General features: G+C 59.8%; 4 protein-coding genes and 2 long non-coding RNA genes across 62 annotated transcripts; 3 read left to right on the top strand and 3 right to left on the bottom strand.

The window, feature by feature from the left end:
• Window positions 1-42,818: 42,818 nt before the first annotated feature.
• Window positions 42,819-50,213, bottom strand: LOC149127241 (uncharacterized). 2 transcript variants are annotated; one of them, XR_016231332.1, is made up of 4 exons: window positions 50,075-50,213; window positions 49,751-49,969; window positions 43,176-47,651; window positions 42,820-42,953 (listed from the first exon to the last, which is right to left on the bottom strand). It is a non-coding gene; the product is annotated as an uncharacterized LOC149127241 (long non-coding RNA). The 2 variants fall into 2 exon arrangements; XR_016231331.1 differs by having other exon boundaries at window positions 42,819-47,651.
• A 46-nt stretch (window positions 50,214-50,259) lies between these two features.
• MLPH (melanophilin) lies at window positions 50,260-91,439 on the top strand. 3 transcript variants are annotated; one of them, NM_001297485.1, is given in 15 exon segments: window positions 50,410-50,436; window positions 56,230-56,363; window positions 63,605-63,826; window positions 63,921-64,033; window positions 68,601-68,704; window positions 69,661-69,780; window positions 71,125-71,326; window positions 72,724-72,863; window positions 79,773-79,943; window positions 80,115-80,270; window positions 81,634-81,726; window positions 83,025-83,102; window positions 83,596-83,647; window positions 85,659-85,759; window positions 88,174-88,260. In NM_001297485.1, coding segments are annotated over 14 exon segments (1,689 nt in total). In that variant the 5' UTR covers window positions 50,410-50,436; window positions 56,230-56,253; the 3' UTR covers window positions 88,201-88,260.
• A 3,334-nt stretch (window positions 91,440-94,773) lies between these two features.
• Window positions 94,774-95,524, top strand: PRLH (prolactin releasing hormone). The gene is made up of 2 exons (XM_017338847.4): window positions 94,774-94,937; window positions 95,315-95,524. Exons 1-2 carry the CDS (start codon window positions 94,838-94,840, stop codon window positions 95,476-95,478), a joined length of 264 nt encoding a protein of 87 aa, XP_017194336.4. The 5' UTR covers window positions 94,774-94,837; the 3' UTR covers window positions 95,479-95,524.
• Window positions 95,525-101,803: 6,279 nt separating this feature from the next.
• RAB17 (RAB17, member RAS oncogene family) lies at window positions 101,804-120,045 on the bottom strand. 2 transcript variants are annotated; one of them, XM_051838175.3, is made up of 6 exons: window positions 119,647-120,045; window positions 111,705-111,864; window positions 108,042-108,193; window positions 106,862-106,987; window positions 103,478-103,571; window positions 101,804-102,447 (listed from the first exon to the last, which is right to left on the bottom strand). In XM_051838175.3, the coding sequence occupies exons 2-6, from the start codon at window positions 111,859-111,861 to the stop codon at window positions 102,335-102,337; spliced, it is 642 nt and encodes a 213-aa protein (XP_051694135.3). In that variant the 5' UTR covers window positions 111,862-111,864; window positions 119,647-120,045; the 3' UTR covers window positions 101,804-102,334. The 2 variants fall into 2 exon arrangements, with proteins under 2 accessions (XP_051694135.3, XP_069926100.2); XM_070069999.2 differs by having other exon boundaries at window positions 111,705-111,883; window positions 119,647-120,018.
• Window positions 120,046-145,194: 25,149 nt separating this feature from the next.
• LRRFIP1 (LRR binding FLII interacting protein 1) lies at window positions 145,195-274,417 on the top strand. Of its 50 annotated transcripts, XR_016231325.1 has the most exons (26): window positions 193,130-193,385; window positions 207,641-207,745; window positions 213,821-213,838; window positions 216,098-216,145; window positions 217,465-217,509; window positions 218,157-218,207; window positions 220,467-220,505; window positions 225,269-225,328; window positions 230,424-230,507; window positions 231,689-231,733; window positions 232,633-232,698; window positions 236,768-236,845; window positions 248,203-248,238; window positions 248,623-248,748; window positions 250,843-250,914; window positions 252,346-252,516; window positions 254,635-254,727; window positions 256,140-256,232; window positions 257,190-257,282; window positions 259,061-259,187; window positions 267,989-268,128; window positions 268,247-268,296; window positions 270,246-270,363; window positions 271,735-271,814; window positions 272,728-272,832; window positions 273,695-274,417. XR_016231325.1 is itself a non-coding variant. In XM_089328852.1 (25 exons), the coding sequence occupies exons 1-25, from the start codon at window positions 145,272-145,274 to the stop codon at window positions 273,803-273,805; spliced, it is 2,004 nt and encodes a 667-aa protein (XP_089184978.1). In that variant the 5' UTR covers window positions 145,198-145,271; the 3' UTR covers window positions 273,806-274,417. The 50 variants fall into 50 exon arrangements, 48 of the variants coding, with proteins under 48 accessions (XP_089184969.1, XP_069926082.2, XP_069926080.2 ...); XM_089328852.1 differs by lacking the exons at window positions 193,130-193,385; window positions 267,989-268,128 and adding an exon at window positions 145,198-145,361; XM_070069989.2 differs by lacking the exons at window positions 193,130-193,385; window positions 267,989-268,128 and adding an exon at window positions 145,199-145,361 and having other exon boundaries at window positions 207,641-207,727.
• Window positions 255,435-259,054, bottom strand: LOC149127240 (uncharacterized). 4 transcript variants are annotated; one of them, XR_016231329.1, is made up of 4 exons: window positions 257,485-259,054; window positions 257,151-257,350; window positions 256,110-256,193; window positions 255,435-255,983 (listed from the first exon to the last, which is right to left on the bottom strand). It is a non-coding gene; the product is annotated as an uncharacterized LOC149127240 (long non-coding RNA). The 4 variants fall into 4 exon arrangements; XR_016231330.1 differs by having other exon boundaries at window positions 255,435-255,979; XR_016231327.1 differs by lacking the exons at window positions 257,151-257,350; window positions 257,485-259,054 and adding an exon at window positions 256,843-257,142.
• Window positions 274,418-277,651: the final 3,234 nt, after the last annotated feature.

Genomic DNA, 277,651 nt, shown 5'->3' with positions numbered 1-277,651 from the left:
GGAGGGTTTATCCCAGGGATCAGCGTGAGAAAAGCCCCAGACCCGGAGGCGGGGCCTCGGGGGTGGGAAGAAGCCCAGATGTCTCCACCGGAGCAGCTGCCAATCAGACGGAAAAGACACAAAGACCCCCGGGCAGAACTCGCAGAGTCGTCAGGCGTCTCATCGCGCAGAGTCCCCCCGGGGGGCAGCGAGTGGCCCAGTGGCCAGGCTGTGGGTTAGGACGCCCGCCCCGCCTCGGAGGCCTGGGTTTGATGCGGCCTCTGCTGCCGGATTCCAGCTTCCCTCTGACGCGGAGCCCAGGCGCAGCCGTCAGGGCTCAAGTTGTTGGGTTCCTAACACCCACCTGGGAGGCCTGCATGGAGGTCCTGGCTCCCAGCTTCAGCCTGGCCCAGCCCTAGCCATTGAAGGCTCCTGGGCAGTGAATCAGTGGGTCAGAGTTCACTCATATTCTCTCTCTCTCTCTCTCTCTCTCACACACACACACACACATTCACTCATTCACTCATTCACTCATTCTCTCATTCTCTCTCATACAGAAACAAATGATTTTTTTAAAGATGGAAACTGTTTCTTTTTAAAATAGGTTAGGGGATGGGCCAGCACTGTGGAACAGCAGGTAAAGCCGCAACCTGCAGTGCTGGCATCCCATTTGGACACCAGTTCGAGTCATGGCTGCTCCTCTTCTGATCCAGCTCTCTGCTATGGCCTGGGAAAGCAGTGGAAGATGGCCCAAGTCCTTGGACCCCTGTACCCAAGTGGGAGACTAAGAAGAAGCTCCTGGCTCCTGGCTCCTGGCTTTGGAGCGGCACAGCTCTGGCTATTGTGGCCAACTGGGGAGTGAACCATCGGATGGAAGACCTCTCTCTCTGCCTCTCCTCTCTCTGTGTGTAACTCTGACTTTCACATAAATAAATAAATCTCAAGAAAGAGAGAGAGAGAGAGAGAGAGAGAGAGGAAGGAAGGAAGGACGGAAGGTAGGAAGGAGGAAATCCCTTTTTAAAAAGAAAGTGAAATAGGCTGGCACTGCAGCTCACTAGGCTAATCCTCCGCCTTGTGGCGCCGGCACACCAGGTTCTAGTCCCAGTCGGGGCGCCAGATTCTGTCCCGGTTGCCCCTCTTCCAGGCCAGCTCTCTGCTGTGGCCAGGGAGTGCAGTGGAGGATGGCCCAAGTGCTTGGGCCCTGCACCCCATGGGAAACCAGGAGAAGCACCTGGCTCCTGGCTTCCGGTCAGCACGGTGCACCGGCTGCGGCGGCCATTGGAGGGTGAACCAACGGCAAAGGAAGACCTTTCGCTCTGTCTCTCTCTCTCACTGTCCACTCTGCCTGTCAAACAAACAAACAAACAAACAAAGTAATAAAGAAAAGTAGACTCAGGATAAAAGTCAAATAATGTAGCTCCCAATCCACGTTCCGCTTCCAGGTTCTGAAGGTGATGGAGGGTGGAGCACGGCCGGGTCTCTAGCAGCAGCATCAGGCTTCTCTGCCCGAAGCTGCTCTGTCTGTCTGGAGAGATGGAGGTTCTGCTGGAAGCTTACAACTTCAAGGCAGAAACCTGCATGCACACGGCCGTTCTGTGCTCATGGTTTAAAAGAAAGCAAAATGGAAAGCGCTGGCGCTCGCGTGAGGTCCACAGTGCCCCCCCAGGACAGCCCCAGAGGGGACGTGGAGCAGGAACCCAGCGAGCTGGTGTCTGGACTCCCCGGTCCAAAGCGCCGCCCTGCTGCAGCTGAAGCGCGGAGCCCGCGTGCAGCACCCATTGTCCTCATGCGCTCCTGTGTGCGGTGGCGTCTCTGCAGGCCCAGGGAAAACAGACAGCTTTGTATGAATTTTTTGACAACAGTTGTATGTGTGGACGGACTCCGTGCAACCTTTGAACACACGCACGCTGTGCGCTGACCAAATCCCAGCCGTGGATAGTTCCCCTTCTGCGGCTTGATTGTAAGATCGGAGGCATGGAGCCTGCTTCTTCTACTTTCTCATGAGAGGTAAGTGAGGTCAGGGTAAGCCACGCCCACCCCACTGTGCTGTGCGACCCTGGAAGCGATCCCTTCACCGACTCCTAGCGCCCATCATCCAGATTCCCTCCCAGCTCCAGGGCCCCCCGATCTCTGTTCACACGGGGCTTCCTGGGTCTCAAACTCCACGCACATGCGGTATCTGTCTGGCTGATCTCACCTCGCCCCACTTCCTGCCAAGGACAGCAGTCTGCTCTTTCCGTGGCCGAGTAGAGTTCCGCCTGTATACACCGCGTTTCCTTACCCACTCCCCTGTTGGTGGGCACCTGTATCTTGGCCACTGGGAGTAGTGGTGTTGCAATGAGCACACTGGAACTGACACCTCTTTGACAAATGATTTCATTTCTATGCGGTAAATGCCCCATAGCAGGACTGCTGGGTCACAGGGCGGTTCTGCTCTTAGCTTTTATTTTTTTCAAGATCTATTTATTTATACTTGAAAGTCAGAGTTACGAAGAGAGAGAAGGAGAGGGAGAGAGAGAGAGGAATTCCATCTGATGGTTCACGCCCCAGATGGCCACAATGGCTGGAGCTAAACCAATCTGAAGCCAGGAGCCAGGAGCTTCTTTTGGGTCTCCCACGCGGGTGCAGGGTCCAAGGACTTGGTCCATCTTCCACTGCTTTCCCAGGCCTTAGCAGAGAGCTGGATCAGAAGTGGAGCAGCCGGGACTCGAACCGTCGCCAGTATGGGATGCCGGCACTGCAGGCTGCGGTTTTGCCCTCTATGCCACAGTGCTGGCCCCTCTACTCTTGGCTTTTTAAGGAATCTCCATATCATTTTCCGTAGCATCTGTGCTAATTTATATTCCCACCTACAGCGTTCGAGGGTTCTCCTTTCTCTACATCTTGGGCAGCACTGGTTAGTTTGTCTCCCTGATAACAGCCGTTCTAGCGAGGGTGGAGTGATATCTCATTGTGCCTGGTGACTTGTGGTCTCCAGAACTTTTTCATGTATTTTTGTACATTTGTTGGCCATTTGTATCTCTTCTTTTCAGAACTGTCCACACTGGTCTTCTGCCCATTCATTAACCGAACTGGTTGGTTTTTTGTTGTGGACTTCTTGAGTTGCAGATATATTCTGGATTTTAGTCCTTTGTCAGATAAGCTGCTTGTAAATGCTTGCTCCCAACCTGCCAGAGGCTGTTCACCCTGCTGGCTGCAGGCTTTGCGTGTCTTGTGGGGCTGGCACCGTGGCACAGCGGGTAAAGCGGCTGCTGCGATGTTGGCAGCCCGGCTGCTCCACTCTGACCCAGCTCCCTGCCATTGCACCCGGGAAAGCAGCAGAAGCTGGCCCAGGACTTGGGCCCCTGCACCCACATAGGTGACCCAGAAGAAGCTCCTGGCTCCTGGCTTCACCTTGGCCCAGCCCTGGCCTTTGCAGCCGTTTGGGGAGTGAACAGGTGGATGGAAGAACTCTCTCTCTCTCTCTCTCTCTCTCTCTCTTGCTCTCCTTTGCTTTCTCTCTTTCCCTCTGTCTCTCATTCTTCCTGCAACTCTGCCTTTCAAATTAACAAATGTTCAAAACAAAACAAAAAAAAAAGAAACATACTCTGTTTTCCACAGTAGACTCCAACCTTGTCACAAACCAACAGGTGAGCCTCGTCCTTGGCGATTTGCGGGGATGTCCTGGGGTGGTGGGGGTTACTACATGGGGTGTGTGTTTGCATGCCAGGGAGACCCGTGCTGTTCATACATCATTCCCGACACATACATGTACTGAACATATCAACCGCGCCACGCCCTGCTGCCTACAAAAAAAAAAGGGTGCTTTTAATCATTCTTCTAAGACAAAGAGCTTATTGAAGCAAGACTTCCAAAAACTTCTAAACATTGCAGCAAATATCTGCTTTTCATCCCTTCTGAATGAACTGCCAGTCTGCATTGCCAGGAATGTTTTTCTGCATAGAGAAGAAGTCTGAAAAATAACTGAGTCGTTCCCCAAAGACGCCAGATTTTGTCAATGAAATTCACTGCAGCCTTTGTGTTTTTATGTCTGTTTTTGTTTTTTAAAGACTTATTTATTTATTTATTTATTTATTTGAAAGCCAGAGCTATAAAGAGAAAGAAAGCGAGAGATTTATCCAGTGGTTCACTCCCCAAATGGTTGCAATGATCAGGCCTGGGTCAGGCCAAATCCAGGAGCCAGGAGCTTCATCTGGGTCTCCCATGAGGGTGCAGGGGCCCAAGCACTTGGGGCATCTTCTGTTGCTTTCCCAGAACATAGCAGAGAGCTGGATCGGAAGTGGAGCAGCCGGGACTCAAACCGCCGCCCACATGGGAGGCCAGAGTCGCGGGCAGCAGCTGAACTCACTGCACTGCGGACCTCCAGCTTTGGTTTTTAGAATACACGCGATAACACTCGCAAAACAGCACATGACACATGATCACCACACCTGCATCCTGTGATTCTTTAACTCTCACAAACCCTGGAAGGCAGTAGGTCCCGTACGAATCACAGGGATGCTGTGTGTGAATGGCCACGCACCCGCAAAGTCAGCCGGAAGCTCCACCCTGATTTTAAGGAAGAGTGGAGCGCCGCCAGGCTGTGGGGACTGTGTCGGTGCCTCTGCCTTCCTCCTGTACCCCAGCGGGAGATGCAGCCCCCCAGCCATTGCTGATCTCAGTCCTCCACCCCACCACCACCCTCCATCACGTGACCGGCTCGGACTGGTGGAAGACGATGTGATAACACCGGGGCACTTCAAAACTTGCGTGATTCATGCATATAAAGGGTCTCAAAAAGTTCATAAATGCATCTTATGGAAATGTGCCTGGATTTCAAAATATTTTTCACCAGAATAAACGCTGTCTGAAGTCCCCTCGTAAAAGAATCACATCACAGATTTCTGCAGCTCTCGCTGTCTCCTCTTCGGGCCACAAAACCAGCGTCTCGCAAACAGGAGCTGCTTCTCCCGGCCACAGGAGCCACAGGACGGCTGCAGCCGACCTACAACCTCGCTTTTGTAGAATGCAGAGAAGTCAGTGTCAAACGCTGGGAGCCGCCAAGTTGGGGGACTTTTGTTATCACAGCAGAACGGACGGGTAGATTAGGGCGGCAGTGCGATTAGAACAAGTGCGCGCCCCCGTAAGTTCAGAGAGGACAGACTGTGGCCGTCTTGCCTGGCCATGCCCTCCCTTCCCCTAAAACACGTCCAGTCTCACGCTTCTCAGGACCCCATCCTACACTTGAGTGTTAACCTGCACCCCAGAATCTGGGTTGAGTTCTGGAAAAGTTCTACCAAACACACTGACTCACTAGAAGAAGTTATCCACCGTAGTACCTCGCGTATCACTGGCGAGTCTCGGAAGAACCTTACGAGGACGGAGAATGTATTAATCTTTAATCTGGGTTTCTGCTCCCTGTGGAGATAGAAATGGTGATGGGAGACTGGTGCCGTGTGCAAACAGGAACAGAGTAGACGTAGCAGTGAGGGGATGAACATCCATTCCCGAGCCACCCCATACGGACAGACCAACGGGAGTGACCCAAGGAGCTGCCCACGCGCCAGGGAGCAGAGCAAAGCTGGAGATGGCACCCGTGGTGGGGGAGGTGCGTCCAGAGCAGGGCAGGCTCCCCCAGGCGCCTTCTGTAGCAGAAAGGGAGTGCGCCCCACACTCGCCTCTGTTTTTAGGGGAGGAGGTGGTACCACAGCTGGATAGGCAAACAGGGTGGGTTTCTTAGCATGTGCACTGGTCCCGGCTGTGACAGGTACATCCTGGGAAGGTGGGCGTAGCTAGCGACGTTAAAGGGTCAGCCTCAGTTTGCAGGGGTCCAGGAGTTCTGGCTCACCTAAGCTTTAACCGAGTAATGACGCCGCCCCAGGTCCACAGGTCACAACACAGCGCAGGTCGCTTCTGATTTAATTTCTCATTTTCACAAATATATACAGCGGCCACAAAAAGTCAGAACGGGCTGCTGTCACTGGTGATAAAATTGAACAAGTTCAACCTCTCGGCTGTTCCTCCAGTCTCTGAGCCCCTGCACAGGGGCTTGGTCTTGGGAAGGCCTGGGGACCTCCTCTGCCATAGGCTGGGAGCACTGTGCCACCTCGAGTGACAGTGACCGACACCAAGTGCAGCCCAGTGCTCACAGCACCATGTGCCTCACGTCCCCTCCCAACCCCATGGGATTATGACGCCGTGATGGCCACCCATGGATGAGAAACTGAAGCCTGGAGCAGTTACAAGGTTTTTCCACACCACCCTTCTAACAGGTGGTGGAGCTGAGACTTGAACCCAGGCCGCTGAGCCCTGCACACCCTCCCAAGTGGGGAAGATGGGCAAAGACTCTGGGAGGGGCCGGCACTGTGGTGTAGCTGGTAAAGCTGTGACCTGCAGTGCCAGCAATTAATATGGGTACTGGTTCATGTCCTGGCTGCTCCACTTCTGATCCAGCTCCCTGCTAATGCACCTGGGAAAGCAACAGAAGATGGCCAAGTCCTTGGGCCCCTGCACCCACGTGGGAGACCTGGAAGAAGCTCCTGGCTCCTGGCTCCAGATCAGCATAGTTCCGGCTGTTGCAGCCAAGTGGGGAGTGAACCAGCGGTTGGAAGACCTCTCTCTCTCTCTCTCTCTCTACCTCTCCTTCTCTCTCCATGTAACTCTGACTTTCAAAAAAATGAATAAATCTTAAAAAAATAAAAAATAACAAATTTTTTAAAAACAAAATTAATACAGAGGAACAGAACTCAAAATAGTGTGAGAGTGATAAGCGTAGGCACGTAGATTAGTGAGGTAGATGGAGCAGGGCCTAGAAATGGACCTATACGTCTATGTTCAGCTGATAGAACACCTTCGCTCTGGTTTTCAACGAGGGGAAGACTGGTTCCCTCGATCATCAGTGTTGGGACGACTGGATCCACACCGAAGGAACCGCTCTCCTCCCCTCAGCCACAAAAATAGACTCAAAACCAGACATAAATGTGAGAGCTGAAACTATGACGTGCTTAGTAAATAAAAAAAAAAAACAAGGATAAATCTATATATTCTTGGATTATCAATGGTTACTTAGATATGACACCCCAAAAAGCAACAAAAGATAAATTTGATTTCATCCAATTTTAAAGCTGCTGTATTTCAGAAGGTACTTTTAAAAAAATGAAAACATCCCACAGCCTGGGAGGAAATATTTGCAAATTATCTGAGAAGGAACTTTACCTAGAATATAGCATGAACTCTTGCAGGTCAGTAGTGAAAAGGCAATCCAATTCTTCACAAGGCAAAGCGCCTAAACAGACGTTTCTCTAAAGAAGACACGCACATAATCTATCAAATGGGCACAAACAATGCCCGACAGGGTCGACCATCAAGGAAAGACAAACCGGACCCACGGGGGCAGCACTGTGCATCCACTAGAGGCTGCGGGTGTCACACGTCTTGGTAAGAGCAGGCACCTCATTCCCTCGGCGTGGGACCGTGAAACGGTGCAGCGGCTTCAGACCGCAGTTTGGATGTCCTCAGAGGGTTGAGCATGGGACCCCGCTGGGATCAGCAGTTCTACTCCCCAGACACCCACAGTCAGAAACGCACGTCCTCACCCGTGTGCACCCGTGTTCCTAGCAGTACTGTGAGATAAAAGCAGGCCAAATGCCCAGCACCTGACAAACAGGTAAACCAACTGTGGATGGACAACCCAATACCCATGGAAACGGTGATGTGCTGGTGCAGCTGCGGCTTGGGCGGACCTTGGAATCCCCGTGCGAAGTGGCAGGAGGCAGACTGGAGAGCACACGTTCTGTGAGTCCACATATAAGGGACGTTCGAAAAGGCAAATCCAGAGAGACAAACGGAAGCAGCAGTTCCTGAAGCCGGGGCTTTGGGGACCAGGTGAGATGAGACGGGGGCAGGAAGGGCGGGGCTGGGGACTTGGACTGTGGACATCACTCTCCCAGTGGCAGCCAGGGCGCCTGGAACCAGCCGCTCAGCTGAGAGCCCACTTTCCCTGTGGTGCAGCCAGAAGTCCCCCACAGCGGCTGAGATTTGAAGGCCACAGAATGTTCTAGCAGGTAGCACATGAAGAGTGTAGCCCTTCCAGCTGTCTCCTCTGCCTGGCACGTCCTCTCCCATCTTCTCCAACGATGGCTTCCTCTGTCGTCCATCCTTGGCACCCCAGACACTGCTGGGATGCCGCTGCGTCCCCTGTGTCGTCACTCCCACGCGTGGGGGTGACCCCGCACTCCCCCGCAGACAGGACACGAGCTCTCCCGTCTCTGGGCCCATCCGCTCCTGACCGGCAGGCCTGGGGTGGGCAGTGAGCCCCTCCAGGCCTTCTCTGGAGGCAGTGGCTCCCAGGAGTGGACGGGCGGGCCGTGGAGGCTGTCCCGGGCCCAGGAGACCGTCCGCAGGTGGGTGGTGGCGCCTGGTCAGTGACACCGCGGTGAGTAAGAAAGCGCGGAGCCCGCCCCACCCAGCCACAGAGCGGGAGGGGTGGGGGCGCCGAGCAGATGAGGGGCTGGTGAGGCATCCGAGCCCTGGCACAGGCACACCTTGTTCCCGCCGCCCCGCAGCGTGAATGGGACACTCACCGCGGAAGCCGTTAGCCGGGGCGGCCCTGAGTCACCCTTTACAGGCAGCGTGAAGCCGTTTTTCCACTGGCTGCGGCCATGAAGGGCCGAGACGCCGTAAACAGCAACGGTAACCATGTGTGAGCGTCCCCACCTCGCCCTCCCCTCCGCTGCCCCCTCCCCAGCCGGGGAGCGTCACTTCTCACCCACACGGTGGCGGTGAGCACACAAATGCTTCAGAGGACACCAGGCCCACGTGGACTTTGCATCCACGTCCTTCGGGGGATGGGAGGGGCCGCAGGCCTGGTACCCCGGAGACGGGCACCTGGCGGCTTCGTGCATCACTCATTCATTCTTCACCCGCACATTCAACCCAGCCATCACTGAGAGCTAGCAGGAGCTGCAGGCGCCACACGGACAGGTGCACGCGGCTCTCAGAGCAGAGGGAGGGTGCGGGACGCCGGGGACACCCTCTGTGCCCTCTTGTCGCCTTCAGACTTGCACTGAAAGGATCCTCTCTAGCAATCGCCTGGAGAGACGCCCACCAACACCCCACCCATGGCCACCAAGGTTGTAGAGCACTCCCTTCAGGACTGCCCCGTGGGGATGGGTGGCATCTTGGTGTCGCAGCCCCAGATGAGGGGTCTGATAGCCAGACCCCACCAGACCCTGGGGTCACTTCTTGGGGCTGGGAGGGCCATGTCTGGGTGCGGCAGGTGCCCCGATTCAGGCTCCCACTGTGGCCGCCTCCTAAGATGGGCCAGGAGCTACGTCCCCCATAGATACCGGCAGGGGCAGGGTGCAGGGCAGACTCACAGGTGCACCAAGCTGAAGGAGAGCCCACTCTGCTGCACTTCTCCCGAGTCCCCTGCCTCCCTGACCTGTCCTCGCCTGCTCCCCACCCCTCCACTACCAGCGACTCCAGGGACTCTGTGGGTCAGTCACTTGCGGGAAAACACATCTCGGGCTCTGCTTCCAGGGAGCCAGGCCTAAGCCAGGTGTGAGCCCAGAGCTCTGGCTGCAATCCCAGCTGTGCTGAGTCACCGAACCAGGTACTCCCTCCCCTCCACCCCACCTAGGGACCAGGCTGCTCTGTGAAGTAAAGATGGTAACTGTCCTAGCCCGCAAGGTGTCATGCGATCACGCGCATGTGTGAACACACCGAGGTGGCTGGGACACACACCTGGCCTGTCGGAAGTGCCTTGGGCTGGTAGCAAACCCTTGATGCCAGTGATGGCGTGGGATGAAATGTGCACGCTTTGAGGAATCCCGGCTAATGTCGCCAGCAGGTGGATGGGATTTTGAAACATCATCCAGGACACGGTGATTGCGGGGTGCCCCTAAGGGCTGTCATGGGTGCCCCTGGCCCCAAGACTGAAGGAGTTCCCTGGGCTTGGCCCCAGAAAACTGACTCCACCCCCAGACTCTTCGGAGGCAGAGCAAAGGCCGCTTTGTCTTCCTTTTAAAAAAAATTATTCTTTTATTTTACTTATTTGAAACGCAGAGAGACAGACAGAGAGCGCCCATTCCGAGTCACTCCCCAACCATTCACAACACCCAGGGCTGGACTGAGCCAAAGCCAGGAGCCAGGAACTCAATCCAGGTTTCCCAGTGGGTAACAGGGACCCGGCCTTGGGCCATCACCTGCTGCCCCCCAGGGTGCCTGTTAGCAGCGAGCTGGGAGGGGCAGTGGAGCTGGCACTCTGATGCAGACACTGTCTGGTGGGGTGATGTGACATCCCGGTGGCAGGGTTCCCCTGCCCCAAACACCTCCCACAGGACCGCTACCCCCAAGAATCTAGTCCGGAAGCCAGACGGCAACTCACCCTGCTCCTAACTCCCCACAAATAAACAAAGTAACGCCCTCTGCGGACCCAGCCCCACCTCGGGACACATTTCCCTGACGTCTCCTTGTGCCTTATTCTCGTGAAAGTTGATGAAATGCAGACTGTAAGGCACCTCCCCCAGCCCCGGGGAGAAAGTCACCCGTGTCACACACGCGGATGCAGGACACGGATGCTCAGCTCGCAACCCTAAGCCGTGTCCCGGGGTGCTTCCTCTAGAGCTGTGAGGTGCGTGCCTGGGCTCTCACCCGAGGCCAGCAGCTCGGACCTGACCACGTCCCCCCTTCCCTCCCCGAGGCCTCAGAGCCTGGCACAGCGGGCTGAGGCTGTCAACTGCCGCCCCCTCCCCATCACGAGGTGATGAGACCTGGCCCAGGCCGCCAGGCTGGCACGGCTTCCCCAGTGGCTCCTTCCAGCAATGCACACACACACACACACGCACGCCCGTGCGCGCATACATGCACACACACATGCACACATACATATACATGCATGTGCGCACATACACACGTGCACACACGCACACCTGGGGCTGGGTGGCGTGTATGCTCACACACACAGAGTCACGCATCCTTGCACGATGGGGACATGGCAAGGCCGGCCCTGTGTGAACATCGCCAAATGTGCAAACACAGGCCGAGGTGGCCACGATGTCCCAGGGGCGTGACCAGGCAGGTGCATGCCGCACACGCTGTCACCTGTTGACCTGGACGCCCGTGCAGGGCCCGAGACTGCTCCGTGTGCCTCCTGGCGGGGGGCCGCCCCGCCCCTCTCCAGCCCCCACCCCATGTCTGCAGAGATCTGAGGGGAGCACCCAGCCCATCGGGCCAGAGCTGCCGGCTTGCGGGGGTGAGACCCCCTGACGAGGCACAAGGCGGGGACCCCGGAGGAGGGGTCCCGGTCCTGCCACCTGCTCACCGCCGAGGGACACCGTGCACTGCGGGAGCAGCCGCCTCCCCCCTGAAGCCACTCCTCTCTCAACCCAAAAAAATAAAAACCCCCGACTTCGATTCTCTCGCTGCCTCTTGGTGTGATTTTATTAGGGCATTAACTGAATTATACATGCGGCTGTTCAAACCAGGGCCTGGCCAGTGGCGCTGTGAACCAAGGACCAGATTTGCAAGTGTTTTCCATTGACCCATATCTGAAAATAGCGCAGCCGCTGGCCGGGAGGTTTGGGGACCAGCCTGCCGGCGGCAGGAGTGGCGCCGGGTTGTGGAAGGTTGCTAGGCAACCGGCCCCAACAGAAAACCTTAGCTTCTGGGGACAGATGGGGAGCCTCTGGGGCCCTGGCCCCCACCCACGTCCTCTACGCAGCTCCTGCTCCCTCTTCTCGTCTATTTTTACTCGTCCTCCTCAGTGTTTATATATATTTTTATTAGCGTGATCTGAGCAACACCCACCCCCTCAGAACTCTCCCTTCTGACTCACCAGTTGCCTACTGTTATCACGCTGCCGGAATCCACGCTTTATCAGCCGGCCTGTGCGGGCAGCAGTAGCTCATGGATCAGCCCTTAAGGAGTTCACAGGGACAGCGGCGATGGCCAGACAGCTGGTCTACCACGGAGGAGCAGTGGCCCAGGACGGGGCAAGGCCACGGCCCAGCAGCGGGTCTGTGAGCCTGGAGACTGCTTCAGGCACCAGAGGAAGGCCCAGATGCCCCTCCAGGACCCCGCCGGGGCTCACAGAGGAAAACACAGAGGGGCCTAGACATCACCATGGCGGCCCGTCCAGAGACACCCACCGTGGGCTGAAAACATCGTGAACGGAAAGTGCAGGGTGCCCACCCAACGTGGGGTGCTTCCCCTCGGGGCCATGGGCCTGACCAGGACCCGGGCTCTCTGTCCCTGCCCCGCGTCTCAGCACCGCACAGGGGGCGAGAAGCCCATGGAAGCTCCAGGGCTGTGGTGGCTTCTCCCGGGAGCCTACGTTCTTACACCATCACGAAGCACAAAAATCCTAAGCCGCGGGTCACAGACAAAAAGTTCCTCCTCTTTCCTAGATTGCTTCTCTCTCCGGTCAGTGTGGTGGAGCAGGAAGCCCCCTGGAGACCCCGCAGGCGGCTGTGGCCCCGGAAGGCTCTGCAGGGCCCGCACTCCGCGAGGGTTCAGGTGGGAAAGGGATGAGTTTGCGGGTGGTGGGTTGGACGGTGGCCCTGATAGAGGCAAGCAGAGAGAATAAAACCTATCGGGTCTGTAAGCTGGAGACCACACCCTCCACCACACCCCTGTGCGATCTCTTGCCCCTGCCTGATCTCACCTGAAGGCCCACCTGCCCACCAGACCATGTAGCCACGCCCCTTTGGGAAGCAGGTAAAAGCTGAGGAGCACCGCACAGTCGCTCTCTGCTCGCTTAGCTGCGGTGCTAAGATGCTTGTAGCGGCTCCTGACCTAACGCTCGCCGCGCCTGGCTCCTGGCCGCTCTCTGCGCGTATGGAGCTAGACTTCCCTGTCTCCCTTAATAGAGCCCTCCTAGACTTCCCTGTCTCCCTTAATAGAGCCCTCCTAGACTTCCCTGTCTCCCTTAATAGAGCCCTCCTAGACTTCCCTGTCTCCCTTAATAGAGCCCTCCTAGACTTCCCTGTCTCCCTTCGATAGAGCCCTCCTAGACTTCCTTGTCTCCCTTAATAGAGCCCTCACTCTCCCATGCATTTCTCTCACTGAATAAAATCCTTAAAACTTACCATGCTGCCTGGGCTATTTGGACCAGTATTCAGAATTCTTCTCTGAATTTGTGTCAAGAATGCACACAACTTATTAATTTCAAAAAATAGTAATAAGCAAAATGGTTTCAGCCCCAAAGAGATGGCCCCTCTTCCAAGGCCTGAACCTCAGAATGGGAGCCTATTTAGAAAAAGAATGTTTGCAGGTGTGATTAAGTTATAGATTTTTTAAATGTGTTTGGAGACAGAGAGAGAGCGCGTGGGAGAACAAGTTCCCACCCACTGGTTCACTCCCCAAATGCCCACAGAGACCAGGACTGGGCTGGTGCTGCAGCCAGGAGCTAGGAACAAAAGCCAGGGCTTCACTGCCCAGTGTCTGGGACACACTGAGTTCCTGCGGCCGGGGGCTGATTTGTCACCGCAGCTCCCGGGACCACCTGAGAAAGGCACTCGTGGGCGTTCCACCATGGGGACAGCGGCTCAACTTGGTAGTAGGGAGGGTTGGGACAAGGGGGACAGTGGGCTGGGGACAAGCAGACACCTGATCCCATCCCTGTGGGCAGCCCCAGGGCTGACGGTTCTGGGGCATGCACCTGAGAAGGGCCACTCCACGGAGCGACCCTGAGCTGCAAGCCCGGGGAGGCTGCCCACCTCCCAAGACCACTTGCAAGGTCGCTGTGGGAGTGGACCCACAGGCTGCCAGCCCCCAGCGCTGTGTGACAGCCAGCCAGGCTGACACGCACTGATCGAGGCCTCACAGACCCACCTCAGTGAGTCATGGCCCCAGAACTCCTGCCTGGACCGGGGGGAGAAAGGACCTCCTGTCTCGGGACTTTGGGGCCAGGTTGGCATGAGCAAGAAGGAGCACAGGGAATTACACTGTGAAACATTTTAGTTTTAAATTTTTAATTAAAAAAATGCGTGGGGAGTTTCTGTTTTCCGATCTTGGAGCAGAGACTGTTCCATTTCCAACCTTTAAGCAAAGGGGACCCCAAACATCGCCTTGGATGACTCCTGGAGAGTGACAACCCAGTCTCCCACCTTGTGGAGCAGGAGGTGGGAGAAGCAGGGGAAACGCAGAGCCGGAGCCCGAGGCCCCGTGGGAGGGGCAGGGAGGAAGCCGACTGCCTGTCCCCTGGGACTGCAGGACACACACACACACACACACACACACACACACGCACCCCGGGGGCCAGGGCGGGGTTACTGGGAAGAGAGCAGGGCTGTGGCCTCATCACCCACTGCTCCTGGAGGCAGGAGACTCACTTCCTGGAGAAAGTGACCCAGAGAAAGCAAAGCTGCCAGGACAGCAGGCGGAGATTTGGCCCCCCCAACACCAGCAAGTGGAAGCAGTGGACTGGCAAGGCCTCGGGCCCCGCCCCCCAGCCAGGAATGGCGGCGGCCCCGCCCCGGCCAAGCAGGCCCTTGCAGGGTCTTTACAGAGAACCAGATCTGCCCAGGACCAGGTGTTTGGCCTGGCTGTTAAGACTCCCAAGTCCCACACCCAGTGCCAGGTGGGATCCCCAGCTCCGCTTCCAACTTCAGCTCCCTGCTAATGCAGACCCTGGGGGGCGGCGGTGATGGCTCAAACGAGGCAGCTTCCCGCCGCCCACACGGGGACCTGGATTGAGTCCCGGCTCTAGGGCTTAGCCCAGCCCCACACAGCCACTGCAAGCACTTAGGGAGCGAACCAGAAGATGGAAAATTTCTCTCGCTCTCTCTCATATAAATAATTTTTTAAACACCACAGGGACTGGCAACCAAGCCAGTGGGCTGCCCGGCCACCTGCCGTGAAACCCGCATCCCTCATATTTAGGGGCCTTTACTCCCTCCCTCACCTGAGAGCCCGACACAGAAGTCAGAGACCAAGGCCAATCGGCAAACGGGCTGGGAGGGCAGGACAGTTCAAGATAAAAGTAGAGAAGCTGTGGCTTACACTCTGGTGATGCGACAAGATGAGGCTATTGTGAATGTTTTCATTAAAACACACAAAGATAAAAACAAAATAGCAATAGCAAAGGGACAGGCGGCAAAGTTGCAAAAATCTCCAAAAAAAAGTGGAACAAAAAAAAAAAAAGGAGCTGATCGTGGAGGGGGAGACAGGACCACCGATGGAGGTGTTGAAGAGGAGAGGGGACAGCGGAAGGAATAAAGGGAGAAAGCTCCCGGGACAGAAGGGGCTGAGTTCCTAGAGAGAAAGTTCTGGAAGCAGCCAGCGTCTCACCGGGCCCCGCCTCGGAGCCGTTCTCCTGGGAGAGGACCCCGGGCCCTCATCACGGCTCTGCGCCTTGCCTCCATCCACCAACCTCACTCTGGTGGAATCACGACTCTTATTCCCTAAGCTTTAAAAATGGGTTACCACTAATCTCATCTTCGATGCTGTTCCACGTTGGGTAAATGATCCAAAAGTTGCATCTAGGGGCCGGCGCTGTGGCATTAGTGGGCTAAGCCTCTTCCTGCAGTGCCGGCATCACATATGGACACTGGTTCCAGTCCCAGCTGCTCCTCTTCTGATCCAGCTCTCTGCTGTGGCCTGAGAAAGCAGTAGAAGATGGCCCAAGTCCTTGGGCACCTGCACCCACGTGGAAGACCTGGAAGTAGCTCCTGGCTCCTGGCTTCGGATCAGCCCAGCTCTGGCTATTGTGAGCATCTGGGGAGTGAACCAGTAGATGAAAGACCTCTCTCTCTCTCTCTCTCTCTGTAACTCTGCCTCTCAAATAAATAAATAAAATCTTTTTTTAAAAAATGTCGCATCCAAAAGCTAAGCACCCCCAGCACTACACAGAGATACAGAACACACACACACACATATGCACACACGTGTGCTACACAGCTGCACGGTGAGCCAGTGTTGCATTTCCTCCTCTGGAAGCCAACAGTCTACAGAGACCCCAGCAGTGACTGTCTCTGAGACTCCACCATCTCAGCTGTCCACCTCTTCTTCCACTTCCTGCTGTCCTGGGACCTCCCCCCAGAGCCCTCCCCTGCACCTCACCCAGGCTCCACCCCCTCAGCCCTGGAGGGGGCACCGGGCTCCTGCAAGGTGCACTCTGTCTCCTGGAGTTCAGGGCTGACTCTCTGCTGAGTGCGCCTCTTCTCTTCGAGGGGAAGGTGCCCTGGTGGCGTCTCATGGAGAGAGGGTCAGCAGCGAACACTGGAGCTTCTGCACGTCTGAACCGGCTTGGTTCTTCCCTCGGCAGAGTAATAGATCAAGGGGAGCAGCAGACGGCCATGAAGCTGCTTCCCTCCAGAACTGGCTCTGCTGACCCCGAGCGTCCAGTGTAGCCGAGAAGCCTGGAACCGGCCTGGCGCTCCTTCTCCACGGGTTCTCTCTCCCCCAGTCCTCTTCTGCCTTGGCGACATCGTCCCCTGCAGTCCCTCTGTGCTGGCTTTTTGTCTTCCTGAGCCTGGAGCAGGTGTGTATCAAGAACCAGTTGAGAAACGAGGCAGAGAAATGCCAGGAGGGAGGTCAGATCACTACCTGTCCTGGGAGACTCCCGCTGAAGATGAACCCTACAGTGAAAGCCGAATGAGACAGTTCCAGAAAAAAAAAAAAAAAAAAAAAAAAAAAAGATGGCTCCATACATGAGACAGCTCCAGAAAAATGAGATCTCCCCAGACAGGAGTCAGCTCCGGAGCTGGGCAGACCTGCTCACTGAGAACCAGTGTACTGGGGCCCTGGGAGATGCATGGAACCCTGGACAGAGCAGAATGGCCCCTCCTCCCACCAAGGAAGGTGGGGCTGCACCTGCCAGTCACCACCCCCAATTCACCAGTCAGAGAGGTCGCAGCTCCTCCTGGGGAGAGAACTGGGGTCGGGGGGAGGATTGCACCCTGCAGGGCCCACCAGGTGAGAGGGACTGGCCCCAAAAGAACTTTCTGGAGCTGCTAGTCAGACATGGGAGCTCCTGGACTGATCCTCTGTGGCTTTTCTTCGTCTTTCTGTCCTGTTTCCTGGGGGGGTGGGGGGGGTTCTTCTGCTGCCTTCCAGCTGCTCCATGGACTGTTCCCATGTTTTTGCTGCCCCTGCACCCCCTTGCCTGCTGTAGTCACACGGCTCTGTGTCCATGCTGCCCCTCCCCCTTGCCTGCTATGGTCACACGGCTCTGTGTCCATGCTGCACCCCCCCCCCCCGCCTTGCCTGCTGTGGTCACACGGCTCTGTGTCCATGCTGCCCCCCCCCTTGCCTGCTGTGGTCACACGGCTCTGTGTCCATGCTGCACCCCCCCCCCCCGCCTTGCCTGCTGTAGTCACACGGCTCTGTGTCCATGCTGCACACACACTTTCTTCTGATCCAGTTCACCTAAGAGACTGGTGATCGGGGGCTGAGTTTCTGATTTGTTTCCTTTTTATTTTCTTTGTCATTTTCTGCTGTGTGTGAGAGAGAGAGAAAGAGACATAAAAAAGGCAGGGGGTGGTGAGAGACAGACAGAGGAGGTGGGGGAGAGGAGACACATCTGCAGAGCAGGCGTGCGGACGGAGCTAGAAGTGAGCGAGATGAGTTGGCAGTGCAGCCCTGGGGATTAAGTCAACGGAAGGGGCCTGTCCAGCTGGCCTCCGGATTCTCAGCTGACCCCTCTGCAAGCCAAGTCTCAGGGCCTTTTGCTCCTCCATCAGTGGAGAGCGTCAGATCACCCCGTACACACACAGGGCCGTTGATGTGAGCGCTGGGAGGGCACGGGTGGCCTGGGGCCTGCCCTCCCCTGGCCTGGATGTGCCACTTCCGCGTCAGAATGCCCTGCCCAGGCACACCCGGATTTCCCATGGGATGGAGAAGCAGATGCGAGAGGGACCACCCCGTGCCCCTTAAATCTTCAAGGGCAGCGCTGGCCGGGTCCTGTCCCTCCCTTCTGTATGTGACTCTGCTTTGGTTCATTGTCACGGCGGTGGGGAGTGGAGACTCAGAGGCGTCCACTAGATGGTCCCGCTACAGGAGCTCTTACCCCATGCCCCAAGGATCCAGTGTGGATGCTAAGCCAACTGCCAAAGAGACATGATCCCAGATCTATGGGGAGCCGGGCGTGGCATTGAGTACAATGCAGTCAGCACCAGCCCCGTCCACTGCCTCTAGATTTTCCAATCCACTCAGGCATCGCACTGGTCAGGGCCTTCCCCTTCACTGGGACCCACTGCCAAGCCACCACCATCCACCTGCTAGCCTCCAGGCCACAGCCTTGTGCCAGAGACTATCTGTAGCCCACGGACCACTCGGCACAGGGGACCCCTGCCTGCCTGGACAAGCAATCCACCCCTAAACTCAATTTTTGGGACCCCTACAAGGTAGAAGCAAAGACAGATGTGTAGGAGATGCACTGGGCGCTACACCTGTGTAGGACAGGCAGGCAGGAGGGCTCAGTGGGCGGAGCCTCGGTCCACGATGAGCCCTGAGCGAGGCCGGCCAGGCCACAGGGAGCCCGGGGAGCCACACCACCCAGGAATAGTGGCCCTGTTTCCACAGCTGCTCCCTATCCATGATCCTGGAGGCAGGGCAGAGCGCGGGCTGTCGGCAGCTGCCGTCTTCCTCCCAGGGAGGCCATGTGGCCGCCTCTGTGGCTCCCACATCCATCTCCATGCTGGTTCTGCTGCTTTCTCTGTGAGGGCTTTCAGTGGTTCCCCTTCACGTCGTCAGCTGCCCTTAAGTGTCCAGTGATCCCTGGCCCGGAGCTCAGTCACGGAAGCCGGGCACAGGAGCTGACTGGCCGGGGCGCAGGCAGCAGGCAGGCCTCGCCGGGAGGCGGGCAGAGCTGAGAACACTGGAATGCAAGACCCCGGGCCAGTCCAGGCAGCGGCTCAGTGAAGGGCAGAATGAGGCTCAGGCCCGGGGTGCCCATCTAAGCCCCCCAAAATATCACATTCACTTTCCTTAGGGCAGAGTTCTGGGCTCGTGGCTCTGTTGGCTGTGTCTCCCGGGGGACAAGGGACAGGTAAGTGCCAGTACTCCCATAGGGGAGGGCCACAGCCAGCACCGTGGTCCTTGGGGCTCCACAGGCTGTCACCCCCTCTTCGGCTCAGCCCCCATACAAGTGCCCGTAGGAGGCTCCTCCTCCAAAAACCCCCTCCATCCTCTCTCCACCTTCCCCAAACGCACCGAAACCCCTTGCCGGCCGAAGAATCCCCTCCAGCTGGTTTTTCCCCTGGGGATTTACAGCCTTTGGAAATTCTTCACTGTCCTTTAAGGGGGCTGCAGACTGAGACAAGGCGAAGGCAGGAGGCTCAGCCACCACACTGGCCTGGACGCCTGGAGCATGCCCTGGGCATGCTGTCCTCGGGCATCTCAAAACATGCTTTGGAAACACACAAGTCCTACTGCTTATAGATCTTGACAGGTTCCTCATGGCTTCCTGCCTCTCTCTCTCTCTCCTGTAGACCCCGGTCCCAGCTGCACCCTGAGATGCAGCCCCTGGAGTCTCCTGTCTTCGAGGGCCCTGGGAGCTTCGTGTGCACCAGCCCACCCCCAGCCCCTCACCGGGAAATGGGCCAGCTGTCAAGACATAATAGGAAATGACACAGGCGCCCGTTTCCGTGTGCCCCATGTTTCCCAGGGGAGAACAGTCCGACAGTCCAGAAAATGTCCTAGGACGTGGCTCAGCCTGCATATCCAGGAAGGGGACGGATCAAGGGGCCAGGGAGCACCTACTCACCAGCTCCCTCTCCACCCCACTCACCTCAGCATGGGGGTCAGCCTTGAGGAGACAGGCCCAGCAGGTGGGGTGCGGAGGAGCCAGGGCTGGTAGTGAGGAAAGGAAACCATGGCCCCCGGGCCAGGCCATCGCTCAGGGAATATGAGAGTGTTTCGCGAGGAGGAGCGTGGCCGTTTGCCCCATCCACAGGTCACTTTCTGGGGGCACGGTCAGGCTCCCCCACCCAACACTGCTGGATCACTGAAGATGGAGCCTGAATTAATCGCTCGGTCAACACTTATTAAGCGCCTACTGGGTCAGGCAGGGTATGGAGACGTAATGCCCGCGGCTCGAGGCTCACTGTCAGCCCGGGGCGAGATGAGAGTCAGACCCATCCACACGGAGAGGCTCCCACCCAGGGCATGTGGGGGCTGCGTCCTGGATCTTCAAGTCCCCACATGCGCATGCGACTGGACGTCAGGTAGCTCGCTGCGACCCACGAGCAACTCGAAGACAGACGCCCTGCCCCAGACACGCTCCGGCTCGCCTGGTGCTCTTCCCTGGGCAGCCCCTCAGGGGCCAGACGCAGGGCCTTCAAGGTGGCTGTTGGTGAAACTCCAGGCAGCAAAAGCCCGACTGCCACTTCTGGGTCCTCCCCAGGAGTCGCCGTGGGCGGCACAGCCCCAGTGCCGGATGAAAGGCAGGGCTGGAAGCTTCAGGAGCCAGCAGGTGTGGCCATGCGGGACCTGGACTCGGATTCTGGTCCTACCCAGTGCAGCCGCCCCTTCCGGCCCCTCAGTTGCGGGGCAGCTCCCTGACCACAAGGCTTCTTACTGACCGTGACCTTGTCTGACTCCTCTGCACAGCCCTGCAGTGCCACCACCCCTGCCTTGGATGGCAAAATGGGGGGTCCCCACAGAGTCAAAATCCCGAAGGCAGCGGGAAAACGGTGTCTTTGTGGGGTAACCTAGAGGGGGAGGATCGGGGCTGGGACCGGGAGAGCCTGGTGGGCCCAGCACCCACCCCAGCGCCTGTCCACGGCAGGTTCAGCCAATGCTGACCGGATGGCATTCTTGGGAGAAGAAAACACTGCATTTTTTCTACATGTTGAGCAATACCCAGTCCTGCTCGCAGGCTGAAATTTCCACAAGTGTTCCTTTGGGCTTGGCTGTTACAATGTTGCAAGGGCAGCAGAAATGGAGCAGATGTATCCCCCTACCTCCCTCCCACCCCGGCTGGGAGTCCCTCCAGAAAATACCTGGGCAGAACCAAAGCAGGAGCCACAGGGAGAGAAGCTCAGAACAGAGTTCTCTTCCAGAACAGAGAGAGAGAAAGAGAGGGAGGAGGTGGGGAGAGGGAGGCAGGGAGCTAAGAAAGGCAGAATTCCTTTGTGAGGGGGTGGCGGGTGGCGCCAGCCTGACAATGAGACTCAGACGGAAGGGGAGGTGAGCAAGCTCCAGCAGTCAGCCCGGACCGGGACCTGGACGCAGACACAGGCCAGGTGTTCTCCACGCAAGTGCTGTCTGTGTGCTCCTGCCGCAGACACCTAAAGATACATGTGTTTATTGTCACAGGCTCCTGGGCCAGGCCCTTTCAGGGAGTTGAGCTCCAAGAAGCTGCCCCAGGCAGTCCCCCCTGCAGGGGTCCCAGGCTCACAAGAGCAGCCCCTGCCCTACACCCAGAGGAGCAGTGGCCCTGTGAGCAATGGACGCCCCACAGCCGCAGCCCCCAGGCCTGCTCTGCTGCCTTCCTCTGCACCTGCACCTTTTTGTCTGCCTCCCCCAACCCTGGCTGTGATCCCCCTGCCCCCTGCAGAACCCCCCCTTGGAGGCAGCCCGGTGCCCTGTGGCTTCTCGCTCTCAGAAACCAGTGCGGTCTGCTTCCTCACCGGCAGCCCTCTACAAAGTCCCCGAGTGAGCGACTGCGGCTCAACTTCTGCCCCTAGCATGTGGCCAAGCACATAGCAGGTTCTCGGGTCCTGGGGAAGGAGAGGGTGAGTGGAGGGAGATCTTGCCCTGACAAATTATTCCATTGCATCAGGGATTTTGAAACTAGGTCAAAGCTGAGCTCATCAAATCACAAGGGTGAATGTTCAACTGTTTGCTTCATTGGCATCACAAAACTCATTTATTGGTATCACAAAACGAAGTCACGGCGTGCCCCCGTTCTGAGGCTGTGATGTGGGCATTCTGGCTTTCGTTCTCTGCAGCCGAGTTTGTCAGCATACGTGCAAGCGTATATGTGCAATTATCTGTATGCCCCCATGAGGCTTTCCAAATAAAAGCACCCCTTAATCATGGAGAGAGGAAAAGACATTTGATATCAAGCCATGCAACCATGTTTCTGGCTAAAATACAGAATTCAGCTTTGGTAGAGGAAAGTTTAACTTCAACGCACGTTGATTGCCGAAGGCACCAAGGAGTGGACAGAGCTAGCTCTGAAGTTGCTGGAGCCTCAGCTGTTACAGAGTCAGTCGGGAGGCAGGCAGCTGAGAGAGCGGGCAGGTGCTTCTCACCGTTCCGGGGCTGGGAAGTCCCAGGGCAAGGCAGCAGCGCACTCCCCGGCTGGCGAGGGCGCACTTTCTAACCACAGGCGGTGCCTGCTTCTGGGACTCTCGCTTGGTGAACGGGGTGAACACACCAGCTCCCTGGGGCTCATCTTACAGGGACCCTGGCTCCCTGAGTGAGCGACTTTGGCTCGACTTCTGCCCCTAGCATGTGGCCAAGCACATAGGAGCTAACGACCTCCCCGCAAGAGCTAATGACCTCCCCACAGCCCCACCCTCGACAGTCGCCTTGGAGCCAGGATTCCAACAGACGAGTTGTGGGGGCACAGACTTTCACACCATAGCACCCTCTTCACAATTGGGCAGAAGAAAAAGATAAATACTTGGAGCAGATGAATTAGGAAAACCAAAACCATCGTCAGGAGCCACCCGTGAGAACGCGTGATTTTTTTTTTAAGATTTACTTTATTTTATTTGAAAGTCAGAGTGACAGCAAGAGGGAGAGACAGAGAGCTTCCATCTGCTGGTTCACTCCCTGGTGGCCACAATGGCTAGCGCTGGGCCAGCTGAAGCCAGGAGCCTGGAACTCCATCAGGGTCTCCCATGGGAGTGGACGGGGTCCAGCATTTGGGACATCCTCTACCGCTGTCCCAGGCACACTAGCAGGGAACTGGATCAGAAGTGGAGCCGACAGGACTCAACCCAGCACTCACACGCGATGCCAGAGTCCTGGCCTGTGGCTTAACCCACTACACCACAAGAACCAGCCCCAGATTGCAAGATTACAAAGCAATGTTATTTTCATTACGTTATGGTTTTTAGGAGTAACTATGTTTTTCAACTATGAAAAAGCTTCAAGAGCGTTTGTTACTAACTGGAACAAAACAAGTCTTCAAAGGTTCCTGACCCTGCAATGTACCAGCTGTTGCCCAGGGGACGGGGCCTTTGAAATGAGGATGGCACACACCTGTTCAGGAGCCAGTGAGAAGGGGTGAGCTTGGGCTCCGTGGCTGTGTGCGTGGGAGGCAGAGCAGCAGGGGCAGTGGAGCCAGGGGACAGGGGGGCAGCGGGGGCAGCCCCCCGGGGACCCTCTCTGGCTGCCCCGAGCGCCCCAGCCTCTCCCCTCCCTCTGACCCAGTCAGCTCTGCAGCCTCCCAGCTTACTCCTCGGAGACATTCCCGGGCTCCCCCAGGTTGGCAGTGTGCCAGTCCGGCCTCCCTGAGTGACCAGAGACGTGGGAGTTGCCTGTCCTGGAGAAACACCCAGCCGGAGGGCTTCCCCAGCCCAACCCAGGACCACGGCCCCTGGCCGCTTCCCCTCACTCCTCCCCCATTGCTCGGCCATCACCTGCTCTGTGGGGGCCGAGAGGTCTGTGATGGGGCTGGAATCCGGGGCTGGAATCCAGGGACGCCAGGAGGCAGGGCCCAAAGCCACACCCACATCCAGAGGCCCCAGGAGAGCCTCCTTAATCCACGTGGAGGAGCCCGGGGAGCGGGGTCACTTGTTGCTCCTGAGGACCTGCAGGGACACGGCGGGGCTGCACCCTGCCCTTCCAGCCCCCCGCCGGGCCTTCCTGCCCCCGTCCTGCCCCACACCCGGCTTCCGGAGACGCACACTCTCCCGCTCCCCCAGGCTCCAGCTGCCCCTTCCTGGCATGCGGGGCCTCAATGTCTGTTTGCCTGGGCCCTGGAAAGCCCTGGCCGAGGTGGGTGGGGCCCAGGAGCTCATGGGCAGGAGCCACAAGGCTCTGCTGGGCGAGGGGCTGGGCCCAGCGACTTGGGGTCCCGAGGCAGGTGCAGCGGGGGTGTCTCAGGGCTGGTGGAGGGCTGTGCGTGTTCCTGCAGGCCTGTCCTGTGATGGCAACCCCAGGGAGCCTGCGGCTCCCAATCCCCCTCCCCCTCCTCAAGCCTCACCCCCAAACACTGGGATTTGAGAGGGGGAGGCTCGGGGACCCCACCCCGCCCCACACTGGGGCCTGCTCAGCCTTGAGGCTGGGACCCATGAGGTGAGCGCCACAGGCTCAGGTCACCGTCCAGGGCTCGTACCAGGGACAAGGACAACAAGGCCGGGCCAGCTCCCAACAGCAGAGGCAGAGTAGGGGCCAGGGAGGGCGGCCCTCCGTCCCCCACATCTGGAAGGCTCCAGGCACCTGGGCTCCTCCTCATCCCAGCAGACGTCCTGACAGCAGTGGATTCTGGCCAGGCTACAGAGATGCTCCGAGCAGCGGGGAAGCCGCCTCCCCAGGAAGCCAGGACGGGAGATTTATCCCTGAGACTGGGATAAGAGGGGGAACACGATCCGAGTGGGAGCTTTATTTATTCAACTGTTCCTCGTTATTTCCTTTCCCACCACAGCAGGGAGAATTCTGGTCTGGGGCCCTGGGAGGTGGTGGGGGAGAGTGGGGGCGGGGGGCCCGGGAGGGGGGCGGGGCAGGTCAAGGCCATTGCGTGTCCTCTCCAGGCCTCAGAGCGCCTCCCCCTTCCCTCCCTCCCCTCCCCCTCCCCTGCAGTGGCTTTGCAGGTGGGCCCCACCCTGTCCCCGTCCCAGACCCCAGCTAAGAGCCTCTGCCTGCTTCCTGTGCCAGGCCGCCCTCGACCCTTGACCTCTCACCCAGGTTCCAGCGTCCACCTCCAGACCCCCTATTTTTCTCTAAGATCATTTATGTATTTGTCCGAAAGGCAGAGTCACAGAGATGGAGAGGGAGACGAGGGAAATCTTCCATCTGTGGGTTCACACCCCAGATGGCCACAGTGGCAGGGGCTGGGCCAGGCCGAAGCCAGGAGCTCCTTCCAGGTCTCCCACGTGGGGGCAGGGACACAAGCACTTGACCCGTCCTCCGCTGCCTTCCCAGGTGCATCGCAGGGAGCCAGAGAGGAAGCAGAGAGGCTGGGACTGGAACAGGCTCACTTACGCCAGCGTGGGAGGCAGCGGCCTAGCCCACTGCGGCCGGCCACTGTCCGCAGGCTTCAAAGCTTCTCAGGAAACCCGCCCTGGAGCCTCCCCTGGAGGGGGGCTCAGAAGAGACCCACACACAGCAGGGGCTCCTGCTCCCCGACTGGGTCTGCCCCTGACGCCCTGAGGGTCTGCCGCTCCCTGAGCCCCCAGCCCAGGAACACCCAGTCCCACCTTCTCTTCTCCTGCTGACCGTGGCCATGGGGTCACGGGCCCGGCACCTGCTTACAGCTGACCACCAAACACATCCCGGGCGGCGGGAGATGCTGCTCTGAGAGGAGCCGGCTCCTTGAGGGAAAGAAGACTCCTGCGTTAGAGAGACAGGAGCTGGGAGTGAAACCACTTTTGCTTATTAATATTTCCAAAATTAATGAGCTGTGGGCTCTTGCCCTGTCATCAGAGAAGAATTCTGAATACGGGCTCAAATAGACCAGACTACAGGGCAAGTCTTAAGGATTTTATTCAGTGAGAGAAATGCGCAGGAGGAGGAGAGCTCTATCTAAGGGAAAAAGAAAAGTCTAGAACTTAAGTTGGAATCCATACCAAGCAGAGAGTGGGCCAGGAGCCACGTGCAGCCCTCGTTTGGTTATGAGCAACACAAGCAGCTTAGCACACGGGCAGCGAAGCAAAGGCAGAAGGAGTGGGCAGCCCAAAGGCCACATGCCCCAAAGGCCACATGCCCCAAAGGCCACGTACCCCGAAGGCCACACGCCCCAAAGGCCACACGCCCCAAAGGCCACACACCCCGAAGGCCACGCGCCCCGAAGGCCACGTATCCTGAAGGCCACTCACCCCAAAGGCCACGCGCCCCAAAGGCCACACACCCCGAAGGCCACGCACCCTGAAGGCCACACACCCCGAAGGCCACGCGCCCCAAAGGCCACACACCCCGAAGGCCATGTACCCTGAAGGCCATGCGCCCCAAAGGCCACGTGCCCCAAAGGCCACTCACCCCGAAGGCCACATACCCCGAAGGCCACGCACCCTAAAGGCCACGTACCCCAAAGGCCACACACCCTGAAGGCCACGTACCCCAAAGGCGCAGGGCAACAAGGGAGGAGCCCACCATGCTCCAGGCCTGTTATTTACTCCCAAAGGGGAGGGGTTATGTCAGCCTGAATGGCAGGTGGGCGCACAGGTGGGGTCAGGTAGGGCGTGAGATCACACAGGGGTGTGGTGAGGCGTGGTCTTCCAGCTCACAAACCTAATCAGTCTTATCCCATCTGCCTGCCCACATCAGGAGGGGCGGAGGGCGGTGGGCATATCAGAGGCAGCGGCTAAGGACAGAGAGGCCTGTCCAGAAAGTTCCAGAAGGTGCGGTCAGAAAGGACAGGCAGGCCTGGCACGAGTGGGGCGTGACAGTGGGGGAGGGGCGGGAGGAGGCAGGGGGAGACTGCCGCACAGTGTGGGATGACGGCGGCCTTCTGCACTCTTCTCTCTAAAGCCCACAGCACAGGCCGGCTTCATACCCCACCCAGCCGCAGTGCCGGGGAACAGCATGACCCTGACCCTGACCGGGCCCAAGGAGGTGCCTAGGGCGAGGAGCCGCCCGGCCGGGGAGCCCCGGGGGCCTGTCTTTGCAGAGGGGTGCTGGAACTGACAATGGTGAAACGAAGCGGGAGCCGCTTACCGCTTAGTACCCACACACGGCCCTGTCCCCTTCCTCACTCAGCCTCAGTCACCCCGCTGACAGCCTGGCAGTGAGAGCGCCAAGGGCATGACTCCCCCGCCCCCGCCCTCCAATGCCCCTGCCAACACAGTTGTGGCCGGGTTCCCCCGCACCTGCTCCCCCTTCCCCAACATCACTGAGGACGGAGCGTCCCTTAGCTCCAGTTCAAAGTCCATGGGGCCTGGGTGGGCTCTGGTGGCCAGTTTGGGTCTCAGGCCAAGGCCTCAGGGCCAGGAGAAGAGGCCTGGTGAGGGGGCCAGCCTGGGCCTGTGCTCAACCTTAGCTCACTCCTAGGGACCAGGGAGGGGCAGCACACGCAAGGCTGGTGGCCATCACAGTGCACAGCACCAACAAACGTGTCCTTCATGGCGGAAGGCTCCGCGGGACAGCACGGCGCCCGCCGCGGAGCAGCCTTGGGGGTGACCGCTGCTATGTCCCCAGGGAAGGTCTTCAAGTGCTCACCTCCTTCCTCGGGTCTGTCTTCTGCAGAGGATCCCTCCCACTCAAAAGCTTGTCTTTTTGTCTTTTTTTTTTTTTAAGGCTTATTTACTTATTTGAAAAGCAGAGTTTACAGAGAGAAGGAGACAGAGAGAGGTCTTCCATCCACTGGTTCAGTCCCTAAATGGCCACAAGGACCAGAGTTGAGAGCCAAAGCCAGGAGCTTCTTCTGGGTCTCCCACATGGGTGCAGGGGCCCAAGCACTTGGGCCATCTTCTACTGCTTTCCCAGGTGCATTAGCAGGGAGCTGGATAGGAAGTGGAGCAGCCGGGACTCGAACCGATGCCCACATGAGCCGCCAAGGCTGCAGGCGGTGGCGTTACCCACTGTGCCACACGTTGGCCCTTTTTTGTCTTCTTAACCAGCTCGTTCTCAGGACAAAAGCTGTTGGTTCTGATGAGGCCCCATGTGTCACCCTCTCCCAGTAGGGACGACGGGCGTGGAGCCCCGCGCCCCTCAGACTTCCTCCTGTTTTCTCCTGAGGCCCGGGGTTTGCTGTTCTGCACTGAAGCTCACTGTCTGTGCAGAGTTAAATCGTGCTAAAGTGCAAGGTTAAGGTCGAGATTCACTTTGGGGCCGTGGCTGCCTGGCCGTGGGGTGGCGCCTCATCCATCCCCGCCCGGCATGCTGCTTGGGAATCCGCGGGTGTGTTCTCCTGTTCCTCCTTAGCTCTCCAGCTGTGAGGCTTAATGAGGACCTTGTGAGCACTCAGCTCTGCTGGCCAAGGCTCTCAGGACCCAAGAGAAGCCCCAAGGCCCCATTAGGCCGGGGTTAACCCTTAGCAGCCCAAAGGCCGTTTCCGATCCTGCCTTTGAGCTCCGTGGAGGCCACTGCAGTTCAGACGCGGTGCCCTCGAGGCTTCGATAACCTCAACGGGATCTGCCAATGCTGCCCACCCAGCCAGCCCTGGCATCCTCACCCCTGCCCCGTGCAGGCTCCCTCTGCTGGGTCAGGATGGGGGGGCAGTGGATGGGACCTCCCAGCAGGTAAGGCACTCGGCTTCCCGCCCGCAGGAGCCCTGACGTCACTGTCCCCTGCGCTCCTGATGGCTCCAGAGCCTGCCCCACGGCCCCTCCTGCATCTGCCCCCTCCCACACTAGACCCCTCCCCCAGCAGCCTAGGCCCACTTCCTCCCCCGCCCAGCGAAACGAGAAACAGCTGGGAAACATCTCAGCCGCCGCCACTTGAGACTCCTGGCCAGCGCCAGCGCCAGCGCCTCCCCTTCTACCGCACCAGGAAGCCAAGCGGGGGCAGGTTCTTGTGCCGCTGGGCTGCCCAAGTGGGCTCAGCCCCCTCCCCACGCCTCATCTGGGGTCACCCAGGAGAACCAGCCCTGCCTAGAGACAGGGAGGAGGGTGTGCTGGGCCACACTCAGCCAGCACCTGCCATGCCCGCCCCTGGCGACAGAATCACCTTTGGGCAGCCCCAGAGGAGGCCACCGCCCACACTGAGGGGGCTCAAGAGGACCTGGGAGAATCAGGAAGGCCCCGTGGAGGAACTGGGGTGCAGCAGCTCTGGGGGAGCAGACCCTCTGATGGGACAGGGAAGGAGAAGAGAAAGAGGCATAGGGTAGTCTGGCTGAGGTGCTTCCGTGGGATTTGAGGAGCCCAAGCCCCAGCGGCATTCCCAAGGCTTGATGTTGGCTCTGCTTGTGGCAGAGGGATAATAAGGTGGTTGGGCCTGTATGCAGGGAACCCAAAGATGGGGGGCCGTGGGTGGACTGAAGTCCCTGGGACATGGCCAGGGAGGAAGCAACGGCACTAGATTCTGCAGTATGGGCCAACGTTGCCTGCGCAACAGGAGGACGTGAGAGACGTCAGAGAGGTCCCTCCCAGCCCGACAGCCACACTGCCCCTTCCTCGCCCACACCAGCCACGCTCACTTGAGAAACCTCGGATTTTACTGCAGAGCTGCCAACACGTCCCCCAGGAGAGGCCACCTGGGGTGAGCTGCAGATGCCGGCAAGCCTGAGCCCAGAGCAGAAGGGAGAGGGGAGGCCCTGCAGGACGTGCTTCGGGGCAGGGCTACGGGGGAGGAGGGGGCAGAGGAGAATCCTGGCAGACGGGCCACACTGCCCCATGCCGGCTAAGGAAGGCTCACCGCACCCCCACTGCCCGCCAGGGCTGCTTTGAGATCCAGCGAATGCAACCACATCACTTCCACACGCCTCCCTAAGTGAGTCGGGTTCCCACTGCAAACCCCAGAAACCCCAGTTGCAATGGAGGAAGCTAAAAGATTCCCCTATTGGGAAAGGTCAAGAATGGTACTAGTTTTCGTGAGAGCTGAATCCAGGAATCCAGTGGGCATCAGCATCTCTCTCTCTCTCTCTCTCTCTCTCTCTCTCTCTCTTTCCACCTGGCTCTCGCAGCTCAGTGACCTCCGGCAGCCCCACAGCCTCCTACTGCAGGCACCAGAGGTCCCTGTCTTCCAGCGCCCACATACAAATCCCAAAGAAGACTCCAATTGGCCCCGCTTGGGTCATGTGCCCCTCTTGAGCCAATCCCTACAGCCGGAAGGCGGGAGCACTCCGTTGGCCGGGGCTGGAGAGGGGAGCTGCCAGGGATCACGGTGAGTGTTTCCCCCGAGTCACGCGGGGATAGGAGTGCGGAGTCGGCCGGCAGCCAAGGCCGGCGCCAGCCAGCCCGGCCGTCCCAGTGATCTCTGGAATTCACAGGGCATCTCACAGACGTTACCTCATTCGGTTCTCACGGCAGCCCCTCCAGGTAGCAGGAGTTGAAGACTCCAGAGACGTCGGCCCAGCCGGGCTCCCTCCACTCTGTGGCACTGTCAAGACCGAGCCAGGCACCCTGGTGGCCCACCCACACCCCCCAGCCTCCTGCAGCCCCCGGCCAGGGGCTGTGTCTGGACACAAAAGCAGGCACAGCTCCAGGGGCAGAACTGACATGCCAGCCCCTGTGGGCAGCCCCCAGCGATAACAGGCTGGAGAGGGAAGTGTGCACCCTTGGGAGGGACAGCTGCGGGTGGGGGCAGGGCCCCAGTGAGACAGAGGCCACCGCGGGTGCACTCGCCCTGTCCCCCTGGCCCAACCAACAACTCCATCCTGGCCTCAGCTCTCCTTCTGGGGGGCCCAAGTTAAGAGCTCTCTGTGCACACCATAAGCGGCTGCTACCAGGGCAGCCAGAGTCCATTCTGCACAAAGGACGCCTCGCGCCGGTGCCCAGCAGCTGGGGCCCCTTCTTTAGCCTCGGGCACGGACGCAGCTAACTGACCGTGGCCCCCTCTGCAGCTGTGTCTGGGCACAGAGAGGGTGCGTCCCGGCCTGCCGGTCCTGTGCGACAGAAGCTGCGGTGGTGGCAATGCCAGCCTATTGCTGTGCAGTCCATGCAGCCACCCCACAAGCACGTCCCGTCACCGGTCCCTGACATGGCTCGCAATCCTGCCTTCCGTGGCCAGCCTCGCTAAGAATCACATGTGCAGAAGTATTGGCCGGAAAATGCCAGCGAGTCTCCAGCTGGTCTAGCCATTCGGCCTAGGAAAGAGAGACGCAGAATTGTGATCCCAACCAGCGTGGAACCTGGCCCACCTGGGTGAGCTGTGTGCTAAAAATAGGCATGACTCACATCTGGGCGGGCCCAGCCACAGTTCCAGCAAGAGAGAGCCCTCCCACGCCTCCAATGCCACCGAAGGCGTCCTGGGAGCTGAGCCGTGGGCACGGACGGGCGGCCCCGCGTGTGCGGAACTCACAGCCGCACGCCCTCGGCATCGCCCCTCTGTGAGGCACACGGCTCCGCGGGGCTGCGGGCCCAGCTCCTCATGTTGCGCTGAGCACATCCGGAACCATCTGGCCGAGGCGCTTGAACCCACTGGAGCCCCTGGATAAACACATCCCGTCACTTAGGGAAACAGAATGACATTTTCCATAGTGAGCAAACACACTTCTAGGGAGATTCGCTAAACGTGTACTCGGCTCCGGCACGGCGGAGTTGCTGCCGTTCAACCAGGGTGGGAAGCCGGGCGTCTCTGCACTGCACAAGGAAATGAAAAAAGCGGGTGAGAGGAGAGAGAAGGGCGAGGAGAGTCGAGCCCAGGGTCCCCGTTGGAGGCAAGCCGTGTTCACAGCTGCAGAGGTCCCTGGCTTACACGCAGGCTGAGGTCCAGGGCTCTGTCCCCCGTGCAATTGTTCAGAGTTGGGAATGCATTTTCCCATAGAAACTATGTGGGTCAGAGTGTTAGCCCACAGCTGTGTCTTTCTCAGGAGTACATCTGAGACACATTATCGTTTTCCCTTATTTATACTTAGTGTCTAGAGCGTTGCCATGCCCACGTCAGGACCGGGAGCCCCTCTTTGCTGGCAGGGGGTGGTGACAGGGAGGGCCCAGCAACGGGTTATGCTCTCAGGAATATGGGCGATGGCCATCGGCTTTGGGGACAACCAGTCTGAGTGTGAACCCCAAAGCCACACGTCACCTCCCCTCCACCACCTTCCCTATGGTAGAGAGTAGTGGCGGAAAGTCTGTCCTGGCCCCAGATAAGTGCTTGACAAGCAGCAACTGTGCCTTTGCGTGTGCAGGAGAGAACTTACCATGAAATCCGAGCGTCTCAGGGCTTGAGGGAAGCCACTGAGTGTTCCCAACAAAGGCAAGACCACATCTATGCTGTACTCTATAGGACCCCTGGCCCTGGCCATGGCCCTGGCCCTGGCCCATGGCAGGCTCTCATGAGAATTTGTCGGATGGATACATGGTTAGATGGGGAATGGATGGATGAGTAGGTGGATGGGTTGTGGATGGGTTGTGGATGTGGGTGGATGGATGGATGAATCGATGTGTGGGTGAGTGGTTGGATGAGTGTGTGGGTGGATAGGTAGTGGATTGGTGGACGTGACTGGGTGGATGGATGAGTAGGTAGATGGATGAATGGATGGATGGAAGGGTTGACAGGTGATGGATAGAGGTGGGTGGATGGATGTGGGTGGATGGGTGGGTGGGGGATGATGGGTGGATGAAAATCAAAGGCGTGCTGTCTTCTTTTGGTCACTGTCACCTGTCGCAGGCACCTTGGGCCTGACTGGGCTGGGACATCCATCACGCTCACTCACATCCGGCAGGACACTGGGCTCAGCTGGAACAGAGAGAGCTGAGAATCCTTCTTTCCTTGCGATCTCCAGGCTTCGCCCTCTCTGCTTGCTAAGTCCAGCAAGGTAGCCGGACATCCTAAGCGTCCTTTCACGGCTCACCAAAATGAAAGAGCATCAGCCATGGGCCTTCTTGAGGCTGGACCCATAGATGGCCCAGTGTCACTTCTGCCACATTCTGTCGGTTCTGGGGGATCAGTGGGGCAGCCCCGATCCAGCACAGCTGTAGCCGCAAGGAGATGTGGTTCTCTGGGCACATCTTCAAGTAGCTGCACCACTCTTTCAAGTCGCAGTCCTGTCCCGGCTGGTGTGCCGCTCCGCCTCTAGCTAACATCAGCTGCAACGTGTGCTCTCTGGGGCGTGGTAAAGGCAGAGGGAGAGAACAGGAGGCAGCAAGTGCCCTGCAAACGCCTCGGCTCAGAAGTGGCATATCACTTCCGCTCACCTTTCCTGGGCCAGAATGAACCGTGGGGCCCCGGCTGGACCACAGGAAGGCTTGGAAACCGGACAACTTGACTTCAGCTTGATGGGCCATCACAGCCTTTGCCGCCTCTGCTCTGCCATCCACTTCCTGCAAAGGAGGATCCCCAGTGGTGGGGAACTCGGCAGAGGGCACACACCCTGCACGTAGGGTGGGAGTGGAGGAGAGTGTGGCCTCCCCAGCTTCTCGCCTGCTCAGGCTGGGTGTGGAGACCAGGGCAGGCACAGGCCCTTCCGGCTGTAAGAGCCCAGAGTGTTCCCGAGCCAGAGAAAGTCAGGGCTTAGTGGCATCAGAACATCAGCCACCCATCTTCTTTCCAAAGTATTCCGTGGCGCTGGCCTGAGTGGAGGATTCATTCCTCCAGGGGGTGGAGGGTGCTCATATGACGGCTGTCCCCACCTAGTTAGGGAGGAGAACACACAGCGTCATTGTGGCAGGCAAAATTGGCCACACTGGGCAGGTCGACTTGTGTACCCTGCTCACAGCACTGTGCCTGATTCAGGGCGCCGTGACCAGCGGCAAATCCAAGAACAACAAAACACTTGACCTATAAGTGAAGGTGGAAGGGACTTGGATTAGCACACCCGGGGGACAGGAAGTGACTCAGCACCAAATGCTCCCAAGCGGTGCGTCGCCAAGAGCACCGACATGGGCAAAGCTGGGCCTGAGTTTGGGCCCTGACCAACGCCGCGCCTCCGTCATGTACGTAACCTCTCTGGGTGCCACCTTTCTCATCCACTCAGCCAGAGTCATGGCAGCTCCCTCACAGTATCCTTCTAAAATCGGGCAACGTGTGCGCCTGGCTTGTGGCAAGTGCTCGGCCAGCGTGGGTGCCGGCCGGGTTGCTGCTCCCACTCCCGCCTGTTTGGAGTAACATGGGGAACCCTGCAGGCTATCAGGCTGAGAGGCAAGGCCATAGGACATCAGGCCACCACACTGACGGCCAAATCCTCCGTGTGCATAAAGGACCCCTTTCTCCCTGGCCCCTGTCCATCTGCCTGTTATGCCCAGTTCGATTGTCCCCAAAGACCACCAAGGAGCCGATACCGCTGTAAAACACATGAGAGGACGGCACCGCGGCTCAATAGGCTAATCCTCCACCTGCAGCGCCGGCACACCAGGTTCTAGTCCTGGTCGGGGCGCCGGATTCTGTCCCGGTTGCCCCTCTTCCACGCCAGCTCTCTGCTGTGGCCCGGGAGTGCAGTGGAGGATGGCCCAAGTGCTTGGGCCCTGCACCCCATGGGAGACCAGGAGAAGCACCTGGCTCCTGCCTTCGGATCAGCGCAGTGCGCTGGCCACAGTGTGCCAGCCGCGGCGGCCGTTGGAGGGTGAACCAACGGCAAAGGAAGCCCTTTCTCTCTCTCACTGTCCACTCTGCCTGTCAAAAAAAAAAAAAACAAACAAACATGAGAGTTTTATTACAGGTCTGGGCCTGGGTGCTCAACTATTACCAACACAGCGGGTCTGATTCGAGAGCCCCGACCCTTCAGTGAACAGGGTTTTTATAGGGTTTTCAGAGACACTCTATACATCATGGTACCACCTACCAAACCATCTCATGCCGCGGGAAACTCAAAGGCCATCTCCTAGAATTGATTAGTGCATCCAGTGGCGGGAATGGACCTACTAAAGGTGGTTGGATGGCTTTGGGGTTGATGCCTTTTGAATTGATTGGCCGAAGCGTAGGGTCCGAGCTGTGGGGGTGTAGGTGCCGAACTGCAGGGTCTCGGGAAGCTATCAGTCACCTTATCTGCCCTGAGAAGACACCAGGAACTCTAGGCATTTCTCTCTTATCTGCTAATCGGCTGTTGCTAGGAGAGTTTATCACAAGGGGAGTTCATTTATTTATTTTTAGGAGCTTCTGGCTCGGGGTTCAGGGCCTGGTCAGGCCCGAGTTACAAGATGGAGGCCTCTTTTAAAATAGTTGCACCTTGATCCAGGCTCAGGTCTCTCACTGCCCAGCCAGGTTCCTACCTCACGCCACACACCCCGCTCACAGCGCGTGACTTGCACGTGGTTCCCATTGGCTGCCTCTTCAGTGTACAAGGAACAGAAGTGAACTTGAGCGAACTTGAGCATTCCGATTCCAGGACAGCACTAGAGAAGCGAGGCTGAGGAAGGGACAGAGCCAGGCAGCCATGGAGCTGGGAATTCCGGGGCCAGTCCACCTTCTCGTGGGTTCTCTGATTCCCAGAAAGGCAGTGTGGTCCGTCAGGAGGATGAACGGCCTGGAGCAGGTGGAACGTTGACACGCGGAGGCGGCATCGGCCTCTCTGGTGAGCTCATTACCGCGATCAGATCCCTGTCGCTGGGGGGACTTCTCCCCTCAGGGTGCCAGAGGGGGGCTCTGAGGTTTGAGCCACCAGCACATTTCATTTTGTGTCGAGAGAAAAGGCCATCGAGTGCACCAAAAACTGGTTTTATGAGCATTCCTACAGGGCACTTCAAAAAGTTCGCGGACACTGGAATGAAAATCAGCTTTCCTGCGGTGCCTGCGGTGGCTCCAGCTCCAACAGGGGCCTGGCATCCTGCGGCACCTTCTCCCGCCCAGAGCCCCCTGGGCCTGGGGGACAGCCACTTCCTGGGTCTCGGCGGACCGCCTGGCTAGCCGTCCTGCATTTGGCTTCTCCCCTGCCCGCAGCTGCCGTGGAAACTCCCCTGCATCTGCCACAGCCGCTCTCCGGGGCACCGGGCTGGGCCCCCGCTGAGAGAAGCGGTTAGGGAGCCGGTGACGCTGGTGTCCAGGGACACACAGGCCGTGAGGTAGGTGGACTGGCAGGGATTTGCCACGGGCAGCGCTGTGAGAGCACGAGAGAGCCGGCACAGGAGGGGACGTCCCAGACCGCACCGGGCCTCACACGGAGGTGGGGGGGAGGAGGAGGAGGAGGAGGACCGGAGGGGGGGAGGGGAGGGGGAGGGGAAGGAGGAGGTTGTGCAGGACCCGCCACACTGCTGAGCCCGAGATCGGCCCTGAGCACACGTGGCCGGGCTGGAATCTACAGTCATGTCACCTCCCACAGCGGCGGTGCCCCCAGCACTCGGGGAAGGGAGCAGAGGGCTCCCCCACATCCGGAGGGGCTCCGCCTGAGTGAGAACCGGAGCTCGCTAAGCCTGGGCCAAGCCTCGGCCCAGGACACGTGTGAGGGCAGCGCAGTCCACATGAGTCGCACTGCGTGGGAGGGCAGGGCCCAGCTGGGCAGGGTACAGGCATCCACGAAGTGCGGGGGACCCCTCAAAGAGACCAGTCTCACCCCGTTTTCCATGGAACCTGGGAAACTGGCTCAGAATGACACCCAACACCTGGGCCGGTGGCAGGGCCCCGGCTTCCCACTGGGATCCAGACGCTGGTTGGAGCTCCTCATCAGGTGTGCACACAGCAGGTGCCGAGGTCCTTGCAAGGGGTGGTGTCGACAAACACGCACAGGAGATAACCTGAGGAGTGTCAACGATGCATGCAAATGCGGCCTCGCTCCCACCCTGGAGGACACAGGCGCTTCCCCCCACCCAGACAGGGCCCCTCGGTGCCCACTCGCCACCATCCCAGCTGTCTGTCTTGCCCTCTCTGCAGCGCCACGTACAGGAACCTGCAGGCGAGGCCTCGCTTGTGTCTGGCTTTGTCCACGAAGGATGACATCTCTAAGAGACACCACCCTACCCCTCTTCCTCTGTTTGTGGCCTGTCCCCCGTGGACGTCCGCGTGATGTCCAGCCATGGGCAGCCATGCCATGAACAGGTGTGTACAAGTTTGCATTCCCCTGGTAACCCTGGCCTTTCTTTTTTTAACTTTGCACTTTGCGATGATTGCAGATTGACAGGCAGTGGTGAGAAATACAACAGCGAGACCCCGCATACTCCAGACTCTGCCCATCACCCCCACCAGGAAGTCCACTGTGATGCAGTCCCTGGGCTTCTTCAGCTTCCACCAACCCCAGGACCCACCCCAGGGACCCAGGACACATGTATCCCTCTGCGTCACTGCTGCCAGGGGCTGCTCTGCGCTACCATCTGGGGTCTGAGCCCCAGCTCACCCGGGCTCCATCAAAGGCAGACCCCACTCCCCAGTCCGGCCAGGCCAACTCCCAGGCCTGCTCAGCCCCACCGACCTGGACCCCAGCAAGACTGACCTCCTGACCGAGCTCGCCAAAGCTCTCTGTGCGTGGAGGGAGGCACGGGGGGCCCTGGCTCTCCCTGGTTGGCCTTGGCCTGCCTTGGCTGCAGCGAGCCTGGCTCCTCGGGCACACAGTGCAGGGTCCTGCTCAGCGGCCAGCAGCCGCTGGTTGGGCATTCTCTGCAGGCAGTGAGGGAGGGGGAGGGACGTGAACACAGAAGTAGAAGATGGAAACTAAGAGGGGATGGAGCGGGGAGAGGCGAGGAGGGAGGAGAGCCGGGGAGGAGGGAGAAAGAGGAGAGAGAAGCAAGGGAGGGGCAGTGGGGCAGGGGAGGACGAGAGCCCCCGCTGGCGATGAGTCTCCGTGACACGGCTGGGATGGCGCTGAACTCCCAGAAAGGACACAGGGAAATTCAGCTTGGGGAGCCTCCAAGGGCCAGGTTGGCAGCACACGCACAATACGCGGTCACTCCCGCACCGGCCGACCCGAGGGAGAGGTGCGGCTGTGGAGTTTATCATCTCCTCCACTGCAGGGGACTCTTCTGACAGCTAAGCTACAGCTCAGCCTCCGAACACCCACCCCTTCCTTCCCAGCCCTGTGCGAGAGTGGGCAAGGCGTGACCGCCCACAGCTGAGCAGTGCTGGGGACATCAGCTCGGATGTACCTGTTGGCCTACTGCCACCTGGCTGGGGATCCCAGGCGTGTAGGGGGCGGGGTTCCCTGGGGAGGAGGGCCTCCCCACAAACCATCCTCCAGCACATTCTGGAATGTTCTGACAGAGCCATTGCTGGCCCGGCGTCCGGATGCCTGAAGTCACCCTACCTGAGAGATGAACCAGAGGCCATCGAGGAAACCTAACCCCAGGGCATGCAACGGTTACAGCACAAAACCCTGCCATCCCAGAGGGCTCTGACTGCCTGTGTCATGGACACCTCCGGAAGTCAGCCGGGCCAGCCGTGCATCCCCACAGCTCCCGGTGAGGGGCAGGGGGTGCCTGCAGGTCAGAGCCAGGCAGATAAAGGTCAGCGTGGAGACCGCCCCCTGCTGCTGAGCTGGTGTCCAGTCTGGCCGGTGCTGCTGCTCTTCCGGTGGGGATCTGGGTCCCCTTCCCCCTCCCTCACTGCCTGCAGAGAATGCCCGACCGGCGGCTGCTGGCCGCTGAGCAGGACCCTGCACTGTGCCTGAGGACCCAGGCTCGCTGCAGCCAAGGCAGGCCAAGGCCAACCAGGGAGAGCCAGGGCCCCCCGTGCCTCCCTCCACTGGTGTACTGGCCAGTAGAGGGCATCAGAAGGCAGAGGGACAGGTCAAGTCCTGTCATTTAAGGCCCTGGGGCTCAGGACACCCTTTGGGTCAGTGGTTCCTGCCTCCCTTCCCAGAGGAGCCACGGGAGGGAGGCCTGGACACGGGGCTCTGCCCATAGCTCAGATCCACCTGCTGGGCCATTGCTGCTGGCTGGGGAAGCTTGGGAGAGACAGGTGGCCGCTGGAAAATGCAGGCTGCCCCTGGAGGGGCAAGGACACTCCCAGCCAAACAGCCCCCGAGGGATGCAGTGGGGGGCTTGGCAGGCAGAGCTGGGCCTGAGCAGGGGTCTGGGGAGGGTGTGCGCCTACCCACAGGGGAGGGACAGAAGCCCAGGAACGTGGCTTAGACAGAAGATGGGGGGGTATGACAGAGGTGCCTGAGGGAGCCCAGGAACACTCCGATCAGGGGCCGGCAGACACATCAGGAGCCACGGTGGGCTTCCAGGAGAAGCCACAAGGCCGGAGGCCACCCCTGCTCTCCAGCCAGCCTGAGTGGGACCCCAACCCCACCCCACCCTGCCAAGCCATCACTGAGAGTCCGAGCTGACATCCACCTTCCTGCCCTGGGCCTCAGTTCCTTGTCTGTAGAATGGGCCGGCTGGCCACAGCGCCCACCCCACGGGAGGAAGTTGAGGCTGGGAGCAGGGGTCACCACGGGGGAGCCAGCGGCTTCTGGAATCCCAGCCGCAGCTCTAATGCAGAAGGGCTGCGGCTGCCGGCTGGGCCTGGGCAGAGGGCAGGGCGGGGCCTCCACGATGGGGTCCTGGGGGTGGACAGGCGGCCTTCTGGTGTGGGGGACAGAGAGCCCGAGGGCGGTTTCCTCTTTGGGGGCTCCCCGGGGCCCCCTTTCCCTGCAGAGGGCCTGCCCTGGACGGCCCAGCGCGGCTGGACAGCGTGGCTGTGGCCAGCAGTCCTCACACCAGGGTCCCAGGTCCCCAAGGTCAGCCAGGGCTCTCGGGTATTGGGGGCCGCCCTGCCTGCACCCCGAGGGGCCCGCGCCTGGGCATGGATGCCGGGGCGCCATCCCTTAGAAATCGCCCGCCGCCCCCTTCCCCGCCCCAACCACGCGTTTCCGGCAGGCCCAGGAGGTGGCGCGGGGGCAGCGGCGCGGCGGGGAGACCCCGGGGGGCGGGGCAGCCGCTGTCACTCGGCACCGCGGCCCTGGGCCGGGCGGGACAGCCAGCGCGCGCGGGGGGGAGCGGCCCTGGGCCGGGCGGGACAGCCAGCGCGCGGAGAAGCTGAGGCCGCTCAGGGCAGGAGGCCAGCTCAGGTCCAGTGGCTGACCGCCCGGCCCGGCCCGGCCTGGCCCACCCCGTGGGACCGCGCCGCCGGCGCCCTTGCGCCCCCTGTCGGCGCGGCGGAGTCATGGCAGGAGGCCGGCGCCTGCGGTGCCCTGCGGGGAGGGTCGGGCCCCTTTGAGCCCTCCCGAGCGTCCCTGGCATCTAGGGGGAAGCGGACACCCCGGGAAGGAGGCCTCGGCGCGGCGAGCGCTGTCCGGGAGGTTCTCACACCCGCTGTGATGAGGCCGGGCCCACGGCGGGTGCCCGCCTGCATCTCTGCCTTCATCCCTGCTACACCCCTGTCTCTGGGTTCCGTGCCTGCCTCGTTGGTGGCTGTGAAGATCGGGTGTCCCCCACAGTTTCATGTCCCTGCATCTTTGTGGGCACTGTCTCCTAGGTCCCTACCGGCCAGGGCACCCAACAGCCTTGCCGTTTCCTGTTCAGAAGGCCTGGGTAGGGAAGTAGCGTCGGGGTCGGTATGTAGGAGGAGCAGCTTAGGGTGCAGAGGGTTCCCCTGTGACAGAGGTGACAGCTGACAGCCCCGGAGAAGGTGGGACCACAGTGAGCAGGTGCCGGCTCTGCTTCCCACGTGGCAGCGGCTCAGACCCTCTGCTGCCCACCGCGTGATGGCTCCCAGCCCTGCTCGGAAGGGAGACAGAAATGTCCTGGGGGGCCCAGGACAACAAAGCAGCAGCCCACGCCCCCATGACTTTCTAGGTGGTCCCGCCTTCCCTGTGCCTAGCTCCAGGCAGGCGACCCAGGCTGATAACACTGGGCGGAATTCACCTGTGTCACACCCAGCAGACCTCTGTCCAGGAGACCAGTGAGGGGGAGGAGAAGGGGGGCGGGGGGAGACCTGGACCCCATCTGCAGATAAGCCCCAGTCTGAGAGCACTCGTCCCGCCCAGCTCAGCGCTCCGCTCTCTGCTGAGACGCCCGCCTGGCCTGTTGGGTGTTCTCGCCGTTCAACTTTCTCCCCTTGCTTTCCCCAGTCTGAATGGCCGGCTCTCTCAGCCCCACCTGGAGAGGTGCCCACCCGTCCTGACCCTCTACCCTGCGCAGCACTCCTCTCGGGCTCATGTCGGAAGTTTTTCTCGCGCAGTGACAAGCGCTGAGCCATTGCCATCTCAGCATACCCAGTGCGAGCTCCAAGTCCGGCCGGTCACCCCACAGCCTGTGTTTCCCACAGTTCCCTTTGTGGCAGAAATGTGGGCCATTTGGAGTGGGCGCTGGGCACAGCACTTGGGGTGCTGTGTAGGACGCCCCATCCCGTACTAGATGCCCAGGTTTCAGTCCTGCTTCCGCTTCCAATCCAGCTCCTGTTAATGTGCACCCTGGGAGGCAGCAGATACTGGCGCAAGTACGTGGGTCCCTGCCATCCTCATGGGAGCCTGGGATGGAGTCGCAGGCTCCTGGCTTCAGGCTGGCCCAGCCCTGGCTGTTGTGGGCATTTGGGGAGTGAGCTAGTAGATGAAGATCAATCGATCGATCGATCTATCAATCTATCTATCCATCTCTAGATCTATCTCTCTGCCTTGCAAACAAAGTGAAAATACGTAAACAAGCACATGAACATTTATGACACGCCTGTGGCTGTGTTATTAGATCCTTCTTTTAGGGGACTTGGCTTCTTTCTCAGCAGGGAGCTCGGGGCGGGTCTGAGAACCGGCGTAGGTCTGGAAGCAGGAAGAGACCGTGCCTTTCCATTGAGCGGCTGGGATCAGCCTTCTGTTCACCAGCCCTTGAATTCTGCCCGTGTGGACCGAGGACCGCTGCTGGCCGCCAGCCCTGTGGGCCCCAGGAACACTGTGCTCTGTCAGCAGAATCTTCCCCAAAGTTTCCGTTGGGTAAGGGACCCTGCCGTCTTCCTGGGGGTTCTGCCGTTGTGGCAATCTTGTCCACCTTGCCTCTGGCCATGGGCACCTGCACCTGACCCCAGCATCCTCTCTGACAGGGAGAGCAGTTCTGCAGCGAGATTTCCTGCTGTCCGCTGGCCACAGAGGCGGCGCTGCGGTGCTGCGGCACAGTGGGCTAAGCCTCCACCTGCCGCGCCAGCATCCCATACGCACAGGCGCTGGCTCGAGTCTCAGCTGCTCCTCTTCCGATCCAGCTCCCTGCTGATGGCCTGGGAAGGCATCAGATGGCCCAAGCGCTTGGGCCCCTGCACCCATGTGGGAGACCCAGAAGAAGCTCCTGGCTCCTGGCTCAGATTGGCTCAGCTCTGGCGGTTTTGGCCATCGGGGAGTGAACCAGAGGATGGAAGATCTCTCTCTCTCTTTCTCTCTCTCTCTCTGTATGTGTGTGTGTGTGTAACTCTACCTCTCAAATAAATAAATATTAAAAAAAAAAAAAAAAGGCTGAGTAGAGAGAATAGCCAGTGCCGAGTCGGCCGCAGACACAGGCACGCCCTGCCCCGCCATTCCTCGTGGCCTCCCTGGGAACCCAGTGGTCGGGCTTCAGTCCCAGACAGTGTACACCCCCAGCCTGGCTCCCTGAGCCGTCCAAGCTCCTACCAGCATCCTGGGGGCAAGGGCAGCACCTGCACGTCCTGTGCATCAGAGCCGAGCTGTGCGGAGCCCCCGCAGCCTGATCTCCACGTGTCCTGCCCAGGAGGTCAGCGCCTGAGACACAGGACAGTTCTCCAGGGTCCCTCAAGGCCACGTAATGTGGCCAGGGTCCGCCCCGCACACGGCCCTGGGGCGTGCTGGTCCCTGATGTACTCCCGAGCAGGGACCCTGTTTTCCCACTGGGGCTGTGCTGCCACTGGCCCTTGGCGTTGGCCCAGTGATGTCAGAGGAGAAGGGGCCAGGTCTTGAGGGGACACGCGTTGTGAGCACTGCACGGGCCAGCACCTGCGTCTGTGCCTGGAGGTCCCGGGGGACCTGCTGGTCAAGCTCAGACCCACCCATCCGGGTCACCGGATTCCACCGCTTCCCGGCCAAGGCCCTGAGTCCAAGGTCCTCACTTGTAGCTCTGGCCCAGGTCTGCAGGATCTGAACTACAGGATGTCCAGTTAAACCTGAATTGCAGAGAAACAGCAAATAATACTTTGGCATAAGTAAGGGTGCCTGGAGCACTATTCAGAACAGACTCTGGAAATGCGTTCGTTATGGGAAATTCAAGTTGAACTAAACACCTTGCGTTGCATCCAGAAACCTCACAGCCTACTCTCAGCCTGGGCTCTGGCAGGCGCCGCCCTCAGGTGGAGGAGACGCCGCGAGCCCCCGCCCAGGGCCGCCTGCCCCCACAGAACGCCCTGAGCACGCGGACCTGAGCCTGCCTTTGCATTTCCTAGGCGTTAGGTTTTTAATTTAGTTTAAAAAAGTAAATACCCAAAAAGTCCCGTCAGGTGTTTCCAAAACTCTGAGCCAACTGCAAGGCCCGCGGTCCAGCCCAGGCCCCGGCTGCGAAGTTAACCTTGGGAGAGGAAAAGCGAAGGCACAAAGCACCGTTTGCCATAATGTGGCGCATCCACCGGGGCTGAGGCATCGGGGCGCTCCAGGAAACACGCAGGGGTGGGGCTGGGAGGGAATTGAGCGGGGGGCTCAGGTGGTGCTGGGGGGCAGCTGGGCTGGCAGCGTGAAGGGCGGGATGGGGTGAGGGGGCCGGTGCAGTCGGGCTGTGCTGGGGTGCACTTACTGGCCGGGAATGACTGTGGGCGAAGCTGGGAGGGCGGCCGAGGTTCTGTTGGCATCTTGCTGCCGGCGCCGGGCCAGGACCCAGCTGACGGTGACCACCTCACCCCGTCCCGGCTCCACACGGCCCTCAGGGGGTGAGGGTGCGCAGCTCCAGGGAGAGAGCTTGTGACAGGTTTCTCTGTGGGGGGGCCGTTAGTAATGCTGCAAACATTCCAGAACGTTTGGACAAGGGTTTACTGTGAAGTGCAGAGTGCAATGAACACTGTTGACAGCAAAGCTGGGGTTCTTCCTGTGAGCTATGGAGGTGAAGACGTGGAGGGCCCGGTCCCCAGGAGGCCTGGCTTAGCCCGGCTCCTCCAGGTCCCACCATCTCAGCACCGCCACGCTGAGGTCCCAGCCAGCAGCCCCTGACCCTTTGGGGGAGACAATGCAAACCACAGGCAGACCGTGTAATGACTGACACCGCCGTCCGTCTACGTCTCCAGCTGCCTTAGGGTGGCCTGTGCCGAAAGCCTGGCTGAGAATTTGCCCGTCAGGGTCCTGGGTGAAACACGAGGTGTTCAGTTCCATCTGAATCCGAGCAGTTTCAGCAGGACCGACCGTGCGAGGTCAGGCACCCGACAGGATGGACGCGGCTCGGCACGCAGTGGGTCTGCGTGAGCACCGGTCCCCTGCCAGCTGTTCTTCGCAGCCACCCAGCCGAGACTCCCGCGAGTGGAGACGCCCGCGAGTGGAGGCTGGAGCTTTGTCGCCCGGGCTCTCTCGCCTCCGTGGGGTCTCCGTCTCGAAGGCAGGAGCACTGCTCGCCAGCCTGCATCTCACACAAGCCGAGGCCTCCAGACCACGACAGTGGTAGGCTCGGGGGCTCCTTCTCCAGGAGAGGTTTCCCTGCCCTGGGCCGGCCTCCCTGGTCAATCAGCGCTCCTGTCAGTCATGTGTCCACGTGTCACTCGTTGTCAGCGTCCAGAGAAGGGGAAGCACATGCCGCCGTGCGGGTGCGTGCTGCCTCCAAGCACTGGGGCCTGCAGGGGGAACCCTGCTGCCCTTCCCGCCCAGGGGGCCCTGCGTGTGGCCTCTGCACGCTCCCAACACCTGGGACGGACTCAGGCCCTGAGCTGCCTGGGGCCGCTGGCTCCGGGGACAGCAGCTGAGAGTGGTGTGAGAGAGCAGGGTGACCCTGGACAGGCAGAGCCCCCCTCTGAGCCCCAGGCCCCGCCTCCCCAAGCCTCATTTTCCCAAGGGCGCCTTCTGCCGCAGGCCGGTGGAGGCTGCTCAGTGCCCCTGGCCAGTAGAGGGCAGAGATCTGTTAGGAAAATGCCCAGAGGCTGAAATTAAAATCAAGGGCAAGGGCAGGTGTTTGCTGGCAAGGACGCTGGCCAGGAAGCCCCTCCCATAGCTGGATTCAAGTCCCACCCCCAGTTCCAGCTTCCTGCTAACGGGGCCCCTGGGGGGCAGCAGGGAATGGCTCAAATGGTGGGGTCCCCGCCACTCACATGGGAGACCTACATCAAGTGCCCAGCTCCTGGCTTTGACCTGGCCCAGCCCCAGACACTGTGGACTTCTGGGGGGATGAGCCAACAGATGGAATTTCTGTGTGTGTGTGTGTGCATGTGTGGGCATACGTGTACATGTGTGTGCGTGCGTGTGCGTGCGTGTGCGTGTGTGTGTTCTTGCTCTCATGCAGATAAACAGACAAACGTTTTAAGCATGAGCAACATCTACTCGAGAGCTCTCTACTGAGGGCCCACTCTGCAGCCAGCGCTGTGGAAGACAGCAGGACGCCCAGGTGGGCAGCGCAGCCCCCGGCCTCCCAGAGCTCGGAGCGGGAACAGACGACAGCAGCCGGAGCACCACCAGGACTGGGGAGACACACTGTGCGCCCGGCTGGGTAGGACGCAGGGGAGCTGGCCCCCCCGCAGTGGCCAGGTCAGGAAAAGCTGCTCTGGGCGGGGGGAGCTGAGTGAGATCCAGATGGGCGTGGGGTGGGGTGGGGTGGGGGTGCCACCAAGGAAATGGCTGAAGCCAGACAGACGGGGGAGGGGCGGGGAGGCAGCTGCAGGAGCATTCGCAGCCGTCCTGGCACCACTACCACCAAACGACAGCTCAGGTGCCCCAGGTGCCTGGGGTCAGCCAGGGGAGCCTGTGCACTGAAGAATGGGGCCCAGGCCCAAGTGACACCCCTTAAAGACCTAGCGCATTCTCTGTAAGCCGTGTAATGACTGGCCCCCAGCCTGGCCCAACAACCACAAACCCAGAACACAGAACAGTGGGGTGTTTTCCCTCTCACTTTGCAGATTTATGAAAGAAAATACTGAAGCCTTGGCCGCCGCACGTTGCACACATCCCTTCCTGGCCGGGACTGAAATTCTGTGTGCATCGAACCCTCCGTGGGACTTGCCCAGTCATCCAGGAGACAAGGACCCCAGACAAGGCTGGGCTGAGGCTCCCTGCTACGTGGTCACACGTAGGGTCTCTCCTCCGTGTCACACCTGCCCCTAAGCCCCAGCCAAGGCCAGGGTCCCAGGAAGCCCCCGGGGAGACAGGGAAGCAAGGAGGGTCCTCTACTGCCCTCTGCTGTCCACCGCCCACCCAGGCTTTGCTGGAGGCTCCAGGCTGAAGCCATCAGCTGCCCCCAGACGGCCATGGCCTTGGAGAAACCCCTCCCCTTTCTGTAAGATATGGGGTTGGACCACACAGTCTTGAAGAGAAAGCAGCCCAGGCGTGGAGCCAGAAAGGGCAGGGCCAGAAGTTCAGACAGCAGAGGGGGCCACCCAGAGGGGACCCCCCCGGGGGGACCACCCTGCAGAGCTCCAAGTAGCTGGGGAGGCAGGAACGCAACAGGAAAAGTGCACCCCCTGCCTTTGTCGTTTGTCTCGGTTTGTGAAAAATTCCGATGCTTTCAGCCCTCCCCACAAAATGCGTATTCCTTACCACGCTCCTTCATGCGGGGGTCACGGCCCGGACAGCAGGGTCACGGCCCGGACAGCAGGGTCACGGCCCGGAGAGCAGGGTCACGGTCTGGAGAGCAGGACGAGGCAAAGGAGGCCCACGCACCCAGGCAGCACACAGCAGGCAGAACCCTGGAGGCTTCTGTCCAAGAGGACCATGGGGAACTTCATACGCACCCGCATTCAGGGACACGCTGCCAACCCGATGGCCCCGACATTCCGCTGTCACAGCAGATGGAGGCACTGAGCCGCGAGAGAACAAGGCAAGCTTCCGCACCCGTCCCTTGGCGATGCAGTTACCCAAGCGCCCGGCGAAACCTGAACGAGGTCGGTGGCTCAGCTGTGAGCACCTGCCACTCGCCGGCTTTGATGGCTCCAGTGCGGTTTCATTTCTGCCCTTGTTTATCTCAACTCCACACCGAGGCATCAGGGCCACCATCTAATGGGCTGGGGGCGCGGCGCTCGGTCAGGTTTGCAGCTCCCTGTAACTCTGAGATCGTCTCAACAATGTAAACTGGTTTTTAGAATGTTCTCCCACTGCCGTGTCATCCGTGCAGCCAGCAGTTCCAATGTGAGGGTTTTATCCTCCAGCTGTGTTGGGGTCAGTATTCGTGCAATGACACTTGTGTCCGCCCATCCGCACAAACCAGATGCATCCCAGAGACGTGCATGGTAAAGAGAGGGAACCATCTACAGTGGAATTTTTCACAAACCTACAGCAGCATGATTACAAAGAGCAGGAACCAAGACTTAACTGCTAGAGGCCGGCGCTGTGGCACAGTAGGCTAAGCCTCCGCCTGCTGCACCAGCATCCCATATGGGTGCCAGTGCGAGTCCCGGCTGCTCCACTTCTAATCCAGCTCCCTGCTGATGGCCTGGGAAAGCAATGGGGGATGGCCCAAGTGCTTGGGCCCCTGCACCCACGTAGGGGACCCAGAGGAAGCTCCAGGATCCTGGTTTCAGATCAGCCCAGCTCCGGCCACTGCTGCCATTTGGAGAGTGAACAAGGGATGGAAGACATTTCTCTGTCCCTCTCTCTATCTGCAACTCCATCTCTTACATAAATAAATAAAATCTTAAAAAAAAAAAAAAACCTGTGCATCCACAGAAGACCAGTGAGGAGTCGCAGTAGCTCACACACTGGATATTCTGTGAAGGTTTTCAAAGGACGCTGTGGGCCCACACAGTGCTCAGAGGGCACCAAGCACTCGCCACCAACCAGTGCTGCCAGTGCTGTGTGGACGCCCTGCAGTGTAGATCCTACTGTTAGGGGAAATCATTATTATTATTTTTAAGATTTATTTATTTATTTGAAAGTCATAGTTACACCTCAGAGGAGAGGCAGAGGGAGAGAGAGAGAGAGGTCTTCCATCCGATGGTTCACTCTTCAATTGGCCGCAACGGCCAGAGCTGTGCTGATCCAAAGCCAGGAGCCAGGAGCCAGGAGCTTCTTCCGGGTCTCCCACATGGGTGCAGGGTCACAAGGACTCGGGCCATCTTCCACTGCCTTCCCAGGCCACAGCAGAGAGCTGGATCAGAAGTGGAGCAGCCAGGTCTCAAACCGGCGCCCATATGGGATGCCAGTGCTTCAGGCCAGGGCGTTAACCCGCTGCGCCACAGTGCCGGCCCCTATTATTATTACTACCTCGGTTCTTTGTCTCACATGGAAGAATCCCCAAGTGGACGAGGCAAAGAGAAAAGCGAGATTTAAAGATTTAGAAACAGGATTTATCAGAGCCGAAGGCCTCCAGCCACGGTGGCATGGAGGGGGCTGCGAGAGAAGCAGAAGCCCCCCGGCCCCCTGGCACCGGGGTTTTTATGTACCATTTCCAAGAAAAAAAAAAAAAACAAACTTGACAATGAGATTGGCATTCGGTTACCAGGCAGGGACAAGACCTGATTTACAATCCTGTTTGCTGTCTGGATGCTCAGGATAAAAACAAAAAGCCATCAGCAGGGCGGGAGAGGTCACTCGGGAAGCGCTCCCTTGCTGGCCTCGTGGTGAACTGGGAGATTCCTAAGGTCTGGGCCGGTCAGTTTGTTCTTGCTAAAGGTAACCTTTAGGGAGGAAGCAAGCATTCTACACCGCAAATGCCACTGGGGCCACCCTCACTGCCCATTAACCCTCTGACTCCACACACACCGACTGCCGCCATCAAGTGGGAGGGAGGGGGAGCCTGGGGTGGGGTTAGGTAAGGGGCCAGGGATGAAAGGTCGAGCGGATAATGCACCTGCCTGGTAGCCTCACTCCCGCACACACACACACTCACACAGTCACACACACTCACACACACACATTCACACACACATACACTCACACACACACTCACACACTCACACTCATTCACACACTCACACACACATACACTCACACACACAGTCACACACACTCATACTCACACACACTCACACAAACACACACTCACACACACTCACTCTCACACACTCACACACTCAACACACACTCACACTAACACACACACTCACACTCACACACACTCACACACTTGTACACTCACACACTCAACACACTCACTCTCACACACACTCACACTCACACACACTCACACCCACACACACTCACACAGTCACACACACTCATACTCACACAAACACACACTCACACACACATACACTCACACACACTCATACAGTCACACACACTCATACTCACTCACACACTCACACACACTCACACAAATACACACACACTCACACTCTCACTCTCACACAGACTCACACACACTCACTCTCACACACACTCACACTCACTCTCACACACACACACTCACACACACTCACTCTCACACACACACTCACTCTCACACACTCACACTCACATACTCACACACACTCACACACTCTCACACACACTCACACTCACTCTCACACACACACTCACACAACCTCCAAACCACTACTCAGGTCCTCACAAGCAATGACTTCTGGCAACTGGATTTGGGACCAGGGATGTAAAACCATTTGACTGCTTTTTCTGTTCTTTACCATACATCACATCGGACCCCTTTCATGCATTTTTAAAACCAAGAGCTTAAGTAAACGGGCACCCAAGTATACAATGCTTTTTTTTTTTAGTGCCCCCAAGGACTGCACAGTTCCCATACAGATTGTGGGGGAGGGGGCACCGCATGGGCGGCGAGAGCCCTGGTTTCAGTGTAGCTCTCCCACCCCCGGGTCCACACAGCAGGACCTGGGTGTTGTGAGAGCGGATATCCTCGCCCCGCGTCCACCTGCCCGGTGCCCCGGGATGCGGCCAGCACCTGAGCAGCCCGGGGGCCTCTGGAAGCCCCTTGCCCGTGTGTCAGAACCACAGCCCTGCGCATCACCACGTAAGAGCTTCGGTCGCGCTCCCGACCGCTAAGAAACTGGGTTGCAGAAGGAGTCCGTGGGAAAAGGAGCCTGGAGTTTTGATCGCTTGCAGACGGTGAATGGGGAAGGGTCCCTCCAGGCGCCCAGACCAGCATGAAGGAGAAGGTGGGGTCCCCCGGATTCCAGGGCACCGGATGGGTTTAGGGCGCCCCGACAAGGCCAGGAGGACAGCGCTGCGGCGCTGAAGCTCGGAGGCGGTTCCCGGCACCGCGACCCCCGAGGGCCCCGCAGCACTCACCCCCTTCGGCGTCTGTCCCATCTGCCCGCGTACGCCGGCTGGGAGGCGGAGACCGGCGGACGCGGAGCTTCGGCTTGGGCCCCTGAGCGGGGCAGCATCGGAGGCGGTGGGGGCGCCCAGTCCCCGAGGAAAAGCCCTAGACTCCAAGTCCTACTGGTGAACCGGGGCGGGGCGGGGGGGCCGCGAAGGCGCTCTGCCCGGCCTCGGCGTGCGTTCTCCCTGCGGAGAGAGACATCCCCGAGCGCACTCAACCAGGGGTCTTTCGTGGGCGGCCGTGCCCCGCCTCTTGAGGCGGGGTGCTCGCAGGTGTCTGTGCAAACTCACCTGGAGTGGCCTGGGGCCGAGGTGCTGGGTGCACTCCCCGGCGCCGGCCTCTCCTTCGCTGGCGCCCCAGGCGTTGGCTCCGCCCTCATCCTGGCTGGGCACCCCGAAGTGCCCGGGCGCACCCCGGCTAGGCGGGGCGGGGCGCGGCCCACGTGACCCCGGGCAGGCGGCTCCAGCACCTCGCCAGCTGCCCACCGGCTCCGGCAGGTCCGGAGCGCGCCCTCAGCCTTGCGCCGCGCGCCCTGCCTGGCCCGGATCACCCCGCCTCGCCCCAGAGCGCCCTGACTCGCTCTCTGACTGGCCGCGGTCTCTCCCTTGCAGGGCCTGGGACCAGCGCTTAGCGACCTCCACAGGGAGACCCGGTGAGTATGCGCAGAGGGGGCGCGGCGGGGCCTGGGGGTGGGGTGGGGACGCCAGACCCTGACCCTAACACCTTGGTCCAGGTGGTGAGAAAGGCGGGTTCAGGCCACAGACACGGATCACCACACCTTGGAGGAACCAGTCTGCCCCAGCCCCCCCCGGGGGGGGGGAGCACGTTTGGGGCCAGGCGGTGGGTTTCAGCCTCAGAACACACAGCTGCAGCCAGGCTGTGATGTCCCAGGCCCCTGGGCTGCCAGCCTAGGGGCCCCCGGGGGTTGTCTGGGGAAAGATTCCCCCCACCCCGGGCTGTGCCTGTGTGCAACCGGATCTTGGCAGAGATCTTGGCACGGGGAGGATCTCAGCCTTCCTCAGGGCCCCTCAGAGCCCCGGTTCGGCTGGAGTTGCCTCCTGTTTGGTGCCAGGCCCCCTGGCTGCCGAGATGTGGGAAGGGTCCCAGGCGGTGGGTCTGGGGGCGTGCAGGTCCCCGTGGGAGCTGAGCGTCCCCAGTAAATCCCCAAAGATCTTGTGGGCTGCACTCGTCTCGCACTGACCTTAACCAGCCGCAGGAAACTTGGGTGGGGACTTTAGCATGTCGCTGTGTCCCAGGGTGTGCGTGTCTCATTCACGAATTTCTTTCTGTGGGGTTGGGACAACAATGGGGAGGCAGCCGGCCCTGTACACCAGGGCCACGGGCCAGCGCTGCCCAGGGCTGCGCGTCTCAGGAGCCCAGGCAGGGCTGCAGGCTGTGGGCAGCAGAGCAGTGACCTTCGCGTTTGGGGCAGGGCTGTCTCGCCGCGGCCAGGCGCGAGTGTCCTGTTGGGCCCACCTGTCCACCTGTTGGCTCTCGGCAAGGCCATGGCCTCCCTGGGCGAGAGCCCTGTCCCCTCACCGTGGCATCCCAGCCACAGACAGACTGAGGCCCTGCACAATGCCAGGCACGGACGCGGAGTCAGTGGGTCTTATCGATGAAGGCGTTAGTGGCCTGGAAATCAGAAGCAGCGAGTAGATAAGGTGCGCGGAAGAGGTTCCAGCTAGTGGGAAGAGGCTTCGGTACCCTGGGGTGCCCCAGGCCCGGTGGCTTTGTCTTTGCACCCCTTCCCCACAGCCTCTCTCTTAATCCCGGCATCCAGGGCTGGAGAGGGCCAGGGAGGGCCATGGTACCGACGGGCAAACCGGAAGGCTGAGAAGAGGCGGCTCCTGCCCCAGGTGGTGCAGTCTGGAGCGGGCCTGGGTCCCAGCTGCCGACTCTCGGCCCCACCTCTCTCTGCAGCCGCGCCCTGGGCGGGTCCTTGCTGTGAGACCAGAGCGAGGCTTCGGGCTGAGTGCAGAGCCCCTGCCAGTGTCCATGTCCCCGTCTGAGGGGCCTGCCTGACAGCTTGCTGGTAGCGGGGGTGGGCGGGTGGGCTGGGGGTGATCCAGAGGCAGACCACCTGCTGGAGCCAGCAGGAGCTCGGGGGAGCCCACAGCTGCGCCTGGTGCCTGCGCAGGGAGGCCAGCAGCTCCGGCTGGAAATGTGCGTGCCATGTTGCTGCTGCTGGAGACTGGAGGGTGTCGTGTCCTGCCCACAGGGACAGCCACCGGGGGGCTCTGAGGGTGGCCTTGAGGGAAGCCACAAAGGGTTACGGCAGAGGGCACCGCCCCTCTGCCCACAGCTTTATCAGCAGGCGCCGCTGAGTCAGAGAGCGGGTCCCTGCCATTGTTGGAGGGGCATTTCACCAGGAACTTGGACTTGGCTTCCAGCTTCCGTTTGCTCAGGCAGGTGGCCACACACAGTCACCATTGTTGCCAGGTGCCCTGGGGGCCGCCGGCCTGAGACAGGGTTCGACCAGGGGTTCACCTGGGAGCCACCACAACCAGTCTGCAGCAGTTTGGGGAGAACACGAACTCGACTCTTTAGTGAGTACAGACGGCAGATGCACTGTTGAGACCCAGAGGCCTGGGTCTGGGGTGCCCATGCTCTCCCTCCAGCTCCTAATCCCTGTCGGTTATGCCCATCAAACAACCGGGGATGATTGACAGTCTCCACGAATAGAAATGCAGTTAATCTGAGCAGGGCGACAGGCGCAAATTGAAAGTGTTTTGTTCAGGAAACGCGTGACTTGGAGTTATCTGCACAGAAGCAGGACGAGGAGCAGATAGAGTCTGTGCCCCCCCGGAGGTGCCCCCTCCTGCCAGGGCAGCCCCGCCCCCTCTGTGGGTCTCCCATGGCCTCTGGCCCCGTCCTCCTCTGCTGGGGGTGGGGGAGCAGCAAGTGGGGACCAGGGTCTTGGGGAGAAAACACAACAGGGGGTTGGGGGAGGAGCTGACCCCAGGGGAAGGCTGTGGTGGCCACTCCACGGCCCACGAGTGTCCCCACCACCGTGCTGGCCCGAGGCGAGCCGGCCGGCTGAGCACCGCGTCCCCAGACCCCCAGCGGTTTTTGGTTCACGCACTGACATGCTGAGGTTGAGCTCATGAGAGGGCTTCCGAAAGCTCATGGAACTGAAAAGTGAGTTTATTGGGTGCAAAGAGGGTACTGTCCACACGGTGTTTTCTTTATTTCTTTTTTAAGATTTATTTATTTATTTGAAAGTCAGAGTTACACAGAGAGAGAAGGAGAGGCAGAGAGAGAGAGAGAGAGAGAGAGAGAGAGAGGTCTTCCATCCAGTGGTTCACTCCCCAGTTGGCCACAACTGCTGGAGCTGTGCCAATCAGGAGCCAGGAGCTTCTTCCTGGTCTCCCACGTGGCAGGGGCCCAAGCACTTGGGCCATCTTCCACTGCCTTCCCAGGCCACAGCAGAGAGCTGGATCGGAAGTGGAGCAGCCAGGACTCGAACTGGCGCCCATATGGGATGCTGGCTCCGCAGGCGGCAGCTTTACCTGCTACTCCACAGCATCGGCCGCCGTGTGGTGTTTTCTTAATACTCATTTTCCGCAAACATTTGTGAAGACTCGTATGTCCTCCATCTGGTTTAAAATGATTTTCCAGAGGTAGACTTTTAAGAGCTGTCGGCCTCGCCATGCACTAAATGGGACGTTGGGTGACGAGGAGGACTCGTGGCTGGCACACCAGCTCCCCGCCTCCCTGCAGTGGGGCACCGCCTGCCCCGGGGCCACGCTGGAAATCTGGAGACCCTCCCCCCTCTCCCCACCTCCCGCTCACAGGAAGTGGGGCCGGAGCAGAAAATCAACAGAACCAAAGTGCTCAGGTGCCTTCTAACCCGCCAGGCGCCAGCTCTCCACCTGGTTTGGGCTGTGTGGGGTGCACACGTCCTCAGGATCTGAATCGCGTCACCCCGGGCCTTCTGTGGCAGACTGCAAAGCTGGGAGTAGGTTCTCCTGAACTTGGGGTGCTGTGTTGTGGGAGCCTCCAAGGCTGAGCTAAGCCAGGGTCATGGTGAGGCTGTTCGCCCCCCTCCCTGTGAGCTGGGTCATCTCGGTGCCCCTCTGTCCCCAGCATGGCTGCTCGGGTCCCCAGAGCAGCCCCAGGGGCCCTCACCTCCCCCATCCTGACAGGCACCCTCTTGTCCCAGGGTCCAGACCCCGCTCAGACCCAGTCTGCTCCCTGGCCCCTCGTTCTCTGCCCCTCCTCCCCCCCGCTGTGATTGTCTTTGCCACGTGACTGTCCCCACGAGAGGGACGATGGCCTCGCTTCTGAAGTGCCCCCGCTTCCTGCTCACTGGGCTCACTGATAAGAAAAGAGCGCTTTCTCCTCTTGTTTGCTTTTCTCCTCCGTGGCTCAAGACTTGGGCCGCGAGGCCGCCTGGAATCGTGCCGGCGCCCTGGGAGAAGCGAGAGGCCGGCGGCCCTCAGCTGATGGTCACGCTGTCCGCCCTCTGGAAACAGAACTGCGGTGAACGCTCCCCTCGTGACCGATTTTTTTCAAACATGATGAAAAGTCCAAATGAATCAACTCCGGTCATCGGCAAAGAGGAACGTTTTGTTCCAGTATTTGAGAAACCAGAAACCCGGTGCTGCCTTGAGTCTGCCTCGCCCAGACCCTGCATCCTGGGCGCGCCCCCGGGGTGCAGGCGTCGGGGGCCTGCGGGCGATCCGAGCGTCCATTGTCGCCAACCTCGGGCGCAAGCCGGGGGTCTTTAGCTTGGCCGCTGTGGGACTCCATGGAGACAGCCCCTGGCACCGTGTCTGCCCAGAAGCCACCACTTCTCAGAATTCACCTCCGCGGCAGCCAGTCTGAAGCCCCCTCCCCGTGCAGGGCAAATTTCGCTGGTGCCGGCACCGGGATCGCGTCCTCTCAGGCTTTGGAAGCGAAGCCGAGCCTTCCGGTGCTCGTGGGGCTGACCGGACCCTTCCCTGGGCTCCTGAGAAAGGGGTGTGGGCGCTCAGGGCACGTCTGCCCGGCTGCGCTCCCGCGGAGTCTTCCCGGCTCTCGGAGCCCACAGCTGCAGAGCACTGGGCCAGAGCCCCGGTGCCAGGAGCAGCGCCCTCGGGCCCAGGGCTCTCTCCCGCGCAGCCTTTGAGTGGGGCCCAGGAAGGCGCCCACTGTGTGCTGGGGGCTTCGTTCTTGTGGAGCTCAGCACCGGCTAACGTGACACCTGAAGGGGCGGAGTCCTCTGGGTGGTCAAGGAAGTCCCCTGTGAGGCCCGGGTAGAGCCCTATGGGGTCCCCAGTGTGCACACATAGGGCATGCCCCCCCAGGTATGGTGACGCCCCCTGGTTTATACCCAGTGGTGTTGTGCATGTCTGCGTGCACAGTGAACCCCTACAAATCTGCACAGATCCAGGAGCCTGTCCCGGTGTGCTTGGCCCAACACCACCCCCGAAGGACACACGGCCGAGGCCCTCTGTGACCTGCCCCCTCCCCCCCCCACCGCCCCGCTGACCAAGTGAGTGCCTCCTTGGGACTCGGTGGCTCACAGGACTCTGAGGCAGCCTGGCCAGCTGGGTGTGCCCAGGGTCCTGCTTAGGGGTCTTGTTCAAATGCAGATTCCAAGTCAGTAGGGCTGAAGCCGGGCCTGGGGATCTGCATTCCTAACAGATCCCAGGGACCACACCCCGAGCAGCTGGCGAGCAAGGCGCTAAGGTTCTGCTTCTCGTGTATTTTCACATCTGGATTTCTCTGGAGAACTTCAAAAAGGGCGTGAAATCGTCTGAAGGTTGGCTTCCCGGGCAGCCGACAGCGTAGAGACGGATCAGTGGCGCTGCTGCTCTGTGGGGCGGCTGGATCGGCCAGAACCCCCCGGCGGCAGCGGGCCTGGCTGTCAGTCCTATCAGGTGACCCCAGCTACGGAGGGAACCACCACCCGGCTTGGCTCTCCTGTACCCTGCACCACTGGTGCCACCCCGTGGCAGGTGCAGGCTGTCGCCCCCACGGGTGTCACGCTGCCCCCCGGGAGAGCCGCCCTGTTGCATGGCAAAGCTGACCAGCCCCGGAGCCTGGAGGACAGAGAGGTGGACTTTCCCCGGCCCCCCTGCCCATGGGGCCTGCGTGTTCACTCCTGGTGGTCAAGGGGAAGCAGAGGAGGATCTGTGCTGCCCCCTCTCCCAGGATAAGGGGAGCAGACTCAGGGAGGGGGAGCCTTCGTTCCAGGGCACACCTCAGGCCAAGGAAGGGCTGTGCCACTCGGTGGCGAACCCTTGGCCTCGATCTCACAGTGGACATAGTGGGAATTCAAGTGTGGGGACTTTATGGGTAGATTTACTTAAATTCATTAAGCTGTTCCTGCAGGCTTCCAGCCAGCAGTGGCCTGTTTGGAAAGCACGGGATCCAGGCGCCCGGGGGCCCCCTGGTCTGCCTCTTCCTCTGTGAACCGAGTGGTGTCCACGCCCTGACCGTCCTGGCCCTGCTGTTTCAGGTGTGACCCTGCCCGGAAGCAGAAATGGGGAGAAAACTGGACCTTTCCAAGCTCACGGACGACGAGGCCAGGCACGTCTGGGAGGTCGTGCAGCGAGACTTCGACCTCAGGAGGAAAGAGGAAGAGAGACTGCAGTGAGTGTGCAGTGGCCGAGCCACAGGGCTCCGGTCCTCCGACGTCCTGCGGGGTGGCCGTCACCGTGGGGTGTGCTGGAGGCAGAGTGCAGGGCGTGGGGCAGAAGCCAGGGGACAGGGGACAGCTCTGACTTGTAGCCCCGCCTTCCTCGGGGTTGGAGCGAGGGGTCCAGCCTCCCAGATCAGTGCATGGGAGTTCTTTGAGCCTTTATCCGTAAGCCATGATCCAGCTTCCAGGGGGACGTCTCCTAAGCCGGGTGATCCTTGGCCGACAAGATTGGAAGCGTCAAAGAGTGAAATGCCATCAGTAGGGTGTATCTCACTGCCACTCCGAGACACCCAGAACGTGGGCGTCAAAGGGTTAAGGACAGAGGCTGGCCTGCCTGCCTTCATGGCGCTGTGAGTGGCAGCCGCTCCCCCACCCGTGGGGGCCCCCAGCCCACAGATGGAGCAGACACATCCCTGTTGCTCCTCCCTCCACCTCTGTCCTCGGGCACCCCACAGCAAGCTCATCCACGTAGGACAGGAGCCAAGGGCAAGCCCAAGGTCGTGGCCTGTGTAGCCGAGAAGACAGGGTTGAGGTCAGCTCAGCTGGGGGGCAGGGAGGAGCACCGGGAAATAGTGTCGGACGTGCCCAGTACAGAGACCATGACGAGAGCGGTCGCGGCAGGGATGGGTTTGTGTCAGTTTCCCTGGGATGCTGCAGATGCAGTTTGCAGACTGCAAACTCAGTGGCTTAAAACCCTCGTATCCGTCTGCAGCTCTGGGGCTCAGCAGTCCCAACGTCAGGTGTTCATGGGCTGGAGGGGCCACCTGCGTGCCCTGGTCCATGGCTGTTCCTTCTTCAGCCCTGCCCTGCCCCTCTCTCTCCAGCCTCTGCCACCCGCCCTAGCGTGTTGGGCAGCCGCTCAGCCTCCCTTCCCCACGCTGCCCACAGGAACACCAGTGTCCAGCACCCGGCTCTATGCGGTGCTCTCCACCTCCGTCCAGCCTCCCAGCCGTTCCGAGGGCCGCGTGCCCTTCTCTCCCCACCGTCCCCGGGGGACCACGCCCTGCCATCAGCACTCACTGTCACGGCGTGCAGATGAGCTGGCCGGGGTGCGGAGGGTGGGACCCTGGGCCAGCGCCGTCTTCGCAGCGACTCCCGCATCTGTCACACACACACACACACACACACACACACACACACACAGGGCCTGGCTTACCTGCAGGGGACCTAGCTGGAGTCCCCAGGGGCTTCCCTCACCCGGCCTCTCCCTCTGACACCGACTCTGCTTGTCTCACTGCACCTTGCAGGGAGACACCCAGGTAACCTCCAAGGCCTCTAGGGAAAGGAAGTCTCCTGGATGGACGCGGGTCCGGGGAGCCCTGGCCTCTCTGTGTCGCTTGCTCAGTGAGCCAGGAGGGGGCCGTGTATTTGGCCCTTTCTGCTGTGAGTTCTTGTCCCGCTGTGGATGGGGAGGTGGGCTGACTGAAGACCCCAAATGCGTGCAGGATGGGTGGAGGCCATGTGCTGTGTGTGAACAGCATGGACTTGGGGGCAGAGGGGCAGTGGCGTGGGTGCGTGCGTGAGGCAAACCCGTGGTCAGTCCTCCCCTACAAGAGCAGGGAGGGCCGGAGGGCAAGGGCAGCTTTAGCAGAGGGGCTGCCGGGCCTCTGGTTTGATGCTTTTGTCTCTTGTCCGAGGCCTTTTAGCTTAACTATGCCCAAGAGGCGCGACTGCCTCACCGGGAGGAGTCTTCTTCACGTACCGTGTGACCGCAAGGTGGCAGCGGGGGCTGATGGCCGTGGCCGTGAGGCTGGGGTGCGCAGGCCCAGGTTCTGCTCAGACGGGGGACCCTGTGAAGTAAGCACGCGGAGGGCCAGGCCGGCCACACCAGTGTGGCGTGGGGGTGGCAGGCTGGGGGCAGCGTGCTGTGTGCTGTCCGCACAGGGAGCGTCTGTGATGGGCGACAGCACTAGCAGGGACGCCGTATCTGCCTGCGACAGGCCGGGGCCCCGAGTCTCGTCCGGAAGCTCTTGCTCCAGCCCCCTTTCTCCTTTGACGCGTAGCTGTAGACGTGAGCTGGTGGCTTGCTGTTAGGACTCTCTCACATCTGGGAGCTTGCCAGTGCTGTCCCTGCGGCGTCGGCGTCAGCGTCCCCTCGTCCGCTTTTCCTCTTGGTTGATGTTGAGCTCCGCCCCTCACCTGCGGAGTCACCTGGGGGTTAAAGACGCTGTAGCGCTGCAGGTTAAGCTGCCCCTGTGACGCCGGCGCCCCATATGGGGAGCGCTGGTTCCAGTCCCGGCTGCTCCACTTCTGATGCGGCTCCCTGCTAATGCGCCTGGGAAAGCAGCAGAGGACGGCCCAAGCGGCTCATGTGGGGCCCAGGATGGAGTCCCTGGCTCCTAACTGGCCTGGCCATTGTGGCCGTGGTGGTCATTTGAGGAGTGAATCCGTGCGTGGAAGATTCTGTCTCTCTCCCTCTCTCTCTTTTCCTTCCCCTCACCTCTTAAATAAAAGACGTTACGCGGAGAAAAGATTTTTTTAACACTACACACACGTAGTGGCACCACAGCAAACCTCCCTGAGGGAAAGCCCGGGACGCCTCTGGCCTGTGCCTCCCTCCTCTCCGGAAGTCCACAGAGCAGGGCGGGGCAGAGGGAGCGCGCGCTGGACTCCAGGCCACGGGCGTGGCTCCCCTCGTTCAGGGGGCTGCCTCCCAGCTGTGGCATCACCTGTGCCTAACAGCCGGGGAGGACCGAGCCGGTGCCCGGCCAGGCGTGGGTGACTCATCCTGTCCTGGGTGGGGTTGGGGGAGAGGCCACCCTCAAAGGAACGCCCTGTTTTAAAGGACACAGCCTGCAACTCAAATATTGGGCCCAGAAAGGCAAACAGGTTGTGCTGTCTGCAAACAGTCAGGAATTCCTGAGATAATCTGGGGCAGAGCGCCCGTGTGAGACACCATGACTCTTAAAATAGCAACGACCAGCAGCAATGCGAAGTCCCCTTAGCTCGGCCGCTGGGCACTGCAGACTGGCAGGGTCGGGGCTGAAAAACACGGGGGTAAAACTGGAAATCGGCCGCCATGGCAACCCTGGAGATGAACGCAGGTCTAAGATCATCTGTGAGATCGCTGTGTGAAGAGTTAACTTTATTTTGGTACAAAAAAAAATTTGAAATCGGGCCGGCATGGTGGTGTGGTGGGAGTGGTGCCGGCATCCCATATGGGCACTGGTTTGTGCCCCTTCCACTCCACTTCCAACCCAGCTCCCCGCTAATTGCCTGGGAGAAGCAGCGGAAGATGGCCCACGTGCCTGGGGCCCTGCACCCACGAGACAGACCCAGAGGAAGCTCCTGGCTTCCGCCTGGCCCAGCGCTGGCTGTTGCCGCCACTGGGGAGTGCTGGAAGCCCCCTCCCTCTCCCTCTCCCTCTCCCTCTCCCTCTCCCTCTCCCTCTCCCTCTCCCTCTCCCTCTCCCTCTCCCTCTCCCTCTCCCTCTCCCCCTCCCCCTCCTCCTCCCCCTCCCCCTCCCCCTCCCCCTCCCCCTCCCCCCCCCCACTCACTGAGTTATGCAGGCTTTCCAAATGCTGACAGCCTCGTTATGCAAAACAAGAGAAAACCCAACACTACTCAGGCATCTCCAGGTGTTGGAGAGGTCACGTTCACAGCTGTGTCTTCCGAAATTTCACTTTGTGCCCGAAAGCCTCGGCTCGGCACTGGCGATGAATCGCGTCACTTCCCTTCCTTGCCGGGAGGGGCTCACTCAGTTCATTTCTAAGAAACTCCCTGCAGCCCCCCCCCCAGCAGCTCACCTCAGGGGCGGAGTCAGGTGGCCAGGGCATCCCTGGAGGACCGTCCCCAGCCTGGGTCACACTCCAGACAGCTCTCCAGCTCAGAGAGCGTGCCCTCAGGGGTCAAGGCCCAAACAAAGGACAGCTTTCCGTGTTCCCCCCGGGGCGCGTACCTGGAGCGGCGTTGCTTCCCTTGTATGAAGCCTGCTAAGGGTTTGGTTCCACGGCCTGGGCTCCGGCTAGCGCCTCTGCAGCCTGGCCCACCTCGCTTCTGCACCATTGTCAGGCATCAAAGGGCAAAGGTGTGGGGAGAGGGTGTCTTAGTATTGTCTGACACGACCTCTGACCTCTGACCTGGTGAACTCGCTTACAGGATCTTAGGGAGCTGCAGAGCCCCCGGGCACACCCAGAGCCCCTGCTCCACATCGGCGGGTTCAGCGTCCCCTGCAGAGGGTCTGCTGTCGGCTTGTTGTAATTCTGGGCCGTCTCTGTCTCAGCCTCGTCTCCTCCTGCACCCCTCACTCCCCTCTCCTGAGAGTCTGCCTTCTCACCCCCTTAACACACCAGCCCGATTGTCTCAACTGCTCTGCCGTTTCTGATAGATCATGTTCGGGGTCTGTCATTTTTTTTTTTTTTTTGACAGGCAGAGTGGACAGTGAGAGAGAGAGACAGAAAGGTCTTCCTTTTGCCGTTGGTGCACCCTCCAATGGCCGCCGCGGCCGGCGCGGCATGCTGATCCGATGGCAGGAGCCAGGAGCCAGGTGCTTTTCCTGGTCTCCCATGGGGTGCAGGGCCCAAGCACTTGGGCCATCCTCCACTGCACTCCCTGGCCACAGCAGAGGGCTGGCCTGGAAGAGGGGCAACCGGGACAGAATCCGGCGCCCCAACCGGGACTAGAACCCGGTGTGCCGGCGCCACTAGGCAGAGGATTAGCCTAGTGAGCCGCGGCACCGGCCCGGGGTCTGTCATTCTTAAAGGTGACTCTAACTTGTAACAGTGCTAGGCTCTTGCCCGCTGGCGTACCTGCAGTACAGAGACATCTGGTCAACCCAGTGTTTGCTACAGGCAGCGCATGCAGGCTGCCCCGGCCCCACCCGCGCTCTCCCATCCTGAAACCGGGCTGGTGCTCCCGGAGGCCGGCAGGTGCCTCCTAACCTCTCACATTGTCTCCTCTGCCCTCGCTTCCTGTGGGCGTGTGTGCAAACGGAATCTGAAACAGACCATAACCACCCATTCCCCAAAACCCAGGACCCAGAACTCCAGGCCTGCCCCAGGCTCTCGTGTGGCTGGAAGCCACAGCCTCCACGTGTCCTCCACTTCCTTCCTGCTGTGCTGAGCCTCAGGCCGGGACCTGCCTGGGGAGAGACGGCTGGGAGGGAGGCCGCCCCCCCGGGTCGCAGGTGGTGCAGAAGCGGCGACAGAGCAGCCTGGGCCTCCCCACCTGGCTCGGGAGCTCTGCGCCCCAGCTTGAGGCCGAGCGCTTGTGCTGGGGACGCGGCTACGTCAGTGTCCCCTTAGACGCCCACGCTAGCTGGGCTGTCTTCTTCCTTGGCTTACGAAGCCGTGACGACGTCTGACCCGGAGACATCTCCAAGACAACGTGGCAGGCAGCGGGGCAGGGAGAGCTGTGCAAGTCTGCCACTGCCGCCTCCCGCCTGGCGGAGCTGCCCGTGCCTCGCGGGCCTGCAGCTCGGGGTGTCCTGTCGGGAACCCCAAACCGCCAGGCTTCCCCCTGGTGTCTCTCTGATTTCGTCACTAGCCACGGTTCCATCTAATCTCATCTGGAACTAAAAATATGACACTGGGCAGACATTCCCGGAAGCCCAGAACAGAGGGGCGCGTCCACGCTGGCCTGGGGTCACCTCCACCCGTCAGCTGCACCTGGCGGCTTCACCAGGAAGCCGTGCTGCTTAAAACCTGCCCTGGGCCCTCTCCAAGCCAAGCCACTCTCGGCCCACACAGACCCAGGGAGCCAGCTCAGCTCTGGCCCCTGCGGGGAGACCGCCCGTCCCCGGGGGAGGGCTTCTAGCTCAGGCTCTGGGACCACCTTGATTGTGGGGGGAGGGCAGTGGCCTGTCATCCAGACCCCGGGACAGTTGTAAAAGCCCCAGACATGCTTCGACGCAGTGCCATTCCTACGAAAATAACAGGCTTCAGTTCCAACGTATGAAAAGTGCCCCGTGTGCCCTGTGTGGACACAGCTGCTGGCCGCCCCCAGGGACAGGGGAGGAAGGGCGGCTGGCACTGCAGGCGGCAAGGGTGCCTGGGGAAGCCTTTGCCCAGCCGCCTGCAGCAGGTCCCGTGTGTGCCCGTGTGTGTCAGTGAGCAGGTGTGAGTGGGCGCGTGTGTGCCCGTGTGTGTCAGTGAGCAGGTGTGAGCATGAACGTGTGTGCCTGTGTGTGTCAGTGAGCAGGTGTGAGTGGGCGCATGTGTGCCCGTGTGTGTCAGTGAGGTGTGCACAGGCATGTGTGTGCCTGTGTGTGTCAGTGAGCAGGTGTGAGCGGGCGCATGTGTGCCCATGTGTGTCAGTGAGCAGGCGTGAGCATGAACGTGTGTGCCTGTGTGTGTCAGTGAGCAGGTGTGAGTGGGCGCATGTGTGCCCGTGTGTGTCAGTGAGCAGGCGTGCGCAGGCGTGTGTGTGCCCGTGTGTGTCAGTGAGCAGGTGTGCGCAGGCATGTGTGTGCCTGTGTGTGTCAGTGAGCAGGTGTGAGTGGGCGCATGTGTGCCCGTGTGTGTCAGTGAGCAGGCGTGCGCAGGCGTGTGTGCCTGTGTGTGTCAGTGAGCAGGTGTGAGTGGGCGCATGTGTGCCTGTGTGTGTCAGTGAGCAGGCATGTGCAGGCGTGTGTGCCTGTGTGTGTCAGTGAGCAGGTGTGCGCAGGCATGTGTGTGCCCGTGTGTGTCAGTGAGCAGGTGTGAGCGGGTGCGTGTGTGCCCGTGTGTGTCAGTGAGCAGGCATGTACGGGCGCGTGTGTGCCCGTGTGTGTCAGTGAGCAGGCGTGTGCAGGCACGTGTGTGCCCATGTGTGTCAGTGAGCAGGTGTGAGCGGGTGCGTGTGTGCCCGTGTGTGTCAGTGAGCAGGTGTGCGCAGGCATGTGTGTGTCAGTGAGCAGGCGTGCGCAGGCGCGTGTGTGCCCGTGTGTGTCAGTGAGCAGGTGTGTGCAGGCGCATGTGTGTGCCCGTGTGTGTCAGTGAGCAGGTGTGCGCAGGCATGTGTGTGTCAGTGAGCAGGCGTGCACAGGCGCGTGTGTGCCCGTGTGTGTCAGTGAGCAGGCATGTGCAGGCGTGTGTGTGCCCGTGTGTGTCAGTGAGCAGGCATGTGCAGGCGTGTGTGTGCCCGTGTGTGTCAGTGAGCAGGCATGTGCAGGCGTGTGTGTGCCCGTGTGTGTCAGTGAGCAGGTGTGTGCGTGTGCACATCCAAGCCTGGTGGAGCCAAGCTGGCCGTGTGTTCCCTTTCCCCCCTTCACCAGGGGCTTGAAGGGCCAGATTCAGAGGGAGAGCTCCAAGAGGGAGCTGCTCGCCGACACGGCGCACCTGAACGAGACGCACTGCGCCCGCTGCCTGCGGCCCTACCGGCTCCTGGTCAACAGCAGAAGGCAGTGCCTGCACTGCGGCCTCTTCGCCTGCAGGAGCTGCAGCCGCGCCCACCCCGAGGAGCAGGGCTGGCTCTGTGACCCCTGCCACCTGGCCAGGTGCGCTGGGGCCGGCGGCCGCACCCGTGTCTCTGCTCAGGCCCGTGAGCGGCCCCCGGGGAGCTGCCACGGGCCTGCGCTCTTGTCTCTGCAGAGTGGTGAAGATGGGCTCTCTCGAGTGGTACTATGAGCACGTGCGGGCCCGCTTCAAGCGATTCGGCAGCGCCAAGGTGATCCGGTCCCTGTACGGGCGGCTGCAGCAGGGAGGTGAGGGGAGCCCCGTGTCCCCGTGCGTTCGGACGTCCAGGACCCTGCGGGCTCCTCTAGGGGGGTGTGGTGGTGTGAGTGCATGCCTGTCTCTGCGTGTGAGGGGCGGACCCCTGGCCTCTGCCGGCCTGGTCCGTGCCCATGGCGTCCCCAGGGTTTGAAATGGTGTTTTTCCCAGAGTTTCACAGCAGCTTGAGAAGTCAGGGCCAAGTTTCTCAAACACAGCTGCTCGCAGAGTCCCCGGGGCGCCGTCCGTCATACGCGCGCACCTGCTTCCCTGGACGTCTGGCTGGGGGCCCAGACACATCAACAAATCCCACGTGATTCTGACGATTACTGAGAATTGGAGGAATCTGCTGTGAATAATCCTTGGTTTTTTAAGATTTATTTATTTGAAAGGCAGAGCTAGAGAGAGAGAGACAGAGACAGAGACAGAGAGAGAGAGACAGAGAGATCTTCCATCTGCTGGTTGACCCCACCCACCACAAATGACTGCAACGGCCAGAGCTCGGCCAGTCTGAAGCCAGGAGCCAGGAGCTTCCTCCAGGTTCTCCCACATGGATGCAGGGGCTCAAGCACTTGGGCCCTCTCTCATTGCTTTTGCAGGCCATAAGTAGAGAGCTGGAGCAGCCGGGACTTGAGCCAGCGCCCATATGGGATGCCGGCACTGCAGGCGGCAGCTCCACCCGCCACACCGCAGCGCCAACCCACCTGTTGTGTAAAGCCCCAGGTTTACAAGAAGGAGCAGAAGCTGGACATGGCCAGCCCACAGGACACCGAGCAGCTCTGGGCCTACACAGGGTTTCCGGAGTAGGGCACGGTGTTTGCTTGAGGGCTGAGACCACTGAGTCACCCTCACCTGTATCGACTTCTAGCACCTGCAGTGGCAGACCGAGGGGTGACTCAGCTTCATGGGTAGGGGTGGGGGCAGGCGGTGAAGTCATCCAAGCCAGGACGTTTGTAGGAGTAAAGGAGGCCCTGCTGATAACCCCACCCAACAGCAGATGTGGCCGGGAGAGCTCTGATGCCGCTGGCAGGGGCTGTCCTGTCCGGGGGGCTGCCCCTTTGGCGGCTGGCATCTCTGTTTCAGGCTGGAGCCCATCAGCAAATCCATGTCCCCACACCCATGTGTCCAGTCTGGAGCCAGCTGTGGGGTCCTCCCGCAGCAAAGGAGTCTGGTCCAGCCCCAGCCGCAGGGCCTTAGGATGGACCAACGTGGGAAACGCTACAGCAACCCACCTGGGAATATCAGCCCCAAAGGCAGCCCCTCCCAACAAGCGTGTCAGAACCCCCAAGGGTTTGGGGCGTCGCTCTGAGAGGAGCCCGCTTCCAGAGGCTGGGGTGGGTGAGAAAGCTGTCATTTAAGAGGATGCTGGGTCCCTGAAGCCCAGCCTGGGCCCTGAGCGGCACCTGCAGAGACCCTGTTTGGAAATTATTCCCTCAGAGGCCAGGAGGTGGCGCTGTGGGGCAGCAGAACACAGCCAAGGAGAATGAGAGTCAGTCCCCACCTGCTGGGAGTGATGCCCCCCCCCCCCCTCCAACCAGGCCCGCCCCAGGTGCAGGCTCCCCTGCCCGTCACCGGGCAACAGCACAGCCAGACAGGGGACAAGGACAGCACGAAACCTGGGAACGCCGGAGTTGTTTAAGAGTACAGTCTGAAACCTGCCCAGCCAGGGTCTGTGCATCTCAGGGGTGGCCACGGGGGTCTTCCGAGAGTGAGCCTCCAGTGAGGGGCGTTTCCCCCAGGCCTCAGTGGGGGGGGCAGGGGCGGGCTGAGCCCCTCTCCCTCGGGAGGTGCCGCCTGCTCTGCGCTGGGGTTTGTTTCTAGTGTGACTTGACCAGGAGGCGGGGGCGGGGGGGATACTCCCACCCTGGTCTCCAGGGAGGAGAGGCAAAGGAGCGTCACTCTTCCCGTTCACGGGGGGAGGGTAGGGGACACCCCCCTGCCTGCCAGCCCCAGGCCGCATGCTGGTCAAGTTCATGTCCCTGCCTCCCAACTGGGCTGGCCATGGCCGAGCTCATTAACACGGACGCCTGGGGCTCAGACCCAGGCGGCCCCTAGGAGCCCCTTGAAAACCCCTGGCATTTGTAGCGGATAAGCCAGGCCTCCTCGCCTCTCTCCTGCCGGTCAAACTGAGGGCCTCCAGGCCTGCGCCCAGGAGGCCCACTGAGGCAGGATGAGTGACGGCTCCCCTCTGCGCCCCGCCCTGATACCTCCCCAGATGTCCTAAAGAGGCAAAGGAAATCAGCTTTGGACAATGAGGGAGGCGAGTTTCTGTCTGCAAACCTCTCTGACCACTGCTGCCCGCGTCCTTTCTCAGCTGCTTGGTTCTGTCTCCCTCCCTCCCTCCCTTCCTCCTGTCTTTTTTTCTAAAGATTTACTTATTTATTTGAAAGGCATAGTTACAGAGAGGCAGAGGCTGAGAGAGAGAGAGAGAGAGAGGCCTTCCATCTGCTGGTTCACTCCCCAGATGGCAGCAACAGCCAGGGCTGGGCCAGGCTGAAGCCCGGAGCCAGGAGTCTCTTCCGGGTCCCCCACGTGGGTGCAGGGGCCCAAGTGCTTGGCTGTCATCTGCTGCTCTTCCAGGCATTTTAGCAGGGAGCTGGATGGAAGTGGAGCAGCCGGGACTGGAACCTGCATCCATGAGGGATGCCAGTGTCACAGGTGGCAGCTCTACCCACAGGCCACGGCGCCGTCCCCTGCTTGGGTGTTTCTGTCTCCATCTAATGAGCAGGAAACGGACAGTGGGGCTGACTTTCCATCCCCACGTAAAAGTCGGCTTCCGAGTTAGGAGCCAGCCTGAGACCAGACAGTTGTGAGGCCCAGGGGGGTTGGGAACGGGAAACTGGTGTAAAACTACGCAACTAAGCCAGCAATCGTAGGCACAGAGCTGGCCGCTGCGCAGAGGGGGAGCCCATGTGCGTCTCCGTCCCAGGGGAGGCTCTGCCCTCCAAATCCTGGGGAAGCGGAGCACCGGCCAGGCCAGCGTGGATGCAGGAAAGAGGAGGACATGGGGGCTGTGCTGGGGCGGCCAGGCCTGCGGGCTCAGGGTGAGCAAGGGCCCGGGAACAGAGAGGAGGGGGACCCAGGCCTGGCCTCCACCCCGAACTGTGCGGAGGCCAGAGCTGTGGGTGAAGCGGTTTGTTTGGGAAAACACGACCAGCTCTGGGCATTTTGCACCACCGATCCCATGTCTTCAGATGACCCAGCAGGAGGCAGGAGGCAGGAGGCACAGGTTAGCTGCCCCTTGCTACGTGGGGAGGCCTGTGGCCACCCAGCCTCGTAGAGAGGACGGGTTTCACAGTGCTGGAGGTTCAAAGCTCAAAATCAGGCAGCCCTATTGGCTTGGTGTCTGGGGAGAGTGGCGGAGGGCAATGGGGGGCCGTGTGCAGAGGGAGAGCCATGTGCAGAGGGTGGGCTGTGTGCAGAGGCAGGACCACGTGCCAAGCCAGGGAGCAGAGACTGGTGCAACCTCGGGCTTGAACACTAGCCGTCTTTTGAGAGCAGCCTCCAGTGACCCAAGGACCTCGCACTGGGCCCACCTCCTACAGGCTCCACCCTCTCCCTGTCACACTCTCTGGGGACCAAGCCTTTAACTGGGGGGCCTCTAGGGGACACCCAGACTCGTGGAGAAGCCCTAGCACAGTGCATAGCGGGTGGGTGGCTACAGACGTGGCCAGGCCCTGTAGGTAGATCAGTGCAGACCACCAGGTTTCTGCTGCAATTAAGATCCCTGTGGGACCCACGGTGGCCCAGCTGCTTAAGCTGCCACCTGCAACATCGGCATCCCACGTGGGCGCTGGTTCATGTCCCAGCTGATCCGCTTCCAATCCAGCTCCCTGCAAATTCTCCTGCGGAAGCATCAGAGGATAGCCCAACTGCTTGGGCCCCTGCACCCATGTGGGAGACCTGGAAGAAGCTCCTGGCTCCTGCTTCAGCCTAGCTCAGCCCCAGCTGTTGGCCGCCATCTTAGGAGTGAACCAGGAGATGGAAGACCTCTCTCTCTCTCCCTCTCCCTCTCCCTCTCCCTCTCCCTCTCCCTCCCATGCTCTCTCTCTAACTCTGGCTTTCAAATAAATAAGGAAGGAAGAAGGAAGAAGAGCTGCAACTGATGTTTAGCTAGGTCTCTAAACGGACAACAGAGGGCCTGCCCTTGTTTCTTGGTGGGTGGATGGATGGATAGATGGATGGGTGCATGGATGAGTGGATGGATGGATGGATGGATGATGGATGGATGGGTGGGTGGATGAGTGGATAGGTAGGTGGCTGGCTGGATGGATGATGGATGGATGGATGGATGGGTGGATGGACAGATGATGGATGGGTGGGTGGGTGGATGGACGGATGGATGGGTGGATGATGGGTGGATGGGTAGGTGGATGAGTGGATAGGTAGGTGGCTGGCTGGATAGATGGATGGATGGGTACTTGAGTGCATGGGTAGTTAGAAGGCGGGGTGGAAGGCGGGGTGGAGGCAGGTAGAAGGTGGCCGGTGGCTGCGTGAGTGGGCAGATGGACACTCCGCTGTCAGGCTGGCCTGGTGAAGCCATGCAAGTGTCTCTCGCAGGTGGGCCTGAGCCAGGCCTTGAGGAGAGAAGTGGAGACAGCGACCTGGCAGATGAGCATGGAGAGCCAGACGCGGGGGCCCAGGCCCCACCTCTCGGCACCAAAGTGAGTCCTGCCCCAGCCTCCCCACCCCTGCCCCAGCCCCACTGCCAGGCTCTGACTTCCTGATGGCTCAGTGTCCGGGGGGCTGCACTAGCTCCTACCCATCAGGGGACCCGCCTCCCTTCCCACGGCTCCACCATGTCTGACACAGTCAGCCCCAGACAGAACAGAGCTACCACCATTGGAGACCTCAACCGGGAGAAGCCTGGCCCATCCAGCCAGGGCCTGGGAACCACAGCTGTCAGGAGCATGGGGTCCCGGGGATGTGGGGGTCCCACTGCAGGCTGCCTTGGCAGCCTTGTCTTGACGGGGGCTTGTTCCTGGGTTCACTCATTCTCCCCACTTACTCGTGGGGGTGGAGACATCCAGGTGACCCCCAGGCCTCTGGGTGGGAGCTGGCAGGAAGGGAGGGGGAAGGGTGTGCCGTTGTCCTCCGGGGAACATGGTCTCGGTTTCTTGTGTGTGGTTCAGGCCAGTTCCTGAGCTCGCGGAACACGCCCCAGCACCTGGAGTGTCAGCTGGTGGCAGTGATCAGAGCAGCAGGGGCTTAGAAGTGAGCAGATGCTCCTGCAGGCAGTGTGGAGCCCCCAGGGCCTGCCCACCCCGACCTTGGAGCCAGCGAGCCCCTGGCTACCTAAGGCCCAGAGACGCCTCCCCTTGGGAGGTGAGAGGCCCCGCCCACTGGAGCAGCCACCTGCCCCAGGAAGCACCTCCCACCCCAGGGCACCTGGTGCCCCCTCTTCGGGGACCCCCCAAGGTTCTGGGGGGACCAAGATCTCATGGTGGGAGCATGGGCACCCAGGGCCTCCCTCAGTGCCACCTCTGCTGTGTCTCAGACAAGAGTGGATTTGCCCACAGAGGGGCCTGCCCGCTGCCCCGGGGGTGGGAGCGGAGGGGGGTCTGGTCCTGTCCTTCGAGCTGGCCTTGACCTGAGTCTTGCGCATCGTGCACCTGTGAAGAAAAAGCGGCTCCTCTCCATCCACGACCTGGACTTGGAGGCGGACTCGGATCACTCCACGCGGTCCTGTGGTCAGCTCCTGGACTTGTCCTCGGAGGCTGAGGCCACGGGCAGCCTGCAGGTCAGTGGGCTCCCGTGTCTGTGCCCCGCTCACCCGGGAACCCGAGCAGCAGTGGCGTTCAGACCAGGGTGCAGAGTGGTGCTGGATGGCACGTGGTCATCTCCGGCTCTCAGGACAGGGACAGCGCGGGGTGATGGTGGCAGGAAGTAGGGGCACCGGATGCAGAGCCCTCACACCCTCCTGCCAGTGAAGCCTGGCACTAAGCAGACAGCTGGGGGCGGGGGGCAAGTGGGAGTTAGGGACCAGGGGTTTAGGGGTCGGTGCAGAGCCCCCTGTAAGAGAGAAGAGCACCCTGTGGAGTCAGGCAGGGTGCCTGGCCTGGTGCCTGCACCTCCGCCTCACTGGCCAGGGCTGAGTCTTCGCTGCCCATCTGGGCCAGTGCTGAGAGACAGGCTGCTGTGCGTGACGACCCCGGCACATGGCACACACGGGGGCCGCCAGGGCCACCGGGACTTGTGGTCCCCGTGTGGCCCAGGTGCCTGGGGCCTGTGCTGGAGAAGGGGTGCCGGTCTCTGCTGTGTGGCTGGGCCTGGCACACAGGAGACCCTGGGCACTAAAGGCAGCTACGGGGCACCAAGAACCAGGACCAGCGTCCCATCTCCCAGTGGGCCCCAGCGTCCCCTGAGCTCGGGCCGCGCTGCCCAGGCTGGCCTGAAGACCCCGGGGAGGAAGGGACATGAGGGCAGAGGCCCCCAGAGCCAGCAGGGGAGGGCACACCGGGCCCCAGGTCCGTCTGGAGTCTGCGTTTTCCGCAGTCTCCGGGGTACTTGTCAGCTGCAGGGCTGGGCTTCCAGTGACGAAACCCTGCCTGCTGCAGCCTCAGGGCTGGGCCCCCTCACCAATGGCATCCCCCCTCACCCCCTCACCCCCCGACTCACACACACACACACACACACACCACCACCACCATCACCCCCGCAGCCCATGGAAGCCTCGGAGCCCTGTCTGCTTGGGGACCATGGCACAGGATCTCTCTCCCCAGAGGTGTGGGGTGGCAGCCAAGAGGCTTCGGGGATCCCTGCCCCCACCCACTCTCACACCGCTGACCCCGCAGGCGATAGCGGTGTGCATGGTAGGGACAGTGCTTCCCCCAGCCCAGGTCGATACATGGGTAGGAAGTTCCCAGGCCTTGTTCCCCGAGTGAGGCTGCTGCAGAGGGTCTGCTCCCCTGGGGTGCCCCTGGCCCGCCTGTCACTGGGAGCCCCAGTTGTACACAAGGAATGCTGCGGGCGTGGCGTTCAAGTGGAGGAGAACCGAGTGCAAGAGCCTGAGGGGATGGGTGTGTGGGGGCTGCTCCCCTGGGTGGCGGCAGATGCACCCCCAGAGCTGACACCGGGTGCTCAGTCCCTCACAGGTGAGCCCCACACCTGGGAGACCACCTCCCAGGAGACGGCCGTCCTGGAGGAAGCTGACCCAGGGGCCTCCGAGTGCCAGCCCCCTGCAGAACCTCTGGGCGGCCTCTCGCCCTCCAGACGGGAGGCCCCCGAGGAGCCCTGCCAGCCCGGAACCACCAGCAGCACGGGCCTGGGGCTTGCCGCCGCTCCAGGTGGGTGCCCTTGGCCACGGTCTTCCAGAGGGGCCTTGCGGGGCCGGGGGGGGACTGCTGAGAAACCCACCCACCACCCTCATTTGGCTGATTTTTAAAAGCCGCTTTCATAATGTGTCCTGATGGTGCGGTATGGGCAGTGCTGCCGACACCCGGAGCTTCCACCATGACGCCCACACAGGAGCTGAGCGGCCACATGGCTGGGCAGAGGCACGCAGCTGTCCCCAAAGTGGCCAGGACCACGGGCCCCCCACCGACTGTCCGGTTGGGGTCACAGAAGCAGCACCCGCGGGAAACCAGGCTGAGGAGGCGTCCTGCCTCCATCCCCATCTCTCATGGCCCGGTAGGGACCAAAGCCTCCTGACCGCAATCCTCACGCTGGCCAGGGTCCTGGGGGCTTCACTTTCCCGCACACCATCAGAAAATTACTACCGCTTGCCCCGCCTTAGGGTAAGACACGGGCACACTGCCCTGTCCAGTGATCTCAAGTAGCCCCAGCACACGGGCAGGAGAGGCAGGGCCCCTACCCCCAGCCAGCCCATGTCGCCAATCTCACCCTGCCTAGTGCCGACTCACGGTCAGCGTCGTCTCCCTCGGGGCCCAGCGTCCAGGCTTCGGTCTGAGACAGACTACAGTGTGGAATGCTGGTGCTCAGGCCCCGCCCCCGTCTGGCCTCAGTTTCCTCAATGTGGAACAGGTTGATAACACCTAATCCACCCCGTGGTTGTCTGTAGCTACAAGACAAAGCGCCACAACTTAACCGGCTTCACAGGGCCTCCAGGGCTAATCCAGAGTGTGGCCGGGGCTGCCGTGCCGATCCGAGCTTCTCCGTCCAGGTTGTCGGTAGAAGTCACTGCGCAGGTGTGGCCTGGGGCAGGTGCCTGCAGGACGCTCCTCCCCCACCTCCGCCCATGGCCTGTGTGGTGCCTTCTGGGCCAGCTGCAGGGAGGGTGGGGGTCATTTTTGGTGAGGAGGCGGTGACGGTGCTGTGTCCTGGGAACAAGGGCCTCAGTGACTGTGCCCACGTGGACAGACCGCACAGTCGTGCAGAAATGCCCCCGGCTGCCCGCTCTCCGCACACGTGGAGTCGGGAGTTCTTAGGGACCGCGTGGCGTCTGCTTTGCCCAGTGTTGGCTCCCCGGCCCTGCCCTGAGCACAGATTGGGACTGGGGGAACGCGCCTCTCCTGAAGATCTTATCGGGCTCTGTTTTAGCTTCTGGAATCTGCGACACTTTATTCCCTAAGACAGAGCCCGGGTTCCCCGCCCCCTCTCACTGTGACGCCAGTGGACCCACGTCCCCCTCCACTCTCCCGGGCCCCCCTTCCTCTTCGCCAGACAGCACATGAGCCGTGGTTCTCATGTCCCCAAGTCACCCAGACCCACTCTTTCTCCAAAGGGACGGCCTCTGGCAGCAGTGGGCAGCTCCCCCCGCAGTGCCAGGCCGACGTGGACACCTCTGACGAAGCAGGCACTGGGGCAGCCTCGGCGGCTGGCCCCCACCCCAGACGCTGGAGCTGGACCTCGTCTGACAGTCAGGTAACCTTGGCGCCCTCTCTGCTCCCCCCCGGGGGAGCCCCTTCACCCCCTCCCAAGTCACCACAGAGAAGTCAAAGCTGGTGGGATTTTCAGCTCTCAAATTGCTGCTGCATAGTGTACAGAGACCACGTCATCCAAATATGTCTCTTTTAACCGAAGTGAATCATTGTAACATAAAATGAACCACCTTAGTGTGGTGGCTCTGCAAAGAACCGAAAATAGTTACCATGCAATCCAGCAGGTGCACACCGCGTCTCTACCCCAATGGGAAGTGGGAACCCAGAGAGGTTGGTGCACCCACGCTCACAGCAGCCTGCAACACAAGGGCACCCCACAGATGGGTGCAGCATCTGCACGCGGGAATACTGCTCAGCCTTGAAAAGGAAGGGCCTGGCACCCACGCTACAGCGTGGATGAACCCCGAGGGCCCTGAGCTGGGGAGTAAGGCAGAGACAAGACGAACACTGTGATTCCTCTAAGAGTCAAATCCACGGAGACGGCAGAATGGGGGAGCCAGGCCCTGGGAGGGGACGTGAGGAATTAGCGTCCAGGGAGTTTCCGTTCTGGGAGATGAGTTTGGGAGACGGCCGGCAGCTGCACAGGGATACGGACACACTTGACACCACCGGGCAGTGGTTGAAACAGCCGTTTTATGTTGTCCATTTTACAACAAAACAATGTGGACAAAGACAAAACGTAATGCAAGTGTTACAGAATTCTGGATATAATAACCTTTCATGTTTTAAAAAATAACTGTTATGGAGCGCACAATTCAGTGATGCTTGGAGTGTTCCCAGGGCCTGGCTACGCCACCTCCGGCGCCAAGGCATCTGCAGCGTCCATAGGAGAGCCCCGTGCCCACCCAGCAGGTGCACCCCAGCCCCTCCCCGACAGCCGTCTCTGGAACAGAACCACAGCCTTCGCCTGGCTTCTTTCACGGGGCAGTGTTGCGAGGCTGGTCCCCGCAGCACGCCCCGCACTTCTTCCCTTTTCACGAAAACACATGCTTCATACTCTTTCCACGGTTGTGTCTTCTACGACAAAAGGAAGTGACCTGTGACTTGAAGCAGGCTTAACGGAGGCTCTAAGGAAATTCAACGTAGAACCCTCAGCACGTGTGGAATCCACGAGAGTCTGTCACATTGCAGACACTGGTGTGGGAAATAATTCATCACAAGATTCCCTTCAGTGCCACAAGTGCCCCCCTGCCTCCCAGCCGTGACCCTGGTTCCATTTGAGCGAGTGCCTTTTGCTGCAGGAAACACCCGAATGTGTGTAACCGAGAAACCTCAAGGCAGAGCTCCCCCTGGGAAAGGAGAGGAGGGGCGGGGGTGCGTCTGTGGGGCCTCCCTCGGGGGCCCCCAGGCCAGGCCCTGGCTATCAGGTGGGAAGAGTAACCAGAGGTTGTGACATTCAGGAAAAGTCTGGACACAGACCCGGGGAGACAGGGTGCAGGTAGGAGGACGTGGCCAGCAGGCAGGCGAGGAGGCCAGCGCCCCCTAAGGGCTACTCCCCAGGGCCCTCGCTTCTCCAGCAGGGACCCCAGAATCCTGGCATCGTTGGCCAGGGCGAGCCGGGCTGTCGCTCAGGAGAGTGGCCCAGGGCGACAGATTCTTGTCTGCATGGGCCCAGTGTCCCGGGGAGCTGAGCGGCCGGCCGCAGGGCACGGGGGTCACCAGCCTGATGCACTGCCGACCTCCTGTTCGAGGAAGCGCAGGATCGAGGCCCGGGCAGTGCCTTTAGGGCACATTCTGCAGTCGTTGTGGGAGCTACAGGAGAGAGAGAGGAAACCAAGCCCACCGAGGGGCCGGTGTGGCAGGGCGGAGGCGCCCCAGCTAGCTGAGAATCTCCCGGGTCCCGCATCTGACAGCAGTGGGGTAAAGATTGGAATCCAGGGGTCGGCACTTGGCCCAGGGGTGAGATGCTGGCTAGGATGCCTGCACCCCATATCGGAGTACCTGGGTTCAGTTCCTGGCTCCAGCTTCCTGTTCATGGAGGCAGTGGCTGGATTCTCCCACACAGGAGACCTGGGCTGAGTTCCCAGCTTTGGCCTGGCCCAGCCCAGCCACTGTGGGCATTTGGGAAGAGGACGAGCGATGGGCGCTTGCTCTCTCGCTCTCTCTGGCTGCGGATCTGGCTCGAGTCTCTCGCCTCTTACAAAGAAGCGGTTTAGAATCCCGGCGTCTGTGTGCATCAGGCCCATAATGGGGCACCTCCAGTGGCTCAGTGAAAAGCTGTCACAGCCGCCATTGCTGTCCCAGCATCCTCGCTGCCCCTTGGCATCGCCTCTGCGCTTCCTGTCTGTGGGCCGTCTCCTTGTGTTTGCGGCCACCGTCCCACGCCAATGGTACCAGGCAGCCGTGGGTGCTGGACCGCAGTCAGCGTGCACAGGCCCAGTGGCGTCCTGCACTTCAGTGACAACCCAGGCAGACTCGCAGGGGTCTTCACCGGGAGGCCGGGGCTGGACCCCGAGTTCCAGCCTCTCAACCTGCCCACCCCCAGCACAGACTCCAAGCCCAGGCTCACGGACGTGCCCATGCCCACGGCTCATCACAAATAACCTGGGCAGTCCCAGCCCCTCTCGGCTGGCCTTTGCGTGGGTGTTCATGGGTAGAACCTTCCAGAAGAGGGACCATCAGGAAAGACTTTCCAGAGAGAGCCGCTCACGCCCAGAGAAAGCCAAGCAGGTGGTGGGAAGGGCTGAGGCGGAAGAGGTAGGAGAAAGGAGCCCGGCCCAGGGCCACCGGGGCCACCAGGGCCACCACGGCCACCAGGGCCAGGCTCAGGTTGCAGGTGCTCACTCAGTCCCCCATAGAAGCGCCAGCAGGGACCACTCAGGGTGGTCCCCGTGAACCCCTGGACTTGGGAGCTGCCAGGTGTGGTTTTGCTGCACGTAGGTTGAAAGCACAGGACTCCAGACCCTGCAACCCACACAGGTCAGATGCCAGGGCTGCGTGACGCAGCCACAGCCACGGCGGGTGCTGCCGGCGAGGGAATCGAACTCTTTTAAAAGCTAAAATCATTTCCTGACCCAGGAACACCCTCCACAAAGGCAGATACTAGAGAAAGAAAACTGTTTTATTATTGAATAAGCAATAAGCCAGAATGTCATGTGCCCAGTGCCGACAGCCACGAGACTGCAGACAAAGGAGGGTGCTGGGCAGACACGCCTGGTCACCCCATGCTCCCGCAATGAGAGGGGATGGTCCCCAAGGAAGGGCTTTGGTCACACATCATGTGTCCGGGGAGACCGCCCATGTCAGTTCTATCCCAACACAGCCTCCTGCTGTCTTTGCAACAGGAGATCAGTTTGCGAATTGGAGCAGGGCTAGTTCCTGCCCTCCCCTGGTCTGGGAGGCCGGGGCGCTGTCCCCTGTGGTGTTTGCCTTGCTGCAGGTTGGCGCCTGAGTTTTAGCCATTGCAACCATCTACACGTGGGAAGTACAGAAAGAACGGGTGGAGGCGGCCCGCATCCTGCCTGGTCAGGAGCAGAGCCATCGAGCTTCTGGGTCACCTCCCGCTCTCCCTAGCCCTGCTTCTGCTTCCACTCTTCTTCTGCTGTTTCCGCAGCCACAGTGAGGTGTCCCGGGAGCGCCTGGGAGGAGACGCCCCGTGCCCGCCTGCAGGGGGCGCAGCGGCCCTGTTCAGCAGCCAGGACCCTGGGTGTTTGCTGTGTCCCCGCTGGCCCCGCGGCCCCGCCTCCTTGCTGAGTGCCGGGGCCTGGCTGTAGGGCAGCGCCGGGTGCCCTGAGTGGGCTTTTCAGCCGCGACCTGCTCCGGCCGCCCCTGCAGTGTCTGCCCACTGTCGTCTCCATCGGGGATGAAGTCCTGCCAGTTCTCCCGGGGCCGGGGCTCTGCCCTCACCCGGTGCACGGAGCTGGCAGAAACAGAGGCCGGCCTGGCCCTTCCCGGGGTATTGATCGCTGCGCTGTGGGTGTCCAGTGCGGCCAGAGCCGCGGTGTGGGCTGGACTCTAGCGGAAACCCTAATGTCCCAGCCTATGCTCTTCTCCCATTCAACACCCCGGGTGCTCTGGAGATCAAACGAATTACCTCCCATGCAGAGCAGAACCACGTGGGCGTCACTTCCCCCTCTCAGCACCAGGCGAGCCGCAAATGAGATAATGGCCGCAGAGACGCCGCAGACGCCGGGAGGATCGATTTTCCTGCTCCTCGGTCTGGGAGCTAATAGGCTTCGGTGACTCAAGAGTCGGGTGACTCAAGGCTGAGGAAGTGGATCCGCTGTAGGGTCACCTGCAGAGCCGCCTGGCCCGCGAGCGCCCAAGGCTCTTGCTGCCTGGTGGCTTCAGTCTGAGCCCCGTGGCGTGACGAAGTCTCGCCTTCCTGTGCTGGGCAGTGCGGCCCTGGGGTGACACCACCGTGGCCCTCCAGAGCGAGCGTCCCAGGCAGGCTGAAGCTGTCATCCCCCCGCTGGACTCATGCCTCCCTCCCGCTCCCCCTGCTCCTCTCCCGGCCCCTCTCAGCTTTTGCTTGCTGTTCTAGAACCTTCCAGGTCAGAAACGGGTCGCACAGCTAACTTCCCAGGTTGTGCGGGAGGAGGAGCCTGAGCCTGCCTTCCGCTCTTGGGGATCCTGCGCCCCCAAGCCCTGCTGGGGGGAGGGCTGGGGTCCTTGGGCCGCCGACTCGCTCCCTCTGCTGCAGATCTGAGCTGGATCTGCGCATGTGCGATGTGGAACCCAGCTCACCCGCCTGGAGAGCACCGGCAGCTCTCCCTGCGCCGAGGGAACCCCGCCGGGCCGGCAAGGAGAACGCTCCCCCAGCCCCTTTGTCAAAGATGCTGCGGTGTCGGCACGGCTCCCGGGAGACGCCTGGCTGCGTTGGGATGCCCAAAGAGCTGGGCGGCCCCCCGGCCCCACAGCCCACCTGAGGTCATCTGCACCCACCCAGGCCGGATGCCAGCCACCCTCCCACAGTGCCCTGAGCGTGGGTGTGAGAGAGCTCGGAGCAGGTGTAACAGCCTCCACAGGGCAGGAGGACCCGAGGGGGCTCACTGGGTCCTTCCGCCCCGGGGGCTTGCTGGGTCCTTCCGCCCCGGGGTCCGTCTGCACCGCTTCGAGAACGGTCATCGGCAGGTGTCGTAGCCCATACTCTGCCGCTTTCACAGACTCCGACAGACTGGGCAGTTTGTAGTGAGCAGCCATTTGGTTGGCCCAGGGTTCTGGAAACTGGACGTCCAAGACTGAGGGGCCGCAGCTGGTGAGGGTCTTCTTGCTGTAATATCCCGTGGCCGAAGGCAGACGTGCAGGAGGTCATGCATGAAGGGGGAGGGAGGGCCAAGGGGCTTTGTCACAAACGGCCTCGCCCATTTGAAGGTCAGCACCTCCCGTCTGCACGCTGCTGGGTCCGGAGACAGGCTCCCAAGCCGTGAGCTCTGGGGAACACGTTCACACCACAGCAGCCCAACAGGACAGCCTCGCGGGGAGAGAATGAAGCAGACCCTGGCCTAATGCCAGGACGGGACCTGTCTGTCTGTCTGTCTGAGAGCGCGCAGGCAGACTGGGGCTCAGCCCTCCACTCCGGCAGAGCCACAGCAGCACACCTGGCCCCTGGGAGGCCTTGTGAGTGCTCCGAGTCTGTAGCTGCACACCTGTCTTGGCGTCAGGCTCTGGAGAAGCAGGTCTGGCGAACTTGAGCAGGAGTTGGTGGGGCCCATCGTGGGGAGGAGGCCTAGGTTGGACTGTGAGGGTCACCCCTGCTCGGGGCTCAGACCTCTGATGGGGCAGGCAAGGGAGGCCTGAGGGCCAGCCGCGTGCCCAGGGCCAGCAGGGACCGCAGGCCGCCTTCCTCTGCTCTGGGAGTCTTAGGATCAGACTGACCCCAAGCCTGTCACATAGACATTGCTCTCCCCAGGTTACAAATCTGAAAACTGAGGCCCACACTCTCCTGAGGGGGTCTTAGCGCCCATCACTCGCCAGGGAGCCCAGGACAAGAGCAGAGAGGGCTCAAGGGAGCCTTCTCGCCCAGGACACCTCCTCCAGGAAGCGCTGTCACCTGAGCAGGGGTCACGGGGTCCCCAGACGAGCCCCCCGGCCTGCCAGAACCCCACGGCCTGCCGGAACCCCAGGCTTCTCACTGGAGACTGGCCCGGGTCCCCTGTAGACACTGCAGGTGTCGCTCCCTTCCTCTACCCCCTTCCCCCCCACCCCGGCGCTCGGGCCGGTCTGCAGAGGAGTAGGAGGGCGGGGCCGGGCAGGGGAGAGGGTCAGGCAGGGTGAGGGCTTCATGCTGGCGGGGGGAGGCCACACCATGCCGTGAGTGCGGGCGGGCGAAACTGTGCACTCGATACTGCTGGAGGTGGTGCATTTTTTTTTTTTAAGGTTAATTTTGCCTATTTGATAGAGTTGCGGAGAGAGAGGGTGAGACAGAGAGAGAGAGGTCTTCCAACCACCGGTTCACTCCCCAAATGGCTGCAATGGGCAAGGCTGTGCCAACCCAGAGCCAGGAGCCAGGAGCTTCTTCTAGGTCTCCCATGCAGGTGCAGGGGCCCAAGGACTTGGGCACCTTCTGCTGCTTTCCCAGGCCATAGCAGAGAGCTGGAGCGTGCGGAAGTGGAGAAGCCGGGACTCCAACTGGCAAAATGGGATGCCGGCACAGCAGGCAGCGCCTTCACCTGCTACGCCACAGCACCGGCCCCCATCCATGCATTTTAGCACAGTAAAAACGCTCTTAAACAGGGGAAGGCAAAACAGAATATAAACGGTTTTGGGTCTTGGATGCCGTGGGTGCAGCCAACATCTCACAGGAGCCCTCCCCTCAGAGCTGCTTTCTGCAGGCCTGGGACACGTGGGACACAGAAAGGGGCGGAGGCCGGGGCTCCAGCAGGGCCTCTGGGCGGCCCCCTCCGGAGCCGGCCTCGGAGCTCCGTGGACAACCGTTCTCCCGCTCTCTCAGCCCCCAGCTGCCGGGCCGCACTCAGCGGCAGACACGGAGGAGGAGGCCCTCAGGAGAAGGCTGGAGGAGCTGACCAGCAATGTCAGCGACCAGGAGGAGGAAGAGGGAGAGCCGGCCGGCGGGGACCACGCCGGGGCTCTCCCCCCGCGGTCCCGGCAGGACCCAGCACAGGTACTGCCACTAAGCAGGCAGCCACTGCGGGGGTCACTGGGGCTTTGACAGGGGCCTCACGGGGAGCCCAGCCCTGGAGGGGCAGCGAGGGGCATCCGGGGGAGGAGCAGAGGCGAGTCCGGGGCTCAGCCCCTCACGCCGGGGGTCAGCCGCTGTCCCTCTCTTTCCCAGGTGTGCACAGACGCCGGCCCAACGCCCGGCCGGGGACAGAGCCCTCAGGGCGCCGGGGGCCCCGCCCAGCCCAGCAGGAGCACAGACGAGCAGCTGTCGGCGCTGGAGGACAGGGTGGCGGCCGCGGCCTCCGAGGTTCAGCAGGCAGAGAGCGAGGTAGCCCAGTCCCGGGTGTCACCAAGACGGGTGCCAGCCACCGGGTGTGCGGGGTGCACCGGCTGTGACAGTCGGCCTGTGGGGCTCGCACAGAGCGTCTGGGGTCCAGGATGGCTGCCTCCTCCCAGGCCCCTGCGTCTCCACGCTGCTGCACTGAGTGGGAGGCAGGCAGAGTTCTCAGGATTGAAACGGCTGCTTGCAGCCCGTAAAGAGAGGCCAGAAGTGGGCTTAGACCCTGGATAGCCGGAGGCTCTGGCCAGGGCCTCCCCATGGGCCTGCGCTGTGGACGCAGGGTCTGAGTTTGGGTGAGGGGCGCCCGCAGTGCACAGGTCAAAGGTCAGAGCCAAAGCATTGGTTTCCCAGGGTCGCCCCGTGACTTCTGGGACAGCAGGACCCCTGCCCGGCCTCGGGCCGTTCTCAGCAGCCTGAGTTCCCAGGGAGGAAGAGCACGGTCCCAGAGCTGCCCACATCACGGGGGCGACTCGGAACACGGTCCCAGAGCTGCCCACATCACGGGGGCGACTCGGAACACGAGTCCCAGAGCTGCCCACATCCCGGGGGCGACTCCGGCTCAGCTCCTCGCTTTCCGTTACTCTTCCCTGGCTTGCAGATCCTCTGTGAATCCCTGGGGTGCATCCAGCATCGGGGGCCAGAGGGCAGACCTGAGCAGCTCAGACCCGCTCCTGCCGCCGTGGAGCTGAGGGTTCGGTGGGAGAGGGTGGATGGCCAGCATCCGTGGGAAGATGATGCTGCGGGCAGATGGGGGCGGGGCTGCCGAGGGAACGTGATGAGAGGCAGCTATGAGAAGAGGCCAGGGGTGGCGTGTGCCAAGGCCCTGGGGTGTCCGGGAATCAGCAGCAGCAACCCAAGGCTGGAACACAGGGATGAGGGGAGAGTGTGGGAGGCCGGTCCTGGAGGGGGCCGATGGCAGAGACCCCCGAGGAACATTTGTGGGGCCACAGGAAGACCTGAACGGGGAGAGACAGGCTTGCCTTCTGCTTCCAGAAGCTTCCTCTGGCCACCATGAAAAGCGTGGCCTAAGGGTGAGGGGACAGACAGGGCAAGGTTGTTGCCAATGGCATTGGGGGCGGTGCTGGGTCAGGGAAGCCCTGAGCTGCTGCTGCCCCTCCCCCAGCCCTGATCTGCCTCCAGAAGTGCACAGGACTCCTCCGCTCCTGCCTGGGGTGGGTGGGGGCAGCAGGAATACCCACCCCCTTGCTGACGGCCGTGGGAGCCAGGGCAGTGGGCGCATGCCCCCGGGGAGACTCATGAGTGGAGTACACGGGCTCCGGGTGGGACGTCTGGGTGGCAGCTGACTCCAGCCATCTCTCTGTCTGTCCGTCCATCCTTCCGTCCGTCCCAGGTGTCCGCTATCGAGTCCAGGATTGCTGCCTTGAGGGCTGCGGGGCTCACGGTGAAGCCCTCGGGAAAGCCCCGGAGGAAATCGAACCTCCCGGTGAGTGGGGCGGGTGCCGGGGCCTCGCGCCCCCAGCTGCCTGCCTGGTCCCGCTGGGCTGTTCCTGAGCTCTGCCCCGCTGGGATCTCTCCCGCCTGTGTTTCTCACCAAGAAGGTGCCCTCAGCCCCTGCCCACGCACACAAACACACACACACACACACACACACACAGCTACTCATACACACAGGTACATATACACACAGCTATACACACACACACCTACACAGATACACATACACACAAACAGCTATACACACACACACCTACACAGATACACATACACACAAACAGCTATACACACACACAAACAGCTACTCATACACACAAACAGCTATACACACATACACCTACACACACATACAAACAGCTACACACACATACAGCTACACACATACACAGCTATATACACACACAAACACCTACACATACAAACAGCCATACACAAACACCTTCACTCATACATACACAAACACCCATACACACATACACATACCTACACACACAAAACACACGTACACATGAACACATGTGCACACATACATGCATGTGTGTGCACATATGAATACACATGCAAGCAATACACACATGTGCGTGTATGCATGTTTGTACACACAGCGGCACACAATGCATTCACACAAAACACATGTACATGCAGAGACACACGAATGCATGAACAAACATACACATGCTTATGTGCACACACATGTACACACTCACAGACACACACACACACTCAACACACTCACAGGGTTTAAAAACCCAAAGCAGCAGCCTGAATGACAGCCTCTTGTCAGAGGGCTCCCAGCTCAGCCTTGGGGAGGGGCGTGACCACAGCGCATGCACAGGAGGCCCCCCAGGGCCCCGCCCCAGTGCTCTGAGGCCAGCACCCTTCTCCCACCCTTGCGAGGAGCCATCAGAGCTCTCACGGCGGGGAACGTGGCAGGGCAGTCACAGGTCCTCCCGAGGGGGCCTGGAGAGGGCTGGCGGCAGATGCAGGAAGCCCGGCCAACCTGGCTTTCAGAGCATCAGCAGTGCCTTCTAGCCCCAGTGCAGCCTGTGCGGCGGCTGGGACACACGCACGAACCATCACCGTGCACCTGAGACCCAGAGTTACTGGAGCTCTGGCAGCCCCGGCAGGGTGTGGGCGCAGAGAGCAGGGGCAGCCGCGCCAGCCCCCTCTCCAGCAGGCGTCTAAGAGGTGCAGGGCTGTGTGTCCCACGTCCAGTGCCCTGACTCTGCCGGCAGCTGGCTGGTGAACAAGGCTGCCGCGACACGAACCTTCTCCCTTGTCCTCCAGATCTTTGTGCCCCGGCTTCTCGGGACCCCCAGCAAGCGTCCAGAGGACCCGGATACAGAGCCTCCTGGTGAAGCCAAGGTGTGGTCCAGACCAAGAGAGGAAGATGGGCCCGAGCTTTGCAGACTGGCGAGGCCGGGGAGGGGCGGGGCTGGAATGTACATGCTGGGACGAGGGCTGTGTCCGGGCGCGTGTTGGGAAAGCCCAGGAGGGGTTGGGGGTGGGGAGAGTGAGCCTCTGACATCAGGCAGACTGGGATGCGCTCCCCAGGCAGCTCTGGGGCCAGCAGGGCTCACGTCTCCAGGTCTTCCTGCTCGGGCCCAGGAAGCTGGGGCATTCATGCCTGCACACCCGCCATCGTGGGCGAGCCTGCGCCCGCTCCCCACTCCCCCATGCTGGGCGTCTCACATTCCGAGGTCTGACTTGATTCAGCTGCTGACGGAGAACAGGGCACCGCTGCCCTGGGTCTCTGGGTCTGCAAGGACGGTGGGCGGTGGAATAGCCGGGGAGCGGAGTGGGGGGGGGGGCTGATGAGTGCCACGACTGAGCCGTGACCCCAGGTTCTGCCTTCCAGGACGAGACCGTGCCCTACCTTCTGCGGAGAAAGTACTCCCCCAGAGGTCAAGGTGAGCCCAGCTGCCGCCCTGGCCCCATGCAGGCCTGGGGGTGGGGACTCGGTAAGGCTGGCTTTCCCTGCCACCTGAAGGACACGGTGACACCAGCCCCCAAGAACCCTCCCAGGCCCGAGAGCAGTGAGCGTGAGCAGCTCATTAATGGGCCTTTGCCATAAACACACAAAGGGCGCTACTAGTGGCAGTGGTAGCGGCAGTGGCAATGATGGCGGCTGCAGTGGTGGTGATGGTGGCCGTGGTGATGGTGGCCGTGGTGGTGGCTGTGGTGATGGTGGCCGTGGTGATGGTGGCCACGGTAATGGTGGCTGTGGTGATGGTGGCCGTGGTGATGGTGGCCGTGGTGGTGGCCGTGGTGATGGTGGCCGTGGTGATGGTGGCAGTGATGGCAGCCACAGTGTCCTCTGCGGTTTCCAGTCTAAGTTGTCCCGCGGCAGCACAGGCCCCTGTCCTTAGAGGGTACAGCTCGTCCTTTAGCCTTGAATGAAGTCTTGGTGGTGACAGGGACAGCAGCTTTGTCCCGGACAAGTGGGATGTGAGGCCCACAGGCTCCCCGGCATGAGCCCGGCATGGGGCGTTTGTGTGCAACCCAACCACAGCCCCCGCCCTCCACTGCTGTGCCGCCTCGGCGCCCCCCTTCCCCCAGATCTCAGCACCACCCCTGAGCCCAGTCAGACTCCACCACAGCCGTGGGCCTCACAGGCAGCCGCCCCTCATCCCCCTTGGCTTCCAGCTGCCTGCAAAGGAAAGTGGGATCTCGCCACAGCTGGCGGACCCGCACCGCTTGTGCACACTCTGGGTGCGCCTTGTGGGACAACACCCACGCTCCGGCAGACGTGGGTTCCAGAGCACAGCTGTCCATGCCCACCCGGGCTTCTCCCCAGCTCCCACGGCACTAAGTACATCTTGGCAGTCCCCTTGCCCGCCCCTCCTCTGTGCCAGCCGCCTCTCTGTCGCTGGCTGAACTCCCGGCACACATTTGGGTCGATCCAGGACAGAGCTGGCCCTGACTCAGGACCACAGGAGAGAGAGACGGCCCACGTGGGGGCTGGCTCCCAGCGGGGGCTCCTGGGGTGCCCGTGCTGACCTCGAGGGCGATTACAGCACACCCCACGGCCGAGAGCTGTGGGGGTTCATGAACGTGGGCCTCGTGCTGGCAGGTTTGTGAAGGGCGTTTGGTCCAGCCGAGAGGCCGCCCACGTTCAGGCCAGTGTTCAGGGGCAGTGGGTCGGATGGCCCCTCCCGTTCCATCACCAGCCTGGTGGGTGAGGCCTCAGTGCTTGTCCCCCAGTCGACCAGAGCCAGCCCCACACTGGCAGAGGGTCCCCTGGCCCAGGCAGGCCCTTCCCTGAGGCTGTTCAGGGGCAGGGACACATGGGTGACACCTAGGTAAGATGCACCTGCCGAGAATGGAGAGGGCTGCTCACAGCAGAAGGGGACGGGAGAGACTTGGCTCTTGGCGTCCGGTAGCTCCCGCCCTGTGAATGCTCACTTCTGACACCTGCCTGGTTTTGGGCCAGCAGCTGGCATCCCTGGACCCAAGTCAAGGACAGGGGTGCACGGTCAGCTCCAGGGAGCCATGACCTGTGGCACCTGTGGCACCTGTGGCACCTGTGGCAAGATGAGAACGGCTGGTGTCTATGCAGACCTGAGGCCCAGCCCCAGCTCCACCCACGGAGGCTGACAGGCACCTGTCCTGAGAGTCAGTCCCAAGCCCATGTCACAGAGTGAAAGGAAAGGGGAGGCCATGTGCACGCCAGACCTCTGGGTTCTGCCCACGTCGGGAGCCCTGCGGCCGAGGGGACAAGCTGCTGAGGTTGCTGGGAGCCGGGGGAGGGTGGGACTGAGCTGAGCGTGCACCCAGCTGCCGGCAAGCACATGTCCATCTGCACGTGTAGTCCTCTGGTCCCCTCGGCTGGGGCCAGGTCCCCTTTAATGCTACTTTCAGCCACACCCCTGCCTGGGGGAGGCTTCTGATTGACGCCCCTCCTCTCCCTGCCTCTCCCAGGCAAAGATGAGGTCTCTCTTGACCGGAAGTCCCCGTACCGTGGCTCCCTGACCCAGAGGAACCCCAGCAGGAGGAGGGGAGCGGCCAGCGCCATCTTCACGGTAATGCTTGCTCCCCTCTAAAAGTCCATAACCAGTGGGGTTCACGACTGGCGTCAGGTCTTCAGGAATACGGAAGGAAACCTGGGAATTACAGCAAAACGTGCTCGCGTCGCCTTCATAGAAAGCAAAGCATTTCTTAAAGGCTCCGGGAGACTCCACTGAGGACGACAGCAAAATCAGGGCGGTCAGGACCTGGCCTTGCTCTCCCTGAAGTGGGTGGGGCTCCAGGAAGAAGGACAGGCTCTCTGGCCAATGAGGACCTCTCCCCGGACCCGGAGCAGTGGACATCCCTCCACTGGGCTGGGAGGGTGCAGGGCTCAGAGGCTGCCCCAGGGTGGGCGTTGGGCTCAGCAGTTCAGACAGCGGTGAGGACTTCCGCATCCCACGTGAGTGCTGATCCGGCTTCTTCCCGCATCCCACGTGGGTGCTGATCCGGCTTCTTCCCACATCCCACGTGGGTGCTGATCCGGCTTCCCACATCCCACGTGGGCACTGATCCGGCTTCCCACATCCCACGTGGGCGCTGATCCGGCTTCCCGCATCCGACGTGGGCGCTGATCTGGCTTCCCACATCCCACGTGGGTGCTGATCCGGCTTCCCACATCCCACGTGGGTGCTGGTCCGGCTTCCCACATCCCACGTGGGCGCTGATCCGGCTTCCTGCATCCCACGTGGGCGCTGATCTGGCTTCTTCCCGCATCCCACGTGGGTGCTGATCCAGCTTCTTCCCACATCCCACGTGGGTGCTGATCTGGCTTCTTCCCACATCCCACGTGGGTGCTGATCCAGCTTCTTCCCACATCCCACGTGGGCGCTGATCTGGCTTCTTCCCACATCCCACGTGGGCGCTGATCCAGCTTCCCACATCCCACGTGGGTGCTGATCCGGCTTCCTGCATCCCATGTGGGTGCTGATCCGGCTTCTTCCCGCATCCCACGTGGGTGCTGATCCGGCTTCTTCCCACATCCCACGTGGGTGCTGATCCGGCTTCTTCCCGCATCCCACGTGGGCGCTGATCCTGCTTCTTCCCACATCCCACGTGGGTGCTGATCCAGCTTCTTCCCACATCCCATGTGGGTACTGATCCGGCTTCTTCCTGCATCCCACGTGGGTGCTGATCCGGCTTCTTCCCACATCCCACGTGGGTGCTGATCCGGCTTCTTCCCACATCCCACGTGGGTGTTGATCCGGCTTCCTGCATCCCACGTGGGCGCTGATCCAGCTTCTTCCCACATCCCATGTGGGCGCTGATCCAGCTTCTTCCCACATCCCACGTGGGTGCTGATCTGGCTTCTTCCCGCGTCTCACGTGGGCGCTGATCCAGCTTCTTCCCACATCCCACGTGGGTGCTGATCCGGCTTCTTCCCGCGTCTCACGTGGGCGCTGATCCAGCTTCTTCCCGCATCCCATGTGGATGCTGATCCGGCTTCCCACATCCCACGTGGGTGCTGATCCGGCTTCCCACATCCCACGTGGACGCTGATCCAGCTTCCCACATCCCACGTGGGTGCTGATCCGGCTTCCTGCATCCCATGTGGGTGCTGATCCGGCTTCTTCCCACATCCCACGTGGGTGCTGATCCGGCTTCTTCCCACATCCCATGTGGGTGCTGATCCGGCTTCTTCCCACCTGCGCACCCACAGAGGCAGCAGTGATGGCTGAGTATCTGCGTCCCTGCCACTCACCTGGGAGTCCCGGACTGAGTTTCCGGCTCCTGACTTGGGGCAGGCCCTTGGGGAGTGAACACAGGAGGCCCCGTTTCCAGCCACACGGACGGGGCACATGTGGCTGGCCTCTGGCAGGGAGAAGGCCACGGGGCCCTGCGTGATTGCTGGGCGGCCTCCCCAGTGCTCCCCGACAGGTGCCGTGGCCTCTCAGGTCACAGGGCCCCGGTCGGGTCCTGGGATGGACAGGACGACTCCGTGCCCAGCAACCTCCGTCAGGGCCCAAACACTCCTGTCTCGTTCCCATACCCGAATCTGCGAGGCAGGCCACTCTGCAAACAGGAGGGGCTTATTTAGCGCACAGGCCAGAGGGGCTGGGCCTGGTGCCGGCGGCCTCAGGTGGGCGAGAGTGCAACGCCAGACAGGGCTTGAGGGGCCCCCAGCAGCTCACCTCCACCTAACTAACAGGGGCCCTGCCAGCGCCACCTCCTCCCTTCCGAGGGCCGTGCCCCCACCACCTAGGCCCCGCCTCTTAAAGGTCCCACACATGTACCTGCCCATGTGTGTGCGTGCTCACGGTCGGTGCACATGTGCACACACCTGCACACACCTGTGTGTCTGGGTCTCCCTGCGTGCTCCGGTGTGTATGCTGCGTGCCTGTGTGTGCTGTGCTGGTATGCACGTGTGGGGCACGTGTGTCTCTGAGCCTCATCTATGCACACTCACACGTGTGCTGTCTGTGCCTTGTAGAAGCCCGTGATGGCCCAGCAGCCCTGAAGGGAGCAGGCAGAGCAGCGACCTGGCCCCACGCCGGCTTCCCTCCCCTGGCTCTCGCTGTCTGCTCTCCGTGGCCGGCGGCCCGGTAAGAAGCATCCGCCCGTGTGGCCCCCGCCTGCCAGAGCCTCAGGCCCCTCGCTGCCCACCAGCTTCTCCGACGACCTCCAAGGCTACCATGCAAGCCCCTCTGGGCCAAGAATCAGCCGAGCCAAAGAGACTCTGGACAGTGTAGACACTGAAGACACGCACGTGGCCCTTCCCCAAGTGACCTTTCACCCCGCCCCTCCCCCGGCTGTTCTGTGTTGCTTTCCTGAATGGATCGGAGAAGAGACAACCCAGTGGAGGCGCCAGCCGTGTGTCTGTTCTTGGCGGTCTCTGTTGGAGCCGGGCCGATGTGCGTGCATTTCTGCGTGGGGTGATTGGAAATTGGGCACCAGGATGCGTGGGTATTGAGGGAGGGGTAGGTGCCCCCACTGCCCACCCCCTACCCATTCTGCAGGCTCCCGTGCACCTGCAGTGGGGAGCATGGGGTCAGGACCTGCTGAGCCCAGCCCTGACACGCAGTACTGTGGAATCCCGTGGACTGGGTAGCGGTGGCCACCCAAGATGAGGGGACAGAAGTCACCTGTCACCTGCCGTTGGTTCCACAGATGACCTCCGGTCTGCCCCCGAGAGAGCAGGCTGCAGAGCTGTCTCTGGATGGCCACGTGGCTCATCTCTGGTTCAGACTCTACAGAGCTGCCCTTGGACATCACCATGGCAGTGGCTTCTCACTCACCAGGGCCGAGGGCTGTGCTGCCCATGGCAAAGCCACACGGGAGCAGGGTGGTGGCTTCCACTGAAATCAAGCAGGGGACAGAGATGACAGCCCAGCCTCGTGTCTCCAGGAGCTGACCCTGTTACGTGTCTCGTGCGCCCTCTGAACAGGGGGTTCGAGGAGCTAAGGGTCCCATCCTGGAGGGCTTTGCTGGGAGGCCCCCAGGAGAGGGCAGAGCACACAGCAACTCCCCGTGGCACCAAAGGAGACCCCCAGCGTTATGTGTCAGTCTCATTCCCGTTGGCCCCCTGCACAGAGCCAGCCTCCCACAGACCGAAAATATTTAGAAAAAGTCTGCGCCGCACATACACATTCCCTGAATAACGCAGTACTGATAGGCACACGGCGTGTGCCCTGTGTTAGGGGTACAGGCGATGTAGAGACGGCTCTGAGTGCACGGGAGGACGTGCAGACATCACTTCCCTCTATGTAAATGGCTCGAACATCTTCAGATGTTGCTATCCGGGAAGGACCAGACACCAGTTCCCTGTGGATACAGAGGGATGATCGTCTTTGAAAGAATTCCCCAGAGCGCCTTTCCGTAGGAGACGGCTGTTCCCCAGACAGCGGCGCCGGCAGCTGAAGGCAGGCAGGGACCACACAGCCCGTGCACATGCCAGAGATCCACAGGAATGAGCCCGTCAGGACTGCAGGTGCACTCAGAGGCAGCGGCTACGACCGCTTCTCCAGCGTTTTACTCCGCAGCCGTCTTCGTCACCAGGGACGGGAGAAGATGCTTTACAGAGAGCTCCGAGGACACTGCCAGGCGGGGATGGAGCTTCACGTGTGCCTGCTCTGCTCGGATGGCCTTGCAATCCAGAGCCCCGGTCGCCAGCGGACCCCTGGCCTCACCGTGAACTGCTGGGCTTCCCGGAGAGCGTGCGTCTCAGGGACGCCGCTCACCGCCTGGCAGAGCAAGCTCGCGGCCCAAGATGCAAGCCGCCACCTGCTCCAGAGCCTGCTGGGTGTCCACACCGACCGTGTGAAGGCTCCAGGACCTCAGCCTCAGCCCCGGCCCCGGGACCGACCCGTCCAGGAGCCCCAGCTCATCCCTGCAGATGCCCAAGAGAGGGAGGTCTCCTGTGGGGCAGGAAGTGGCCCCTTCACAGGGGTTCCACCAGCCGTGCGGGCACCTGCTCTGAGTAAGGTGCCTGTTGGAGACAGACCAGGGGCTGCCAAGGGTGGTCGGTGGGCCACAACCAGCCCACAGGCGTCCCCGCCACTCCCACTCACTGTGCCCAGGCTGGGACAGCCTCGGGGCCACTAGGGCAGGACTGACCCTGACCAGCTGCACCAGGCCCCTCCGGCCCACCTAGCTGGGCGTGGGAGCCCCGTCCAGAGGGAAACGGAGTGTGCTCAAGGAGGGGCCAGGTGACGCCCGCAGGCCGACCGGCAAAAAGGCCTGCAGGGGGCGCTGTGGCACAGCCCCTGCCTGGGGTGCTGGGCTTCCCCGCAGGGGCCCTCCTGGCCTCGTGGGGCTCCCCCCACGGACTCCCATTCCTGAGACCCTGCTCTGTCTCCAGTTCCTTCACTGCCCACCTGCCCGCCTGTTCTCCCTTCTCCCAGGCTCTTCCCAGCCACCTGGACTCTGTTCGAGTCACGGCCAAGGCTCCAGTGAGCAGCTACAGACCCACAGAGCAGTCACGTGGCTGTCTCAGCACCCCAGAGCAGTCACGTGACTGTGCCCCAGCACCCCAGAGCAGCCACGTGGCTGTGCCCCAGCACCCCAGAGCGGTCATGTGGCTATGCCCCAGCACCCCACAGTGGTCACGTGGCTGTGCACCAGCACCGCAGAGTGGCCACCTGGCTGCCCCCCAGCACCCCAGAGTGGTCACATGACTGTGCCTCAGCACCCCAGAGCAGCCACGTGGCTGTGCGCCAGCACCCCAGAATGGTCACATGGCTGTGCGCCAGCAGCCCAGAGCGGCCACGTGGCTGTGCCCCAGCACCCCAGAGCGGCCACCTGGCTGCCCCCCAGCACCCCAGAGTGGTCACATGGCTGTGCGCCAGCACCCCAGAGCAGCCACGTGGCTGTGCCCCAGCACCCCAGAGTGGCCATGTGGCTGTGCTTCCAGCTCTCAACACCTGACCACGTCAGGACTCATGGTTCCCCCACCCCAGGCTCCCCCTCAGCCCACCTGGATCTCAGTCCTGAGCCCCCCACCCCCTCTCCTCACCCTCAGGCATCACCCTGTGTGTCTCCCTCATGGCTCTGCCATCCTGGGCTTTCCTCCCAGTTTTCAGAGAGCAGGAAGTCCTGGGATTCTGGGTCAGGTCAGGGAGACGTCCATGTGGAAACGGAACAAAGGAGAGGGGAGAAGGGACACTGAGGGCGACGGCTGTGCGCGTCATCGTGCCTTCTCCTGACTCAAACCTGAGTCGAAATCAACCCAGGAACATATTTAAAACCTAATGCATCCTGGCTCGTGCCAGCTCTCACTGTTAAAGACTCTGCTGTTGTGGTCCAGTGCACAGTGTGGAAAGCCATGGTAACCACATCCACCGTGAAGAAACCATGGGAGCCACTGCCACTGCATGGGGAACCACGTCCACTGTGGGGAACCACGTCCACCATGGGGGAACCATGTCCACTGTGGGACCCATGCCCATCATGGGGGAACCACGTCCACCATGGGGGAACCATGGGAGCCACTCCCACTACGTGGGGAACCACGCCCACTGTGGGGAACCATGTCCAGCACATGTGGAGCCACGTCCACCATGGGGGAACCATGTCCAGCACGTGTGGAACCACGTCCACCATGGGGAACCACGTGGTAGCAGACAAGCAGCTGAGGTGTCACGGCACTGCAGCCAGCACTGCGTGTGTGGAGGTTGTGGTTAAGAGCCCTGGGGGATCCATTCTCAAAGAACATGGAAGCCAGGTGCAGCCGGAGGGAGATGCCCCACCCACCCAGCCACAGTCCTGCGTCTATGGGGCTGCAGCAGGAGCAGCGCCAGCCACACCTCACGCCGTTCCCCACCACCAGCATCCAAAGTGGCCTCAACCGTCCCAGGTGCTCGAACGGCCACCATCAGGCGCCATGGGGATGGGGTGAGGCTAGAGCATCTGGGCCGCCTCCCAAGGGTGAGCCCCAAAAGTCACAGGGCGACAAAGACAGGAATGCACCCCACAGCGGCCACCACTCGTCAGGGCCGCCGGCATAGCTGTCACCGTCACAGCGCCGACACCACCCCAGGACTCATGGTGTGCATCTCAGCCGAGCCCAGGCGGGGGCAGTTCCTAGCTCTGGAGATGTGGATCTGCAGCCCAGGCTGGAAGCCAGCGTCCCCTCCCCGCCAAGGCCCCTGACTCTAAATGCCCCAGGGAGCCCACCGGTGAAAACCTGCATCTCCACAGAGACCCACGTGCTCCTGCCGTGATGGGCGTCACGAAGGGACCCTCACCAATGCCTGCATCGTGCTGCTGGGGCTTTGCACCCCACAACCCTGAGCCTGGCCAAACCTCTTCTCCAAACAGTAGAACAGAACAGCCACCGGCAGCAGTAGTCAGCGGAGAGCGAGAGAGAAGGCTCTGGCAGGGCGCAGGTGTGCTGCGGCTTCCCCCCGGGGCGGGGGAGACAGGAGCAGGGCGCAGGTCCCCTCCCAGCATGGGCTGCCGGGGGAGCTCTAACGATTCTGAGCGCGAGGAGCGAGGTTCTCAGGTCTAAGCTGGATGGCGCAACATTGCACGGTTATTCCAAATGGCACAAATGTGCAAGCTCTTAACACCATGACAGTCAGGGTGTTGGCTGAAAAGGAGATGTGATGTGTCTCAGGGTGAATCTGCCCAGAAAAATCCGTGGGAAACTCACTGGAAGGAAACCCATCGCGTATGGAAACCCATCCCATATGAGCCACTTCTTTGACCTTATTGGAGATTTTTTGTGTGCATGCTACATTTTCTCCAAATGTATATGCATTGGTCTTCCAGTAAAAATGCACCTGTTTACTTCTATAACCTCTTTTATAGTAAAAAATAATCTTGTGTGTGTCCAACAGCGATACTGTGAGAGCCTGGGAAACGTATCTTACCCTCAGAACCAGGAGGAGAGCGGTTCGCAGGGGCGCGGACTCCCCGGGGGCGAGGCAGTGGGTCAGCCCTCTGCAGCTCTGCCCTGCCGCCGTCCGCCGAAACCCACCCCGCGGAGAAGGGGCTAGGGCTTCCTCTGTGCAGCCCCAGCGCCTGCCCAGAGGCGAGAGTGAAGAGGGGCTTAATGCGTTTTAAAACCACTGGGCCCAAATGAAATTATGTGATGCAGCAAGGAACAAATCACGTTGCTCAGGAGTGTTTAAAAAAAAAAAAAGAAAGAAAGCCAAGAAAAAGCCCACTCCTGAGGCTGCCCGGGGAGGGGGCGGGCGCCCTGAGGGGCAGAGCTGGAGCAGGGGAGGGCACCTGGGGGCGTCACCGCTCCCTCCCGGGCTATAAAGGAGGGAGCGGGCGCCAGCCTCGGCCTCCCGGTGCAGCCAGGGCCGCCTCGCTGCTCAGAGCACGGTGAGTAGCGCGTGGGGCTGGAGAGTGCGGGTGGACACTGCCCCGACTCTGCCTTCTCTGGGCGTGGGACCCTGCCGGCGAGCGGGATGAGCAGTGTCCAGGGCCAGCTGCCCTCCTCGGAGCCTCGGCTCTCCAGCGCTGTCTGTGGCGGAGGCCCAGGCAAGGGTGACCCATCCCACTCCGCCCCAGGGCACGGCCAGGAGGTCCCCAGCTCTGAGGGCAGCAGGGCTCTGGGGGTCAGGAGCCAGGCGACGCTGGCATCCCTGGGACGCTCTGCACGCGTCCAGCCAGGGCCCTGGCCTTGGGGCACAAGCAGGCCAGCCCACGTAGATGCGTCTTCAAGATGGCACCCCCATTTCCTCTGCTGGGGGCACCCCGATAAGTCTCTCGGAAGTGGGGGCGGGTGTTTTAATTGTCTTGATCAAGAACAAACTGTGTGAGGCTCAGATGGGGGTCTGGAGAGTCCAGGTTGGCAGAGGGACCCCTCCCCCACCACAGCCGGGCTCTGATGGTGGCCGAGGTGCCACGGGGGGAGCAGGGAGGAGGGATCACCTGTGGCAGGGGTTGCCCACAGGTCAGCACCTCGGCTCCCACAGGCAGAGGGCGGGTTTCAGGCCCCTGCCCCGTGATCTCAGGGGGTGGCCTGGCCGTGTGAGGAGAGGTCCCGGGCACCGGCACGGCAGGCTTCTCCGGCAGCCTCAGCAGATGGCAGCCGGGGCCTGCGGGAGAAACGTGAGCCTGTAGGGACAGCGGATAGAACTGTTGGCTGAGGGGTGTCTGCCCGGCAAGGCTAGAACTGGGGGTCAGCGGGCCCTGGGCCAAATGCAGGAAAGAGCCACACACGCAGGTCTCAGCCCCCGAGCCTGGGCCTGAGCTCAGCACCTGCTGGCCCCGGGCCACCCCTGCCCAGGTCAGGCGTGAGCGGCCCCCCCCCACAGTTCCAGCACCCCCTCAGTCTCTGGGGACCGAGCAGAGGCCGTCACACGCCCGAGCCTCTCACTCAGTCTTCACGGGAGAGAGGAGAGGAGGGGTCCCAGGGAAGGTGAGCAACGTCCAGAGAGCCCAGGTGGTCCTCCCCCCCCAGCACGGAGCAAAGGAGGACGCACGCTCACACACACGCGTGTGCATGCACACACATGCACCCGCACCCTCGTGCACATTCGTCTCTCACACACATGCACACACGACCTGAGCTCCAGCTCTACACACACCCCACACACCCATGGGTGACGCCACCCCTGCCCCTCTGCCACTAGGCTGAGCCTCCCCCTGCGGGATCCCACCTGCAACAGAGCCTCGGAGGAGGAGGAGGAGGAGCCAGGGAGATGAAGGCGCTGAGGGCCTGGCTCCTGTGCCTGCTGCTGCTGAGCCTTGCCCTGCGGGGGGCTGCAAGCCGAGCCCACCAGCACTCCATGGAGATCCGCAGTGAGTGCCCAGACCCTGGGCGGTGCCTCCCCCTGCCCTCCCCACCCCAGCGCCCAGCATCTGGGTGGGGCCGGTCCACCTCCTCAGCCAGGGATCTGTCTCCAGGCCTCTCCCCACCCAGAGCAGCCTGGAGTCCTGGCCCCGGGTTCCCACCCACCACCAGAAAGGGGCTCACTTCTCCCTGCTGGTGCAGCTTGGCTGCTGGGAGGAAGAACTTGATCCTGGTGCCTCAGTTCCTGAGAGCCACACCCACTGCCCAGAGCTGGCCTCGCCAGACCCTCGGGGCACCCACAGGGCGGGGGTGGAGTGGGAGGGTCCCAGTGCAGCAGCCAGCTGAGGGCAACCCACTCCCTGCTCTCTCTCTCTTTTCTCCCCAGCCCCTGACATCAACCCCGCCTGGTACACCAGCCGCGGGATCAGGCCCGTGGGCCGCTTCGGCAGGAGGAGGGCTGCCCTGGGGGCCATCGCCAAGGCCGGCCGGCGACACCAGCCAGTGCACTTCCCCGGGGAGGGCAGCCCTGAGTCCTCCCAGCACCGCTGACCGCCCGGCTCAGGACGCCAACTCCGGGCGCCTTCCCCGCCCCGCCCCGCCCTCTCCTGCACAGGCCATTCCCCTTCAGCCCTAATAAACATGCCGGCCCTGTTGATCGCACGCCTATGACTCTGTGGTGACAAGTCAGAAGGCGCCACCCTCCCAGGAGGTCAGCCGGGAAGGATTGGTCGAGTAGGGCTCTGTGACCCGCAGAGGTCGCTGGTCCTGAGAGGGAGCTGGATCCGTCCTCCATTACCTGCAGGACACAGTGCCCCACCCACTCGGGCTGTCCTGGATGGCTGCCCAGGCTGCGCACTGAACGAGGCTGGGGAGGGCCCCACACCACATGGAGCAGAACGAAGTCCCCCGGAGCCCTGTCCTCTCTCAGCGCCCCCACTATCCCTTTTTTAGGCTTTATTATTTTAAAAGATTTCTTTATTTATTTGAAAGGCAGGGTTACACAGAGAAAGAAGGAGAGGCAGAGAGAGCGAGAGTCTTCCATCTGCTGGTTCACTTCCCAGTTGGCCACAATGGCTGGAGCTGTGCCAGTCCAAAGCCAGGAGCCAGGAGCTTCTTCCGGGTTTTCCACGTGGGTGCAGGGGCCCAAGGACTTGACCATCATCTACTGCTTTCCCAGGCCACAGCAGAGAGCTGGGTGGGAAGTGGAGCAGCCGGGACTGGTGCCCATATGGGCTGCCGGCACTGTAGGTGGCGGCTTCACCTGCTACGCCACAGCGCCGGCCCCTAGACCTTACTTTTGAGAGCAGCTGGAGGGCCACAGGACGGAGCAGACGTGCAGAGACCGCCTGGTGTCCCCAGCCCCTGCCCAGGCCCAGCCTCCCCATGACCAACGTCCCTGGCAGAGGGCTCGTTCATCACAGCTGCCAGGTGGACAGGGCCAGGGTTCACCCCCTTGGTGCCTGTCCTGTGGGCGTAGACAGTGCGTGGGGATGAGTCCCCCCCACCTCGCAGCCACGGGGAGGAGGGTCCTCGGTGCTCCGCCTGCCCCTCTCGCCCCCTCCAGCTCCCTTTGGCTCAGGGGAAAGAATCATGGGATGTCTGCTTCTAACCAGCAGAGCCTGCTCCCACCCGGCTCGTGACCCGTCCACACCACGCAGCTGTGGCTCTGCCCAGGGCCCGAGGACTCACGCCTTGGCCTGGGCCTCAGTTTCCACATCTGGACCCCACAGGGCAGCAGCCCCCACCTCACTCCCGCGCTCAGCAGGTGCAGCCTCCACACACCAGCCAACACCCGGGGGTCCTCCCTCGAGGCCCAGCCCAGCACGGATGAAGGTTTAACCAGCTGCGGCCCACCCCAAGCTCGAGGCCTGCCTCCCTTCCCGCCACCCAGGGCTCTGCATGGACCCTGTTTGCAGATGTCAGTCTCAGGGCCACTCACTCCGACGGTCTGGGGCAGGACCAGGGCCCCCGTCCCTGGCCAGGACCTCCCACCTGAGGCTGCGCTACAATGATGCCACCTCCCAGCCCTGGGCCCCTCCACGCAGGGATGTCAGACCTGCTCCCAGGCCAAGAGAGGCCCGGCCAGGCCTCCAAGCAGCCCAGGAAAGCACCTTGGCTGCTCCACACCGGATCAGACAATGCCACTCCCGGGTCACGCCCCAGAGGGCTAAAAACGAGTGCTCGCAGCAGCCGGCAGGGGCAGCCGCCCCAGCCTGCCCAGCCTGCGCCAGCACCGAGCACTGATTTCTGGAGGTTGGAAGCCCACGGTCGTGGCTCCTGCGAGCTGGGCAGAATGGCTGGCAGGCGGCCGTCTCTCCTGGCGTCCCCTGTGGTACAGAGAACTCCCCAATGTCTCTCCTTGGACGGGCTCCACCTTTGTGACCTAATCTCTCCAAGGCTCCACCCCGGCACCATCACATTGGACTTTGGGGACCCTGGGGGCTGCCACCCATGGGCCTTCGGGAAGGGACTCTGCCCCTGCCAGCCAGGAGGGGGCAGCACTGAGTCCCAGTGGGCCCAGAGGGCTGGAGACCAGCAATCGCCAAGGTGCTCCTCACTCATCTGCTGTCACTGGCTAACTATGACCTTGTTCCAAGCCCAGAATTCACCAGGAGAAGCCCTGACCCTAGAACACGACCTTATCTGTGGCTTTACTGCAGCCTGGAGGCAAGGCTGTTGGAGGTGGGAGTGGTCAGGCTGAGCTCCCCCGGGGGAAGGCAGACTCTGGCCTTCCACACCAGCGTCCTTAGCAAAGCGGCCTGCTTCCGACTCCCGGCCCCGGCCCCAGGCCGTGCCCCTCTGCTGCCTGGGGTGCCCGGCAGGCGGCATCATGTGGTTCATAGAGAGAGAGGGCGAGGCCAGCACCGCAGCTCAATAGGCTAATCCTCCGCCTGCAGTGCCGGCACCCCGGGTTCTAGTCCTGGTCGGGGCGCCAGATTCTGTCCCGGTTGCTCCTCTTCCAGGCCAGCTCTCTGCTGTGGCCCAGGAGGGCAGTGGAGGATGGCCCAGGTGCTTGGGCCCTTAACCCGCATGGGAGACCAGGAGGAAACACCTGGCTCCTGGCTTCAGATCAGCGCGGTACGCCGGCTGCAGCGGCCATTGGGGGGTGAACCAACGGAAAAGGAAGACCTTTCTCTCTGTCTCTCTCTCTCACTGTCCACTCTGCCTGTCAAAATAAATAAATAAAATAAAAAGAGAGAGGGGGCGAGACTTGATGTCCCCTACAACTTCCTGCCGTGACAGTTCCCAACCGCGCCGCGAAGCTCCCATGTTATCGCAGGGACCGGCACTGCGGCAGAGCAGGTAAAGCCACCACCTTGACCCGCGACACCGGCAGCCCATGTGGCACTGGCCCAAGTCTGGCTGCTCCACTTCCAATGCAGCTCCCTGCTAATGTGCCAGGAGGGCAGTGGAGGGAGACAGCCCGACTACTTAGGCCTCTGCACCCACATGGGAGATTCGGTTGGAGTTCCAGGATCCTGGCTTTGGCCTGACCCGGCCCTGGCCATTGTGGTCATTTTGGGAGTAAACCATCAATGGAGACCTCTCTCTCTCTCTCTCTCTCTCTCTCTAACTCTGCCTTTTAAATAAATAATTAGAATATTTTTTAAAAATCATAAACAGCACCCACAGTCTCCAGCTGGCTTCAGAGCCTCTGCTACACTGCCGTGCCGGAGCAGACAGCGGCACGGAGGCCAAGATGCCACAGGACTCCTGTGTCCCACAGCGGAGCCTGGGCTCCCGTCCCGGCTCCACTGCTGAGCCAGCTTCCTACTGACGCACGCCCTGGGAGGCAGCAAGCGCCTGGGTCCTGCCGCCCACGTAGGAAGTACAGAGGAGTTCTGGGCTCCTGGCCCAGCCCTGGCTGTTGCCCGTGGATGGAAGGCATCTCTCTGTCTCTCTCTGCCTTTCAAATGAACACAAATAAATGAACTGAAATTTTTTAAAAGTAGAACCCATTCTCCCCAGAAAGCAACAATTGTGATTCTATTTTCTTTATCTCTGTCCCCTCCCGCCCTCCTCTCTCTCTCCCACTTGTAACCGAGCTGTAGACATCATAGCATTTCCCTGAGTAGTTCAGCTTCTCCCACGAACAGGGACAATGCCCCACATATCCACGCAGCCATCACAAAAGATGGAGAAGTAGTAACGTCATCTGGCATGTAGTCCCCACTCAGACACCCAAGCACAGCACCAAGGTCTTGGTCTCGTTTGTACGCAGGCTCCAGGGCCGGCATTGTGGAGTAGCAGCTTGAGTCTCCGTCTGCATCCCCTACGGCCACTGGTCCGGAAACGGCTGCTCCACTCCGATCCAGCTCCCTGCTAATGGCCAGGGGAAGCAGTGGAAGACGGCCCTAGTTCTTGGTCTCTGCACCTACCTACATGGGAGACCCGGAAGAAGCTCCTGGCTCCTGGCTTCTGCCTGACCCGGCTCCGGCCATTGCAGCCACTTGGAGAGCGAACCAGCAGTGGGAGATCTCTGTCTTTCCCTATCTCTCTAACTCTGCCTTCAAATAAATAAAAAATAATGCTTTTATAAAGAAAGAAGCAGCAGGCTCCGGTGTAAACTCGCAGCTGCCGTGCGGTACCCCCCTTGGTCCCTTGGTTCTTCACTGTGTCCCACGAGGACTTTCGAGGACTTGCTGACGTCACCCCACCTGCTTCCCGTCATCCGAGAGGCAGGTCTGCGGGCCTCCTCGAACTGAGCTCTTCACCGCGGCACAAATGTCCTGGGTGCCTCCTCCCGCCCGAGCCGGCGTCCTGGGTCCCACTGGGTAGACGCTGAGCCTGACCGCAGCCCGCAGCCCCTCCTGTCCTGGCCCCTTCGCTGCTGACATCACCCGGTGGCCGCACTGTAACCCCGTCCCCACCCAGCAGTGATCCCTCCAACGAAGGCATTTCTCCTCCTGCTCTTTTCTCCTTGTTCAGCACCTTGTCCTGATTGCTGCTGCTCTAATTGTCCCGAATCAGCCAACGGGAGCCCCGGGAGGGGAATAATTGTAAGAGAAAGTGGCTCTGTCTGGGAATGGGAGATGAGAACAGGGTCAGAGGACGAGAGGGAGGGGGAGGGCTGGAGGCGCAGGTCGGGGTGCAGAGGGCTCATCAGCATCACCCCCACTCCCCGACACAACAGCTCAGGACAGCCCCAGGCCAAATCCCACCTGGGAAGGGCAGGTGCAGCCCCTAGGCTGCATTTGGGGCCTGGGCAGGGGGCCTGGGACCTGCACCACCTCGGTCAGCAGCCCCCCAGGGTCACCTCCCCTGTGCTGGCAGAAACGGACCTCACTTACTCTCCCCTGGCGTCCTGCGGCTGAGGATGGGGAGGGGAGGGGGGGTCGTGGGCCCAGGGCAGGTGCAGGGGTGGCGAGGCGACCCTGGGGGACTCCACCTTTCTGCTGGAAGCCCAGCCGCTGGCCTGCGTCAGATGTCCCGGGCCCGGGGACCCCATGGAAGTACAGACCGAGGTCTCCACCCTGCCTGGACACCCTCTGGGAGGGTCCGAATCTGCCAGAGTCAGCTGACTTCATCAGAGCCCTGGCTGGGATGTGGCTGTGCCCTTCCGGGTGAGCCCAGGCGCGGCCCCATCTGCCTGGAGTTGGGGGGGGACGGGGGAGCCCCATAGGACATGGACAGGGACACAGACGTCAGACCCGCGGGTGTCAACTGGGCCCTGGGCCCTGGGCAAGAGCGGCCTCAGACCCCCAGGCCTGCTGGAAGGGCTGCCTTGCGTGGGTCCGGGGCGCCCCCTAGTGGTCGCTGGCCACCGTCTGCAGAACGCAAGGCAGAGAATGATCTGCAGAGACCTGGATCGCTGGCGGAGGAGGAAGCAGGCCCAGGAAGCTGCTGCTTTGTCTTTGCCTCCCTCTCCCAGGCAGTGTTGTCCGTCTGTTGCTTTTAGGTCCTAATGCACCAACAAAGCCTGAATCCCAGGAGACCTGAGCTGTTCGCATCTCCCTGGAGGAGAAGCCGGATCTGCCAGTGGGCACACGGGGGAGCAGCGCCAGGGGCGGCTGGAAGGCAGAGACCCCAGGAAAGCAGCTGGGCTGGGGTGGGGGGGAGTCCCTGCTGGAGCCCGGAGGAGGGAGCAGCTCCCACAGGGGCTGCAGCGACACAGCCACCCCAAGTGACCTCCCAGAGCCGGACAGAGCCCGTGTCCTCTTCTCAGTCCCCGGCCAGGGCTCCCCGGACAGAGCACCCCCACCCCAGGGCCACGGCTGTCGTCCTCCACGCACAGGTACACGGGCGGAGGAGCTGAGGATGCAGATGGAGGCTCCCGGCACAGAGCCCCTTTTGGACAAGGAAAAATGGAAAACCACAGCTGGTCCTCACAGCCGGCTGGCTAGTGCTGCCTTGTGTGTTGGCCTTTTTTTATTTGCAAGGCAGAGAGACAGAGAGCGAGAGAGCGACCTTCTGGTTCACTCCCCAGATGCTCACAACAGCTAGACCGGGGCCAGGCCACGGCCAGGAGCAGGGAACTCCCTCCAGGTCTCCTGGATGGACGGCAGGGACCCAAGTACTTGAGCCAGCACTGCAACCCATCCCTCCCTTGGTCTCCCCAGAGGCAATGTAACTGCGTGCCCCGTGCCTGCCATCCCTTCTTACGATGGTCCAGATGCAGGCTGAAAACCAGCAAACACCCTCAACTCGCTGAGGCCAGGGGCCAGGAGCCCCGACAGAAATGCCTCCCACAGGGCAGAGGTCCTACAAGGCGAGCACTCACCGTGTGTCCAGGAAGCGACCCCTCCACAGGGAACTCCTGTCCGGCGACATGGCCTGTGCTACCCTGGGCACCAGAACCCACATAGAAACGCCCCCAGTGTCCTGATCTGCCATGATCCTCCCTCGTCCCCACAAACGGGGCTCAGAGAAGAAATGCGTCCAAGCTACAATTTATGTCTCGGCCCCAGGGGCCTGAGGCTTCATCAGAACCCCAGTGGGAGAAGACAGAGGGAGGGGCCAGCGCCCCCAGCCCCGGCTGCCCTCTGCCAGGCCCCGCCTCCAAGGACAGCTTCACTGAGACCCCCCACGGTGGAACCCCCCCTCCCACCTCCCAGAGGCAGGTGGGCTCAGCCCCAGGGCCACCACCCAAACCAGGTGAGTGCGCGTCCACCCACGACGGTGAGCAGAGCGTCTGTGGGAGCCCCGCCGTTGTGAGCTCCTTCCTGTGTCCGGGGCGAGGCAGCCGAGAGGTGGCAGCCCAGGAGGGCGCAGGTGCACCTGGCCCAGGGTCTCGGGGAGCTCTTGGCCATGGTTCTGGGGTAAGACGCCGACTTCCAGGATTTCCGGGCTTAGCAGCAATGCGGCATCCATGGTGATGGCGGCGGCTCGCTCTGCACACGGTCCAGGCCAGAGACCCCCGAGGCTGGGCGGGGGCATCCTCCCATGGCCCTCCTGGGTGGCCGCCCTAGTGGCTGCAGCATTTGGCCGGCCTGGTGGGCCCCTGGTTGAGAACCACAGCGGCACGGCCCCGCTGGACCTGGCCCTGCCTGGAGCCTTCTCTCTGCAATAGTTCTCGGGCTGTGAGAGACAGAAGCGGGGTGGGGAGAAGGGGAGGGGAGCCCCCAGCCCCACTCAGCCCCGCAGGCCAGGCAGCCCTCAGATGTCCCTCCCGACATGCGCCCACAGCTGCAAACCCCAGCCTCCTTGTCTCCCTGCTGCAGCCAGGCTAGGGGGCCCGGTGTGAGGGCAGCCGGGTAGACATTAGCCTGTGTGTGCAAGGGGCGCTGAGGAAAATGGGAACTTTTAAGGGCCACGTCCAGAAAGCCCCTGCCCAGTAACTGCCCAGCAGAGGAACGAGCGGAGGAGAATCCGGGGCACACGCTTGCACGTGCACAGCAACCCGGTCTGAACCTCCCCCGGACGCCCGCCTGGGCTGCCAGGCGCACTCTCCACTCAACCTCACTTCCTCCTTCCCACTGCACTGCCTCGCGTCTGGACTCTCGCTTGGGAAAGACAAGCTTCCCGCAGCAGCCATGTGCACTAACACCAGCACACAGGGAGGGAAGCGGGCGAGGCGCGGAGGTGAGCCCCTGCCCCCTGCCCCCCTGCCCAGCGGAGGTGAGCCCCTGCCCCCTGCCCCCTGCCCAGCGGAGGTGAGCCCCTGCCCCCTGCCCAGCAGAGGTGAGCCCCTGCCCCCTGCCCCCCCAGCAGGGGTGAGCCCCTGTCCCCTGCCCCCTGCCCGGCGGAGGTGAGCCCCTGCCCCCTGCCCCCCTGCCCAGCGGAGGTGAACCCCTGTCCCCTGCCCCCTGCCCGGCGGGGGTGAGCCCCTGCCCCCTGCCCCCCTGCCCAGCAGGGGTGAGCCCCTGACCCCTGCCCCCCTGCCCAGCAGGGGTGAGCCCCTGCACCCTGCCCCCTGCCCGGCGGAGGTGAGCCCCTGCCCCCTGCCTCCCTGCCCAGCGGAGGTGAGCCCCTACCCCCTGCCCGGCAGGGGTGAGCCCCTGTCCCCTGCCCCCTGCCCAGCGGGGGTGAGCCCCTGCCCCCTGCCCCCTGCCCGGCGGGGGTGAGCCCCTGCCCCCTGCCCCGCTGCCCGGTGGGGGCCTGTGCTCACCCACGGTGCTGAAGATCTCTGACACCTGGTAGTTGAGCTTGGCTGAGGCTTCCAGGAACAGCAGCCGTCTGCTCTCCGCGAACTCCTTCCCTTCCTGCAGAAACAGCCGGAACACAGTCTGTGATGAGGGGTCCCAGTGACACCGGGAGGGGGACCCAGGAGCGGCGATGGCCCCTGGCTGCCCCCACTGCCTCGCCAGCTCTCGGCATTGTAAGCCGGGGTCCTGGCCCTGCAGGAGGGGCCAGGCCAGGACCAGAGAGGGACAGGCGGGTTCTGCATGGAAATGGCAGGGAAGGCCCTCCCCCTGCCCCAGGGTCTGGCCGGGGGGGGGGGGGGGACCCAGGAGCAGGAGAAGGGAGGGGGAGAGGCCCTGCTGGGAGCCCACCCAGGCCCTCGCTGTGAGGAGCCAGACAGGAAATCAGGCCGGGCCCGGGAGTAGGGGTGCAGGCGCAGGACTGGGGGTCCCGGGGGAACGAGCGCCTCCCTCAGCCTCCAACTCTCCCGAGGCCGAGAAGCTCCTGGCGGCCACGGAGGGTCCAGCCCCGCTCCCACCAGTCCTGCCCACATCGACCTAGGAGCCCAGGGCCCAGCCAGCCCTGCCCGCTGCGTCCACACCAGCCTGGGCCCTGCCTGGCTTCTCAGCCGTGCCCACATGGCCTTCCCTCTCCCTGACCCCACCCACCCCCAAGGCAGCTCTCAAGAGGCCAGTCCGCCAGCCCCACCCCCTCCCAGCCGCCACGTGTGCCTCTGTCCATCCCTCCCCTCTCTCTCTCTTTCACTCTGCCTTTCAAGTAAGCAAATAAATCTCTCCTCTCTCTGCTCTGCCTTCCAAATAAACACATCTTTCTCTAAAAAAGTGAGTTCATTCTCCCATAAAAGGGACCCAGAACCCTGTGGGGGAATGGCCGACTCCAGCTGGGGCAGGGAACAGATGCGGAGCAGCCCACGGAACCGCGGGGCAGGCAGAAGGGCTTGGGAACCCGGGGGGAGCCCGGGGGGAGCAGGTCGTGCGTGGGGACACTGGTACAACCTGGACGGGGCCCGGGCTGATGGCCACGGGAGCCTAAGCTCCTGACTGATTGGCCCCTGCTTCCTAAGACGCTGTCACGGGGAAGCGGGAGGAGGGCGCAGGCGAGCGTGCTGTCCCCCACGCCCTGCACCCCACTCCCAGGCCTGGCCCAGCTCAGTCAGTGCTCAGAGGAGCAAGAGGCAGGGTGGCAGCCAGGGAAGTCCCCAGGATAGTCGGTGGCCCAAGCCCCAGGGTGGCCACCCCAGCAGGGTCTAACCCACAGGCTCTCCCAGCAAGCACCAGCCCGGCCGGCCCAGGACAGGCAGCAGGTGCCGCCAAAGCCCCCGGCTGGCCCAGGACAGGCAGCAGGTGCCGCCAAAGCCCCCTCCGTGGCCAAGCTGGGCCTGCAGCCTCCCAGGGTCTCCTCATCCACACAGTGCCCTCTCCACCGTCCCAGACTGCCTGCAAGAACTGTCCCCAGATCACACACCCGCTCCTGACCCCCACACTCAGTGCCAGCTGCAGGGGTCTCTGCCCCACCTGCGTCCTCAGTGTGACCCCCCTCAGCCCAGCACCCAGGGCACCCGCTTGGCCTCCATGAACCATCGTCCTGGAAACCCAGCCCCACATCCCTTGGCACACGTATGCACCCACACACCCCACCTATTGCACACGCACACCCCCTACACACACTTACACACCTAGACACACACGCCTCCAGCATGCAGAGGTGTGCACACACACATGCGTCACCCAGATAAACACCAAGACACACACATCCCGCAGGCACATGTGCACACACGTGCCCTACACACACACACGCATGCCCTCTTACATGCACCTCTCACAGATCCATGTGCACAGACTGACACACATGGAGATACACATGTGATACACACAGAGATACACATGTGATACACATAGATACACATGTGACACACATGGAGATACACATGTGATACACACAGACAGGCACACGCCTCCCGCACACACGCATGCCCAACCCGCCTCCCGGACAGAGCCCGCAGAGGCCCTTGCTGCCCGCTCAGGGTCCCGCAGCCCCTCCAGGGTGGTCCCCTGCAGCAGGAGGCTGCCGGGTGATTCTGCAGACCCACGGCCACCTGACTTTCTAGCCCTCGCTCACTCAGCTCCCAGCAAAGTCCGGATGAGTTCACGCGCCTGTTGTTCAACAAGCGAGTGAAGCCGAAGAAAAAGAGCTGAAAGCCCGCACAAGTCCACGAGAGTGGACGGGAAGGAAGGGCCGTGGTTTCCTTGTAAACCAGGTGGCCAGGTGGCCGGGGCAGGGCCCTTGGGGGCTGGCAGTGAGAGACCCCGCTCCCCGTGCAGCATGCACGCCCGAGCCTGCAGCCGGCTCTCAGGAGGGTCCTGGGGGGGGGGTCACGGCCTCCCCACACGTGAGCATCACCCTCTGAGTCTGAGCTCTCCAAGAAGTATTGTGTGCCTGCATGTTCACATGTATGTGATGCAAAGTGTGGGCCACACGTGAGTGTGGGTGGACCTGTGTTCAGGAGTGTGTGTGTGTGTAAGAGTGTGTGTGTCTGTCATGTGTATGTGTGTACACGTGTGTGACTGTGCAGTGTGGTCCACATGTGAGTGTGGGTGGATCTGTGTTCAGGAGTGTGTGTGTGTGTCTGTCATGTGTATGTGTGCACACGTGTGTGTGACTGTGCAGTGTGGTCCACATGTGAGTGTGGGTGGATCTGCGTTCAGGAGTGTGTGTGTGTCTGTCATGTGTATGTGTGCACACGTGTGTGTGACTGTGCAGTGTGGTCCACACGTGAGTGTGGGTGGATCTGCGTTCAGGAGTGTGTGTGTGTCATGTGTATGAGTGCACACGTGTGTGTGACTGTGCAGTGTGGTCCACACGTGAGTGTGGGTGGATCTGTTCAGGAGTGTGTGTGTGTGTCTGTCATGTGTATGTGTGCACATGTGTGTGAATGTGCAGTGTGGTCCACACGTGAGTGTGGTTGGATCTGCATTCAGGAGTGTGTGTGTGTGTGTCATGTGTATGTGTGTACACGTGTGTGACTGCCGTGTGGTCCACACGTGAGTGTGGGTGGATCTGTGTTCAGGAGTGTGTGTGTGTGTCTGTCATGTGTATGTGTGCACACGTGTGTGTGACTGCAGTGTGGTCCACATGTGAGTGTGGATGGATCTGTGTTCAGGAGTGTGTGTGTGTATGTCACGTGTATGTGTGCACACATGTGTGACTGTGCAGTGTGGTCCACACGTGAGTGTGGGTGGATCTGTGTTCAGGAGTGTGTGTGCGTGTGTGGCAGCCGTGTGTACACGCATGTGTGCACGCCTGTGGGTGTGAGCGCACACTTGTGAGGGTGGGCGAGGCGCCAGCGTACCTGGAAGGCCACCTCCCGCTGCTGGCTGAGGTCCGTCTTGTTACCCACCAGCATCACCACCACCTCTCCCAGGTGCACCTCCTGCTCCAGGTCCTCCAGCCACTGCCGGACCTTGTGGAAGGAGTCCTGAGACAGACAGACAGCTGGGCGTCAGGGGAACCTCGCGGTGCTCTTCCGTGGCCACTCCAGAAGGAACCAGCCGGTGACACTGTGGCTGGCCCTGAACAGGCCCACAGCCTGTTCCCTTCTGGGTGCTTTGTGCAGCCGGGCATGCACTGGGGACGTCAGCACCCCTGGCACAGGGCCCCCGCAGGGCGTGCACTGGGGACGTCAGCACCCCCGGCACAGGGCCCCCACAGGGCGTGCACTGTGGGACGTCAGCACCCCCGGCACAGGGCCCCCGCAGGGCATGCACTGGGGACGTCAGCACCCCCGCACAGGGCCCCCAGCAGGGTGTGCACTGGGGATGTTGTCACCACCCCTGACACAGGGCCCCCAGCAGGGTGTGCACTGGGGACGTCAGCACCCCCAGCACAGGGCCCCCAGCAGGGCGTGCACTGGGGACGTCAGCACCCCCGGCACAGGGCCCCCCGCAGGGTGTGCACTGGGGACATCAGCACCACCCCTGACACAGGGCCCCCGCAGGGCGTGCACTGGGGACGTCAGCACCCCTGGCACAGGGCCCCCCGCAGGGCGTGCACTGTGGGACGTTGTCACCACCCCCGGCACAGGGCCCTAGAGACCAGGGGGCATGGGGCGTTCGGGGTCACGCTGAGCCCCGAGGCCTGCACCCTGGACATGCTCGAGAGGCCCTCTTCACCACGAGGAGGGGAGGGACCTGACCCGAGTACCCCATAGACCTGGTCCCAGAGCCCCTCTCTGCCCCCAGTAACAGGGGCCTGTCCACGTTCCTGGACAGACCCTCTCCCCTTCCTCAGGTGCCCACGACCACTACCCGCCCCGAGGCTGGGCCTGGAGCCCCCGGGACCTGCTTGTGAGTGGCGAGTGTGTGTGTGTGTGTGTGTGCATTCTGGGGGGCACCAGGGAGGAGCAGAGGAGGAGGAGGGGCTGTCAGGTGGGCTTCCAGGGGGAGGCAAGTGGCACCAACTCACGTGGTCACCGCACAGCAAAGACATGGGGGCTGGCAGGAGGTGGGGGGGGCGCCCCAGGCGAGGCCTACCTTGCAGCTGATGTCATACACCAGCAGGGCGGCGCTGGCGCCCCGGAAGTAGAGGTGGGAGACGCTGTGGTACTTCTCCTGGCCGGCCGTGTCCCATATCTCCAGCTTCACCGAGGTCGCCCCCAGGTCCACCACCTTGGTGAAGAACGCGCCTGGAGCAGGGGCCAGAGAGCCTCAGCCACAGGCAGACCGTGTCGGATGGACAGACAGACAGACCCACGCCCTCTGGAAGCTGGGGGCCCCACCTAGGGCAGGGCGTGGGCAGTCAAGGGCGCTGTGGCGGGAGAGATAGATTCTCCAAGAAACTCCGGACCACAGGGCCGGCGGTGAGGTCTCCAGGGACAGAGGAGCCCCACCACTCGGGGACCCCAGACCCTCGGCACCGCTGGCCTCTTGGCCGCCAGCCCTGTCCTGCAAACAGGCCCCGGGGCCACCCCAGCACCCACCCCCATCCGCCCTCACCTCCCACTGATCCCCACCCCGACTCTGCGCTGGTGGCTGTGTGCCCTCCTCTCGGGCTGGCTGTGGGCTCCTCACTCTCCACTAAGGGGCGTCTACCACAGCCTCCCTGGACCCTGCGCACGGAACTTTCCAGGCTCTCTCCCTGTCTCCCCGGGGGGCAGTGAGCGCCTGGACGCAGGGGCTCGGTGCCCCTCACCTGTGCACCTGTTTAACCATCACACAAAGATGCACCCCCAAACCCTTCGACGACATCCGGGGCAGGGCCGTGTGGTTTCCCAACGCTTGTTTCACAGCGTCGAGGTCTCTGCCAGTGCCGTGTGACCTGTCTGGGGTTGTCACCACAGCAGAGGGGACAGGGGCTGCAGGAGGTCCCAGTGCCCGGCCTGAGTCCACACAGACAAGGGGGCACCTGCCCAGACCCCAGGGGGAGGCTGCAGACCACCGGGTGACTCTGGCAGTCAGAGCTCGTGTGTGACACGGAAATGTTCACTCCAAGGACAGCGCATGGGCGTCCGGCGGCTGCCACGGAGAGTGACCACAGCCGCACGGCTCCACGAAGCAGCTGCACTCTCCGCTCTGGAGGGCAGGGCTCAGGGCGGCTTTGAATCCACCGCCGGTCTCCCTCTGGCTTCCGGGTTCCCGGCAACCCTCGGCACTGCTTGGCTGGTGCTCGCCTCCCCCAGCCTCCGCCTCCCCTCCCCTGGGTCTCCCCTCTTCTCTTCCTAAAAGACCTCGCCACTGCACTGAGAGACCACCCCAATCCAGGGCCGCCTCCTCTCCGTCCCCGAACTCCTCCCGCCCTGCAAACCCCCTTCCTCCAAAGCACACGGGTTCTGAGGCTGGGGGCTTGACCGCTCCTTTGGGGGACACAATTCCACTCGCTGTGAGGGCCAGGGTGAGAGCTGAGGTCAGGGCGGCTCTCGGCAGGGCCAGGGCCAGGCTCTGCTGCCAGCCCAGCCCCGAGGCCTGGAGGACAAGCTCCCAGGTCCAACAAAGCGGCGGTCCGGACACTCGGACCAACGGCCCCCAGCTCCGAGGGGTGGCGGTCGAGGCTGGACAGGTTCCAAGCCACCACACGCAGCGGATGCAGGGGAAGGCTGCCCAGGCTGCCCAGCCTCAGGCCTGGCTCCGTCGGCTGCCGGGACTCGGCGCTCACACCGAGCTTCCTAAATCCGTCTTCTCTTTTCCCACACGGCCCTGTGCGGCACCTGTTCCCAGGGTGATGCTCAGATCCCGGAGAAGAGAGGACTGCAGAGGCCGGCACCTGCGTCCCCGCCCTCTTCTTCCTCCTGCCCGGGACTGGCCGCCCTGCCCCTCCCCCTGCCATCCCCGTCCTTTCCAGCCAAGCCTCTAGGCCCCGATGTGCTTGTATTTCAAGTTGTCACCAGCAGGTGGCAGACAGACCTCACACTCCTGCTGATCCTAACTTCTCACTATTCCTGTTCCACTTTGAAAAGGATCCAGTGCTGCTCCCATACGGGCGCTGGTTCAAGTCCCGACTGCTCCACTTCCAACCCAGCTCCCTGCTAATGCTCCTGGGAAAGCAGAGGACGATGGCCCAGGTCCTCTGGCCCCTGCACCCACGTGGAGACCTGGGTAAAACTCCTGGCTCCTGGTTTCAAACTGGCCCAGCCCTGGCCATTGCCACCGTCTGGGGAGTAAACCATCAGATGGAAGATCTCTCTGTCTCTACCTCTCTCTGTAAATGTCTTTCAAATAAATTTTAAAAATCTTCAAAGAACAAAACCCAGCGAGTGTGCATTAATGAGGGATTGGTCTCTAACTAGCATCTCATTTCCCCGCATTAAAGTGTCTGCACTAAATCTGAACATAACAAAGTGGCTTTGCCTTTTTTAAAGATTTATTTTATTTATTTGAAAGGCAAAGTTACAGAGAGAAGGGGAGAGAGACAGAGAGAGAGGTCTTCCACCTGCGGCTTCACTCCCCAAATGGCTGCAATGGCTGAGGCTGGGCCAGGCTGAAGCCAGGAGCCAGGAGCTTCATCAGGGTCTCCCACGCGGGTGCAGGGGCCCAAGGACTTGGACCATCTTCCACTGCTCTCCCAGGTGCATGAGCAGGGAGCTGGATCGGAAGTGGAGCAGCCGGGACTTGAACCAGCGCCCACACGGGTTGGCGGCACTGCAGACCACGGCTAAGCGCCTTGATTCCTTCTTTCCATTTCAGCCACCAGCTGAGTCTGCCCAGCTGAGCAACAGCCCAGGTTGAAGGAAATGGACACGTTTCCAGGGGCTTCGGGACATGCGCAAAGCTGAGCGCTCAGCAGGGGAGTGAGTGGGCGGCGCAGCCGAAGGCACTGGGCGTGGCCTCAGCGTCCCCTCCCACCTTCCCCTGCGAGCACAGCCCGCTGGTCGTGTGGGCGTGGCCTCAGCGTCCCCTCCCACCTTCCCCTCTGCGCACACAGCCCGCTGCTCCTGTGGGCGTGGCGTCGGCGTCCTCTCCCACCTTCCCCTGCGCACACAGCCCCCTGTCCTGTGGGCGTGGCCCCAGCGTCCTCTCCCACCCTCCCCTGCGCACAGCCCCCTGCTCCTGTGGGCGTGGCCTCGGCGTCCCCTCCCACCTTCCCCTGCGCGCACAGCCCGCTGGTCGTGTGGGCGTGGCCTCAGCGTCCCCTCCCACCCTCCCCTGCGCACAGCCCGCTGCTCTGGGACCCGCCGGCTTCCCCGCGGATGTGCACACGAGCACGAGGTGCCACCGTCGCACCAGGAGATGTCACTAGGAAACGCTGGCAGCTCTGGGACGCACCCGGGGTCTCCCGGGGGAGCTCCTTCCTGGGGCTGGTACTCTGCCTCTCCCCAGCCTAAGCCCCCACCCTGGGCACGAGGCCCTCCACCCCGGGCTTGGCCAGGCCCACGCTGGCCTTTGCTGTCCACCGAAGTCCACCGCAGGCCAGACCCAGTGCCCTGCTGTATTTTGTAAAGGAGCTGACTCCAGCGTCCTGGTGAGGGGCTTGGAGCCCCCGCTGGTCCCACCACCTCTGCCTTCTCGCCACTGGCTCTGGGGGTCTCAGCCTGGGAGACCCCACCCCTGTCACACGCAGGGCCCCCATCCTGACCCTGCGCCTCTGCAGCCTGTCCTCTGGATTCCCCCCCACTGGCCCCACCGCCACAGACCAGCGTGCGCTGGGCCAGCTGGGGATCCCCGGGGGACCCTCCCACGCGAGGGTCAGCAGAGGTCACTTACAGCCCACGGTCGGCAGGACGCTCCTGAAGTCATTCTTCACGTAGCGAAGGGCCAGGCTGGACTTGCCCACCGAGCCGCTGCCCCACAGAACCAGCTTGAAAACCGGCGGCGGGCGCGGGGCCTCCCCGGGCGGCGCCGTCGTCCCCGCCTGCGCCATGCCCTGCGGAGAGGCACAGGCCCTGAGGCCGGGGGTGTTCCTGTCGCCCGATCGCCCCGGGCGCCTGGAGCAGAGCGCCAATCAGAGCCACTGTGGGCACCCAGACCCCTCCACCCATCCCCAGCGGGGTGAGCAGGCACTGTTCCCTCCACTGCACCCCTGTGGAGGGGCACTTGGCCAGCCCCGTAAAGCCTGCAGCCGCGCCCACCGCCCCACCGTGTCCTCGTCCCGTTATTCTCCCCCTTCACACGTCTGTCATCTCCCCCAAAACCCGACAGGCGCAGTCTCCGTGGACCTCTTGGTCATTCATGAATTAAAGTCAGAGCTTCAAAAACACCTACCTCAAAGGGGGTGAAGGGCAGTGCTTGGAGCACGCACCCACGTCACAGCACCTGCTGGGGTCCTGGCTCTGCTCCCAACCCGGCTTCCAGCCACTGTGCAGGCCGCAGGCGAAGGCTCGAGTGCTCGGGCCCTGCCGCCCACGTGGGAGACCTGGACTGGGCTCCCGCCTGCTGGCCTCAGCCTGGCCCAGCCCCAGCTGCTGCAGGCATTCTAAGGCAGGGGCCGGGGTGTGGATCAGTGTAGGGGGAATCGCTGTCCGTCTGGCTCTCTGCCTTTCCAATAAATAAAATATATCCAAACACTTTTAAAAAATCAGAAGTCAGTGTTTCAAGGATCTCAAAGCCTTAGCGCCACGCCCTGGATAAAGACGGATCGGTGACCAAATTAAGCGTGAGTGGAGTGGGCGTTTGGCCTAGGGCACCTGGTTCGATCCCCCGCTCTGGCTCCAGACTCCAGCTTCCTGCTAAGTCACCCAGGCGGCCGCAGCGATGCCCTAAGGGATTGGGTCCCGTCACCCACCTGCAACACCTGCATTGAGATCCAGGCTCCCAGCTGCTGGAGGCACAGACATTTGACTCTCCCTCCACCTCCCCCTCCCCCTCCCCCTCCACCTCCCCCTCCGCCTCTGCCTCTCCCTCTCCCTCTCCTCCCTCTCCCTCTCCCTCTCCTCCTCCCTTCTCCCTCTCCCTCTCCCCTCTCCCTCTCCCTCTTCTCCTCCCCTCTCCACCTCCCCACTCCACCTCCCCTCTCCCTCTCCCATCTCCCTCTCCCCTCTCCCTCTCCCCCTCCACCTCCCCTCTCCACCTCCCCTCTCCCTCTCCCCTCTCCCTCTCCCTCTCCACCTCCCCTCTCCCTCTCCCTTCTCCCCTCCCCTCTCCCTCTCTCTCCCCCTCCCCTCTCCCCCTCCCCTCTCCCTCTCTCTCCCACTTCCTCTCCCTCTCCTACTTCCTCTCCTTCTCCATCTCCCCCTCCCTCTCCCTGCCTCTCAAACAAATTAATTTAAAAAAACCAATGTGTGTGAAGCCTGCAGGTTTTTCAACACAGAAATGTCCCTACACACACAGTGGAACACAGCTCCCAGGGCCTGAGCCACCATCACCACCCCCGCCACCCCCACTTCAACTAGCTCAGACCGGTCTTGTATCACCTGCAGCCTCCCAAGCCTCCCGCCATCAGCAAGGTTCACAGCCCCCCACAGACCCCTCACCCTCAGCGAAGATGTGCAGCACCGTGTCAGCACGTCAGGCTGTCTGGGATTGCTAACTGTGTGCATGTGGGGCATGTTCCCGTGTGGGGCGTGTCCCCGTGTGGGGCGTGTTCCCATGTGGAGGATATTCCTATGTGGAGGGTGTTCCCGTGTGGAGGGTGTTCCCGTGTGGGGCATGTTCCCGTGTGGGGCGTGTTCCTGTGTGGGGCGTGTTCCCATGTGGGGCATGTTCCCGTGTGGGGCGTGTTCCTGTGTGGGGCGTGTTCCCATGTGGGGTGTGTTCCGTGTGAGCGGTGTTCCCGTGTGGGGCGTGTTCCCGTGTGGGGCGTGTTCCCGTGTGGAGGGTGTCCCCGTGTGGGGCGTGTTCCCGTGTGGGGCGTGTTCCCGTGTGGAGGGTGTTCCCGTGTGGAGGGTGTTCCCGTGTGGGGCGTGTTCCCGTGTGGAGGGTGTCCCTGTGTGGAGGGTGTTCCCATGTGGAGGGTGTTCCCGTGTGGGGCGTGTTCCCGTGTGGGGCGTGTTCCCGTGTGGAGGGTGTTCCCGTGTGGAGGGTGTTCCCGTGTGGAGGGTGTTCCCGTGTGGGGCGTGTCCCCGTGTGGGGCGTGTCCCCGTGTGGAGGGTGTTCCCGTGTGGAGGGTGTTCCCGTGTGGGGCGTGTTCCCGTGTGGGGCGTGTTCCCGTGTGGAGGGTGTTCCCGTGTGGGGCGTGTTCCCGTGTGGAGGGTGTTCCCGTGTGGAGGGTGTTCCCGTGTGGGGCGTGTCCCCGTGTGGGGCGTGTCCCCGTGTGGGGCGTGTTCCCGTGTGGAGGGTGTTCCCGTGTGGGGCGTGTTCCCGTGTGGGGCGTGTCCCCGTGTGGAGGGTGTTCCCGTGTGGGGCGTGTTCCCGTGTGGGGCGTGTTCCCCTGTGGGGCGTGTTCCCGTGTGGGCTGTGTTCCCGTGTGAGGGGTATTCCCGTGTGGGGCGTGTTCCCATGTGGGGCGTGTTCCCGTGTGGGGCGTGTTCCCGTATGGAGGGTGTTCCCGTGTGGGGTGTGTTCCCGTGTGGGGCGTGTTCCCGTGTGGGCTGTGTTCCCGTGTGGGGCGTGTCCCCGTGTGGAGGGTGTCCCCGTGTGGGGCGTGTCCCCGTGTGGAGGGTGTTCCCGTGTGGAGGGTTTCCCGTGTGGGGCGTGTTCCCATGTGGAGGGTGTTCCCGCGTGGGGCGTGTTCCCCTGTGGGGCGTGTTCCCGTGTGGAGGGTGTTCCCGTGTGGAGCGTGTTCCCCTGTGGGGCGTGTTCCCCTGTGGAGGGTGTTCCCGTGTGGGGCGTGTTCCCGTGTGGGGCGTGTTCCCGTGTGGAGGGTGTTCCCGTGTGGAGGGTGTTCCCGTGTGGGGCGTGTCCCCGTGTGGGGCGTGTTCCCATGTGGAGGGTGTTCCCGTGTGGGGCGTGTTCCCGTGTGGGGCGTGTTTCCGTGTGGGGCGTGTTCCCTTGTGGAGGGTGTTCCCGTGTGGGGCGTGTTCCCGTGTGGAGGGTGTTCCCATGTGGAGGGTGTTCCCGTGTGGGGCGTGTTCCCGTGTGGAGGGTGTTCCCATGTGGGGCGTGTTCTCGTGTGGGGCGTGTTCCCGTGTGGGGCGTGTTCCTGTGTGGAGGGTGTTCCTGTGTGGAGGGTGTCCCCGTGTGGGGCGTGTTCCCGTGTGGGGTGTGTTCTCGTGTGGGGCGTGTTCCCGTGTGGGGCGTGTTCTCGTGTGGGGCGTGTTCCCGTGTGGGGCGTGTTCCCATGTGGGGCATGTTCCCGTGTGGGGCGTGTTCCCATGTGGAGGATATTCCCGTGTGGAGGGTGTTCCTGTGTGGAGGGTGTTCCCGTGTGGGGCGTGTTCCCGTGTGGGGCGTGTTCCTGTGTGGGGCGTGTTGCTAGGTGCTGTGTCACCCAGGGGTGCAGACGGTGTCATCTGCTGCTCTCTCTGCTCTGGTGTGTGCCACCCCTGGGAAAAGCCACACCCACCCATGGCAGGGAGGGCAGTCCTGTGAGCAGAATCTCCCCACCCCCCAGGGCCAGGTGTGAATGGAGGCAGAGGGGAGATTTGTGAAGGAGAAGAGAAGCAGCGGCCCAGGTGCCCAGCCCCTGAGGCAGCCACAGCCACGGCCACGGCCAGAGCCCGAGGCAGGGTCCTCTCCTTGAGCGTCAGCGTCCAGGGGGCATTGGCTTCAGGTCAGGCGGGGGACGTGAAACGGCTTCAAGTTCAGCTCCCGAGCTCCCCTGCGACAGCCCAGGCTGAGACAATGCCAGGGGAACAGCTCCCAGCACACAGTAGGCGCTCAGTCACCCCCGGCTCCCAGCACACAGTAGGCGCTCAGTCACCCCCGGCTCCCAGCACACAGTAGGCGCTCAGTCACCCCTGGAGGGAGGACGTGAACATGGGAAGGGTACCCAGTGCCAGATTTTTGTTGTTGTTGTTGTTGTTTTTTAGATTATTTATTTGACAGACAGAGTTACAGACAGGCAGCGGCAGAGGCAGAGAGAGAGACAGAGGGAGGTCTTCCTTCCATCCGCTGGTTCACCTCCCAGATGGCTGCAACAGCCAGAGATGAGCTGATCCAAAGCCAGGAGCCAGGAGCTTCTTCCAGGTCTCCCACATGGGTGCAGGGGTCAAGGACTTGGGCCGTGTTCTGCTGCTTTCCCGGGCCCTAGCAGAGAGCTGGATCAGAAGTACAGCAGCCAGGACATCCATGTGGGATGCTGGCACTGCAGCCGGCGGCTTTACCTGCTACACCACAGCGCCTATTTTTTGAAATATTTGCCTGAACTGTGGTGGGGGATGGGAGCCCCAAATGGGGTCGCGGGGATGGAGAGCCCAGGCTGGGCCCAGAGAGACCCCCAGCTGCACTGAGCCCGTAGCTAAAGAGCAGGAAAGGATCGTGCACACTCAGACGTGAGCGGGGGAGCCTCAGGAGAGACACACGTGCCTCCCACCCCGGCCGGCCGGGCCTGCTTTCCACAGCGTGGGGGTGGTGCCTGGGCAGGGCCTGCTGGAAGGCCCAGAGGAGGCGAGGCTGGTGGGAGCGGGGGTGGAGCTGCGGTGCCTGTGGGGTCTCCAGGAAGGCGGCGCGGCGTCTGGAGTGGTCACCGAGACGGAGGCCGAGCTGCACGAGGAGGAGCAGGTGCCGAGTCTTGAACGTGCTGAACCAGCCCCCACGCGGATGGGGACTTGGAAGGCACACGTGACGTGGGGACTCGGAAGGCACACGTGACGTGGGGACTCGGAAGGCACATGTGACGTGGTGACTTTGTCCCTCCCTGCCTCCCTGCTGCCTGCATCAAACTGCAGAGAAGGGCCCAAGGCAGAACAAGCGGCTCAGAGGGAAGGGCTCAAACTGAGGCTCTGCGCACAGCAGGTGGCAGGCCCGCCCCGCCCCGCCCCGCCTGGGGCCCTGGAATGCCTGCTTTCCACCGACCCACAGCTCAGCAAAGGTTCTGGAGAGGCCCCGCCCCCTGGCCAGCACTTCCCCACCAACGCAAGAACTCAGAGCAGTTCCTGCCCCAGATGTCTGGCCCACCGGCAGCAGATTGACCTTGACGGTCCAAGTGCACAGTGAGCCCAGGGGAAGGCACCTTGCAGGGTGAGCAGGGCCCCGAGGTCGGAACTGCCCCGCGAGCCACATTGAGTCCAGACATCCAAGGAGGCACCAGAGAGATCGCAGGAGGAGCTGTGCTGTCACAGCAGGATTTCGCCGGTCAGTGGATCCCTTGGGATCTGCTCAGGCCAGTGCTCCCTCCTGCTCTCGAAACTGCCAGCCAGGCCCCCGCACGTGTCCATCCCCACCCACACACAGCCGGCAGCCACGCGGACGGAGTCCTGCCGGCTGGGAGCCTGCGCCTCCCCCTGCCTCTTCTTGATTGAAATGACCTCTCCCGACTCCCGGTGAATTCAAACGCTCCTCTTGTTGGCGACGTCTGTCTCTCCCTGAGCCGTCACCGGGATGTCACCGAGAACAAGAGCTGGGACTGTGCTGGTGGTGAGGACGAGCTGGGTGCATGCACAAGGAAACGAGCGGCTCAGCCAGACGCAGCCAGCGCTGGGCAGCCGAGCTGATCCCACGCTCCCACGCCAGTCCCACCCTGGGCAGCTGCTGCCAGGGAGTGCCTGGGGCAGCTGCAGGGGGAGGCGGAAGCCCTGAGCAGGCATTGGAGGGGCCTCGCCCTGCACACGGAGCTCAGACGGCCGAGAGGTGGAGCTGGCCAGCACCTGCACGGAGAGGAAAGGTGGGCTCGCTCCCTGAGCCCTGCCTGGGCTGCACAGAGCTTCCTAGTGCAGCTGGGCAGGACCCCCCGGCCAGGGGTTTGAACACCTCGCAGGCAGCTCTGCAAGTCGGACGTGGAACTCGAAGCCCAGGCAGTGGCCTCCAGGCCGACCAGGATTTCCTGGGGACTAGCAGTGCCCCGGCCACTTGCCCGGCCGGCAGGACATGCTTTTCGGCGCAATGAGCTTCACTGGGGAGCCACTGGCGCCTTCGATGACCAGAGCCTCGGTGAAGAATGGAGTTTTCATCTTTCCACAGTTAAAGCTGTGTCTTGATGGACATGCCCGGGAGAACACATCCCTATTGATCTGCACTGTGATTTTACCTAGAACGTCCGCACACGCCTGCAGCAGAGCGAGATCAGTGTCCAAAGACTCCCCTTCAAGCTTGCTCTGCCACTTCGGGAAAGTGTTGGGCACGAAGCATCCCCGAATTACCCTGGATGGACAGAATACGAACCACCGTGCTGGCACTAAGATGTCGGCTGCCAGGATCTTATTCCTTCAGTAAGGATACCTCTCTGTGTTTAAAAACCTCATTTTAGGGGCTGGCATTGTGGCACAGCAGGTTAAGCCACCACCTGCTGCACCGGCATCCCATTTAGGCACGGTTCAATTCCTGGCTGCTCCACTTCTGATCCAGCTCCCTGCTAATGAGCCTGGGAAAGCAGTGGAAATGACCCAAGTGCTTGGGCCCCTGCCACTCATACAGGAGACCCAGAGGCTGCTGGTTCCTGGCTGTGGTTTGGCCAAGCCCTGGCCACTTGTAGCCATTTGGGGAGTGAACCAGTGGATAGAAGATTCTCTCTCTGCCTTTCTCTGTCTCTCTCTCTCTCCCTTTCTCTGCTTTTCAAATAAAATAAATAAACCTTTTAAACATGATTTTACTATGAATAATACATCTCATTGTCAAAATAATAAAAGAAATTCCTCTAATTCTGTACCCTTGATATAACCATGATTATAACCATGAATGATATTTTTGCCTAGTTTTTTCTCTTTTTTTTTTTTTTTACTGTGAATCTTCAAAAAATCCTGAGCCATAGTTTCGCATAAAGCTATGTCTTCTCTCAAACACCCACACAACTTGACAAACCTAGCGGCTGTCACGCTCCAAAACCACTACATCCACGGCCACACACCACGCCCACGACTGCTCCAATGTTGATCCACGGCCACACACCACGCCCACGACTATCCCAATATTGATCCAATTCCCTGTTTCTGGGTTGTTTTACTTGGTTTCAATTTTTTTCTCTAATAAACAAAACCACAGTAAACACTTCTGCACATAATTTTTCCGTGGTTCTCTGTTGTAAGCCTTGGACCATGACAAGTTAGAATCATCTGTTCAGGGGGACCCTGGCTTCTGGGGGGGCTTGATGGGGAGAGGGGATGGGAGGTCTGAGGGTGTCCCTTCTAACCCTGACCGGGGCTTCTCCAGTCCTCCAGGATCACCTCTCTCCCATCCAAAGAAAACAGAAAGACAGAAAGAAGAGAAAACCCAGCCACATCTTCACCTGGGGGGAGGGGCGCTGCCACAAGGGGCGGGGCGGAGCGGGGCGTCCACTCCCACCCCCGGGAGGACCCTAGGACACCTGCAGAGTCCTGGCTTTCTGGAACAGTGTGGCAGGAATACAGAAAACAAGGCAACGAGATGCAGATTCTAAAAGGACGTGTCATGAAACAGCGAGACCAGCCTGCCAGACAGCACCGGTCACCTTAGCCAGGCATTCAAGTGCGTCTGAAGTGGCATCCATGGCGGGCACCTTGTCCCCACAGCAGTTTGTGCTCAAGGCCTGTGGTTGAAACTTCCCCAGAGTAAAATTCAGATGGAAACCTTTGTCTGGGAGCTGGCCCAGAGAGCAGCCACGGACCCAAATGGGGCCCTGTCTCACCCGGAGCCACACCAGCAGGTGCACACGCACGGGCCCTCTGCAGGGCGCACAGGGGTTTCAACAGTGACTCACCTGCTCTCCGGGCTGGTCACTGCCAGGGAGTGGGACAACGGCTCATCAGCGGGTCCTGCAGGGCCCCTGCCTGTCTTCTCCTGGCCTGGGGAGTGGAGGTGGGGGTGCGTCCCTCCACGGCCGGCGGCTGGGCAGTGGCCAAGAGAAGGCTCCGCTCCAGTGGACAATAGAGAGCAAACCAGAGCGGCAGCCTGGGGCAGAGGCAGCTCCAACCGGCCCAAAGTCAGGCCTCTTCCCTTCCTGGAAGGCCCTGAGGCAAAGTCCGCTGCGGTCATGTGGTCCCCTGGGTGCCAGACCGGAAGTCACAGCTCCTGAGGCGCTGGCTGTCAGTCTCCCCCTCCAGAGCCAGTTTGCCAGCTTTGCTGGGGGCTCCCACCAGCTGGGCAGGATCGGGGCAGGGGCGTGGCCTCCCTGCAGTGGGCGGGGCCAGGCAGAAGAGAGGGAAGGCCCCTCCTCCTGGTCCTCCCGAATTCCTCACCAGCCTCCAGTCCTGGAATTCCCAGGAATCCTCTCTTCCCTGCAGCTCTGGGTGGTGGGGTTTGGCCCACAGCAGAGAGAGATGGAGGCTGATGAAGGAGGAACCAGGACACAGGAAGCTGGGTCTCAGCGGGTTCTCGTGACACCGGGGATCAGGCTCAGTGGTCCCCACGTCCTCTGTGCTGTGGGGTGTGGGGTTTGATGCCAGACGGGCACCTGTCCCAGGCTCCTTTGGGGCTCTCCCATCACCTCCGCAGCGCCTCTGCCCACAGCCATTTCCTCTGGGTGCAGCCCTCCCCACCGTGTCAGCAGCCTGGCCTGGGGGACTGTCCCCTATCGAGCGGCGTCCTTGTCCCCTGCCCCAGCCTGGAAGCCACCAGTCCAGGAGAGACGCCCCGGCCCCATCTGGACGCCTGGGACAGGTGGGATCGTGGCGCGTGAAGCGGCCTCTCTTATGACGACAGCAGCTTGGCCGTCTCACTGGCTTCCATCCTGCTTCTTGGGTGTGGCGACACTCATCCCTTGTAACAGGGCCCGTGCACCCGTGTGTCCATGTGCCAGGGAGGGGAGGCTGGTTTCGCAGACTAAAGGACTGAAGAACCAGAGAAGAAATGAGATCTATGCTTTTAAGTTACTTTCCTTGTGAAGTGGGGCAGACACACAGAGCAACAGAAAGATAACTGGTGTCCAACATGAGGTGCCGTTGGGTGTGCGAGGAGCGAGGCAGAGGGAACTGTATTACAAGGCCGGCTAGAACCGGCTCCTGTGGGCCGTGAGGCCGTGACCCCTGTGACCCTGGGCAGTGTGGGCCGTGAGGCCGTAACCCCTGTGACCCTGGCCAGTGTGGGCCGTGAGGCCGTGACGTCCATGACCCTGGCAGTGTGGGCCGTGGCTATGACCCCTGTGACCCTGGGCAGTGTGGGCTGTGGGGCCATGACCTCCATGACCCTGGCCAATGTGGGCTGTGGGGCCATGACCTCCATGACCCTGGCAATGTGGGCTGTGGGGCCGTGACCTGCATGACCCTGGCCAGTGTGGGCTGTGGGGCCATGACCTCCATGACCCTGGCCAGTGTGGGCTGTGGGGCCATGACCTCCATGACCCTGGCCAATGTGGGCTGTGGGGCCATGACCTCCATGACCCTGGCAATGTGGGCCATGGGGCCATGACCTGCATGACCCTGGCCAGTGTGGGCTGTGGGGCCATGACCTCCATGACCCTGGCCAGTGTGGGCTGTGGGGCCATGACTTCCATGACCCTGGCAATGTGGGCTATGGGGCCATGACTTCCATGACCCTGGCCGGTGTGGGCTGTGGGGCCGTGACCCCTGTGACCCTGGCAGTGTGGGCCATGGGGCTGTGACCCCATGACTCTGGCCAGTGTGGGCTGTGGGGCCATGACCTGCATGACCCTGGCCAGTGTGGGCTGTGGGACCGTGACCTCCATGACCCTGGCCGGTGTGGGCTGTGGGGCCGTGACTTCCATGACCCTGGCAATGTGGGCCATGGGGCCATGACCTCCACGACCCTGGCCAGTGTGGGCCGTGGGGCCGTGACCCCTGTGACCCTGGCAGTGGGGGCCGCGGGGCTGTGACCCCATGACCCTGGCAGTGTGGGCTGTGGGGCCATGACCTGCATGACCCTGGCCGGTGGGGGCCATGGGGCCATGACCCCTGTGACCCTGGCAGTGGGGGCCGCGGGGCTGTGACCCCATGACCCTGGCAGTGGGGGCCGCGGGGCCATGGTGGCCCGGGTTGTGATGTCTCAGTCGACATCTCTGTTTCAGCACGGTGACATGGAACTTCAGTGTGGGTGGCCCCAGGCAGGTGTTCAGCCTGGCCTGTGCAGGAGCTTAGTGCCAAGCCGGGGCTCCTGTCCAGCAGCAGAGGTGCTCCCCCAGGTGTTTGGAGCACCTGCCTTCCTGCAGGGGAGGGGCCCCACAGGCCTGGGAGGAAGGCCCCCAGCTCATCTCAAGGCAGGGATGCGGGAGCCGAGGGCGTCCCAGCCAGCTCTGACTCCCAGAAAGGGAGTTCCGTGCCAGCCAGAGGGTCAGAGCCAGGCCTCGTCCTGGGAGGACCAGAGCTCGGGGACCTCCCGAGCCGCTTGGTGTCTGCGGCAGCCAGGGGACCTGGGGAGGGCAGGGCCAGGCCAGCGTGGGCATGGCAGGCAGGGGCAGGGAGGCCGGCGTCCCCCAGGTACACATGGACCCTTCATGCCAGGCTATGGGGGCAGGGGGAGGAGCTTCAAAAGTTCTAGAGGGATCCAAAGAATCTGAGAGTGGTGGCGTCAGTGTGGACTCTTGTACCTACACCTGTGGTACCCTGCACAACCCCCTCAGGCCGGCCCCCACACAGCACGGAGCTGTGAAGAGCCAGGCGGGCAGGCACCCTGCTCCCCCTCGACAGCGGCGCATGTGCAAGTCGGTGGAAGTGACCAGCGCGGGTGCAGAGGCACAGAGGACCCAGCGGTCGGTGGAGGGACGGGAGCTGGACATGCTCAGGGAGGCATTCCCAGTAGGCACCAGGGCCACACAGGAGGACCCCGTGTAGCTCTGCGTGCCCCCCAACGCTGTCAGCAGCAGGTGTCCCAGACAGGAGCCGGGGAAGCCTCTTCCGGGAGAACAGCAGCTGAAGGCCATCCGTGTGGCTGCAGGGGGGCCTGGCTGCCTCGTGAGAAATGAAAGTCCACGCTTGTGGCCCCAGAATCCTCAGGGCCTGCCGAAGGCAGGGCAGGGCAGGGCAGGAGCTCCTGGGAGCTGCAAGGGAAGGACCTGCAGCCACAGGGGACCTGCACTGCTCACCTCGGCAGGTGGACGTCAGGGCGCACATGGTGCCCCGTTGCAGCCTAAGGAAGCCCCCCAGCAGGGCAGCTCAGTCTGTGAGCTCAGGGCGGCACAGGCGGTGTCAGGGTGACACACACTGTAAGCTCAGGGCAGCTCAGGCTGTGTCAGGGAGACACACACCGTAAGCTCAGGGTGGCTCAGGCAGTGTCAGGGAGACACACACCGTAAGCTCAGGGCAGCACAGGCAGTGTCAGGGCAGCTCAGGCTGTGAGCTCAGGGTGACACAGGCGGTGTCAGGGTGACACACACTGTAAGCTCAGGGCGGCTCAGGCGGTGTCAGGGTGACACACACTGTAAGCTCAGGGCGGCTCAGGTGGTGTCAGGGCAGTTCAGCCTGTGAGCTCAGGGCGGCTCAGGCGGTGTCAGGGTGACACACACTGTAAGCTCAGGGCAGCTCAGGCGGTGTCAGGGAGACACACACTGTAAGCTCAGGGCAGCACAGGCAGTGTCAGGGTGACACACACTGTAAGCTCAGGGCAGCTCAGGCTGTGTCAGGGTGACACACACCGTAAGGTCAGGGCGGCTCAGGCAGTGTCAGGGCGACACACACTGTAAGCTCAGGGTGGCTCAGGCAGTGTCAGGGAGACACACACCGTAAGCTCAGGGCGGCTCAGGCAGTGTCAGGGTGACACACACTGTAAGCTCAGGGCAGCACAGGCGGTGTCAGTGTGACACACACCGTAAGCTCAGGGCAGCACAGGCAGTGTCAGGGCAGCTCAGGCTGTGAGCTCAGGGTGACACAGGCGGTGTCAGGGTGACACACACTGTAAGCTCAGGGCGGCTCAGGTGGTGTCAGGGTGACACACACCATAGGCTCAGGGCAGCACAGGTGGTGTCAGGGAGACACACACCATAGGCTCAGGGCAGCACAGGCGGTGTCAGGGAGACACACACCGTAAGCTCAGGGCGGCTCAGGCGGTGTCAGGGAGACACACACCGTAAGCTCAGGGCGGCTCAGGCGGTATCAGGGAGACACACACCGTAAGCTCAGGGCAGCACAGGCGGTGTCAGGGAGACACACACCGTAAGCTCAGGGCAGCACAGGCAGTGTCAGGGCAGCTCAGGCTGTGAGCTCAGGGTGACACAGGCGGTGTCAGGGTGACACACACTGTAAGCTCAGGGCAGCACAGGCGGTGTCAGGGTGACACACACCATAGGCTCAGGGCAGCACAGGCGGTGTCAGGTTGACACACACCGTAAGCTCAGGGCAGCACAGGCGGTGTCAGGGTGACACACACCATAGGCTCAGGGCAGCACAGGCGGTGTCAGTGTGACACACACCGTAAGCTCAGGGCAGCACAGGTGGTGTCAGGGAGACACACACCGTAAGCTCAGGGCGGCTCAGGCTGTGTCAGGGAGACACACACCGTAAGCTCAGGGCGGCTCAGGCTGTGTCAGGGTGATACACACTATAAGCTCAGGGTGGCTCAGGCGGTGTCAGGGAGACACACACCATAGGCTCAGAGCAGCACAGGCGGTGTCAGGGTGACACACACCGTAAGCTCAGGGCAGCACAGGCGGTGTCAGGGTGACACACACCATAGGCTCAGGGCAGCACAGGCGGTGTCAGGGAGACACACACCGTAAGCTCAGGGCAGCACAGGCGGTGTCAGGGAGACACACACCGTAAGCTCAGGGCAGCACAGGCAGTGTCAGGGCAGCTCAGGCTGTGAGCTCAGGGTGACACAGGCGGTGTCAGGGTGACACACACTGTAAGCTCAGGGCAGCACAGGCGGTGTCAGGGTGACACACACCATAGGCTCAGGGCAGCACAGGCGGTGTCAGGGTGACACACACCGTAAGCTCAGGGCAGCACAGGCGGTGTCAGGGTGACACACACCATAGGCTCAGGGCAGCACAGGCGGTGTCAGTGTGACACACACCGTAAGCTCAGGGCAGCACAGGTGGTGTCAGGGAGACACACACCGTAAGCTCAGGGCGGCTCAGGCTGTGTCAGGGAGACACACACCGTAAGCTCAGGGCGGCTCAGGCTGTGTCAGGGTGATACACACTATAAGCTCAGGGTGGCTCAGGCGGTGTCAGGGAGACACACACCATAGGCTCAGAGCAGCACAGGCGGTGTCAGGGTGACACACACCGTAAGCTCAGGGCAGCACAGGCGGTGTCAGGGTGACACACACCATAGGCTCAGGGCAGCACAGGCGGTGTCAGGGAGACACACACCGTAAGCTCAGGGCAGCACAGGCGGTGTCAGGGAGACACACACCGTAAGCTCAGGGCAGCACAGGCAGTGTCAGGGCAGCTCAGGCTGTGAGCTCAGGGTGACACAGGCGGTGTCAGGGTGACACACACTGTAAGCTCAGGGCAGCACAGGCGGTGTCAGGGTGACACACACCATAGGCTCAGGGCAGCACAGGCGGTGTCAGGGTGACACACACCGTAAGCTCAGGGCAGCACAGGCGGTGTCAGGGTGACACACACCATAGGCTCAGGGCAGCACAGGCGGTGTCAGTGTGACACACACCATAGGCTCAGGGCAGCACAGGCGGTGTCAGTGTGACACACACCGTAAGCTCAGGGCAGCACAGGTGGTGTCAGGGAGACACACACCGTAAGCTCAGGGCGGCTCAGGCTGTGTCAGGGTGATACACACTATAAGCTCAGGGTGGCTCAGGCGGTGTCAGGGAGACACACACCGTAAGCTCAGGGTGACACAGGCTGTGTCAGGGAGACACACACCATAGGCTCAGGGCAGCACAGGCGGTGTCAGTGTGACACACACTGTAAGCTCAGGGCGGCTCAGGCGGTGTCAGGGAGACACACACTGTAAGCTCAGGGCGGCTCAGGCGGTGTCAGGGAGACACACACCGTAAGCTCAGGGCGGCTCAGGCGGTGTCAGGGAGACACACACCGTAAGCTCAGGGCGGCTCGCGCTGAGAGTGCACAGTGCCTGGGAGCAAGAGTCCCTGCGTCCCTCCCTTTCTCTTCTGGCCTCTAGTGCTCACTCTGACCATCACCGAGTGCCATCACCATGAGAGACACACGTGTGGCCTCCCGTGTCTATCAGAAGAGGCCTCTTCCCATGGGCGGGGACGATAAACACCGAGGAGGTGTGCTGGGGCCCGGGTCCAGGTTCTTGTCTTTGATGCAAGAGAAAATGCAGGGACGAGACGTAGGCAAATGTGTGCAGAGGAGCGAGACCGATTTGCGCCCAGGAGAGTACGGGGTTCAGCATGTGGTGTGGTGGCTCCACTTCTGAGCCAGCTCCCTGCTGACAACCCTGGGGAAGCAGCAGAAGACGGCCCAGGTGCTTGGGCCCCTGCACCCACAGGGGGACCTGGATGGAGCTGCTGGCTCCTGGCTTCGGCCTGGCCCAGCTCTGGGCATTGTAGCCATTTGGGGATTGAACCAGAGGATGGAAGATCTCTCTCTCTCTCTCTCTCTCTCTCTCTCTCCCCATCTCTCTCACTGCATTTCAAATAAATAGGTAAATCTTAAGAAAGAAAAAAGGAACGGACGCAGGTGCACACTCCCGAGGGAGCACAGGCCTCCATGGTGAGCTGAGCTGAGTCAGTGATAGGCTCTGGAAGCCTGGGGGTGGAGCTTGGGGCGGGGCCTGAGTGCTGCCCATCTCCATCTCCTTTTGTGGGAATCTGGGCGGTGCCAGGGCCACAGGTGCATGATGGGAGTAGCAGTGTCCGTGGTGGTAATCTTACAATAATGACATTATAATTTGCTCAGGTCACCCAGGGGACGCAGCCAGCAGCCACGCTGGTTATTTTTGGCTGGGCCCAGTTCTGAAGAACAGCTTTCCCCTGCCCTGCAGGGAGGGGCCCGTGAAGCCAGCACTGTGGCCCCGCCCCCTGCCCAGGCTTGTCGTGGCACACACGCCAATCAAAATGAAGCCAAATGGTAGGAGAGTGAGGGCTCTCCTAAGGGAGATGGGAAAGTCTGGATGCATACCCAGCAGAGAGTGGGCGAAGGCGCGGGGCAGCAAGGGCTATAGGGAAAGAAGGGCAGGGCCCATCGTGTTTCACTTCCAAAGGGGGTGGCCACGTAGCCTGATTGACAGGTAGACATACAGGTGGGGTAGATCACACAGGGGCATGGTGAAGGTGTGGTCTTCCAGCTCACAAACCTAATCAATTTGATCCTATCTGCCTGCCTACATCACTCCCAGGTTGGCACCCCCACGACTGCAGAGCAGGGAGGGCCCTGGGGACCTGGCACCCACCCAGTGCAGCCCCCACCCCGCCCCCGCCAACTGACTTCTGCAGTGGCTGGAACAGCTGCTTCCTGGGTCCCATGCTGTGTGGACCCCTCCGTGTAGGTCATCTTCCCACACTCCCCGCACGCCCGGCGCTCCGGCAGCAGACAGGGCTACCTGCCCAGCAGCCAGTCCTTGGGGAGAGGCCCCCGGTGGGGGGCTGTTACTGCCTCCACACCCCCTTTCTGGCACTCCCGTGACCCCTGCACCAGACAGAGGTCCAGGGGGACTTCTGCAAGCCTTGGGGGCGGGCGGGGGGGTTCACTTCCTCCCTGGGGCTCCCTTGCAGAGCTGTGGTCAAGGCTGCAGCTCTGAGATGGTTATCTGAGCTCTTCCAGCACACTCTCATCTCCCGGGCCTTTGAGATAAGCCTTGAAACCTTCACCCTGGTTTTGTTTTTATTATCTCAGTGGAAAATTCCAGTGGGGATTTCTGCCTGCCAAGTAAATTCCTCGACTCAGCAATCAGCCGCTGGGCAGAGCAAGGCCAGCAGAGCCCATTCCTGCCGCAGGTGCCGCAGCCCTGGGCCCCACTTCCCCCAGCGCCACCCCTGCCCGCTGGGCAATCCCTCTCCCCCTGCTCTCCCTGGAACCCACTCCCACGGGGCTCTGGCCACCTTCACTTCTAACCATCAGCCGTGGACTCCACGCCACCGGAACCCCGGGTCCCTGGCTCACAGGGACATGGGCAGCCTGCGGTGGCGCCCCTCTCCGTTCAGTGCCCGGGCCCGATTCTCCCAGCGCTCTCGCCGTCTCCTGCCTTTCCCCCACTGAGTTCTCCGAGCTCTAAGTCCGGACTCTGAACGCCGCTCGCTGCTGCCAGCACGGCCACCCTCCGCTCTGGTCACTGGCTCCCTGCAGACTGCTGCCCTCTCGTGGGGCTCTCGGCGCCTGCCTCGCGTCCCTCAACCCTGCAGCTGCAGGGGAGTCCGTCCGAGTCAGAGCAGGGGACCGAGCCTCTCCACGCCATTCCCGGCTTCTCGTCTCACTGGGACCGGCATTCAAGCCCTGCCGCTGCTTGCCTGTTCCCTGGGCCCGCGCCCCGGCCTCTGGCTCTGGTCCCGGGGTTCTGTCCACTCAGGCGTCACAGGCCTTGAGCAGGTCACACGGGACCCTGACTCGGGGCCTTTCCCCCTGCTGTGCTGGGCCTGCTCCCTGGAGGGCTCTTCTCGCAGCTGCCTCTATCACCTGCCTCTATCACCACTCCAGGTCTTTCATGGTTCCCTGGGCTGCGGTAACAAATAACCACCATAGTGTCTTTAAACACGGGTCTGGGGACCACAAAGCCCAGAATTGGGGCGTTAGCGGGGTGGTTTCTTCTAGCAGCTGAGGGAAACAGCACACGCCTCTCTCTCTCGGCTTCCGGTGGCAGCAGCAGCCCGGGTAGTCCAGGTCGGAGGAGCATCCTGCACCCCTGGTCCTTCCCCACACACCGTCCTCCCTGCCTCCCTCCCTGTGAGGACGCTTGCTGGGGGCGAGGGCCAAACCGGGGTGCTCTATCTCAAGACCCTTAATCTGAGCACATCGTCAAAGACTCCTTTTTCGAAGGACACATTCACAGGCACCAGACGTTAAGGCTTGGATGTATCTTTTGCGGGCCACTGTTTTGGGGTCCCTGTCAACCTACCACAGGGTCTGAAGCCACCCCTCGGTGAGTCCATCTCTGCCCACTCTCCCAAGCCCCCCTTTCTGGACGGCCTGGTTTTACCACTAATTCCCCAGCCAGAACAGAGATTTCAAAGTAGGAATTTTTAACTTCGTTTTGCTTGCAATCCTGTAGCCTGGAACAAAGCTTAGCACAAAACAAGCATGGGCAAGTGTTTGTTGAACACACACACACACACACACACACAGAGAGAAAATTCTGTATTCAGGATTCTAGAAAATCCTGGGTCAAACCCATCCGTCTATGAATGCCTTTGAAGTCTACGATGCAAAACGTCTTCTAAGGTTCTCACAGGAGTGGGCACTTGGCACAGCAGGGAAGCCCCTGCCTAGGGTGCCACTCCCCATTTCCACTGCCCGGCCTCAGCCCCAGCTCCTCCGGCTGAATTCCTGGATTAGGATGAAGAAGTTCAAATGCAGAAAGACCTCTGCTTAAAGTCAAGGCCAACCTTACATTTAACAGAGTCGAGGTCTCCCAATTAAAAACAGGGAGCCAGACACGATTGCTATGTTATCATTATTATATCCGTGGCATCACACACCCGTGCTCGGGGGCTGTGATAGCAAAAGAAAAAAGTCTTAAAAAGGTAAAGAACAGTGAGTGCCAATTTGGGGTAGTTTTTCTTTTAAGATTTATTTATTTAGGCCGGTGCCGTGGCTCACTAGGCTAATCCTCCGCCTTGCAGCGCCAGCACACCGGGTTCTAGTCCCGGTCGGGGCACCGGATTCTGTCCCGGTTGCCCCTCTTCCAGGCCAGCTCTCTGCTGTGGCCAGGGAGTGCAGTGGAGGATGGCCCAGGTGCTTGGGCCCTGCACCCCATGGGAGACCAGGAGAAGCACCTGGCTCCTGGCTTCGGATCAGCGCGGTGCGCCGGCTGCAGCGGCCATTGGAGGGTGAACCAATGGCAAAAGAAGACCTTTCTCTCTGTCTCTCTCTGTCTCTCTCTCACTGTCTACTCTGCCTGTCAAATTATTTGAAATTCAGAGTTACAGAGAGAGAGAGGGAGAGAGAGGGAGAGAGAGGGAGAGAGAGGGAGAGAGAGAGAGGGAGAGGGAGGGAGAGGGAGAAAGAGGGAGAGAGAGGGAGAGAGAGGGAGGGAGAGGGAGGGAGAGGGAGAAAGAGGGAGAGAGAGGTCTTCCATCCACTGGTTCACGCCCAGGTGGCTGCAGTGGCCAGGGCCGGGCCAGGACAAAGTCAGGGGCCATCAGGGTCTCCTATGGCGATATCAGGGGCCTAAGTGCTTGGGCCGTCCATGGCTGCTTTTGCCAGGCCATTAGCAGGGAGCTGGATCAGAAGTGGAACATCCGGGACATGAACCGGTGCCCATGTGGGACGCCAGCATTGCAGGTGGCAGCTTTACCCATTACAGCCCTTGGATAGTTATCTGTGAATAGTTTTGTATGCAGAAAATCCAGAAAACATCATCCGTGATCTCAAGAATAGAGTTTCATAAAGTATCAGATAAAAATTAAACTAGCACACGCTAATTAAGGATGGAGGAAGACTTGATAGAGGAGGACACTCCCCATGACAGTAGATTGGGGTTGGTGTTGTGACACCCACATTCCACACTGGAGTGCCGGTTCAAGTCCCTGGTCCTCCAATTCAAGTTCCTGCCAGTGGGCCTGGGAGGCAGAAGGGGATGACCCAAGTATTTGGGTCCCTGCCACCCACACGGGAGGTCCAGGTGGAGACCCGGGCCCTGGCTTCGATCCGGCCAACCCTAGCTGTTGCGGGCATTTTGGGAATGAGCCAGTGGCTGGCAGATCTCCCTCTCTTCTCTGTGTCTCACCGTTGAAGCCACCGTTTGTGGTGCTTTCTCACCGCAGTCCCAGGAAACCAACACGAAGCAGCGCGACCCCTGCCTTTAGGGGGTTCACGGCCCAGCACAGAACCTCGGGCCAAGGCGGGGGCCCTTCTGAGCCTCTGCCTGTGAGTGCACAGCTCAGGCCCTGGGCCCGAGTTAGACACCCGGCCCCGGTCCCAGCTCGTGGGTGCTGTGCACCAGCTTAACCGGCAGGCACACGGCCACAGCCGGCATGCACGTTCTCGGTGTGCCCGGCATTAGGTCCCCAGCTGCACTCTCTGGCTAAGGTTTGGCTGCGGAGCAGAACCAAGGAGGCAGGCGGGGAGGGGGAGCCGGACAGTGCTGACATTGAGAGCGGTGCCAGGTTGTAACTCGGCACCTGGAACTGAATCCCTTCAGTCTTGCTCCGTGAGACCGTGGTGTGGCCAGGATTCCCCGACACCCACAGCCCATCTCTCCTTCCAGCTGGGAGCTGACAGCACGGTGGCCTGGCCCCTGCTGACTGGGCAGGGACCTGGGAGGCTGCAGCTGCAGCAGGAGGGGCTGAGCCGGCCTGGCCAGGCCCCCTGGGGGATAGGGCCCTCACCTGCGGCCCCCCGCTGCTGACAAGGTGGGGTCTAGGGGAGCCCTCGAAGCAAGCGTGTGCTCCCATCACCCCTGCAGGTGCAGCCTCAGCCTCTGCTGCCCTTGGAGACCGGACTGGGGCCCCCCAGCTTCCACCCTGCATCTGCCATCCTGCAGAAAGCAGAGAGCCTGGAAGGCAGGGAGCCCCGGGCGCAGCCTCGGAGCCCTCTCTGCCTCTTGCGGGCTGTGTGGCTGGGAGACAGACAGGAGCCCGTGTCTGTGTGAGGGAACAAAGAAGAGCAGGGGTGGGGAGCTGGTGCAGCTAATCTAGGAAGGGGCCGAGCTGGACAGCAGACATCGGAAGCCCTGCCTACTGGGGGGGGGGTGCAGGGGAGACTCTGTGCTGGGACCTTCTCACCCAACCACTCTTCAGGGGCGGGGTCTCACCCCACCCTGCAAGCATCCCAGGGGATGCCCTGCCCCCGGGCCTTCCTGTCTGACCACTCTTGGTTGGGGGTTCCTGGCAGCTCCCTGGCCCCCTTGCCCTGGTGAAGCCCCCATTAGCCCCCCTTGATGATGCAGCCACAGTCTCTGGGGTTTAAGGAACAGAAGTGGACAGGGACGTGCCAGGCTGTCCCCAAAACCACTGGGCCCTCTGAGCCTCAGCCCCTGGCCCTGTGGAAGACACAGGGCTCCAGGCGGAAGCCGTGGGAGGCGGCAGGAAGAACGGGTCGGGTGCTTGGGATCCAGCACAGAGCTCGTCCCTGGCACACACACAGCAGCATACATTTTCAACGATCTATTATTTCTTGATGTATTCTAAAGGCAGAGCGAGTGTGTGCGTGTGTGTGTGTGTGAGAGAGAGAGAGAGAGAGAGGGAGAGAGAGAGAGAGAGAGAGATCTTTCATCAACTGATTCACTTCCCACATGGCTGCAGCAGCCAGAGCTGGGTCAGGCTGAAGCCAGGAGCCGGCAAGTCCTTGCTGGTCTCCCACGTGTTGGTCTCCCATTGTCCACTGCCTCCCCAGGCCCATTAGCAGGAAGCTGGACGAGAAGCAGAGCAGCCGGGACTGGCGCCAGCTCTCCGATACAGGTGCTGGCGTCGCAAGCGGTAGCTCACCCCGCTGCACCACAACGCTGCCTTTCCAAAGCGCATCTTGAAGACGTTTTTTGTCTGCAAGTTGCCAACCTGTTTGAGGTACCTGGAGGAAGCCATATTTGAGTAGCTGTCCATTGAGGTTGGTGGTGGGAGCCAGGGTCAGCCAGGCCAGGAAGCAGTGAGAGCTACCCAGCTCCTCGGTGCTCACAGCAGCACATGGCAAAGGTGGGCGAGGGACCAGCCCCACCCAGCCGTGAAGTCACTCCACTCCCATCCCAAACTCACATTCGGTCCCCTGAGGCCCGTCAGCTGCCAGAGAAGCTTGGGGAGGTGGCGTGGGGGCAGCGGGGAAGAGGGACAAACATCACAGAAGCAGGAAGCCCCGAGCAGGGGACGGAGCAGGGCAGACACACAAAGTATGGCTGTCGCATTAGCAAGCATCGTTAAACGGAAACTCCACCACGTGACAGCCAGCCATGTCTGATACTGCTCCAGGCCGCAAGGGCTCATGGACCGAGAATGCACTGGGCCCCGGGGAGCAGACGCCAGCGGCTGTTCTGAGAGCCTTGGGAACTCCCAGGGAGGGCACCCGGGCCGGTGGGTGGTGAAGTCGCCGTGCTGCCGCCTTCCGGTCAGCGGGCCTGTGGCCAGCGTCTTGTCGGCCAGACCCTTCGTTCTGTTGTCTGCAGAAGGGGCTCTGAATTCGCACCTGTGTGATGTGCGGCCTGGGCCAGCTGGGCGTGGAATGGCCACCCCTGTGTTCCCTGCTCGCTCCCAAGGGCACGAGGGGGACCTGTTCCGCTCTGCTGACCACTGCACGCCCCAGGTGCCCTGGCGCCTGCAGGCACTCGTCATGGAGCACCCTTCACCCTGCCTGGAGCCACTGGTACTGGGCAGCCCTGCCTGGCGCCAGCCTCTGCTCTGGGCTCTCTGGCAGCATGGCCCGTCCTGAGACGCCCTGTGCCTGCCGAGGCCTCCTGTTCCACCCCGAGGGTCTATTCTGAGCCTGTCCGCCCTTCCGTTGCCTTGGTAACCCACCCCCAGCCTCCCACTGTGCCCAGAGCAAAGCTCCCAGGCTGCTCTGCTCAGCTGCCCGCAGTCACCCAAGCCCCAGGTGCTCCTCTGGACGCTGTGCGATGCCCTGCCCCAGTCTCTGCCCAGAATCAGGCTGAGCTCCCAGAGCAGAACTCCCAAGATGCATCACTCACACATCCACATGCACACATCACACATCCACACCCACACACACCATGCACATATACACCACACACACACATTCACACACCACACATATATACACAGTCACACATTCACACTCACATGTATACACACACCACACACACATACACACTCGCACATTCACATACACACTCTCACACACACACCACACACTTATACACACATGCACACACATACACATGCACACACATGCACACACCACACACATAAACACTCACACATTCACATACACACTCTCTCACACACACACCACACATGCACACTCACACACACCATGCACATATACACCACACACATATACACACATGCACACATATACACATGCACACACATTCACACACCACACATATATACACATTCACATTCATACTCACACATATACCATTCACACATACACTCACATGTATACACACACCACACACATACACACTCACACATATACCCATTCACACATTCACATATATACTCTCACACACACACCACACATGCACACTCACACACACCATGCACATATACACCACACACATATACACACATGCACACACATATACGCATGCACACACATTCACATACCACATATATACACAGTCACAAACACATTCACACTCACACATATACCCATTCACACATACACTCACATGTATACACACACCACACACACATACACACTCACACACACATTCACACACATACACACACTCTCACACATATACCCACCACACATATACACACACATCACACATGCACACCCACATATACACTCACACACATCTGCACATTCACACACACCGCACATACATACTCACACATACATACACACTAACACACATACACACATCATACACACATACATATGCACACATACACACTGCGCGTACTTACACACATATACCGCACATACACACACATACATACACACATTTACATACACATGCATACAACACATATACAATCACATTTACACACTCGCACACATACATACACACATGTACACTCACAGACACACACACAAACACCTGCCGACACGTCTCTTCTCTGTCGGCAGTGACAGGTCTTTGTCCCCATGTCTGAGCCCCTTCTCCACAGCTGTCCCCCTCCCTGGCATCAGCCCTCACCCCCCCCCGGCCCTGTCCCCCTCCCTGGGATCAGCCCTCGGCCCCCCCCGGCCCTGTCCCCCTCCCTGGGATCAGCCCTCGGCCCCCCCCCGGCCCTGTCCCCCTCCCTGGGATCAGCCCTCACCCCCCCCTCAGCCCTGTCCCCCTCCCTGGGATCAGCCCTCACCCCACCCCTCAGCCCTGTCCCCCTCCCTGGGATCAGCCCTCACCCCCCCCTCAGCCCTGTCCCCCTCCCTGGGATCAGCCCTCGGCCCCCCCCCGGCCCTGTCCCCCTCCCTGGGATCAGCCCTCGGCCCCCCCCCGGCCCTGTCCCCCTCCCTGGGATCAGCCCTCACCCCCCCCTCGGCCCTGTCCCCCTCCCTGGGATCAGCCCTCGGCCCCCCCTCAGCCCTGTCCCCCTCCCTGGGATCAGCCCTCGGCCCCCCCCCGGCCCTGTCCCCCTCCCTGGGATCAGCCCTCACCCCCCCCTCGGCCCTGTCCCCCTCCCTGGGATCAGCCCTCACCCCACCCTTCAGCCCTGTCCCCCTCCCTGGGATCAGCCCTCACCCCCCCCTCGGCCCTGTCCCCCTCCCTGGGATCAGCCCTCACCCCACCCTTCAGCCCTGTCCCCCTCCCTGGGATCAGCCCTCACCCCACCCCTCAGCCCTGTCCCCCTCCCTGGGATCAGCCCTCGGCCCCCCCTCTTGGCCCTGTCCCCCTCCCTGGGATCAGCCCTTGGCCCCCCCCGGCCCTGTCCCCCTCCCTGGGATCAGCCCTCGGCCCCCCCCGGCCCTGTCCCCCTCCCTGGGATCAGCCCTCACCCCCCCCTCGGCCCTGTCCCCCTCCCTGGGATCAGCCCTCACCCCTCCCCTCTTGGCCCTGTCCCCCTCCCTGGGATCAGCCCTCACCCCACCCCTCAGCCCTGTCCCCCTCCCTGGGATCAGCCCTCACCCCACCCCTCAGCCCTGTCCCCCTCCCTGGGATCAGCCCTCGGCCCCCCCCCGGCCCTGTCCCCCTCCCTGGGATCAGCCCTCACCCCTCCCCTCTTGGCCCTGTCCCCCTCCCTGGCATCAGCCCTCACCCCCCCCCGGCCCTGTCCCCCTCCCTGGGATCAGCCCTCGGCCCCCCCCGGCCCTGTCCCCCTCCCTGGGATCAGCCCTCACCCCTCCCCTCTTGGCCCTGTCCCCCTCCCTGGCATCAGCCCTCACCCCCACCCCGGCCCTGTCCCCCTCCCTGGGATCAGCCCCAGGCCTCCCCTCTTGGCCCTGTCCCCCTCCCTGGGGTCAGCCCTCGCCCCCCCCCGGCCCTGGCCCACCCCCATCCTCTCCCTAAAGCCATCGGTCCCTGGCCAGGTGGGCTGGCCACTGCTCCCTTCCCTGCCTGCTCCCAGGGCGCTGGGAGAGCTGCTCGTGGGGGGAGAGGCCTCGTCTCTGTGCACCAGGTCACAGTGTGGTCCAGAGCGGAGCGAGGGCCCCAAGTCCCCTTCTCAGAGTGAGCAGAGGGGAGTCCCGAGAGGACGCAGCTGTGGGACAGAATGTCCGCCCTGGGCGGTGGAACCAGGGCCGCGAGGCCCTCCCCCGTGCACGCCCTCCCCCACCTGACGGCTCTGCTACAACGTCCACCTGTGGGACGCAGCCGTCCTCATCCTCACGGCCGGCTCCTTCCTCGCCTTCCAAGCTGCGAGCAGGGTGGGCTGATTACCCACGCGCTTGGCTCATCATCAACCCCCCGATGCCTCGGGACCCCCGGCCGGCAGGGACTCTGTGTAGGTCGACCCACTCTCCACACTCCGCACACAGCAGGCGCTCCCTGGCGCATTTGTGGTGCGCTGGGCTCTGTGCCAACAGATTTCACGGGGCTTGTTGCGTGTGAGCCCTTCAGGGATCCTATCCTGCATCGTGATCAAATTTGACTGCAAGAAAACCATGGGGGCCGGCGCTGTGGCGTAGCAGGTAAAGCCACCGCCTGCAGTGCCGGCATCCCACATGGGCACTGGTTCAGGTCCCGGCTGCTCCACTTCCGATCCAGCTCTCTGCTATGGCCTGGGAAAGCAGTAGAAGATGACCCAAGTCCTTAGGCCCCTGTACCCATGTGGGAGACCCAGAGGAAGCTCCTGGCTCCTGGCTTCAGATTGGCTTAGCCCCAGCGGTTGCGGCCAGTTGGGGAGTGAACCAGCGGATAAAAGACCTCTCTCTCTCTCTCTCTCTCTCTCTCTCTCTCTGCCTCTCCTTCTCTCTCTGTGTAACTCTGCCTTTCAAATAAATAAATCAATCTTAAAGAGAAAAGAAAGGCATGGGCTACAGAAGAAAAGCACGCCGTGGTCTGCGAGAGCCAGCCTGGGTTTTACCAGCTTGAGGCAGGTCGCAGACGAGACAGCGGCAAATAACTTTTCTAGGATGTTCCCCAGAGGTCGGGCGCTGGTGCAGGATGCCCGTCCAACTCAGTGCCTCAGACGCTGCCGTCATGAGAGACCCCGGCCTCAGCCCTTCCACATGGCGAGCGAGCGTCCTGTTTGCTGCTGTCTTTAAGTTTATTAGTGGCAGTATTAGCATCTGAAAGGAAGAGTTACAGAGAGAGGGAGAGAGATCTGCCATCCACTGGCTCACTCCCTAAATGGCTGCAGTGGCCAGGGCTGGGCCAGGCCTGAGTCAGGAGCCCGGAACGCCATACGGGCCTCCCGCCTGGGTGGCAGGCGTCTGAGGGCTTGGGCTGTCCTCCACTGCCTTCCCCGCACATTAGCAGGGAGGTGGATCAGAAGCAGAGCAGCCAGGACTCGCACCGGCGCCGCACCTATGGGACGCTGGCATCTCAAGCGGCGGTTTAACCCGCTGCACCACGACGCTGGTCCCTGCGGCTGTCACAATGTAGAAATTTCCAGTGACTTTCTCCCAGAAAAAGTCCTGGGAGCATGAGTCAGCAGAGCGAAAGATTTGATGACACATCTGTGCTATCTTAAAACTGGCAAACCAAGGACATAGAGTGCTGTTCAAAGCCACAGCCAAAAATACACATGCATCTTCCTGTAACAAGGAGAGAGATGAAAAAACACGCGTGCTCCGCTTCCGCTCGGGAGGACTGGGGCGGAGCGATGGGTCGGGACCCCACTCCGGCCATGGACACAGTGACCGCCCCAGGGGAAAGCACAGCGCCCCCAGCGGCGGACAGGCGCATGCGACCCGTCAGTGACTGCAGAGGCACCCGCCCACCACCAAGGCCACCTGAGCAGGTGCAAAATCCCAGCGCAGCCCAGAACACCAGGCTCCGCCCCCGGGTTACAGACCCTCAACCCAGGGAGCGAGGACAGCCGGAGAGTGATCACTAGGAACGCAGGAAATGAGCTTCGTGACCCCTTGCACAGATGGGACCCTGGCCAGCCTGGGAGGGGGGTCGGTGGCCTCCCATCTTCAAGCCCTCGTGTCGCCTGTGGTTTTTCTGTAGGAAACCAGGGTGCCCAGGGTCTCTGAGGCCCCACAACAAATGGTCAGGGGGAGAAGTGATGGGACACTTCCTCCGCTCTCCCAGAAAACAGGTGACAAGTGCGCTACGCACCCACTCCACTCCCCCGGCACTGACCCCCGGCGTCCACACAGCTGGAGAGAGAGGCGTGTCAGGTGGCCTCCCAAGGGATGGGCCTTCCAAAACTTCTCGCAGTAAAGTGAGCCGAATCCGGCACCTGAAAGGCCAACACCCCCTTCCTGCCTGCTTCTGTTTCCATTGGCTGTTTTCCCGTGATCCCTCTTTTTAACTGAAGCATAATTTCCCCATAACAAGATGCACAGATTAATCCCACGTGCAAAGAGCCCCCAAGTGTGGGGGCAGGTGTCTGGCCAGCAGTTACGCTGCCGCTTGGGGCGCCTGCCTCCCCTATCCGAGCACCTGGGGTTGAGTCCAGCTCCACTCTGCTAATGCAGAGCCTGGGCGGCTGCACGGAACGCCTCAGGGAGTCGAGTCCCCGCCACCCATGTGGGAGACCTGGATTGAGCTCCTGGATCCTGGCTGCAACCCAGCCCTGGTCCTTACGGGAATTTGGGGAGGTGAACTTTTGGAGGGGGGGAGAGCTCGCTTGCTCGCTCACTCTCTCTCTCCCTCCCCCCCCACCCCCGTCTGCCTCTCAAATATCTTTTTGTAATTCTAAGTTTTGGTGACTGTGTCCATGGACGAAGTCTAGGGTGCCCGACTCCCGCCAGTTGTAGAACTGAAGTCCCGCCTCTTGGGAAGTCCCCTCCCAGCTAAACTGGGGCTGTCGGCTGCGCCCCACCGACAACCACCTCACGGAGACAGAGGTCGGCTCCATCAGCCCCCAGATGTCCTCGTGGCCAACCCACCCCTCCTGAAAGGTAGCTGTTCTCCTATCGTCATAACTTAGTTTTCCGGCCTCCACAATTTCACATAAATGTCACCATTCAGTCTGTACATTTTTCTGTCTTCATTCACGCAATCTAGAATTTCTGAGACTCATTCCCCTTGTCGCCTGTGTTCGGCGTCGCTGACCACCAGCAGCAAACCCAGTCACAGTGAGCAGGCAGGGTGTCTGCAGCTTCTGGCTGTTGGGATTTGGACTTCCAAGAGCAGTCCTGGCCGCGGCCCTTTGCGGGCCTGTTTGCATCCTGCTAGGTCGGCGCCTCCGGGCTGAATGGCGGGATCCAGGGCTGCATCTGATTCACTTTCTCATTCCCCCCAGCAACGTGGCGGCTTTCCACCCTCACCAGCGCTTGGTCTGCCCAGTCTTTATTTTTTGGAAAATTTTATTTATTTGAAAAGCAGTATTGCACAGAGAGGGAGAGACACAGAAAGAGGTCTTTCATCCACTGGTTCACAACCACTGGGACTGGAACAGGCCAAAGCCAGCAGCCAGCAGCTTCCTCTGAGTCTCCCACGTGGGTGCAGCGGCCCAAGCACTTGGGCTGTCCTCGGCTGCTTTCCCAGGTGCCTTAGCAGGGAGCTGGATCGGAAGTGGAGCAGCTGGCCTCAGCACAGGGTGCTGGTGCTGCGGTGCCAGCCCCTTGTGGGTCCTCCTGCCTGCAGACACTAAGGAGTGTGCACTGGAGCTCACTGCGGTTCGACCTGCTTCTCTGATAACAACACCTGGAGGCCTGCTATTCCCTACGTGCCCTGTTTATCTCTAGCTGATTTGTAGGAGGCCCTCATGTGTTCTGCATCCTGGAGACAAGTGCTTTGCCACATTTACTTCTCCCACTCTGTGGCTTGTTGTTTTCATTTTCATAATGAAGTTTTTAAATAAGCAGAAATGTTTAATTTCAATAACATGCATCAACTGTATCGTGAAATACCAAAACCCATTACTTTTGTGTACAACAGTTGAAGTCTTTGCCTGGCTCAAGTTCTCAAATATATCCTCCCACATTCTCTCCTAGAAATGTTGTAGTTTCAGCTTAAAGTCTTAAAATTAATTTACTTATTTGGAGGCCTCTGTGTGTGTGTGTGTGTGTGTGTGTGTGTGTGCAGAGAGTGTGTAAGGCAGGGGAGAGGGAAATTTTCCATCTGCTGACTCACTCGCAAAACCACAACACCCAGGGCTGGGCAGGGGCTCCCTGCGGTTCTCCCATGTAGACAGCAGGGACCAGCCATCGCCTGCTGACACCCACAATGCACATGAGCAGGAAGCTTGTTCACATGCAGGGCTGGGACCCGAACCCGTGGACTCCAGTATGGGACGCAGGTGCCCAGGGATGGAGCCGCTATGCCAAACAGCTACCTCCGAGTGCTAGCTCCTAAGTTCAGGTCTAAAATCGAGTGTGATTAGGTTAGTGTGCACCATGTGAAATGAATGTATTTTTCCATAAAAATATCTAATTGTTCCACCCCTGTTTACTTAAAAATAACTTTTCTTTCTTTGCTGAATTACCTTAGGCTTTGGCAAAAATTAGTTGACCACTATGGGAGCCTGAATCCCTGGGCCTTTTTGTCAACCATTATTTTAACGTTTTTTCTGTCATTCAGTTAGGGTCATTTTATGACAATTCCTAAGGCTCACTAATCCCTTTTTCTACATGGTCCAATCTGATCTGCTATTATTATTCGATGAATTTATTATTTATTTATCTGAGAGGCAGAGATAGAGAGAGCGCCCATCTGCTGGTTCATCCAGCAGTTCATCAACTGCGCTGAACAGCTGGGGCTGAGCCGGCCTGAGCTGGGAGCCAGGACCACAGTCCAGGTCCCCCCAGCAGTGCCAGGAGCCCTGGTGCTTGAGTGTCACAGCTGTCTCCCAGGGTCTACGGCCGCAGGAAGCTGGATCAGGAGCCAGAGCCAGGAATTGATCCCAGGTACTCTAGTACTCACCACCCACCTCTCAATGAGGTCTTACTTACAAATATCGTAATTTCAGTTCTATGATTTCCAGCTGGTTCATTCCAGAATTCCCAGATCTTTGCTGAAGTTCCCAACCCGTTCCTCGGCGAGACCTGATGGCTGCTCCGTGTCGCTTGTCCGCTTATTCCAACATCCGAGCCGTCCATGGCTGTTCTCCAAGCGACGGTTTTTCCTCTTGACCGGGAGTCTCCCTTGCTCTGTTCAGTGTCTACTGGACACACTGGGCAGCGCCTCGCCCGGACTCTGCTACCTTTTTTTTTTTTTTGACAGGCAGAGTGGACAGAGAGAGACAGAGAGAAAGGTCTTCCTTTTGCCGTTGGTTCACCCTCCAATGGCCGCCGCGGCCGGCGCACCGCGCTGATCCGAAGCCAGGAGCCAGGTGCTTCTCCTGGTCTCCCATGGGGTGCAGGGCCCAAGCACTTGGGCCATCCTCCACTGCACTCCCTGGCCACAGCAGAGAGCTGGCCTGGAAGAGGGGCAACCGGGACAGAATCCGGCGCCCCGACCGGGACTAGAACCTGGTGTGCCGGCGCAGCAAGCGGAGGATTAGCCTAGTGAGCTGCAGCGCTGGCCCTCTGCTACCTTCTTTAGAAGAGCGTTGGACTTGGTTCTAAGAAGCAGTCATGCTCCTTTGGCTCTGCGCACCCCCTGCTGAGATGGGCTCTAGGCTTTGACGGAGCTCCTCCGCTTTGGCTTGGCAGTCGTGGCCTCAGTGCCGGAATGTGCTGTTTCTGTTAAGACGTGGTCCTTCCCAGAGTTCCGTGCAAGGCTCGAGGTGTTGGATAAGCCCCTCTGCCTTGGTAGGACACCAGTTCCTCATGTCGTCCCCGCAGCACCAGGCGGCGCCTGCCAGCTAGCGCCTTCTCCTGGGCTTCCTGTCGTCTCCCGCCCTCCCCGCTCCCACACACCTAGTTCTGGATGGAGCAATGGCTTTTGAACGCGTCACTCTGCACATTTTGAGGTTCCCTTGGAGCCCAGACTCTGCCATCTAACCGCTCAGTCCGGTATGTCTTGGACCCTGTTCCCAGTGCACTGTGAAGCCTGGACTTGTCCCCTGGGGAAGCAGATGCCACCTGGCTTCAGGCGTGGCCACTGCAGTGCGCAGCTGCATCTGTTCCCTCGGCCTTCTGACGCTGCTCCCTCTGCCTCGCTGGAGGCTCATCGCTGTAACTGGCAGGATGCTTGGTGGATGCACGCTCCTTCTCCATCGCTAGAAGCTTTTTATTTAAATTTTTTTAAAGATTTATTTATTTATTTATTTATTTGAAAGAGTTACACAGAGAGAGGAGAGGCAGAGAGAGAGAGAGAGAGAGAGAGAAAGAGAGGTCTTCCATCCGCTGGTTCACTCCCCAAATGGCTGTAACAGCCTGAGCTGCGCTGATCTGAACCCAGGAGCCAGGAGCTTCTTCCGGGTCTCCCTTGCAGGTGCAGGGTCCAAGCACCTGGGCCGTCCTCCACTGCTTTCCCAGGCCACAGCAGAGAGCTGGATGGGAAGTGGAACAGCCAGGACTAGAACCGGCACCCATATGGGATGCTGGCACTTCAGGCCAGGGCGTTAACCCACTGTGCCACAGCACCAGCCCCTGTCACTCGCTTTTTAAAAACCAATTGAATGCATAGTTAACGAATCCCGTGCTAGTGGGAAACTGATTCCATCGCCGGTTGACGCTGTTTGTAGCATTTCTGGTTTTCACGCCCTGCTGCACAGAGCGCCTTATGAAGATGCTCTTCATTCCGTGTGGCTCCCAACATTGTCCCTTGTGATTTGACAAATGGCCAATTAAAAGGGTCAATTACAAACAAACAAAAATTGATCTTAGAAACAAAACAAAGGGGCCAGCGCTGTAGTATAGCAGGTAAAGCCGCTGCCTGCAGTGCCAGCATCCCAAATGGGCGCTGGTTTGAGTCCCAGCTGCTCCGCTTCTGATCCAGCTCTCTGCTATGGCCTGGGAAAGCAGTAGAAGATGACCCAAGTGCTTGGGCTCCTGCACCCATGTGGGAAGACCCAGAGGAAGCTCCTGGCTCCTGGCTTCAGGTCGGCACAACTCTGGCTGTTGCAGCCATTTGGGGAGTGAACCAGCGGATGGAAGACCTCTCTCTCTCTCTCTCTCTCTGCCTCTCTATGTAACTCTGACTTTCAATAAATTAAAAACTTTTAAAAAATAAAATGAACTTATAGATAAAGAGAATGTTTATCTTCTTGGTTTAACACACATTAACAGAAGTTCTAGTATTTTCTTCCTGTTCCCCCAAGAGGATTCTCATGAACCCCGCGCTCCTGCTCTACAGGGAGTCAGGGATGGAAACTCCACTTCGTTTCCACCACTTGGGCCCCTTCCCTTTGTCACCAGCCCCTCCTGAAGGTGGCATCTGTATTTCGGGGAAGAGCCTCGGTACCTGGCGTGGAGACAAACGTGGCTTTTGACCCTGGACACTCACCTCTGTGCCTACGCCTGGCACTGAGTGTGCGGCCGCATAAGGAGAGCGAAGGATCTTCTCCAGGTCCTGCTCTGAACTCACAGGAAAGGATCCTGGCTAAGCCGCAGTTACTCGCCTCAGCAGCCAGGAACTCGGCCCAGGGGCCCGGCACTGAGGCACCTGGCCCAGTCTGGGCCCAGCAGCCCAGCAGGGAGAGGGAGGAGAGAGGTGGGAACTGGGCTCCGGCACAAGTCCAGCCCCAGCCCTCTTTATGCAGCTGGCCCTGGATGCCCGGCATGGGCACAGAGATGAGTACAATGCGGGCAGAATTGGAGGGTTAGAGTAACACGGGCCTCTGAGCTCTGATGAGGGACAGAGGGAAGTAGAGGCAGTCCCTGGGGAGTCAGGGAGCCCTCCTGAAGGCAGGAGACATGGGAGCCGGGACGTGGCTCTGGATGAGGGTCCCAGCCATCTCTATCAGCCGCCCCGAGAGGGCGGTGGCCGCGTCTGCTCCAACACAGCACCTGGCTGCTTGCAGGTGGATGCATGAGCCTTGGCAAAGACGGGGAGTCATCACAACACACCCGCGGGGCTGGACAGCGGCCACCAGCAAGTCCAGGGCACAGCCAGAGCGGCTGCCCGGTTTCCTCCAGCCAGGACCTGGTACTTGAGGAGCCAGGGCTCCGGGTGCTGTGAACTTAGTGGGGGAGATCCAACCCCAGCTACCTCCCAGTGCCTACCTGTGCAGGTGCAGCACCTGCTCAGAGCACAACAACACCAACACGGTCTGCCCTGCCAACCCGCCTCAGGCCAAGCAGGTGTCACGCAGGTGTTCCCTGGATGTCACCTCCCTCCCCTGTCACTCAACTCACCTTCCCGCCCTGCCACCACGGGGGTCTCCTCCCCGCCCCTCCTCCACCCAGATTCCAGGTTACCGAGAATCCAGAATCCACGACAATCCGCTCAGTTGGGAATATGCTAACATGTCCTTCGGTCTGCAGGAAACACGGTGGCCTCAGCGCTCAGCGCAGCCCCTTCCCTCTCCCACCACCCTTCCCCTGTCCAGACTTCTCCCTACATCCCCATCACTCCCAGGGTTCCCACTCTGGCTGCCTCTTTTCCCCAAGACAGACGGCTAATGGCCAGTATGCTGGGCAAGGCTTTAGAAACCATACCTAATCCCCCAAATTACCTTAAACCCACTGAATGCCCATGGCGGCCTTCAGCTCAGCTCAGGGGGTTCCTTTCCTACAGCCCAGGATCCAGCACAGGGCGGCACCAGCCGGGAACACACAGGGGAGTGACCGGTCCCGGCTGTGGGCTCCAGAGCAGGTGTGGACAGCACCCCGAATTCCTGCTCGGATTCCCAGGGCTCTGGCCAAGGTCACTCCGCTGAGCAGCGAGCAGATGATGTGAACGCACCTGGGCGTGACCCAGACCCGCAAGGCGCACAGACCCGGCACAGCCTCCCCGGCGCAGGTGGAACCCGGACCACACCTGCGCCCACTCCAGCCCACAGTGCCCACCGACTCCTTCCTTCCCAGCGCCCCGCAGAGGTCCCGCCTCCGCCAGCGCCGCCGCCCTCTCCAGGACCCCTCGCCCGCCCGCTGACCCCGGGGTGCGCCTCGCACCGCCCCCGGCCCCCGCCCACCGGCCCTCGGGCCCCGGGAGCGCCCCAGCGCCATCGCTTGCGCGCGCCCGCCCCTGTCGTCCCCGGCCCCGGCGTCCTCGCGGGCCCCGCGCCCCCGTGCCCGCGTCCCCGCGCCCGCTGACGCCATGACGCCGCGGCGGAGGGAGGGGCCGCGCGGGGCCGCGCGGGGGCGGTGGACGGCGGGCAGCTGCGGGCAGCGCGGCCGTGGACATGGGCACCCCGGGCTCCGGGCGCAAGCGGCTCCCCACGCGGGAGCGGCTGACTGCAGAGGACGACGCGCTACACCAGATCGCGCGCGAGGTGAGGCGCGGCCCCCGGCGGTGCGGGACCCGGCCCGGGTCTCCCCGCGCCCCCGCTCTCGCCAGCGGCCTGCGGACCCCGCATGTCCTCGGCCCGGGACAGGCCCCGCGCGAGCCTAGCAGGGGCGCAGCGAGCTGTGGCGGGGCACGGGCGGCCGCCAGGGGCGAGTGCCCGCTTTGTGCGCTGCGGGCGCTGAGGGGTGCTGTGGGGGACCCCGAGGCCGCGTGGCTCTGCCGCAGTAGCCCGGGTGTTCGGCTGCCGTTTGCGCTGGGGGGTGCCGGTGGGGGTCCCCGCGTCCTGAGTCTGGGCGGAGCTGATGCGGGGTGCAGGCGCTCGGTGAGGTTCGGTGGAAGTCGGGCGGCTGACTGACTGCAGCCGAGGTCTTGTGGGAAGTGAACTTTGCGCGCGGTGAACCCCACGCACTGCTGGGTGTCCGTCCCAAGGCCCTTTTTCCCATCCCTGGGTGGGTAGGGGATTCACCTGTGAATGGCAGTGGCGGAGGGGAAGGGAGCTGGTGCCGGGGTCTCCAGGGGACAAAGGAAGCCTGCTTGTTCCTGCTGTGGCCTTGGGGTTGTGTGCCCAGCCTGCGCGGGGACCGAGAGGGACGTGTGCCCACGTGCACGGCCGCCCAGGGTCAGCCTGAGGGAGGGTTGCTGTGCGTCCCGAATCCCACCTGGGGAAACTTCCTGGCAGCTGGGGTTGCTGTGGGCTCACAGCCGCACGCTTCCTGGGATCTGGGGTGTCTCCCACCCTGAACCCCCCGGCTTTGCCTTTGCCCACGTGGGGCGGCCACCAGCATTTGTTGAGTATTCACTGAGAAAGCCTTGTTTTTCTGGTGTGAGACAGAATAGGGCTTTCTGGGCAAACTCCGAGGCCTCCCTGGGAGCCAGGGTGGACACCACACCTGTGATGCCTGCCTCACCCCAGGCTGGGCCTCCGCGCCTCCACGTGGCACCTGCTGTGGTCGTAATCATGTCCTCACCTGGAGAAGGTCATACCCGGGCCACCAACGTCATTCTCACCTCTGCATCCCAAGAGCTCAGCACGGAGCCGGGCGCAGCAGGTACAGGCACTGAGAGGGCCTTTGGCCACCTGTAGCAGTCTGGATGGTGCCAGCACCCTTCCCCATGAAGGCAGCCCCGTGTGCGTGTATCTGGACAGAACCGAAACACAGGACCAGAGCTGACTGGGGAACGCTGGTCCTTGTCTTCCCCTGGTGGCTGTGGGACAAAGGAACGAGAAGAATGAGTCTCCCAGGTCTGCTCTTATCTGCCTGTTCTATAAAAATAGATTGGCTGGAAAGGGGGGGAATGCCCCCCCGGCTGACAGCCCGGAGGCCCCGCCTCCCACCAGGGAGCAGCAGCTGCCAGTCACAGGGATGGACTTGGAGTCAGACCCTGGCTGTGATGTCCTGGGGAAGGGAGCTCCTCCCCCTCCTCTGCGCCTGTGTTCTCTCTGAGAAGGAGGGCAGGAAATCCCCCGGCTGCCAGGACTGGAGAGGGTGAGGGTAGCAGACAGGCACACAGGCACACAGGCACAGAGACACAGACACAGACACAGACACAAAGATACACAGACACACAGAGACACAGACATGCACAAAGACACAAACACACAGACACACATGCACAGACACAAAGATACACACACAGACACACACAGACACAAAGATACACAGACACACAGAGACACAGACATGCACAAAGACACAAACACACAGACATACATGCACACAGACACAAAGATACACAGACACACATGCACACAGACACAAAGATACACACACAGACACACACAGACATGCACACAAGCACAGAAACAGACACATGCACACATGCACAGACACATGTACACAAAGATACACCTGCACAGACACACTCATACTCAGGCACACATGCACATACATACACACAATACAGACACAGATTGAGACACAGATATACATACACGCAGACACGCACACACACAGATACACAGACGTACAAGCACACACACAGATACCAGACACATGCACACAGACATGCATGCACACACAGACATGCATACAGGCACAGATACACGGGCATACATGCACACACAGACACATGTGCACACACAGGCCATATACACAGACATGCAGCACAGATACACACAGACACATACACTTACAGAGACATGCACACACAGTGTGCCCTTCAGTCAGGATGTCTGGGCTGCTAGGACACACCTCTGAACACGTGCGGGTCCTCAGGGGAGGTGGCTGGGCTGGGGTGCAGAAAGTGCGGGGCCTGGCAGGATTCCCACAGCCGCACCGGCAGCTCGGGCCTCTCGACCCCTGTGGGTGGCCTCCTCCCGCGTCCCCGTGAGCCGCCCCCTTCCTGATCTGGGAGCTGTCCCGACACCCAGAAGCTCTCCTTGAGACACCTGCACCTGTCTCCCAGCATCCCTTGGGCCATGCACTGGGACCGGGACACTGGACCCAGGGCCAGGCCCATCCTGGAAGTGGGCAGAGCCAGCCTCCCCTGAGGCTGTGTGGAGGACGGAAGGGACGAGCCCTTAGGAATGTGGCAGGGAGTGGGGTGGACCTGGGTCAGGCGTCCAGGAATGTGCCTTCCAGAGGGAGCGGGGAGATTCTGGCTGAGGCCACGGCCACAGCCATGTGCAGGGGGCCCAGTGCCTCTGGAGCAGGAGTGAGAGCTGGGCTCCGTCACCAAGGGGGTTGCCTTGGGAGGGGGTGGGATCTACAGCCATAGTCCAGGCAGGTGTGCGGCACGGCATGCGGCCGAGTCCAGGCAGGTGTGCGGCACACAGCGTGGTCCTTGTCAGCCACCATAGATGCGTTGGATGTCATCTCTTCTCACTGTCTTGCTGGGCTGGAGCCGGGCTCCATGTTTCCAGGACCAGGCTCCAAGCCGCGCTGTGAGAAGCTCCTGGTTCTCACAGCCGGGAGGGGTGTTTCTGGGGCAGGCAGGGTTTTCTTTCCCCATGGACCACGCTGCGGCGGGCTGGTGGTGTCCCTGGCCTGTTGACACTGCGCCCTGAGTAAGGGGAGATGCTGTCCCAGAGCCCAGGGTGGCTCCCAGGGTTGCTCCAGGATGGAAGCCTCACCCAGGGCAGACCCAGCTGTGAGTGGCAGCTGCCACTCAGCAGGACAGGGCCCTCCAGCGTGGTCCCGCTGTGACCTGTGTCCCCTGGGCGTGCAGCACATCGGCCCCACCAAGGCTGATGTCCCCACCTGTGAGTGCAGGCCACTCAGGGCTCTGGCCCCTTTCACTGGCCAGGTGCCCAGGGCCACAAGGATGTGGCCTTGTGGAGATCCCAGTGCCCCCAGGGCAGCCTGAGTCCCTGGCTGACCCAGCTGAGGACACAGCACGCCACTGGCAGGTGGAAGCATCCCTGTGGTGCGCGCCCCACTCCTGAGCTCCCCGCAGGGCCAGGCTCGGCCACCTCCTCCTCGCTGGGCCCCGGTGAACATGTCCGTGCACGGCGTGCCCCTCGTTACGGGCAGTCCCCGCACACGGGCCGTGGTTTCACTCGGAACCCTTGCAGGTTGCTCTGGGCCACCCTGCTTCCCAGTAGCCCGCATGCAGCTGCCTGTCGGGGGGACGCTGTCCCCTCTCTGCTCGGGCCTCAAGGCCGCTCAGGACAGCTTCGTCAGCTCTCAGCCATGGCTCTTTGTGGACTCGCCTTCCCCAGGCTAGCAGGGGGACAGCAACCGACTGGTCCCCAACTGGGTGGTGTCGTCATTGTCACCGTGGGTTTGCAGTGGGGGGCCGCATCAGGCACCCACCCACCTTGGGAAGGCGGAAGAGTCAGGGTAGAAGCACCTGGCAGGACACAGGGCCATCCACCGTGAGGAGCCGGCCGGCCCAAATCCCGGCTTATCCACCGCAGGGTTCCCAAGGGCCTGAACCAGTGTTCCCCACGGGTTTCATCACAAAGGCCGAGCGAACCCTGCGCCTGGGACCTTGGGCTGTTGGTGTGATTCCCAGTACAGAAGGAAGCGGAGGACTCAGCTGTGGACCATGCGCTGGCCTCTGCTGGCCTGTGGCCCCACCCCAGCTATTCCTGTCGCAGCCAGCTGTCCGTCTGCCCCTCCCTTTTCTGGGGGGAATCTTTAGTGATGTCTCAGTGCTTTTAGGGCCGGTTTGCCTGTGGAGGGTGGGAGGAGGCTTCGTGGTGTGATGGAAGCCATGGCAGCTGGCCTCTCGTGCCAGCGCTTGGCACCCAAGAGCTCCGTCAGGGCATGAGACGGGGGTGGGGTGGGGCTGGGAATGGGTTGTTTTTAGGGCTGTATTGTGCTGGACACCGTAAGAGGCTTTGCTCCATAGTTAACACGGACATGGACGGGCTGAGACACAGGGGGACTTGCCTGAAGTCATGCGGTGACTCAGGGGCACGAGGCCCCAGCCCACACGGCTTCCTTGACCCGCTGCTCGGCTCCATCGGCAGCCCTGTGCCAGGCAGCGTCCTGTGGGAAGCAGACTTCTCCCCACCCCCTGGGACTCCTGTCCCCCGCTGGCCTCCAAGCCGCGGGGCATCCCCAGGGCATGAGCTTTCCGGAGCGAGAGCCCCGTGCTCTTGGCTTTGCTGTGTCTCTGGTCTTCCTCTTGCATGCCGCCATCTTTCATTTCATGGAGGACTTTGCCGTCCGCCGCAGGGCCCTGCGGTGGCCTTTTGGCATGTGGTGCAGCCACGAAGCCGCCCCTCAGGACCCCTGCATCCCATCTCCAAGTGTCTGGGTTTGAGCCCAGCCCCACCTCCGATCCCAGCTTCCTGCTGACGGGCACCCTGGCAGGCAGCAGGTGACGGTCAGCAAGTGCTTGGTTCCTGCCCTGCCTGGGAGACCAGACCGGGGTTAGGACTCCTGCTTGCGCCTGGCTCAGCCTTGGCTGTTGTGGACGTTTGATGAGTGAACCAGTGGATGGAAGATCCCTCCTTCCCTCCCTCCCTGCCTTTCTCCCTCTCTCTCTCTCCCTCCCTCTCTCCTTCTCTCTGCCTTTCAAGTAAAATAAATTTTTTTAAAAAAATTTAAAAAGTATGTCAAGGGGCCAGCACCATGGCTCACTTGGTTAATCCTCCGCCTGTGGCGCCGGCATCCCATATGGGCGCCGGTTCTAGTCCCGGTGGCCCCTCTTCCAGTCCAGCTCTCTGCTGTGGCCCGGGAGGGCAGTGGAGGATGGCCCAAGTGCTTGGGCCCTGCACCCCATGGGAGACAAGGAGGAAGCACCTGGCTCCTGGCTTTGGATCGGTGCAGCACCGGCTGTGGCAGCCATTTAGGGGGTGAACCAACGGAAGGAAGACCTCTCTCTCTGTCTCTCTGTCTCTCACTGTCTATAACTCTACCTGTCAAATCAAAAAAAAAAAAGTATGTCAAATCATGCCCATCGTTATTTAAGCCTCCGGGGGCTGCCCGTGCCGCTCAGCAGAGCCGAGCCTCCGGCCCCTCACTGACCTGGCTGGCGTCCCCAGCTGGAAGGTGAGGATTTGGTGTTGGTGGGCCAGGCTCAGGCCCTCGCCCGCCTGCCTTTCTCCTCCTGCTCACTCACATCTTAGTTACAAGCTCGTTCTGAGTGAGGTCAGCGTTCACCGACAGAATCCAGGCCAGCTGGGGGGTGGGCGCTGGGCTCCGATCTCCGGGGTCACATCCTCCTTCCACCTCTTAGCCTGTGATCTGGGGCCGGTTACTTAACCGCGCGCGCCTTGGAGCCCCTGTGTCACGTGGGAAAACGTCACAAGTGTATTTCTCACAGGTGGTCTTGAGGGTAGAGGCCTCGGCACAGCCATGGCCCGGGGTAGACGCTCGGTAGCTGCTGGTGAACATGCGGGAGGCAGTGCGGCCGCACAGCTCAGCCCTGCGCTGCAACGCGGCCCCCCTCGTTTCAGTGGCCCACCTGTCTGTGCACCTCTCATCCCTAATTCTCTTTTTCCCAAGGAGCAAACAGTAAGTCAGATATTCTGTCCGTGCCATTTTATTCCTCCTGGGAAACCCACCTCCCAGAGCCCTCCGTCAGTGAGCCCGCCAGGGCTGGGTGCTGCCGGGTGTGCTACAGCCGCCTGTCCTTTTGCCGCTGTCCTGAGCGCCCCCCCCTCCATGGGGGTGCGGAGTGGATCCGTGTTTCCTGGGTCCTCGCGGGCTCCTTTCTTGGTTTGCTGTCTCTCGGTGCTGGGACACAGCCTACAGGAGCCCTCCGAGCCGGGGTGCCTCTCCCGCCAGCTGGAAAGTGTCTTTTTCCCACCTCGCATGTGATGGTGGTTTGGCTGTGTGTACAGTTCAAGGTTAAAGCCAGTTTCCCGAAGATCGGAGAAGATTTCTACGTGCGCTGTGGCCTGGTTTCCAGCATGCGATGGAGCAGAGCAGTGAGCAGGAAATGAAAGTAGGACACTGTCCTTGGGCGGGCCAAGGCTGTGGCAGAACCCACAGGAAAAGCAGGGGTTTTGGTAGAAGCAGATGTCGAGTGTGACTTTTTGTCCTCGTGATGTTTGAGCCCTGTGACTGTGTTACCTGTCCAACAACAGCTAAACCCCAGGTTCAAAAAAGTCAAGTTACAAACCATGTTTACCGTGACTTTAATGCATTTCCCTGTTTTATTCCAGCCTTTGGGGTGGTTTGAGAGTTGGGTGCCTGTGTGACTTCGTGTGTTGCGTGGTGTCTGTTTCTACCCCTGGGGGCCGATAGGATCTTGTCTTTCTCCTCCGGGTTCTCGATGTTCGTTATCCACAGGGTCGCTCAGTCTAGACGCTCAGACCCTGACACTCTGAGGCTTTCTTGAACTCCTCCCCCCGTCCTCTTGCGGGACCCCCTGCTGAATGGGAAGAAGCTTGCGGGCGAGCGCCCAGCACCGCCTTCCGTTCCGTGGAGTTTGCTGTTCCGTGTCTGATTTCAGGAGTGTTTGGGGTGCCTCTCCCGTTTTGTAGTCTGTTATCTTGATTCACTCATGCAGCAGCCTTTCCGACTGCTCTAAGGTGTTCCCTCTGCTTCTCTGGTTCTCCCGAAAATTTCTTCTGCTTCCCGCACTTGGACCTGCCTCACCCGCTTCCTTTGGTGGCTTGTTGGTTTGGCCGCCATCTTTCACCCTGGAGCCTTTCCCGGGTGCTTGGTGCTCCTTGGCGACCCGTCACCTTTGAAGTCCTAAAACGTGGTGACGATTGTGTGAACAGAGGCCAGGAGGGGAGGAGTCCCAGCGCGCGCAGGACACCCCTGAGGCGCAGTGGGGCGGCTGAAGTGCTGGTTCCTTACACACAGCTTGATTTGAGCCCATGTGCGGTCCTTGGCCACCACGTCAGCACCGGTGCTGACCAGCACACTTCCCTAGGGTGACGCCTGCGGGCGGAGTTTCCATTAAGGGAGTGAGTGGTAGGGATAGAGAGGGAAGTGGGAGATCAGTGGGAGCTTATGCCAGGGAGAAGGAGTTAGCCTCTAGTGTCCACCCAGCCCGAGCAAGGGAGCCAGTGCTGCTGATGTTCTGTGATGTCAACAATAGGGAGCAGACACAACCGCAAAAAGTAAGATTTTCGGAGCCGTGGGTACCAAGAGTAACTCGTCTGTTGGCTCGGCAAATTCTCTGAGATCTGAGATACTCTTTCCTAAATCAAATATAAAGCACCTGGGGAGTTGAGGTAGGCAGAATGTGATAGTCTTGGCAGGGGTGGCGCCTTGGGTCAGCAAGTCAGTCAGAGGAGGGCCGCTGGCGCCTGCAGGGTGCATTCCCTGTGGTGGCTCCGCCTCCTCCCTCGCCTGGGGGCCTGAGTGGAGCAGCACAGACCGCCTCCCACCTCCATCCTGTCTGTCAGTCCACGTGGTGCCGCCCCCTTTGCCTTGGCACCTCTCTTTCTTTCTGTCCCCAAGGCTCCTGGGAAGGTGTGGGGTGCTCCAGGCCACGGCTCCTGCAGAGGGGATGTCCTGTTGACTGACAGCTGGCACGACTCCACCCTGGATGCCCCAGGGCACCTGCCAGACACTTCCACTTCTGTCTGTAGGACTCCGCTGGCTGCTGGGAGCGCTGTGTGTGCATGTGTCACACAAGCCCCGTGTCTGTGCGTGTGTCACGCAAGCCGCTCCCCTGGGTACCCACTGTGCACTTGTTGGACTGCGTTTCAAGTGTTCTTTCATTTAACTTGATTGAAATTTAAAGAGCCACGCAGGGATAGTGGCTGCCTTATCAGCCAGCACAGCTGCAAAGCATGTTACGCAGAGGCACGCCCCGTGATGTGGAGTGCCTACGGACTCCCGCGGGGCCGTCAGTCACGCGTGATGGGCAGAGGAGAGGAGTGGGGTGGTGGTGCGGCGGGCGGGGCTGCGCCTGTGGTGAGAAGATGCACAGGTTGATGGAAAAGGCACAGCCAGCCTCCTTAGGCTGTGTAGCCACGGGTGAGCTGCTGCACCTGAGCCTTCGTCCCTTGTCTGTGACCGGCCTGGTGTCCCTGGGATGGCTGTGGCAATGACAGGGCCCATGGACTACAGGGCGTGCCACCAGGTGCCTGGCAGGTGCCAACCACACAGCGGCGGTCATTGTCACCTTCAAGGGCTCAAGTGTCATCTCTCGCAGGACACAGCAGTGCTTCCCGACTGGCTAGGACGTGCCCATGAGCCACGTGTCCAGGGCTGGGCGGGCAGCTTGTGAGTTTGGGGCTGGAGGGCAGAGGGAAAAGTGGAGAGAGGAGAGAGGGGAAAGCAGGGGGAGAAATACCAGAAAGCCCACCTTCCGTCCATAAGAGGGGCACAGGTGGCCCTGGTGAGGCGAGCTTGGAGAGAGAGCACACGGCTGTAGCACTGGATGCCTGTGCATCGTAGTGACGGGGTCCCCGTGGGCTTTGCGCTAAGTCTGGAGCCAGGGTCCTTGCCTTGCATGGAGACAGAAAGGCCTCCTTGTTCACTGTTGTTTTTGCTTACGGCTCTGCGCTAAAGAACCAGCAGTTGGGGGCCCGCTCTGTGGCACAGTGAATTAAGCTGCTGCCTGGATGCTGGCATCCCCAGTCAGAGCGCTGGTCCAAGCCGCTCTGCTTCTGGTACAGCTCCCTGCTGATGAGCCTGCAAAGGCACCGGATGATGGCCCAGGTGCCTGAGCCTCTGCCACTCACGTGACAGACCTGGATGGAGTTCCGGGCTCCTGGCTTTGGCCTGGCCCAGCCCCGGCCATTGTGGCCACTTGGGGAGTGAACCCGCTGGTGGATGATCTCTCTGTCTCTCTCTCTGTTACTCTGCCTTTCAGATGAATAAAGTAAATCTTAAAAGCAGAGGAAGAGTCAGCAGTATGGCTCCATGAGGCATTCTGGGCCTCGCTCCCAGGCTGCCTTGCTCGGTGCCCAGGGCCTCGGCCAGCTTCCTGGAGAGATGGGGCCCCTGGCTCACTCTGCGCTGTGTATCTTCGGGCTTATCTGACCTCTTAGACGTCACCAGATTCCTGGCCTATTTTTACCACTGCTGAGAGCCAGCTCCGGGGTGAGGGCCGAGGACAGTGAGGCGTGGCCACACCACCTTACAACTCCTTTTTTCAGTTCCTCAAGTGTTTCTCTCTTGTTTCGGGCTTGGGGTCCTCATCCCGGGCACTAGAGCGGGGCTGTGGCGTGCGTGGCTGTGGGACACCTGCCGCCATCATGCTGTCGTCTACCCAGGAGCTGCCGGGAGCTCCCCATTGCCCAGTCGTGGCAACCAGAGCCGTGTCCAGACATCGTCACACACCCTCTGGGTGCGAATGGCCACTGAGACACTGTGAGCTCCGTACCCCGAGCTCTGACCAGGGTCCAGGGCCCTCGACTGCCAGCTCTCGTCGGTGGATGCGAGTGACTGCCGAGCCGCGAGGGGGAGCAGTCACTGGCCAAGCTAAGCTGTGCTGCTCAGCGGTTCTTCTGCCTTTTAAGCCTCTGGGATTGGCATGGAGGGGGCCACAGCCCTTGGAATCTGGGGGCGCAGTCTCGGGGGACAGCTGCAGGCTCAGGTGCAGGCTGCACGTGTGATTACGCCTTGTTGGGCTCTGGAGTGGATGTGAGCTGAGGACGGGGGCTGCTTGCGCACAGCAAGTCCAAGGTCGGGCCCCAGCAGGTGCTTCATCCGTCTGCACCTTCCGCTCACTAGAAGTCCGGGTGTGGCTGCGGACAGAAGGACAGCAAAGACCCCAGCCCGTGCCTGTCTCACCTTCGGGGTGGGGCTGGGGACCCAGCGACTGCACCCCACAGGATGACCCTCCCGATGAGAAGGGACACTGGACATTGGACCACACAAAGACCAGTCGGTGCCACATTTCCATAGAATTAAAATTGTCCCCATAGCTCCTTCAAAGGCAGGCAGCTGCAGTTCTCAAAATAGCTGCTGGGTCATCGCCTTGTCCAGGTTCCCCTCCCAGCAGCCCCGGGTCCCCGCACTGCCTGCCTTAGCACCGCTCCATTGTTCTCCAGCTCCTGCAAGCCGCCCGGGCTGTCCCCCTGCAGCGGAGAGAGCTGTGAAAATCTCTGCTCCCACTGCTCTGTCTGCCCTGGGCGAGGGAGCCCCGGCTCAGGACCCTGCCAGGGAGAGGCACACACACAAAGGCCCTCTCCTAGGGGAACATCAGCCGTGCGCTCCTTGTAGTTCAAGGTTTCACCAATCCTTTTTGCTTTTTGTGGTCACTTTTGCTATGTGTCTCAGCTGTTCTTGCCTGTCCCCTCCAGCTCTGTACCTGGAACAGGTAGCATGCCATCTCGTGGGAGGACGGCCTTCTACGCCAGCAGGCTGGACTCTCCGCTACCCAGCGGCCTGCTCTGAACGTGGGTCTTAAAATACAGCACAGCAGAGCAGGCGGCACCTGTAGCATTCGATGTGCACTGTATGTTGGGGCCCCGTGGCCTGCTCTGTGCGATCCCGAGGAGTTTCAGATGGATGAGGACATGCCTGCCCCCCCCCAAGGGCTCCGTGGGGGAAAAATTATTTCCTTCAGTAGTCGTGGGTCATCTGGTATCGGGGGAGTGAGGACGTGGCCACGGGGAAGCTTGTGACACCACGCAGGCCACAGCCCGTGTCCGGGCCTGCCTCAGCAGGTGCTCGGTCCCCTCCCACCCCACCTGCTGGCTGTCCCCTGCCTCAGCAGGTGCTGGGTCCCCTCCCGCCCCACCTGGCTGGCTGTCCCCCTGCCTCAGCAGGTGCTGGGTCCCCTCCCACCCCACCTGGCTGGCTGTCCCCTGCCTCAGCAGGTGCTCGGTCCCCTCCCGCCCCACCTGCTGGCTGTCCCCTGCCTCAGCAGGTGTTGGGTCCCCTCCCGCCCCACCTGCTGGCTGTCCCCTGCCTCAGCAGGTGTTGGGTCCCCTCCCGCCCCACCTGCTGGCTGTCCCTTGCCTCAGCAGGTGCTCGGTCCCCTCCCGCCCCACCTGGCTCTCCTTTCTGCCTGGCGTCCCCGTGGATGGCGCTCTCTCAGGAGGCGCGCTCCCTGCCATCTCCCACCCCGGACCCTCCTCAGCCTCACACTGGTCCTCACTTCTGCCTCCGTGGACCCGGTGCTCTCTGGGGGCAGCCCTGGCCCCTTCTCTGCTGGGTTCCCAGGGCCTGGGACATAGTAGTCACTCAAGAGCCACCTGTTGGGTCTGTGGGACTCCCCCCTTTCCCCAGCACACAGCAGGCACCGAGTCCCGGGGGTTTAATGGTGAGTGAGAGAGTGGATGAATGGATGGACACACACATGGCCCCGATGAATGGATGAGTGGACTTTGCCTCACTTCTCATTCAGCATTTGGGGAGGGGACCGGCAGATGTGAACTGTGACATAGCATTTCAGGGTTCATATTCTTTTTTTTGGACAGGCAGAGTGGACAGTGAGAGAGAGAGACAGAAAGGTCTTCCTTTTCCATTGGTTCACCCCCCAATGGCCACTGTGGCTGGCGCACCATGCAGATCCGAAGGCAGGAGCCAGGTGCTTCTCCTGGTCTCCCATGGGGTGCAGGGCCCAAGGACCTGGGCCATCCTCCACTGCCCTCCTGGGCCACAGCAGAGAGCTGGACTGGAAGAGGAGCAACCGGGACAGAATCCAGCACCCCAACCGGGACTAGAACCTGGAGTGCTGGCGCCACAGTTGGAGGATTAGCCTAGTGAGCTGCGGTGCTGGCCTAGAGTTCAGATTCTTTTTGCTCTAGAACAAGACATCAGAAGGGCCGTCCACAGTCCCTTAGCATGAACCCCCAGCTCACAGGATGCAGGGGCCACCGTGCCGATTCCTGGCCGCGGGTGTCTGGGCTCCTCACTCAGGGCAGGCTGGTTGGCGACCTTCTCCCCTTTCATGTAACGGGATCTGGAGAGAGTTAAAGCGAGAAACAGGATCCGCCTCGGGGCTCTCTCAGAATCTTTCTCTCTGTCCAAGTCCGTGTCTCTCCCTCTCCTCCTTCGAGTTTCTCCGTTGGCCTTTTGTGATGTATCCAATGTGGAGAAGTTTTTCCGAGTGATCCTGGTGCCAAGGCACTGACCTCACTGGATGTGGGGTGGGGATCGGGTTGCGCTGTGCATTGCCAGTGCACTGAGAACCTGTTCCCAAAAAAGGCACTCACAGTGTCCAGGAAAACTCTGCTCTGGGGGCTGGCGCCCGCCCAGGAGCTGAAGTCACTTGAATCGCGTGTGGAGAACATTCCAGGGTGGCCTCCCTGTTGGGGTGGAGGTGTGGACGGCAGGAATGTAGGTATTAATCGACCCTGCCAGGTGCAAGAAATGGCGATAAATGGCGTCTCTGCCTGACCTCCACCTCACCTGTGTGGTCTCCGGGGAGCAGCCTTTGGGGGAGGAAGGGGGATGGTAGTTGGGGGGCGGGGCATTACGGAGAAGGCTTGGAGATGTGAACTGGGAAGCGGGGAGCCTGGCCCTGGAGAGCACGCAGCCTGTTCTCACAGCGCTGCTTGCTGGTCGTAGCCCCTGTCAGGGCTTCCCTGTTTCCCACAAGACTGACTCAGACTTGGTCGGGAGGCCCCCGCAGCCCTGTCTCTGGTGGGAGTCTCCCAGTGACTGACACAGACTTGGTTGGAGGCCCCCGCAGGCCCTGTCTCTGGTGGGAGCTCCTGTCTGGTCTGCATTTCCAGGCTCCCATCTTGCATCCGCTCATCGTCCTCCCATCTGAGAACCCTTGGTCTTTCCTTGTCTTTCGTTTACAATTCATATTTATTGGAGAGAGGCAGAGACAGACAATTGGCATCTGCTCCAATGCGGGGAGCCAGGAACTCAGCCCAGGTCCCCCACTTGGGTGGCAGGCACCCCACTGCTTGGAAGAGCCATCACCCGCTGCCTCCCCTGGTGTGCGTGAGCAGGAAGCTGGGACCGGGAACGGATCCAGGACTCGAATCCAGGCACTTCCCTAAGGGATGTGGGCCTTCCAACCTGTGTTTTAGCTGCTGCTCCAAACACTGGCCCCTGCCTGAAACTTCTGAAGAGTAGAGATCAGATATTTTGTAGAATAACCCCAAGTTTAGATTTGTCTCATTAGAGCGAGGCTTTAGGTTTAGGAGAATTGCACAGAGGTAAAGGCTGAGATGTACCTCAGAGCCACGGAGAGGGGGAAACGGAACTCCTCCGCCCCCCGGTTCACTCCCCGCATGCCGCAACAGCCAGGGCTGGGCCAGGCTGAAGCCAGGAGCTCCACTCTGGTCTCCCGGGCTCATTAGCAGGGGGCTGGATTGGAAGCGGAGCAGATGGGACTTGAACCCATACTCCACTGTGGGATGCCAGCATCGCAAGCCATGGCTTAACCCAGGGCGCCACACCACGGGCCCCAAAGCCTGCGGTACCGACCGCGACTCCTCTGCAGCTGCGGGTTCCCACGGGGAGCTCGCTGTCCCGCTCCTGCCCTGGGCTTCCTGGAAGCCGTCACTCCGACCAGTCTGAATTCAGGGCGAGGGGGATTTGGTCCCGATTTGTGGTCCTGGAAGTAATTCCTGACGTCAGGAAGAGGAACTTGGCAGCTACGCAGACACCAGCACCCCCACCACGGCTCACCTGTGGGGATGTCGGGGGTCCGTGAGAGCAGGGGTTGGGGAGCCTGCGTGTCACTGTGGCCGCCCCAGCCCCTGGGGTGGCTCACCCACATGCCCTCAACAGCTGGGTCTGGAACGAGCTGAAGCCAAGAACAGGGAACACAATCCAGGTCCCCACGTGGGTGGCAGGAACCCATGAGACAGGAGTTTGGCTTTGAAGGGCTTTTTGATACGAGCATGGAATAGACTCTCCCACAACAGAAACAAGTACCTTCAGTTAGCCAGGCCCTGCTCGGCCACCAGACCTAAGTGAGCGCTGTTCAGTGGGCCTGTTTTGGTTTTTAAAGATTTTATTTATGTATTTGAAAGAGTTTCAGCCAGAAAAAGGCAGAGAGAGAGAGAGAGGTCTTCCATCTGCTGGTTCACTCCCCAGATGGCCTCAGTGGTGCAGCTGAGCCAATCTGAAGCCAGGAGCCAGGAGCTTCTTCCAGGTCTCCCATGGGGTGCAGGGCCCAAGGACTTGGGCATCTTCCACTGCTCTCCCAGGCCACAGCAGAGAGCTGGATCAGAAGTGGAGCAGCCAGGTCACAGACTGGCGCTCATGTCTGATGCCAACACCACAGGTCGAGGCTTAGCCTACTGTGCCGCAGTACGGATCCCCTAGTGGGCCTGTTTTACTTTTCAGCCTACTACACCACGGCGCTGGTCTCCAGTGGGCCTGTTTTTTTTTCTGATTATATTTCCTACTTTCCACTGTTAAGATGAGTATACAGACTGGGATGATCAGCGTGGCACCCCGTATCAGGGTGTAAGTTCGGATCCTGCTTCCCACATGGGCGGGCTGGGACCCCTGCATCCTGTGTCAGAGCTCTGGCTCAAGTCTTCCACTTCCAAGCAGCTTCCCAGTGGGAGGCAGCAGAGGATGGCTCAAGTGCTTGGGCCCCTGGGGGGAGACCTTGGTGGAGTATCAGGCTTCTGGCTCATTCTCTCCCCCCCCCCCCCACCAACAGTGCCTTTCAGGTAGATGAAGATAAACGTATTTTAAAAAATGAGTGAAGACTTTAGGGGGAAAGTCTAAGGGAAGAGAGAGGGAGTCACTGTCTGTTGGGAATTGCAGCAGTGGTGAGCAGAATGTGAGAGAGAGCACGGACGTGCAGCCCAGACGCGGGAAACACGCGTGGCGTGGCGTGGCGTGGAGCAGCGTCAGAGGCTTGTGGGAAAGCCCCTGAGATCTGGCCCGGTTCTCCCCTGTGCTGAGACCGAGCTGTCTGCCCCTCCTCTGCGAGACTGTCCACCGCAGGGACGCTTGGTGAGATCGGGGTGCCGGCAGTGGTGAGTTCACCGCGGGCTCTGCCTGCGCCCTGAGCCCGAGGCCCTGCGTCAGCTCCCGAAGCCGCCACAGTGACGCTGGGAGGTCCTGTCTGGGCCGACGTTCTGTCCCCCCGATGCGAGTTCCCGTGTTGAAGCCCAGATCCCCAGCAAGGCTGTCTGGAGATGGAGCCTCTCAGGAGGGTGTGCAGGCTGAACGGGCTCCCACGGGTAAGAGGAGGAGTTTGTCCTCAGTGCTTGCTCTCTGCACTCAGACCAAGGTGGCCAGGGACAAGGCAGGGAGCCGCTGGCCGCTTGGTCTGGCACGTCCCTGCCTCCAAAGGCCAGGAGACGTACAGGGCTGCCATGCAGGCCTCCCCGGCTGGGGCATTGAATGCTGTAGCTGAGCAGCCTGGTGCCACCCCCCTGCGGAGAGGCTGACCTCTGTCTTGCTCTGCGCGTGCGAGCTGGAGTTCTGTTCACATCAGTCTCCCCACTTAGCATCGCCCTCTCCTTCCCTTCCTTCTTTGACATCTCTGGCTTGGCTGTCGTGACGTCAGGTTAGGCTGGGAGAGCCTGCGTCCCAGGGGTCCAAACAACAAAGGTCTCTCTTGCGCGCAGTAGACGCCTACTGTCTGCAGGTCTGTAGGGGCCTCTGCTCCGCCCAGTGGGACTGCCTTCGCAGCATGGCCTCCTGCTGTCATCACGGCTCCTTCCCTGGCTCTCAGTGCTTCTGCCCACACGTGGCACCTGCCCACACGTGGCACCTGCCCATACGTGGCACGGCCTCCTGGTTCATCCTCGTGGTTCATCATTCCCCAGCACCAGTAGCCAAAGAGAGGGAGACCACGCCCATAGAGGTAGTGCTGCCCCCATAGAGCATGCCACTTCCTCGGGTGGGCGTGGCCAGGCTCCACGTGTGTTGTCCAATGCCCAGCTGTTCACGGCAGGGCCCCGGCACGGTGCTGAGCAGGCTGTGTGTCCTCTGGTGGTGCCATGCTACACTTTCTTCCCCCCACAGTCAGCCTCTCCCAAGGCCAGATTCTCAGCTCCCGGCAGTGCAGGGGGGTCTGGCCTTGGCCTTCTTGATGCCCCATGAGAGGGGCTTCTGGCCACACTGTGTCTCACGCTGTTCTCCGACCAGGCACCACAGCCACTTGCTCATTTCCACGGAGTCCACGAGACACGCGTACTCATTTCTGTGACATTCTGAAATAACAGGTGTAGCGGGGACAGTTTGTTGGTACACGGATCCTTTGTTTTGTTGGGTTTCTTCTTTTTTGAGAGGTAGGCTTACAGAGAGAAACATCTTCCATCAGCTGGTTCACTTCCTAAGTGTTCTCAATGACTGGAGCTGGGCTGATCTGAAGCCAGGAGCCAGGGTCTTCTTCCAGTCTCCCATGCAGAGGCCCAAGGACTTGGCCATCTTCCACTGCTCTTCCAGGCCATTAGTAGGGAGCTGGATTGGAAGTGGGGCAGCCGGGACTCAAATGCACACCCACATGGAATGGCAGCGCCTCAGGCAGAGGCCCAGCCTGCACCGCAGCACTAGCCCTGTTTTGCTTGCTTTGTTTGCGTTCTGATATTGCACTCACTTTGTCCCCACATTGATGTTGTATTTGAACAACTCAGCACGTTCCTCTCAGCCACTGTGGTGTAGCAGGTAAAGCTGCCACCTGCAGCGTCGGCATCCCAGAAGGGTGCCCGTTCGAGTCCCAGCTGCTCTACTTCTGATCCAGCTGCCTGCTAATGTACCTGGGAAAGTAGCCAAGGATGGCCCAAGTGCTTGGGCCCCTGCTGCCCACGTGGGAGGCCCAGATGGAGCTCCTGGCTTTGGCCTGACTCAGCCTTGGCTGTTGTGGCCATTTGGGGAATGAACCAGTGGCTGGAAGATCTGTCTCTGTCTCTGCCTCCCACCCCGACCCCGTGACTCTGTCTTTCAAATAAATAAGTAAATCTTAAAGAAGAAAAAGAAGAAGAGCTAGAAATTGCCAAGATGCTCTTGACTTGCAGTTTAGAAACTGGACCCGTGAGGTGACAGCAGCCGGTTGGAGCGAGCATCCCCACTGCACTGCTGGGGCCGCGGACTTGGTACGTTGGTCTTTTGTTCAGTCATCCCCGATGTTGCGAGATGCTGTGTGACTTCCAGGAAGCCCCCTGCCCTCCAGAAGCCAGCTCACTTCTCCCAAAGGAGAACGGCACAGCCCTAGCCCGGGGCCACCCTGGGGAGGTGACAGACAGCCTCGCTTTCACACATGTTATGCAATGCAACATTTTAAAATCCTTGCCCTAATACTTTTTAAAATGTTCTTGTTCTTTGAATGCTCAGCCGTGGTAGCCCCCAGCTGAATATGTGTGATGGCCCCGGCGTTCTCCCTGGGAGAGCGGTGAGGGGTGGAGGCAGCCAGGGCGCACCTGTGCCTGAGGCCTGAGCCCGTGCGGTAAGCGTGCACCTGACAGCTGCATAGATGAAGAAGTGGCCATGAAGGCACTGGGTTTCTCGGCAGCCTCCCTGCTTCACGGTCTGTTCTGTTCTGAGATGATGCGGTTCTCCCGCGTGCGTCAGCCTGCTCACTGTCACTGCCGGCATCTCCCCGCCCCGCACAGGTCACCCGGTAACGGGTCACCCAGCTCTCCGTGACCCAGTAGAGTAGCGTCCTGGGCGTGGAAGGCCCCAGGTTTACTGTCGTTGCTTAGCTTGTTTTGTGACCTTGAGGAAGTCAGGTGACCGCGGCTTCTCTCTGCCCTCCTGGATGAACCGCTGAAGCCACTTTCCCAGGACCCCCCCCCCCCCGTAGACCGGGAAGGCTGGGGGGCCTGTGTCCCTGTGAGGAGGACTGACAAGCAGGACAGGAACGCAGGGCTCCTCCAGGAGCAGAGGAAGCCCCAGAGCCGCCCGGGGCCGTCCCCCATCTCAGGGTCTCCTCAGCAGCCCCCTGCCCTTTCTGATTTGTGGCCGTTCCGTTGCTTTAAAGGTGACAGGAGTGACAAGGGGGAGATGGCCTCTGTCTGTCACCCTGCACCTGTGGCTGGGCAGTGGCCGCCTTGTGAGTCCCTGCAGGGCCTGAAAGACTTGAGCCTCACCGCTGTGTGCCGGGTGTGGCTGTGTGTCGGGTGTGGCTGCACAAAGCTGGATTAGGGAAAGAGGTGGAGGCAGAGGCGGAGACGGAGCGGGGACTCGATCCTGGCGCTCAGGGACAGGATGCAGGCATCCCAGCCTCACCGGCTGCACCACAACACCACCCACTTTAGTTTTCCAAAAAGAAGGTGGTTTTGTTCAGGCCGCTGTCAGCGGTCGGAGGGGCGCAGTTTTCAGGTCTCCCTCTTCCCCCAGCATTGCCTCCTCTCTGTACAGCCACGGAGGCTGACGTCGCCCTGGCCCCGCGGGCTTTGGTCTTTCATTAGCCTGACCGCTTACCCATTGAGTCTTCAACAGACATATACAGAGTAGCCCCTGTAGGTGACCGTATTCAGGGCCATAGCAAAGCCAAGTGTGGTCCAAACACCCACCTCCGCTCGCCCACCCAGGCAGGCTGTGACTGAAGGTACTGCCCGCTGCTCTGAGGACTCCCTGGGCGCTGGGGATGCCAGTCTATGTCAAGGTTAAGTGCACAGAGCTCTGCCCTCTGTCACCTCATGTCACCGCACCAGACAGCTCTCTGCAAGTGTCAAGGGGGCCAGAGAAGGTGACGCCCCAGGCAGAGGGACAGCAGGTGCAGGGGCTGCAGGATGACACAGGCCTGAGCCGTCCCAGCAGGGAGCCTGTTGTAGCTGAACAGAGTGATCTGAGGGGAGAAGGGGTGGACAGATCAGGGGAGGCGGCTCTCAGACCTGGCCTTTTCCTCCTGGGGGGACGAGCACTGTTGAACGGCTCCGATGGGGGCCCAGCCACTCTGACCGTGTTTGGAGGAGTTTCTTCCTGGTGCCGTGTTAGGATGCGATGGACGGTTAGGCCCAGGGGAGCACCCTCCAGACCGACTCCTGTGCGAGGGGCTCTCACCACCTGAGCAAGGCCAACCGTGCATGGGAGCAGAGCAGCGGGGACCAGGGCAGGAAGCTGGGGCAGTGGCCTGGGAAAGATGATGGGGCTGATTGGCGGGGAGCAGAGGGTGGTGAGAAGTGAGCCCCCCGTAGCTTCTGTGAGCAGATGGTAGAGAAAATGTGGTCTCTACACACAGTGGGACACTGCTCGGCCTTAAGAAGAAGAAGTCCTGTCTGTGACAGTGTGAACGGACCTTGAAGATGCTATGCTAAGGGAAAGAAGCCAGGCACAGGTGACAGACGCCAGGCACAGGTGACAGACACCAGTGGTCTCACCTGATTCCTGCAGCCTGAAACAGACTCATATAGGCAGAGAGTAGAAGGGAGCTCCCCGCGCCGTGGGGATGGGGTGTGCGGAGGTGTTTGCCAGAGGATATATAACATTTCACTTAGGTGGGAGGAGTTAGTCCGAGAGTTCTCCCTGTAGCGGGGTCACTGTAGTTAATGATACAGAGTATAGTTGAAAACTGCAGAAGACTTGATTGTAGGTTTTCTCCCTACAAAACAGGATGTGAAGTAATGCATAAATTAACTTGTTTAGCCATCCTACAATGGAAGTGTATCCAAACATTATGTTGTTTAGTTTTTACTTGTTATCTAAAAATAAATAAATACTTTATCTACATGAGCAAGAGGGAGAGACAGAGAGAGGAAGAGAACTTCCATTTTCTGGCTCACTCCCCAGATGTTTGCAACGACCAGGACTGTGCTAGGCAAAGCCAGAAGCCAAGAACTGCATCTGGGTCCCTGTGTAGGTGCAGGGCCAAGGACTTGGGCCATCTCCATCTGCCTTCCCAGGCACCTTCGCAGGAAGCTGGATTGGAAGCAGAGCAGTCAGGACTTGAAGCAGCACTCTGGTATGGGATACTGGCATCATGAGCGGTGGCTTAACCTGCTGCACCGCAGTTCCAGCCCCCAAGTAAATAAGTTCTTAAAATTAACTGGAAGCAGGGTCTTGGAGAGACCACGCACACCAGCGTTCACAGCCATGATACTCACAGAGCCAAGGCGCGAAGTGCCTAGGGGGGTGGTCCATGAACATAGGAGAAGCAAGTGTGGGCTGCGCAGGCGGAGGGCTGTTACCTGGCCTCATGGAGGAAGGGGTTCCGGCACATGCGCCACAGCGGACGCAAGCACTTGAGGACACCAGCCTAAGTAAACCAGCCCGACACGTCGCAGGGGCATGGCTCTGTGTGGCGCAGGCTGTGTCCCTCCTCCAAGGTGCTTGAGACTGGAAGGGTTTCTGATCACAGTGGGTTTATGGGTTGTGCGTTATTTGCATGTATGCAAATGAGGGCTCTCGGAGCAGAACCCACGTCTGATGACAAGCTTCATCTATGTTCCCTGTGCACCTGTGCACAGAGCCGGAGGCAGTGGTGCAGTGTTTGTACTGCAGCCCGTCACCCAAGGTCAGGCGTGGAATCTTCCACTGTGGAAGTCGCGCTGTGGAAGTCAGCTCCTGTTTCAGAGCATGCGGGTTGCAGCCGGCTGGACTAGGGATGCCCACTGTGAACCCTCGGGGGTCAGACCCGTGGAGGCGCCGGGGGTGGGTTGGCTGCCAGGGACAGGGTGGGGGGACAGGGGTGTTCAGCAGGGCCAAAGCAGCAGGAGGTGGTGATGGCTGCACGACCGCGTGAGTGGACTCACAGCCACTGAACCATGCACTTGAAGTTGGCTACAATGGTTGTTTTTTTCTCTTGTGAATTCTGCAACATTTCTTTTCTTTTCTTTCTTTTTTTTTTTTTTTAGACAGACAGAGTTATGAGACAGAGAGACAGAGAGAAAGGTCTTCCTTCCATTGGTTCACCCCCCAAATGGCCGCTGCAGCCGGCACACCGCGCTGATTGGAAGCCAGGAGCCAGGTGCTTCCTCCTGGTCTCCCATGCGGGTGCAGGGCCAAGCACTTGGGCCATCCTCCACTGCCCTCCCGGGCCACAGCAGAGAGCTGACTGGAAGAGGAGCAACCCGGACAGAATCCGGTGCCCCAACCGGGACTAGAACCCAGGGTGCTGGCGCCGCAGGTGGAGGATTAGCCTACTGAGCCACAGCGCCGGCCTGCAACATTTCTAAAAAGAAGGTAGGGGGATGAGCAGGAGGTGCTGTGGGATTGAATGCTGTGGTGGGGAGCAGGTGCGTGGGTGCCAGGGGGAGGTAAGCACGGGGGTGGGGGGCGATTGTAGAAAGTGTAAAAGGAGAGGAGACTCACACCGGAGGCCGTGAGCTGCCTTCATTTAAAAATGCTGTCACCTGAGGGCAGGAAAGCATGGCTTTGGGCCAGGTGGAAATAAAACCAGTGAACTTGCTACAGAGTAACATTTAGGCAGGGCTAGAAGGACTCCAGGGCAACCGCAGGACAGCATCTGCAGGAGCAGATTCTATGGAGCAGAGATCCTCGGTGGGGGCGGAGTTCAGCCAGGGGCACGGGGGGGATGCTCCGACGTTCGCGGAGAATCCTCGGGTCGCACACTCACAGTGGGTGGGAGTTGTAACTCAGTAGAGCTGTTAGGACACACAGACACACACATGTGCATGCACACACGTGCACAAGTGAGCCTGCTCCAAGGCAGGAGGGAAGGGCTGGCACCTCAGCCCCCAGGAGGTGCCTTGTCTGTTAGAACACACAGACACGCATGTGCACACACGTGCACACACGTGCACAAGTGAGCCTGCTTCCTTCCCTTCTGAGCGCGCCCCTTATTCAGAGACCCCAGCCCCGGCCCAGCTGTCCCCGTTTCACCATGAGAGGCAGGATGGAAGGGCTGGCGCCTCGGTCCCCGGGAGGTGCCTTGTCTGTTCCGTCCGGTGACAATTTTAGAACTTGAAAGCGTTTTCATTCGGCTGCGGTGACCTCATCGGAGACGACTCCTGCCGCGACCCAGGAGCCTCTGTCTGCAGTGGGCGGCCCCGTGAGTCCATCCAGCGGCAGGAGATGCAGCGGGACGGTGGCCTTGGCCCGATGCCCTCCAGTCCCTCCTGGGCCAGCTCATCTGCCAGTCAGCAGAGGCAGCGCACCACACGGGTCGCCCGTCCCAGGCTCGGGCTCTCAGGAGACCCGTGGCCCCTGGACGTCAGCCTGCAAGGAAATCTGAGCGTGCTTTTTGTCCGAGCGCGTTCGTCACCTCGTTCCTTTTGATCGTGTCACTCCTGAGGCTGCCATGAGGGTGGGCCAGACCTGGTGGCGTTTATTAACGGGGCACATTCTCAGGGTGGGTGCGGCAGAGGGGCTGGGGTCCGCCTGGGGCTGGCTGGACAGCAGCCGCTCCCCACCGGGGCCGCCTCTGTGAGGATTGCTTGTGGGCCATCTGCCCGAGCAGCCACCCATTTGATTGAGAAGTGGGATTCCCAGGGAACTCGATCTGCCCAAGGCAAGGAAGTCCCTTAGCGTGGTCACTCACACCTGCTGCTCAGTCCAGCTCGCCGGGGAGGCTAGCAGCAGCCGGGGCCGAGGGCAAGGCTGCAGGGCTGGCTTCATTATGGGGGACTTCAGAAGGGGCGTGGAAAACAGAATAAAAGAGACATTTATTGGGGTGCAAAACATTGCGACCTTGAGGTCCTTTCATGTCCATGGTGAAAGCAACCCATGAGTGAGTATGGCTCCCCGGGGAAGTAGAATCCTGGCCTAGTGTGGCGTTGACATAAACATTCTTGGCCCACAGAGGGCTGGGTGTGTGGTCACGCAGCGGTAGTGTTTTTAGGAGTTGGGTTTTCGGAACTTGCGAGTGACTTTGTAAAGGTGAGGGGTGTGTGGCATGTGAGAGGCGTGTTAAAGTGCTGGTCACCAGTTGGCGGCGTGAGTCGCTCGAGCAGCAGTCGCCGGCGGCTCTGAGATGCCGCCCTCCCTCTCTGAGCGTTCCGTGGCTGTGGAGCCTCGGAGCCCGTGTGCCGTGGGTGAGGGCCGGACGTCTCGGTGGCTGAAAACCACGTTCCTGTGCTCAGAGCTGCATAGCAGCCACTGCTCCGGGGCTGACGATGAGGACCAGTGAGTCCCACTCACAGCGGCGGGCGAGAGGCTGTGGCTCTTCCCTCTTCCCTGCGGGAGGACTCCGAGGCACTCACCTTTCACTTCATCTTTTGTTTTTGCTTGTTTATTTGCAAGGCAGAGAGAGAGAGAGAGCGTGTTCCCATCCACTGGTCCACTCCCCGCAGCCCCCAGTGGCTCCCAGTCACGAGCTGGGAACTCAGTCCACAGCTCCCGTGTGGCTGGCAGGAGCCCAGCTGCTGAGCCGTCACCGCTGCCTCGCACTCGCAGGAAGTCAGAGCCAGGTTTCGGTCCTAGCACCCAGTATGGGACGCTGCAGTCTTTTGTTCAAGGATTTTTGGTTGGTTTTATATTTAGCATTTTTAAAAAGATGTGTTTATGTATTTGAAAGGCAGAGATACAGGGGGGTGGGGAGTGAGGGAGGGAGGGAGAGATCTTCCATCTGCTGGTTTACTTTCCAAATGGCCACAGTGGCTGGAGCTGGGCCAAAGCCAGGAGCTTCTTCCAGGTCTCCCAGAAGGCCAAGCACTTGGACCATCTTCTCACGCTTCCCCAGGTGCATCAGCAAGGAGCTGGATCAGCAGTGGAGCAGCCGGGGTGCAAACTGGTGCCCATATAGGATGCAGGCTTTGTAGGTAGCACAGCTCCAGCCGTTGTGGCCACTTGGGAGTGAACCAGTGGATGGAAGACCTTTCTCTCTCTCTCTCTCTCTCTCTCTCTCTCACTTTAAAATATGTAAATAAATCTGTTAACAAAGAAAAAAACTCCAGGTATTTCAATGTAAGATTTAAAAATCCCAGAAAAGCTGTGAGGGAGCGTTGGCTGGCAGCTCTGTACCACTTAGGACACCCACATCTCACACTGGCTTCCTGGATCCAAGGCCAGCTCAGCCCCTGAGTCCACCTGCCTGCCTATGAGTGCCCTGCAGGCAGCAGGCCATGGCCCACGTACTCGGGTCCCTGCCACCCACGTGGGAGACCTGGATTGAGTTCTGTCTCCTGGCTTCAGCCTGCCCCAGCCCCAGCCATCGCAGGCATCTGGGAAGTGGATCAGAGGACGGGAGCTGTCTGTCTGTCTGTCTGTCTCTGTTCTGTCTGTTTCTCAAATAAATAAAATAAATAAAAAAGCAAGATGTTTACATTTGTCGTACAGGTTTGCTGTGGTGTGGGTGTTATTCTGGATGGTGAGTGCGGCCGGGTTCCGCACCTGCTCCTGATCCAGCTTCCTGCTGGTGCCACCTTGGGAGATGGCAGGTGGTGGCTCAAGTGGCTGGGTCCTTGCTCCCCACGTGGTTCCCGGCTCCCAGCTTCAGCCTAGCCCAGTTCAGGGCCACTGTGGGCATCTGGGGAGTGAGGGGCAGATGGGAGCTCTCTCTCTGTATCTCTGTCTTTGCCTCTCCAATTGTAAAATAAAAGTTTTTTTTTTTTAAAAATTGACTCACAGGCCTGGAGTCCGAGAGCCTGGCTGTAGCTTCTGCTGGCTCTGGTGAGGGCTTCAGGCTGCTTCAGGGTGTGGTGGGTGGCACTGTGGGCGGAGCACGTGTGAGGGGCGAGGTCACACAGCCAGACAGGAGGCCAGAGAGATTCAGGGCCAGGCTTGCTTTGTTTTGTTTTGTTTTTAAAGATGTATTTGTTTATTTGAAAGGCAGCGTTACAGAGATGAGGATTCAGAGTTAGAGAGAGAGAGAGGTCTTCCATCTGCTGATTCCCTCCCCAGATGGCTGAACAGCCGGAGCTGGGCCAGTCTGAAGCCAGGAGCCAGGAGCTTCTTCCAGGTCTCCCGCGTGGGTGCAGGGACCCAAGGACTTGGGCCATCTTCCACTGCTCTCCCAGGCCACAGCAGAGAGCTGGATTGGAAGTGGGGCAGCCGGGACTCAAACCAGCGCCCACATGGGATGCCGGCACAGCAGGCGGTGGCTTTACCTGCTACGCCACAGCCCCGGCCCCCTTGTTTTGTTTTAGTTTTCTTATTTGAAAGGCAGAGAGAAAGAGACGGAGTGATTGTCCAACCACTGGTTCACTCCACAAAAGCCTACAACAGCCTTGGCTGGGCTGAACTAAAGCCAGGAGCCTAGAACTCAACCAGGTCTCCCACGTGGGGGTCAGGGACCCAATTGCTTGAGCCATCACCCACAGCTCCCAGGACGCACATTAGCAGGAAGCGGGAGCAGGAATCAGCCAAGCCCCTGACAAGGGCGTGTGCAGCAAAGCAGCTCCAGACTCACTCTTGTGGGAACAAGCCGGGGGCCGAGGAAACCCCGTGCAAGGTCAGTGCCTCCGCCAGGCCGCACACCAACACCCTGGGGACCTAGCTGCCAGTACCTGAGCTCCCACTCACAGGCTCTGGGTGGACACGATTCAGCCCCGCTGTGGTGTTCTCGGCTCCGCAGGTGCATGCTGTCTTTGGGGAGCTGACGTGTGGGGTGTGCTGTGTGTTTAGGACGAGGAGGACTTATCCTCAGGTCCAGCTCCTGCGTGTGGTTTTTCCCTCCCCCTTGGGACTTGCAGGTGTATAACTATGACATAAACTGAGCTGAATATGTGTTTCTTCTACAGCAAGGTCCATGAATAAAACCCGTAACTGGGGCAGGTGTTTTGCTCCTGTTCTGATCCGGCTATTTATAGCAACCCCTGTTTTTTTGTTTTGTTTTGGTTTGGTTTGGTTTGGTTGTTTTTTTTGTTTTTTGTTTTTTTTTTTTTTTTTTTTTTCTGAATTAGAAGACATTGGTTAACATTAAAAACTGGAACCAGTTTAACGAAAACCATTCGAAATGTTGGTCTTAAAAAAAGATCGATGCTTGGGGGCCAGTGCCGTGGCTCACTTGGCTAATCCTCCACCTGTGGTGCTGGCACCCTGGGTTCTAGTCCCAGTTGGGGCACTGGTTCTGTCCTGGTTGCTCCTCTTCCAGTCCAGCTCTCTCTGTGGCCCGGGAGGGCAGTGGAGGATGGCCCAAGTGCTTGGGCCCTGCACCCCATGGGAGACCAGGAGGAAGCACCTGGCTCCTGGCTTTGGATCAGCGCGGTGCGCTGGCCGCAGCGCGCTGGCTGCAGCGGCCATTGGAGGATGAACCAACGGCAGGAAGACCTTTCTCTCTGTCTCTCTGTCTAACTCTATCTATCAAATAAATTAAAAAAAAAAAAAAGGCAATCGATGCTTAATACCATGCCTATACTGTGGGAGGCAGGGAGAGAGAGGTTCCTGCCATCTGAGTGTGGGTGTTGTCCCCTGAAGTTTATGTGTGGAGACCCCATCCCCGGGGTGACAGTGTCAGGAGCTGGGCCTTGTGGTGGTGGGGGGGGGCATGAAGTCATGGGAGCAGAGCCAATGGGGCCCGAGGGAGCTGCCTCCTCTTGCACCCCAGGAGCACGCGGTGGGAAGGGGCCCTCGCCCGCTGCCAGTCTGCCAGCGCCTCGACATTGGACTGACTTCAGCCCCCAGAACTGTGAGAAACAGAATCCGTTGTTGTTAGCGGCAGGCCATGGTGTTTGGCGTGGGCAGTCGGAGCAGAGTGATGTCCAGGCGTCCAGCAAGGGGACTCAGGGAGCGTGTGTCGGGACACGGTGTCATCCGCGGAGCCTGGCAGCTTTGTGTGGGTGGGTGGGGCAGCGAAGGGGAGGGGTTTAGTCCATTGCGGAAGTGTCTGAAGAACTGGACAATCTCGCAAACGCTGAGTGCTGGCCATGGGGAGAGGAGGGAGTCATCCGCCAGCGGTGGCCGCGTGAGATCTGAGGAGACCGGGAGAGCAGAGTGCTGAGGACAGAGCCCTCTGGGCCCCAAACAAAGAGGGGTCTGGGGAGGAGCCGGGGGGCAGCGGGGATCTGTGTCCATGCTGCAGACACCATCAGGGCATACACAGGGATGTCCCCTGCACCTGGCAGTGGGGAGTCCCCGGTGGCCTCAGCCAGGGCCGTTCCAGGGAAGTCGCAGGGCAAGAGGACCCCAGAGGAACGAGTCATGCTTGGTCTGCACCAGAGCTGGGAATGGTGGGGAGGGGTCCTTCACAGCGGTCGTGGCGAAGAGGCCGGCCGTGTGCTCTCCGGAGTGGCCGTGTCCGCAGTTGCCCAGCTGCCCGAGGTCTCTGCCGAGCGCTGTTGCTCTGTTCTTGGTCCCCGGGACAGGTGGCAGGTGTCCGGAGATGGGCTGGCGCGTTCGCCTGCTGCTCTGCTGCCGAGAGGAGACAGCGCAGGCAGGCTGTGGGGGAGAACAGGGCTTTAGTCCACCTGCAGAGAACTTTCCAGAAAGGCATGCCGCTCAGAGACCCAGTAAGAGGCCTGCTTTTGCCTCCCGCCTGGACGTTTCTATTTGAGTTTTGACGTGTTGTGCATCATTCCATTTTCTGATCCCTCGAGCTGGGCTTCTCCTACCCCGTGGCTGCCCGGCAGCTGGGCTGTGCTCCCACCGTCACCCCCTGAGCCCCTGTCTTCTCCGGAGAGTCACACTGGCACGAACACCGTGCAGAGCCATCCCCTGTGCATCCGTGATTGTCGCTAGGAGGGAAATTGTGGAGTTCAAAGAACGTGGCCGTTTGTTAAGACTCGAAGCATGCCGATCGCCATGCCTCCTGGATGGAGTTTTCCATTACGCTGCAGAATTTAGCGACGGCCAAGAGCTCCCATTCATAAAACAGACTGTGGGCTTTCTTTGGAAATAAATGACTTCAGGCTTGTCACCGGACCACTGCGCTCGCTGACTCTGAAGAAATGCGGACTTCTTCACATCTCTTAAAGAAATAGCACTTCCATTATTCGTGAGACACTTTGGTTCCTCTTCACTGAGAAATATGCAGTGTTTCTTTTTTGTGGAGCAAACCATTTAGCTCTCCTTTTTAAAGTCAATGGAGCTGATGTTCTAAGGGTTTCATATAAATATTAAAATAATTAGGTTTAAAGAAAGAAATGCTAATTTTCTTAGTTACTGGAGTGAGTTTTTTCCGGTGTTCTTATATTGTATAGTATATATTAAAATAATTTTAATTTATGAGCACATGGTTTTAGGCAAAGCTAAGTAATCTGTAATCTACAAAACAGGGATCTCAGTTCTCTGTTTCTAAGCTGTGAGCCGGGAACGGAATCCACTCTTCACCAAAGGATGAGTTAGTTCCCAGGGGTGCAAACCAGGACGTCTTCATTTGATGCCTTATTAACAACACCATATTTGAAATTGGGGCTTTATTCTGAGTAATTCATTGCATTCCTGAATGGTGTTGATGTGGAGCCGTGGCCGTGGCCATGTGTGTGGGAGCGAGGCAGAGGACAGCAGGGCCCCCAGCTCTGCCCGCCCTGCAGAAGTCACAGGTGTTCGGGGCTCTGAGGAGATCACCCTCCCATCAGCACTGGGCTCTGACGGACCGGTGGCCGTCTCCATGGCAACTGGTGTCCTGTGCCAGGGGTCACCCCTCTGGGGGAGCCTGTAGGCTTTCCCGGGAGGCATCTTGGGGTCCTGCCACAAAGTCTGGGTGCTGGCAGGCACAGCCCCACCCTGACTGTGCCCTGGAGACATCTGCTTGCCTTGGTCAGTTGGAGCAGGTTGTGTTCGTCCGCTGTGTGTCTTCCAGGGTACCACGCGGCGCACTGAGCCTCCTGGCCTCCCGGGACCCCGCCCGCCCTGCTTCCTTCGGTCTGTGCGCTCAGCCCTGGCCTCTCCTGTCTCTCACACTCTGTGTTTGGCTCTGTTCTCGCTCCTCGGTGGTATTCATGGCACACTCTTCGCACAGTTCCAGCAAGTCACCCGGGACCTACCAGGGACCCAGCGTCCACGCCTCCTGATGGCTGCCTGGCCCCTCCCCCGGCACCCCTCCCTGCTCCGCCTCCCACCCTCTGGCTCCCCGGTTGTCTCAGTGGCCCCGTGGCCCGAGCTCCTGAGACTGAACCGGTGCACGAGTGTCTGCGTCTCCATGCCCTGGCACCCTAGAGAAATCAGCTCCGGGGGCTGAGTCCACTCCTCCCCACTGCTGCTGCCACAGTGGACCCCAGACCCATGGCCACACATCGCCTCCCCCGTGCCAGCAAAGTCAGCTTTGCCATCTTTACAAAAGGAAAAAAACAGAGCCCGTGCCACCACCCCATCTTCAGCGCCCCCAGGGGCCTCCCTGGGCCTCCCTCCGTGGCCGTCTGGCACTGCTGCCCTCCTGAGCCACTCTCCCTCCAGACTCAGCTCCCCTCCTCCAGGAAGCCCTCTGGACTTCCTCAGGCTGGGGTAGGAGCGTGCACACGTGTGGAAGGTTACCCTCTCCGCACATGTCCTGAGGCTTGGTTTGCAACAGGCTTTTGGTTGAATAAATGAAGAAATGACCAACAAAAAGTAATTGTTCTTGGTAAAAGGGAATACTTAGTTTCTTGTAGTAAATGCAGTGTATGCTTATTGCAGGAAAATTCGGACAATATTAGAAAATAAAAAGATGGCCGCTTCTGGGACCAAGCGCAAGGCCTGTTAAGTTTGATTTCTCTGTTGTTTCGATCTGTGAGGTCTCTGAGCAGAGCCTCACGTGGGACTCGGGAATCCTGCACGTAGTTTTCATTTCCTTCCCAAAGGAAGAACGTAAGCGTGGCTCCTGCACAGATACTCTGTGGGGACATTTGAATGGCCATGACCATGGCTTTGAGAATGCACCCTTGGGTCGTTTTGGCCTGACTGTTGATAGGTTTTTGTTTGTTTGCTGTTGTGATCACATTGCAGTGAGCATCTTTAGTTTCTATTTTAAGGTTTATTTATTTATTTAGAAAACTTAGAGAGAGGGAGAGACACGCGCGCACACACACACACAGATCTTCCATCCACTGGTTCCCTCCCCAGATGGCCACAACTGCCAGGGCTGGGTCAGGCCAAAGCTAGGAGCCAGGAGCTTCCTCCGGGTCTCCCACGTGGGTGCAGGGGCCCAAGGACTTGGGCCATCTTCCACTGCTTTCCCAGGTGCATCAGCAGGAAGCCGGATTGAAAGTGGAGCAGCCAGGATATGAACCAGTGCCCATATGGGATGCCGGTGTCAGAGGTGATGGTTTATCTGCTACACCACGTTACCACCCCCGCCCTGAACATTTTTAATACTACGTAACTCTTCTATTTGAGATTTAAACTACTTCAGTCTTTAAACTACAGATTACAAGCTCCGTTACAAAGGCACAAGGTATCCGGTGTTCCAGGTCCCCATGGTTGTCTCTTGGCGGCTTGCCTAGAAGGTTGGGTGACTTTACCCATGTACCTGTGTCGTCTGTCTCACGGTGTCTTTCCCCTCACAGGCCCGTGGGCTGTGACTTTTCTTGGCCTTTGTGTGATAGCCAAACCCCGACAGCAGATTGATTCTCAGTTGCCTGCAGCTGTCTCCCAAATGACCAGTGTGTTAGCCTAAGTTCTCTTATTGACTTCTAGTTACCTGCGAGCCCTTCTCACCCCCATGGCAAATGTGCAGATATTTTTTCCCAGTTTAAGGGTTGAACATATTTCTCATTGCCTTAAAAAACAGATGAGGAGTCTGCAAAAAGTTCATGGAGAATACATTTTATTGAAAAAAAAAATGCATGAATTTCAAATTTTTTTTGCACCCAAAGAAACTTAGCTTTTAATTCTATTTTTCCATGGGCTTTTTGAATTTGCAATCCCCACCCCACGCCTAATCTCACCAATGCTTGTGAACCCTAACAGATCATTCTGCTGGGCGCTGTCTCAGGTGAGTGAGGGCTGGAGTTGGGTAGACTGATTAACTCCACCCTGGGTGATGGAGCACCAGCGGCTGAGCCCCCCCAGGCCATGCGGTCACACCCTTCCCCAGGGAACAGCGGCTGGCCCGCCATGTGTACCACGTGCCCTCGCCCCAAAGCACTGCCCAGCGCCCAGCAGACTGCGGTCCTGGCCAGCATCTGGAAGCCATCGGGGGGCGGAGGCTCTCCTGTGTCCTTGGACGTCTAACACGAGGCAGGATGGTTCTGATTTTTAAAAGGAAAAAGTCATGCATACTCTGAGGATGATTTGGTAACCGGGTTTTCACAGCGGGGGAAAAGTCTGAAATGTCCTAAATAAAGCTTTTGGCTGTCATCATAATGCAGCTGGCGGGGCAGGGAGCCATGTGGCCACTGCTCACTGCGTCTGGGAGGCCCCACCCGGGCCGCTTGTCGGGACAGGGAGGATGACGTTGACTTGCGGGGGAGGGGTGGCCGGGCCCAGGCGCTGCATGGAGGAGGCCCCTGCCCATCAGCAATTATAAGAAGGAGACAGAAACCTCTATGGGATGGAAGCCAGGGACAGCGTAGGAAGGAGGCAGGGCTAAGGAGAGCCCGCGGTGGGTGTGGCGGTGTCACCCTGAGTCCGTGGGTTCCCCTGTGCCCCTCAGCCGTGAGCCTGTTTCCACACAGGTGCCTGGGAGACAGTAGCACCTGCCTTTCAGGTCTATAGGGGCTGACATCAGATGAGACCCAGGGAGGTGCCTGTGCAGTCATGGTCGGCACTCAGAGAATGTCCCATGAGCCACCTGTAACAAGGACGTCCTCTGGGTGGCCGATGCCCATGCCTGGGTTCCGGCCCTGGCCGCACTGCCCGCCAGCTTCGGGCCTCAGCAGGCTGCTTTTCCTGCCGGGCCTCGGACTCCTGTTACGTTGGAGGGCGCCAGCCGTCCTCCTGCAGGAGACGCGTTGTCACGCCTGGTGCCTGCGTTGGCTGTGTCTCCTTGCCTCTCCTCCTCCTCCTCCTCTCTTGGATGTACTTCCTAGAGAGCCCAGCAGAGGTCAGCCCTTACCTGAAGGCCCCAGGGATCAGAGAACCCCTTGGAGAGAACCAGCTGTGACATCCAAAGAAAGACCCCTGGGGCTCTGCTGGCAGTGGACTGACAGTGCTGGCCCTCGTTTGCCCTCGGGCCCCTGTGACCGCTTGCACTGCACACATCTCCCACGAGTGGTCGCGTGCACACTGAGAGCTGCCGCTTTTCTACCCATTAAGGCTCCAAAATGATTCATCTCTGGGCCCCCACAAGACCCGCTATGTCTGTCACCCATCAGAAAGATGCCAGCATCCCTGATGAGAGCGCCGGTTCAAGTCCTGCCTGCTCCACTTCCCACCCAGCCCCCTGCAGTGGATGATGTCCCAAGTGCCGGGGCTCTGCCTGTCAAATATGTCAGAGTCTTTTTAAAAAAGGAAACCACTCCAGGAGGCTCATTCGCTGGCTTCCAGGTCCTGGTGGCACTTTATAAAGGTTTATTTATTGATTTTATTTATTTGAAATGTGGAGAAACAAGGTTGGAGGAGGTCTCCATCCTGCTGGTTTACTCCACAGAGACTCGTCACTGGCAGGAGTGAGCCAGGCTGAAGCCAGGCGCCAGGAACTCCATCCAGGTCTCCAACACGGGGCGCAGGACTCGAGCAGTCACCTGCTGCCTCCCAGGCTGCGCACCAGCAGGAGTCGAATCAGGAGCAGTCGGGACTTGAACCCAGACTCTCCGTGTGGTCTGTGAGTGTCACACACGGCATCTTCACTGCTGCCCCTGACACCCACTTGGTGGGCATTTTTTTATAAAGATTTATTTTACTTATTTGAAAGACAGAGTTATAGAGAGAGAAAGAGAGACAAAGAGAGAGGCCTTCCATCTGTGGGTTCACTCCCCAGATGGCTGCAACGCCCAGAGCTGGACCGATCCGAAGCCAGGGGCCAGAAGCCTCCTCCGGATCTCCCACGCAGGTGCGGGGGCCCAAGCACTTGGGCCATCTTCTGCTTTCTCAGGCCACAGCAGAGAGCTGGATGGGAAGTGGAGCAGCCGGGACTAGAACCGGCGCTCATATGGAATGCGGGCACTGCAGGCGGCAGCCCCAGCCACCACACCACAGCGCCGGCCCCTTGGTGGGCATTTTTAAGTCAGGTGCTTTTCTATCAGAAGGGAACTCCTAAAAGTGACACCTTTTGTGTCATTTGAGTCTTTTGTGTTCTAGCAACAGCTAAGGAGAACTGTGGGAGGTAGAGTTGAGGTCCCAGGGCTGAGAGGACGTACATGGGAAGGGGAAGGAAGCCAGGCAGAGGGACACTCGGGGCTCCCCTGGGCTGGAGCAGTGGCTCACGGGAAGAAGCTGGCCAAGCCCAGAGCCCAGCAATGTCTCCTTAGTCTGCCCGGTGCCGGCTTCACGCATGTGTGTGTTTGCCTTTGGAAAGACACTGGGCACTCGGTAAATTACACCGGAGTGATGCATGACCGTCGGGCAGTGTGCTCTCTTCCTGTTCATCACGGTTCACCAGCTGACAGTTGCTTTTCCTTATTTTGGTTTATATCCTTTACTAAATTACATGACTGAATAGAATACCATCTTCTCAAAGTCAGAATTTCAGTGAGTAGCTTGTTTTGGTAATTACTTAGGCAGAAGTAGTTTAATGTAACATTTTTCTCTAAAAAATGCTTTTTCCCCTTTATGTCCAGGTCCTTTGGAATATATGATTTGGGGACGGGCATTGTGCGGGCATTTGGGGAGTGAACCAGCAGATGGAAGACATCTCTATGTGTGTGTGTATCTTGTCCCTCTGCCTTTCAAGTAGATGAAAATAAATAAACATTTTAAAAGTAAAATATATAATGTCCTTGGGGCTTTCCCAAGTACCTGAGTCCAGTAAAGTAAAGCAAAGCAAAACTTCGATTCGACTTAGCTAAAGGCGACCGAGGAATTTCTGCCGCCTTCCGGGGAAAACGAGTGCGGTGGCACGGCGGCGATCGGCGGCTGCTCTTCGCACAGCTCCCTAAGTGGGACGGAGGAGGCTCTCGCTCTAAAGTCACTGCCGCACTCTGACGCTTGCATTGCCCACATTTACTGAAAGTGCAGACTCATCGGCACGCCGTGTAGATGTTGCAGGAGGGTGGTCCTGTCTCTGGATAAATAGAGCTTGGACATAGATTCATTTGTTAACTGTGTTCGTGAGAAAAGCGAGGCCTGCCGTGGTCTGGGAGAGGGCAGGGGCCATGTGGGCAGAGCCATCTGCAGCCCCCAGGCCACCTCTGGTGGAGCTTGGAGGCTTCTGGGAGGAGTTAGAGCCTTTCCAGGTGTCACTGCGGGGGGGAGGTGGGGGGACGGGACTCACAAACAAGTCCGTGGTTTCCTTCTGCACACCCAGCGTGGGGCGTGGTGGGGGATTCTGTTCAGCTGTCACCAGCTCCTTGTCTGACTGTGCAACATGAGACCTATGCGACCATGGCAGGCATGGCGTCTGGTGCGTGGGGGCCCCAGTGCACCTTGGTTGACTGAATGAACAAAATTCCATTGGCAGTCACGTGGGGGAGGCCACCAGGGGCCATCTCAGGCATTCGGAGGGGACAATGCGACGGTGGCCACAGGCAAGTCCTGGGGCTGATGATGAAGAGCGAGTGGGGTGGGGGCACCAGCCTGAGCATGGTGTGTGTGGATGCCACCCTGAGAGCACCACTTACAAAGGCTCATGGGAGAGGAAACACAGCAGGGGGCCTGGAGGTGGGGGAAGGAGCTCCATGTCCGATGGACATACCATGAGGCATCTGGTGGCGGGGACCGAAGCTTGGAGAAGTCTGGAAACAAAGTTGGTGGAAGGGGTCCGCTGGCACACAAGAGGCAGTGGTGTGGCAGGAAATAACTCTGCAGCCTCGCGGAAGCCTGTGGTCCCCCCAGATGAGTGGGGGGTGTAAGTCCAGTTGCGTGAACCTTTTCTTCTTTGTGACGTGGGGTGAAGTGTAGGAGTGACTGCTCACCACCCACTGTGGCCATCAGACCGGTTACGGGAGTGCCGTGTAGAAAGGTGTGGGTTTGCGTTCTTCGTCATCTCCTTACTCAAACATTTTTTAAAAATCCCTCACATCCATGATCAGCCACATGCACAAAAAGCAAAAATTAAAGAAGACAAAGCAACCATATTTGACACCTTGAAGGACCCAGAAGGATCCTAAGTCCACGAGGGGGTCTTTGGATAGATGTCCAGAGATCCTTGAACCTGGACAGGAAGAAAGAGTAGCAGCGCCTTCGGCGAGGAAGGCAGGCCCCAGCCGTCAGCTGTGTTAGAAGGATGTGCCCCTCATCGCCGCCGGAAGCCCCGGGTGTTCCTAGGGCTCTCTGTGGTGGTTGCAGGGAGCTGGGGGATGGTTTGCATGCATCTGTGTGTAGATGTCAGGTGTGCTGAGCTGTGTCTCTGCTCCGGGCTTTCCTCCCTCACCTACTGCGCTGTGCTAGCAGGGCCTGGAGGCTGGCTGTGAGGCCAGAGGAAGGGCCAGGGCACGCTCCTTCCTGTGGCTTCCTGTTTGGGCACCCGTCACCCCAGCAACCAGTCTGCACCCTGACAGCAACTGCTGGGTCCTTTCTCGGGCTTTCTGTACTGTCAGAGACCACTGTCATCCAGTCCTGTCTGATGCCCTGCTCAGAGCCTGGTCCTCCTCTAGGTTTCGGGACCTAGCCACCTCGGTGCCCCTGCCCTCACTCTTCCTGACCTCCCTGCCCCTGTGTCGCGTGGGACTGCTTGGTGTTTGCAGTCACTGGCACCTGCTTCTGCACCCTGGGATGAGTTACACGTGTGGAGATGACGGCTTGATTTGCCCTTCTGAGGTGCTCCGGCGGGATGTAGGGATACACACTGGTGATGTGTTCAGCGATCCCTTTCCTTGGTAACCTGGGCTATTCTGCATCGAGAAGTATTATCCCGAGAGAGGCCCAGGGCTTCCCTGCCTGCCACCCGACCCGTAACGCGCAGAGTAGGGAAGAACAAAAGCCGTGGCCCGCAGGCTCCTGGGCTGGGCTTCCAAGCCCTTGGGGACACAGACTAGAAGGGCTTTCTGTCATTCTGTCTTCCTTTCTTTTCAGATGAAGTTGTGGGGGGAAATGAACTCGGCGTTGGTTTTTCCTCTTTTAAAAGTCGTTCCTGCTCATCCAGACAAAAACCGAGGAATGGCACAGGCTTCCTAGATCCTGGCGCCTCATTCATGGCGCCGTTTGTTTTCTCGAAGCCTTTTTGTGGTGGTTTGTTTTCACATAGAGGTAATTGGGGGTGTTTGTGTGTGCTCGCTAGGGAGTGTCCAGGCATTTTGTATTCTATTGAATACTTGCCATAAACTCCGCTTTTACAGCTCTTTGGGATGCTGTAAGTGGCAGGCTGAGTTAACTGCTCCCCCAGCGTGTAAAACTTGTAACATAAATTATTGTTCCCACGGTAAGATATGCGTGCTTAATGTAAAGTCGTCTGTTGGACCATTTCAGACGCAGTTCACACACACCGTGGTGCCACTGCCGCCACCACCCATCTCTAGAACTTTCTCATCTTGCAGAATTGAAACCCTATCAACCCCCACTCCTCCTCCCCCAGCCCGGGCAACGCCCATCCTGCTTTCTGTCTCCCTCTAGGGACCTCAGACGCTGGACTCACACAGTATTTGTCTCTGTTGGTGACAGTTATTTCTCCTCGCGCGTGTTCTCCAGCTTTGCCCCTGCGGCAGCGGGGGTCAGAAGCCTCTTCCTCATTCAGGCCGAGGACTGCCCGCCTGAGGGGAAGGGCCACACTGTTTAGCCACTCACTCATCAGTGGCCTTCTGCGTGGCTTCCACCTACAGCCGAGTGACTCAGTTTTTGCCTATAATGTGGATTACTTGAGATTGTCATGCACACTGCTTTTTACCATTATGTTATCTGGCGTTGTTAAGTGAAGCCTGTTACCTGTGGCTCCTGGGACCGTCCCTCCCAGCTGTGTGTGTCTGTCTCTCTCTCTCTCTGGACTTCAGCTCTCGACACTGCCTACAACCCTCTGTCTTCTCCCAGAGACGAAAGAGGTGGATATGTATTTTACCCTACACTTAGGTCGCACCCTCTAGACAGTCAGAATATCAGAGCTGAAAGGTTTGAACATAGCTGCTTTTCAGTGCTCTGAGGTTGCTGTCTTACTGGAGAGTAATAAAACCCTACCCAGTGGGGAGGTTTTCTCCCTCCCCCTGAAGCAGAAGCCCGGGCGCTCCTGTTGCCCAATGCGGTCACTGCTCATCTGACTCACCGAGCTCCGGTCCAGCCACCCAGCTCGTAACTCAATGAGGAAGTGACCAGTGGCTGACAAAAAACAACTGCTGAAAAGTGCAGGCTCCCGTCCTAGGGAAGTGGCATGGTTATTCCCACGAGAACAAAGAATTCCAGGGAAAATTGAGTTTCTCTGCGCTGCCGAATCATGAGTTTCCCGGCACCAGGGTTTTATGGAGCTGACCGGGGTTCTGAGCAGGAGAGAGGGAAGCCAGACCCGGCCAGGCAGGAAGCGGGGGCGGGTTGTCTGGGATAGATGTTTACTCCCACGTCTCTCTGACCCCGTGACTGGCACTTAGACCTAGATCCAATGTGCCTTGAACTGCTTGTAGCTTGTATCGTACAGACTAAACACCGCACTTATTTAAGTAAGGATTGTAAATAAAAACTCAGTTTTTCCTCATAAACCCTGTGTGAACTAGGTAGTGTCTCTACTCTCCCATTCCACAGATGAGGAGGCTGAGACGCAGATCAAGGACCCAAAGCTTGCCCAGAGGTGGAGGCTCCCAGGGCAGGTCGGGCTCGGTCAGCAGTGACGCAGCTCCCCTGACCCCAAGCCTGCCCTCTGCGGGCCGCCATGCCCACTCCTCTGCCACTGTGCAGGGCCAGCCTCCAGCCCCTGGGCGAGGGTGTCTTGTGAGACTTGCAAGTGTGGGGTCAAGGGCCTCACAAAGCGCTGTTTCCCTCATAGGCAAGTGTAAGTGCTACTTGAAGTCTGACAAGCCTGGATCTGCACTGTGTTATTACAAAGCACCACTGCCTCACCCGCCTGCTGAGTGCGGCTCCTTGTCAAATTGCAGAGTATCCAATCTAGGAAGAAAGTTACAAGGATGTTGACACCCCCCCCCCATAAAGAACTCAAAGGTGTAGCTATCAGAAGGAAGTGGATACATTGTAACTACATGGAAATAATGTATGTCTAATCCCAAAAATTAACCTCAAGCTGGGAGTTTAATAAACCAGTTTGTAATCAGATAAACAAAGATCCAGAGCATTCCCATAATGCTTTGTAAATAATGGAAAAATGTCACTTAAAAAAGCAGATGGCAATAAAGAAATACTCAGGGCATGTAGGAAGAAACAGTAATAATTTACTATAGAACACAGAAGATTGAAAAATGAGGAGAGGGATCCCTTGTTTCCGACTGAGAAGACTCAATGTTGAAAAGAAGTTAACCCACCCACAAGTAGTGTGTCAACCCAATGCAGTTCAAATAAGATTTCAGGTTGGCAGGGGCAGGGAAGACTGGGTGGTGCTTGTGGATTAAAGGTTAACAGCTAGACCGACACTGATCTGGAAAAATAAAGAGTAAGGAGACCAGCCAGGAAATATTTGAAAAAGAACCACAAGGGTGATTTTCAGTTTTTTTGTAGCCGACAGTTTCTTTATGGAAGTCTCCTTCCTTGCTCAGCTCTTGCTCCTGGTGGCCCGTCACTGCCATCAGCCAAGTCCACATTCCCTCACCTGAGCACGGGGAAGAGAGAGCCTCCAGCAACCTGGCAGGTGTTCAGACCCAACCAAACTGGCCCCTTCCACTGCCGTTTCTTTGCATCTCCTTCCAGTCCTTGTCTGTGTGCGTACGTTTTCACATAGCCCTGTTCGTAATCTGCCTGTCTAGAGACTGAGAGCCCTCAAAGCTTGGGGATCACAAATTTCGGTGCCTAATGGGCAGCAGCTGCCTGAAACAGCCAGGGGTTCCCGGGGGCTGCAGTCGGGCTCACAGATCAGGTGACTCAGGTGACGGGAGGTTCTCCCCACAGACCTGCTCTCCGAGGCTCCAACCTGCATGTAAGTTGTCATTCCAGGGCCTGTTTTGCAGGGACAATTGTCTGTGTGCTTTTAAATAGAATGAGCTGTGAATTCCGGGTCACAGCACCTGTCCAGGTCAGACTGGGTCCCCTGGTTATCTGCAGCCATCGGGGCTGTCCCGTCTGGTGGCTGTGTCTCTCCCTGCTTTACTGAGGAGGCTGGAAGGGGACGCAGGGTTTGCTCAAAGCTGCACACTAGCATTCGGCAGAGCAGGAGCCACCAGGTTGCCTGCCCAGCCGTGCTTTGCAGAGTTTGGGGTCGTCTGCACGAGTCCCCGTGTTCTCTGTGTGGGGTGCGGGGCTGTGTGATCTCTGATTGGCCTCTCCTCTCCCAGGGGGCCTTCCAGAGGTGCCAGCAAGCAGAACCCCATTCGTTCACCTCCTCATTTCTGATGCTCCTTCCCTGACGCGTGGCCTCGGTGCCACGGCACTACCTCTGAGATCTCGGCTTCCAGCTGCCCCCGCCACAGCCTCGCCTGCCGTCTCTCCATGTTCCCAGCACTGACTTCGTTGCTGTCCCTGACGCTTTGTTGTGCCTTTGAGCTCTGGATGCAGAGGGAGGCGACAGACACTGAAAGATGATGAGCTCCCACGTTTCCCTGCGTGCTGACGGTGATTTCTGAGCAGGTTTTGCTGAGGATCTGTGTCAGCTGACAGGTCAATGTGTTTCCAAGTGTGGGTGCCTTAGATGCAGGTACAGATACCCCTGAGTCAAGGGTTATCAACTGGGGTGGTTTGGGTTGTCACTGCAGGGGCGGAGGGTGTCCCTGGCATCCAGTGGGCGGAGAACAGGGTTGCTGCCAGCCGTCCTGTGATGCACAGGGCAGCTACCCGAAGCCAAGAGTCATTTGACCCCAGATGTCAAGGGAAACCCTGCTCTGTGCCTACAGTAGGGTTTACCCATAATGCTTAATGCCTGTTTTCATACAGATGCCGCCTCCGACAGAGACAAGGGGAGGGGCTTCTGGGTAACCTCAGTAAATACAGTGTAACCCACTGGTTGGAAGAAGCATTGGAGAGCCTCCGGCAGGTCTAGGGGCCACGCCCTCCCCATTACACACAGGCAGCTGGCGGGGCAGGAGTGGGGTACAGAAGTGACGTGGTCAGGAGTGGCTGTTTGATCTCCAGTTATTCCAGAATTTCCACTCCTGTGCCACACATGTCTCTCCCAGCTGCTGTTCTTCACCGTCCAGCCAACTCCCCTCGAGGTTCGTCTGCAGTCCTCAGTTTTCGAAGGTGAGGCTTTTGTGTGATGCTGTCCAAGTCTCTGCTGAAGATGCCCAGGTCACAGGCAGTGACGGCAAACAGCTTGTCACCACCTGGCGCCGTCTCTGAGTTTGGCAGTCGGTGACTGTCTCTGAGCCGTGTCTCAGGGCCCCGACGGTGCGGAGGGAGACCCTCACCTTACCTGAGTATGTGAGCGTGCACCTTCAGTGCTCCTCAAAGTGTGTTTTACTCTTTCCTTTAGGAAAAGTTGTTTTCTTGGAAAGATTCTTTTCGGGATGCTTTTCTTAGGAACTTCTCTACCTGAGGCTGGAAAGGTGCCCACTTTTCCTGATGTTTTTGTCTCGTCTTTATTCAGGTAATTGCAAGTCAGACTGGCAGCAAAGCGTGCTTTGTGAATCTTTGAATCTGCTCTAAGTACCCTTAAACTTCGCTGTTTCCCACGGGCACTGTTCAAATTCGGATTAGAAACACCTGTGTCCCTGAACCTCCCGTGACACTTGTCAATCACATCTGTAGCCTTGTCGATTTCTGGATTTTCCACCTAGTAGGGTGAATGCTTATTTCATGACTCTGATTGTCAGGAACATTCTTGGCTTTCTAGAATCTTAAACTCATATGCAGGATTACTGAGTCAAAGCCAAGTATACGGTGAGAGTGTGGAAAAGTCTGTCTATGGCTTCTGCTTCTTTTGGTGGAGGGGGGCATTGCCGTTTCCTGTTCCTGGTATACATTGAAATATTTGTTGTGTTTCTTCCCAGCAGGGTCTCATGTCAGCTAGTGAATGCGGGTGTTGAGACCAGGGCTTCTTTCCCAAGTTACTCTCTATTGGATCAGAAGCACTTTCAATGGGCTGTCCTGAGAGAGTATATAGATTTTTTTTTGTATTAGAGTGGACAAGGAAGGCTGTTCAGAATTTGCTCGTATATGGCTGAGAAATTCATAATGGATGCTAGTTGTCTTGTTCTCAGTATCTTTAGAGAAAGTCATTTGATATTTGCAGTGTTATGTTCAGGGAAAATAGGACTGGCTTTCCTGAGAGATGCTTTATTGGATGTATCGTTGGCCATCTCCTTGGGCACTGTGCACAGGGTGGGAGTGGCCTCAGGACCACAACCCCAAAGGACGGAGTGGGGAGATGGATACATTTAGGATTGCAGTGGACTTACTGCTCTAAGGCACTTTGGGAGGTGAATGAGCTAGAAATTGTTCTAAATGTGGACGGGATTTTGCTCTGAGGCAATGTCGCTGGGCTCCGGCCTGGATGCTAATGAGTGTCCCCCTGGCTGGGCTAGCCCAGCTCCTGCCACGTCCACTCCTCCGGCTCCGCATCCTCGCTCAGCGCCGCCATGGGCCGTCCCTGGACAGGCTGCTGCTTGTCTTGTGCCCCCTCCTGGAAAGTTCGGTTTTCTCAGGCTCATTTAGCTCGGGTCCAGCCCTGAGTCGGTTGGCAGGGAGCGGTCTCCTGAGGCCTCAGCCTGCCCCTCCCCACCCGCTGTTTCCAACTTCTGCCCTCTCTTCTCCACCTCCAGTCAGGTCCAGGTTTCTTTCATCCTTACTCAAGTACAGACCTCTGCCCAAGCCTGCCCCTCAGCCCCGCCTGCCTCCTGGGCGGTCGTGTAGCGTTTTAACAATCAGATACAGATACAACTATGCTGTACTTCTTGTAAATTAAAGACCTTCTCAACCTTGTTCGCTTTTTAAAATGAAAGATTTACTTATTTATTTGAAAGGAACCAGGAACTCTGTCCAGGTCTCCCATGTTGGTGCAGGGGTCCAAGCACTTGGGCCATCTTCCGCTGCTTTTCCAGGCACATTAGCAGGGAGCTGCATGGAAAGTGGAGCAGCCGGGACTTGAACCGATGCCCATATGGGATGCCGGTGCTGCAGGTGGAGGCTTACGCTCTATGCGGCAGTGCACGCCTGCCCTTGTTTGCTTTGCTTGGTGGCTGCCAGGGGAGGCCTCTGTTGCCTGATGCTCTGACCATGCCTTCTCACTACCCGGCTCCTATCCATTCCGTACTGGAGTGCTGAGACGCCTCCCCTCAGCTCTAGCCCAGTGCACATGTGCTGCTTTTCCCTCACCGTTAACTGACAGATATGTCCATGCCTGTTAGCACCTCCACCAAGGCTTTTCCCCACTGATTCAACTTTAACCAAAAACCAAACCTATCACCTTCCTTCGAAAATGGAAAGGGATTTAAAAAGAAAACTCTTAGATTTAAAAAGTTGATAAATAGCCAGGTGCTGTGTAGTTAGGCCAAAAAAAAAAAAAAATTGCAAAGATGTGTCACATTGCTGTGGATTCATTCTGAGAGGAGGAGCATGGTGGGGGCAAGAGGCACGGAGTCACCACACAGACCCCGGGAGTTGGGTGAAAGCAGGCCAGAGGTGAGCAGCCCACAGACTCATTTATTTCAGTTGGTACAGCAGCTTATATAGCCAAGGCAGCCAATCCGGTCAAGGGGCGGTCTATCCCCTAACCAATCACACCTTGTTGCCCGGCAGTATCCGAAGTCATCCAATCACAGCCTGTTGCCAGGTGGGTTTCAAAGCCATTCCTGAGTAACTAACCCTGGCTTGCCAGCAGCCATCTTGGCATGGCCTTCTCATTCCACCACAGTGTCATTTTTAAATTATTTATTTGAAAGGCAGAGTGACAGAGTTGAGGGTGGGGGTATATATTCCATCCACTGGTTCACTCCTTAAATGGCCACAACAGCCAAGGCTGGGCCAGGCCAAAGCCAGGAGCCAGGAACTCCACCCTCGTCTCTCACATGGGTGGCAGGGACCAAAGTACTCGGGCCTTTGGCTGCTTCCCAGGCATGTTAGCAGAGAGCTGGACTGGAATTGGAGCAGCTGGCACTTGAACTCGTAACGTGACGTGGGATGCTGTTACCACAAGCAGGGCTCAATGCACTGTACCACACAGGCCTGAAGACATAGCATTTAAAAAGCATTTATTATCCACGTTGCTATAAAAATACAAAATATGATCAATGAGAGTTGGTGATAACCTGTCAGAATCCTCCATTTTATTAGAAGAATCGTTGGTCCCTCCATCCATCCATGCCTGCATCCCCCACTGCAGTGCCCAGCACATTCCAAGCAACGAGGACCTGCTTCCTTGGTAGAAGAGCCCGCTCCCGTCTGCATCGTGTGGAGACTAAGTAGCCCTGGCCGCAGGCAGCCGTGAGAATGGGTGCGCTTATCTACGAAGCTGCATAAAAAGAGCTCACCTCTGCTTTCCAGCTGTTCCGGCCGCCCCATGCTCCACGCTTGGAGGCAGTCAGGACCCCTGCCCAACTGCCGAGTCCACTTTGGGCCTGAGCTGGGCCGGCTGAGCACAGGACGCTCACTGTCTTTGAAGACAGTGGCAGAGTCTGACTCCCCATTTGATGCTTCCACCAGATCCCACAGTCTTCCTGGGTCACTGGCTTCTAGGTGGACTGGGTGCGCACACTGCCTTGCCTACACCTCCGGGCTGGGAGGTGGGGTTACTGGTCCCGGCTAAGCCTAGGGAGACAGGTGAGGCCGTCTACTGAATGCCGTTTCCCAGTCAGGCCCCAGGGTGGCTGGGAGAGACACCCCATGTGTCAGGTGTTGTGCTAAGGGCTCCGACTGAGTGGTGACCTGGGCTGCTCTTCCAGCAACTTGTCTGTGGGCCCCAGCGTGGACAGAAAGGGGCTGTGCGCGTCCTGGACGGTCATTCTTGAGCTCCAGTTAACGACAGGAAGGGTCCTCAGTATTAGTGAAAGGCGTCAGATGAGGGACAGTAGACACGTATCGTGCTGAGTCAGTGTGGCTGGTGGTCCGTGCTCACGAGAAGCAGACGCGAGGGCTATGATTTAGAAGCTGTCGGCCAGTGGGGAGGCGGGGAGTTGTGCTGTCCCCCCGTCTGCCCTCTGCCTCGTCCCGTCAGGGTTTGTCCCTGTCTCCCCTGCACTTGGAACCAAAGCCAGGGAACCTAGCAACAGGCCAGCACCATGGAGACAAAGCAAACCAAGTTTGGGTGCGGCCCCACATTGTTCAGCGACCTGGCATTTGCTGGTTAGCTGGGATTCTGGCGTTCCTAGAGCAGAATTAGACCACGAATATGTGCAATTTTTATGTCAATTGAAACTATTAATTTAAAAAAGAAAAACAAGAAGGAGGGCCTGAGACAGCTCTCCCACAGCCCCAAGAGCCTCTCAGAGCAGATTCTGGGGTGGTCAGGGTGTGTCTGCTGGGTCCTGCTGTGCCTGGCGGCTGGGAAAGGGCCAGCTTGTCAGACCTGGCTGTCCCTTGGTCATCCTTACCCAAAGGAAAAACTGACCCCTGGCATTGGCCTCCCAGCTCCTTCTAGAAACACCCTGGGCCCCACCCTCTCAGACCTCTCAGAGGTGCCCTGGAGCGGCTGCTGCTGCTGCTGCTGCTGCTTCTTCTTCTTCTTCTTCTTCTTCTTCTTCTTTTTTTTTTTTTTTTTTTTTTTTTTTTTTTTTTTTTTTTGACAGGCAGAGTGGACAGTGAGAGAGACAGAGAGACAGAGAGAAAGAGAGAAAGGTCTTCCTTTTGCCATTGGTTCACCCTCCAATGGCTGCCATGGCCAGCGTGCTGCGGCCAGTGCACCGCGCTGATCCGAAGGCAGGAGCCAGGTACTTCTCCTGGTCTCCCATGGGGTGCAGGGCCCAAGCACTTGGGCCATCCTCCACTGCACTCCCGGGCCACAGCAGAGAGCTGGCCTGGAAGAGGGGCAACCGGGACAGAATCTGGCCCCCAACCAGGACTAGAACCCGGGGTGCTGGTGCCGCAGGCGGAGGATTAGCCTAGTGAGCCACGGCGCTGGCCAACCCTGGGGCTTCTTGTGCTGCCTTCCTGGGGGTATCCTGGGGCTTTGGCGGACTCTCAGAGGGTCTTAGTTTTGCCTTCTTCAAGGTGAAGGCCCTTACAGTGCTCACCAAACCGCCTTGGGTGGAAACTTTATGCCCCTGCACGTTTCCCATTCCACAGTCATGTCTCACACCTGTCCGACTTCTGAGAGAGCTGCTCCAGCACCACGTTTGTAGGTCCTGGTCACCCAGTCACCACCCGCACAGGTGACCTTAAAACCCAGCAGGGAGCTGCATTGGAAGGGGGCTTCCGGGAGGGACATTAGAGGTCATTTGCATCGAAATCGACGGGAGGCCACTGTGGCCCCTCCACACTTCACCCCTGGCCCCAGCTCTAAGTAGGACAGGACAAGGAAGGCTGTATTGAGCGTCCCAGGGGCGGTGCACACTCTTGTCCTGGAGCAGGACACGGTTCTCGGGGCTGAAACACAGGCCAGTGCAGGGCAGCCTCCCACCTGGGGAGGGGCTGCTGCTTGGAGGGACCAGAGCGCGCTGTGCTGTTACGGCTGTCCTGCTGCAGGTGGTGTGAGCTGGCTCTGGGACTTGGAATTGTCAGCCTGTTGCTCTCAACTCCACGGGCAATGTCCCGCCTGGACCACCTCCTCTGCAGCAGCCCCTCCCCCAGCTTTCCTCGGGGGCGTGGTTTGCTGTCCCCCCACCCCCCCCACCCCCCCCACCCCGTCTGCCTGGTTCAACCCAGTTTTCAGCCATTTTAACCTGTCGCCCTGCTTCCTTCCTGCTGTTGAGGCAGAGGCCTGGGTACCTGTGTGGGGGGGACATCTGCCCAAGGACTCCCGCAGCACAGGGGCAGAGGAGGGGACCCAGACAGCATGGTGGCATCCCGGACACCGGGCACTGGGCCAGCAGGGAGCAGCGCCGGTCACCTTGCCTGGGCTCAGCAGCTGCAAGAACCAGTACGCTGGGTCCTCGCCTGTGCATGGTGCCGCCCCTATTGCTGGCAGGTTGTGCATGAGACGGAGACTCGGGGGTCAGTAACTTGTTCCAGGGTCCGAACCAGCGGGCTTAACCCAGGGCGCACCTTTTCACCCCTTCCCTGATGCTGAGAGCTGGAGGGCGCCCTGGCTGGGACGGACTGCCCTTTGCAGTGCACCTGCTGCAGGCGTCCCGAGCGTCGCCTGGCCCAGCAGGGCCAGCACCGCCTGCCCTGGTGCCCTGCTCTGGCGGATGTGGCCCCGAGGCTGGGGCTGGAGGGCAGCCCTGGAAGCTGCCTGTTGGTCAGGACTTGCAGACTGAAGCCTCTGATGGAAGCGAACGTCTGGCTGGCCTCACCCGCGAAGCTGCCACCCCTGCTTCCCCAGATAAAGGCGGTGGACCCTGTCCTCGCCAACGGAGAGGCCCTTAAACTCGTGGTCTCCAATGTTCATACGGGACAACGGCTCTCGTGGGCAGTGTCGCAGCGAGGGCGGCGCAGGCCCTGGCCGCCAAACTTGGAGCCCGGGCGGCGGCCGCTGCCCGCGGGAAGGCGGGGCGCGCACGGCCCGGCGTCCACGAGGCCGGGGAGGGGTCAGCGCAGGTCCGGGCCCAGGACGCCCTCCCGCCGCAGCTTTCCGGACGAGGGCCCGGGCCGCGCGCCCGGCCGGACGGGTGGGCTTCCCCTTCTCTGGACGAAGTCGGGGGCCGCCGGGCCCCGTCCCGCGCCGAAGCCGCTCCGCCTGCGCCCTGGCGGGGGCACACCCGGGCCCCGAGACGCCCAGACGCCCGGCGGCGCGCCCTGCCCGTCCCCTCCCGCGAGGCGAGGTCGGCCGCAGGTGCGCCGGGGCCGGAGTCAGTGGGATGCGTCCCGGAGGGGACCCTTCCCAAGCACACCCCCTGCCCGGCGCCGAGTCCTATCCCGAGAGCAGGGCGCAGCCCCTGCGGCTCCCGCCCGCCCCCTCCCCGCTGACTCAGCCCCCTGGGGGCGGGGCCGCCGCGTCTTTTTCCCGCCGCCTTTCCGGTGGCGTCCGGCGGGGTTGGGTGTGATTGACACCCGCGCCGCAGGCGAGGGCTAGCGGGGGCGTGGCAGGTGGGGCGGGGCCCTCGGGGGCGGGGCCACCGCGTCTTTTTTCCCGCCGCCTTTCCGGTGGCGGCCAGCGGGGTTGGGTGTGATTGGCACCCGCGAGGCGGGCGAGCAAGGGGCGTGGCCGTGTGGGGCGGGGCCCTCGGAGGCGGGGCACGGGGCGGAGTGCTGGGCGTGTCCCGGGCCCCTCTCCCGCGGCGCCGACCCCTCCCCTGGCCCGCACGACGGGCGAGCAGGGGGCGTGGCCGTGGGGGCGGGGCCGCGTGGAGAGCAGGGACCCCCTCGAGGGCCGGGCCGTGTGCGTGGAGCGCTGGGCGCGGCCCGGGCCGCTGCGCCGTCCCCTCCTCTGGCCCGCACGTTGGGCTAGCAGGGGGCGTGGCCCTGGGGGCGGGGCCGCGTGGAGGGGGGACCCACGAGGGCTGGGCCGTGTGGGCGGAGCGCTGGGCGTGGCCCGGGCCCCTCTCCCGCGGCGCCGTCCCCGCCCCTGGCCCGTGCGGCGGACGAGCAGGGGGCGTGGCCATGTGGGGCGTGGCCCTGGGGGCGGAGCCCGGGGCGGAGCGCTGGGCGTGGCCCGGGCCCCTCTCCCGCGGCGCCGTCCCCGCCCCTGGCCCGCGAGGGAGGCCGCGGCCACCTGCGCCCCGCCCCTGCCGGCCGCGCCCGCCCGGGAACCGCGGCGCCCTGTGAGGGCAGAGGGCTCAGGCCGGGCCGAGGCGAGGGCTTCCCTGCGGCGGGCGCCGCGGCTCGGCGGACGGAAGCGCGGCCGGGATGTGGCGGCGCTGAGGGCCCTGGTGCCGGACGCTCGAGGCCGGGCTCCCGGAGCGCGGGGCGGACCGGGCGGGATGAGCGCCCCTGCGGCCGCGCCGAAGAAGGAAATGGACTGCCTGAGCCCTGAGGCGCAGAAGCTGGTGAGCGCGCGGCCCGGGGCGGGGGTGGGGGGGACCCCATCAGGAGGCCGCGAGGGGCCCGGCCCGCCCGCCCGCGTGCCTGTGGCGGGGGTATCCCGTCAGGCGCGGCCGGTGGGCGCTGCAGCCCGCCCTGGGCCGGGGCTCTCGCCGTGGACCCCCTCCGTCCCCGGGCCCCGGCCGGCCTCGGAGCCCGCGGGGGGGGGTCCCCGTTATGCGGACGGGCGGGCGGGGTGCGGGGGGGCAGCCCCGCCATCGCCGTGCGGGACGCCGTGAGGCTTCGTGGGCTCCTTCACCCGTGGGCGTTCGCCACCCACCGCGTGTCTGCGGAAGATTCTGGAACGCTGAGACCGCTCTGACCTTGGGGGAGTTGACCGGGACACGCAGTGTCTCAGGTACTCACTCGGGAGCTCAGCTCCTGGCTGGGGGTCTGCTGGTGGCTTTGGGGGGCTTGGCTGAGAGTTGTCAGCTGGTGGTTTGGGGGCGGTGTTAGTCTTGGCGCGATGGCTTCTGTGACCTCGAGTGCCCGGATGGGCCAGGTTCCTGGAGCCGGTCCCTACTCCTCCCCTTGGGAGCTCCGCGGGGGGCCTGGGAACCTGCAGGGCGACCCTGGAATTCCACCAGGGGAGGATTCTCACGGAAGAGTGGGCAGGCGGCCCCGAGGTGCCGGCAGAGCAGCCTGGGCGAGCCATAGAAGGCAAGGGCGGGCAGCTGTCACCCTGAGCAAGCCTCTGGCACCCAAGCACCCAGGGCCCCGCTGAGAGTCCTGGGGGAAGGGAGTGACCGGTGAGGGCAGGAGGGAGGGGAGGGGCCGGCGAGGACTGTGCAGAGGTCCTGCACCTGTGCCCCGCCCTGGGGAGCCGCTCCTTGTTTGGTGCTTCTGGTGGGCTCTGGCTTAGGATGCTGCTTCCTCGAGATGCCGCCGGAGGAAGTGAGGGGAGAGCCCGAGCCGGGCGCCGTGAGCAGGTGCTGGGCCCACAGCGTCCCTCGCTGCCGGTGCCAGGATCCAGGAAGCTGTGGGAACAGAAAGGTCTCTGTTCCCTGTGGTTCCTCACATAGGTTTGTGGCAGGATTCCTGATTGGCAGTGAGGGCCCCGACCTCGTGCGGCTGCTTTGGGTCTTTCTCCTCTTGGTGTGACTGTTCGTACACTCCCCCGTGGTCTTGTTCATGTAGTCAGGGCGTGGTACTCTGGCCTGTTGGCAGGACGTGTATGTATACCTCTCATGTCCCCTTCTAAAATCTGGAAATGCCGAATTCTGGAACACGTGTGGTCCCAGGGCTTTCCAGTAAGGACTTGTGACCCTGTAGGGGCTTGTTCAAAGGTACGAATAGCGGAAATTGTATTTGAAATGGACTTGGAGAACAGAAGTAAAATATGGTCCCTGGTTAGGAAGGAAATGGGCGACTCCCGGGCCGGGGAGGGTGTGGGAAGGGAGTCGCCCAGTGGCAGAGGAGAAACAGTGGGCGTCTCAGATGGGCTTGTGCCAGTTTGTGCTCCACACGGGCCCTCGGGGGAGAGGGGAGCTGGACTGGGAGGAGGAGGAGGAGGCTGATGGCTCTGATGAGCTCCTGCTCGCTCCGAAGTGGGAGAGCTGGAGCTGCTCACACAGGTCCCAGCAGGCCCTGGAGCCCAAGGTGTGGAAACCCTGCGCTCCGACTTTGTAACTTCCCCGCTCTCATTCATTGTGTCACCGCTGGTCTCTTTCCACATCCTGAGTAGCCCATGGCCCCTGCCACGCCCAGTCCTGTCCCAAGGGGAGACTGTTGAGGATAATCTGGGTTTCAGGTCCTCCCGGGGAGGTGGCTGTGCCGGGAGGGGGGGGGGCACCCGAGTCTGCACAGTGAGGGTGTTGGCTGGCGGGAGGGGCCCTTGCAACTGCGCAGCCTGCAGCTCTGTTAGACCCACCCCTGCCCCAGCAGCTGAGGCAGAGGTGGGCGGCCGGCTCTTTGCTGGTGGTCTGAAGGCTGTCCTGCTGGGTCGGAGACTGCGCCTGGGTTTCCCTTTTTCTCTCGGAGTTGGTTTCTGTTCGGCCTGAGCTAATGTCGCAGAGCGGAAGCCTCCTGCGCAAATTGCAGAAAACCTTGCAGTCTCAACTGCCACTCAGGCAGAGCACCGGAAATCAAGTTATTTATAGCTGCAAACCCGGTTCTCGGCACAGTTGATTGTGGTGCTACCTGGTTAGAGCGAGGTGCTTATCCAGCGCCCATGGAAGGGTGAGCCGAACGGCGGGGGCCGGTGCTCGCTCCTCAGAAGGCAATGTTCTGGACTTTCTTATCCCTGAACAATCAAGCTGCGTGAGTCAGCCAAGCAACTGTTTATGACTGGTTACTCAGATGCCAGTGTTTCCAAAATATCCGTTCATGTTTAACAGAGTCCTCCCGAGCCCCCGGAGCCCCGGTGCTCAGATTGCTGGCCTGTTACCCGATCGATAGGCCGGGCCCAGCTCGCTCTGTTCCTCTGCGGAGGAGAGAAGGGGAATTTTATTACCTGGGAGGCCACCCAGATTTTAGTTTGGTTTTCATGCAGCAGGCACACTAGAACTTTTAGACAATCTCTATAAAGTTAAGCAAATTAGATTCTTCCCCCAAATTAAACAAAGCATTATTTTGAATACATCCAAGATCTCCTCTGTCAGAGCTGCCCCAAGACTACAGACCACTGTACTAAAATCCACACCACCACCACCACCACCACCCCACCCCCACCCCGCCATGCCCAGTCCCAAGAGGATAAACCAAACCTCAAGGAAGCTAAGGAAGCAGTGCCAGCCACGGAGGGGTCCTCTGGGCTCATTCCTGCCTTGCTGCAAGGGCTTCCCTTGGACGCTGTAACCTGACACCTTCAAAGTCAGGTTCAGGAGCCTGCCCTGCAGTCTGATGTGTAGTTACTTTGTAGCAGAAAAGTAATTTATTAAGTTACTATATGAGAATTGGCTTTTACTTTTAGAATTGGCTTTTACTTTTAACCGAAATGTTTCATTTGTGTGTTTGCAGAGCGCAACATTATTTCTGATCCTCATACTTTTTTTTTTTAATCTGTGGCCAAAGGTCGTGCAGTTTTCCTGGGGGGAGGGACGCAGGCGTGGACGGAGAATTTCCATCGGCTCACTTGTGAAGTGTCCCCAGCACGTGCCCTGCTGCCGTACTGGCTGGCTGCCTTCCGAGGCCGTCTTCTCATTCTGCTTTCCACCTTAGCCTGATCTGAACTTGTGCCGCTGTTCCGTGGCTGTCGGCGAAGGCACCACGTAAGTAGTACCAGGAGCTGCCTTTGCCAGCTTTTGCTGTGGGATGGGCATGCTGCCTGTGGGATGTGGAAGCCGCCTGACCCTTGCTGTAACCGCACAGGGAATGGAGAGTTTTGCTTTCTCCTTTTTACTGATAAAGAGGAAACTGGGCCTCAGAAAGGTCAGGGGACTTTCCAAGCCCCCACGCTTAGGGAGGCGGTGGAGCCGGTCAGCCCCTGGCCCAGGGGCGTGGAACTGGTGCTGGACGCTGTCCCCACCGTATCTGTGTGTAGTGCTCCCAGCAGGGCCTGGCAGGTGCCACTGTGGCTCAGGGCTGACGGGCGCCTGGTTGCTGAGGCAGCTCCTCGGGACCGGAGCCCCGGCTCTGGAGGGCGGACGGAGACGTCTTCGTCTTGTGAGCTCCCCTGTATCTGGGAGTTTTCATCAGTTACGGCATGTGGTGAGCTCTATTTTTCTAAATAAGGAAAAGAATAGCAGTAATGGGAGAGCTGCCGTGGGGTTTTGCTTTCTGTCACCCTGTGCTGGTGTTTTATTGTTACTTAGGTTGACACACACCAAGGAGTCCCTGTGGTTTCAGGCTTTTTTGCTGTGTTTCACGTAGCTCTTCTGCTCCCACCCAAATAGACGAGTTCCCTGAGGATGGGGGGGGGGGGTGCCTGGCTCTCCGTGGCTGTCCCGAGAGTGTGGCTGAGTGCAGGGAAGGTTGTCCGAGACGGGGAGACCCTGCAGCGGAGCAGTTTAATGTTTCCTGAAACAGCAAAGGTGTGGCCTTCGCAGGGTGACCTTGGGTGAGGCAGACTGAGGAGTGGGGGTGGAGCCAGGCGCCCTGGCCGGAGGAGACCTGTCCCCTGGAGAGGAAGTGGCCCAGCCCTCACCTGTCAGCCCCACACACTGTCACTGGTGGCAGCCATGGCTCTTGTTTTGATTTCCAGCAGGCCTTTTAAGAGCAAGTTTTTTCACACTTTCATTACTAACTTCATCTGAGAAGAAAGATGAAGGAGTTATTCACAGCAGGAGCAGAAGTGATTTGTGTGGCAGAATCAAGTAGCCTTTCACGCCTCAGCACCGGCCTGGGGGGCTGCTGAGCCTGAGCCTGTGCCAGGGACTCTGACAGGTGAATGTCTTCGCCGTGGCACTTGGTGAAGTAACACTTGCTTTGTTTCCAGTTATTAATGCTTGTTATTTAGTGTGTGAAGTGCTGTGGAGAAGTTTACTATTCTGGGAAGGGAAGTCCTGAGATTTCCAGTAGCAAAATGGGGGGAACAGCGTCTGCAGATCATCTCAGCGGCAGATAATTCACCTCTGGCATCGAGACGCAGAGTTTCGGGGAACAAGGACGCTCCTGGAGGTTGTGCAGCCTGGTTCTCACCCCCCACTGCTGGGATGAGCGCAGAGGGGCAGAAATGAGGTGACTTACCCAAGCCCACATGCCCGGCGGGCGTAGCGCCCGTCTGGACGGTCTTTGGTACAGAGATCTGGACCCTACTAAGGATGCTGTAGCTGCAGTCTGGGGAGAAGCTGACACCCAGGCTCCCTGGTCACGTCCACGGGGACCCCCAAGTGCAGAGGGTCGTGTGCCAGCTCCCTGGGGCCTGTGGACCCAGCAGGGGCAGCCTCACTGGTAGATGCAACCTCACGATCACTCTGGTCTATTCTGAGTTAATTTTGGAAATGCAGTGTTTTCAGTGTCCACTGCACTGGGCAGCCTTTAGCCTGCGAGTCTTCAGGTGTGCTTGGGGGAGAGTGTCCTGTTTACTTTGTGATGTCAGCGCTGGCAGCCAGACTGAGCGCTGAATTGTGCCCAGGCTGGTTTGGTGAGGCCGTGTGTACATTGTCTCGGTGTGCAGGGAGAGGAACAGAACCCCTGTTCCACTCAGAAGTTCACAGCTGAGGTTCTGAGCCCGGTCAGCCCAGTGCGCCTCTTCCCCTTTTAGTGCTGTGTTTCTTTATTTGGAAAGTAGAGTGATGGAGACAGACGGAGAGAGAGTGAGTGCGCGAGAGCTCCTCCATCTGCTGGTTCACTCCCCAAATGCCTGCAAGGGCCAGGGCAGGGCCAGGCTGGAGCCAGCAGCCAGAAGCTGTATCTGGGTCTTCCACGTGGGTGGCACCATCATTGCTGTTCCCCAGGGACTTTAGTAGGAAGCTGAATTGGAAGTGGAGGCGGGACTCCCATATGGGACGCTGATGTGCCGAGTGCTGTGCTGTGACCCCCACCCCCGCCCCGCCCCGCCCCGCCCCGCGCTGTTTTCTTTTATAACGGATTTCCTCACATCTCCATTGCTACCCTGGAATGAAACTCACAGGTGACCACATCCAACATCCGTAATTTCTAGTCAATATAAGGTGTTAACTGTAACATAAAATAATAAAATAAGGGTAATTTTTAGTAACGTGACTTTGGGTCTATAGCGCTCAGGCCCAAGTGTACTTGGAGATGGAAGCAATGAGCCCACAGCTGGAGCCATAGCCAAGGAAACAGACCCAAGCGCCACACCATGCGTCACTGTGACGTGACAGTCGGAGCTGATGACTTACTGTTGGGAAGGCTCTGAGCAAAGCCAAGTAGAATCTTCCCCCAGTTTCCATGCTGACTGCCTCCCTGTGACATCCAACGTGCATTGGAACCGTGCAAAACAGTTTGAGTTTATATGTAAGTTGGAATCAGTTTGTAGATCTGAAACTTATGCAACAGTTTTTCTGCCTGAGTAGCTGATGGGAAAATTCACAGTGCAATACGACCCCACCCCCTCCACCGTTTCCAGAAACACCCGCAGAGAGCCCGCACTCCCTCCGTTGACAGCTGCCACCCCGCGGCATCCCATGCCCACAGTCAGGGCTGTCAAGGGCGGCTCCCTTGTGGTTACTGTGAGGAACTTGCATGATTAATAGATGAGTACTTGGGAAGAAAGCGTTTCTTCTCAGACCAGAGTAGCGGGTGGGACCTGGGGGTGGAGGGTCCACGGAAGAGGGGCCGGCCTGTGCTCACCCCTTCCCGGTCACGTCACCCGTTCCATGGCTTTGAATAACAAACTATGTTCAGAGTTTGCCGCCTATTAGGGGCGTGGGTTTATGTAGAAAACAAAAGTCGGTAGCTGTTGCCACTTCCTAGGCAAAGGGACCTGTGACACAGCCTCGTCTGTGCCCCCGCACAGCTGCACCCACGCCAGGTGGGACACGGAGCCACGTTGGTGCAGGCCTGTGCACGTCTCCAGCAAGTCCCAGACTTGCGAGCTGCCCCACCAGGAGCTGTAATCCTCCTCCATCCTGGGGCCGACTCCCACAGGACGAAGGATCCCTCTGCTTTGTAAACAGACGGGCCTTTGTTGCCACTTCAGGCTTCAGCCGCCCCGTGTTCCTGTCACAGCCATGCAAGTGAACTTTGCATCCTTAAAGCTCTTCTGAAAGGTTTATCAGCTCCATGTAGCAACCCATGGGACCTGAACAACAAAAAAAAGCTACTGGGTTTCTATTCTGCTTGACTCTAAAGCATGGAGGCTCCGAGGGTCCCTGTCTGAGCTCTCGCTCCTGTTTGGGGACTGCTTCGCAGTTGACATCGCTTCTCCCACAGCAGCCCCGTGGGGTCCTTTCTGTCCAATTCCTGGGCCCCTGTCTGCACGTCCACAGCCAGTCCCCTCTCCGTGGGCCTGACGTACGGTGACAGGCTCCTCGCCCACAGGTGTTCCAGAGTGCAGCCACCCACAGTCACTAATTTGCACATCGGTCACGTGTGCGGCAGGTGACCTGCAGGTCCAGGGCTTTCTCAGCCTGGGCAGTGGGCGGAGAGCACCTTGGTCCATTTCCCAGGAGCTGCCCAGAGCTGTGGCCATGAATCCCTTCCGGCTTCTTTTACCTCGTTTTGTTTTGTTTCGTTTCATTTTTCCCCTGAAAGGTGAAGAGACAGAGAGACAGAGACCTCCCATCCACTGATTCATTCCTCCAGTGCCTACGGCAGCTGAGGCTGGGCCATGCCAAAGACAGGGGTTGGAACCCAGCCTGGGTCTCCCATGTGGGTGGCAGGGACGAGAACACTCGGGCCATCATCCGCTGCCTCCCAGGGTGTGCAGTTGCAGGAAGCTGGAGTCGGAAGTGGAGCCAGGACCGAGACCCAGGTTCTCTGGTACGGGATGGGGGTCTCAGGTCAGGTTCTCTGGTACGGGATGGGGGTCTCAGGTCAGGTTCTCTGGTACGGGATGGGGGTCTCAGGTCAGGTTCTCTGGTACGGGATGGGGGTCTCAGGTCAGGTTCTCTGGTACGGGATGGGGGTCTCAGGTCAGGTTCTCTGGTACGGGATGGGGGTCTCAGGTCAGGTTCTCTGGTACGGGATGGGGGTCTCAGGTCAGGCTCTCTGGTACGGGATGGGGGTCTCAGGTCAGGCTCTCTGGTACGGGATGGGGGTCTCAGGTCAGGCTCTCTGGTACGGGATGGGGGTCTCAGGTCAGGTTCTCTGGTACGGGATGGGGGTCTCAGGTCAGGTTCTCTGGTACGGGATGGGGGTCTCAGGTCAGGCTCTCTGGTACGGGATGGGGGTCTCAGGTCAGGCTCTCTGGTACGGGATGGGGGTCTCAGGTCAGGCTCTCTGGTACGGGATGGGGGTCTCAGGTCAGGTTCTCTGGTACGGGATGGGGGTCTCAGGTCAGGTTCTCTGGTACGGGATGGGGGTCTCAGGTCAGGTTCTCTGGTACGGGATGGGGGTCTCAGGTCAGGTTCTCTGGTACGGGATGGGGGTCTCAGGTCAGGTTCTCTGGTACGGGATGGGGGTCTCAGGTCAGGTTCTCTGGTACGGGATGGGGGTCTCAGGTCAGGTTCTCTGGTACGGGATGGGGGTCTCAGGTCAGGTTCTCTGGTACGGGATGGGGGTCTCAGGTCAGGTTCTCTGGTACGGGATGGGGGTCTCAGGTCAGGTTCTCTGGTACGGGATGGGGGTCTCAGGTCAGGTTCTCTGGTACGGGATGGGGGTCTCAGGTCAGGTTCTCTGGTACGGGATGGGGGTCTCAGGTCAGGTTCTCTGGTACGGGATGGGGGTCTCAGGTCAGGTTCTCTGGTACGGGATGGGGGTCTCAGGTGAGCACATGACCACTGTGCTGCATGCTCTTCCCAGCCCTTCCTGCAGCTTCTGTGTGGAATCCCGACCCCCGGGAGCCCCTCCAGAGTTTAGAAGCAGTTAAGAACTTCTTCCTGCAACTGCAGGGCGAGAATTCATGGGTAGAGACTCCACGCTAGGCTTGACTCCCAGGGCGTGGGGGAGCAGAGCCAGGGCCCCCTGCAGTGGTGCGGGCTCTCCTGAGCGAGCCTCCTGCAGCCCCTCCGTCCCCTCCAGCTCAGACTCCACAGTTCTGGTAGCGCACCACATGGGGACTTCAGGTAGGCGCCACAGAAGGGCTCAAGTACCGCTGGGATTGTGAGAGCCCCCGGCGTCACCCGATGTGGAGTGCCCAAACCCTGAGGTACTGGGCCGAATCCCACCCCCGGGCGGTGTCTCCTGCTGCTTTCACGCCCCCACCGCAGGCAGGGGCACAGGAAGCAGGGAAGCCGTGAGCTGCCGGCCTGGGAGGGCTCCCTGTTCTGCTGCCTCCACCCAGGGCTGCTCCCAGTGCCCACGTGAGCACCTTCTCTTTCTGGTCCTCCTTGGCTCCACCCGCAGTCTGCTGGGCCGTCCCTGAGCTCCCTGACCTGGAAGGAGGATGCTTCCTTTTGCAGGTTGCAATCTCTGGCGCTCTGAGCAGGGGGTGGCTGGGGGCCCTGGGAGGGCAGGCAGGGTCCCTGTCTTTGTGTCCTGCCCTGGGCTTCCGTGTATCAAGCTCACATAGCGCAGGGCCCTGCCATTACCACGGCTCCCCACGCATGCATTTGTCTATGACCCAGGACGACGGCTTCTCCAGCCTGGCCCTAGAGACCACACCCAGGACCGTGCAGCCTGGAGGAGGCAGCTGCCCACTCTGCCTGCCAGTCTGGGAGCCGGACGCCTGGCGGGTGCACCCCCGTAGAGGTGCCCCCACAGCCTTGGGCCCCCCATTGTAGACGGGGACTAGGAGACCCAGAGGCCCGGAAGCTGTGCTTCCTGTGTGCACCTCTGTCTCCCAGCGCATCAGTAGCAGAGCGCTGTCACGTCTCTGCGTGGTAAAATGACTGGCCAAGGTTCAGCTCTGTGCCTTACTGTGAAGAGGCAGGTGTGGTGAGAGCTTTTCTTCCCAGTGGTGCCCACCCTCAGCTGCCTTGCTTTAAAGCTCAGTGGCTGTAAAGTTCTTTTATTATTGTTACGATTTACTTATTTGAAAGGTAGAGTTACAGACAGAGAAGGAGAGAGAGAGAGAGAGAGAGGGAGAAGTCTTCCACCTGTTTGTTCACTCCCCGAATGGCTGCAACAGCAAGGGCTGGGCCGGGCCAAAGCCAGGAGCCAGGAGCTTCTTCCAGGTCTCCCATGTGGGTGCAGGGGCCAAGCACTTGGGCATCTTCTGCTGTTTTCCCAGGCACATTAGCAGGGAGCTGGATTGGAAATGGAGCAGCCCGGTCTTGAGCCGGTGTCCATATGGGATGCTGGCATCACAGACAGATGCTTACCAGCACCAGCCCTGGCTGTAAAACTCCTTAGGGGACCCCGGGCCAGGGCTGGGCTGTGTCCGCTACAAGAGAAGGTGGGACTCGCGCTCTGGCCAGCAGCTGGGGGAGATGCTGAGAAGCTCCTTGGGGGCACTTGGCCGTGCCCACCCCCTCTCTCTGCCCCACCCTGACCCCCCAGGCAGCAGCTAGAACAGGCGTGGGTGCAGACAGGGCTGGCACAACACTGCAGCGGGTACTAGCAGAACCACAGCCGAGGGTGTGGCTTTAGGTTTAGGGCGACGTCATTCCCTTCTTAAATTTTTACAATTCACTATGAAAAACTGCCAAAAACCCCGGCACAGAGATGGACACCTGGGGACACAACAGGGGTCCTCACCCTCGAGCCAGTGTCAGTGCCCCCGGGGGCCTGTGGAAGCCCACATGCTGGGCCCACCCTGAGCTCTGACTCAGCAAGTGCGGGGTGGAGCTGAGTCAGGGCTGCACGTCTCACAGGTTCTCCAGGAGATGTGCCTGCTGCTAAGTGACCCTTGTCCCTACAGCCCAGCCCCCCAGGTGTCCCCCTAGGGCCATTTGCACTGCCTGTCTCCCTCCCAGGTTATTTTATGACAGACCAGAGAGATCTGATTTTGTCCCTTAACGCTCAGCGTCTGTCTCAGCCCAGGTGGTGTCGGACCGTGGAGGAGGAGGTGGGCCCCAGGGTCCCCCCGTGCATGGAGCCCTGTGAGTGTGGGGTGTGGAGAACCCAGGCCTTGTGGCTCATGTTCCCAGTGGGCTCCTGCAGAGAGAGGAAGGGAGGTGGACCCTAGTGAGTGCCAATTCAGGAGCCACTGGGGTCACGGAAGGCCCCTGTCCAGACAACGAGCATGCAGTTTTGTGTCCGTGAGGAGGCTGGGATAGGTTTTCGCCCCAGCTTCAGCGTTGGCTCACATATCCATCAGTGGGGAGGCAGGCAGATTCCAGGCCACACAACGGTCGCCATCGCCTCCTGTATTAGGAGCCCCTTGCTTGTCACGTCTGAGTCACGCCTGAGTCACGTCTGAGTCACGTGAGGCTCCTAAGAGAGAGGAGTGCTGCGGGAGGTCGGGACTGTACGGATTTGAAACTGGATTGCGGCGCAAACTTGTCTTTGTGAACTCCAGGGTGAGAGGTGACCTGGTCCGCCTGTCCTGGGGTTGGCTTGCTTCTGTCCCCAGGAGGAGCGTCTGTCTTTCTGTGGCTCCTTTGCCGAGCCCAGCCCCGCCCCTTACAGCCAGGGCTGTCAGTTTTCGTCTTGTGAGGGTAGAGAGGACAGGCGGGCTGAAGGGAGCCATGAGGGCAGCCTCTTGCTAGGGGAGGGCTGGCCCACAAGCGTGGCTGGGGTCGGACAGGCATGGGGGGAGCCCCAGGTGGCAGCACACCTGCTCAGGAAGGTGGTCTGTCCCAGGGCCTTTGGCCCAGTCCCAGTCAGCACTAACCCAGAGTGCGATGGAGTCCTGGACCAGGAGGCGAGCAGGTGCCAGGGGCTCGTCCCAGCCCTCACCACCTCCTGTTAGCCAGAGCGTATGCCCGGTCGGAGCTAACTACACACTCACAACAGCATGCACTGTGACCCCTCAGGGCCTGGGGGTCCCCTGCTCGGGGCTCACAAGGCTGCAGCCGGGCTGGGACCTCTCTGGAGTTTGGGGTCCTCTTCTGAGCTCATGTGACTCTTGCAAAATTTAGTTCTTGTGTTTGTAGGACTTGTGTCCCCTGTTCCTGCTGGCTGTCACCAGTGGGCTGTAGACCCCCCTCGCAGGCCTCTGCCTGGGGCAGCTTGCTTCCTCGGGGCCAGCGAGGGCCTCCCACCTGCAGACCACATCTCGGAGGGCTCGCCTGGCTAGGGCAGACCCAGCAAACACAGCCTTCCTCTTGCTCAACCCAGAGCAAGCTGACGAGGGGACCTTGGCACACATACCATGTGACCTCATCGGGAGTGTCATCATCCTATCCACAGTCTGCATACTCGCAAGGGCAGGGGGGATCCAGGGTGTGCACTCCAGGAGGCAGGAATCTTGGGGACCCCCTGGGATTATGACACCCACACTTCTGTCTCTTCCCGCCCCCCATGGGTGGCTCCTCCCTGCCTCCGGCCCTGTCTTGTCTCTCACTTTCTCACTGTTCTATCCCACTCTTCCCCCCCAGCCCGCCCCATTTCTCCTCCCACACGCCGGAGGGGTCAGGCGCTGTGAAAAGTCTGCCTGGCTCAGAACCGGCGGGTGCCCAGCCTCGTGCTTCCCCCGGAAGGGCTGGGGAGGCGGCTGCACTTGGTGTGAATTAGTCACTTACCCAGTGGCGGGGCTGTAGGAAGTGAGTGTGGCCGAGTGTCAATCTGATGAGCCTCTCTCCCCTCCCCCAACCCCCTCCCCCAGCTCTGGGATCTTCCCAAGAGGCTCCTGCACAAGGTACCGTGTCCAGGACGTGGACACCAGCAATGCAGAAGCAAAGCCCAGGTCTGAGGGCCGCAGGGCTGTGTTGGTGAACGAAGCACGTCATAAAATAAATTCCTCACAGGCCACACGCAGGCCAGCTGCAGAGACCACTTAGGACTGAGAAGGAAGCTGGATTTATAATTCAGTGCAGCATAAGTGCAGGGTGGGCGCGATGTCCTTGACCTTGGGACCGACCTCCTGGGTGCACCTTCCCCAGGGTGCTCAGACTTTGGAGAAAGGCTCAGCCTAGCATTGCACTGCTGGCTGCCTCTGTCCTGAGATTTTCCAGGGAGCAGTGTGGCGCCTGGGAGGACCGTGGGTGCAGAGGCTGGGGTCTTCCCAAAATGCTTTGGTGGGAGCAAGGTGGGGCTTGAGAGCAGAAAGCCTGCGTGCCAGTACTGTGCTGGGTGCTGCCCGAGTGGTGAGCCCGCGTGTGGGAGCCGTGCTCAAAGCCTGCGCGCCGGTACTGTGCTGGGTGCTGCCCGAGTGGTGAGCCCGCGTGTGGGAGCCGTGGTCAAAGCCTGCGCGCCGGTACTGTGCTGGGTGCCGCCCGAGTGGTGAGCCCGCGTGTGGGAGCCGTGGTCAAAGCCTGCGCGCCGGTACTGTGCTGGGTGCCGCCCGAGTGGTGAGCCCGCGTGTGGGAGCCGTGGTCAAAGCCTGCGCGCCGGTACTGTGCTGGGTGCCGCCCGAGTGGTGAGCCCGCGTGTGGGAGCCGTGGTCAAAGCCTGCGCGCCGGTACTGTGCTGGGTGCCGCCCGAGCGGTGAGCCCGCGTGTGGGAGCGTGCTCAAAGCCTGCGCGCCGGTACTGTGCTGGGTGCCGCCCGAGTGGTGAGCCCGTGTGGGAGCGTGGTCAAAGCCTGCGCGCCGGTACTGTGCTGGGTGCCGCCCGAGTGGTGAGCCCGCATGTGGGAGCTGTGGTCAAAGGCCAGAGCTCCCGGGGGTCGTGGCAGAACATTTCTGGGCAGTGAACGGGAACCCCGGGAGGCCTGCAGCAGCCGGTGGCCTTCCTCTGGCTCCGTGTTCTCCTTGGGGGAGGGGGCTCCCGGCACCTGGTGTGGAAGGGGAAGCTGAGGGCAGCAGGGTGTGGCAGGAGGTGACTGGACAGGAAGTCTGCAGGCCGGGGTCAGAGTCCCGGGGTCTGGCAGCCTCCGCTTCCTGCTCAGCAGAGGGAGGGGCTGCCGACTGACCTGCAGTGGCATCCAGAGCCCTCGCTCTGTCCTGTGCTTCTGTCGTGTGGGCCGTGAAGGGACCAGGCAGCGCAGCCCTGCCACTGTGGGCTGTGTGAACGTGGGCAGGGCGCTCACCTCTCTGTGTGAACAGCACCTGCCTGATAGTGTTCTGAGGGGCACACAGCATAGCATCCCTCACAGAGGGCATGGAAAATGGAATTAAAAGATGTTTATGTTGGAGCAAAAAATTTTTGCAAACCAGAAGTCTTCCAAAGCTCGCGGAAAATGAACTTTCTGGAAAATAACATGTATTTCAAACTTTCCTTCCACCAAAATCAGTTTATCTTTCAGTTGCATTTTTGAAAAAACTTTGTGAAGTCCCTTTGAACTCCCGTCATCACTCCCGTGACTGTTTTAAAGGATTGATTTATTTGAAAAGCAGGGTGACTGGGCGTAGGAGGGAGGTACCTTCCATCTGCCGTTTCACTCCCCAAATGGCCACAACAGCCAGGTCCAGGCCAGGCCCAAGCCAGGAGCTAGGAACCCCATGCAGGTATCCCACTGGGGTGGCAGGGCCCAAGCACGTGGGCCATCTTCCGAGCAGAAGCGGAGCGGTCAGGACTCCAGCTGGTGCTGTGACTGGGGCATCGCAAGTGGCAGCTGGGCTCTCTGCACTGCAGCACCAGCCGCTCCTGTGACCTCTTAAACCCGGCGCCGCTGTGGTTCATTGCTCTGTTTGTTAAACTCGGAACAAGGTTTTCTCTCCGCAGCATCACTAGCCGTGTCCCGGGAACGCGCTGGCTGCCTGTCCTCTAATGAGCTCTCTGGTCTGTTCCAGGCGGAGGCCAGGCTTGCGGCGAAGCGAGCAGCCCGCGCCGAGGCTCGGGAGATCCGCATGAAGGAGCTGGAGCGGCAGCAGAAGGAGGTACCGCGGGGGCTCCTGGTGGGTTCTGGCCGTAGCCGTCTCAGCTCCAGGCACAGAATCAGATAGAGGCGCCCGTTGCGGGCCACTCCTGTGTGTTTCCTGTTCCACTTCACCCAGGGCCGTGGCTCAGGATCTAGCCAGGCGCACACGTGCATGGGTGGCAGGCACGCCCGTGTGATGCTACCCTCGTATACGGAGCCCGACACCAGAGGCCACTTGCCTGGTGGACCTGCCCAGTCCAGCCTACCCCACCCCGACTGATGGGAGCCAGGTGGTGCTGGGTCTACGGTTTATTGAGCTGGCATCTCGGTCCTCTGAATTCAAACAGGGAAGATGAGGAGGTTAAAATTGTTCAAACGCTTGTGTCATTTAAGAGTGTGTCCCCTGTGGTCTTTGCAGCAGCCGTTGGGTTTCGGGACACCTGGAGCCGGGGTGTGGTGGGGAGAAGAGAATGAGCGTTCGAAGAGGTTGCCCCCGTGGGAAAGTGGTGGCCACGTGTTTGCACACCTGTTCTGCTGTTGGCTACCACTTTCCTTCACTTCTGACAGGTGAGGGCTCTTTGCCCTGACCTTGAGGGCAGCGTGGCAGATGGCCCCTCTCAAGTCCAGGACCGGCCCCGCCCCACAGGGCTTTTCTTGTTAGGAAGAGTGGAACTTGTGTGATGGACAGAGGGAAGCAGCTGCCCTCAGACACAGGCTCTTGTTCGGCTCAGATTGCCAAATTTCTTCATTTCCATTATTATTGTTAGGAGTGTTTATTTGAAAGGCAGGGTCACAGAGAAAGAGAGGGAGAGACAGAAAGAGAACAAGATTTTCCATCTGCTGCTTCACTCCCCAAATTGCCGCAATAGCCAGGACTATTCCAAGCCAAAGCCGGGAGCCAGGAACGCCCAAGTCTCCCCCGTGGGTAGTGGGCCCAGCACTCGGGCCATCTTCCACTGCCTTCCTGTGCGCACATCAGCAGGGAGCTGGAGCAGGAGCGGGGCAGATGAGACTCGAACTGGCCCTCTGCTGCAGGTGCTGGCATTGCAGGTGGCGGCTTAACCTGCAGCGCCACATCGCCAGCCCCTCACGTTGCCAGATTTTAAGCCAGACCAATTTTTACCACTTGTGAGGTTGCAGATGAAAGTCTAGATTTCTGGTACGCATTTTCCGCCACATCCCTCACAGGATGGAGGTCGCATCGCCTGTGGGGACTCGGCCCCTCCTCTCCCTTCCCTGCCCAGGGCCTTTGCCACCGCAAGTGGAAACGCACAAGCCCCCAAGGGGGTGTGGTCAGGTTTAAATTTGGGGGAGAAAACTTCCACATGGGATGAAGAGTCCAGAAACTCAAGCCAGGAGTTCCGTTAGCACAGTCCCTGAGGCAGGGTGGCGCCGAGCCGGTCTCCGCAGTGATGGGGCGGGCGCGGGCGTGGCTGCACCACCCTCAGCCGTGGTTGGGAGCGGCCTGAGCCGCTGTGAGGCGGGTGTTACAGATGAAGAGAGGCTCAGCGGTGTTGGACAGCAGCTCGCCCCACGCCTCCCCTCACTGCTGTGAGCACAAACGCAGTGGTAAATAAGTTCTAGTTTTCATGATTTTGCTTCCGGTATTTGGGTTTTTGGGGTGTGCGCTTTTTCTCATAATTTACTCTAAGAAGCATAGGGTTAGCATTTTCCCAACACGTTTACACCTGCAGTCACAGCTGCCGCTTTAAAACTGGACAACAGTCCCCCCGCAGTGCTCCTGTGAAGTGGCCGCCTCGCCTCCCCGGCCCTCAGTGGAGGGCCAGTCCTGGGTCTTCCGGGGCTGGGACCTGAGTGACGTCCGCCCGGGCGCGGCAGGGGAGGGAGCTGAGGTGTGGCCCGTAGCAGTCTCTTGTTTTCAGAAAAGCCTCCAAAGAGAGGTGTTGAGCTGCGACATGGAGAGAGGCGCAGGCAGCGGGTTTGCACCCCTGCCCCTTACGAGGGGCCTGCAGGAAGCCCCTAGGGAAGTGGAATGGAAAGGCCAGTCTATTTTGGTGCAAAAAAATGGAAGCCACGCCCAGGTTTTTCGTGATACGCTTTTTCCATGAACTCTCTGAAGACCCCTGGCTCCTCCTGCGACAGCATCGCCCACGCCCTGACCCACACAGCTCCTGCAGGCTGAGCCCCTACACGCTGGGTGCTGCAGGCCTCCCGGGAAGCCCGATGATGGCTCTTTAAAGATTTATATTTTTATAAATGACAGAACCCCAATTGCTTTCTCAAACTGCGGTCGATTCTCTGTAGAAACTTCAGTCCCCTCAGTAGACACTGGCCAGCCCGCTGCGTGCTGGACACTTCTGGGGCCCTCGGGGTACTGTAAGGTGGGTCACTAAGGGAGCAGGGGCCGCCCTTTCTTAGGCTGCGCCTGTTTGTGCAGGCGGCAGCTTGCTGTCAGGGCCTGGTGGGAGCCGCTCCTGCAGCTCGGCCCAGCGGTGCGCGTGCCCGCAGCCGCATCCGGCTTAATCTGCTTCCCGTGCTTCCCCAACAGTCCCTCAGTCCTTCTTAGATTAAAGTCGCGAAGGAGTCGTAGGAACATATTTCGTTGCGCTGCTGAGTTTTGCCACATTGGTCGGACTTGAAGTCCCTGCCCTGCTGAGTTGTGACCGGTGGCTGCGTTGTGAGAGCCGTGCCACGGAGTCGGGCCAGGAGGCGGAGAAGCGCAGGTGGACCCGACCCTGGGTTTCGCGATGGGGCCGGAAATCAGCTTCTCGTGCCTCTCAGTGTAAGGAAACGTTCGCCAAGCATGCGTGCCACATTTCTACACAGCCAGGTGGGCATCTCTCATGTACCACACGTCTGTGTTCCAGGTTATGCATTTAGTTAAACTGCATTCCGTCCTTGCTTACTGATAGCATTCATTAAATATATGCATGATACACTATGAGTTGGTTACAGAGTCCTCTGGCCAAAGCTTTCGATTTGGACAATAAAAATTACAGTGAGTTAAGGCAAGAAATTGTCTCTTTGGGCGGCTTCTTTAAAAAGCCGAGCTTCCCGTTTCTCCCCTGCTGGGCAGGGAAACCCTGTTCTTCAGTGTGAGAAAGACGCGCTGCTGGGCTCCTGCGTCTCAGCTGCAATACCACACGCTACAGACAAAAAAAAAAACAAAACAAAAAACCTCGCTACCAAAGATGAGAAACCGACTCTCAGCCATTTAATCTTGGAGTTGTGAAAGTGAGGGAGACGTGTGGCAGGTGCCGGGGCCTTGGCTGGCTCTCACTGCCCCTTACGGCGCCCGGTGAGGCTGCCCCACTGCACACACAGGAAAGGGGAGTCCTCCAGGCTGCAGGCAGAGGGACCCCCGCCCCTGTGGCCCTACAGAGGACCCCGGGTTAAACCCCGAGAAAGCCAGTGACAAACACCCTGGTTCGCCTTCCTCAGTCAGACCTGCCCGGGTTGTTGGCTTAGCAGCCACGTTAGAACTATGGAATTCTCCATCCTAAGGGTGTATTTCACTTCGGTCGTGGAGACATCGAAGGGGTTTGTGGGGATCCAGTGAGCTGTCTCAGGCCCCTGCTCTGCACTCAGACCCAGGACTGACGTTGGTAAAAGTCACCTTTTTCATTCAACTGTGGATCCCTCAAACCTCCACCACCTTCCTGGCGTCTCCACATCCCTCCCACTCCGGGGTCACCGGCAGGCTGTGATGAAGCAAGCGCACCTGTACTGGTCCACACTCCCCTGCCCAACCTGTCCCTCACCAGTATGGAGTGACAGCCTGGGTAGATGGCAGGATGTGTCAGGGAGGGGGCTGAGCGTCTGACCCTGACCGAGACAGCCCGTGGGGACCCCGAGTGACAGCAGCCTGGGGAAAAGCCATTTCTGTCAAAGCAGAGGACTGAGAGGTGGGCAGGAAGCTGTGCTGGGAGCTGAGAGCCGCCGGAGGACGGGTTAAGGATGGACAGAGCCCCGGCTCCGCCGTGTCGTCTGCATTCACCCAGTCAGCCCACGGCAGCTGTCATTTATGTGCGTGACAGTTTGACCATCACAAGCGCAGGGTCTTGAAATAGCATCACTGCTTAAAGTTGGTGACTTCAAAGCAAGGATTTGAATGATTTTAAATAAAATAGACGATACTTCATTATCAGAATGGAGGAGAGGGCGGACGGCTCAGAGCCCGGCAGGTAGGTCCGTGCGGGGCTCAGGTCCCGTCTCAGTGTGAGGGCCACCGCCCGAACCTTGCAGGTGAGCAAGACGACTGTCTTCCCAGCACTAAGAAGTTATCCCGGGGAGATCGCACTGCCGCAGACCTGGTGGTCTTCCGGTTACACCCTCTGCCTCAGAGTCGCACGCACAGCAGAGACAAACAGCAGGGGTGGGTTGCAGTTGGCCGGGCGCCCACAGCGGGGCCGGGGCCGGGGAGATGGGATGATCCACCTGATCCAAGCACAGAACACCTTGAAGAGAAGGTTTCCGCTAGTGCCGAGTGACGCACAGCGTGTCAGACGGAAATGCACACTTTCCTTAGCAAAGGTTTGCAGCAAACACAGAAGCAGTCGCTGTTCATCCACCTGCTACTTGATCTGACCAAAGGCCAGAGTGTGGGGACACCTGTGTAGCAGGGAGAAGGACGAGGCCAGAGGGCGTGACCTTGGGCCGGGGTTAGGGCTTAGGAAGGTGGATTGACAGCATCTCCCTTCTCCCCTTGCCTATCAGGTCTCTGGGGCTGGCTATTTTTAGAACCAGCTAACACAATTTGAGGTTATACAATCTGAGATCCTGGGGTGCTGGCATTTTAAGTTGTTGATTCAGGGGAAATGAATACGCCAGTGTCTTACCAGTAGGGTGGATGTTTTGGAGTCAGAATTGAGAAACATGAGCTGGGCTGTGAGCCCGCCCACCTGCACACAGGTGTCACCCAGCAGGCAGGGTTTCATGGAGGGAGGGGGGTGTGTTCTGGAAACACCTGCAGGAGCCGAAGAGGGGGGCCCTGGTGACTAGGGTTGGGATCCCCAAGGGGTGTGTGCGGGGAAAGAGCTATGAGAGGCACCAGTCGCCCAGTGTGGGGGCAGAGAGCTAGCTGAGAGTCATCCAGACCCCAGGCAGGTCTCGGGTAAACACTGCTGTCGCACAGTGCAGACGGCCAGCTTACGTTAGCTGTGTCTTGAGAGCTGTTGAAAGTACACGGACTTCTTTATAATGGACTCAGTAGCAGGATAAGATGTAAATGTTCATCGGGAAATACAAGTGGAACCTTGAACTTCAGGTTCAAATGAAAAAAATGCTTGATTTCTTGCGTTGCCCTGGGCTTGACCAACACTTTGGTCGGAGAGGCTGTGCTTTTTATGGTCGTGATAACGACTGTGTTCACCTGTGCTCTCGGAAGACTGGGAACGCCAAGGCTCTGCACAGTCTGACCATGCCTGACACAGTCAGTGTTTTGCTGAATGAATGGAGGGAAGGTGGGTCGGTATCTCGGGCTTACCTAGCGACTGCTACACAAGTGGGAGAAAACCTTAATTAACCGTCAACTCCATGCGTGGTGATGAGCTCCCATTGAAATGCGTTTCTGTTGTGTTCTCATGGTCACTCTGGGTGGCTGGAACTTCTCGGCATTCCCTGTGTGACTAAGTCAGAAAATCAAAGCTGCCCTCGTCATAATCTGTGAATTCTATTGTGAATTTGCAGCCTTTCGGTTGAACTTACTTTATTATGAAAGTGAATTTTGAAGATGAAGGAGAACTGTTACCCATGGGTGGTAACACGTTACACAAATGTGTGTGCCAGGCTGACAGAGGGGTGGCAGCCCCAGCCGGTGTGAGCACGCTGGGCCTTGCTGGCCGGCCTGGACCATGAAGTGAATGGTGGTTTACCAACGCCTCCAGGAACACTCCCAAACGTTTTCATCGGATTTTGCCAGTATTCACTATGTTTTCCTGATACGGCTTTCATTCCTAGTTCTGGTTACATCTGCACCTTTCTTTTTTAAATCTTATTTTTTATGTTAATGTGATATTAGTACAAGAACAGATTGAATGCAGTTCACAGATACAGTTCCATGAATATAATGGTACTCCTTCCTTCTGATTGTTCCTGCTGCTTTAACTGAATTTTACATTTCTTTCCCTTTTTCTTTTGTCCTTTTTGGTAGATCTATCAAGTTCAAAAGGTAGGCTGTTTGTTTGCTCACTGCATGCGCTGCTGTTTGCCTGGGAAGGGCCTGGCCACCTTGCGGTGCAGCCACCTTGTGGTGCAGTTCCCTGTACTTTCTATGCAGCCTTCTGACTCGGAACGCATACTCACAGGTTCCCCACAACCCCACACATTTCTGCATGCTGAGTGCTGTCCTCATCTCCACTCTGCTCAAGAAACTGGAAAAATATTTTAAAAAATGTTATCAATAAAATCATACTTCACTTCCTAGACTGCTGCAAAGCCAGGTCTGGGTTAGTCTGAAGCCAGGATCCTGGAACTCCATCCTGTTCACCGGCACGGGTGGTTGGGACCCGGTACTGGGCCCTGATCTGCTGCCTTCCCAGGTGTATGAGCAGGGAGCTGGATCAGCCCTCGCATATGGGGTGTGATGTGCGCTTAACCGGCTACCCCAGGACGCAGACCCCGGGACCTCCCGTCTGGGTCATTACTGCTTCCTCCCTGCCACACCCCAGGTGTAGACAATGTTGTGCGGATGTGTGTTTGGGCCCAGGGTGCAGCAGCCGGAGCCCGCACTCCCCCAGGGAAGAGCAGGTGCGTGGTGCTGCAGGAGCCCGTGTCTGAAGGTGACCTTTCCTTATCACTGAGATATACGAAGAGGAAAAGGAGGCAGCGAACATTCTGCAGCCATCGGCGCTGGGCGTGATGGTTTCTCGGGAACCACATCGATTTCTGAAAGCCAAGCGCCTCCTGCCTCAGGCTGGCCCTTCCCTCTGCATGACTCACTGGCCATCGCAGTATTTACATTGGACATACTTTGCCCTTTCTGGACTTTGCTGGGCTGGCGCTGCTAACGTTGGCACCACTAGCTAATGGCACTTGAGTTTCCTGAACGGCATGGAGGTACGGCTGCAGGCACAGACGCTCTGTACAGGCCCACCCGTGGACCAGGTGACAGTCTGAATCCTGGTTTGCATTTTATCATGAAAAGCACAACTTGCACTGTGCAGGATTTGAGATAGGCCCAGAACGAGGGCGAAGGAAAGTAGAAGTGATGGCTTTCTTTGGGAATCGTTTAATTGTAAATTAATATAAGTCCCACTCCTTTTTTATAAAACGATGCTCTGTCTTTGTAGCTAAGCCATTGAATACGAGAAGGGTGAATTCTTCGCACTTTCCATGAGAAAGATCTGGAAGTTGACAGTAAGGACGCAGGAGGCCCCAAGCTGATGCAGTCACCTGACTTGGTGAACTGCTTGCTGTTGTTAACTTTTGGACTTTATATTCTAAGGAAGTAACATATAAAAAAAGATGTGGTTCTTGTACTTTTTGTAGCGTTGTTAAATTCTCCCCCTAAGTATTCCTCACCCATTTTTCCACTTCCACCATCTCTAGGAGAAAGGGTGAAACGGAGAGCATCCTAACCCTGGCCGCCCTGTGGCATGAAGCCAGACCACAGCTGGCAGGACCGCAGCTGGCAGGACCACACCTGGCCACTGGCTGTGTTGTCCTGCTCTCCTGGCACCCAGTGTTTTCCTTCCGATTGTAAGGTTTTCATGTGTGCTCGATGAGGTTCCCTTACTGGAAACTGAGGGAAAGGAAGGGAGAAAAGTAAACCCCGCAATTTGGGGCCTTCAGCTGGTTCCCACGAAGCAGAGGCCCCCTGTGTGGCGTGGCGGCGGCAGCCATTCGGGGCCTGCTTTTCTGGTTCTGCCTGGGACCCCTGTGGTCTGCACAAGCAGCGGAGAAGGCTTAGCTGCAGCCGCCCCCAGCGTCACCCGAGGGCTGCCTGGTCGTCCCGGACAAGGCCAGGGCTTAGCTGCAGTCATCTTTGCAGGCCGGAATGCCCTCCAGAGAAATCTCAGGGGCCCCATTCAGCATGGGTGCCGACAGCAGACAGGTGTGCCGGGAACCTGGGGTCGCGTGCAGTCTGCCCTCTCCCCGGTCTCCTCATTTCCGACGTCGTAACGCGGGCCTGGCGCTTGGCTTCTCTGAGGCGGTGTCTGCTCGAAGGTGCGCTACAGCCGACAGCAGAGCCTGCAGTGCTGCGGGCCCGGCTTTGCTCTGGCCCCGGCGATGCTTTGCCTCCTGCTCTCTGGGCTGGGGAGGGGGGGAGGTCTCATTAGGGGCCTGCAGGGAGTAGAGGTGCCCCCGCAGAGCCCAGGGTGCCCTGTCCCACGAGCACGGGCAGCAGTGTGGAAATGCATGTCCCCACCACGTCCTGCACGCTTCCCTCTTCACTTCCTGCCTAACTGTCTTTCCTTTCTGTCCCTAGAAATATTATGGGCTGGACACAAAATGGGGTGACATCGAGCAGTGGATGGTAGGCCTCGATTACAATTTTAAGACTTAAGCATGGCTTATAATGTAATTCTCACGCGGTTTCATTATGTAGATAGATTCCTGTTGCAACGTAATTTAATACGGAGAGGTTTTGTTCCGGAGATTTCTGTGTCTGGTCCCTGATTGTTTACGTCCCTGGGGGGAGCCTGCTTAGAAACAGACCTGGCCAGGCCTCCAGCCCGTGTGTCCAGCAGCAGCCGGCCGCTGGCGTCTCCAGGCTAGCAGTGTGGGGGGCTCCTCTCCCACAACCTCCCCAGTAATCTCGGGCAGAGGACTCGCCCTTATGGCTCAGGCTGGGCATGCGCCCCCCGGCTCGAGAGCTTTCCTGAAAACCCTCCCGTTACTGCCACAGCCTGCCAGAGGGCACAGTCGGCTCCGCCGCTTCCCTCCGGCTGCCCCGGCCCTCGGGCCAGCCTTTCTCCACCCTCCCTGCGGGGCCCTCCCGGCTCGTCGGCTCTGCCTGCTGCTCCTTGGTGAGAAAGTCCCTTTGCCGCCCCAGCCTGATCCAGAGCAGCCTTCCCAGGTCGCCTGAGCGCCTGCTCAGCCGACGGCACGCCTGGCCTCCTCGCCCTCGCTGGAGGCCCTGGCAGGGGAGCGTTTGAGCTGTCCCCTGGTGTGGAGGGTGCAAGGCTAATCCATGCCGCCCTCCTGCCCCTGAGGCGTGATTGGCCTTGTGGGCAGCCTGGCTCGTCCCTGATGCCTCCGATAACCCGGAGCGAGCTCCTCGCGTCTCGGATGCCTGCGTGTGATACAGAGAGTACGCTCCCAGTGTAGGAGAGCGCACACTTCCCGTGTGGCAGAAGCGCAGGTCGGTGGTGTCCGCCGTCACTGCGGGCTCGAGCGGCACCAGTCTTAAGATGCTGACGACAGACGTGACAGGGTGAGCAGGTGTGGTCAGAGGTAGACCCCAGCTTAGAGAACCCCAGTGTGCACGACTGTGTGTGCCCTGGAACCCACGAGACAGAGCAGACAGCCGGTAACTTGGCCGGGTCTCAGGGGGAGGCAGTCTACCTTCTGACTCCCCCAGGAGGAGGAGGAGGCTCTGCGTGTCGGGTCGGGGGAGAGCAGGTTAATTTAAGTGGCCGCTGGTCTGCCCCCGTGCACACTGGTTGCCGAGCCAGAATGAAGCAGGCCCATGGTTTCTGTTTCCCAGAGCCCCGCCCCTTCCCCCACTGTGTTCAGCGGAAGCCTGGAACCAAAGCAAAGCAAACGTTTGTGTGACACTGCGGCCAGGGATTCTGTGGGCGGTGCTGCGTGTGTGTCTGACCTTCCTCTGCTGTCTCCTCATTGCTCCGCTAGGAAGACAGCGAGCGCTGCTCCCGTAGGTCCAGAAGAACCGCATCGGTCAGTACCGTGTTTGTTTATCCCTCCCCGTTTGACGCGAGTCCGACGTGCACTTCTGGTGGCTGACATTTACGTGGTGCTTACGAAATAAATTAATGCTCTCCTACTACTGCTACTACGGGGGAACTCGAAAATGTTTGTGGAAAAAATAGAATTAAAGCCAAGTTTCCTTTGGTGCGACAAAATCTAAACTGCATGCATAGCTTTTCCATAATACGCATTTTCCATGAACTTTTTGAAAACCCCTCACGTTACCTAAACAAAGACCTGGACTCGGCTCTGAACGCTTTCTTGTACGGCTGGTGAGTAGCGTGTGCGTGTGAGAAGTGGTCGGGTGTTAACATAGTCCTCACTCTGGGAGTGCTTTGTTTGCTGTGACGTGCCCGTGAATAACTTGCATACTAACCACACGGAGGCTTATTTATACCTTGTGTGTTACCTGTGATGTAGACACCACCACGCCAGTGAAATTACTTAAGCCTGCGTAAACAGCCTTGTGCAGAGCGTGCCCAGCCCGATGGCCGGGGGCCTCGGCCCGCTGAGGCTTTCGGAGGCGGCCGCCTCCCTCTGAGGCCCGGGCAGGCCACGTCGGCTCCCACGTGTGTGCCGATTCCACTTCACGCTGCTTCCGTCCTTTCTCTCAATAGGCTTCTGATGAAGACGAGCGCATGTCAGTGGGTAGTCGCGGAAGCCTGCGGGTCAGTAAGCGGGGCCGCCACGGTGCATGGCATGGCGCGTGGGGGGCCCTCTGCTTCTCCCCCCTGCATTTGGAGTTCTCCCCCAGCCCCTCTGCTCCGACAGTCACTGCCCAGCAACCAAGATGCTTACTCGAGATGGGTGGGGCACCGCTCCTGGTTGCTGCAAGGAGACCGTTAACGTGCAGCGGGCGCTCTGGCTGTTACCTTCCTCCCAAGGGTGGCAGTCATCAGCTTTTGTGTCTGGCCACGTCCCCACGCTGCCCGTCCTTGGTCAACACGTGTCATAGCATTGTGGCTGCGAGGAACAGGAAGGGGACAGCTTGCTCCGTCCTGCACTACCTCTGCGTGCCCACTCACGTCCCTGCCCCTGGAGACAGTGGGAGTCACAGTTAAGGGGGCTGTAAGTTAGGGTCATCCCTGGGCAGCCCCGGGGGTGCAGGGCTGCTCTCGGCCACCTGGGGGGAAGGTGGACCTGGACTTGATGCCTGCGACCTGGGTCTGCCCTCCGCAGCCTCTCCGTTCTCGGCTCTGACGAAGCCTCTTCCTGAGGGCAGCTGCATGGCTGATAAACACAGACGTGTGTTTTTCCTTAAGCATTCCCAAGACTTGCGTCATTGTGCTTGAAACAGTGGTGCGTTTGGGGAAGCGGAGACCGGTTTTGCTGAGTGCGGTGACTTCCTGGTCTTAGCAACTGCAGAGGCTCCTGTCCTGTCTCCCACAGTGAAGTCGTCTGCCAGTCTGTGGCTTCTTAGCCTGCGCTAAGTGTGTGACTGATTTGGCTGCTTTTCCCACACGGTTGAGGTGTGTGATGTGTTGCCAGCGTGCCACAAACACAGCCACAGTGGTGCTGCCAGAAACTTAGGGTCCGAATGTGGAGCTGGGAGAAGTGCTGCCTGCTGCTGGGAGCTTTCTCCGTGTCAGCAGTGCCTCGGGGCTGTCACTGTGCCTTCCTCGCTGACCAGGACCTGATGCACTGCAGAGGAAGGGAGCTGCCTGCCCGAGCCCTAGGCCAGGCACGGACGTGACGGCTTTCAGGGAGCAGGAGGACAGTGTAGCGGGGACAGAGCGAAGACCGACTGTGGGGTTTGGAACCTGACTGGGTGGCAAGGGTGAGCGCAGAGCCCGATGAGAGGGAAAGCGGGAGGAGCAAGCAGAATCCAGATCCCAGGTGTGTCCTGGTCAGGCCCTCCGTCCTCCCGGCCCACTCACGTCTTCCTGGGAAAGCAGTTTCCACTTTCTTAAGATTCTCCGAGGGTCTCCTGACCCCACCACGGTGAAAACCATTGCAGTACTTCTGCTTTGTGACAGTACGCTCGCATGCCCTTCATTAGCAGTCACCTTAACTGGAAGCGAGTTGAATGGCTTTGCTGGGCGCCATCCTTTGCCTGCTGTTGACTGTATTTAAGGAATCTTGTAACACGGGGTGGGAGCAGCTGTCAGGCCCTAACACGCCGCCCTGCTCTTGCCCATCCTGTCTGTCACGGAAGCAGACAGGTGTAGAAACCCCGGGGCTTGAGGGTGGGGTGCTGGGGATGAGACGCCCAGAGATGCACGCCCAGAGCCGCTAAGAGGCTGCTCCGGGTCACAGTCCCCACTAAACTCAGTGACCAGGCCAGTCCTGCCGCCAGGGGCCCATGGGCCATCTGCTGTCCATGTGCTGGCCTGCCCGGAGCTCTGTCCTGTGCCGGCTGGTGCAGTCAAACACGGCAGTGCCCTGGAGGGAGTCACGTCTCACGACGTCTCCACGCAACATCGGTTTGTGCTGTTTTATAAATGTTAAGTCCCAGTAATAAATATCCCAGCTCCTACTGCTTGATTCTCAAAACTCCAGGTCCTCTTCACTCCACGGGCAGGGAGGATGAACACTGAAAAGGGCAGGAGATTTCGCTGTGCTGGTGTGGAAGTGCTCTCAGGAACTATCACAGGATATTACTTCTCCTCATGGAAGACATGACAGCAGTGCACCTGTTAACCTGTTCCCTGACATAATTAGCATGCATGACGTGGAGGAGGAAGTCGGATTGCACAGGCGACTTCAGACTTCATGAGTTAGAGCAGCCTTTGACGGGGCGTTTCAGTTAGTGACACTGGATTTCGCGGTAGCCGTAGGAGTCACGGAGGATGCATTTCTGCTAAGATTCTGAAGTCTGCTTGCTTTTTGCTTGCATGTTTTAGCTTTTAGTTTATTATTACTATTATTATTTGGCAACTCTTCTTTCTGTTCTTTTCCTCTGCCATCCATCATCCTTGTCCTGACAGTCGCAGCCTGACATGGAATATGGGCGTGCCCCTACCTGGGTGAGCTGTCAGGGGAGCGTGCTGTGCGGCCCCGCTGTGTGCAGTGACAGATGATAACCACGGGGTCCCCACTAAGCTCATGGCGCTTTTCTTAGAGGCCACATGCTGCTTCATCCAGCTACCAATTTATTGTTTAATTTTCGTTTTATCTGAAATGCAGACAGAGATCTTCCATCTGCCAGTTCAGTCCCCATTTTCCCACAACAGCCAGGGCCAGGAGCCCAGAACGCAATCCAAGTCTCCCACGTGGGTGGCATGGACCCTTGTACTTGAGCCGTCACCTGTTGCCTCCAGGGGATGCATTAGCAGGAACCTGGATCAGAAGTGGAGTAGCTGGGACTCAGGCCTCCGTCCCAAGCAGTGACTTAACTGCTGTGCCAGACACCTGCCCCCGCCCGCCAGTCTTCCCTGGGAGCTGTAAGGTCAGCAGGGCAGGGCAGCCTTTGGAGTGGACCCCACGCCCCCAGAGCCCCCTGGGCATAGCCTCGCGGACGGGCTCTGCAGTGGCTGGTGCTCGCCGCTCAGCCGTTGCAGCTGCCCCCACCCCGCGACAAAGGTGCTGTTTGGCTTTCGGGGAACTTGTGTCAGAGCAGGAGCTCCCAAAGCCTCCAAGTTTGCTTTAGAAGATGAGACAGGAAGTCCTTTTACTTGGTGAAAAATCTGTTATTTCCAATCTGTGTCCGTTCACAATGACGAGGCAAGCAGGCTCTCCTGCCAGGGAGTGGCCGTGAGGGGGCTCCAGGTCCCGTCACAAAAACGGAAGCTTCTGATTTACACTCGGAGCTGCTGCCCTTCCGTCTGCCTGTCTGAGAGTGTCCGCGCCTTCCGTGTTCTGGAAGCCTGTAAGCCGTGTGCTTACACGGAGGCAGCTCACCCCACCAGGAAGCAGAGCCGAGCAGGAAAGTCATCTGGGGCGGTGCTGCGCTCCTGAATTCCGTGACGTCGCGGTGAGGACTTGGCCTGAAGGCATTTTCTGCTTCATTGACTTCACTGCATTTCCAGGTTACTTAGCAAACTGCTACGCTAGGATGCACGTCGGGCTGAAGGGGGTGGTAAATACTACCACACGGGAGCCCTGAGGATGGAGAGCGCAGCCGAGGGAGTCGACCCAGGCTGCTGCACAGGTCTTAGCCTGACAGGGGAAGACTTGCTGGAGGCTGTGTGATACGATTCGGGAAGTGCCCTTCGCAGGATAACTGGCCGAGTTATCTAAGACCCTCCCAGCGGCCCTGACCAAGGACAGCGACCTCCAGGAACGGAACGCCTCCGTCCTGTAGGGCACGAGCCCAGCAGCGGTGAGCTCTTACTTTCAACTCCACGTGGGTTTTCAGAGCCAGTCTGTGAGGGATGGACACGTGTCAGTGGTCACATGATGGGGTGGACACCCGTGTCAGTGCTCACACGTTGGGGTGGACACCATGTTAGTGGTCACACGTTGGGGTGAACACTTGTGTTAGTGATCACACAAAGGGATGGACATGTGTTAGTGGTCACATGATGAGGTGGACACACGTGTTAGTGGTCACACGTTGGGGTGGACACACATGTTAGTGATCACACAAAGGGATGGACACGTGTTAGTGGTCACATGATGGGGTGGACACCCGTGTCAGTGATCACACAAAGGGATGGACACCATGTCAGTGGTCACATGATGGGGTGGACACCCGTGTCAGTGGTCACATGATGGGGTGGACACACGTGTTAGTGGTCACACGTTGGGGTGGACACCATGTTAGTGGTCACACAAAGGGATGGACACGTGTTAGTGGTCACATGATGAGGTGGACACACGTGTTAGTGGTCACACGTTGGGGTGGACACACATGTTAGTGATCACACAAAGGGATGGACACGTGTTAGTGGTCACATGATGGGGTGGACACCCGTGTCAGTGCTCACATGATGGGGTGGACACCCGTGTCAGTGATCACACAAAGGGATGGACACCGTGTCAGTGGTCACATGATGAGGTGGACACCCGTGTCAGTGGTCACATGATGGGGTGGACACACGTGTTAGTGGTCACACATTGGGGTGGACACCATGTTAGTGGTCACACAAAGGGATGGACACGTGTTAGTGGTCACATGATGAGGTGGACACACGTGTTAGTGGTCACATGTTGAACTTTGTTTTTACTTTCAGTCTCCACCCCCTTTTTAAATTGGCCTGAACGGCGTCAAGTGTTGTACTTGGAAGCCTCGCTTGCCTTTCTTGTTCTGTTTCCCATCTCTAATGCCCTTTGTGCTGTCTTTTGACTCCCATAGAAAAACAGTGTCTCATGTTGCTATAGAAATGGTGACAGCTGGCGTTTGGATGACCCTGTGAGTGTGGTGATGGCCCTGCATGCACGCTGGTCATTAATGTTCTGACCAGTCACCGTTGCCAGGACAAGGGCCGTCTTGGCAAAGCATTTACTCCTGTATCGTGTTTACCCTCTGTTACAAAATGCCTCTTGGTCTTGTCAGACTCTTACTGCACCTCAGAGTCACCTGGGGAGCTTGGTGAAACCCACACTCCTGGGCCTCACCCTGGGGTTCCTGGTGTCCTCTGTTGTGGCCAGGTGACCCCCACGCAGTGGCCTGCCAGTCCCTGAGACACGGCCTTGCAGCCGGTCACCGTCAAGGGAACAGGCCTGTGTACCATTTAAAGCCACACAGTAAAGAATGGTGGCTAAAGAATCGTGGAGAGCGGAGCTGCTGAGCCCCGGGGCCTGGCTTCAGATGAAGTTGAGGTTGGACTCTGCAGTGTTACGGCTCATTGTGGGCGCTCCTGCCCTGTTTGGCCACAAAGGCCCTCCCCGGCCCCCTAAACACAGCACAGACACCCAGGATCCAGCTCAGTGGTAGTGTGGAGGAGGCCAGCGAGGCCCTGGGGGCTTGGGGACACATTCCAGGAAGAGATTCCCCGTGGCAGAGTTTCACCCAGACCAGGACGGGTATTCCACAAAGGCTACAGTTTTTCCTGCGTTTCCATGGAGGCTGGGAAGGGTTAAGTGGACAGATCAGCAAGTGCATTGGCTCTCCTGGCTTCCACCTGCCCTCTGCCATGCTGGAGGCTCGGTGGGGCAGGAGGAGCCCGGGCACGCTCTGGGTCTGTAGGCAGCAGTGGACACCAGAGGGTCTGCCCAGCAGGGCGTTTGTCAGCAAGGTAACAGTCCCTGAGCACTGGGAGGCCTGAGCACCAGGATGGTATGTGGTCTCTCACGAGATAACAAGGAATAAGAGAAGGTCTAAACTGGCCGTTCTTGATGTGCATCTCCATATCACGCGTCTTGTCTGGGGAGACACAGAAGGAAATTCAGTGGAGTGAGGTTCCCCCCAGTCTCCAAAGGTTTTTACTCTTCAGTTTCAGAAATGTTCTACTCGTTTCCAAGTCTAACGCGGAAGGGGGCGTGTGTGCATTCTTGTGTTTCATCTAGAAACTTCAAATTAATTGTGGCTTCTGAGTTGACACGAAGGTGGCTATAGCTTGACAGCCAAGGTTTCCTGAGTCTGGATTTATAATCTCTAGAATCGGTTATTCTGTGTGACGTCATGGCTGTGAGAAAGCCCCTCCCCCACCCCCGAGTGAGGACCCACAGCCAGTACCCCACGTGCCAGGCGTCTTCCGCAGACGCTCGCTTCTCTGTCCACTCAGCATGTGCCGCGTGAGGGCAGCGTGCTGGGCGCTTGGGGCACTCACCGTGTTCTCGTGTACGCTGCATGGGGCTGTGTGACGAGTCAGTGACCGTGCACGTGTTCACAGCTGGGGAGGGGGTGCATGGGGCGAGGGCTCCCTGAGGTCCCATGGCAGGGCCCTCCCTTTGGAGCCAGCCCCGTCTGTGACCCCAGCGTCTCCGCCGTTCACACCAGCGTGCAGACGGCTCCTCCTCTTCCCGCCCCAGGACTGGGTCTCTTCCTCGGATGCACGACTGTTCTTGCTTGGAATCAGCAGAAATTCCCGCACGGATTAAGCGGAGCGTTTGGCTTAGCAGGCCCACGGGCCATATACAGCCCTCGAAATCACGTGGCCCGGCCCTGCCAAGGCGGGACTCGAAATTCAACAAATCCTTAGGCTAGTTTTTAAGTTGGTCATTTTGTATGGCCTTGAATGATGTCATAAATATCCAAGTGGCCCTTGGCAGCGAAAAGGTCCCTACCTGGGGCTGAGAACTGGGCCTGAGGGATGGTGGCCCTGTGGTCATTCTCCTCTTTTCTGGAGGACAAATTGTGAGATCACTATAGGATCTCATTTGGATTTCATCTGGAAAAATAAAGTGGGAAGACCAGGTGAATGAAAAAAAAAATACACGTTCCCATGCGGATCTTCAGCATTTAGTCACCGAAGGGTGGAGGCCATTCCTGAATCTCGGGAAGTGGCTTCCGAATGAGCCACAGTTCTCAAAGACAACCTGGACCTGGGAAGGGAAACTCATTGGCCCAGGTGGAATCCCCGCCCCCGGCCCAGCACCCAGGCCGCAGCACCGCTGTAAATCTGGACACGAGGGGCCACAGCTGCACTCCGCAGGGACAGGTGACTTGACCGCTGGCTTGAGGAGCTTGGTGGCGCTGGTTTCGTTTTCCTGAGTTGTGGCGGCACGGACGGGAGCATGGAGGCCGTCGACAGCTGTCAGGGTTCTGCTTCCTGGGGCTTGGCATCGCCGCGCTCCAGGGACAAAGCTCCATGTGTGCTCTGTGCTCCGCCTGCTCCTCGCTGGTTCCACCTGTGTCCTTGTCCTTGTACTGATGCACTTTCTCTCTTTTCTTCCATTGAAACAGACAAACGGTTACGATGCAGAGCTGTGTGGCGCACAGTCCCTGAGCAGAAGATCTGGCAGGGTTAGTAGTCAGTGCTGCGGTCTGTCTAACGGGCCCCTCTTCCTAGCACGCGGTAGAGAGAAAGGTAACGCTTTAGAGCTGGGGCACTCTCAGCGTGTCAGTATTCCAGTGGAGGAAGGCGATGTGGTAAGCGCCTCCGAGTTTAAAAATCCCGAATCAAAGACTGGGCCTGTGACTCCGCTGCCCGTGGTGCGTGCCTGGCACTGCCACAGCCGTTCACGGCTCCGGTCTGTAATGCTAGTGTTCGTCTTTAAGAAATACGCGGTACCCTGTGTTTTCCAGAGAGGGAAACGGAGGCCGAGGGTGCACATGGTCGAGGGTGGGCGGCAGGGGGAGCGGTGGGGAGGAGAAGAGAGGCAGAGCCTGGCTCTGTGGAGGGGGAGGGGGACATGGAGGCCTTGGGATTTACCAAGGAGGCGCTCACTGCCGGTGTCCACGTGTTGGACTGGACACGTGATTAAGCTTCAGGGTGCCGTGTGTTACATGATCTGAAGTCTTGCTGCTTCCTTGTTCTCTTTTGGTTGTAAATTTTTCTAACCGTGTAAAATACCATTTGTTTTAATGCACTTTATATATATTCACTCAAGGGCTCTGTTGGGTTCAGATGAGTGACACCGGCCCCTCCCCTTCCCTGCAGTGGGCTCACTTTCTGAAGGTGCCTGACAGGTGGCTGTTGCCTTCTCGTTCCCATGCCGCACTGACGACGCTATTATCATATTTCACCTAAGCTTCTCTCATCCCAGATTTTAGAAACCTCCGGGTTCGAAGGCTGTGTCCTCCATTGGTGTTTCTTTTTATGCTGGCACCTGCTGTGTGTTTGTAAAGCGACAGCACTCACGGATGGGAGCCCCCAGCTGGCCGTGTGTCTAGGCCAGAGGGTGACAGTTCTTACTGGGCTCAGCATTACGGGACAGGAACCCTCACCTCCCTCCCTGGAACATTCATGACCATTTTGCAACATTGAATCATAGTTCAGGGTTAGAAGTTACTTTAGAAGTTTTTTTTTTAAGATTGATTGATTGATTTGAAAGAGTTACAGACTGAGAGAGAGAGAGATCGTCCATCCGCTGGTTCGCTCCCCAGATGGTTGCAGATGGGGCAGATGGCCCCAGGGCTGGCTGGGCCAAAGCCTGGATCCAGAACTTTCATCCAGGCCTCCCACATGGGAGGAGCACTTGACCAGATTTCTGCTGATTTTCACAAGTGCATCAACAGGGAGCTGGATCGCAAGTGGAGCAGCCAGGACACTAACCGGCGCCCACACGGGATGCTGGCATTGCAGATGGTGGCTTTACCCATTACACCACAATGCCAGCCCCTTTAGAAGGTCTTTAGTGCCAGTTCTCCCTGGAGTATAGCCTTGACATCAAGCTGTGTAGTACATACAGTTTATGTTTGTAGTCTATGATTTTTGCGCTAATATAGCAAAAAGGCACTTTGTGATTTAGCTAAGATTCGAGTAATGCCTCCAGAAATCGAGAACCTGATTATAAAACGGCTCCCCACAGAATGAACTTGGCTATAAAGGGCTTTAATGAACCATCAGAGGCACAGCAATTGGAGAACGGGAGGGCCTGCCTGTGTCGGCGCCGCTCAGGTCAGGTAGCCCCAGGCGCGTTGCAGGGAGCAGCTGGCAGACATGAGCTCAGGACTCCACACTGCAGACCTGGGAGCAGGTGATGCCGAGAGGACTGCTGGTCACCTGGCCTGCACCCTGTATCTTCCTTGTAACTTTCACACCTGTGTTTTTGCTTGGATCTGGCTTTTTTTTTAAAGATGTATTTATCTATTTTTTAAAGACTTATTTATTTATTTGAAAGTCAGAGTTACATAGAGAGAGGAGAGGCAGAGAGAGAGAGGGAGAGGTCTTCAATTGGCCACAATGGCCGGATCTGCGCCCATCCAAAGCCAGGAGCCTTTTCCGAGTCTCCCACACAGGTGCAGGGGTCCAAGCACTTGGGCCATCTTCCACAGCTCTCCCAGGCCACAGCAGGGAGCTGGATCGGAAGTGGAGCAGCCGGGTCTCGAACTGGCGCCCATAAGGGGTGCCAGCGCTTCAGGTCAGGGCATTAACCCGCTGCGCCACAGCGCCAGCCCCATATTTATCTATTTGAAAAGATCACACACACACACACACACACCTTCCATCATTGGCTCACTCCCCAAAATGGCTGCCATGACCAGGGCAGGGCTGGACCTAGTCTCCCACGTGGGTGGCAGGAGCCCAAGCACTTACCCACCCAAGCGTAGCCCAGGGGAGCTCCACAAAGCCAGGCAGACCGTGTGCCCAGAGCGGAGACACCTTCAGGCATCAACCCCACGGCCAGTGCGCGGGGTGGCACCCGCACCCCCAAAGGCAGACAGAAAAGTCAGGTGTTTTCTCAATGGCCTTTCGATGTCCTTGACCTTGCCCCCACCCCGTCCCGTGTAGTCCTCATTAAAACGTCCCCAGAATAAGTGGCCCAGCCCCTGCTCCAGCCCCTGCCTCCCGATCCTCCCTGGACATCCTCCTGTGCCGCACTCGGTTGCCTCCTCCCCCTCTTCCCGCCTCATCCGTCTCCCTCTGCCAAGGGGGACCCCAGTGGTCCAGCAGCTCCTGGCCCCCTCTGCTGCTTTGCCTGATCTCCAGCCACCTGCCTGTGCCCCCTGCCTCCTATAATGATAAAACCCTCACTGTTATGACCCTTTTGTCCCCCAACAGGTGAATTTTAACTGAAGATCAGTTGGAAGCACCCAAGAATTGTGGGTTGTAACATCTTGAAATGAGTTTGGATATTTTCATGATTCAAGGGGAGATGTTGCAATTGCAGGGGGCAGGCACTTAGAAAACTTCATTCCCTCCTCACTTTCTTTTTTTTTATTATTAAAGATTTATTTATTTGTTTGAAAGGCAAAATCACAGAGAGGCAGAGGCAGAAAGAGAAAGAGAGAGAGAGGTCTTCCATCCGCTGGTTCACTCCCCAGATGGCCACAACGGCCAGAGCTGCGCTGATCTGGAGCCAGGAGCCAGGAGCCTCTTTCAGGTCTCCCACGTGGGCCCAAGCACTTGAGCTATCTTCCACTGCTTTCCCAGGCCTTTAGCAGAGCTGGGTTGGAAGTGGAGCAGCCAGGCCCAAACCGGTGCCCACGTGGGATGCCGGCACTGCAGGCGGCATCCTCACCCGCCACACCGCAGCGCCAGCCCCATCCGCCAGCGGACGCCTGCTCTAAAACAGAAGCTGGTGTTGGGGAACCCGCACTGAGGCAGTGACCTGCAGATGGCGCTGTGTAGCGCGTACTCAGGTGTGAGTTACTCTCCCACGTTCAGATTGTATCTGACTCAGCTTCAGTTCATGACGAGAACCTGCATCCCGAGGGCTAGAGGCCAAAACGGGAGCTGGCCCAGTCAAACACGCACCCCAGGGCTTTCCTGGGTCCCTGGCACCATGCTCTGGCAGCTCTGGGCCCACCCTCAGCGTTCTGGCTCTAGCTGATCTCTGCAGGCACCTTGTCCCTTCCTGCACACCCCCTTGTCTTTTTTTTTTTTTTTAAGATTTATTTTATTTATTTGAAAGGGAGCATTAGAGAGAGGTAGACACACACACACAGAGAGAGAGAGAGAGAGAGAGAGAGGTCTTCCATCCACTAGTTCACTCCCTGCATGGCCATAACAGCTGGAGCTGAGCTGGTCCGAAGCCAGGAGCTTCTTCTGGGTCTCCCACATGGGTGTAGGGGCCCAAAGACTTACTCCATCCTCTGCTGCTTTCCCAGGCACCTTAACAGGAAGCTGCATCAGAAATGGAACAGCCAGGACTTGAACCCAGTGCCCATATAGGATGCTGGCGCTGCATGCTGGGGCTTTAACTGGCTGCCCCACAGTGCCAGTGCCTACACCCTCTTGTCTTGGTCCATCTCACTCAAGTACAGTAAGAAAAGGTGTCACTCAGGTCCAGGGCTCCCGGCTATTCAGGACTGCCCTAGTCGGGAGCAGATCCTGCACGGGACAGCGCACTGGCTGCACGTGGCCGGCGGTCTGCTGCCGTCTCTCTGCACAGAGTGGGTGGCTTCTGCATGAGGCATGTCCTCCAACATCTGGAACATGTCCCAGGATCTGTGTTAGATTCTCCCTGTTGCCCTAGGCCTCCCGCACCCCCCACCCCCACCTCCTCTGAGGTCCCTTTGCTGTGGCTTGTTCAAGGCGTAGGAAGGACAGCTCCGGCCGTGGGGTCCAGCAGGGGTGCTGTCCAGGCACTCATCTTCCAGGGCCGAGCTGTTCTCCTGTTCTGCCCACAAGGAAGCCTGTGGCCACCCTTCAGGGATCCTTTCATTTGATGCTGCGCAGACTTGTGCCACCCAAAACTGTCTGAGATGCAAATTCATCATGTGACTACCTACCCAGGAGGCCACACAGCCAGGGGGTCGTCTCCCCCAGATACTTGGTCCAGAAACGATGTCCCTTACCCAGGAGGCCACACAGCCAGGGGGTCGTCTCCCCCAGATACTTGGTCCAGAAACAGAGGCCGATGTCCCTTACCCAGGAGGCCACGGGACCAGGGTCGTCTCCACCAGATACTTGGTCCAGAAACAGAGGCCGATGTCCCTTACCCAGGAGGCCACAGGACCAGGGGTCGTCTGCCCCAGATACTTGGTCCAGAAACAGAGGCCGATGTCCCTTACCCAGGAGGCCACGGGACCAGGGGTCGTCTGCCCCAGATACTTGGTCCAGAAACCATGTCCCTTACCCAGGAGGCCACGGGACCAGGGGTCGTCTGCCCCAGATACTTGGTCCAGAAACAAAGGCCGATGTACCTGCGGTTCTTAGTTGGGAGTTCTGCCCACCCAGCTTCACAGCCGGAGCTCACGCTGCAGAGACCTTGTTGTCGGAGTTAAATCCGAGGGTTTCTCCCTTCTGTCGGTGATCTGGTCACAGGTCGTGGTTTTCCTTAACTGCCCTGGCCGCCTGCACTTCCCTCCTCATCTCCCCTCCCCATGATAGGTGCGTGTCCTTGTTTCCCGTGGAAGACGGTGTCTGGGTTTGTGACCCTGCTGTGACGTTGAGGCATGGCGTGGGTGTGAGCCCCCTGCCCCCTCTCCCACCTGTTTCCTCTGATTGCAGGGCCCGTCCTGGTCCAGCCTCGACCCTGGCCTCCCCGCTGGTGGCCTTGCTCCCAGAGCCCTGTCTGCCTACCCTGGAAGCCGGGTCTGTTCCCTGTTTGACCGCACTTTCCCTCTCTTTCCTGCGCGTCGCGGGTCACGTGGGGTGGATGCTCCAGCCTCCTCTATATGAAGTCCACAGGGCAGATCTTAGCGGCTTCGCTGCCTTGACTTCTTTTGCCCGGCCTCTTCTCAATTATTTTTTTAAGTGTCTAAAATAATCTAGGACCTAATATAGAAGAAAAGACTTGAGGAAGAGGAGGGTGCCATTAAACAGATATTTTCAAAAACTCAGGGCCAAAAAGTTGGTCTCTTGGGTCTCTCCTCCTTTTCCAGCAATTGTTCCCCATTTGGGGTTTGATTTGTTTTTTTAAAAAAATATTTTTCTCCTGTGAATGTGTTCAGGAAGCAATTTGGAAGGGTTTTGCGCAGTCTGCCTGCTCCATCCTAGAGAAGTGGCCTGGGCAACAGGACGGTGCCGTTTCTGTGGCTCTTGCCGGTTTCCTGTTTGTGCAAGGCCAGGTTCAGGTCCGGCTGAGGTGCCTGGAAGTCAGTGTGAGAGGCCCCAGGGCAATCATATTCGGGAGGTTGACCCGTATCCCCCTGGTGTGTGGACTGGAGTGGCCGAGTGACTGTTGCCCAGCCCCGCCCTGCAGCCTGCTTCCGGTGTGCAGTGAGGTCTCTGCACCAGCATGTTCCCCAGCTTGTCCCAGCCCCCGGCCAGGGCCGCCCTTTCACAGGGAGGCCAGCTCTTCCAGAAGGACCAGCCCGGCTGGCCGGAGCAGCCCCACAGCCCTGGGGTGTCTGGACGGCCGCTCCGACTGCTGTGCCGCCCTCTTCCCGTGTGGACACTGTGTGTGAAATAACCCCAGGAGCTGAAGTAACCTGGGTTGGTTGGCATGGTTGGTGGTGGTGACCTTGTAACAAGTCCATCTCGTTCCCAGCGCTTTCTTCCAGGAATGCCTCAAAAGAAATGACTAGCGGGCAGTGCGGTTCAGATGTTGGGAGAGTTTACTATTTAAAGTTAAACTCCTTTCCTAGCTCTCTGGCTAACTTTCCGTTAGCCTCTGCTTCGCTGGGAGTGCAGTGCCAGCCAGCTGCCCTTCCCTGCTGATCGCGGTGACCTGGCTGCCATGGGAACTGCGGCCACCCCGGCGGCCTTCTCGCTGCTGCCGGTCGCGGTCTCTTCAAGGCTTTTAAAACCTGCCATTTGCTCTCCTCCTGCAGCCCTCCTGCCTGTCCAGCGCCGCCTGGCCTGCGGGGAGTCACAGGGTGCGTGTGTCTCCCATTCTGCCGGGGGATTGCAGGTTGCCACGGAGCTTACAGGAGCCCTGGGCGCTGTCAGCCCCCTTTGGCCAGATGTGGGTTTTACCCCTGCTGACAATGCCGGTCTGTTCAGCATTATTAGGAAAGATGGCTTTTAGCGCCCTGGAAAGTGTAACGGATGCTAACGCTGCTACTGTATTACCCCGGGAATTTCTAGTTTTAGATACAGGGACTTCGGCTTGCAGGAGTCTTAACACTAGATATTCAAAGATAGCGGAAATGTGTTGTCAGTAGCTGTGAGTTTCCATCAGATTGCTGGCTTATGAGTCAGGTACACACATGGCTGAGCAAACCAGTGTGTTCTCATGGAGAAATGAGTGGAATTAAAGTTCTTTTAAACTGGACAAAGTCTGACATCGCTATGTGTGGCACTGTAAGCTCCTGGTCACCCACTGTGATTAACAGCATTTTCTAATTAATCAAATATTCTGTCTTCTAGTTAGCAACTTCTACAGAGTTCTAAATTATTAAAACCATTAAATAAACATGATTTAATTTTTTTTGCAAAGCCACATTGCATGGAGGAATTCTTGAGAGATCACATAGGAGGATACCACCGTGTTTCGGTTATCTGCTTGTTTTAAATCTGGATTAACAAGGGTTGACTTAGCATGGAGTGTCTGTGGGAGTGATAGATCTCAGTGTTCTGTCGGGTACTGCACATGAGCCAGCAGCCGCTGACACTCCTCTCGACTTCCGCCCATGTCCGTGCGGTGGTTTCCAGCCGGCCTGCATGGTGATTTTCAGGTGTCGCTGGCACGTGTCCCTCTCCGTACATTCTCAGGGTTTTCTGGGAGCGCTCGGGCGGGAAGGGCTCCCCTCCTGACTGTCCGTTTTGGTCGCAGGCATCCGTGTTTGACGACAGCAGCCTCACAAGGGCGCGACGGGGCAGCGGCGGCGGCTCCTACGCTGTAAGGCACTGTCTGTGTTGCCCACACCTTCCCGTCTGCTGCATGGCTCTGGGGTTGCTCACTGGGTGGGGTGCGGTGCAGCCACGGGAGGGCATGGCGGCCGTAGGGAGCGAATTGTCTCCTCTCCATTGTCTGTTGAGATAAAGCCCTGGATGATGTGAGCCGTGGGATGCTGGTGGCTGTTTAACGTCCTCGCTCAGTTTGCACCAGGGTCAGGGGGAGTTACCTTGACGGAGTTCTCTGCTCTGTTTCCCTGCACCTGCTGATCATCCTGACAAATAGTGAAGGGGTCTGAAGATAACACAAGGGGACAGAAGGGAGTTCAACAGGCCACGGATTATTTTGCCTCTGGATAATCATGGAAGATGAACAGATTTTTTTACAAAGCTTTATTTATGACCACAGCAGCCAGCAGCCAGGACTGGGCCAAGCGGGAGCCAGGAGCTTCTTCCAGGTCTCCCACATGGGTAGCAGGGACCCAAGCACTTGGGCCATCTTCCTCTGCCTTCCCAGGCCATTAGCAGGGAGCTGGATCAGAAGTGGAGCTCCTGGGAGTCGAAACATCGCTCTGATACGGGATGCTGGTGACGTAAGCAGAAGCTTAATCCTCTGTGCCACAGCACCAGCCCCAAGATGAACAAATTTAGAGACAGAATACTTTAAATGTGTGGTCTTTGGACTTCTTTCTTCTAAAGTTATAGACTCAGTTATCACAATGAAGGGAGTAGCTGTACAGCAGACGTCTGTTGATTAGTGAGTGAGAACAGTAATAAAGTAGAAGACTGGGATCGCGCCTGTGGCAGCGCAGAGGCCCAGCTGCCTGGCCTGGGTCCGTGGAAGCGGAGCGTTCGGCCTCCGTCGATGGTGGAGGAGCCCACAGTTGAAATCAACTGGCTGCCTGATGGGCCAACTCCCGTTTTATGATGTACTCTGCTGTTTCTCCACTGTCATAGCTACTCAGTTTCTACAAAGTTGATCAAACCTGTAATTTTCTTTTAAAAAATGTAACTTTCGTGACTATCAAATCTTAAGTTGACCCAGCGTCCATTTTTGCTGGCATCTGGTTAAGCCTTGCTCCACTTTGGTATCGCGTGGGTCGTTTAATGTGGTGGAGCTAGCTCACTCACTGGGTGAAGTATCTCCCGGCTCTGAAACATTGCTGGAGGTACTCGAAGGCTCATAAACCGTGCCGAAGCGTGAACTGGCCCTGGCCCAGGACAAGCGCAACTAAGTGATGTTCTTTTATCAGAAAAAGGCAGAGCGTACAGTGCTTTGAGAGGGGACTTCTCCCTGGCCCTGGGTGAGTCCTGGCAGCCTGGGCGGCACCTGTGGTGTCTGGCAGGAGGGCGTCTCGTCCGTGTCCTTGTAGGTCACTTTGGGAAGGCCTCTGGGGGTGGCCAGCCCTCAGGGTGGTGCTGGTGGCTTTTTCTGGGCAGAGATGTCTGCTTTCAGACTCTGCGGGAATTCCCTGGGAGGAACGGCCAGAGCCGCGTTAAGGAAAAATTCCTGCCACACAGACGGGGCGCCAGGCCCCCAGCGCTTCACTGCCCTGCAGAGGGAGCGCTGAGTGCAGTGCCTGGAGCAGATGGTGTCCTTGAACCTGGCGGACTTCCTCGGCAGCAAAGTAGCATCCTGAGGAGGGGGCGGGACAGGAACAGGGAGGTCCCTGCACCCCTGCCCTCTCTCATCTCGTCCCTGAACTTGGTCAGCACCCTTCGGGGGGATACTAAGTGTCTTTCGTTTCTGGGCGAGCCGCTGTGGGGTGGCCACGAGCAGCTCCCACTCCAGGTGGCTGTGAGGAGGCTGTGTCTTAGGCCAGGGGAGGACCTGGCCCCACCCTGAGGCATCAGCTTCAAGTTGCTGTGACCTCAGGCCCTGGGCTGACCGCGAGCTGTGTAGAACGGTGACCCCACATTGGGGCACTGCCCCCCCTCCAGGGAGAGCTGATGCCTTTGTGTGAAGCGAGCGTGCAGTTGTCACCATGGCTCCGCACGTGGCCAGTGGATCCAGGAGCTGAGAAAGTGGCCTTGAGAGGAAAAGCTGTGTCCCTGGCACCTGCGTGTGGTCCCTGTCGCTCCCTGCTGCCTTGTCAGAGCAGGCATGCCCACTGCCCTGTCACACCCACTGCCTGCCACGCCCACTGCTCTACCACGCCCACTGCTCTTCCATGCCCACTGCTCTGGCATGACCACTGCCCTGCCACACCCACTGCTCTACCACACCCACTGCCTGCCACGCCCACTGCTCTACCACGCCCACTGCTCTTCCATGCCCACTGCTCTGCCACGCCCACTGCCCTGCCACGCCCACTGCCCTGCCACGCCCACTGCTCTGCCACGCCCACTGCTCTGCCACGCCCACTGCTCTGCCATGCCCACTGCTCTGCCACGCCCACTGCCCTGCCACGCCCACTGCCCCACCACGCCCACTGCTCTGCCACGCCCAGTGCTATGCCACGCCCACTGCCCTGCCACACCCACTGCTCTGCCACGCCCACTGCCCTGTCACGCCCACTGCTCTGCCATGCCCACTGCCCTGCCATGCCCACTGCTCTGCCATGCCCACTGCTCTGCCACGCCCACTGCTCTGCCACGGTCACCTGCCCAACCAGAGAGGAAGCTGTGGCTCGAACTCAGAGCTTCCAGGCCTCCGTCAGCCACGTGACTGCAACACATAAGGTGGCCCACGGCCCATGGGGGCCTGGACTTGACGCTTGCTCCAGTCAGGGTGGGTGGCCCGAGAGCTCTCTGTGCCCAGGCAAACTTGGGTCAGCAGTCAGCTCTGGTACCCACAATCCCTCATGTCTTTGCAAACCAGGGCACAGCATGAGAAGCTGTCAGGGTTTGTCCACAGCGGGAAGCGAGCCTGTGTCTCGTATCCGTGAACCCGAAGGTGAAATCCTGCCCTAAGCACTGACTTCAGGATTTTCCTTTACTCTGAGCCATAAAGCTGAGAGGTGAGGCTCCGTGGGGCAGCCGTGTCTTGCCTCTGGTGTGGCCCCAGAGGCTCGCCGGAGCACCTGTCCCTGGGATAAAGGAGTGAGTGTGCATTGGCTGAGCCAGGACAGCTGGCCCATCTGGCCTGCAGCCCTGTGGAACATTCAGGACGTTTAGCTAGCATTCGACGGCTATCTCCAGTCTACCACGGAAGGCGCTCGTTCATTCCACAAACCTTTCCTGAGTGTGCCAGGCCTCAAGGGGCCCCTGGACAGTCATCAGGAAGCAAAATGGACAGCCTACCTCAGGTGGGGGTGGGGGTGCATCTTGGTGTGGAAACAGGCAGACTAAGAGGTGGCATTTGCGATGAGAACCATGGTACCCTGAGGAGTCCCGGGTTCCTTGTAATTTGCAAGAAACATGCACCTGTAGTTCTCCGTGAAGTTCCTGGCATCCTGCAGCGGCCCAGGGACTGGAGGGGCAGGGCCTTCAGCCACAGGTCTGCTTGGGTCTGCTTCAAAGGTGCTCTCCTAGGATGACCTGGCAGGTGTGCTCGGGATCCTAGGACTGCTCACATCCTGCCTCCCCGCCTCCTGCCACCCTGCCCTGCTCAAGAGGAAAATGGAAATTTTTTTGAATAACATGAAGAGACTAAGGCTAGAACAAACAGGAATGCAAATATAAGCTAGGAGGGTGCGGCTTCCAGAGAGTTGAGTTGTTTTCCTTTGCCTGAAGGGAGCAAGCTTAAATGGATGGGCAGGCACACGGACGCACGCACAGGCAGCCGGGGGGAAGGTAGCCGGGCACTCGGTACGAGCCGGCCCAACCTTGCAGTCACGGTGGAGAGACAGTGGAGAAGCAGGTGCTGCGATGCGACGCTGTCGCCGTGTCCTGAGCGTCAGCTCTGAGGGTCGGTTTCGTGTGCACACCTGACTCCAACGCTAGCTTGCTGTCCTGTTCTTCCTGCTAACTCGAGAGTTCTCTGCCCCCGTGGTACCGTGGCTGCCTCTCTGCTGTGTCCTGAGTGGGCGTAGCCGGGGGGGGGGGTCTCTCGGGCGCTGCCTGCTCTCTGCCTCTCTGCTGACCCTGTTCTCTGTTTCTGTCTGCGTGTCCGGCGGCGGCTGCGTGGGCAGCCCTCGGAGTACAGCGGCCACCTCACCTCCAGCTCCCGCGCCTCCTCCAGGGCCAGCTCGGCCCGGGCCAGCCCCGTGGTAAGTCCGCCCACGGGCCCCGCTGCCGCCCAGCGCTCCTCTCTCTGCCCCTCCTGCTGCTCTCCTCTTCCGTGTGAGTGAGCCGCCTCCTTCAGAACCCAGAAGCAGGGGCCGCGGCTTCTCCTTCGTGTTTTGTTTCAGGGTCCGGTAAGAACAGGATTGGGACACAGTGGTTCCGTATTTAGGCTTCTACCGTGGGGTGAATGTGTCGGGATTGCATCGCCGGGTTTCTGCAGGATGGTGTGAGAAGCTGTTGGCGGTGCGCAGAGCCCAGGGCGTGGAGGAGGGGCACCTTGTCCAGCGGGAGGAGGAATGTAGCCACGGTGCTTGGGCGTGGGGCTCTTTCCTATTTACCATTCTGAAGGACTGACGTTTAATGTTGTGTGTGAAATGCTATCTGTTACCAGGCCCGGTGTGGGCCCGCAGATGTCCTGACGTCCCTAGTCCTGCCCCATCCACGCTGCCGTGGGCGCTCTGGTCCAGCAGAATGCGTGACTCTAAGGACGCACCCCTGTCTGTGGCCCTGCCCCTTGAGCCTCATTGTTGTATCTCCTCCTGAGGGTCTTCAGATTTCAGGCACAGGTTCAACTGGCCAAGGTTTTGTCCAAGGCTACGGCGTCATTCTTGGCACCGGGATCCTAGGGATGGTTTGGGCCTGGGGGACACAGGGCAGGGGCGGGCCGAGTCTGCAGGAGGAGGGGTATGTGGGAAGCACCGCCCTCGGGCCTGTGGCAGGTGCATCGCTAAGCCCTGCAGGGCAAGAGCAGAGAGGGCAAAGCGGCTCTCTTCCTGGCCCCTCGTGTTAGGGCTGCCCGCCGTGGGGAAACGCGCGTGTGGCCTTCAGCTGGGGTACCCAGCTTCTTCCGCTGTGGCTCTGCCCAGCACTGAGGCCTCCCTCCCGCTCCCACTCTGTGGAGGCTGTTGTGGAGCTGAGCCCCCCTCCTGCACAGAGCTGCCGCTTGGCCGATGTTTCACGGCGGTGCCAGGGATTTGCTTTTAAAACAGATTCATTTTTTTACAACCCTGCAGCCTCACGCTGCACGCAAAGGGCAGTCTCTTCTGGGAGAGGACCCTGAGCTCACGTCGCTGGCTGCAGTGGCCTCCATGCCCCCAGCGCCTGTTTCCATAGCTGCGGGCCCCTGCTCAGGGCTGGTCCTCACGGGGCTGACCGCGGTGCCTCTGCTGTGCCAGAGACACATTTCTCTCTGCTCTGCCCTTGGAGAGGGAGAGCCAGGACAGGCCCTGGGGGGGGAGGGGGAGGCAAGAGGCTGTTTCTCCCAGGAATGGGTGTGGGCGTCGGTGTTGGTGGCAGACACCCGTCTCTGCACACAGGCATCTGTGCCACCTGGTCTCACAGGTGCCTGTGTTTGTCTCCCCTTTTCCTGGAGGCCGGCCGTGAGACGCGTGAGAGGCTGTGCACTTGCGCCTTCCCCACAGACAGGAGCCTCGCTGCTCCCAGCCGAGCCCCCGGAACCAGCCAGGCAGCAGGAGGAAGACACTCGGCTGCCCAGGTCCCAGGACTCCCCGTTGGAAAATCCGGCCAGAGCTTTCTGTGCTATTGGGAAGATAACCTGGGGGCAGTAGGTGTGGGCTGAGGGTTTCCTGCTCACTGAGGCCACTGCCCTGGCGCTCTCCCTCGCGGCTGCGTCTCCGAGTCCGCGTCTCCCTGAGTCCGCGCCTCCCTGAGTCCGCGTCGTCCTACTGAGGCCTCACGCTCGGGCAGCGCCAGCAGCGGAGCTCAGGAGGAGGCATCTTCCACCATGAAGTTAACGCAGAATCATCCTTCTGCACCGTCCTCTCCAGTGTTTGCTTTTCTGGGGAAAAGTGTGTGTTCCTAGTTGACAAAAGGCTGTGGCTTTACTTTGTAAAAAATGATTTATTTGAGAGACAAACCAGGAGGTATAACACCCATCTGCCAGTTGGCTTCCCAGATACCCACAAGACAAAACTGGGTGCTGAGACCTCAGTCCCGGCCTCCCTCGTGCATGGCAGGTGCACGTTAACAGGAAGCTGGAGTCGCGGCGCAGCCCGCTCTCGGTCCTGGCACTCGGATGCATTTGCAGGTGTCCCGGGTGGCGACTTAAGCACTGTGCCCCTGCCCACCCTGTCCCACGCTTTTCAGTCAGTGAGAGAGACATTTGCTCACATAACACACGGTCGGCAGCGGAGGGCTGAGTGCTCCGGGGCCTGATGACACAAGGTGGGTCATCTTGTAACTGCGGGCCTGGTGGGCAGCTTGCCCGGACCCGCCCCCACCACGCTCTCCTCTGTCGGGGGAGGGAGCCGCTGCTGTGTCTCCCTGGGCCCCTGGGTGGAGAGCGGTGGTGGAGGAGCTCTGGGCCCCTTCCTGCGCTCAGGCTCCCTCTCCATTGTTAGCTCCGAGTTTTAGCGGAAAAGGCTCAGAACCACGTCCACGTCCTGCTCCGTGCTTGAGCCTGCCCTTGGAGACCCGTACGGACCAGGCCGGTTTTGCAGCTCACCCTGGCCGAGTTGCTTGGCGTCTGTTCTTCCCTGAGTCAGTGGCTTGTCTGACAGAGGCTGGCTGATTGCACGTGTGGGGAGCACTGACCTGCAGTTCTCCCCTGTGGGTTCTCAGCCTGCGGAGACGTCTCTGACACATGGGGTGCAGACGTCAGATCCGTATCCCATATCAGATTCCTATGTCAGAGGGGGCACATGTCGGATCCGTATCCCGTGTTCACCCCAAGGACAGGAGATGGAGAGGGCCAGCAGCACCCAGGCGTCTGCACGGCGGAGCCAGCCCCGTCTCCCAGAGTCTCCCAGATCGATGCTCCTCCTGTGTCGGATCTGCTCGGTTTCTGTTTCCTAAGACCAGCGGAAGTGGGTGTGTGTGTTTACGTTGGGCTGGAACAACACAGAGTGTCAGTGCTGTGCTGGCCCTGCTGCTGGCTAGGAGCAGGGTGGCTGGGTGCACCCTGGGCCTCCTCCCAGGAGGGCAGAGCTGCAGGTCAAGGCAGCAGCAGGCGACCCTCCACTTGGCCTCTGCACGCCAGACATGGCTGGCAGCACGGGGCAGGGAGATACAAGGCTCAGGTTCAGATATGTCACAGCTCTCATTCCTGGCTTTGGACATCAGGCCAGGGGCAAACCACCTTTTTTTTTTTTAATTTTAAGATTTTATTTATTTATTTGACAAGTAGAGTTAGAGAGAGGGAGGGAGGGAGAGAGAGAGAGCATTTCCCATCTGCTAGTTCTCTCCCCAAATGACCTCAGTGGCCAGGGCTGGGCCGTGCAGAAGCCAGGAGCCAGACGCTTCTTCCGAGTCCCCCATGTGGGTGGCAGGGGCCATCTTCCCATCTTCCACTGCTTTCCCAGGCACATCAGCAGGGAGCTGGATCAGAAGTGGAACAGGTGGGACTTGAACCGGTACCCATGGGACTCCGACATTGCAGGCGGCAGCTTAACCTGCTATGCCATACGCCCCAGCCCACAGCATAAGCTTTTTGTGCTGGAACCGGAAAGGGGAAGTCACACCATTAAAGAAAAATAACCCCCAAAATGAGGCAGGCCAACCAGCTGCTTCTTGCTGGCAGTGTCCACTGCTCAGTTGTCCACTGTTGCAGCCACAGTGGCTCCTGGGCAATGATTCCTGGCCTGGCTGCTTCATCTGGGTCCCCTCTGGGGGACAGAGGACGGGGTTTCCTGGGGGAGGAAGGCAGGAGTTGAGGCTCTGCGGGGAGCCCTGTGCTGGTTAGGAAGCCGGACATCTCAGCTTGTCTCCCGTGCATTAGGGCGGAAACTGTGTCGCAAAGGTGGCTGGCACGGAGCACAAGGAACCAGGGTGAAGGAAACCGTAGCTTGTCCATCCCACGCTGAGGAAACAAACATGTCTTCCTGTCCAGAGAGCACCACCGAGGTCAAGACCTAAAGCTCCCCTGGCCCCCGGCTGCTGCCCAGAGCGCAGCGAGGACCTGAGACTGGGCCGCCTCACTGGCGCCCTCCCCTGTCCTGCAGATGAGCTGCGTTTTCTTCTCCATCCAGTACATCTGGAATCTTCTCCCCGAGGGGGTGGTGGCTCACTCATTCATCCCGCCCTTGTTTATTGAGCACCTAGAATATTCCATGCACGGGGGCTGTGTGAGCAAACGTAGACCCGTCTCTGCACTCACAGGACACACACACTGGGCCGAGGGTCATGGCCACACACAGTGTTAACTGTGGCAGTGCCAGCCGCAAGCAGGTGCATGAGGGAGCTGGAACCTGATGTCTGCAGCCACACCCCAGCAGAGCGGCTGCGCCCAGGAAAACCAACACTTCTGAGCTGTCGCCAGTTCTCAGATCCACCCAGGGGAGCCGCCACAGGCATGAGGCACCTGGCAGGAATGTCCTAAGTGCAGCCAAGGTCCTTGTGTCGCCGTGGGAATTCCTGCGTGGTGAGCTCAAATCTGCCAGCTTGAAGCAGAGAAACAAGAGACCGTTGTGCCTGGTGCTGTGTGCTGCACAAGGAGGCAGGCCCAGGTGGGAACACGAGTCTCAAGTCGTGAATACAAGAGTTCATGGGGGGCCGGCGCTGTGGCTTAGCGGGTAAAGCTGCCACCTGCAATGCCAGCATCCGATATAGGCGCTGGTTCAAGACTCAGCTGCTCCACTTCCGATCCAACTCTCTGCCGTGGCCTGGAAAAGCAGTAGAAGATGGCCCAAGTCCTTGGACCCCTGCACCCGCGTGGGAGTCCCAGAGGAAGCTCCTGGCTGCTGGCTTTGGATTGGCCCAGCTCCGGCTGTTGCAGCCACTTGGGGAGTGAACCAGCGGATGGAAGATTCTTTCTCTCTCTCTCTCTCTCTGCCTCTGTAACTCTGTAACTCTGTAACTCTGCCTTTCAAATAAATAAATCTTAAAGAGAGAGAATTCATGGATGGGGCCAGCATTGTGGCACAGAAGGTTAAGCATCAGCCTGCAATGCTGGCATCCCATATGGGTTCCAGTTCAAGACCCAGCTGTTCCACTTCTTGTCCAGCTCCCTGCTAATGCACCAGAGAAAGCAATGGAAGATGGCCCAAGTGCTTGCACCCATGTAGGAGACCAGGGAGAAGCTCCTGGCTTTGGCCATTGAGGCCATCTGGGGAGTGAAGCAGTATATGGAAGATCTCTCTCATCTGTCTGTCTCTCTCTGTCTCCTTCCCTCCTCCTCCTCTGTAACTCTGCCTTTCAAATAAGTAAAAAGTAAAACAAATTTTAAAAGAGTTCTCGGAGCGTGTCTAAGATTGGACTTGAGACCCAAAGCTGCCACTCTGGTGACAGATTTTTCTGTCATTGGAATCTGAAGGAGAATGGCCCCTTGACCAGTGTTCTCTGAGCAGCGTCCGCTGTGTCCAGTCATGGCTGGGAGGGGCTGTGCCGTGACATTGCCTGGTGAGAGTGCTTCCTGCTTGGCGCAGAGTCGGGGACACCGTGAGGAAAAGACTCCCCGTGCCTGGCCCTGCCAGGGTCCCACACCCTGCGCCCTCTGGACCCGCAGGTGATGAGGGGGACACCTGGCATTTTAAACCTCCCCAGATGTCGTGTCTGCGGAACTCCAGGTGGGAAACGCTGGGGCACCTCGCCGGAGGGTTGGAATTAGTACCATACTGAAGCATCCTAAAGATTATTTATTTATTTGAAAGGCAGAGTGGCAGAGATCGTCCATCCACTGGTTCATTCCCCAAATGCCCACAACAGCCGGAGTTAGGCCAGGTCAAAGCCAGGAGCCAGGCACGCCTTCTGGGTCTCTGCCCTGGGTGTAAGGACCTGAGCACTTGGGCCATCATCTGCTGCCTCCGCCTCCTAGGTATGTTAGCAGGGAGCTGGAACAGAAGCATGGGAACCAGGCACTTTGAGCCGAGATGTGTGCATCCCAAATGGCCACGTAACCCCCCAGCACACCACGGGGAGGGGTGGGGGTGGGGCAAGAAGCTGCTGTCAGCATTTGCTTGTGACAGAGTTGCCTTGAACTAAATTTCCATAGACATTTTTTAGAAGTGACTGTTTCCTATCAATTTTAAATAGTGCCTGTATGATAGACATGTTTTATATACCTGTTGCCTTGAATTAATTCTTCACTCACACCTAGAATGTTTACTCAGAAAAAGAGAATTAAAACCAACCGTCTGTAGGATACGTGGTGCTCTGTCCGCCCCACAGAGTTCACAGAGTCTGGTGGCCTGTCCCACGTCAGCGTTAGGGTCTGTTGACTCGTCCCATGCTGGTCCGTGGTGGAGACAATGGTCACAGAGTCTGGTGGCCTGTCCCACATCAGTGTTAGGGTCTGCTGACTCATCCCATGCTGGTCCATGGTGGAGACAATGGTCACAGAGTCTGGTGGCCTGTCCCGCATCAGTGTTAGGGTCTGTTGACTCGTCCCATGCTGGTCCGTGGTGGGGACAATGGTCACAGAGTCTGGTGGCCTGTCCCACATCAGCGTTAGGGTCTGTTGACTCTTCCCATGCTGGTCCATGGTGCAGACAATGGTCACAGAGTCTGGTGGCCTGTCCCGCATCAGTGTTAGGGTCTGTTGACTCGTCCCATGCTGGTCCGTGGTGGGGACAATGGTCACAGAGTCTGGTGGCCTGTCCCACATCAGTGTTAGGGTCTGTTGGCTCATCCCACGCTGGTCCGTGGTGGGGACAATGGTCACAGAGTCTGGTGGCCTGTCCCACATCAGCGTTAGGGTCTGTTGACTCTTCCCATGCTGGTCCATGGTGCAGACAATGGTCACAGAGTCTGGTGGCCTGTCCCGCATCAGTGTTAGGGTCTGTTGGCTCATCCCACGCTGGTCCGTGGTGGGGACGATGTTCACAGAGTCCGGTGGCCCTGCCGCAGGTCCCAGGCTGGTAGGGACCAGAACCCTCTCCGCCCAGCGGCAGCCATGGCATCCCTTGGGTCTCGCTGTGCTCCACAGCCCCCTCTGGTGGCTTCCCTGCCACAGTGGTCCCAATACCAGGCCTGTGGCCACCCTGACAGTGTTTAACAGTCCTTTCTTGTGTTCAATTTCTCAGTTATTTTCAGAAATAAAATTTAGCGATTTATGTCAAATTTAGGCACACCATCTGACTTGCTCACCTGTCCCCGTGTTTCAGGGGCTGTTTCAGGGTGCTCTGTGAGCGGGGTCTAGCTGCCCGACAGCCTCTCTCGGCCTGACCCACTGCCCAGGCTCCAGCCCCTCCTAGGACTCCTTATACTTAAGAAAAGCTGGCACATACACTCGCATGTCCCTCTCAAGAAGCAAACAAAATGGAATTTAATATGTAAAGACTGGCTCAGTGTGCATTTCTGTGAGAGATGAAATTTCTTGTAAAGATTTATTTATTTATTATGTGAAAGGCAGAGTTACAGAGAGACAGAAGCAGAGAGAGAGAGAGAGAGAAAGAGAGAGGTCTTCCATCCGATGGTTCACTCCCCAAGTGGCCGCAACAGACAGAGCTGGGCCTGTCTGAAGCCAGGAGCCAGGAGCTTCTTCCGGGTCTCCCCCGTGGGTGCAGGGGCCCAAGGACTTGGGCCATCTTCCACTGCTTTCCCAGGCCACAGCAGAGAGCCAGGTTGGAAGTGGAGCAGCCAGGACTTGAACCGGTGCCCATATGGGATGCTGGCAGTGCAGGCAGTGGCTTTACCCACTATGCCACAGTGCCGGTCCCCCGAGAGAGAAGATTTTTATCCTTGCGTTGACTCCACTGAAGAACCTGCTCCACATTTGTTCATTCTGAGTCTGTTACGGACTTGAGAGCAGCGGCTTGAAAGAAGCACCGCAGGAAGAACAAGCTCTGCTTCGGGAGCTTTCTCCTTTGTTTGGCATTTTTCAGGTTACGCAAGCAGAGTCTAAAAGAGTCCAGTGCCAGTGCAGACAGGGATGCACCCGAGGCCTCCTGGCCCCAGCCCAAACCAGTGTCTCTTGGTCCGGTGTCTGTTCTTTTCCATCTTTCTTAGAAGAAATTAAAAAAAAAAAAAAAAAAAAAAAAAAAAAAAAAAAAAAAAAAAACAACCTGGGCAGGGGCCTTGTTCTGTGGGCGCAGGTCTTTGTAGGTGAACACGTGGGTACCTGGGGCCTCCTGGCTGCGCTCGGCCTTTGCCTGTTGCTGGTGAGAAGTCAGAAGCTCTGCCCGGGCTGCAGTGGGCTGGACAGCAGCGGGCGGGCTGAGGACGCAGTGCCTGATGATGGCCGCAGCGGGCCGGACAGCAGCGGGCAGGCTGAGGACATGGGGGCCTGCCAGTCCTTCAGCTGGACATCCGTGTCCCTCTGGTGTTAAATCGGCCTCTTGATTTTCTTGCCTTTTTTTTTTTTTTTTTTTTTTGACAGAGAGAGTTAGACAGAGAGAGACAGGTCTTCCCTCCACTGGTTCACCCCCCAAATGGCCGCCACGGCCAGAGCTGCGCTGATCAGAAACCAGGAGCCAGGTGCCTCTTCATGGTCTCTGACACGGGTGCAGGGCCCAAGCACTCGGGCCATCCTCCACTGCCTTCCTGGGCCACAGCAGAGAGCTGGCCTGGAAGAGGAGCAACCGGGACTAGAACCTGGCACCCATATGGGATGCCGGCGCCGCAGGTGGAGGATCAGCCAAGTGAGCCATGGCGCCAGCCCCAGGCTTCTTGATTTTCATCTCATTAATACTGGTTCTGCAAACTAGTTTCTTCTAAGGAATGGAGGCCTTGGGCCCAGGAGGTCCAGTGAGTGGACTCCCTAGCAGAGTTGGGGCTGGGTAACTTACTTTTCCTTAGTTCTTTGAAGTTTTTTTTTAAGCATTTATTTATTTATTTGAAAGGCAGAGTTACGGAGGCAGAGAGAGAGATCTTCCATCTGCTGGTTCACTCCCCATATGGCTGCAACAGCTGGAGCTGGGCCAATCGGAAGCCAGGTGCCTGGGGCTTCTCCCAGGTCTCCCACACGGTGCAGGGGCCCAAGCACTTGGGCCATCTGCTGCTGCTCTCCCAGGCCGTAGCAGGAACTGGATCAGAAGTAAAGCAGCCGGGGCCGGCGCCGCGGCTCACTAGGCTAATCCTCCACCTTGCGGCGCCGGCACACCGGGTTCTAGTCCCGGTCAGGGCGCCGGATTCTGTCCCGGTTGCCCCTCTTCCAGGCCAGCCCTCTGCTGTGGCCAGGGAGTGCAGTGGAGGATGGCCCAGGTGCTTGGGCCCTGCACCCCATGGGAGACCAGGAAAAGCACCTGGCTCCTGGCTCCTGCCATCGGATCAGCACAGTGCGCTGGCCGCAGCGCGCCAGCCGCGGCGGCCATTGGAGGGTGAACCAACGGCAAAGGAAGACCTTTCTCTCTGTCTCTCTCTCTCTCACTGTCCACTCTGCCTGCCAAAAAAAAAAAAAAAAAAAAAAGAAGTAAAGCAGCCGGGACTTGAACTGGTGTCCATATGGGATACCGGCACTGCAAGTGGCAGCTCCACCGCTGCACCACAACCCCAGCCCTGAAGTTTTAGTTTGAGAAATATTTTTATTGCCAAGTGGAGGAAAGAACCGCACTTGAGACGCTCAGGTTGTCATCAGACTCGGAACCTGGAGCGGGGCTGGCCAGGGCTACCTCAGTGCCCGAAATATGCAGTTAGGCGGGTGTGGCATGGACCTCTACGAAGGCACAAGTACCGGACGTGCATTTTCACACATCCTAAGCACACGTTAGTGCGGACTGGTCCTGCGAGGCCGCGCCGTCGGGGACAGTGGGCGATGGTGTTCTTCCACGAGAAGCGCCGGGGACAGGCTTTGGTGAGCACGTCCTCTTTATTAATAACCCCGTACGGTTTTAAAGGGCAGGCAGAAGGGGCGTAACCAAATCAGGGCGACACTAACTCTATAGGACAGAACGACACTGGCGCCAATACGCCTCTCCAGTGAGCTTGAAGGTCACATAGCTAGGGTCGCTTCCTGGTGGGCCTGGGCCACACCCAGGAGCCGTTTACCTGATTGGCAGAAGGCGGGGTGGGGGGAAATGTGCCCGGGGCTCCCGCCGCCTGCCAGCAGCCAGGCTTCGGGCGCCCTCCCAGGAGGCAAGTGCGCCAAGCCCTCTCCACCTCCTGCAGGGCAGGCTGTCTCACGGGATCGCCCACACGTTAGCAAACAGGAGCTGGTGTGGTCCTGCTGGAGACAGGGAGCCGGCTTCACAGGCTCCAGGGAATGCGGGAGAGCCACGTGAGACCCCAGGGCCCGTGGCCTCGTGGAGAGCAGGGGCTGCCCCGGGCAGGAGAATACCATGCAAGGGGCTTATGACAGACCCGGGAGCGAGGCCAAGCCCGCCTGCCCTGGGGGCCGCCCCTCCTGCCTGGAGGCTGTGGTCTCTCTGCCGGTTTAGCACACTTAGATGAGAGCAGGAAGTTCATGCTGAAGACTTGAGTGTGGGCAGGCCGGAGACCATGTGGTGGGTTTGGGCGCCAGACCCTGGGGTTGCACTCGGAGCTGCTGAGCGGAAGGCCCTGGATCTTGGCGTCCTGAGCTAACGCTGATTTGGGGATTTGCCTGTTCCTGTACCGGTGCAGCATTGTGGAGGTTCCATTTGTTGTCCCCGCTCGGCTGATGAGCTGCGACTGTGTTGTGTCACCCTAACACTTGCTGTAGGTGTCTGGTCCTTGGAGAGGAAGCTGAAGACTTGAGGACTTGGGAAGCAGGAGGAGGGTGGCAAGGCTGGGGGACGCCGGAGCGGGGAGGGGGAGGATGTGGCCGTCTGGCCCAGCACAGACTCAGGGTGGGGAGAAGACGGCAAGCGGTTGTTGGACATCACTGCCCTCCGGTCAGACCGTGAGCGTTACCCGGCTTATGTGTCGTGACAGAGTGGGGTCAGGATTGCTCAGAGCACTGCCTGAGCCGGCTGCCGTGTGAGCACGCGAGGGTGGCGGCGGCGGCCCAGGCCACTCCCAGTCTGCTGCACTGAGAAGCGGCCTGCGTTTGCCGCACGGGTCTTTGATGTGCCCTGGGGATCAGCGAGCGTCTGAGCTGCAGGAAGGAGGCTCGGAGGCCTGAAGGGAAGCCGGACTGTCGCCAGCCAGGGAGTCGGGGACAGACTCAACCCCTGAAGCCCTCAGTGGCTCAGGGAACGGAGGGACAGAAAGAAACGTGGCCGCTCGCTGGGGGCTGGGCAGAGGAGGAGGAAACGTGCTGGCGCGGCGTCTGGTCCTCAAGTCCAGGGGTCCCTCTTGGGGTTCAGCGCCCACGCACACCCTCCTCAGAGCTCCGCAGGCCGCCCTGGGTCTCACTGAGATGCGGGGCGGGGTCCAGGGAGACACCCACGTGGGAAAGATGGGAAAAGCCAAACTCAGTCCCGCATTTCAGTTTGTTAACTACGAAGGAGCTAATGTGTTATTCTTCCCGTCATGCGTATTGTCAGTGAAGTGCTCTTACGTCTTTACGATGTGTCCTTTCCCTCTGCAGGTTGAAGAGAGACCAGAAAAGGACTTTGCTGAGAAGGTAGGGATTCTGTGTGCCCTGTGGGATCCCACCGTAGACCTACAGGGCCCCGGGTTACGGGCGGAAGGGACCAGACCCTTCTGTGAGTGCCTGGAATGGGGAGCGTGATGTCTCGGGCCCTGAGCAGTCCCCAGGGGACTCACATCCAGGTTGTGTGACTCCTGTGGACGAGGCTTCTACCACGGGCCCGGCCACGGAGCTTCAGGTTACTCCCCACAAACCCCAGCGCGTCCACGAGGGGCCTCTGGGAGAACTGTCCTTACTGCTGTCCGTGGGCCCTGGAAGACCCTGTGGGGAATTGAATCAGAGCGAAGACAGGGCACCGTTCGACTGGTAGTAATTTGATTTTCTCTGAAGTCACACTTGTTCCTCACGACATTCCAGGGATCCCGGAACATGCCGGGATTGTCCGCAGCCACGCTGGCCTCCCTGGGCGGGACGTCCTCCCGGAGAGGAAGCGGAGACACCTCCATCTCCCTCGACACCGAGGCCTCCATTAGGGAAATTAAGGTAAGACACTGTACTCGCTTACAATGCAAAAGAACCTTGCGTGAAAATTGGTTCTCCAAGGAAAGATCTAGTCCGTAAAGCCCGGATCTTTCTCCTCCGTGCTGTCTCACCTGCCTCCCCTAAAACAGGGTGTTCTCGGCCGGTGCTGCGGCTCACTAGGCTAATCCTCCGCCTGCAGTGCCGGCACCCCGGGTTCTAGTCCGGTCGGGGCACCGGATTCTGTCCCAGTTGCTCCTCTTCCAGTCCGGCTCTCTGCTGTGGCCCAGGAATGCAGTGGAGGATGGCCCAGGTGCTTGGGCCCTGCACCCCATGGGAGACCAGGAAAAGCACCTGGCTCCTGGCTTTGGATTGGCGCAGTGCTGGCCGTAGCGGCCATTTGGGGAGTGAACCAACAGAAGGAAGACCTTTCTCTCTCTCTCTCTCACTGTCTAATTCTGCCTGTCAAAACAAACAAAAACAAAAACAAAACAAAACAACAAGGTGTTCCCGTGACACCGAGATCAGGGAGATGGCCCTGACTAGCCCCAGCCCAGCAGGGAGCACACGGCGCCCTGTCCGCCTGCTCAGTGCCCGGGCCTACCCTACTGGCGCTGATTATATCTCGTCTGTATGCCCAGCGTGTGTAGAATTCAGTCCACATTTGGGAAAACTTAGACGTGGGATTACTTCCTGTTCCTGACCCTGCTTCGACAGGGCCTTGCCCTCTGCGTGTCCTCGCCTTGGGCCCAGAGGGCGTCCTGTCCTCTCTCGTATCGTGCCTTTAGTAGACGTCCCCATCAGGCGCTGGTTTTCTGTTTCTCTCCCAGCGGAGCTGGTCCTTCTGGGTTACGTCCTCGGTTCACAGGATGTGCCGGGCACTCGGTCACAGCCCCTGTGTGTGCAAGGCAACCGGCACAGCTCCGACTGTGTGTGACTTAGGGACAGTGCACCTGCAAGCAGGGCGGGCCAGAGGGACTGAGACCAGGTGCCAGTGTCCTCCTGAGGGCCGAGCCAGGGCGGGGTGCTGGAAGGAGTCCCACTGGCTTCATTGCTGGAGTTTTCTAGAACTTCAGACACCCAGTGGTGGTGTCTGAGCAGCTGGGTGGCACCCACCCAGGAGGGGAGAGAACGGATGAAAGCGCCTGCCGAGGCCGGGCGGGGGCACCGTGACGACGCTGTCAGCTCCTGCGTCTCGTGCGGCTGAGAAGGGTGGTTCACTGAGCGCCCTTCCCAGAGCGCCCCGTGCCAGGGCCCTCAGTGCTTTCCCACCTCCTGCGGCCCCAGCACAATCTGTCGCCCCTCTCCTACCTGGAGGCAGAGTGCGTAGTCTGTCTCTGCTCCGGGGTTGTGTGTGCCCTTCGTGTGCTCAGAGAGCACTTGTGGGCGTCCAGCTCGGGCACCAGGGTTGGTGGTGACCGAGACGGATGAGGGGCAGACGGAGCTCGGGGCTGCAGGGCCGCAGCTTGCTGATGGCTGCCCTGGCCTGTTGCTGCACCTTGCACAGAGCAGGAAGTCAGGAGCGCTTCAAGGGGCTGCTACCCGGGAGTGAAACACCTGGCACCCACTTTCAGAAGCTCTTTTGCTTGGTTTTTAAAAACTGTAAAATCATACAAGATGTAGCTAAACTTTATAAAATTGTATATCGTGAGGTGCACCTTTCTTACTCTTTGTTCTATTGAAATGCATTTTATTTTCTCTTAGCATTTAATAAAATGAGTACTCAGACTACCCAAATAACAGAAACCACCCAGAAGTGTGTGTGCATGCATATGTGTGCGTGTGTGCATCTGTGTGTGTGCATGTGGGTGCGTGTGTGGGTGCGTGCATGTGTGTGTGCGTGTGTGTGCGTGTGTGAATCTGGGTGTGTGCATCTGTGTGTGTGAATGTGTGTGTGCGTGTGTGTGCATGTGTGTGAATGTGTGTGCATCTGTGTGTGTGAATGTGTGTGTGCATGTGTGTGTGCTTCTGTGTGTCTGTGTGTGTGTGTGCATGTGTGTGTGCGTGTGCGTGTGCATGTGTGTGTGTGCATGTGCGTGTGCATGTGTGTGTGTGCATGTGCGTGCTCTGTCCACTTCTCCCCAGACATCCTTTGCCTTTTTTGTGCTGTTTTCCCAGGAGCTCAATGAGTTAAAGGACCAGATTCAGGACGTAGAAGGCAAATACATGCAGGGCTTGAAAGAGATGAAGGTACCAGCGTGGAGGTGTGGGCTTGTGGTATTAACCCGGCTTAACTCTCAGAAGACCCGGCAGAGCACAGGGAACGCGCACGCGGGCCCTGAAGAGGCTCCGGTCGCACAGGAGCCCGCGGGGCCGCGGGGCCGCTCAGTGTTTTCCCGGCTGCAGTTCTGAACCCGGGCTTGAAAACAGCAGCTCCCCGCTAGGAACCGTTACTAACGCTCCCTGGTGCATGTCCCGTGCTCACCGCCCTTCCCAGCCTGAACACCAGACCCTCATCGGCCCCTTCCTTGTGTGTACGGTGGTTACGTACAGGTATTCTTAGCTGGCTGGCTTCTCGCACAGCCGCTGTCTCCCACGAAGGCAGGCCACCGTGCCAACAGAGCAGCACCTGAACGTGGTTATCGTGGGTTCCCCTGGGCGCTCGCACCCTGCTCTGGGGCGAGGAGCTACTTCGCTGTGCCGACCGGGAATGCAGCGCCCGTTCCTTGACGGGGCAGGGAGTACTGGGCGGCTGTGTTCCTGGCACCTGCAGCACGCATGGGTCACTTCCTTCCCCATCCCCCCAGACCCCCAGAGAAGCAGTCTGAGTTCAGTATCGGAGGGCACCAAGCGGAAGAGGTGGCTTGGGTCGCTTGACGAATTCATCATTTTCCTGTTTGTCACCTCTCTTGACAGGGAGGTAATTACAACTTTTACCTGACCTCCCATTCAGGCACAGAGGGGGCCGTGGAACCCCTTGGGAACCGCTGGTCCCACTGGACATTGTCACCCTGCTTGGCAAGTGCCTCCGTGCTGGCTCCTCCTCGTACCCGAGGCCCGACCACGCAGCTCCCCCTCCCGCCGTAGCTCTGGGCGGTTTGTACCAGGACGCCGCCTGCCCTGCCCCCGAGTGCTGTTCTGGGACCTGTCGGGGTATGAGCCACCCGAGGGCACTGCCGTGCGTGTGTTGCAGGACGCGCTGGGCTGTGGGCTGTGGCCATGCAGGACCCGCCCAGGGAGAGCTGTGTAGCTTGCTTAGCTTTCCTGCGGGTCAGAAATCCACAGTGTAATCTCTTCCCAGTTCGTAAGCCGCAGCAGGTCGACCGGCAGCGGCTTGTTGAGAGGGGCAGGTGTTCAGCTGCATTAGGGGTCACTCACTGCTCTCTCCAGGTCACGGACCCTGGGCGGTGACTCCGGAAATCTGCCGACAGCCCTGCCACACTGCAGGGGGAGATTGTCTGGCTGCGGAACCCTGGAGCCCAGACCCGGCTCGTTCTGAATTACTCTCACCCCTGCACGCAGCCAGCAGCTGCTTCCGAGCAGTGAGAAGCTGATGAGTTGGAAGGGGCCCCCGCCGGGCGCTGCTTTCTGGTCGTTTGCTCCAGGAAAGAGCCCACTCTGGGCTGCTCCGGCCTTGCTCTCCCTCGGCACCACTGAGCTTTCCTTCACGTCCCCCTGCAGGACTCCCTGGCAGAGGTGGAGGAGAAGTACAAGAAGGCCATGGTGTCCAACGCCCAGCTGGACAACGAGAAGATGAACTTCATGTACCAGGTGGACACCCTCAAAGACATGCTGCTGGAGCTCGAGGAGGAGCTGGCCGAGTCCCGGCGGCAGTACGAGGAGAAGAGCAAGGTGAGCCCGGCGTGGCGGGCGTGCCGGCCGCGCGCTCCCTGGCGTCGGTGCAGACGCGAGCGCCCTCGGGCACGCAGAGTTCGTGGGGAGATAGAATGGAAAGATGGGTTTGTTTTGGAGCCAGAAAAATTGAAATCCACACACATGAGGAGTCTCCAAAACTTCACACGTGTGCAAATGTGTACACACGTGCACGCACACACACGTGTTCTCCACTTGTCCAGCAAGTGTAAGCCCCTCAGAGTAGGAATGCCAGGCTCTTTGCCAGGGACTTGAAATGTTGAAATGCCTAATTTCGACATGGGAGGCAGAGACGGTTTTCCTGGAGAACTGTAGCGTCTTACGTGTGAGCTGAAATCATCACCATCACCCTGAATACACTGGGAGAACCAGGGTGCCTGGGGAAGGCACAGACGCCTCAGGACTGTCCAGTTCACACACATTCCCCCACGTTCATTATCTCTCTTTTTAAAGATTTGTTTATTTATTTGAAAGAGTTACACAGAGAGAAGGAGAGGCTGAGAGAGAGAGAGAGAGAGAGGTCTTCCATCTGCTGGTTCACTCCCCAGTTGGCAGCAGCGGCCAGAGCTGTGCCAATCTGAAGCCAGGAGCCTCTCCCAGGTCTCCCACGTGGGTGCTGGGGCCCAAGGACTTGGGCTATTTTCCACTGCTTTCCCAGGCCACAGCAGGGAGCTGGATCAGAAAAGGAGCAGCCAGGACTCAAACCAGCTCCCAAATGGCATGCCAGCCATGCAGGTGGCGGCTTTACCACTATGCCACAACGCCAGCCCCTTATTATTTCTTAATACCATGATCATAACTATTAAAGTTTTTTAAAATATTACATTCCCGGGGCCGGCACCGTGGCGGAGCAGGTTAAAGCACTGGCCTGAAGCACCGGCATCCCATATAGACACAGGTTTGAGTCCCAGCTGCTCCTCTTCCGATCCAGCTCTCTGCTGTGGCCTGGGAAAGCAGAGGAAGATGGCCCAAGTGCTTGGGCCCTGCACCCACGTGGGAGACCTAGAGGAAGCTCCTGGCTCCTGGCTTCGGATCGGCGCAGCTCCAGCCTTTGTGGCCAACTGGGGAGTGAACCAGTGGATGGAAGACCTCTCTCTCTCTCTCTCTCTCTCTCTCTCTCTCTGTAACTCTGTCTTTCAAATAAATAAAATAAATCTTTTAAAAAAATTACATTCCCTTTATTTTCTGCTGATTGGGAAGACATGGTTCAGACATCTGTATTAAGCTCGGAGGAGGCTGGAGCCTTGTTGCAGCTTTCATTAAGAGCAACTGGAATTAATTTGTTGTTAATGAGATCAGTATGAAGCAAATGTTCATTGAAATTAAAAACAGTCTGGTTTGGTGATGATCTCTGGGTATTATGGAGCAAAGAGCACTGGTTTTTCATATTTTAAAAATTTAATTAGTCTGCGAAACCTTAGAATATTGTCCCAAGTTTCTAGAGATGCTGACATCAACAGCTTCGTGTGTGTCACCGTCCTTTTAAGAAAACACTGGCAGATCCCCTCCATCCCGAGGGTCAGGAGCCAAGCTGCCACGGACAGATCTCGGCCTCCTGTGCGGCTTCAGGACTGAGAGACTGGGGAGGAATTTTGTTCAGAGTTCCTGACAGCCGCACTCTGAGAGAGGAGGGACCTTCCGGGGGTCACGCGGGGCCGGATTGAGCCCAGCCTAGGTGGGAGGGCACCTTCACGTAGGTGTCGTCTGGAGGGCAGGAACCCCAAGTCTGACTCCAGAGGACCGGAGTGGTTGTGGTGGAACAGGGCCCAAGGCCAACAGGGCAGCCCCAGCACTGCTGGGAGACCGCAGGGCGGGCCAGAGCCAAGGCCAAGTCCTTTCTCAACCAGCCCCCATCCAGGGGGGCTCTCCCCGCGGCCCCCCAGGCTGCCGGCAGTCGGCTGGGTCCCAGAGCGTCAGCAGAGAGGCTGCCCCTGTGACCCAGCAGGAGAGAGCCCCATGCTGAGCTCCCAGGGGGCCCCCAGACGCGGGGCGCAGCTTTGCCGGCTCTTGGCTTGCCACCCCCACCCGACCGCGCTTGCTGTGTGGCCCCGGCGAGGTGCGGCGGCCTGCAGCTCGGTGCTGTTCCCTCCTCTCCAGGAGTTCGAGCGGGAGAAGCACGCCCACAGCGTCCTGCAGTTCCAGTTTGCCGACGTGAAGGAGGCGCTGAGGCAGAGAGAAGCCATGCTGGAGGTAGGCCGCTGGCCCCGAGCTTGGAGGTCTGTCCCAGCTAAGGCTGGCAACACCACACACACGGCCCGGCTCCAACCGGCAGGAGGTCTCCAGTCAGGGCCTCCAGAGGGGCCTGGTTTCTGTGGTGGGGCGCCGGCTCCCCGCCGGCTCCCAGTAGGGACGCTAATGCTGTGGGATCAGGGCCCCACCCTTCCTTCCGACCTTGTCTAACCTCGGTTGCCTCCGAAAGACTCTGTCTCCCAGCGTGGTCACAGTGTGGATGGGGAGTCCCCATGAACCTGGGGGAACGCAGCTCAGATCGGGGAGTCCCCGTGAACCTGGAGGAACGCAGCTCAGATCAGGAGTCCCCGTGACCCTGGGGGAACGCAGCTCAGATCGGGAGTCCACGTGAACCTGGGGGAACGCAGCTCGGTCTGTAGCAATGACTGAAGTCAGCTGTCTGCTTAAAAGGGCGCGCTCGGGCTGACTCCCCAGGGAAGCTCCCTGTGCAGGACGGACGGGAACGTGTTATCCCTGGGGAAAGGGGGACTGTTCAGGTAGGAACAAACTCAGGGCACTGGGGCGGGAGATCGTCCTGGCTCACCTGAGTGGCCTGTGGAATCGCGAGGGAGGGCAGTGGGGATGGCAGAGGTAGGCAAGGTGGCAGCACGGGGGTGGGGTTGGGGTGACATGGGTGGGTTCCCGAGGCTGGGAAGGGCCGGAACTTAGGGCCCCCGGAGCCTGCAGACAGCACTGATTCTCAACCCTGAGACTCCCAGCCGATGGCCACCTTCCGGAACTGTGAGCGAGTAACTGGCCGGTGTGTTTAGCCGGTTAGTACCGTGGCAGCAGGACACGGATCAGGACTGGCTTTTGATGTGTCACTCATTCATGGCCCGCACTGGCGCCTTTAGGAGAGACTGTCACCCGGGCTGGTTCTCTTCAGGAGTGGAAAAGGGAAGCCGGCGCCACGGCTCAACAGGCTAATCCTCCGCCTGCGCCGGCACACCGGGTTCTAGTCCCGGTCGGGGCCCCGGATTCTGTCCTGGTTGCCCCTCTTCCAGGCCAGCTCTCTGCTATGGCCTGGGAGTGCAGTGGAGGATGGCCCAAGTGCTTGGGCCCTGCACCCCATGGGAGACCAGGAGAAGCACCTGGCTCCTGGCTTCGGATCAGTGCGGTGCGCCGGCCACAGTGTGCCAGCCGCAGTGGCCACTGGGGGGGGTGAACCAGTAGAAAAGGAAGACCTTTCTCTCTGTCTCTCTCACTCTCCACTCTGCCTGTCAAAAAAAGAAAAAAAAAAAGAAAAGGGAAAAACGCTCTCGGAGGAAGGGACCCCAGGTGCTGGCGGCCGAGGTCGCGGGGCGGGGGACGCGCTGCGGGGTCTCTTCCTGCTTCCCCTTCACCTGCTCGCTCCTCTCTCTTCCTTTCCTCAGGAAATCCGACAGCTGCAGCAGAAACAGGCGAGTTCTCTCAGGGAGATTTCTGACCTTCAGGAGACGATAGAGTGGAAAGACAAAAAGATAGGGGTAGGACCCACGCGCCTCCGATTCACACGGGCGGGCTGCCTAGCAAGAGCCCGGGCTTGGCGCAGACGCTTGCACGGGGCCGCATGAACCCCACGTGCCGCCCGGCTAACAAGGAGTGGACACACCCAGATTGCTCTAACCTAGACCTTGACGCTGACTTCCGCCCCGGGGCTTCCGCCTGTGTGGCCGTAGCTGCCCCCTCTGCCCGCGCAGGTCTGTGGGGCCCAGGGTTCCACTTCCCGCCCTTCCCTGCCCAGGGCTTCCTGGGTGTGTTTCTCGAAAGGGTTCGCGGAAGCTGCACGGGCTATGCCCTGTGGGTTCCCCCCACCCCTGCCGAGGACTCTCCCCGGTCAGGGTCTCCCCAGACCCCTCTCCCTCACAAGCAGAGAGAGGCAACCCACGTCCGTGCAGGAGGGAAAACAGGAAGGAAGGAACCCACAGAATGACTGACAGTTTTCCAAAAACTAGCGGCTCCTGCCAGGGGCCCTGGAGTTGTGCAGGCGGGGCTTCGGCTGGTCACGGCACGGTCACAGCAGGTTCCCGCTTAGCTGGCCCACGCCAAGGAGCGAGGGTGCATGTGCTTACCGGGAGCACGGGACGGGAGGCTTACCTGCGACAGCACCGAGCGTCCAGGTGTAAACAGCATCCGATTGCTAAGCCAGTTGTCCCTGGGGGTTCTCATGCATCCCTCCCTGTCCCTTACGTCCCCTCTGTTAATGGGTGCATGTGCTGCTTGTGTGGACACCCTGACGCCTGCTGTGAGGCCGCACGTGAAGCTAGGGGAAGAGGCGGGCGCTGGCGTGCTCTAGCGCGTGGGAGCCGGCACGGCACCTGTGTGGCGTGAGCTCGGGAGCTGAGCGCGTGCATGCGCCCCGGCATCGGGAGTCTGCCAGTGCCGCCTCCCAGCCACCTGCTCACCTGTGCGAACGCTCTCTCTCACCTCTGCCGCCCGCTCAGGCACTGGAGAGGCAGAAAGAGTTCTTTGACTCCATACGGAGCGAACGAGATGACCTTAGAGAAGAAGTAGTCACGCTCAAAGAGGCACTGAAGGTACGGAGCCGAAGTCCCCCGTAGGAAGCGCCAGGTTCCCACGTCAGGTGCACGGCATGATGGGAGTTCTGTTGGATGCAAAGCCTAGGTCAGGGGACAGGGATGGGGCTGGTGCCGTCAGTGTGCCTTTAGCAGGGGTGCCCACTGCCTTCAGCCGATCTTGAAAACAGCCCTGAGCCCCAAGAACTTCTCGCGAGATTACCTGCACTTTCTCCTCATGCTCATTAGTAAATTCTCAGAGTCAGGAATCTGTGTGTGTGTGTGTTAAAGCCTCGTTTAAGGGGGTCTGCAGCTGAATAGCATCTTGGGTAAGTGGTGGGGGCAAGACCCAGGCAGTACCGGAGGAGGAAGGGTCTGTGTCCCGTGTGGGCCGTGTCCAGGGATCTTCAGCTGTTGGCTGCATGCACAGTGGGCAGTGCCCCTAGTGCCAGGAGAGGTGTGGCCTCGGGCACATTCCCAGATGGTCAGCAGAAGCGTCCCAGGGTGTGCTGCTTGCATGCTGAGCCAGGGCCAGGGCGGTGAGCACCCAAGGCTAGGACTCAGCCTGAGGCCGCCCTCGGAGCCGTGAGCAGCGTCGGGGAAGGAGGGCCGGGCCTGGCCGTGGTGCCGCCCTCGGAGCCGTGAGCGGTGTCACGGAAGGGCTGGGTCTGGCCATGGTGCCACCCTCGGAGCCGTGAGCGGTGTCACGGAAGGGCTGGGTCTGGCCATGGTGCCACCCTCGGAGCCGTGAGCGGTGTCAGGGAAGGGTCGGGCCTGGCCGTGGTGCCGCCCTCAGAGCTGTGAGCGGTGTCAGGGAAGGGCCGGGCCTGGCCGCGGTGCCGCCCTCGGAGCTGTGAGCGGTGTCAGGGAAGGGTCGGGCCTGGCCGTGGTGCCGCCCTCAGAGCTGTGAGCGGTGTCAGGGAAGGGTCGGGCCTGGCCGTGGTGCCGCCCTCAGAGCTGTGAGCGGTGTCAGGGAAGGGTCGGGCCTGGCCGTGGTGCCGCCCTCAGAGCTGTGAGCGGTGTCAGGGAAGGGCCGGGCCTGGCCGTGGTGCCGCCCTCGGAGCTGTGAGCGGTGTCAGGGAAGGGCCGGGGCTGGCCGTGGTGCCGCCCTCAGAGCTGTGAGCGGTGTCAGGGAAGGGCCGGGCCTGGCCGTGGTGCCGCCCTCGGAGCTGTGAGCGGTGTCAGGGAAGGGCCGGGCCTGGCCGTGGTGCCGCCCTTGGAGCTGTGAGCGGTGTCAGGGAAGGGCCAGGCCTGGCCGTGGTGCTGCTCACCCAGCTGTGAGTCCAGGGCCGGGGACTCCTCAGGCTCAGGGAGGGGCCGTGGCAGCAGGGGGTGGTGGGCTCGTGCTGGGCAGTGGGCGGGGGCCCTGGGTGCAGCGTGTGGCCGGGTTTCAGCGTGTCAGCGCGAGTGAGACGATTTCTGAAAGTCCCAAACATCTCAGCCACCTCTCGGGACACGTATGAGGGTCTCTCCCTTTAAAGAACCCAACACGGGTTTTCCGGTGCAAGGGCCCCAGTGGGTGACCTGCCCGGATCCGCTCCGTGGCAGCCCCGGGCCGTCGCCCCTCCCGTGAGGAGATGTCTGTCCAGAGGGTCTTGTCACCAGCAGTGAAGTCCTGCGTGGGGCCCCGTGGGAGAGAAGTCGCCCGTGGAGGGAGTCATCCTGAGGCACGGTGTGGACAGGAGGTTGCCGCCTGGGCCCCAGCACGCCCGTGTCTGCGTGCCCTCCACACGAGGAACGAGTTTCCTTAAGCTAACGCCTGAGAGTGAGCACAGCAACAGGACTGTTTTTGTCCACAGAAACATGGAATCATCCTAAATTCAGAAGCAGCTACCAACGGAGAGACCCCAGACCCTCCGAATAACGTTGGCCACCCTACAAAAGAAGAGATGGGTGCCCTCCAGTCGGCCGGGGACGGGGCGCTAGGTAAGTGTGCTGCCCTGGGCCCTCTCACCTTCCTGACCAGCCTCCACCCACCCTCCATGCGTTAGTGACATCGAGGTCATTGTCACTGATCCATTAACAGCCGCACGGCATGCCATGTTCTGTCACGCCACGGTAACCCCGCCCGGCGACGTGGCCGCCCATGCACCCTCTGGCATGCGTCTCTGTAGTGCTCACCACCCATGGCTCGAGAACACGTCTTCTGCTTCTCAAAGCTGCCCAGTGAGACTGTGAACACAGGAAGACAGCCTTGAACTTCAGTGCCAGTGTGGAGGGGACCCTTTAGCCTTCGTCAGACGGGTGCCAGCTGTGGCTTTCTAACCTGCTGTGTTTCAGCCCTGTCAGAAGTCAGTAGAGAGGCCGTCGGGAAGGCCAGCGGGCGTTTCTGCAGGCCCGCCCTGCCCAGCACTGTCAGAAGTCAGTAGAGAGGCCGTTGGGAAGGCCAGCGGGCGTTTCTGCAGGCCTGCCCTGCCCAGCACTGTCAGAAGTCAGTAGAGAGGCCGTCGGGAAGGCCAGCGGGCGTTTCTGCAGGCCTGCCCTGCCCAGCACTGTCAGAAGTCAGTAGAGAGGCCGTCAGGAAGGCCAGCGGGCGTTTCTGCAGGCCCGCCCTGCCCATCCCACGCGCAGCAGTTTGAGACCCGAGGTGCCTGTGCACCCTGCACTCTGCTTGTTGATGAGCGCGGCGTGGTTGCTGCCCCACGTCGCGCCCAGGGTGGGCGGGTGGCCCTCAGTGATGGGTGCAGTCAGTGCTGGGAGAGCCTTCCCAGTGGGAGCCAGGCTGCACCCACCTGGTCACACATGGCAGCTTGTTTGTCGCAAGAGTCGACTTTGGGTTAAGCCCCCGGGTTTGGCCTTGTGACTGTGACAGCTGCCTTGCAGGTTTCACGCTGAGACGAGGAGCGAGGCCCGGGCCCCTGACTTGTAATTTTGATTCAGAAGCTGTCACATTTTGGAAATAGAGGTCCCAGCATTCAGGACCGTGTCCCGAGGAGGTCGTGCGTTGCCTTTGCGCCCTCACGGAACCACGCAGCTCTTGTAACCGTGTCAGAGTTGTTGAGAAAAGATGAATCAATTTCTGTGTAGGAGTCTGATCTCGCTGCTCTGGTCCACACACATTTTAAAAATCTTGACAGCCATTGTGAATGCTTAGCAAATCAGAAACAGCAGCTCTGTGAGTGGGCTCTGTGTGTTTTTCGTTCACATGTCCCATCAGTGAAAACTGGGAACTTCCCAACACATACATTTGCTCTTAATTTATACAGGCATAGCTACTTAATATAAAATACGCATTACAGAACATATCCAGTAATAATAGATTTTTTAAAGGGTGAAGTCAACCTGACTCTCCAAAGAATCCCAGTATTGTCTCCAGTTTTGCCTGGGCTAAGTGTGCAGTTGGCTGAGTCGTAGATGGTCCAGCTTGGACCTGCAGCAGCACCGTGTCCACGTGCAGGGGCGTTGTCCCTCGAGAGCAGTGCTGTGCCCTCCGGCCGAGAATGATCCCTCACTTAGCGAAGTGGCCGTCATGGTGGCGACCAGGAGCTGCTGCCACCTGCTGGGACTCTCCCTGTCCCTCGGGGCCTGGAGCGCCGGGTGGGGCACCTGCCTGGGATGCCCTTCCAGGAAGACAGCGGCGGGGTGGTGGAAGGTGGATTTCTTTTGGATGAACTATTTCAAGATGTTGTCCTTGAGGTCGACCTTGAGGCAGAGTTCCTAAAAGCCACTTTGAGGGCTGTGGGGCAGGCAGGGTAGCGACACCTGGGGAAGCGTGGGCAGTCAGGGGCCTTCAGAAGGGACCTGGAGTCCTTTCCCCAGCCCATGCTTGGGGGTTGTCGAGCTGCTCAATCCAGAGCGCTTCCTGGCTGTACAAGCCCCACGTCCCCTTTAGGAGCCGGTTCACACGGACGCGGCCACACCTGCCTTCGCCACGCGGTAGCACCCTCTGCTGACGACAGCTGTGCTAATGCCGCCGCTGCTCTGCCGCCCAGCTGGCAAAGTCGCCTGTTTCCCGTGGTCTCTGATGACTCTCTCTGTCTCTCTCTCTCCAGGAACAGGGTTGGGTGGGAGTCAGAACCTGTATTTGCGTTTTGATGCATACTAAGTGGTCGCACATCACAGGATCCCCTCAATTCTCTCGATGGTCTTTTAGGGAGAGCCAAGGAAGTGGAGGTGGAGAATGTGGGGAAAAGAGAGATGTTGCAGAATGCTGAGCGAGCCCAGCACAAGGAGGACGCGGTAGAGGACAGTGTGGACAGAGAGGTGTTACGTCCTGGCGAGAGCATGGAGGACCGGAGAGCCGCGGAGCACGGTGCCCCGTCCCTAGGAGCGCTAGAAAGTGCCAAAGACGAGGAGGCTCAGAGCCCAGTGGTGGGCAGCGCCTCTTCCCTGGAAAGTCCAGAGCAGGCTGCTGGCTCTGGGCCGTCCCTGGCCGCGTCCGACTGTGCGAGGGATTCAGGTAGCGGAGGCCCAGGCACCGGGAGTGGGCTGGACCTCCAAAGCCACAGTGAAAATTCTGTGGAAACGCAGGAGCAAGAGGAACCGGAGGATTTGGAAAACAGCTCGGATGGGTTTGGTCCCAAACCGTGTCAGGAGCCTGTTGCTTCGCAGACGTCTGAAGTCAGAAGGGTGAGCGGTGCAGACACCGTGCAGCCAAGTGGAGACCACGCAGAGAGCGTGGCGGGAGTGGGGGTGACTCACAGCAGGCGCGCGGGCACGGAGCGCAGTGAGGAGGCTCAGAGTCCTGGTGACGGATGTGCGGCAGACAGCCCCGGAGAGCCGGGCCCCGGCACAGGGCGTGGTCCAGAGGGCGCCTCTGCCACCCAGGAAGTCGTGGAGCCCCGGGAGGGCCCGGCTGAGGGCACCGGAGTCAGCAGGGGGAACAGCACAGAGGAGGAGGGGGAAGCAGAGACGACGGGCGAGGCCCCCACCCCCCCAGACGGCCAGCCCACTCCTGAGTCTCCAGCAGCCCAGAGCGCCCGGCAGGGAGCCCCCAGCCCTCAGACGGCAGGTGCCGGAAGTGACCCCCCAGATACAAAAGAGCCCGATGAAGACCAGAACGACCCGCAGCGAGAGGCAGTGGAGTCGTTGCAGAAGAAGCCGAAGAACAAGAAAAAGAAGAACAAGAAGAAGAAGTCTCCAGCAGCCGCAGATACCCAGCCAGGCACTGAGGAGGGGCCGGGGGCCGCTGCGGAAGAGCAGGGAACGTGCAGCAGCCAGGCCCCGGCTGCGGAAGCGCAGGACGCGGCGACAGAGAGTCCAGAGCAGACGGCCGTGGCCGGAGGCGGTGGACACACTGAATGCCCAGGAAATCCTAAAACTGAGTCGGACGGAAAACGCAGCCAAGAGGGTGACGGAGTCCACGCAAAGGCCGGAGACGCAGTGGCCAAGGGAGACACATTTGCTCTCGGTGACGACACTGTGCCGTCCCCGGGCGCCAGCGGCAGTGATAAAGAATCAGATGGAAGTGTTGTAAACGATGACGCCAAGAAGAATGGTGCTGCCCAAGGCCGGGCCCCAGAGCCAGAGAACGGGGGCGGGACCGACAGCGTTCCCTCCCCGGACATCGCTGACAGCTCGCAGATGCCCCAGCAGCCGAGTCAGCCGGCCAGGGAGGCCTTAGACAGCGTGAGCCTGGAGGACGATGACCCGTCCGCCTCAGCAGGAGAGGGGGGCGACCTCAGTGTGGAAAGCAGAGTGGACGGGAGAGCAGGAAGCGAGAAGGGCAGAGGCAAAGAGGACTGCGCCCTGTCCTGAGCCGGCAGGACGGCGGAGGCAGGCCTGGCACTTTTGCACAGTCGATCTGATTCTCAGGGCCCCGTCCCCACCCTCGCTGGTGGCTGACAGTCACCTCCACCCTCGCTGGTGGCTGACAGTCACCTCCACCCTCGCTGGTGGCTGACAGTCACCTCCGCCTGTCCCCACCCTCGCTGGTGGCTGACAGTCACCTCCGCCTGTCCCCCACCCTCGCTGGTGGCTGACAGTCACCTCCACCTGTCCCCCACCCTCGCTGGTGGCTGACAGTCACCTCCACCTGTCCCCCACCCTCGCTGGTGGCTGACAGTCACCTCCACCTGTCCCCACCCTCGCTGGTGGCTGACAGTCACCTCCACCTGTCCCCACCCTTGCTGGTGGCTGACAGTCACCCCCAGTTATCTGCTACTCTGACTGTTACCTGCAGGCTTGTATCAATCATCGGGGTCATCGGCCAGGTTAGCAGGGGCGTGTTTGATCATCGCGGTCATCGGCCAGGTTAGCAGGGCGTGTTTGCTTCAGTCCAGGTCCTCACTGAGATCATCCCAGGAGCATCCAACAACGCATTCTGCTCATATCCCAGCCTGAAGTGAGAAGATCCCTCGCTTGCCTTCGCTGATACGAATGTGGGTATCTGTGACCAAATATGTTACATCTGACTCAGATGACCAAATAGCATTCTTAGGTTTCTGCGTCGAGGGTAGGATGGGTATTTAAATAAGGGGAGGGACCCACGGAAATGTGTCTACTTCTGTATCTGGTCTCATGTGTGCATTCCCACCCGTGTGGTGTCTGATGTCAAGAAGAATGAGCAAGCGGCACGCAGGTCCCTGCGTGGGCACACTTGCACCTCAGGGCTGGCGAATGTCCGATGTGCTAGGGAGACGGCCCTCGCCTCTACCTCCGACCCACTCCTCCCTGAGAACCCGAGTCTGCCTGGCAGGCTGTTCTAAACGCTCTTCGTGACGGTGCACCAGGTTCACTCTATGCCAAGAATGCTTGCAGGGCTTTTTGGAAGCGACATATACTGAAACTGCACTTCCTGCTGCAGTATTGGGTGGGAGCAGCCGCTTTGAAATGTGTTTAACCTTTACGACCAAGCCTCCCTCTGTTGCAGTCTGATCACTGTTCAGAAGAGCCACGCAGTAGCTTACTTGTTCCCATGCAGACTCGTTTGACCATTATAGGACATTCTGAAGAGTTGAATCTCTTGTGGTATCCTGGTATAAATATTTTTATTTGTTATTTCTCAGTATATTCTTATTGCAAAATTGTTTCAATCTGCCTACAGAAAATATATATTTTCTATATAAAGAAGCATTTAAAAAATCAAGTAATTGTATAGGTAAATAAAAAATCATTGTAAAATATGCAATCACACAAGGATGTCGATTGTGAACGGTGTGACATCGTCTGAGATTGTGTAAACTCATATCACTGTTACAAGATATCATTGAGTGCAAAAATACCAACACCTCCATCAAGCTTGAGGCAGACCTACGTGTTACAATGTAATTGAAATAAAAGCATCTTATGGTGTCACAAGCCTGTGGTTCCATCTTTGGGCTGCTCGGGGCCGACTCTGCCTGTGGGCGCACCTGCTATCGCCTCCCGGCCCACTCACTCCCACCGGGCTTCCACCGAGGCCCCGCTGCCCGTGCCCTTGTCGGGATCCTGAGCCAGCCTGGAGCTAGGGCGGGGCCCCCCTTGGGAGCAGTGAGCTCACCCTCACATCCTCTCCCGTGATGGGGGGGGCCCTGCTGAACCCCAGCGGGGAGAGTCTGCATCCCATGGCAAGCATGGCATGGTGTGGAGAGTACGCTGAACGTGGCACACAGACGTGGCCATTTCTGCGAAGCGTCCTGCAGTGCAGAGAATGGGACCGAGTCTCCGCGAGGCCATATAAGTAGAGACGTGAGTGGAGTCCTGTCCCAGCCACTGCAGGGCCTCGAGGGGTGCGAGTTTGTGAGTCTAAGTTTAGCAAAGCTGGTTTATACTGGAACGCACATCGGAAAACAGCTCTCGCTCCTGCTTTTAAAGCCCTCTTGGGAAGCGGCCCAACAGCTAAAGCCACTGGGTGGTGAAGCCGCCACCCGTGTCCGGGCCTTCCCTCCCTTCCCGGACTGTTCACGTCTCAGGGCCTCGGCTTGGCCGCCCTGCAGCCTCATTCACAGCATGGATCAAGGGTTCTGGTCCCGTAGGGCGCACGCGGCTCTGCCAGGGGACACGCAGGTGGGACCCAGCTCCCTAATAGGGAGCAGACAGCTGAGAACCAGGAGGCGAGCAGAGGAGAAGGACCGAGAGCCCAGACGGCAGCCCCCACGTGGACCCCGGCCAGGGTAGTGACACCCCCCCCCCCGCCCCGGCACGGTGATTGCTGTGGGGAGACTGTTTAGGAGGCATGGGAGTCTGTGTGGCAATTTAGAGATTCCTGTGTCAGGAGACTCCAACTCGGAAAAGGTTAGAGAGGTTCCCTGTTAACCATGTCCCGGAGCAACCGAGACCGTTCAGGACATGGCTCGCTGATAGCCTGAGTCAGAAAGCCCCAGGCCCGGGCGCGGCTGCTGTGCATGGGGTAGACAAGGCTCCCTTCAGAAGTGTCCCACGTCAGGTGCAGTTCCAGGCCACGTAGCAGTGGGGAAAGGTCACAGACTTTCAAATTCAAAAGGCCGGAAAGTGATAAACCTTATCAAAGGGTTTTTAAGAACGAGATGTCCGTGGGTACTTCCATGGAAGAGGAATTAAAACGTCCGCTTTTTGCATTTTCCACAGATGTTTTGAAGATCCCTCATAGATGTGATTTCAAAATTAACTTGCAGCAAAATCCTTCCCTTCTAAAAATTCAGTTTTTCCAGGAACTTTTTAAAGGACCCTGGTATGTGTAGAAAACTTGGTTTTTCAAGAGAAAAAAAGCCTCTTTCTCCTCCTCCCAGTCTGCCACCCCTCTTAGATCTCCAGATGTGAGTGGCTGGGAGTGTCCCACTTGGCCCTGGAAGAAGGCACATGTGCCACGTGTGCCACGTGTGGGCGGGAGGCTGGCCTGGGGGGAGGCTGAGCTGCTAGTGCAAGGAGGGGGCCGAGGAAGAAGGCGGTCAGCACCTTCCTGGGGAGTGACGGGAGAGGCTCCCCCGGGGTGGACAGAGGATGGACGATCCGCTCCTGAAAGGTGCCGCTCACCTCGCCGCGCCTCGCCTGCTGCTGGGAGTTGGGGTGCGGAGCTGCCTCGGAGCCGGCAGCGAGCCTCAGCTCCGGGAAAGACCCTCGGAGAAGTCGGGCTCGCTGAGGGGTCAGCCTGAGGGCGTCTGCTGGCCGGGGATGGCGCCGGCAGCCCGGGACTGGCCACCCCCAGCACTCTCTAGAAGGCCTCACTCCTCTCTCTCCTACTTCAGGGGTCCGTGAAATGCCCACGGGAAGTTTATCGGGATTCTGCGTGTGATGTCTGTAGCCCCCAACCTCAGTTGCATAGTCACAGTTCTTTATACCTGGGCCTCTCAGACCGCACAGCCCACCGCGCCACTGAGGCAGCCCTGGGTTTCCAGTGCTGTTAAATACGTCTCCCAGTACCAGCACTGTGCTGCCGGCCTGTAAGTTAGACTGTAAAACGCAGTCCTCTCACCGTCTTCCTATCAAATACCTTGCTTCTTTCTTTTTCCCACTTTCTTAAAGCTGTGTAGTTTTATTCTCCAAGTTTGAAAAACTTTCTCTTCCTTAAAAGTCCCACTTCTCTCTGTTTTTCGCATGCGTTCGGTGTGGCTGGAGGTCAGGCTATTTTATTCACCTCACTGCCGCGGTTGCTACACCGTAACGTGAATTTTCTGCCAGCCATCTGGGACATTTGATGTCCCCCGATAAGAGTGTCATACACATAACCCCAGCTTCAAGATCACTTTCTGTTGCATTCAGTGTAGTTTACGTAGGAGTGTAAAATATACAAGATGAAACGGAAAGTGGCATTGGCTAAAACAGGGCTTATAACCACAAAAACATTTGTTTCAGTGTCGAGTGGATTTATGGAAGGGAAAGAACAAAACCTCTGTCAGAAGCTATCGAGCCGTGTGCACATTAAAGTGGCATTCAGAGGGTCCTAGGTTTATGTTATGTTCAACTTTCTCCGGTGTCTTTACTGTGTCACTGTGCCTTTCAGAATGGCAGCTGAGGGTCTTTGCAGGAAAGATCAGAGGAGGCATGTAACTTGGGTTATAATGCTGCATGGAAAAATGAGAACGAGATGCATTTGATATGAATTGTCTTCCTCTTGCGTGGCTCATCAAAGGTGATTTTTACTCCACGAGGAATTGGAGCAATCCTGCAGGAGAGCAGTGGCCTCAGGGGTTGAGAGCCCCATGCCGGGGTCAGAGCCCTTGGCCGGGGTCAGGGCCCTTGGCCGGGGTCAGGGTTCTGCTCGGAGGTACCGGCGCAGATCTGGGAAAGTCAGCAGAGCAGAGTGCTCGGGGAGCAGCCCTGAGACCCGCTGGGAGCCCGCAGGGAAGTTGCCAAACCTTCCTGGGCCCTGGTCCTCATCTGTCCTGGAAGGGTTTGCCCACCTGGAGGCTACCAGGGCTGGACAGGCTCAGGTCACGGAAGTTGCTAGAACAGTACTTGGCACAGAGCAGTTGTGCAGGGCGCGCTGGTGTCGCCATCATCATCGTCACATGCCTTTAAACTGATGTGGGATCTACCCCAGACCTTGGGCTCCCCCCGGTGACTCTGGGAAGATCGCAGTACCTGAGGCCCTGCCAAGAGATAGGTGGGGGTGTCCTGAGACTTGTGTATATGCACCCCTTCTGTCTGGGGCCAAGCAGTTACAGAAACCTAAAACACCAGCGTTGGATAACCGAGTTAGCAAATGTGTTGCCCGTGGATGTCTGACTTGCAAACATGTAGTCAGCTCTGACATCGCGGGTGTGAGAACTGAGGGCGGTGCCTCGGGGACGCGGGTGTGGAAGGGAAGGCGCTCACATCACGACGGGTCGGCGTGTCGGTCCCTTGCTAACGGTGCTGGGCTGTGAAGCCTGCGAGGTCTTGTGTTGCAGTGTGGTGTGGCCGTAGCGTTCTTGCATGCCGCCCTAAGGTAGAAGACTAGCCCGTTTGCATGCAGCCGGACGCTGCTCCTGACGAGAAGCATGTCTGGGAGGCTGAGCCCCCAGTGCTGTCTGTGGCCTCATTCACCATGGTACGTGCATCACCCTCATCCTCCATCTCACTAACCGCGGCACCCCCTCCCCATCCAGCCACGCGTGAACGGCGTGCTCCGCTGAGTCACCTAAACCGTGTCTTTCTGGTTTCTTTAGATGTCAGGTTGAAAAAGCTTGTGGAGGAACGGGAATGCTTACTGGAACAGGTAACGAGCTTTTTGCTACTTTACGGATTCCTGGACCCACGACACTCCCATCGCCACCTCTTCCTTCTCGGCAAACCCCTGAGTGTGCCGTGCCTGGAAGTAATCAGCGAGTCAGCCAGTATTTGCAGAAACGAGCCACCAGGGCATCCCAAGGCCTAGCAGGCCTGGCGCGGGCGTCTGCCAGGCTGGAGAGCTGCCTTCGGCACGTGCTGTGGAGCTGCTCGCTACGGGGGACCAGGAGGCCTCGGCCGGGCCACGCGAGCAGTCGGCCCCGCTCCCTCCGCCGCCAGCACCCGGCCGGCAGGTGTTTCCTGGCTGTCCCTGACCCCGGGGGTCCTGACCCGGCTTCTCTCGCCGTCCTCTCCCAGACCTCCGTGCTGTCCCTGTCATTCCACAGAGCCTCAGTTCTCACATTTTCCTCATACGCTTGTGCGACTCTCAAACTTATTTTTTTTTATTTGACAGATAGAGTTAGACAGTGAGAGAGAGACAGAGAGAAAGGGCTTCCTTCTGTTGGTTCATCCCCCAAATGGCCGCTATGGCCAGAGCTATGCCAGGAGCCAGGTGCTTCTCCTGGTCTCCCATGTGGGTGCAGGGCCCAAGCATTTGGGCCATCCTCCACTGCCCTCCCAGGCCACAGCAGAGAGCTGGCCTGGAAGAGGGGCAACCGGAACTAGAACCTGGTACCCATATGGGATGCCGGCACCGCAGGCGGAGGATTAACCAAGTGAGCCACAGCGCCGGCCCCAACAACTCTCAAACTTCTGATGGAGATGCTCTCGAAGTGGGACAAAGCACGGGACAGCGTGGGAGGGGGCTCTCCCCGGGCCCGTGGTCTGTGAGAAACGCGCGTCCGTGGTAACTCCATGCTCCCCAAACAGCACACAGCGGCTCGTGTTCAGTAGGGGTCTATGTGCTCGCACGTGTGGGGAAGGCAGGCAGGGGCCCACCCTCGAGAATGTCCCCTGGAGAGGGAGTCACGCGGGAAAAGCCCTGGGCGGGCACTGGGGCCACCGTGGCTGTGCCTGATTCCCGGTGCGTTCCCGCGGGGGCTGGCGGCCGCCTCTGAGCAAAGCCACAGCTCTGAGAGAGCGCACGGCTTTGCTGGGGGTTTCACCCCAGCACTTCTCCGAGCGGCTCCTGGTTCCCAGGGAGTAAAGTAGCACGCTGACTTGCTAACCCCAACAAGACGTCTGAGGCAGCTGACGTGGGCTCTCTGCGAGTCCAGGAAGTCCTTCAACTTTGAACAACTTTTCACCCAAAGGTGCAAAACTACTCATGCCTGATACTGTAAAAATATATGAAAATATATTAACTATGAAAATAACTCATTTTCATTCCCCAGATCCCCTGCGACTTCCCAAGAAGAATCCCGATAGGCAGGAGGCTTTTACTTACATTTATTTATTTTTTATTATTATTTTTGATTTATTTGAGAGGTAGAATTACAGACAGTGAAAGGGAGAGACAGAGAGAGGTCTTCCTTCCATTGGTTCACTCCCCAGATGGCCGCAATGGCCAGAGCTGCGCCGATCCGAAGTCAGGAGCCTGGAGCCTCCTCCTGGTCTCCCACGCGGGTGGGGGGGTCCAAGCACTTGGGCCATCCTCCACTGCCTTCCCAGGCCACAGCAGAGAGCTGGATTGGAAGTGGAGCAGCTGGGACTAGAACCGGCGTCCATATGGGATGCTGGCACCGCAGGCGGAGGATTAGCCTACTGCACCACAGCGCTGGCCTCCCGTATTCCTTATTATGGGGGAGCGACTCCACATCTGGAAGGTGGTGTGCGGGGAGTGGAACCTTCTACCACACTCCTGTGTGCCGACTCAGGCGTCCCCTGTGCCTGGAACCCTAGGGACGGGATCAGACCTGCGGGGGCGTGGTTTACTTTCCCTTTCCGATGGGCTCTGCGCTCCGCCGCTCACTCTCGCTTTCCCGGTGGGATTTTCAGGTTAAGAGGCTCAAAGGGCAGCTGGAGGAGAAGCAGAAGAACGGCAAGCCGGACGCCCTGCGCTCGGAGGACAGCGTCTTGGAGAACGGGGCGGACGCACACGTCCTGGACCTTCAAAGTAAACGGCAGCTCCGGGGGAAGCGAGACCCTCCCGCCTGCTCTTCTCGGCCTGTGCTGGGGAAACAGCCGGGCCGCACGTGGCCAGTCCTCCCCTGCTGGGCCGCACGTGGCTGGTCCTCCCCTGCTGGCTGGCACGTGGCTGGTCCTCCCCTCCTGGGCGGCACGTGGCTGGTCCTCCCCTCCTGGGCGGCACGTGGCCGGTCCTCCCCTCCTGGGCGGCATGTGGCCGCTCCTCCCCTGCTGGGCGGCATGTGGCCGCTCCTCCCCTGCTGGCGGCACGTGGCCGCTCCTCCCCTGCTGGGCAGCACGTGGCCGGTCCTCCCCTGCTGGGCGGCACGTGGCCAGTCCTCCCCTGCTGGGCCGCACATGGCCGGTCCTCCCCTGCTGGGCCGCACGTGGCCGCTCCTCCCCTGCTGGGCCGCACGTGGCCGCTCCTCCCCTGCTGGGCCGCACGTGGCCGCTCCTCCCCTGCTGGGTGGCACGTGGCTGGTCCTCCCCTGCTGGGCAGCATGTGGCTGGTCCTCCCCTGCTGGGCAGCATGTGGCTGGTCCTCCCCTGCCTGTCCCCAGAGCCCTTGACCACAGAAGCACAGAGATGCCCATGAAGGGGCCGAGCGAGGATGTGCAGGGGCAGAACCAGGGTGTCCCCGGCCGGGAAGCAGAACGGGGGGCCCCAAGTGTGCCTCAGGTCACCACCCTGCCTGGAGGACCAGGCTGACTGCTGGGCGCTCCGGCGGCAATCCTGCGATGGTGCAGGCAGCAAGCTAAAAATGGGCTGAAGGGGGTTAATTAACTTACTTTTTTAAAAAAAGATTTATGTATTTATTTGGAAGGGAGAGAGAGGTCTTCCGTCTGCTTGTTCACTCCCCAAACGGCCACAGTGGCTGGGGCTGGGCCAGGCCGAAGCCAGGAGCCTGGAACTCCATCCAGGTCTCCCACGTGGGTGCAGGGGCCCATGGATTGGGCTGTCTCCACCACTTTCCCAGTCGCATCAACAGGGAGCTGGAACGGAAGTGGAGCAGCCGGCACTGGAACCGGCGCCTGTCGGATGCCAGCATCACAGGCGGCAGCTTCACCCGCTGTGCGGCAAATCCGGCCCAAGGGAGGCTAGTGTACACCATCTCCCGGCCCCTGCCGCTGCTGGTCTCTGCTCACAGGCACTGTCGGGCCCGGGCCCAGACCCCCTTTCCCGGCCTGGAGTCCGGGACAGCGCCTTCTGTCCTCAGCCCTCGCAAGCTGTGGCGCCCGGGTCAGAACTGTCAGCTTTGCCGGAGACCCTGAAGCAGGGGCTCGGTTCCCAGGGAGCGGTGCTGCTTCAACATGTCAGAAGCCCCGAGCTCACCATGTGTTCCTTCTCTCCCAACCTTTAGGGGATGCCAACAGACAGATCAGCGACCTCAAATTTAAACTTGCAAAATCCGAGCAAGAGATAACGGCATTAGAACAAAATGTACGTGGGACGCGTTCAGGCACGGCAGGCGGCTCGGCTGATGACTATCTGACATGTCCCTTGCTAAAAATACCCCGAAGGGCCAGGCTGAGGGCAGACAGAGGGTCCCCAGGGGGCTACGCGCAGGCAGCCAGCCCTCCCGCCCCAGGAGTTCCCTGCGGAGGGACCAGGAGTGGGGGTGAGGTTAGGACTGCGCTGCTGTGGCAGCTGCTGGCCCTCGGGCGTGGCCAGTGTGGCCGGGAGTTCTTAGAAAATGTTGTTCTTGAAAAACGATTCAGGTACTTAAAAAGCACTTCTCACTGGGGCATGCTCTCCCCGGGGGTCCCAGCTCTGCTCCCCAGGTAGGGGGGGCCCTCTGAGGGTCCCAGCCCTGCTCCCCAGGTAGGGGGGCTCTGAGGAGGGTCCCAGCCCTGCTCCCCAGGTAGGGGGGCTCTGAGGAGGTCTCAGCCCTGCTCCCCAGGCAGGCGGGCACTCCTGGCTCCAGACCCCGGGCCCTCCGGCCACCGGCACGCTTTGTCCTTGGGCAGTCTGTGTGACTATGGCGGCTGGAATGTTGGAATTTTTATGGAAACAAACATGAGCGTGGCTGGCCTAGGCAGCGCTAGGCTGGGCAAGGCGTGGCGTTGGTCGCAGAACCCCAGTGCCCACTGCTGCTGCCTTGTGTCTCAGAACCCTGGCCGGGGAAGGCCAGCCCAGAGCCACTGCCTCCTGGTGCCTCGTGCCTCCACGTCCCCTTTACTGACAGCAGTGCCATGGAGGGACAGGAGAGAGCAGACACAGGAGACCCTCGCGGGCTGGGCTGTGAGAGCAGGGAGTCCCTGTGGCTCGGTCCCCAGGCTGTGTCGTGATCGGGGCGAAGCTGGGGGAAGGAGGACAGGCCTGTGCGGTCACTCCTGTGGCTCCCTCCCTCCAGGTGATCAGGTTAGAGAGTCAAGTGTCGCGCTACAAGTCTGCCGCTGAAAACGCAGAAAAACTAGAAGATGAACTCAAGGCAGAGAAGCGGAAGCTCCAACGAGAGGTAAATCCTGAGGCTGTTCTGGGGGACAGGGGCCAAGGCGTCCCCGGAGAGGACACACCAGAGGGGGGATTTAGCACAGGTGGCCACCACCAGGCCCAGCACCGTCAAATCATCCAGCCCCCACCCCCACCCCGGGAATCACACATCAGCCCACGGGGGCTCAGGGACAGCGCCCTGGCTGCCATCAGTCAGTTCAGCCGTGGGTTCACACTGGTCCCTGCGGATCGTTAATTACTGAGACAAAGGAGAAGCCAGGCCTCTTAGCTCCAGGTGCCTTGGGTCCTGCCGGGTGAGCCTGTGGGGACAACCAGGAGAAAGGGGCTCTGCGGGGACAACCAGGATAAAGGGGCTCCAGCCAGCTGGAGACAGCCGGGGGAGGGGGGCAGGGCTGAGTGCCTGGGGAAGCTGAGCTGTTCTCAGGCCACCTGCTGGGCATCTTAACTGACCATTCAACCGCTGTCCACACCTCAGGGGCGATGTCCACACCTCGGGGGCGGTGGCGGGCACAGCCGCTCATCGCAGCCCCACCTCTTTCCACGTTGCCAACGCGGTTGACCTGTGCTCGTATCTGACAAACGCCGCAGGTTCGAGCCTGGGGGGTCCAACTCTCTTGTTTCTCACTCCTGAGCTCGCTCAGGGCCACCCAGAGGATTACTTAGTCTCCAGGCCTGACCTGCAGAGGGCTTGCTCCCGCCTCTGAGAGTGGGGTAGGACCCCAGCGAGGCACCTTAGACTCAGCCTGGGATCCACTGCAGCCGCGTGCTGCGTATCCCACCAGGGGCACCTGCACCTCTGCCTCTCCTACAGCCCCCGCCCCCCCCCCCCGGCCCCCAGAGCTCACCGCCTTTCCCCTCTGTCCCAGCTGCGTTCCGCCCTGGATAAAACAGAAGAACTCGAGGTCAGCAACGGCCACCTGGTGAAGCGGCTGGAGAAGATGAAAGCCAACCGCAGCGCGCTCTTGTCGCAGCAGTGAGCGTGGGCTGGGCCAGGCCGCTGCGGGACCCCCGCGCATGCGCGTGCGCACCGGCCGCAGGTGCTCCCTGCCTCCCGAGAGCAGAGCCCGCGCCCCCGGGTCACCCGAGGGAGCCCCAGCAGCCAGCGCGAGGGGCGCCCTGGGCCGCCGGCGCAGCACCCTCTGACCTGCAGGAGGGTGCGACCCAGAACCGCGCGCGAGGCGGACTCGCCGTGTGTGCACGTGTCTTGCCGCAGCGCGCGGTGTCGCCGTGCGGGGACCCCCGCGGTGGCAGAATCCACCATCCGAGCGACTGCGGCAGTGTCTCCTCGTCTGCGCTTTCCGTGCGAAACACTGTGGAACCACAAGCCATTACCAAGCCAGACGCTGTCGCTGGGAGCAAGGGCGGTCTAGACATAAAGTGGCCTTAAGCAGACTCTCCCGGGCAGCTCACGACGCTTTTATAGGGTTTTTGCGTCCCTCCCGTCCCCAGGAGACTTCCAGGGAAGTTGGGCGGTAGCTTCACTAGGACAGCTTTCCACTGGCGTTCTCGAACCCTCGTATGGAGTTGAAGTTGTTGACTTCTTTTAAAGAATGTACTGTTGGAAAAATTAAAAATGAAACCTTACCAGACCTCGGCGGGGTGGCGTACAGTTTTTTTCCCACGGAGTAGGACAATCTTGAGTTCCACGTCACTTGTTCTATGTGTTTGGGTCATTATTTTAGTTTCTTTTTAAGTATATCGGATCAGGCTTTTCTTTCCCTTTTTTTTTTAAGGCTATTCACAGAATCGGTGCACTCAGGATAAAAGGTAAACGGAGGCCAGAGCTCGGCGCAGAGACGGCAGGGACGGGGTCGGGGCAGGGGCCGGGGGCCCAGTGCTCACTGGGCCCAGCGTGGAGACAACAGGGACGCGGTCAGGGCAGGGGCCGGGGCCTGGCTGCTGGCTGGGCCCAGCGTGGAGACAGCAGGGACGCGGTCAGGGCAGGGGCCGGGGGCCTGGCTGCTGGCTGGGCCCAGCGCGGAGACAGCAGGGATGCGGTCAGGGCAGGGGCCGGGGGCCTGGCTGCTGGCTGGGCCCAGCGCGGAGACAGCAGGGATGCGGTCAGGGCAGGGGCCGGGGGCCTGGCTGCTGGCTGGGCCCAGCGCGGAGACAGCAGGGATGTGGTCAGGGCAGGGGCCGGGGGCCTGGCTGCTGGCTGGGCCCAGCGTGGAAACAGCAGGTACGGGGTGGGGACAGGGGCCGTCGGCCTGGTGCTCGCTGGCCTTTGTGTCTTGTTTCACGCAGGGGTTTTCAGGCAAGCAGATGCCAAGACGGCGGTGCTCAGAACCAGACGTGCTGCGAGGGAGGGCGGGACTTAGGGTGCCGTGGCACCACAGGTCTCAGCCGTCCCCGGCGCCGCGTGGCTCCCGGGCACACGAGGCTGCGTTTCCTTAGGTGCCAGGCGCCGAGGCTCCTCCTGCAGAGGACATGCCGCTGCCCATGGGGGGCGGCAGACACGGACACGCGGGCCGCCGTGGGCCTGCACGGGCGAGCAGAATTTGCTGGAGGGATGTGTTGCATGCCACAAGCGCCCCGTGATGGAGGAAAAGGACGGAAACAGGCGGAGGTCCCTCCTGGACGCTCTGCTGACCCCAGGGCGCTCGCGGCCCACGGGGCAGGAGTCTCCCCGTTGAGGCGGCTTCCACAACATTCTCGGGTCATGCAGAGCCCACGCGTGTGTAGATCACGGGTGACAGTGGGCTGCACGGACCCCGCAGCCCTCAGGCCTCATGGCACAGCCCCCTTGGGGGTAGATGTCAAGTCCACCGGCCCGGGGTGCTGGTGGCCTGCTGCCTCGCGGCTGCCCGTGGAAGGCTGCACGGGGACCACTCCCGGGCGCTCTCAGAGGACACCAGGCCCTTGGTCTCCACCTCTCATGCAAGCCACGTCCCGCTCCTGATCCACGGGAAGCTGCAGCCCTCAAATTCGTTTCGTGGACTCAAACTTCTCCCACAGCTGTAGCTCTTGGGCATTGCTTGCATCCCTGCCGTTGTCCCGAGCCGGGCTGGTGGGCGGGAGCACCATCCCCAAGCCAGAACCCCACCCCCAGTTGTCATGCAGAACCGCTGCTGGAGGAGAAAAGAGATGACCCGGAAAACCTGAACCAGGGCCCGCAAACTTTTTAGAAATGAAGACGGCCCCTGGGACACAGAAGGGACCGCTCAAAAGGCCTCATCGCTGGATGACGTCATCCAAGAGAGGCCGCTCGCGCTGTGTCCGGTGTGCTCCTGCCTTTACGGTTTCTGTTGACGCTTTTGACGCCTCTGTCACTATTCAGCAAATGCAGATGTCTGCTGGCACGGTGCCGAGAACACCGGATAAATGCCCGCCTTTAGGAGGCCGTGGTCTCCAGGGGGAGAAAGCCACACACGCACACACACACACGCCCCACGAGCAGGGCCAGAGGCAGTGGGCTGGGGAAGCGCCAGCCGTGAGCTACTTCCAGTCTTTCGGGTTGGCACAAGCGTCATGGTGCCTCTATAAGTGGCGCAGGCCAGGTGTGGCACACGTGTTCCACACACGTGCTGTCTGGGTGTTCACGGGTGGCAGAGTTAGTGTCTCTGCCCTGTGTGGCCCCTAGCACCTGCAGCCACGTTTGGGGAGCACCTGATCCTGGCGCTGAGCATGCTGGGAACAGAGGATCCCAGCGCGGGCTCAGGGCCTGCAGGCCCAAGTTCCCACCCAGCTTCAGGCACTCATGGCGGAACCCCAGCCTCGCACTTGACTGCTGCCCACTTGCGGTGTGGACCTCTGTGTCGGCCCCTCCCCATGGCCCCTGGCTCGCCTCTTCCTGTCTCTGCCAGAACAGCCCAGCTCAGCCCACCTGCTGGGAGGCCCCTCCCGGGCCCAGGCGCTCTCAATGCCTCTTCCAGTGGGCAGGAGCAGTCTCAAAGGGGGCGGCTGGGGGCTGTGTGTCTCCAGCCCCAGCGGGGCACTGGGTCCCCCGACCTCTGCCTCCTGAGGACAGCGCCCGTGTCTGAGTCTCGGTGGCACCTGCAGCTCAGATGTGCTGGGCTCGTCCCCGCGGGAGCTCTCCTGTCTCCCTCCCACAGCCGCCCCCACGCCCACCCAGGGAAAGGCACCTCGGCTTCACCCCCTGGCCGGCTTGGATTTCCTTACTTGGATTTTCCTTTATTTTTTATTTAGTTCTGTTTTATCTGAAAGGCAGAGAGAGAGAGCGAGCGAGTGAGCGAGCTTCCATCTACTGGTTCACTCCTCCAATGTCCACAAGGGCCAGAGCCAAACTCAAGAACTGGGAACTCCATCTGGGTCTCCCGTGCCGGAGGCAGGGGTGCGAGTACTTGCGCCATCATCTGCTGCCCACCAGGGGGCGCCCTGGCAGGAGGCTGCATTGGAAGGGCTGCTCAACCCAGGCGGCATCGGACACAGGAGCAAACACCTGCCCTTCCTCGGATTTTCTTAGTCTGCCTGGAATTTCGTGGCCACGATGAGCAGCTGTTCCTCACCCACGATGGCAAACGTCATCTTAAGACAAAGGAGCGTATGGCCGGCGCCGCGGCTCACTAGGCTAATTCTCCGCCTTGCGGCACCGGCACACCGGGTTCTAGTCCTGGTCGGGGGCCGGATTCTGTCCCGGTTGCCCCTCTTCCAGGCCAGCCCTCTGCTGTGGCCAGGGAGTGCAGTGGAGGATGGCCCAGGTGCTTGGGCCCTGCACCCCATGGGAGACCAGGAGAAGCACCTGGCTCCTGGCTCCTGCCATCGGATCAGCGCGGTGCGCCGGCCGTGGCGGCCATTGGAGGGTGAACCAACGGCAAAGGAAGACCTTTCTCTCTGTCTCTCTCTCACACTGTCCACTCTGCCTG

This window comes from Oryctolagus cuniculus, chromosome 3 (genome assembly GCF_051225735.1).
Source record: "Oryctolagus cuniculus isolate XC-2025 breed Fujian yellow rabbit chromosome 3, ASM5122573v1, whole genome shotgun sequence".
Taxonomy (NCBI): domain Eukaryota; kingdom Metazoa; phylum Chordata; class Mammalia; order Lagomorpha; family Leporidae; genus Oryctolagus; species Oryctolagus cuniculus.
The sequence above is the reverse complement of the archived record's forward strand: the minus strand, read 5'-3'. Positions and strand labels throughout refer to the sequence as shown.

What these genes read in the sequence shown, in the direction of transcription:
- MLPH (XM_070069867.2), top strand. Translation starts at nt 58,145, where the DNA reads ATGGCCGTGGCCGTGAGGCTGGGGTGCGCAGGCCCAGGTTCTGCTCAG. An exon ending in GACCCCTGCCACCTGGCCAG is followed by an intron (nt 63,827 to 63,920) that starts GTGCGCTGGGGC and finishes TTGTCTCTGCAG; the next exon opens with AGTGGTGAAGATGGGCTCTC. An exon ending in TTCAGCAGGCAGAGAGCGAG is followed by an intron (nt 80,271 to 81,633) that starts GTAGCCCAGTCC and finishes CGTCCGTCCCAG; the next exon opens with GTGTCCGCTATCGAGTCCAG.
- PRLH (XM_017338847.4), top strand. Translation starts at nt 94,838, where the DNA reads ATGAAGGCGCTGAGGGCCTGGCTCCTGTGCCTGCTGCTGCTGAGCCTT. An exon ending in GCACTCCATGGAGATCCGCA is followed by an intron (nt 94,938 to 95,314) that starts GTGAGTGCCCAG and finishes TTTTCTCCCCAG; the next exon opens with CCCCTGACATCAACCCCGCC.
- RAB17 (XM_070069999.2), bottom strand. Translation starts at nt 119,921, where the DNA reads ATGACCGCAGCGGACTTTGCCTCAGGGCCTTCCAGGAAGGGAAGAGGC. An exon ending in GTGACCAGCCCGGAGAGCAG is followed by an intron (nt 111,884 to 119,646) that starts GTGAGTCACTGT and finishes CCCCGGCCTCAG; the next exon opens with GGCCTGTGCCTCTCCGCAGG. An exon ending in AGCGGGAGGTGGCCTTCCAG is followed by an intron (nt 103,572 to 106,861) that starts GTACGCTGGCGC and finishes CTGTTTCTGCAG; the next exon opens with GAAGGGAAGGAGTTCGCGGA.
- LRRFIP1 (XM_017338849.4), top strand. Translation starts at nt 145,272, where the DNA reads ATGGGCACCCCGGGCTCCGGGCGCAAGCGGCTCCCCACGCGGGAGCGG. An exon ending in GCGGCGGCGGCTCCTACGCT is followed by an intron (nt 232,699 to 236,767) that starts GTAAGGCACTGT and finishes CTGCGTGGGCAG; the next exon opens with CCCTCGGAGTACAGCGGCCA. An exon ending in AAAAGGACTTTGCTGAGAAG is followed by an intron (nt 248,239 to 248,622) that starts GTAGGGATTCTG and finishes ACGACATTCCAG; the next exon opens with GGATCCCGGAACATGCCGGG.